The sequence below is a fragment of the Amblyomma americanum genome, chromosome 1, assembly GCF_052857255.1.
Source record: "Amblyomma americanum isolate KBUSLIRL-KWMA chromosome 1, ASM5285725v1, whole genome shotgun sequence".
NCBI lineage: Eukaryota > Metazoa > Arthropoda > Arachnida > Ixodida > Ixodidae > Amblyomma > Amblyomma americanum.
In genome coordinates, this window is record NC_135497.1 from 150657477 (window position 1) to 150887366 (window position 229890).

Sequence of the window (229890 nt, forward strand, 5' to 3'; positions counted from 1 at the left end):
TTGAGCTTGGCTTTAAAATGCTTGCACTATGTTGAGTACAAACCACCGAGCGTCCATGCCGCATACGAGACCCCAGAAGCGAGCGGGAAATTTCCAATACATTTTTAAAAATTCCCGCTTTCGCACCTCGCGGTGCCGGGCTTTCACACGAAAACCTGGCACACGACGTCACGTCTTGCAAATGACATCAGCAGCCGGGGGTTATCATTGGTTCACAGCGCCAAATTCTTTCAGACATCACGCGCTACCGCGGCCGCAGCCACTCCGCGCGCACCGCAGCCGGTGGAATCGGAAGGGGCTGAGTGAGTGGGGCCGGCGGAGGAGCACCGTTGTTTTAGCGTGCGAGAGGAGGGGGAAAGGCACGAAGACGCGGAAGTTCAAATTTTGTCTGCATATAACTCAGCTTCCACAAAACGCATTAAAATAATGCTTGTTGGGAGATAATTATGAACCGCCGTCTTATAACAACACAGACATATCGCACCTTTATTGAGACCCCCTTTCTGGATCCCTTTAACAAAGCTGAAAGGCTGCGTACTTAGCATTACAGTAAAACCTTTTTCATTCTGACATCAAGGAAATGGAAGAGACGTCTGAATTCTCCGAATGTCAAGTTACTGAATGGCCCTTAAGAAACTGCCACAAAACGTTCACATCACAGAACATTTACTTGGTGAAAACTGAGCAATGATCGTCTGCTTTTGAGATGTGAACTGCGTGGCAAAGACTGTCGTTAGCATTTCCGTCAGGTGTTTTATTGTGTGCACACTGTCAGGAGTGTTGAATCAGAACTGCTCCAAAGCGCATTCTTCACGGTGCAATGCAGTAGCTGCAGTGCCCCCTCCACATGCGGCGGCATCATACTTGAGGCAGCTTTACCACACAAGCAGCAAACACCACATGATGTGAGCACAGTTTCGGCTCCCTGGACAAATGGAAGCAAGGGAAATGTGTGCCAACTCTGGAACGGTGAGAAGAGAAGAAAGGACCTGTGAAGCACCAATCAGCGTCTGAAATAGTGTACAGCTGTGCTCAGCTAGATGGCTGACACACAGTGGATAGCTGCTGTTGCCACAAGCTGGCACAAAGCCTAGAAAAGCTAAATTGAAACTATGCTGCCAGCCTATTTTACTGTCAATTGACAGAACCCATCAGATCATCGCCGCACCTGCCACAAAGTGTACTTCAGAGAGGCATGGGCAACTGTGCACCATGAAAATCAAGTTTGAGGAGGGATATTTCAACGATAACTTGGCACGCTGGTCATAACTTCACACTTTCCCCCATTGGAAGCCCGTCCAAATTAATCGTGCACCCTCAGCAGTGTCCGAATTACCGAACGTCTGGCACCATAGACTTGCATGTGCTTTGGCAGGGACCAAACTAGCATTACAAATTATTCTGATTTCCGAATTAAATAGGGTCAGATTAAAGAGGGTTTACAGTAATCAATTTGGTGTGTGCACATTAAAACTTCATGTATAATTAAAATAAGCTTTGGTATACAAACAGCAAACTGCTAGGAGGTGGTACTATTAAGGCCTGTGGGATGTGTGCTACTAACCTGACAGGCATTTGACTTGCTCACCCCTTTTATGTCTTTGGCTGACACTGAAATTTAGTTGTGACAATCGATATGATTGTAGTAACTTGCTGCATGCACTGCATAATGAATGCACATTGTTGCTGAATTTATGTGCACGTGAAGCACACTGTCTGGCATTGTTTTGTAGGTCAAGTAATAATAGCAGTAGTGCAAAATGAAGACAAGGGCATAGATAAGACAGGACATGCACTAATCTTCTTTGCATCCCTTGCCTTTATCTGTGCTACCACTATCGTTTCTCGAATGGTGGGCCAACAAGCTCAGTGACGTACATTGCTCACGCTATAGTAGATTTCACAATAATTATGCCATGCTCATAATTAGTCCGTGTATTTTGCAAGGTGGAGTAGATTTCAATTAGGGAGTGATTACATGTTCCTGCTTTGAGTTGTTGATGAATTCAGCCTCACCCTGCCATCTGCTAGCTGTCCTGGTTAGCACAGTTGGTAGAGTGACTTCGCCTGACAGGCAGTGTTCCTGGGTTTGATCCCTGAATCAGGATGAATTTTTCTTCCAACTCCATAGCTCCTGAGAAGGCAGTCTAGCTTTCCTTTGTACCCATATGGCTGTACTCGGATGCTAATTATTACATACTCCTTAATGCTCATAATTAGCCTGAATAGCAGCCTATGAAATCGAATTTCTGAATGAGCAAGTTTCTGTTCTGGTCGTATAAAGGTGTGATTATATATTTTATATCTGTTGCTTGATGTCATTTTGGCGTCACTTGACTTTCTGACTGAAAGGTTCTTGTAGTAGCACTAATAAGTTGAACCCCTTTATAACAGACACATACCAGAAAGCAGTTTTTGTCTCACATTAGAAGACTCATATAAGCAAGGGTCCATGTTTTCATTATTTACAGATGTGCTCCTACTTTTACGTTACCATCCAGTAACAGAAAGAGAAGGCTATGTATGTTGCACTTATTAGCTGCATAATTTTGTCTTCTTGACACGTGGCATTCCTGAGAACAGTTCATGACTTGTACTGCACTGCAGCTACACATACGCTGCCAAGATTTCTTGTACCAATTTGCTGCAGAAAAGTAGTTGACATGTGGTAACTAGAAGTAGCAAAACCGAATAAATATTCTGAGAAATGGTGTTCCAAGATAAGCGAAGCACTGAAAATTGCAGTGTACTGACTGTGAATTGTCTTTTCTCTAGCATTATCTTGCAGAGCAGTTGTCGTTACACAAACCGAGTACTTAATTATTTGACAACGGGAACCTCGTGTAGTGATACATTATCTTGCAGAGCAGTTGTCGTTACACAAACTGAGTACTTAATTATTTGACAACGGGAACCTCGTGTAGTGATACGGCAGCACGTGAAACACAGCCAACGTCGAAGAGCACGCTTGCTTTAGGCCTGCGACCGCGTTAATATTGCCGTAAATTCACCAAGCTACTAAGCCAACAGCGGGGGCGCTGCGCATTGGCTATCAACGAGGCGCCAAAATCGTACGCTACAGCCACACGGCGGCCGAGCGCATTGCGGCACGTACTAGGTGACGCTTTGTCGTTTGCAGCAAAGCATGCAGGCTGCACGCAAACCTCTAGCTGACGGCCTTTTTTTCCCCAAGTTTCGAGCTTCTTGGTCGTAGGGGCGGTGCGAGCAGGAAAACACATTGCGCGCGGCGCAACATGTTAGCTACCTATGCCACGCGCTTCTGCCGTGCGCCCGTGCCATTCTCGGTGTGAACAAGCATCCGCACGCTTGCGCCTGTATCGCTGCCTGTATAGTTTGGAAGTCTTTTGCGCAACACTTGCATTTGAGAAGACATTTGCCGATGTTTTGCTGTTAACGCTATTTCACATGTGCTATTTCAGCTCAGAGAAAAGTCGCCATTGACCGCCTCCCCACAGTCCGACAACGTGATTTTGAAAGTAGCGCCTTTCTGTGAACTTTTCCGCCGCGCCGCCGACCCTCGCATACCCTCCTTGCCCGCCTCTCTACTCTGCTCTTTTTTGATTGATGATTGGCCCCTCCGGCAGTTACCTCTCAGGGATGGAGGTTTATCAAGAGGTGTATTCAGAAACGTTTTAAAAACTTCTCTAAATATACATTTTCCACGCAATGTTTTAAAAATTCTTCTGACGAGAAGTTTACTCGGGAGGGTTTTAGCGAGGTTTTTTAACAGCAGTTTGTTACGAACGTATCTTTGCATGTATGACCAAGTACTTGGCACAAACAGTCGGTAGATGCGAACTAACGCCGCAGTGAAGCTAAGTCCAATCATATGAATTTTTATGCATCTTTTATTTCGGTGATTAGTAACGACTGAGCTATTCATCATGACTCAGCGCCAATTAACATAGGATAATTGCACACAGCCGTTAGGGCAGCAGGAATGTCCATGCAATGACCGTTGCAAATAGCATCCGTCTTCGAAGTCAATATAAAATAAGAGCAATATAGAGTGCGTGTCAGACGTACCGTGCATAGTAGAGCACGAGACAATTTCTACAATTTCTACAACGTTTAGAGATGCCAAGGAGCACGTGGCGTCCTGCCAGACGCGCCAATACAGGAAGCCCAAGCCACCCATGCAGGTTTTCTCGCCACCGAGTCACCTTTCGAGCTGGTTGGACTCGACCATTTGGGCCCGTTTCCAAAGACGCGCGCCGGCAACTGGAATGTTCTGGTTGCGATCGACCGCTTCTCCATGTGGGTCGAAGCACTGCCCGTTTCTGGCACGTCGTCCGCTCATGCCGTCGTTTGTGGAACGGCATCTCGTTCTCCGGCACGGTGTACCCCGACGCCTCATCACGGACTAAGAGCTGCTTCATGTCACACGAATTTGAGCGAGCCCTCCGCTCTTTCGACATCGCGCATTCCACTACACTCGTCAATCAGCTGCAGTGCAATGGCCTCATGGAGCATGTCAACCGTACCCTGGCGGATATACTTGCGTCCTAAGTTGCTTCGTCCCACACAAACTGAGATCGTTTTGTGCCTGCTGCAGCTTTCACCGTCAACACTGCGGCGCAAGAAACAACACATGTGACTGTTCTGGGTCGTCTTTGGCAGAACACCCTCTATCACCCTCGACAAGCACTTGGACTTGCCCCACCCTACTGCGTCGCCACCAGACTCCGCCCAAAGGCTTCGTCGCGCCCACCTCGAAACCCAGCGCAACCTTCTCATGGCTCATGCGCGTGTGAAAGTGGCCAATCCGGCAGCTCCACCACTTCCCTCCTTTCGACCGGCGACTTGGTCCTCATTTGCCATGCCATCCGCACTACTGACCGTGCCACGCAGCTTTTGCCCCGATATCACGGCCCTTACCGTGTCGTTGCCCGGATCGGGCCTGTGACATACCGTCTCGAGGACCTGCCTGAGCGTTGCCCACGTGGTGTGCACCGCATTTTTCTAGAACATGTTTCGAACATGAAGCTATAAGTCTCCGGTGCCCGCAGTGATGCCGACTTAAGCCCCAACTCGATGGACACATCCTAGGTGTACAGACGGTGCGCCTACGGTGTACGCAGGGGCCGGTCTGCGCATGCGCAGGCAGGCTCGAGCAGGGCGCAGATATCTGCGCCGCTGTCACTCCGGGCGCCAGAGACATATTGCTTCATGTTCGAAACATGCTCTGGAAAAATGCGGTGCACACCGCGTGAGTGACGCTCGGGCAGGTCTTCAAGACGGTATGTCACGGGACCGAGTCCGGCTATGACACGGTAAGGGCCGCGGTATCGGGGCAAAAGCTTTGCGGCACAGCCAGCAGCGTGGATGGCACGGGGAACGAGGGAAGTGGTGGAGCTGCCGGATTGGCCGCTTGCACACGCGCTGTGGGGACCTGCCCTGCAGCCTCACCTCGAGGAGGAACGCATTCCTTTGTGAGTTACACTAACTGGCAAGGGAGGGCGCCAGCGTCGCTGTACGTGAGACTGCTGAAGCCCGCGCGCGGGAGGGGGCACGGGCTCTTCGGCTGGGATCGTCGGCGCGAGCGGACGCGTCGCTCGCGGCTCCGCTCTTCGCCGGCGGGGCAAGGAAGCGACGGGGAGACCCGCTCCCGTACTCGTCCCGTCCGGCCTCCGGAGTATCCCTTGCCCTAGCGTGGGCGAACATTCGCTCGGAACCTTGCTGGTGAGTCGGACGACCTCGATTCATTAGCGTACCTTGTTGCTAGCTGGCGTTATTGTTTCTGTAGCAATAAATGCCTGTTTGTGTCGGCCAATGTGTCGCTCCTTTGTTCCCTTAGAGCTAGGCCCGCCGTGGTTGGCGTGCGTTCGGTAGCGTACGCGATCACGGGGTGGCATCCGGGCGGCTTTTAACCGTGTCAGCCGCGATTGAGTGGGGAGAACGTATTTATATCTCCCCAATTCAACCCCAGATCAGGCGCCCAACGTGGGGCCCACTCTTGGAACGTTGGACGACTGCCGGTTCGGTTCGAGGAATGCTCTGTCCGGACTTGACAAGTGCTAGGCCTTGAGTGAATTTTGATCGCTAGGACCTGCAGCATGCTTTCTTGAGTGCGAGGTGTATTGCGCTGCAGCATGTTTGAACTTTTCGACATGCTCAGCACATTTTTAAATTTCCCTGGAGTTTCTTCATGAGGACCGCTTGGTCCGCATCGAGGGAGCGCGAGGCCTAGCGCCCGCGGAGTTGCCGAGCCCGAAGCGAGTCAGTACGGAAGCCGCGTGGGTGGTCCGAGTTTCTGTACATTTTTTCTACTGTCTCTTTTTCGACTCTGGGAGTCGCGGCTCCGGATGGCCTGGGGCCACGGGTGTCGCTACGAGCTCGCTGGCCATGGTATTGCAGCTCGGAACCGGGCGCTCCGATACGGTGAGCGCCGACTGCTCAGAAGCTGCTTTGTGCAGTGAGCGGGGTAGGACCACCCCACAAAGCTGATGTCTCCTCGTGGCTGCGCGCACGTAACCCGTTTCGGGTCTTTGTTGTGTTCACGGTCGTTGTCGGAGTGGTAGTTAGGCCTGAGGCTTTTCGGAGCTGCCTGCACCACGTCAGAAGGTACACGACCACCGGACCGTGGTGTTGAGAGGGGGCGCACTTTGCTGCCCGCCCGTTTTTTTTTTTTGTAACCTCGCACGAACTGAGAAGTCTCCAACTCAAGAAAGGGCTTTGTTCACTCGAACTTTGCGTTTGCACAGCCGCGGACACGTTTTGCTAGCGAGTTAGGCATTGTGCCACGAGGCCCTTGCGGATGCCGTTTCCCCTCCTGTGACCTACGTTAATGGCACGCCGAGAGCGTTTCGGCAATTTTGCAGATCCAGTGGAGCCACCCAGGCTTCCTGTTCGGAGCACATCGTCTCGCTGCCACCTGCTGCGACGGAGCGGCCTGTATCCTGTTCGCCGCATCCATCCGGGGCAGCTGTGGCGAGATCAGTCAGCGGTCAACTCCGGCTGCTGCTGCCCTGGCGACTACTGCAGAATCCTGGCCTGCAGTTTTCCCACCAGCCTTCTATTCGCGGGCCTGCGGACACGGTAGTCCGCGGGCCATGCGAGTCGTCCCAGCGGAGACCTTCACGCTGCCTTCGGAACACCGCGGAAGTCTGCGTGGACGCTGTCGGCGTGACCTCCGCTGCAAGGCGTGCCTCAAGGACATGAAGACAAGGAGACTCCTCCATAGCATGTACTTTCAGGCGCGTGGGTGTATTTAAGGTTGGGGGGATGTGGGGACCTGCCCTGCAGCCCCCTGTGTTTGCTTTCCCGCGAGGCACCGTGCAGCAGCAGCCTCACCTCTAGGAGAAACGCATTCCTTTGTGAGTTACACTAACTGGCAAGGGAGGGCGCCAGCGTCGCTGTACGTGAGACTGCTGAAGCCCGCGCGCGGGAGGGGGGCATGGGGCTCTTCGGCTGGGATCGTCGGCGCGAGCGGACATCTGGAAAAGCAGCGCTGAACAGACGAGGGGAATCACCGGCGAAGAAGGCATGTCGCACATTCACTGGCTGTAGCATCTCCACTGGCTCTACAGAAGGGGTCGTGATCCCTGGGTGACAGATGGCTCCTGAGCAGCAAGCACAGGACTCAAAGTAGCAGACCTGGGTCTGGATACGGGGATCCAGATGGTCCATACTTGCAGGCTGTCCTTGCTGCTATTTTGCACGGGAGCCTTTGGTCCCCATTCTGTTTGGAGCTCATGAGTCAGTTCACCCGACGCGTCCACAACATCCGACACATCCATAATATGTTCTGACACCACCTCATCCTCATGTGTCCAGTTACCCCGGCGTAACCTGTCAGCATAGCTAGCTCATGACACAGTTGTCTACTGTGTGCCGAAAGTATCTGCATTGGGTGCACCGAGGCGTACGACACTGACGCCGTACATGGCCCAGTCGGCTACAATGAAAACACAGCGGATGCCTACCTGGGATAACAACTAAAGCCAGTACTCCGAGAACATTGAGCGTGTGAGGAATTGTACTTGTTGACACTCAGTCCTTAAGCATGGGGGAAATTTCATGGTTCACTGTTTCCATGAGCTCCATACTGCCGGGGCACGACCACTTATCACGCTCGATAGTTTGTACAGTTCCAAAAGGCTCCAAAGTTTCCACAATGCTCCATATGGCGTGGAAGCCACAGTAGCTTAACCTTGACGTTTTTTGTGTTCAGGTCAAATACGATACACTTTAAACCTTTGACATGGAACTCTGCTTTGTTAATAAACTTCTGCTTTGAGTAACAGCTATTGCAGGTAACCATCCAAACGTGGCTCATTTGGCACTATAGCCAATACACAGAATCTCACTGCAGAAAGAAAACCAGCGCAAAAGACGGAGACACAGAACAGGAACACAGGACGACGCTGGACTATCGACTGCATTTATTTCAGAAACAATCACATTTATACCCATTCAGCAAACCACGCTTGCACACACGACAGATTTACAAGAAAAGGTAGATTGCAGCATCACTGACAAGCATCAGGACCGCAACCATATTACGACACGTACATTACGTTAAGGAGTTCAAAAATCTAGTTTCTTTATCCAATAGACTAACCGTCGTGTCACTTACACATCGATCTGCTTGTGTAACGATATGGTATGCCTCTATGGCATGCCTCTACGCCGATATGGTATGCAAGCAGATCGATGTGTAAGTGACACGACGGTTAGTCTATTAGATAAAGAAATTAGATTTTTGAACTCCTTAACGTAACGTGTCGTACAATCGTTGCGGTCCTGATGTTTGTCAGTGATGCTGCAATCTACCTTTTCTTGTAAATCTGCCATGTGTGCGCAAGCGTGGTTTGATACTGAATGGGTATAAATGTGATTGTTTCTGAAATAAATGCAGTCGATCGATAGTCCAGCGTCATCCTGTGTTCCTGTTCTGTGTCCCCGTCTTTTGCACTGGTTTTCTTTCTGCAATCATGTACCGACTCGCCCAGCTCACCACTCTGCAGAATCTCACGGAGGTCCAAAATCTGCGCGAGTGCCTCTAGGAAGTCAGGAGCACGGTATAGGCGACCCTTGAGGTCAGCATGCAGAAAGACAGTGTTGAGGAGAACATTACCAGTAGGAAGTTGAGGGAGGACAAGTTTGTACGAGCCCATGGTAACTCTAGGTGTCGGAAGACCTCGGCCAACTGCCGATGCGCTGTTTCCAGCTAGAAGCATTTCAAGACAGCCGTTCAGAACAGCTTCCTCTTCCCACGACGACTGCCCCACGATGATTCAATGTTTGCAGGTGAATGAAGGCGCATCTTGAATGCAGAGTTGTCTTAGAAGTTTACATGAGTAATTATGAGCATATAAATTACAGATGTCACAATTAACCGAGTAGAAAAGTACATTTCCGGTAAATTTACTTCTTCCTTAATGTGTCGTACCGCAATCAGGTGGAGCCCACTGAAAACCTCCATCGCAATGTACGACGCCGGCCCAGCAGATCGCGCCATAATGCAAGCACAAATGCTATCACTTTACTGCACGGAAGTTGTCTTAAGTGCCTCCTTGAATTTTTTTAGTTCCCCGCGGGATGGCATCATGGCACGTGTGCAGCTCAAGCAATAAACGTGCAACGATAAAAAGCGAAGCCAGCAGTGGGAGACAAATGGAGATAAAAGGCGAGTACTCCATGAAGGCGATAAAACTTGACGTTACAACTCTCCATTTCATTTTTAGTCAATAAGAAAGGAAACATCGAGGATATGAAAAATTACAGACCGATCAGCTTACTGTCTGTTTCCTACAAGGTATTTACTTAGGTAATTGCTAACAGAGTCGGGATAACCTTAGACTTCAATCAGCCAAATGATCAGACAGGCTTTCGTAAAGGATGCTTGACAGTAGACCATATTCACACTATATCAATCAGGTGATAGAGATATGCGCAGAATATAACCAGCCCCTACATGCAGCCTTCATTGATTACGAGAAAGCATTGGACTCGATGGAAACCTCAGCAGTCATGCAGGCATTGCGGAATCTGTGTAGAAGATTCTTATGTCAAAATACTGGAAGATATCTATAACGACTGAACATCTACTATAATGCTCCATAAAGTTGGCAATAAAATTCCAATAAAGAAGGGTGTCTGGCCGAGCGACACTATCTAGCCAATGCTATTCACCGCCTGCTTACAGGAGGTGTTCCGAGGCCTGGATTGGAAACAGTCGGGAATAAGAGCTAATGAAGAATAAGTAATCTGCGATTCCCTGATGACATTGTCTTGCTATGTCATTCAGGAGATGAACTGCAAAGCATGATCAATGAGTTAGACAGAGCAGAACGGTGGGTCTAAAATTAACACTCAGAAAACCAAAGTAATGTTCAACAGTTTCGCAAGAGGACAGCAGTCCACAATTGGTAGCAAGGTGCTGGAAGAGTTAAGGGAATGTCTAATTGGGGCAGGTAGTGACCGCTGATTCGGATCATGAGAGGGGAATAACTAGAATAATAAGGATGGGGTGGAGCGCATATGACAGGATCATGAATGGCAGTTTACCAATATCCCTCGAGAGAAAAGTATACAACAGCTGTATCTTACCGGTGTGCACCTATGGGGGCAGAAACGTGGAGGCTAACAAAAAGGGTTCAGCTTAAGGACAATGCAGCAAGCTATCTAAAGAAAAATTATATGTAACGTTAAGAGATCGGAAGCGGGCAGAATGGATGAGGGAACAAAAGCCGGTTAATGATATCTTAGTTGAAATTAAGAGGAAGAAATGGGCTTGGTCAGGGAATGTAATGCGAAGGCAAGGTAACTGCTGTTCCTTAAGTGTAACTGAGTGGATTCCAATTGAGAAAGCAAGTAGCAGGGGGCGGAAGATATTAAGAAGTTTGCGGGGATACGGTGGCTGCAGCTGGCTAAGTACAAATCGAGTTATTTGGAGAGACATATGGGAGAAGCCTTTGCCCTGCAGTGGGCGTAGTGAGCCTGTTGTAGACCCGGTGAACGGCCACGGTATGCGGGTTATCCTGGGGTCGGATTTGAAGAAAGCGTTCGATAACGTCCCGCACGAGGCGATGTTCTACAACCTCTCGGAACTAGACGTAGGGCGACACACCTATAAGTACACTGCAGGGACTTTCCCTCACGACTTCCCCTTTTGGTTATCTTTCCCGCGATGCACCTTGCAGCAACAGCATCGCCTCGATGCGGGGCGCGCCACGTGATTCCCTGGTTAACAAGAGCCACGGACGGCTTGCTGCGCGCGCGCGGAACAGAGCACGACCAGCACGACTCTTGGGCTGGGGAACGTCGTCGGGAGCGGACGTATCGCCCGCGGCGCTCCGCTTTCTGCTTAGAGTTTCTTACTGTTAACTAGAGGGAAAGCTGGCGCCCCGCCTATGGGAGTTTGCATGGAGTTTCCTCAAGACCACCTGTACCATCATGGGCGCTCTAATTGAATCATGGGGCGAAGAGCTACCGACAGCAGAACTACAACTTTTGGCCAAAAAATAATGAAAAAAACAATGTTAGATAATCAAGAATGTCCTATCATTCAATATGATGTCTATAAATGGCAACAAACGAGCAGAAAAGCATGTAAATGCAAAGTTTGCTCAAAATAAGCGATGGCTTGCTCTCCTATTGGCCAAGCATTGCAGACAACAAAAGCCAATATTTCGTGCTTAACAGGCGCACTTTTAAAAATAGATATGTTTTTGAAAAAAAATGTTGTAGCTTCAACATTTTAAGAGGTTTTTCACAGCATTTCGGAAAACAAAAACCTTTCATTAGCGTCGTGTGCTGTTGCGTTTTCGCTACTATGGCTTTTGTGCACTACTTTTGCGCCAAAGTCGTCTGCGCGCGAAGCGCGCCGTGGATACGGAATGGGACATCTCTGTAACGCAACTCTGTGTTCCTGAAAAAAACCTACTGTCCCGAACCAAGTAGCTCCCGCACCGTACTCCCGCATCTCGTCCCGTCTGGCCGCGGAGTATCCCGTGCCCTAGCGTAGGCGAACATTCGCTCGCAATCCTGCTGGCGAGTCGGACGGCCTCGATTAATTCCTTAGAGTGTTTTGTTGCTTCCTGGCATATTTGTTGTAGCAATAAGTGCCTGTTTGTATCAGCCAGTGTCGTTCCTTTGTTCCCTCAGACCTAGGCCCGCCGTGGTCGGCGTACGCTCGGTAGCGTACACGATCACGAGGTGGGGTCCGGGCGGTTTTGAACTGTGTCAGCCGCGGTTAAGCAGGAAGAAACTATTTATCTCCCCCATTACCCGACAACGTAAGGAATCTTTTGTCTGACAGGACTGCGGAGCTCACCAAGGGGGAACTCGAGTCGGAACACATCCCAGACAACACTAAACGTCCTGAAGACGTCCTCAAATGGTCAAAACGTCCATATCTTGAGCAGGACGTTCTGAGCACTTTCTGAGTGCATCACAGCCAAATGTACTGATGAGGATGTCCTCAGTTTGTACTTTTCTGGACGACTCGAGAATGAAAATTCCTCAAATGTCCTAGAAACGTCATATCGCAGGACAATATTATGGCATTTAAAACGAGCTCTATTTCTCGCACTCGGCCTTCATTACTTAAAAACTGCATGTTTATTGTAGCGAGAGCTACATAACTGTAGCCGCTTCGCCTCTTCAGCATGGTCGCACTTTCGCCATGGTTGCACCTCGGCCGTGGTCGCAGAAGCGTTTGAGAGCAGGTCCTACCTACCCGCAAACGCTTGTGTGGGCGCACATCTAGCATGACGTCACTCGATCCGCCGTTGCGCTCGTCGTGAAGCAGAAGCCCCTCGCCTCGCTAGTTGTGCACATGCGTAGTAGAGGAAGATGGGCTGTCTCAATGTGTATATACATACGGTTCGGCATAGCGGGAGGCGAGCCGCAGCGTTCGGCGTCGCATCAGCGTCTCGTCTACCGGCGTCATCGCTCGGAGCCCGCAGGAGAGGGCGACCAAACACATGAGGGCATACGAACTGGCGTCACCATACGGGGTTGGGGTGACATCGTGGGTAAAGCCCCTCAATTATCCCCTGTCCGTATAGCTAAGGGGCGCTGCTGCCTTCGCAGAAACGGGCCGCGGCTTTTGGCCCCACCAATCCCAACCGATGAGGTATTTCCGGCGCCGACGCGGAGATCTGGCCTCGCCAGATATCTGCGTCTCCCTGCGTCGCCTCGCTCCAAGCGCTGAATTTTCGACTCCGGCGAAGCCAGTAGCCCACTCGCTGACGCGATGCCGAAGAAACGCTGCCTTGTGCTTCGGCCGTTATGGAGAACGGCTGAAACGCTAGGCTAGGCTGAAAGAAGCCAGACTTCGGCGTCGCAACGAAACAAGGACGAGACAGCGTGCAAAAGAGACTGAAGAAAAGCGTGTCAAACGTCTCGATAAGCGTCGTAATGACGACGCGGCTAGACGAGCTCGCTTAGCCTCCGACAGTAAATCCGCGACGGTAGAAGACGACGTGCCGAGTTTGGCGTCTCTGAAGGAAGCCAGACTTCAGCGTTGGAACGAAACAAGCATAGATAGAGATTAGCCAAGTAAATCATCAGTAGCATTACATCGCTTAACCACAGCGAAGCCTAAGCGTGGCCATTGCCTGTAGCTCTCGCTACCTACCAGGTTTAACCATAGCTAAACCACAGCCAATTTTAAAAGATCTTGTACGTGTACAGTAGCGATGTAATGTAAGAAACAATTGACAAAAAAATTATGTGACTTGAGGAGATATATTGTAACTGTCAATTAGGAAAATTGTCAAATACTTGTCACAAAGTACGTGTCAATAAGACTCGCTCCTATTGGTCAGTCGTGGCCGGCGGCCATTTTGCTTTTTTGCGTCATGGGTGGCTGCAGATGACGTTGCACACCTAATTATGCTGCCGCTATTTGACAGTTTTTGTCACAGTTTTGAGGCCGTCAATTTGACTGTTGCCTTTGTGACAGAAAATGGCGGCGGTGTACGCGGCGATACGGCTGAGGCGGCTGCGCTGGCGCGAGAAACGGCGAAGGAAAGCGCACGAGGACGCGTTTAACTTGCCGGACGAGCTGTTTCGATGCCTTTTTCGACTAGAGAAGCAGACTGTGGAGCGGCTGTGTGACGAAGTCGCCGATGAACTGGGAGGTTTTAGTGCGAATGCGCTGTCGGTGCGGCGGCAGGTGCTATATGTGGACTGCGGTTCTTTGCCACGGGCGGCTTTCAGGCTGCCGTTGATAATGAGGCGTACGTCTGCATTGCACAACCGACGGTGAGCAAATGCGTACAGCGGGTGTTGGAGGCAATTTGTAAAGTTAGTGCGCAGAAGGGGTGGGTGCCGTCGTCACCTCTGTGACACACAGCTACATATAAATAAGGCACGCTTATGCTGGCAAAGCACTTTATTTTTCCCAGCAAATGGCACTTCGTGGTCTTCTGTTTCCCAAGGGGAAAGAAACAACCACTCGTCACATACTGCAACGCCTCACCTTTTGGCATTTTTGTCATCGATCGAAGGAGCCGAATAACAGAGACTTCATAATAATAATTGGTTTTGGGGGGAAAGGAAATGGCGCAGTATCTCTCATACATCGTTGGACACCTGAACCGCGCCGTAAGGGAAGGGATAAAGGAGGGAGTGAAAGAAGAAAGGAAGAACGAGGTGCCGTAGTGGAGGGCTCCGGAATAATTTCGACCACCTGGGGATCTTTAACGTGCACTGACATCGCACAGCACACGGGCGTCTTAGCGTTTTTCCTCCATAAAAACGCGGCCGCCGCGGTCGGGTTCGAACCCGGGAACTCCGGATCAGTAGTCGAGCGCCCTAACCACTGAGCTATCGCGGCGGGTCAACACATACTTCAACAAGTTGTCTTCGTCGATTTCGTACCAAGTGCTTCGGTAGTCACGTAGCCTTCACTGCATTCGTTGCAATTTTTTTCAGTAGCTCGATTCCAGACGCCCCGCAAAAAAAAAACAAACAATAACACGGCGTGAAACAGCTGCTTTCGTGCAAAGCGGCCTTTTTACTGCCGTCAGCACACCCTCGCGGCACCGAAAGTTACCCACCAGCCAATTTAATAGCACAATACTTCGAACGCTTTTTGTTTTGCTTAATATTTTCAAACTTTAAACACAATGTTCTGGCAAAATAAAATTTGTTATTTTCATCGTTGCTCAGTTCTTTACAAAAAATAAGCAGACGGTTTTTTTTTTATTCGAGAAGTGTGCCATGAGGCGTAAGTTGAAAAAGGAAAGGGGGAAGGAATGCACGGGATAGAAAGTTAAAAGGAGTGAAGAACCGTTGCTTCTTTTAACTTTCAATCCCGTGCATTCCTCGAATGCTCTCGGGGTGCCGCCCTGCTGTAATTGGCTGATTCCTCGTTGTGTCACGTGGTGACGTCTCATCGTGTCTTCATTTTGATGTCACTGTCAATAATTTGTGACAGAATTTGTCACAGTTGCGTAATCTGGCCCCTGAGCGGCTTTTACACTGAGGCGGCAGAATTCAACTCCTAGGAGTTATAGTTATCACTGTATGAAAAGATTGCTTGAAGAACAACCTCCATGGAAATGTGGTGAACGAACCGGTCAATTGTTGAGCATGGTGAAACTTTCGTAAAATTTGTTTCCTAGAAGCTGTTTCACAATCCCTCTGCACAATGTCTGCAATAACTAAGCAAATAGTGACCCACATTTCCTGGGCTTAATCGTCATCTGACGGCCTGAAAACAGACAGAGGAGGTCCTCCAGAGTAAATTTGAAGATGTCCTGAGGACATACCGAGGCCGGATAACAGCACTAAGTGAGGACTTGTTGAGGATCAATACAGGATTCCCCCAGGACAACACACTGTCCTCAAAAATTAATCTTCAGGACGCCCAGAGGATGTCCCAGGTGAAAATATCGCCGCCATTTGTGACAAAATGTCACAATGGAATGCAGAATAAAAAAGGCCGCAAGGAATCAAGCAGTGCCCCAGCTGCCAAGAGCACGCGCGTCTCACTTCTTCGTCCTCAAGACGCCGCCCGGGGACACCTGGCGGCAATATCAAGTGTTTTACAAGTGGTCCCACTTGCTTTCAAGTGGTGCCACTAGACTGCAAGTGGCCACAATTGGGCCACAATCCATATGAACATTTGCATATTTGGCAAACAATTAAGGGAAGACTAAAACGATTCTTAAAATAAGAACTATTAGCAGCTTAACCGACTCAATTGCATTCATCATTTGCCAAGTCACTGTGGTCGAAATTATATGAAATAACTGCGCTCAATGGGCAAGCGCCACTGGCCATAGTATGAGAGTGTTAGAAGTGGATTATATATATGGGAGCCGTAGTGCGTTCTGCGGATGTAAACATGAGCCAATTTTACTAATGTATATGTGTTTCTTGTGCATGATGTATACTTGTATGTGTGTGTGTGTTGATTTCCATGATGGCATGCGCAGTTCTCCTGTGACAACATGGTGAGCATTGCCCTGCAGTCCTCAAGTATCAGTTTCTCTTTTGCACCTTAAAATTCAAATGATTTGAAACCAATTTCAAAACCTAGTTGGAACGAACTGAAATATCCTGCTGGTTCTAATTGAAATTTCCAATTATTTTTTTTGACCTTGTAGCTCCAAATGGTCCCTTTGGTCAAGTGATGACACTTGCAAAAGTGGTCCCACTTGCTCAAGTGGTTCCACTTGCAAGTGGTACTTGTTCCATAAACCACTTTGAAGTGGACCCACTTTGAATTTTGACCTGGGGTAGTTGTGTTGTTTGGGGTGTGCCGCAGAGGGTCAGTTTTATCCCCCTTTTTATTCAACACTGCGCTGATCACGCTTCCTAGGAAGCTTGATGGCACAGAGGGTGTTAGACACACCCTATATATATGCTGATGTCATGATTTGGGCAAGCTACGGATTGGACAGCCAGATTGAGGCGGCGGACGTTGTACACCCACGCCCATCGCGCAGGACTGGGATGCTCCCCACAAAAGTCGACACTGCTGGTCATCATAACGGGAGGGCCTGCAAAACGAAGCCGAACAGGATACGATTGGAAATCCAGGGAAATGAAATCCCGGAGGTAGACACGATACGGGTGCTTGGGATGTTTACACAATCCAGATGCTAGACAGGTTGACGACCTCGGTCCAGAACAAAGTACGGCTCATTAACGTGGCGACTTCAAGAAGGCCAAGAGTGAAAAGCTGAATTGTCTGATAAGACAGGTGTTTGTACAAGGAGGCTCTCGGCCTCCCCAGAAACACTTGCACTGCGAGGCTTCTGTCTCTCGGGGTCCACAACACCCTAGAAGAGCTCATTGAGGCACAACTCACATTGCAAGAGCAGCGGCTCTGGCAGACTGAGCCGGGGCTCTGCATCCTGCTTAGGCACAGGGGTGAGTACCCTTCAGGCCAGATAATCTTACAGATAGGGATGCGCGAATACATTCGGGTAAAACCTCTCCCCGGAATGTGCAAGCAAATCATCACGAAGGCCAGGAAAGAGCCAGGGCGAAAACGTTAGGCAAAAAGTTCCAAAGGGACAATAGTGCCATGTATGCTGATGCGGCAGAATACAACCTTACAGGCAAAGACGCTTTCGCTGTGAGCACGCTGCACGGTCCAAGTGAAGAGGTCAAATAGCACTACGGAACGTTCAGAAAGGCACCAGCACCATTCTTAGCGATTCAAAAATGGCCCTTCGCAACTTCACGAAGAAACATAACTCTGCCACTGCATACAAAACGATGCCAAATGATAGAAAGGATCTGGTATGAGTCTCGGCCAATGCAGGCGTCCAGGGGAACGAGACCGCTTATCAATATGCTCGAGGTTTTGTCAGCTGAGCCAGTGAGCAGGTCTCGGACGCAGGGGCCCTGTGGAGAGTGCCAGGCTACAGGATCTTTCAGAAGCTGGCATAAACGTTGGCATTCAGTGGGTCCCATCCCACACTGGCAGTCTCGATCGCCAGTTCGGCCTATACTTAAAGGTTACAATTACACCATCTCTGACACCACCAAATGACCATAGACGCCACATAGCCCCTGCTTGCAACCATTTTGAATCTCTCTCTTCTGGCCTCTAAACAGAAAAGCTTCGTCTATATAGTCATGGGAAGATGGGTGGCTTAAAGACCTTCATGTGTTCCGCCTATGCACCGACAGCGCAGGCATGCCCGCCTGGCTACAAAGTAGGCCGCCTTCAGTCTCCAGTTTGCACTCTGTGCCAAGTTGAAGCAGAAGACGGAAGCATTTTGTGGCAATGCGACAAGCACAAGGCTGCACGAAATAAAATGAATGTACGTCTGCGTCGCCTAAGCCTGCCTTTAGATGCTCGGGAGATCCTTCTCCCTCGCGTAAATCGCAAAAAATGCAGAGCGGTACAGAGGATTTTTTTAGACTTACTGGGTTCAGCCAGCCTACTCGAGGTATTATCTGGTGTGACTGGACTTCTGTGAATGTAGATTCCGTAAAGTTTTTTTTTCAATTTTTTAAATTTTATATCAGGTGCTGGCTTTTTTTCCTTTCTTTCTTTTCCTCACCAAGCATGAGTGTTTTGGTGTGTTTTATTATACTTTTCAGAAACACCAAGGCTACTGACACATTGGTAAGTTAACTACATCTTTTTTTGTTTAACGAAATATAGAGTAGATGAACTTGCACTGGGTAAACCACCGAGGCTTTTTAGACATTAAATAAAGTTGCTGTCACTGTGTTTCACCTGCTCAGGCAGAATTCTGCTGAATATGTTTACCTTCAGAAATGCTTTCATGACGCATGCACGCATGTTTCCAGATTCAGCTAGCAGGGCACTTTGCTGTGCGTGGCACCAGTTGTGGTGGCCGGCATCATTTCTCTAGTCTCCTTACTTAGCTATTTCTTTCTTCCCCACCCACCAGCCCACCCCGTTTCTCCCCCTCCACCACAGGTTTTCAAAATAGGTATATGTGCCTCTGTATTGCTACTTTGTTTCCTCGGTTAAACAGCTATGCTAGCCAACCGGCCATCACGGGGTGCCATAAGTTGACTTTATTTCGGGAAGCCACCCTCCCATTCCTGAACCCCATTTTCAATTCATATGGTCGTCAAAAATGCTCGAAGCTCGAAAGGTTATGAATTTTTTCCAAAAACATACCCAATAGATGTGTATTGTTAGCTGGTTATGAATATACGCAACATCCTAATACTAATCCACTCTGAACTATAAAAACAAATATGAACTTTTAGCAATACTAGGAGTGCAGTGCAGATTACAAGTCACACATTTCCTGCTCTATTTCTACTACATGTAATAGGAATCAGTGGCCAAGAAAACTGCAAAAAACAATGTTAGTTCCATTTTGCGCACTGACAGTTAAACATCAGTAGAAAGGTGCAAACAACATGGTCAACAAAAAACTTTATTTAACCGTCTTGAAGTGTGCAGTGCAGTATTTTACTACACAGAAGTACATGGGTGTAGCCAGGTGAAAAATTTGTGATTACAAAGAACAAAATGAATAACCTTTTCCTTCAGCTCCACTGTTGCTCAGTGTGCTGATGTTGCAATATTAATAACACATGTGCAGGTCCTAGTTAATCAAAAATGTCAAAAAGCAACAAATAATTAACACAGCGAGAACGTGAGGCAGAACAAGGAATGCTCGCCTGCTATGTAAGATAAAAATGAAGTGATAATTATAATACACGTTTGCTTTGTCAATCAGTTAATTAATAATGCGCAACATAAACAGTAATTTGTGCTGTTAAGATTACAGGGTCATGAATACCTGTAATGTGCACGTAGCTATCACTTTAAAGGTGGCACTTCAAACAGGTTTTGGTGATTGCTCGCTTGAAATAGTGACTGACACTTGGGGCAGTTGTACTACTCTCGCAAGTACCAACAAAAGTGTGGAAAGTGGGTACTCATGTTAAATTGGATCCCGTGTTCATGCTAAGAACATGTTGACATGCTGCCCTCAATTCACATAACACGGTCAAGTTCACTTTTTGCTACTCCCACGGCGTTTCTTGCTTGACAAAGTTCCTTTCTTCGTGACAGATCGTGGCACAGTCTGCACAGCTGCTCTGACGGAGGAAGATGTTTGCCGCAAGCCTGAACATTTCCCAGAAGCTACCAGTGAGTTGGGCCTACTTATTGATTCACCACTAGCAATGCTTGTTGTGCATAAACTGCTTGGTACTTCATCATCAGACAACAGGAGCTCGTTAACAGCTTCAAATGATGAGTCCTCTTCAATGCCCAAGTCAAGCAGGCTCGGTGTGTACTGTACAACCTCATTACCTGCATTGAAAAGACAGGTGGGTCCGAAGGTGGAAGTGGCAATTTTTATCTTTGAAACACACATGGAAGCACAGCAAACAGGCGTTAGATATCTTATGCCTGTTCTAAATGTGAAAGCCAAGGAATGGTTTTTGGAAAGCATCTGCTGACAGATGAACAAATATCAGCCATTTGCTCAAGCTTGAATCAAAGAAGTAAAATCTAATTAAGTGCATCAATGAACTTATCGAATCATTTTCAAAAGAAATAAATATGGGAGTGTGCACGCTTTGCGGGCAGTAAAAAAGCTCACAAATTTTCCGATTAAAATTCAACTTATATTGAGTGAAAAGGTAAGGCAGCACATCAAATGACCATAGATGGGGAGGATGAATAGTCACAGGCAATGTGTGAGCAGTAGTGGTGATGGAAAGGACAAGCTGTGCCAGCCCTCTCTATTCCGGGGGGGGGGAGCAAGCATGTCGCAGGCACACCAAACCTCCTGAGGACGATGTCCCCAAATAGTACAAACATCCTCATGCCAAACAGGACGTTCTCAGGACCTTTCGCATGCATCATGGCAAAACATCCTCAAAAGGATGTCCCGAGTTCGTACGCTGCTGGACGACAAGATAAACATTTCTAAATGTCCTACAAACGCCCTCTCGCAGGACAATATTAAGGCATTGCACTAAATCAAGCCCGCTTTATCTCACACACATAAGGCTCTCATTACATAAAACTGCACATTTCATTAAATAAATCTGTGTGCAATAATGACATAAAGATGATGAATTTTTATGGCGCTAGGGCATCTGCGACCACAGCGGCATGGCACAAGGTTTTTTTTTTCTTATACTTGTGATGGGGTCAAAGACCTATTTCCTAAGCATTTCACCTTAAAGAAGCCAAGCACCAGGCAGGGGAAAGCTTGTACCCATTGTATCACCGGTGGGTACCCGGCAGCACTGGGGATTGAACCCCATGCCTACTGCATGTGAGGCGGATGCTCAAACGACTTGGCCACTGCTGCGGTCAATAATGACATAATGAACAGAATAATTCTGTCCCAGGAAATATGTCTTCAGGATATATCTTAAAATACATTTGATGTTTAACCAAGACCTATCCACTGCCTGTTTCTGCTGGGGTTGGACTTTTATTTTCGGCCCACAGTAGTTGTACTTGTCTCAGCAACTTTCCCACTGAGGTGGCAAAACTAAAATCCAGAGAGGGCTACAGCCGTCACTGCAAGAAAATACTGCACAAACAACAACCCATGACCACTGACAAAGGTAGTGATCAAACCAGCCAGTCTTGCTAAGCGTGGCCAAACTTTTGCGAAATAAGATTTTGTCAGAACCCAGCACAAAAGAAGGAAAAGAAAGCTTTTTCAAGATTCTTGTGAATGCATGCCCACAGTAAGCAAGCAAATGATAACATGAATTCTCTGTGCCAAATCATCATCTTATGCCCTCAAAACCGACCAAAAAGGTCCTCCATGGCAATTTTGGGGATTTTATGAGAATGTACTGAGGCTGGACAACAGGATCAGGCGAGGACTTGTTGAGGATCAGTAGAGGATGTCCTCAAGACAACACAACATCATAATAAATAAATTCTCAGGACGTCCTAAGGATGCAGTTGTCAGGCGAAGACTGTAAGCTTGAGTAACCAGCAACTTCCACAGTCTTTTCAAAATGCTTGTCGAAAGGGGAGGAAGTACAACAAAAATGCTGATGTACTGAGACATCGCTTGCTTGTTCAGTTGCTTACACAAGCATGCACATCCCACATAAACCAAACAATGCGGCACACAATATTCTGATCACAGCACTAGTTTGTTCCGACTGTCAATGCACGGTGGCGTAGGTGGAGCTCTTGAATTTTACTTTACCTCTACGTGACCTCACCATACCCTATGTCAGAGCACAGTGGAATGGCAGTGGCCCTACCATGTCACATTGTGGACCTTTGAACAAAGCTAGCAGTCTTAAGTGTACAAGTATAAGCAATATAAAAGGAAACACTTAGTTAGCACTTAAGACGCAAATTTAGTTTCCCTTCTGCACTGAACTTGAAAAAGTGTAAATGTGGAATAACTGCATAAAAGGCAAGGCAAATGGGAAAGAAAAAAAAATGCATTCTCCTCAGTTGCACACTAACAAGGCATTTCCTTTCATACAGCTTCTACCTGTCTTGTCTAGCTGTCAGTCAATTACCCCACACAGCAAGGGCTCACCAAGCAAAAGGGTTGCTGGCTAGGCCACTGACCCTCACACTTCTGGAACTTGGCAACATAGAGGCCACATATTTTTTCGGGTGCATGAAATGTATCAGAGAATAATAACTAGCAATAATAATAATAGAAATGTCATTTTGGTGGGCTTTAATATAGAAAAAGCTTGTTAATTCAGCCCCTATTAATTCAGAAATCCAGATAATTTGAACTGCCCGCTCGATCCTGGCCAACACCTGTGCGAGTCTAAGGCGTAGTATGCTCGTTAATTAGGACGCCATGGATCTCACCACAGGGTAATTCGAACGGGCTCACGAAGGGAGGCCGCATCCAGGTATGACCGTCACAGCAGATCGTCGAGCCCTACTCAAAACCTGAACTCAATGCTGCTTGCGCACCTCTGACACAGCGTGCAACAGCAGATGTGACGAACTGGCAGCTGCTCAGTCTGCAAGAACAGTCAACATCAGTCAGCCAACGGATGTTTCGGACGCCGACTAGCCCGTTGCTGGAATTCCCCCCACCTTTGTTTCTTTTCTTTTTGCTGCTTTGCTCAGTACTGCTAAGCGTTTCCTTCACTTCCATCCGCATGGTTCCATTCTTCTCAGCCGCCGCAACTGGGAGGCGGTGGTGGCGGTGGTGGTGTAAATGTACAAGCGAGATTAGCCTTACAGTGGCCTGTCGGCAATTGCACTGCCTGAGTCACTGATTTAAGTGATTGGGCTAAGTGTCACATTCACTACTGAAGTTTTTATAGGACACTGGCCACAAAAGGGCGCTCATCATGTGCCGTTCGCGGTTCATGCAATGAAGCCTTCTCACACGTGACTATAGTGAACTATAGTCAACTACATCCTTCTATAGTTCACTATAGTTTAGATCGACGTCATAGTGGCCACCATCCTTGGGTCCAGAAAGCACGGCAAAAGCCTGGCTGTTTTCCTAAACCGCTTATCGCCAACCTGTTACTTTTTATGGCAATACAGCAGAGGCTAGGCAGGGAAGAGGAGACAATCCTTCGTCCCCTGCTGTAGCAGCTGTGGGGAGTGGGTTGTTCGTTGTTCGGGCTAGGGGTGCGGAGGGGTGAATGGTATTTGGAGAAAGGGTGCGGAGTTACTAGTGCTAAGGAGTGACATTCCCCATGGCAAGGGACAAAGGACTGTTTCCTGCCTGGTTTCTGCTGCACCCAAAGAAGGTGCTGGTGATATCACATGAAAACTATCTGTAGCCGAATATCTCACTGCCCACCTCCATCACCCATACAACACCCGACAAGCGGAATCTGTCGGCGGCTTCAACACCAGTCAGCCCTCAACCAACCCAGGTGGTGACGCGGAGTGCTAATATTAAGTGACGACTGATTCTTGACCGAGCCTTGTTGCACATGGGGGCCTACACATCCAAGGGACTGGATGACATTCCTGCACTGGGGATAGTGAAGTGCTCTGGTGAAGGAACATGAGAGTGCCTAGGAGAGCTACTCACTGAAATTATAGAGGGGGACCTCACTTTTAATGAGTGGCTATGTGGGAGCATGAGCCCCATTCCCAAGCGAGAAGGCGACCACTCACACTTACGAGCGTACTCTACCGACTGTTCACATAGGTTGTGAAACAGCGGCTGTGTGCTTGGGCTTTCGAGAAGTTAGCAAGGAAAGCATCCTCTCCAGTGCACGTAACTCGTCGAAATAGCCAAAATTTGTTGGGCAACAGTGCCAAGGGTAACCGCATTTTCGAAATTCTAAAAACTGGTATGGATATTACTTACGGTAGGCTACACGCCTCTCAATAATTAACCAACCTAACAATAATAGTTTAAAAGTTAACTATTCAGTATTAGTTATCCAGCCTGATAGTTAGTACATCTCAGCTGTATTCTGACGTACTACACCGCTGGTAATGCTATGCCAAAAAAAAAGCGCTCTTCTAACTCAAGAAAGCCTATTTTTAAAAATTGTGTAAAGTCTTAGGTGAAAAACCCTATTGTGATATCACAGGTGGCCAGCAGGTGAAGAGCGATTAACCGCAATGGCATGACACATAATTGACACATACAAATGGCAGGAGGACCTCCTTTGAGAGGCATTTGCTGCTTCATTCTCAAGTTGTATCTGACTATAGTAGACGTGAACTTGTGAACTTTCTGGGCTCATTTTATTATGCACAATAACTGGCTTTGCAACGTGCCATGTTCTCATTTGGAAAAGATGAATTGAATTTATGCAACTGCAGCTTGCTTCAGTTTGCCCTCACATCAGCGAAAAGAGCATGTTTTCACTTTTCAGTGCAACTGAATTACCAAAATACACCACAACCACTTCTGCTTCAAATAATCTGTGCAGGCCATTGGGGTATCCTCACAGGGACTGAACTCCGAATATGAGTGCAGGCCTACAAATGCTTACATCACTTGCGCTTGTTTCCGATATGGAGAATAATACAATGGGTATGAAGACAGTAATATGTCAGTGCTACCAAAAATACAAGACTAGAACCATTTTACACCGGATGACAGTGGTTTATGGCATTAATGTTCTTCAACCAATGTGAATCCTAAAGACAATGCTTAGGGCAAGGAAGGAATAACCTTCCTGAGACTACAAATATGCAAGAAGTACTTTTTACCAAACTATAACTTTACATTCAAAGTTCATAAGCTAGTTTTCCTGTGATGCAACGTTATGCCTGGTTTTCAAGCCAATCTTACAAGCTGCACACTCAACAATATTCTTGAGCTCACTGGTGCAACAGCATGCAAACAGTTCACTTTACTATACACAAGTTATAGCGCCACAGCATGGGTGCTACCATATTTACAATATAAACTCATATTACAGCTGTTGCATGGGAAGCAGCTGGCAATGTTGCTAATTATATCTTGCTGCTGTTTCTTATCCTAGAACACTATGCTTACACAGAGTATGCAGTAGACAAAAAGAGAGGTTATGGCCACTTACCTATAGTGTCTGATGAAAATCTGCCCTCAGTATCCAAGTCCTGAAACAAAAAAACTCTTTATGCCTTTTGTACAGTTTCAAAATCTTACCCCCACTGAATTGCAAAAAACAATTCAAGTTACGAATAAAAATCATGTCTGCAGAACAATTTGCACATGCACATGTGCATGCATATGCAAAAATTCAAGAAAATTTTTAGGCTCTTGTCACTGAACCAAACTGTACTAAGGCTAAAATTAATGCCAGTGAACTGCCCAACTACAGCATGACAGCAGCATGGAGTATTAATAGCACGTAACCATAAAATGCTGCAAACAGCTCACTTCACTATAGTCGCCTTATAGCATGGCATCATGGGTGCCACCATATTTACTGCATAAACTAATGTAAGGGCCGCACTTTTTTTTTTTAACTAGGGTATAAATTCTGAAGGTGTGTTCATACACAAATTAAAAAACACGTATAAACGTATTTTTTTCTCAACTGTCTAGTCCAAAATGCAGTGCGGCCCATACACAGGTGCGGCCTTTGCACGAGATTATACGGTAGTCACATGACCTTTCCGCCATTGCCTTCTCATTTTGACAACTACGAGCACACTTGTGCCCTGCTACTAGGTGCTGTCTTGGCTCTTGCTATGGATAACAAGCTGGCGGACGGCACAAAAAGCTTGTGCGAATGTGCACAGTATGTTTTGGTGCTGAAAAATATTTGCAATAATAGGAGTAATTACTCATTAGAATCCACCCAAGTGCAGCCATGCCAAAAATATAAGACTATAAAGGAAAGCTATATAACTTTCATAGAAGCTTTGTAGATCAAGAAAAAAATCACCAGCAACTTAGCTTAGTTTGGCTAAAGTCGAATGAGATGTGCTAGCAATCCGTCGTTTGGCATTGGTAATGTCAGTTTGACATGATCTTCTAGTGCTAGTGCACTAAACTAAAAGGTAGTGGTGGGGGCGAGTTAGTACATAAGTTAGCCGCAGAGAAGCATAGCGATGAGGTAGGGACAAGTTCACATTCCCCCATCCAGTCCCTTCACAGCAGGAGCTTCTGACAGCTCCCTAAGGAGCCAGACTGAAACCATCTCGAGATAAACAGTTGATACCCACCCTCGTGCCCGCCTTATCCTTCTTCGGCACCCGCAACTTTTGGACCAGCAAAAAAATGCATTCTTGAGCAGTTTGGAGCAGTTATATTGTCTCGCCATACCCTCCTCTTTCCACAGTAACCATTCGCTGGCCGGGGATTCCTCCGCTTTCGCGATAACTTCCTCCTTCCACGATATACACCTTCTGGATGGTTTGTGTGGTAACCACCCTCCGATTCTGCCTTCCTACACTCTCGCCATATTTTCCTCCTTCTAGGGTAACTACCCTCTGGCTATTTCTCGTGGCAGCCACCCACCGGTTGCGACTTTATGCACTTGCCACACCCTCCTCCTTCCACTGCAAACATCCTCTGGTTGAGGATTCCTCTGCTCTAAGGATACCCTCCTCTTTCCACAGTAATCACCCTCCGGATGGTTCTGGTGGTAACCACCCATCAGTTACTCCGACGAACACTACGGCATACTGCTACTACTACAACGACGTGAAACACAGGAGTAGATTTTTAACAGGCTCTTAACAGTAGTTTCAAGCTCGTGTCTCCCTTACCGAAAAGGATGGGTTACCACTACTTTGAAGTTAATGGCGGTATAGCCTAGCCTCTGGGATCAGTGCTGAAAAACTGGTGTCGATGCACACATTTTACTTGCAAAATCGGCTCCCAATTGGAACACCCGTATTTAATTTTTTGTTATTTCTAGCTTCTAAAAGCTCCATTTTTGATGAGAGTGGTACCTTTGAGATCAGAATGTGGTACCCTATCTATAGAGGCCAACTTCAAGTGTCTTTTTAACCTAAAACAATGCTGGGTGAAAAGGAATGTGCTCATTATAGAATATAGTGAAATATTTTTTCTTCAGTTTCTGAAGTCTTGCAGATGAGAATAAAATATGGTTTACCGTGAGGTCATCTCCATAGGTTTCACACAAAGGTTTGCCTTGTTTCTAAAGTAAGAAATTGTGTGCAAGATGTGTGTGTCAAATGCGATGGAGGCATAAAATCACTTCCAAAAACGTTTTTGATGGCTACATGACTTCCACTGAGCTAAGCTGGGCTTTATGAGATCCAGTTTATTTGTCACCTCATTATTCCATACAGTCTGCCATTCATCCCTCAATCTACTGTGCACCCAATTCATTTATTAATTTTCTTTACTACATCGCTGCAACAGCGTGCAGTACATGTACCAGCTCTCTTATTACCATCCATGAGAAAGCTGGCAACATGGCTTGGGACCCAGCAGAACCTCATGGTATGTCAATAAGTAGTGACGTTTACTACTTTGTGTATGATATTTCGTATTAAATTCAAATTCCGGGGGCTTTTGAACAATTTCAGTTGATAATCACATCACATTCCTTAGAGTCCCCTCACTCCAGTACAAAAAATCGTTTTTCAAAATATGAAGCAGAAGTATTTAAAATTATCAAAAACCAGGAGACCGAAACCAGGTTTCGACCAAACAATGACGTCAAGAAAGACAATCTATGACGTCACGGATACTGTCACAAAACCTATCGTGTTCGCGTCCATTGGCTGAAATCACGGACAAGAGCTTGGGCCATTGTGTGTCTGAAATGACCAAAAGCCAGTTTGAAATTTTGTCCTTCAGCAAACACAGAGCTTGTAGCAACTGCCCTGCATCCAGTGGCGTCACACACGCAAGGTTGCCTGTAGAAATCTCCATGATTGAGACCATGAAATGAGAAATTTTAAAATTTTTGCTGCAACTAAACACTGCCACACTGCGAAACTTGGCACAAGCGACCAGAAAACTGTGCAGAATGTACTATGAAACTTTCAGTAAAATCAAGAGAAGGTAGAAAAAAACGCATTTCTGCAATATTGGCCCTTGAGCACGCTCATTGAATCAGAGTAGATAATGCTATTTTCAATGCTCTCATTTATTACTTTTCCTACTGGTACACAGATGGCATAACACTCAAAGTGATGCATACTGCGGAAATAATACCTTTTCCCATTTCTTTTGTACTACAGTCGAACACGACTATATTGAACTCAGTTAGATCGAATAATCCATTATATCAAATAATTTCTGAGCACCATAAAGCTACAATGTGAATGTGTAGGAAAATTTACGGCTATACCGTACAAAAATTAGCAGTCACATCTGATTGATCTAACTTCGGGCAACGCCGGGCGATTCTAGAAGCTGGCTTTCCCTCTACACATCTCAGGAGATTAGGTTTTCCGCATGGACCTGCAGGTGCTATTGGTGCTAAGGTGCTACGTAGTGCATGCAGACTGATGATGCCAAGAATTTTCCATGACATTGGTGGCGTGTGCATACCCAGCCAACCAGAATATGCGTTTTTAGGGAATTGCACCAGTTGTGCCCGCGTTGTCATGCAGTTCGCACATATTGTGCGTCATGCTGCCATCGGCAACTCCGCATAGTTTTCGTTGCCTCTGTGTGCCACGAAACAGCAGACCCTCCCGTTTTCAATGAAACTGGAAATTATCAAGCGAATTGAATGAAGTGAGAAGAAATATGAAATCGCCGCAGCGTACAAGATTCTAATAAGAACACTGAGCACCACTCTGAAGAACACTGAATAGGTTCGAGCTAAAGTGCAGAAGAGACCTGGCAGAAAAAGCAAGTCTCTGCGATGTTTACAGAAAACGCTTTTGGTTACAGTGACCTACAGATCCAATTGAAGAGAATGGACGACCCGCAAACTTTTTGCCAAGTGGCTGAAATCTTGGAACTACGACCTCTTGGGCCAAGATCACAATGTCTGCCTCATCATCACGGGCAATAGCTGTACCCACCGCTGCAGTACTAGCTTAACCAACATTGCACTTCACTTCCTGCCACCGAATGCTACGTCGGTGCTTCAGCTATTGGATCAGGGGATAATCCACACGGCGGAGGTTGGTCGAAGAAAATGTTAATTGAACAGCTCCTGCAGGACTCGAAGAATGGAAAAGACCTAAATATCGACCTCTTAGGCGCCCTGTTTATGCTGAGTGGGTCATGCAATCATGTCAATAACAAAACTATACAGAACTGCTTCCCACATTCTGGTCTCTGCTTTCCCAGAAAAGACGAAGGAACATTTCTCTGTCGAGTGAGCTCGACAAAGCCATCGCGGGTCTTGATGATGTATAGAATCAGTTGTCCGAATTTCCTGGTGCTATTTGAGATGGGGCAGCCATAAGCGACTCTGTCTCCACGAACGATGATGTTGAGACTGTGCGAGAGCTTGCAGGCAGAAACATTATTGTTGACGTCACGGATAACCAGGACTCGACTAATGCAAATTGTGAGGACTTCAGAAAACTTGTGCCCATATGCTTTGACATGCTCCGTGAGCTCATCATGATTTGTCGCTATTTTATGTCGATAGAGGGCTGCAGTTTTAGCCGTTCAGAGTCCATCGATAACACCGAAAAATGTTAGGCATGTGCGTGTAGTGTTTTTTTTTTTTGTTCGAAGCAAATTCAAAACAAATAGTAATTTCTTTGAATAATTTTGAAGCTAATATTTCAAATACTTCCGGCACACAATAAAGGTTGAATGGAATAATATGCATTTTCAGAATCGTGTTTTCAAACCCACAAGGCCATTACATGAAAAAAAGAGAGTGCACTGAAGTTCTGTCACACTCACTGAAGCTGTGTTGACTTTCCACAAAAATTGCAATCAGAAACTGGGGGAGCCTACCTACATGCAGTGCCGAAGTATCTGCTTGGTGTGAGACCTATATGTGGGACGCCCAACTGCTGCTCTTAATTGCGATTGCGTCGCCGCACAGCCGCTGCTTTTAAGCAGCGATTCCATGACACCTGCTAGACGTACGCACCGCACACCCAGAGCCATCCCACGTCAGGTGCAGGAAAGAACCACCCATCTCCATGTGTCTCATGCTAGCTACCCTTAATGCTCACGCTATCCTGCTCCTTATGTGAATTTTATGCGGAGAAGAGCGGCTGTTGCAGCTGCAGTCAGCTCAGAATCGTTCCGCGGAATTCGAGGCCGCGTATAGTCTGATAAGAAAGATTTAGCATAGCACAAGCAGCTTCCGTGGGGAGCCACTGCGCATGCGCAGGTTGCCCTGAGGACGCCACAAGGCGCTAGGTGCTGTCTGGCCCATCGGAACAAGCCAGTGCATGCACACTAGCAGCACGCAGAAGCAGATTGTGCCATGCTAAATCTCCCTCTTGATGCACGCCGCCGTGCCGGTTACAGTGCGTGCGTACCATGGGTAGCACAGTCGCAGACACCTAGAAGGTACAGATTTAGGCGCCATGCTTCCGCCTGCTCGCATCTGTTGCTGCAAGCATGCGCTTTAGCGCAGACTGGCTCCGGCATACACACGGGAGTGCAGGCACAAGGCACGGAGTCGGGGCTTTGGCTAAAAGTGCGCCGCATTGCCATCCCGGAGCAGGTATGCTGAACTGAAACCACACGCAGCAAGAGTTCCAGAAACGTAATTCATTCTAGACGAATACTGCGAGATTTCAAATACCAAAAATTCAGACTGAATCGAATATTGAATACAATACTATTCGATAGAATATTCAAAATTATTGAATAATCACACATGCCTAAAAAAACAATAAATTCACAACTATTTCACTTGGTAATCTGCATGCCAAGTGGCTATCACAGATACTTGTTTTTTTCCATCTCAATGAGTTTGTGTGTTGTTAAATTTATTGCTACTTTTATATCGAATTACACCCAATATTGAACTTGTAGGAGTTTTTTTGCGAGATCGATATACGCGGGTTCGAGTGTACAGCGCTTCTGACATGAATTTCTGTTTCTGAGCCTTCTGTAAAAATTGTGTATAGCTTGTACATATTTCTTTTAGTGTAATAACATGAGCTTGCTTTTTGTGAAAGTGTGCTAAGGTGAAGTCACATAAAATGAAAGCTCATTGATTTGAATTCCTGAATAATTCGAACCGTACAACTTGGCCCGTCCAAGCTCCATTGGAGTCCGTGTAAAACAGCCCGTTAATTCGAGCGTGAATGAGTTGTGCCACCAATAATTCGAACTACATGCTGCCGTGCCTAAGCGGCCTGGGCACGCGGTAAACCAAGAAACGCTCCTGTGAGGCTGCACAGCCTCTCTGGAGATGTAGAGAAGGCAAAATTGGCTTGCGAGGTGACCTGGTAAATGGAAGAGGGGGCTTTCTATCTCCAGCTTGTTTGTAGATGTTGGATCTCAAAGGCTTCAGTAACTTGCTGTGTTAGCTTTTAATGTTGAATGATGGATGGCATGACCAGAGACAAGATGCAAGACACATTGCAGCATCTCCAGTAGTGTGGATCAACGAAATCCCGATGTGTGCGGAACGAACCTTTTGCAGCTTTGGCTGACGTTTGCTCCGCATTTGTGTCTCGGTTTTCCAGTTCTCTTTGCACGCAATTGGTTGCAGCCGTAGCAGACAACCTATGCGGTTTGCCACGGACGACGGTGTAGCAACTTAGAAATGTCGTCCGTCTGCGGTAATTACCTTGCAAAATGCGTCAAGAGAAGATTGAAACCATGCGTGAAGTTGACGCCAGTGCGTTATCGGAACAGGATGTCGCCAAAAAGCACAGCATGCTCACTGGTTTCGCGGTTTGTAGCAAGTGCTGGGAAGGCTGGAAAACTGGGCAATGTAAGTACATGCGGCATTCCTGACGAATTTTGCTTTTTGACCTTAAAGGTCACTCAACCTCATGACTCGCCAGTGTAAATTTGCAAGGCACGAAGGTTGCACCATCATTTTGGTCGAAAAGCAGCTGCTGCAGGCCAGCTGCACGCCGCTCGATTTCCCAGCCTTGCGACCATGCTCAAAGCCAGTTGCACACCCTCCAGTGCGGTTCTCCGCTGTGCAAGTTCAGACATGCTGAAGTGTGCCTACCTCTTCGGTTTCAAAGGCGAAGAGGCCTTCCGATAATTTCGGGCTTTCGAACAGGTGTTGGCTGTTGCCTTCCAAGAAGAAAAGCTGAAGGTGATGGTGGAATACTTTAGAACAATAAGATAGGGTAATCTCACTACCAGACTGCTTCCCAAACGCAGTGCACCGTATGTTTGTTCACTTTCGTTACTTCAAACTTATGTTAATTCGAACTGCGCCAGCATCCCTGCAGAGTTCAAATTAACGAGGTTTAACTGTACAGTGAGAAGCCTGTACCATAGTGGCAGTGGATCGTGTCTTGAGTAGAGTAGAGCAGAAACATTTAGTAGTAAAATAAAGACGAAGTCATCTGCTGTGGTTGACGTCCTTAGTTAAGGACTCCAATGGCCACGGTTGTTTCTCTTGCCTGGGACACCAAGCTTGGGTTTAATGTAGAAGAAGGTTCTGGATGAACACTTTGTGACTACAGGGCACCAGAGATGTTTCAGTAGTGAACAGATATTTAGGACATAAGCATACACAAGTGCAGTTCTAATCTCCAGTGGAGTTTCACTTGCTTGCACATAAAGGCTGGCAACTGGGGACCTTCTGTATGCACCACATGACATGATGGAGCCATAGATTATGTACAGGGCCTAATCATTTTAAGTAGGAAGTTCTTGCTGAGCCATATATTATGCACTTGTAATCTAATGAAGAGCATACCAGAGAATGAGAGAAGTTTATGACATACCTCATCAGAGCCTCAACGTTTTTGGAGTACATTTAGAACACTGTAGGTTCAAGACGCTTTCTTCTGAAAGTCATTTTGTGAGGCAGAAATGTATCTTAACAAAAGTAATGCCTAAAAATTTGTGCCCTTGTTTTACTGGTAGTTCAGTTTCATTTATGTGCAGAGTGAGGTCAGTCTTTAACCCTCTTTTGAGTAAGAACAGAGGAGCCACTGTTTTTTCTGGGGAAAACTTAAATCCATTTCTGTCAGCCCAAGTAGCAAGTTTGTTTACTGTCATTTGTATTTGGCTCTCGCACCTTGATATACTGGAAGATGTGCATGCAATTTGGAGCTCATGTGCATATGCTTAAAGCCCTTCGTCTTGCCCAATTTTACCTGACTTTTGCACCCCGAACACATTTCTTAAACATTGGCTTATACCCGATTTCTCCCCGAGAATGCCCTTTCTAAGCAAGCACAAGGGAATGAGGGGCTTGTTCAGATAAACATGTGTGAAAGAGTATAGAGAACGTATGTTTTCCTGAACAAAACTGTGAAGACACCGCACGAAAATTAGTGGATAATCTGTGCATATTCCTGAGGACTGCTCATTAAATTCGTCATCTTAAACCTCTCCTATGCTTATTATTCATGAAGTCACTTAATTTGAGGATATGTTCAAAGGGTAACATTTAGAATCGAAACACAAAAACGAGGCATCTATTCGGCATCATGTATCAACCGCTATCTATGCTAATGTCCTGCTCCAGGGCTCCTGCTTGTTTAAAATAGCCTCTGTGGTGTTTAATGACTGCTTTCGTAGTGCATAAAGCAGACAGGTCTTGCATATGCGTGAAATTCTGCATAGGAGATCGACAGGTTATTCGATGAAATTATTACAATACGTGAGAAAAAATCTAATTGTGTGAACAGCGTTTTACTGCGTAACCTTTCACTTCTGTGTTGTTTGTGAAATACTAAGTAAAAAATCATTTTTGTTACCCGCATAAACGAACACTTATAGTAAACAGTGTTATGCTGCAAAAAAGGACCTTAAAAAACCCAAATTATGGAAACTTTTGCTTGTTTGTACACAAACTTGAATTTTAAAAATGTCTCTCGGTTTTTACCCACAGAATTCTGGAAAAAATAAAACCCAAAAACGAAGTGCCCCACATATACTAAATACATAATGACCTTCGGAATGATTTTTGCTACGGAATTCATTTTCACTATGAGTGCAGTGCTTAACGCATACCCTGGTGTACACTATTTTCTTGGAGAAAGTTCAGTGATAGGGTTACACCCAAGCACACGTGGAATGAATGGTGAGTCAGGAAGACATCCAAGCAGTTCAGCTGTCTAAAACTCTCTCTCCTAGGCAGAGTTGTACATAATGGGTTTCTTGGTTTTGTTGAAGAGCAGTTTACAACCACAGCTGTTGCAATGGTATGCCAAGGAACCATCGGATTTATTTTTCCCGTTCAAATTGTGTTCTTGGGCCCTATCTTTACAGCATCTTCCCGTTTGTCTATTGTGAACACTAATGCAGGTGAGGGGGATCTTATAGATACGTTTGCTCCTGCATTTTGTGCATTTGGTGACGTGCTTCTCAGAGCATGATTCGTGCTTTCGATCACCAAGCATTGCACAGACTTTGCCAAGCTTGTACAAGGCAGAAAAAACCACGTTGATGTGATACATATTTGCCAACTTCTTAATATTGTGCCAAGCCCGTGGAAACATGGAATAACCTGGCTATTCACTTTGTGCTTTGCTTTTCTGTCTCTGTTGTTTTGCAGAGCATGCTTTCACAAATGCTGGAAATAAATGCACCTGGAAAACCAGCACTTGGATGAAAAGTAAAGCAATAGTAATTGATTATTGTTCTCTAATTATTTAGTTACTTTCCTGGACAGTAACTGACCACTGTAATCAGTTACATTTCAAATGGAGTAATTGTAATTGTAGTCGGTTACTTATTTTCTCTAACGTGTACAAGACTACTCCTAGACCATACAGGATGCTGAACCTCAAAGTGGTGTCATGTGCCTTCTCAGGATCGCAGATGACTGAAAGACAGTGCTCTTTATGTATGAATGTCTCCTGGACGCTATTTTCAAGGCAGACTAGATTACGAGGTGTTAGAAAAGTAATGAGACTGATCTTTTTTCTAACCATGAATTTTATTCTTTTTACACATCAAAATTGTCCCTTTCAAAACAGTTCCCTTCTGCATTTACACCGCCACAGAGCTGTTTCCCGTCTTCATAGCAGTTATGGAATGTTTCAGCTCATCTGTTACACTCTTCTGGATATTATCCAGAGTACCGAAGTGATGCCCTTTCAAGTGGGTTTTGAAACGGGAGAATAAAAAGAAGTCGCAGGGACTAAGACCTGGCAAATAGGGGGGCTGAGGAACCACAGGAATGCTATCTCTTAACAAAAAATCATTGATGGATATTGCCATGCGACAAGGTGAATTGTCGTGGTGAAGCATCCATGTCCATTCAATGTCTGGTCACACAAGTGCCACCCGTTTCGTGAGTCTTTCAAGGACTTCACGATAAAAAGTTTGACTGAGAGTTTGTCCTGGAGGCACAATTTCCTTGTGGACGATCCCCCAACTGTCAAGAAAAAAAAATGAGCATTGATTTAATTTCCGATTTGCTCAATCTTGCTTTCTATGGACGGGGAGATTTTGTAGTATGGCACTCCCGACTTTGGCATTTGTCTGGTGATCAAAACTCAACAAAATTCACCATTCGTCACTTGTTATAACAAGACTAAAGAATTCTGGCTCCCTTTCAAGGCACTACAGAAGATCAAGACACACATCTTTTCTATTGTTCTTCTGCTCTGTCATGAGGGTCTTTGAAACCACCTTTGCAAATACTTTTCGCATATCCAAATCCTGTGTTAAGATTTGATAGACAGTAAAACGTTCAAATTCAACTCATGACTCATCATTCTCACCATCAGTAGACGATCTGTCCTTACAAGACACTTCACTCTTTTCACATTTGTCATCCATTCATGAGGTTGAAGGTCGTCCCGCACGAGCTTCGTCATCCACTTCTTCTCGGCCTGCTAAAAAGCACTTGTGCCATCTGAACACTTGTGCCCTGGAGAGGGAATGTTCTTCATAAGCCTTTTTCAACTCTTCACAGGTCACAGTAGCAGTTTCGCCAAGCTTCACACAAAACTTGATGGTACAGCATTGCGCATACTTGTGCCGGTTCTTATTCATAAAGCACTTGACAGACACGACTTCACTTCAGACACTCTCAATATTCATGTAGCAACTGCAGCAAGTTTAAACTGGTGCTGAGTCATGGGTACGATCCAGCCTAACTGCAGTGTGAAGGGGGTGACACCAGCGTTGTTGGTTCACATACAGTGTTGCCAGTCTCATTACTTTTCTAGCACACCTCGTATATCTATTGTCGAGCATGCTTTTTTGAGTACAGATTGGTGTATATTGAGGAGTTGACAGCAAATGTTAGTCCAAAATTTAACACTCTTAAATGAGTTTGCAAGGCAGGCTTGTACAGTTAAACCGGGATATGATGAAACTGAGAAAAGCCCGCAAGTTCTCTTACGTGCAGATTTTTGTTACCTGCAGTTTTCGCGTGAAGACCTGGAAGGACAATGTAGAATGGAAACAAAAGCAAATGCAAATGTAGGTGAAGAGTAGAATCCCGTTACTGAAATTCATAAACATAGAGAAACATTTCGCAATCACACTGATAATGTGACCGCATCTGGCACCATCTCCGTTGCGACTCCCACAACATCACTATGAGTGGGGTGAGGAGAGTGGGAAATACCTGCCTCTTCCAGCATGTCCCCCTTCTCAGTCAGCCTCACTGCCCTAGAAAGTAGACTCGCTTTCGCCTTGCAGAAACAGAGCTCTTCGCCATCCATGCTCCTGCCATGTGTACTGTGTCTGCGCCGGAAGCACACGAGCAACCGAGCGGCGACGATGGGCACACACTGCTCATACGAAGCCTTCTAGCTATGCCCTATTGTTTTGAGCTGCTTTTGAAGATCAACTGTTGTACTGCTATTTGGTGTAACATTACAAAAGCGAAAGCAGTGTAGACTGCTGCATTTGCCAAGGAGAGGCCCAATAGCGCTAGAGCATGGTGCATTGGGTCAATTGCGTTCGCTTGGCGCGGTGCCAGATAATTCCTCTCACGATGGTTAGTGTTTCATCGTCATAAAAGATTCGTGTGGCTCAGCCATCGAGTATCACAGCAGTAACTAATAGACAGTTGTTGCAGCATTTTCGTAACAAGATCAACCATTGTATCGCCTTTCATTACATGCAATTCACAAACACACATGCTTCAATGGGGCAGCATTGGAAATTGGGAAACTGTGAGAAATTTCCTGCATGGCAGTTCATTACATTTAGATTTAACTATATTGTGTACACCACGAACATGCAGGAACAAAATAAGTAGCACAAAAACTTACCCCCAAGCAAGATGTCAATGGATCTTCAGAGGAAAACAACTGAAAAATCAATAAAAAATAATAAAGCACCTCACATGATTATTAAAAGAATGAAATAATATACTTCCTGCAATACAAATAATAGCTTTAAGTACATGAAAGCATTCACAAATGTGCCACACTAAGGTAAAACAGGGTAGAAATTTGAAAGGTTTCTCTTTGAAGAAAAAAAGTACTGCACGAATGAGACACAATAGGAAAATGAGGAAGAAAAACAACAACACAGGCACAGACTTCCAACTGTTCATTCGAGACCTAAAGGCAAACGCTATATAAGGGATGAACCTGGGCGCATAACCATCACTGTCATTCACACAAGACCTGATTAAAAACTAGACCACATTGATGAAATTTTTACGCTTCAGATTCTGTACCACATGATGTCCTGTTTGACGCAATCCGCCAAAAAGTACAAGACAAGAAAGTGGGGAAATAGGCTTTAAGAATAAGGCAGGGGTCAGCACAGAGCATTTTCTTGAGTTGTTAAAATTTTACCTTAGCTCCACTGTCATTGAATTTAAAAGGCAAACATTTTCTGCAAAAAGCTGGAATTTGCATACGGTCATCTGTAGCCCCTGTCCTCTATGATATTTACCTGTCAGCGGTTGACCAGCGCATTCAAAAAAGATTGTCCAGTCACAAGGTTTTGCGTGTTTTCCGGTACGCTGATGGATACCTTGTTATACTTAACTTGTCCCCAGAAGATAATGTTGATGAGGTGGTGACTCATATTCTAGGGATATTTGACACCTCCTCCCAGAGCCTAATCTTCACCCATGAGTTAGCTAACGACAACAGACTGCAGTACCTTGATCTTGAACTCGAATTTGCCTCTTAGCACATCTGCTGGTCATACAGTCCGGGAACCAAAAAGAACCCATTGCCGTTTGAAAGCGCATGTTCTAAGCTCGTAAAATGTGCCAGCGTAATCTTAGCCTTCCAGTCTGCTCTAGAAAAATCATGCAACTACAAAATAGAAGAAAGCTTTAGCCAGCAAGTTCAACGTTTCCACGCAGCTGGTTTTCCGCCCCACCTCATCACCGTAGCGAGTGAAAGCCTAATACAGAAGCTTAAAGCCCATAAAAAGAATGAAAAGGACAAGGAAAAGCCACTGCAGGTGATGCCTTACATACACCGGGTATCCCACAACATCAAAAAAAGTGGAAAACCGATATGGTGTCAGGATGGTTTTTTTCGGCACCGATTAAGCTGAGCAGCGTCTGCCCTTTGATCTTGACAGAAAAGAGGATCAGGCCGCAATGCTATACCAATCACGAAAAGAAGTTCACAAAGTGCGATTCAGGCCTTGTCTACAAAATTCCCCTCACATGCGGTAGAGTTTTCATTGGGCAGACTAGTAGGTGTTTTAATGAACGGGCACGCGAACATAACTTGGCAGTGAAGAACAATATGGGAGGTCATCTGGCACATCATTGTAAGAACTGTAACGGGAAGGGTAAAGGCAAGAAAAAAGTGCCCTGCACCCCAGTTTTGCGCAACACTACCTTTTTGTTTAAATCAAGAGATAAGACGGAAAGGGAGGTGGTCGAAGCCTATCACATCGTAAAAAAGGGTGAAAAATGTGTCAGCACTCCGTCTATTTCGCTTTCACTGAGTGAAATCCCGTTTTTAGAAGGCCACCTATAATTTTATCATTTGTGTCCTAATTTTGTTCCTACGATGCACTTCAATGCTGGAAATATAGTTTCTGGTTTTATGCTCACCTTTACTCTTTGTTGTTTCCATGCTCTCATGCCAGTTTTTAAATAAGTCACACAATGATTTTACTGCGTTTCATAATTTTTTTTTCCTCTTGTTGTCTGTTGGGTCACGTGCATTGTCAGTTCGCGTATTTTTCACCTTCTTTGTTCAGGTTAATTGTTAGGTTCCTTACTTGTTTTTGGTCGTTTTCTTGACATGGAGTGTCTGGGGACATGCTGACTGAGTGCTCGGTGGTTTATCGGCCCTTCTGCAATGTGAAAATTTGATCACTGTGGTCTAGATTTTAATCAGGTCTTGTGTGAATGACAGTGATGGCTATGCACCTAGGTTCGTCCCTTATATAGCGTTTGCCTTTCGGTCTCGAATGAACAGCTGGAAATATGGGCCTGTGTTGTCGTTTTTATTCCTCGTTCTATTGTCGTCTCATTCGCGCAGTACTAATCTTTTTTCTGCAATGAACCAACTAGCCCGCAAGAACGTTCTACTTCTCTTTGAAGTATGCAGTGAAGGGAAAGTCATGAACATCCTGCTACAGATATTTCAGAAGGAAAAATACAATTTGGAACAACTATTTCGCATGATATCGTAAAATCCCATTGCCACAGCGTTTTGAAGCACATTTTGTAACGAAAAAAATTATTTTAAAAAATTTTAGTTTTGCAGCATGAGTTCGAGGCTCTAAAATAAACCAGCAATATGAACTTTTGCTCAACATAAATATGGCCCTCTTGACTGAAAGCAGAAAAACCTGAATGTACCTCACAGTATACAATACACACAACAAAAATGTAAAAGCTTACAAGCATAGGTAAACACTGCCAAGAAAATAAGAATGCAACAAAGAATTTTTCAACTGCAAGCATTAGTAACATAACTTTCCCTGCCTTTCTTCATACCTTTTTCTTTTATACTATCTCACAGATACTTGCAGCCATAGCCTCTCTCCAGCTTGAGTCTAAATTCCTTGGCCGCTTTTAAGTCAATGAGGTTTTTCAGCTTCACACTATGTATGGTGAGCCATTTACAAAGAAATCCAGGGCATGCATTCTGCCTCACCCCCTTCCTTCCATTGGTGATAGCCTTCACATATGCAACTGAACATCTGCACACGCAGTGTTTTTGATGGACATGCCTGAAAATTTTCACAGTAACCAACTAAGAAAACAAAAGAGAGAGAAGGAAAGTGCAGTGTCTACATCATGGACAGGCCTCAGCTACAGGAGGGTAAATGCTTTGCCCTAGATACAATAAAGAATTTACAGTGCTTTTAAAATGGTGCGAACTGGTAAAAATTCAGTCAAATTGCAACATTAAAACATAAAGAGAACATATAAGTCAGTTTAGAAAAAGTGCTGATTGAATAAAAACACACCTAAAAGATAATTCTGGAAGCACATCAAATGAAATGCCAAGGCTACTATATCCATTGCATCGATCATGGTCAGGAATGATTTTGTGCATGGAAATATTGGCAGAGTGGAGTGTTTTAATCAGCTCTTCAGCCTGGATTTTCTCCTGAGGTAGAAAGTGGTGACAGTGAAGGAAGAGATGATCACCGAGACATGGATGACATTGGAATATTAATATGCATGTCAGTGACTGAGGCCCTGATGGCTTAAACAGCTTCCACGAGTCTTGTGCCTGATCTCATGCACATATCTGAAAGACCTTTTGACAAGCTAAAGAGAGGAAATGACCTCAACAGAATACAAGGGTGTTTTTTGGAATTCCACCTCACCTGACAAACAGTACAGGCCCATGCTCATCTTTGTGATAACAGAGGTGCACCCGCATACTATTTATTGTGCACGCTATACAGGGTGTTTCGCGTAACATGAGCCAAGAATTAAAAAAAGCCGGAAAACCACAGCTGTATGAAACCAGCCACAAGCAACATATGATTTGCCATCATGTGGCACTCCTCAGAGTAATTTTTTATATTCCGTCTAACTAGTTAAGTAACTAAAAAAATTATGCAATACTTTCAATATTCACTTTAGAGCCAAGTGCACTTCGTTAGGTTGTAGATGGGGTCAGAAACAACAGATCCAGTTTTTATGGCAACGTATTTCCTGCGTGGCCCCTTTTTTTGCTGTGCTTTAAAGAAAGCCCAAGAAATATATTTTTTTTAATGCGTAACTGCGCTCATGAGCTACCATGTGCAGTGCTCCCAGCTGTGCTCTGAATGCAAAAAAATGTGCATCTTGACTGTGCCCAAGTGAGCGGCTGCAGCTCAGTTCCGACAGGCTGCACAATGATGCAAATAAAGAAAATGAAGGCTGCCTTGAACAATGCGACTTTCCCATCTTTTTCTGTATTGGGTGTTGGATATTGGGTGTCGCATGCCTGCCTATCACTTGTTACAGATCCCAGACTGCGCTTCCCATGTTGCAAAAAAAACGAGCTACACTTTCAAGACTATGGTGATAGCAGCATCGGCCGATTAGTTCTTGGCGGTGAGTGCACATGCTTCATTCGTTAAACATACTGCAGGCAGTACTACAATACGGTAGTGCAAGATTGCAAACCCATTTTTTTTTTCACATTTTGAGGGCTTCCTTAAAATGCTAGAAAAAAGACCACACAGGAGATATTGCTACAAAAAACTGGATCTGTTCTTTCTTGACCCCCTCTACAACTTAACAAAATGCACTTGACCCTAAAATGAATATTAAACATTTTGCACAAACAATCTTAGCTACTAACTAACGATTTAAGCGGAATTCAAAAAAACTCTGAGGAGTGCCGCACAACGGGAAATAATATGTTGTTGGTTTCACCCAGCTGCGGTGCACCACTGTTTTTTAATCCTTGGCTCAAGTTAGGTGAATCACCTTGTAAACATCGCCATATATAATGTACACTGCATACAGGCCACGTAGGTAGCAGAACAGGTTACCCCTTTTCCAGGTGAGCTTGGAAGAGATAACCTCAAAGAATACATGGGCCACTATGGGAATGCCAAAAAGAGAAGCACAACTACAGAAGTGAAAAAGCTGCAGTCTAGAGTGGTTTGAAGGTAACTGCGCAAGCATCAACCAAAAGCAGGAACAGCGTCATGGCACAGAAGTGGTGAGGGAGGTGTCAGGCCAGTTTCCCTCACCCTCTTTGCTGCTTTTTAAGCAGCGGTCACTTCCATCTGAGCAAGTCGCTCTTTTTTTTACCTTCAGCAAACAGACAGTGATGATATTGCGCGTGACGTATTCTTTGGTATTATCTGGGAGCAGAAGTTCCGAAGCAGCGTCATGCAGCAATCATCACTGCCGAGGCAGAGATGGATTGCATAAAACATTACTCGGAAGAACTTGGCAAATATCGCCGCGAACATGATGACAAGTGACTTCTAAAAGATTCGCAGTTACACCCCCGTTAAGCAGAGTTAAAGAATCAGCGACGAGAGGATGGTGATGTGTGAGCTATAGTTGTGCCGAGATGAGACAATGCCACCAAGATCAGGTTGTGATGTTAAATTTTTTTTACAGCTCAGCAGCTTTTTGAAAAGAAGCAGTGCTGAACACTGCCGTTACCAGGTCAGCATGTTTGGAATGAGCTGCAGCATCGTTCGTGAAGATAAGAGGCAACGAGGTCTACCAGAGGGTGATGAGTTTGTCGCCAGAATGATCGTTGTAGTACGGAACAGCCAACAAGGGAGAGAATTGACAATGTCGATTTTCACTGCTCCAAAATTGGCTGCTAAGTGCCTTGGAATGCAGCCCAGTCGACTGCTCACGTGATAACCTTCAAATCATGCTAGACTGTACCCTACTGCATTTCACGCAGTAGGGGCATAGCGTGAATTAGAGTGTGTTTTTCCATACTAGTTCCCATTCCGAGGCTGGCATCGAGAAGGAAAAACGCTGCCACCCCACCGCATATCAGACAACTGACCACACACTCAATGTGCAGCAGTTTTTGCATGAAAGAATTTATTTAGGCTGCCATTTTTTTTCCTTGACTGGAATGCTTTAATTTCTCATGTATTGTCCAATGACACAGCAGTTTCTGTATTAACCAAAACATCAAAACACATGATATTACAATTTTTAGTAGGCAGCTTACAAACTGTTTATGTTGAAATAAACATAAACCATGTGTTTGATCACAGGCGCCTGACTTCTATAATGCATGTACAACTGGTCGCTTTGCAATGCAGGCAGAAACGTAGTGGAAATCAACGCAGTAGAAACATGGTCGTGATGCCTTCTAAAAGGAAAAGTGGTCGCCGCACTGTGCCCAAGTTGGAACTAATGCAATCAACATTTTCCTGTAGATGGCCCCAGCGTGCTATATACTAGATCCGTCTAGTCTTGTAAAAAAATTTTTTCCTTGCCAGAATTCAGAACAGCAAACTATACACTGGGTGCAGACTGCAGTCCATAAATTATGGTAGTACACGTGGCTAATTACAGGTGCCTGGCTTTTATAATGCATGCACTGCCAGGAGTTTCACACCCCAGGCAGGAAGATGGAGCGTGCAGAGAAAACAGTATTTATTCCTCTGAAACGAAAATCGTTGCCTGTGCTGCACCCTTCTTATTACTAACACAATTCACATGTTCCTACACGTGGGACTTGTGGACTATGCACCAATGACGACAATATAAAATAATCATGCACATATTGATGCTGTTGGGGTTCCTTAAGGAGAGCCCATGGTCTAGAGAAATTCCCGACCGCCATATTTACCCAAATTTAACACGTTTCTTTTCCTCAAGATTTTTGTCTTTTAACATCTACCCTTGCATTATAATTGAATACCATGATTCAACTGCCCTAAAGCAGCACTACGGTGCAGCCATTTTGAAGCAATCACAGCTCAGTTTCGGTTTCTGGAGTTCTGCGATGTTATGCTGGTTACGCGAGTACCATAGAAGTCAAATCCCAATCCATCCAAAGTCAAAACGTCGTTCTTTGTGTTCGATGGGATCTCGTGCCTCTCACGTCATGCGTCGTGTTCTTTATGTGGCATCAGTCGCGGTGCTGTTGTTTCGACTGTTACTGCTCGCTGCAGTCCACACGGTGGCAACACGTGCTCAGTATGACGTTCGTTTCCTTCACCTTGCGTCAATCCTGGTGTTGGATTCGTTTTGTGGACATCTGACCCTTTAGGTGAAGAAACCAGAGGACACAAAAACCCATCTTGTGGTTATTCCTGCGCCTGTGATATCTGTTCTGCAGACTCTAGACATCTGCCTAAATAAATCGTTTAAGGACAGGGTGTGGAAACTGTACATCGATTGGATCCAGGAAGGATCAGGTCCCGATGCCCTTAAGAAAAATCAAGTAACCATGCGCATTGAAGATCGCCGAGTGGGTATCTGCCGCTTGGTACAGCGTGCCTCATGACATGGTCATGAGGTCATTCAAGAAATGATCCATATCGAATGACCTCGACGGCACCTAGGATGACATCATGTCGTCTAAGAGGTCGACAGTGAGAACATCTCAATTTTTAAGAACTTGGCCTCCGAAAATGAGAAACAGTGAATGTTTTAAAAAAAGCGCCTAGTGTTGGCCACGATGTCCACTGAAGGTAGATATTTTTTTGCATCTGTTGATCTTTCATTACATTAGTGGTTTCATTTTTTCCCACTGGGCAGCATGTTAAGTCATCCCTCGCATTTCATTTGTGTCACGTTACATTTGAGTAAATATGGCAGTGCTGAGAAATACTTCGAAATAATCTGGTGAACAAAGGAACCAATCTACCTTATGCACCTATGAACTAACTGTGCACTGAGTACGCAGCAAAGAACGTGATTTTTTTTTTACCTTCACAAACTTATTTTGAAAACTTTCAGTGCAGTTTGTTGAGCTGATTGTACAGCAAGGCAGACACTATGTGCCTCATATGGATCCATCATTAGACAATTAATTAAGTTAACTAATAAACTTTATTTTTGATTTCAGGCGGCAGTCAATATTAAAAAATTGATGGCCAATATTGAGGGCAAGCCCTGTTTCTAAATTTTCTTACTTGGAAATGTGGTTTGAGATATCAAACATTTTTAAAATAAGCACTTGAAAGCTTGTTGAGTTGGCTTTCCTGCATTGCATATTTATAAAATGGCGTCCTTCGCACTTCTTACGCATCAAATAAAGGCGTCGTTGGTATATTTGATGATGTAGAAGTTACCTTGCTTTCGGTGATGATATTGCGCACAGCGACGACATTTTATAATTAGGTAATGCAGAAAAGCCAACTCCACAAGCTTTCAAATGCGTATTTTTGACTTTTGATATTTCAAGCCGCATTGCCAATTAAGAAAATTTAAAAGCAGGGCTCTTTTTCGATGTTGAGGGCTATCAATTTTGCAATATAACCTTGCCCCTAAAATCCAAAATATAAAGCTTATCATTTATTTAAAGTTAATAGTCTTAATTATTGATCCTTATGAGGTACATGTTGCCTGCCTTCCTATACGAGCCAGCTCAGGAGACAGCGCTGTTGTCTCCCTCACAGTTTTTAAATAATTATCTGTAAAGGTTAAAAAGAAAAAAAAACGTATAGTGTCACCATGACTAAAGCAGTTTTCTCACACATCTACCTTTAAGGATCCTGAGAGAAGCCCTGACCAGTCAGGACATACCCCCATCAGAGTGGAAGTGTCCAAGTTGAGCGCTCCAGTCATCAGCTGGTCTTGAAGCCAATCCAAGTCATAATCAATTGAATCCAAGTGCTCTGCAAAAACCCTGCATTCATAATACACAGGTCAAGTCATGCTACACAAGAATGAGCTATCGTATTTACTTGCATAATTTGCGCACTTTATTCTTTAAATTAAAGCTTCAAAAAGGGGTGTGCAAATTAGGCAAAGATTTTGCAAACACACCCTAAAAAGCTCTCCAAAGGTCATAACACACACATACACGGTATACTGCCACCTATACATCAACCCCCCAACTAGCACCCCTTGCTGACCAAAAAAAAAAAAAGTTGACTTTAAATATAAGATGCATACGTATACCCTTCCTGACCCGCACATATTATGTAGTTCCCTGCGGAATGGCAAGACGGCTGATATGCAGCTTGGAGCAATAACCGCGCAACGATACAATTGCAAAGCTAGCAATCAGAGATCGGGCCCTCGCGTGTGGCCCGGCTGACCAGAAAACGGTGGGTACCTTCAGATTCCAGTGCGTGCCGGAAGTTACCGGAAGTCTGCTCTTGCACCATTCGTCCGGGAAAGCGACCACCAGCATGAGCGACTCAGGAAAATGGCATGCAACTCGTCCCCTCACCACTCACACCTTACACAGCCACATATGACGACACGACTGCACCGATGTTCCCAAGCCTGCTTTGCATGCACCCGCGTGTATGCTGGTGGTCTGGCGCAGCAGGGAGCATAAAATATGCGAGAAAAAGTTTGCTTTTTTTATAAACCCTGGTGATAAATTAGGGGTGCGCAAATTATGTGAGTAAATACGGTATATTCCTTTGCTTACGTTGTTCTGGTGTGTAATATATGCATTAATAAAAACAATGAAAATGAACACAATGAAGTGCAAGTAAGCTGAATTAAGGAAGTAAGAGTGCAGCCATTTCAGAACAGAAAATCCTGTGCGACAACAAAAAAAAATGCATAAGTGCCTCATGATACCTTGAACCAACTCCTTAAAGTCGTGAGTTAGAACATTGGCACTACCGTGGGCACAGAACGACCCAACACTCTGAACACGACAGCAATGCCCCTCCTTAAGCATCACCACTAGTGAGATGTTTCGCATGCAGGCAGGGCGAGACCTCAGTGACACGTCATCTCTTGTGAGACTGCCCAGGAGAGGAGAGTAGCCATCGACAGCACTGTCCAAATAGGATACCGACATATGAAGCCTGGATTCAGCCATGCGGGCAGCATAGGGAGACACTGTGCATGCTGTGGTGCTTCGTATGTGAGGCGGCCAAAGCAAGCCACTATTAATCCCCCAATCCTTCACTCGTAACCCTCTGCAGCCTGGAGCCCACGAAAAAGGTGACTGAATTGTTAACACATTCGGCAGGTAATGTATGCTGCTGTGAGCATCTCAGTCAACTTACAATGAAAGTTCCAGTACTGTATTGCATGTAACTTTTGATGGTTTAGGTTTGGTTTATGAGGGACCACCTGGGGTTCTTTAACGTGCACTGACATGTCACTTTTGAGGATTAAATTAAAATCAGTGTGTTTGGGCAAGCATGCTGGGCACAGTGCATAAAAAAAAGACTAAAAGGATATGTAAAAAATGAATGTGATGATGTAAGCAAACGCCACTTGCAGAAGGAAAGCCTAATGCCACATGATGCATCTTACAATGAGAAAGTACTAATGAAAACACAGTTAAAAATATAGCCCCAGGATTGCAGTGCCAGTGTGTGCAACAAAACAAAACATCTCAACTTAACAGCACACACTGTACAATACCACAAGAAACACCCGCAACAAAGAATAAGTTCTCGTTTGAATGCTAGTATTTTCCCATAAATGAGCAAAACATAAATCTGCACCAAGTACCTTGCACAGGGGTCAGCAACCGTCTTCTTAACCCCTTAGCAGAATTTGACGAGCCCAGCTCATCATAAGCAGACTGTCATTTCTGGCTCTAGACGAGTCCAGCATTCTAGAGCCTTATTATATCCGTAAGCTGTCCGAACGTTGTGTCAGTGACACGTCTGTGCACGTTTATTCCTCGGAATGTGCCTTTCTAGATTTTTTTTTTTATTAGCTTGTGCGCATCACTGATGTGCGGTTTTTGTGCCTTTTCCACGCGCATGCTCAACATTCTGTTCCTATATATCCCCTGTCCCACAGCATGAATAAACAGTTGGTAGTAGCGCTCGTGAACCTGTTTTTGTGTCCCTTACTCTGTCCCTACGTCCGGTATTTTCCGCTTCCTAGTTTACAACATGCATCACCAACTAGCCCGGCAGATTGCTCTCCTGAGTCCAGCTTGTCGTGTGTCTTCTGGCACTCTCGATTTACGGCAAGAAGAGCTTGTCCAAAGCACTCTTATGGTTTGCTGATAGATGACAGCACGGGAACTAAAATACCATTTTGGCACCATTTTTGAAAAAAAAATATGTCCATTAAGGAGTTAACATTATTTATGTGAAAGTCTGGATGAGATCCATGAACCTTATAATCAAGCTAACACAATATACACAAACATTTCACTTACTTGGTGTTCCCAAAAGCCTTGTCCTGCAATGCCACCTGCATATCTGGGCTAACTGATGCAGCTCCTGAGTCCTCCTTATGCTTTGGGCTCCCCTCTGAAGCATGGCTGGTCGCAGGTACAGTCAGGCCTAATGGAGAGGCAGGCTCTGATGCTGCAGAGTCGCCAACAAACATAGGAATGCCTTCTAGCATGACGCAGCTGCTCAGCAGGTCCGAGGTACCGTTGGCTGCATGCCTGTCACCAAGCAGTGTTGGCTCTTCATCACCAAACAAGTTGGATGAAGTAAAAGCCTATTAAGAGAAAAAGTACAAAAGCATGTTGGCCACCACACCCACAAGCACAAGCAAAAAATCCTGACACAGAAACATAATAACTGTCTGATGAATGATCAAAATTTCTGCAACAAAACACCTTCAGGATAGTATGAACATACTTAACCTGCTGTTGAGTAAAAGTTTCAGAGAACTCTCTTTGCACACTGAAGATTCAGTTGGACCAGACATGTTAAATATGAAATGAATTTGCTATGGACAGAAGAGTCCTGGTTATCACACAAAATGTCTGCAGTCCTTCCAAAATGCAGGCATGCATCTCCCTAAGTGCATGCCTCAGAACTAATGCTGTACATGAAGATGCACTTTCTGATGGAAGGTGCACGTTGGTGTTCAGCATAAGCCTTTGTAGTGCTAGTTGGAATGGTGACATACAGTGTGCCAGACCATAAGCACAGGCTGGAGTGTTTGCTGCGCATAGAGGCACGCCACACATAAAAAGTGCTACACAAAGCATTGTGACGCATGTAAATCTGCTGCCAAAAAGTACATTAAAGGGCACAGTGACTCCAATGAATGGTGCACAAAGCAACTCAATCACAACATATTGCTGCTAGCAGCCAGCACTGACTTCCTCTTTTTGCAACTGCAGCTCATTTCTGCTTGGCAACGGCAGGAAGGTTTGATCCTTTTATATCTATGTGGCTACTCATCGTACGCATGGTAATCACATGGTGCATGACCATGTCTAAGTAACTGGCTAGAAGAGAAGGCCTTGGCCTTCCTGCAGGTGGAGTGCAAGTAGAACCATCAAGATGGCTACATGGATTCCAATCAAGCTGATGAAATGGACTTCAGGTCCCGGGAAGTGCCACGAGCACAAGGGCCTGCTGCGTATTATCGCTGTTCCATGGACAGATGGCCACACAGCTCACTGGTCCCAAAATGCAGCTCAAGAAGGAATAGCTTGCCACACGCTCCTGCCACCTTCTGGTGGAGTTATGATGCCTAGAAGAGAGAGGTGGTTGCGCTAGCAGCACTGTGCAGCAAGCAATCATGAAAGTGGTGGTGGTAAAGCACTCAACACTTACACTGGTCTACTTGCTTGGTTATAACAGCTCTCTCCTATCCATTTCTGGTGTAACGGGTCTGTGCAGGAAATTCAGAGCATGTTGGCAGAACCAGTGCTCATTAAACATGCACAGCATTTTGCATTTTTTAAATTTTGTGGGTGACACAGCCGGTAACCTAACAAGCAATATGAGAACCACTTTGTGCCAACACAGAGGACATTTTATCAGGCAAGAAACTGTAGGACAAAAGGTCTAGGGCTTCAGTTTAGATACCTGTCTATAAGATAGTCAAGCTCCACACGAATGTCTCTTTTTTTTTATGCTGGTTCCATAGAGATGAAGTTCCATCAGCACAGGTTACACATTTCCATTAGATGGAGCCTTTGAAGTTTTCATCTTGAAGCAGCGCGAAACACAAGACAAGAGGAAGAAACATGAGACAACACGAGCGCTTTGTCGCTCGTGTCGTCTCGTGTTTCTTCCTCTTGTCTTGTGTTTCGCGCTGCTTCAAGATGAATACATTCCAACTCGCCCAGTTTTCTGTTCTCGTTAACCACATTTGAAGTTTGTCTGACGAGAGGCAGTTTACCAATAGCAAGAACTATAATGGCAAGGGTGGTCATTTCTCTAAGATGTTTGCCTTAATTTTCCAAATATACATACTTTCTAATGGATCTTGATAAAAGACATGAAGGGAAAAGATACTTGTAGTCTTCGCGTTACGACATTAAGATGCTTAGCTACTTTTGATCCCAATTTTTTTTTCAAATACATCATTACGCTACCAGTGATTATGAAATTTACAGACACCACAGTTTTCCATAGTAAACATAATGTCAACTACAGTGAACCCTCAAGCCAAATTTCCATGTCTTGAAATGTTGGTTAAGTCAAAAGTTTTTTATGTGGGAAAATAAACAATACAAAGTACTGATATGTGTTGAGTGCTGCTTATACTGACAGGTTTGCATGACGAAATTTGGATACCTTGAAATCTGGCTTGTGACTAAAAACAAAAAAAAAGGGCCACCAACTAGTAGTTCATGCAGCCTGCAGGGCAAGCCCATTAACCGTGCTGCAACATGTGCCCCTAGCTGTCATTCTGTACCACTCTTTACGTTGCGCCATTCTGGCTTTGGCTTTGTGTGATGTGAGGGCACAGTCCATTTCCCAGGGCAATGATGGTCGTGTAGACCATCAGAGGGGATGTGGGAAGAAGAGAGTGATCTTTTATTTTTTTTGCTTGTTTATTTCGTTAACACTGTTAGAGTTGAGAAATCTTTTTCAACTGCAGCGAGCCAACTCTGTTTAACCTCTTCAGGCACTGCGTCCACATATGTGGACACGATCTAAGCGTGCTCAAATTTTCATATACAAGGCGAATTTCCACCCTTGAATACCGCACTCTTATCACTTGGACCCTCCCTGTCAAGTCTGTGGCACCATCTCTTGCAGCTACAGCGAAATGTGTCCGTAAAGTATAACAAAGCATGGGCATCGCAACGTTTTTGGCAGGACGAGTAAATCGCTTATCTTTTCACATGGTCGTAAATGATGCACTTTACCATTCGGAATGTGTAATAGGTTAATGTAGAAACGGCACACCAATTTTCCTTGTCACAGACAAAAAAAGTGTTGCAGTGGATGTTCAGACTGGCGTGTCCACAAATGTGGACATGGCGCCTTAATGCAGAAACTATCAAAGTGGCGCTTTCTGCACACTGCACGCACTTTTTCTGGGCAAGTGTGGTACAAAACGGGTCTTATTGTTTACAGGTATTAAAAACCATGCTTTTACAGGGAGAACATTGGACGACTCCAGCGCTGAAGCGTTGTTCATGAAAATAGTCAATGGAGAAGCGCTTCCAAAGAAGCGTGGCCAACAGAGCAATGAAGACCCACAGATGGTTGCAAAGAACCGCTACTACGCTGAGCCACTGCTGACAAACAAAGCACACAATGACCAGTGCTTAAAGTCACGGGGGTCTTGGAGGGTCTCAGACACCCTACCAGTATTGAAAAGGGATCCAAGACCCCACATGATAGAATCTAGATTGCATGAATCCGAAGAAATAAACCGTTTTTATGCTTATTTTCTGTGATAGTCTGAGGAGGAGGAGGAAACAACTTTGTTAAGTCGCCTGCAGAACGACACCATGACTGAATGGCGCCGTGATGCGGGCCCTGACGCCTTCTCAGCGTGTGTGACTCCCGCGGTCGGTCGCCTTGAGGGGCAATGTTCCATCGGTTTTGCTTGGCCTTTGTCTTTCAAGAGCCGCCGAGACCTGCTGGACGGCCCAGGTTTGGATTTCGAGGTAAGAGCATTCCGCCGCAACTGCGAGTCGCAGCAAAATCGTTGTACTTGTCGAAGCTTTGTCGGAGAACTTGGTGCAATCCCATAGGATGTGCATCAGGGTGGCCCTCTCCCGCTTGCACACGCGGCACACATCACTCATGTATACCTTCGGGTACAGATGGTTCATTAACACTGGGGTGGGTAAAGAACCAGTTTGTAACTGTCTGAACAGCACCGCCTCCACTTGGCTCAGCCCCGGGTGCGGGGTGGGAAAGTCCTTCGAGCCAGGCAGTGAAACTGCGTAAGTTCGTTGAACGTCGTCATGCGGTCCTTGGCACTACACCACGTTGGACGGTCGGTTGCAGCGGCGCGGTTAGTTAGCCCTCGCGCCACTGCATGTGCCGTCTCGTTGTGGTTATCGTGCTTCTCCGACGCATCGTTGCCCGCATGCGCCGGGAACCACTTGATTTTAACACACCTATTCTCTCGTTGCAGAACACCCGAGCACAGAACGCGGACAGCCTCACCACACACTTTGCCCTTGGCATAATTCCGCACTGCACTTTGTGAATCACACAACACTGTTTGACACCCGGGGTCGCCAATGGCCAAGGTAATGGCCACCTCCTCCGCCTGACACACCTCTCGGACCCGTAAGCTCGCCGTTGCCCCCATGGCGCCTGACAACGCATCGATGATGGTAGTTACGAACGCCGCGCGGTCTCCCTGGTATTCTGTTGCATCCATGAACCTGGTGTGCTCGTCCCTGGCATGAAAGTCGATGAGGAACTTGGCCCTCGCAGCTCTTCTCTCCTTATCAAATTCCGGGTTCATGTTTCTCGGGATGGGGTCTACCCAAATCCGGCGCAGGGTGCCGTCCGGGACAGGAACGTCGCTACTCGCCTTTTTCGCCCTGGGCTTGAAGCCCAAGTATTGAAGTATGCGCCTGACGGGCTCAGTCATAGAGAGCCGCTCCAGCTGGGCGGTTTGTTTAGCTTCTGCAAGTTCCTCAATGGTATTGTGGACCCCCAGGCTCAGAAGCTCGTTGGTGTTCGTACACTCGAATAGTCCGAGCGCCGTCTTGTAAGCTCGGCATATCAGGGCGTTGATCTTATTCTTTTCACACTGTATCCAGTTGTGGAAGGCTGCAACATAGGTGACGTGGCTAAATACGAAGGAGTGCACAAGCCGAATCAAGCTTTACTCCTTCATCCCGGCCTTGCGGTTGGCGACCCGTCTGATGAGACATATTGCATTGGTAATCTTCGCTGTAAGGCGGGAGATGGTCTCGCCGTTGCCTGTCGCTTGTCGATAATCATGCCGAGCACCTGGATTTTGTCGACCTCCAGGATCACTTCGCCGTTCCTCGTCACGATCTTGATGGCCTCGTAGTCTCTCGGTTTGCTCTTGTTACGTCTGACTTGCCTGGTGAGCAGATCATACCAGATCCATTTAGGTGGTCTTCGGTGGCGTCGACGGCCTCTTGCAGCGTGTTCTCAATGTGACCATCGCTGCCTCCCGGACCTCGCAGCGTGATGTCGTCGGCGTAGATGGTGTGCCGTTGTTTTTGCGCCGGAGTGCCTCGTTGGCTTCCTTCAATGTCCTCATCGCCTCGTCTTCCCTCGTCTTGGTGTAGTTGTTGTCGCCGCCGTTCTTGGTGGTGCTAATGATCTTGGTGGTTGCGGTGGTATTGGAGGTGGTGGTGGTGGTACCCCCCTGTGCTTTCTTGGCATCGTGCCTTGCTACATCGGCCCAGCTCACGTGGTCACGTGACTGTGATCGCTTACGGCTAAGGCTCCGCTGTCTATTCTCGCTGGCTCTGCACTTCCGAGATGGACGCGCTGGGCTGGCAGGTGTTGCGGTTGTTGGCATCAGCGGTGGAAATTCCTCAGCTCTGAGAGATGCTCGTTGTTGCTGCTGCGCTTGTTGTTCGGCCATCTTGCACTCCCATTGCCTCTTTGTAACTACTTATGGCGTCTTGTACCTATTCTTACAAACCTTGTCACCGGTCAGATGTGGCCCTCCGCACAATTTGCAAGTGGGGGTGCATCTATGATCTTCCTTGGGGTCAACGGCCCCGCAAGCAAAGCAAGCCTTCACGTGAGGGTTTGGACAAACGTCGATGCGGTGGCCCACCTTTCCGCACTGCTTACATACATCGAATTGTTTTCGATATAGGCTGCACCTGGTGAGAACGGGACCATAGCACACGTAATTCGGGACCTTCAGGCCCTTGAAAGCCACTATGACTGTAGTCGAGAGACCAATCCTGTTCGCGTCAAATGCCAAGGGACTTCTCGAGTTAACAATATTTCGGTCGATTGCGGCCGGGGAATCCTCTATTGGGATACCTCTAATAACGCCTTTAACGGTGCCATATGGCACAGTTTGATATGCGCCAACCACATGTTCCTTGCCACCAATGCAGATCGATTTTATCTTAGCGTAACGTGAAGCATGTATATCATCGGGGGTACTCACTATCATAATGTTTTGTTGCAAGTTGGGGCAGAAAGTATCCGCTGCTTCTCCCTTGATACGTTCGCCGCCATCATTATGGCCGATGCCATGGTGGCGGCCTGAGTCCTCGCGATGTTAAGGCCTCCTCGAGGCCGCAATATCACCTTGGTCTCCTCTCTCGGTAGGGCGTCCGGCATCCTTGCTGCCCTCGTCACCGAACCTTTCACGTTCCTGGTGAACTTCTTCGTCGTAGGTCTTGATTGGTGAGCGGCAATCCCCTCGCCAGCCAAGGTATTTATACGCCGGCCTACGTGCGACCAGTCTGCACCGTTGTCGAATTCTTCCGAAGAAATTACTTCCCCTTGTACCTCAACACACATCTGGCTAACTCCGAAGTTCACCGGGTCCCGAACAATGGACGTCTCCATCTCGGTGGACATGTTTGTACAGCCGCCGCCTGAAGACGCCACCCTACCCTTGCCGAGGTTAGGCCTGGCTATGGGCAGTTCCAAGCTGGTCGATTAGGCCTAGCAGAACGGCGCCGACCTCCACAGAAAGTGGCGAAAAACCGTACCTTTTGGTAGCCACTGGTACCGGTTGATAACCCGCACCTTCACGGACACAGTTGTAACAGTTATACCATGGTAACAAATAATTAGCACTGCAAAATTGGTCATAAAAGCCGGAGCCGATGTCTCCGTTTCGCTGCCATTTCTTTTTCATCGTCTTCTGAAAAATTCTTCACTACTGTTTTTGAAACTTCCACTCTGGATTTTAGCAAAAATCATGAACATTTTGAATAAACCTGGAGACTGAGAAAAATACAAAGCGGCAGCACTACACAAGGGGTGATGAATAAGGGGAACCCGAACCATCGCACCAAGAGTCAGTTCGGAGCTGGCCACTAAGCTCCAAGGCTACAAAGCAACAATCAGCAGACTGGTAAAGCGTGGGGATAGTTTGCTCCTGGCCTCTGTCTTGAGTTGAGAAAACAACGGCCTTTAAAAATTTATCCTTTTTGCAAAAACCATGCGTAAAACAGGCCCCAATCTGCTTTCTCTCTCTCCCTCTTTAGCTGTGCTCTGATCACTCGAGACCCCTTCAATGGAGCCAGACTTTACGCACTACCCATGATGGAAGAAAAAACTGGCCCCAACTTCTTAACACGTTAATTGCACAACGGTGCCGACTTAAAGGCTACACACCTAAAAGCAATATTCAGTGCCGGAAATGCCGAATTTTCCTCGTTCTGTTTCACAGAACGACTGTTTTTACCTGTTTCATAAGTCATGAACTAAAGAATAATTCTTTGAAGTGTATATTGTCACAACTAAATATTTATTCATGTCTAACGATCAGTTAGAAAAGCAAGAAAATGTTGCAGCGTTTGCATTCATGCAGCAGCTTTGAGGCTGCTATGTCCACATATGTAGACACAAAGAAAATATAATCAAATATGAATATCTTCGCGAAATTTTTTTCATATCACCTCTGCATAATCTACTGATTGTGATTAAGGTAAAAAAGTATTTTTCCTTTCAGCAGATTTAACAGGCGCATGAAAGGGTTAATGCACCAAGAAATCTTGTGGAACCAAGTCAGTAATTAAGCTGAAGCAAACTAGGCATAGCTATGGAAAACGATGCGAGAATGAGTGTCCAACAGACGCACTGTCGTGTGTAACAGTCTCCACTGCTTTCAGTTTAATTTCACAAAGATCCCGGAAGTGATCTGCAGCTGCCTTGGTTTGCTATCGTCTACCTTCTTGCCCACTGGCCTGTGACCTTGAACCACAGGCTGCAGTCTTGTAACTGGTTGCACCTCACAGAAGACATGACAAGGAAGACCAACCTCAATATATGAAACACTGATATAACGAATTATTGACTACATACTATAGTAGTGTTGCAAAATATTTTTAAAAAGCACATGCAATTTTGGCTTCCTATACTGAATGTCACTGAACATAAAATGGGTATACAACTCTATAGGGCTAAGCTGTGCTCACACAATGGGCAGGTGGCAGGCTTCACTGCGTCACACAAGTGGCTGGTGGTGGTATCAACGAATACGTGTGTAACTATTGTACAGCCTTTGTCAAAAATATACAACCCAAGGGTTTTGCTTTTGAGCACTGCAGAGTGGCTCATTTTGTGTTCTCAGCAGCCCTGGTATCTTGAATTCGAGAGGAGCCGACTTCCTCAACCCTCCCAAGGTTAGGACTGCCAAATGTGCTCGAGAGGCCCGCTAGGGCTGTACATTTCTGACAAAAGCAATACAACAGACACACTTTCGTATGCTTCCTGCACTTATCCACTCACATCCATTTCCTGCCATGCTTCACTGCAAGGTAAGGCTGATGAAGGCTGAAATAATGCTAAAATTCAGATACCAACACCTACCATTCTGCTTAATTCCGAAAGATTTGCAGCCATAAACTACACAGTAAATATACGCAAGCGAGCATAAGTGTGCATAATTTTAAATTCAAAAGAAAAGGCATGCCTTTGTCAGCTGTAGCCTGTATCAGAGTTACTACAATAGAACCCCTCTATAGTAAAGTAGCTCCGACCAGCAAAATTCTTGACTATATCAGGGTATTTACTATATCATTTGCTGGTGATGGCATTGGCTATTCTCTTTGCCTGCTTACTAAGCACGAAGTGTTGGTTTATAAAAGAAGCACTCAGAAATACCTTACACCCTGCTTTATGTGATATTTACTTTCAGTTATCACACGTTATCTCGTTTCCGACTTCATGGCTACACGTGGCCACAAAAATAAAGCGAGCTTGATTCCATGTGAAAAACAAAGCTTTGCATGATCACGGCGTCGTCTTCTGTGGCCTCAGCGCCATTTAAGAGCCAGTAGTTAATAAATGCCCGCGACAGTAAGCGCGGCAAAACCGACTACGCAGTGGCGTTACACTTCTGCTTCTTGCCGCTTCTTTCCCGTGCTTCGCGCTGCCATGCTACGAACGCACACCCTTTTCTACTCCTCACTGCACTTTTACTGGTTTTCCTTTCTCAGCGACCCGCGCCGCCTTCTTTCTACGCTCATAGGCAGCTTCACTTTTTCCGTGTGCGCCACGCACTTTGCCTCACGACATCTAGGTGCTTTTGCAAAAAATTGGCTTCTCCTAGCGACTCTAGAGCTTGGTGGTGAAGCAATCTCAAAGAGCACCGTTTTATCGTATTCGTTATTTGCCTCGTGATCCTAGACTTCACGCGTGCCGCGATGTCGTCATTCCGTGAGAAGTACATCACCAAGGCCAGAAGTTCTTTACTATAGTCGTTTCTTCGAAAAAAAAAAAGTTTTACTACAACCGAAAATAATGGAAGGCGAAATAGACCGCTGCTTCTCTTTACAATATCAGTTTTTAGTATAACCGAGTTCACTATAGCGGGGTTCTACTGTATCAGGTCTAGCGGTGACATATTTTGTACAGTCAGCTATTTTGCTTCAAGCGCTACTGACTCATGTTTCTGCTCTACAGCATAATGTAAAAAAGCAAACTGGACGAAGACCTTCACCGATCTTCACGAGAAGAGAATGTAAACAGACTCTGATCACCAACTTTGTTGAGCCAGAGGTGGTATGCAGTGCAGTAGCGACGATGGTGTTATGATGCAAAGGCGCGACTGTGCATTTTGTGCAGTGGCTGTGCTCGGAATCTTGCAAATGACCCACAACTGGCCAACCTGACAACTGACCCAAAGCAAAGTATCTTCTTAGGCTTTATAAGATGTTTGACTCTTTGGTGTGTCAATTAGCTTTAATTATTTTATGGAGGATGCCCCATGCTCCTACTTACATCGTGCTCTAAAAAAAGGACGAGAACAAGGTGAAAAGCACTACCTCATAACTCACAGAATCTAAAGGGGTGGTCTGCTTGACAGCTGAAGTAGCAGGAGTTGCAACCTGCAGAGTTTTAACAGTTGGCACTACCAGGCTCTTAGACGAAGCTGTAGATGGTTCCTTTGGACTAGGCTCAGATGAATTCACGACGACTTCTTCAATGTCACATGGCGCCACATACGAGCTGCAACAAGCCAAAGGCATTTGGTTTTATTTTCTAACATGTACATATTCAAAAAAGCACCAGTTCATGAATAAATGCATCCATAACTTATGTTCTTATCGAACACAACAAGAAAAGAACATAAGTGCCGCATGTTGCCGGTAGAATCAATTTTAAAGCTATCTTTGTGTTTATGATCGGTCAAATAGAGTGAATTGTGGCAAAAGGGCCCTTGATAAATACTGCACACAGGAGCAGTGGGCAGTTGCAGGTGGTGTGAGAAGGGCTGAAGAAAGGTATAGTATGTGTACTGTAATGTCCAAAAGCTGCATGTGGGCTATGAGGAATACCCTGGTGAAGGGCTTCGGATTAAAGGTGCACTAAAGAGGATTCTGAGCTTGTCTTTTTACCGTGGGAACGCCTCTGAGCATTCCAAGAAACTTTGAATAATTGTCCTGTGCGGCCGATTTCCCTATCAAATCGAATTAAATGCCCCGGCTCCCGCCTTCTTTTTTTTTAACTAGCCTCCAAAAAGAGGAGGAGTCAGCCAATGCATGGAGTGCCTTTCAGCCAGCCACGTGGCGCCTTGCCACTCTGCCATCGGAGGAATGATACGTAGCAATCAGAGAAAACAAGGAGTGCATGCTTATTTTTATTTTTGTGGGCCTAATTTGCGACTATGTAACCTGCAAATGAAACTATTTATTCACGTAAACCTAAAAAACAAAATAAAAGTAAAAGTGAAGCCGCCACGCGACTGGCTGAAACAAACTCCACATGTTGGCTGACACCTCCTCTTTTCAGAGTTGAGTTAAAAAAAAGGCAGGAGCCGGGATGTTTAATTCAATTCAATAGGGAAATTGGCTGCACAGGACAATAATTCAAAAGTTTCTAAGAATGCTCGGAGAGAGTAGATTGAGTTCCCACGGTAAAAAGACGATTTCAGATTCCTCTTTAGTGCACCTTTAATTTAGGCCATCTGGTGTTCTTTAACATGCACCGACATCGCACAGCCCACAAGCGTTTTGTGAATTCTGCCTCCATCGAGATGTAGCCACCGCAGCCTGGATTCAATCCGGCATCCTCGGTCTCAGCGGCCAAACATCAGAGAAGGCAAGCTTTTTGAGGAGAAGGGCATATTGAGTCCCTAAATCTCACAGTTGCTGAACAAGGCACATAGAGGCAAGTATGAAGGCTGTAAGAGATATAAATTTGAAGCAAAAGGGATGTGCAGGCAGCTAAAGATGACGGCAATTAAATAAGATGTGATACACATGCACACAAGGTGCACACAAGCACTTACAAAACACACACCCACGCCCACTTAAAAGGATTCACAAAATGTTGACAGGGCCAGTCCTTTGGCATTCTGAAAATTGTATGTGTTTGTAACTGGGCACGTCATGTGAGTTGCTAACAAAATCTAACAAAAATACATTGGAAAAAGTGCCATACAGCAGGCTTCTAATTCAAGCAGCTGTGATAAAGCTGAAGTTACTCGATCATGATGTACTGCAAAGTTCAGTCTACATGCTTCTCATCCAGTTCCAAACAAATTCTTTTAGAAGTATGCTGTAGTAGAACGACCTTGCGGGCTATTCGGTTCATTTCAACAAAAAGTTAAGACTGCAAATAAGATAGGACAGAAGACACAGAAATGAAAATGACACCACTGGCACAGACTTCCAACTTTTTATTCACAAGTGAAAGCACATGCTATTTAAGCACTTAAGTATGTAAAAACAAGCATGACAGGATGAAAACAAAAAGGAACAAGTGTATAGGTGAACATTAAAACCAGATAAAAGAGTACATTTCCGGGCTGAAAAACAATTTACAGTCAAGCATAGGGCATGAAAGACATTAGATAATTATAAGTGGCCTTCAAAAAAAGCGAGTTCATTCAGTGAAAGTAAAATAGATGGAGTGCTGACACATTTTTCATCAGTTTTCATAATGTGAAAATATTTGACGACCTCCCTTTCTCTCGTATTTTGATCTGAATAATAAAGCTGTGTTACAAAAGAATGGAGTGCAAGGAATTTTTTTCTTACGCTTACCCTTGGCTTCACAATTTTTACAATGTAGTGCTAGGTGGCCTGCAGAGTTGTTCTTTATTGCCAAACTTTGTTCACGTGTCCGTTTATTAAAACGTCTATTGCTGTGCAACGTAACACCAGCTGCAGGTAAGGGGAATTTCGTACACAAGACCTGAATCGCACTTCGTAAGCTTTTTCTAGTGATTTGTGGTACACTGCAGCCTGCTTTTCTTTTCTCTGAGTACCAAAGGACACACGCTACTCAGTTTACACAGAGCTGAGAAAACCATCCTGACACCATATCAGTTTGCCACATTTTTAATGGTGTGCTACACAAAGTGTATGTATGGCATCACCTGCAGCGTTAAAGGACTCGTTCGCCAGAAAATCCGGCACCGATGTGCCAACGTTGGTGTGCCGGCGTAGGCGTTAGCAGGTGGTCCCCAGAGAGCCACCTAGGTCACGTGACCTTGCGGCGTCATCACAATCTGCCCACCCGATAGTGAGCAAACTGCCCACCGTGGCAGTTATGATCAGTCGCTCAGGAAAAACAACCTGGGTCTCACAAGGCCCCGCACTGGGAGCACTTGCCATTGTAGGGCAGTGGTGTATTGCTTAACTCCTGCATCACTACGCCAGGAGCGTATCAGGACTCCCAGGGATATATGAATAATTGCATCATTACGCTTAAGTGTCCCCTCCAATTTTTTTTTTATTAGCACTCTCACTCTCCTTTTTGCCGTCTTTCAGCATCTGTACTAAACTTTCACATGCTGTAGTGATCAGATGGGGAGGGTAACCAACGAAAAAAAAAGCGTTGAACATGTTGGAAGCTTGCCTTTTTGCATGATGGAGCTTGCTAGGAGCTTTGGCATGAAGCTCCTAGCAAATGCTGTCATTGCCCAGTTGTTTATTCTGGCCTCCCACAATGATGAGATTTTTTTTTCGTGTTTTCGTGCAAAAGTACTACTTCAAAAGCTCTAAATGGCTTGCTGAGCTTGTGTGAAGCTTGACCTTGACGGTGACCTTGGCCAAACCATAAATAAATTAATTAAATTATTATTGCGGCCACTGGCATTCGAACCCAAGGCGGCACGAACAGATCAGGTTCGCTGGTCACTGCACGAGAGCACTATGCTATCACCGCAGCTGATCATGCGTCATGTTAAACTGCAACACAGTGTGTTGCAGTTTGTGTTGCAACATTGTGTTGCACTGTGCATTGCACATTGTCGTCTTCTTCAACTAATACTACTATAGAACTAATATCATCGCCAGACGTGCCGACGACCCAGCAAAGAAAAACCATGAGCCAACCAGGCTAAACACATGCTTTCGCACGTCTACTCGGTTAAAGCACCCTACCACATTTTTTTTCATTTACCCACGATAATAAAAATATGATCACACTGTGTGCTATCTTTTATCAGTTCTCGTGCGAATGACAAAGGTGGTTGAGCGCTTCAGTTCTATGCTTGTGCAGCACGTGCTTTCACTCGTGAATAAACATCTGAAAGTCTAGGCACGTGGTGTCGTTTTTGTTTCTGTCTCCTGTCCTGTCTTATTCGCGCAGTCCTACCTTTTATTCTCCAAGAAAGAATGGTATCAATAATTACTGCCTGATAAACTACCTGACAAAAAACTTGGAAAAAAAACCTGGCAGAACCTCAGGCGAACTGCATGAATGTACAACATCAAAAGTTTAGACATATGCATGCATAGATTTCTTATAGTGGTTACTAACCGAAGTACATTACTGTTGTAGACAAAATTTTCCCCCTGCGATGGAATGAAAAAAATACTGCATCATAGTCGGTCTATGACTAGCATGCAGACACTAGTAGATGTTATGCTGCCACAGTTTTCCAGTAACTTGTACACTTCATTACCTAAACGTAAAAGCAAACATCTCTACTAAAAGTGCTTGATATGCTACTGCAGACTGCACAAGAAATAAGCTCCCACCTCTGGTCATCCGGAAGGGGGTCAAGCAGGACCAGAGGCTCTATCGCATCTGCTGCATTCAAGGAACTGGCCACTATGGGACCGGTATCCAGGTCCCTGGTGGCTGCTGGTGAAGCCAAGAGCTGTACTGGTGTCGCAGGCCTCGACACTTCAATTTCCCTAGGGGACTGACCAGCAGTCAATGGCTCACAGACAATAGAGCCACTTGTCTCTCCAAGGTCCTCCATTAGGTCAGTTACATCATGGATTACAGGGCCTTCTGACACCAAAGAGTCAGCAGGCTGCATGAGGAAACAAAGCCCCGGTTGTGAATGCCAATAGCCTGAAACTAGTCAAGAGAACCTCAAAGAATGCACCACAAACACGAGCAAAAACTTATTATCCGCCATAAGTGCATGGAATTATGAACCACAAGATAGACGGTGAAAGTTAGACACACACAAAATAAAAGACTGTTTGAAACAGGAACAAAACACATAAATTTGCTCTTGGAAAGGGTACCCAACTCTACCACAGCACTAAGCTCCAGTACTTACCGAATTCACTTGGTAGTTGGTAACAAAAGCAGCCTTAGTCAGACGAGGCATCTTAGGATTGGAGGTGTCATGCAGCATGAATGGCACCTTGCGCTTCACAGTTATGTTGCGGTTGGCTTGCACCATGGTCACGAGGAACTCAATAAGTTTTCCTATTATCTGCTGCTGCTTCATGTGTTTCTGACGCAGACGGGCGACTTCACGCCATAATGCTCCGTTTTCTCTCTTCATATCTGCAAGTGACTGGTCCATATGTTCTTGGCGGCCCTGTATACTGCCGACATCAGAAAGTAGTCCCTTGAAGGCCTCACTGTGATCCCGCCCATCGTCAGTAGCCGCACCTCCAGCCCGGCTGGTAGGCACCTGCAGACACAATTGCTAGCGCTCACTGCACTGTATAGCCAACACTGCACATGTGCAGGAACAGCGTGTTCAGCACATGCAGTAATAATAAGTGCACCTAAAAAGGGTTCTTATGCCTTCAAAATATTTAAAGCACCTTTGCTATCCTTTGCAAAAAAAGCAGATACAGAATTCTAAGTAAAGCACACACTGCAAATAATCTGGGAAATGCGATGTTGATTAAAATGTTAATCCAAAACAGTTTTGCTATCCTTTGCTCAGACAAATTCACGCACAATATGAAGATTATAAGCCATTCATGCATATTTAACACAATTACATCATTACCATGAATACACCTGACCATTTTGGTCTTGTACCAAATTCCAGTGCCAAATGTACAGAAACAAACAAGTGTTCCACAAACTCCAAGTATTGCAATTCTCAGGAAATTTGTACTTTTAAGGCTGAATCTAATTACTCTTTGAAACAGTCCTTTAAATTTAATCTGCTGCTTCGATATGATTTTACGCATGTAGGTGCAGTGGTGACCAAGTAACTGCGTCCCTGATTTGCAATACATTTATGCACAAAAGCTGGTGCTAAACATCTCTCTCAAACAAGAGGGGCCACTCAACTGCCACGTTTTTTTTTTTTCAAATGTCACATTTTCTAGGGATGCAAATAAGGTGGTGGTTAAGAGTTTCGAAACAAAAAAAAAGCAGCAGTGAACCTTTGAACAAAGCAATACTACTGCAGCAGTGAAGGAGACTAGCATCTTGGTATGATGACACCTTCTTCAATACAATTTTCTCTTTTTGTAAACGAGTAATCCACAAACCAGAGATTATCAAAAAGGGAAAGGAATGCTTGTCTATTATTTGGAAAAAAGTTTATGAACAACTGCAGCAATGAAAAATCAGCTTGTCCAATGCATTTAACAGAATTCACAAGATAAAACACATTTCAAATTGGGGGTAATTACTAGTATCCACCAGAGTGCAGCTATATGGCTACATAGGAAAGCTACACAGCAGCTTTCTCTCTGAAAGCCACCCTGGTTCGTGGCTACAAAGGAAAGTTGTGCAGCTTTCCTTGTAGCCATATGGCAGCACTCAGGTGGAATTGGCGAGTGATTAATGTCCTCGACAGATTTTTGAAAAATCAGCTTCTTTGCAGTTTGGGTATCCACATATGCATGCAAGGAACATGGATGTACCCCAGGCTCCAGGGAGTGTGTGCTGGCATGCAGGAAACATCAGCACCGTAATAAAATTTTCGCTTATGAACACTTCACCATGCTGGTGTCACAGGTGGAAGAAGTATCAAAGCTATGCACACACAATGTAAGTCATCAAGAGGGTTAGTTAATCATACCGTTTGAAAATCTCTGCAGTGAAATCTAACCAAATACAAAAAGGGGCCATTAGAATGATCATAGAGTGGTGGTGCTTACCATTCATTTGTGTGCAGACAAGTAAACTAAAGGGCCAAACGTTTGATTACAACACTGTGACAAAGTAGTGATAGCTGTTACATACTCCTCATCCATGCTTGTTCAAAAAGCTGCACACGTAGCAATCATTTAGACAGACGCCAACTTTTTCCTTGCGAACTGTCATAGCCTACTCACCTGATACACTAGTATCCTTTGCGGCCTTCAACTGCTACAACACATGGGCGACCACCAATCATACCCGGCTGTTGGGTTATATTCCCCTCCTCTTTTCTTCTTTCTCCTCCTCCCAGGAGTGTACTCCCATAGACCCAAGATCTTGCCCAGACAGCTAAACATGCTTTGCGCTTCCACACATAGCTATGTCCTCGGCCAGCCTTCCAACCTTAACCCACAAGCATGTCCTTCAGTTTTCTTCTATCCCTGTTGTCTGACTGTTATTTCATATGGCTTATCATACAACTACACACAGTGTCTTATGGTCAATGTCAACAATCCCCTAAATTGTGGAGACAAATTCATCATAGAGCGCTATCTGGTACTGAATTAGCAGACACATCCAATATTTTTCTTACAAATCTGACCACTCGTGCTCCAGCCCACATGGCTGTAAATAATTTAGCCGGTCACACGCTGGATGAGATCGTTTGTTAAAAAAGCCTTAACTCTTTCCGTACCAAACGCAACGACCAACGTAAGCCTGCCAACGGTGGATGCAAATGCCAATTGCGAAAGTTTCCGTGCCGTGCTTGAACATGTTGATCCATCTGCTTTGAAGCTAGAAAAACACTGTTTATTTTCTCTTTTTTTTTCCTCATAGCAGCAAATTTTGAGCCACTTGTGAAAACAGAAGAGTGCTGAAGCTGAAAATGACCACCTCCATCAGCATGGGACATGCCCTGAAAAGCGGAAAATCTCACGATTCAGCAGCAACCAGAGCTGATTTTGTCGAAGATCAAGGTAGCAGTGGCTCTGAAGGTGCTGCTTCATCATCTGACTTCAGTTCAGAGGGCAAAGACCCAAGGAACCAACTCAGAATATCAGCCTCGGTTAGTGATCACAGTGTCTATTTAGATCCTACCAATGAAAATGAAGTTTGCAGTATTTTTGCCTCCTTAAATAATAGCAGAGCTTGTGATATAGATAACATTCAAATTGCGCCAATAAAATACGTAATTGACTGCATAGCTTTTATTCTCACCCATATTTACAATCTCGCACTGTCTACTGGTTTATTCCCAAAGTTAATGCAATTATCAAAAGTTATCGTTGTCTACAAAAAGGGAGATAAAAGTGATATGTCTAATTATCGACCAATCCCAATATTACCGGCCTTTTCAAAAGGATTTGAGAGAGTAATCTACAAAAAAATAATTAATTTTTGCTTAAATTTCAATCTTTTTCCCCTTCCCAGCATGGCTTCATCTACGGGAAATCAACCGAAACGGTGTTATTAATGCAAAAAAAAATCATACTGGATGCAATTGAAAATCGAGAAATCTGTATCGGAATTTTTGTAAACTTTTCAAAGGCTTTCGACTGCCTCAGTCATGGTGTTTTACTGCAGAAACGAATTATACGGCATACGCAGAACGTCCCTAAACCTTATAAAGTCTTACCTTTAACATCGTTATCAGAAAGTCCAAATAGGGTCCCATCTGTCATCTCAAGCAGTTTGTACTGGTGTGCCGCAAGGCAGCATTTTAGGGCCTCTCCTGTTCATATTATATATAAATGATATAGTTACAATACATGATAAACCAAAATATGTTATTTACACAGATGATACGAGCTTATTTTTTCAAGGCCCCTCATTTCAGCTTCTTCTCCCAATTATAAATGACGCAATGAATCGATTAAAAACCTGGAGTGAAAATAATGTACTTTTAAATACTAAAGCCGTACTTTTTCATGCAAGGCAATCAGCAATTATTCAGAACTTCGACATAAAGCTTGGAAGCACCAACGTAGAATTCAAAGACATGATTAAAACACTAGGAATACTTTTTTAAATCACATGAACTGGAACGCCCAAGTTGATTCTGTCGTCGATCTGTCACGGTGTGTTGGTATTCTCACTAAATTCCGGTACTTCCTTCCTGTCTCAGTGAAGTTAAAGATATATAATGCCATTTTTTTGTCTTATTTAAACTACTGTTTTTTGGTGTGGGGCACTACAGCAGAAACAAATATGCATAAAATTTGCATGCTGCAAAAGAAAGTTGTCCATTACATTGCCAATGTTGATTACCACGCCCCTACCGATCACTTATTTTCACACTACTGGATTATACCAGTTCATAGCTTGTACCAATATCGCTTAGCAACCAGATACAAAAAATCTCTACAATATAATAATCGAGGGTTTCTAGACATGACTTGCCTCACTCAAACTGTACCGGCTTATACCCTGCGCAATACTCAAAAATGGTTTATTCCTTTTTGCCGCACCAACTATGGGAATCAAATGTTACGTTACAATATGCCACAATTATTAAACCAATTACAGTCGATGAATGTCGATATTTCAAAGAGCAGCTTGCACGAAATTAGAGCCACCTTTACATAAGCAATAAAATGCTATTTCAGTATATATATATTTTTTCATGTAAAAAATATTTTGTATGCATATCTGTATCTATGTAAAAAGTTTTGTCTATAGTGTTGGCTGATCTTCCGATGTTTGCAATCTTTTACATAGTACTCATATTTCCTGCTGTATGCCATGTAAAGGGGGGTCTGGGGGTCCCTCAAGTGACCTGCGATCACTTTTTACCCGGACCTACCCACATCTATGATGTAAATAAAATAAACTTGAAACTAGTTTCTTATTTGGGCCCATTTCCTTGACTCGGCAGCAGTTTTGAAAGGGGTACTGACGTTACTGATTTTATTTGTCTCACTTGTAGGCCTCCCATAGTAATCTGGCACGATTTGATGCCACGAGCGCTGTGAAGGGCTCCCTCAACTATTTCACCCAATGGCGTATGCAACTATAGGACCTTAAGTGATTTTCTAGCTGAAAAATTGTAAAAGCTAAAACTTCATTTTTTTTTTGGAGTATTTGCCATTGGACCAGCAGACATTTTCTATTTTCCAATGTTTCTTTAGGATTTTTTCTTTTTGAATATAAGGATATCTTTCAAAGTATTATGAGAATTTTCTCTAAAAATTTCAGGGTGGTTGCAGGAGAATTGATAGAAAAAAGACGAAGAAAGGAATGAACAGACAGATGTGGACGAAGCAGCTTCATTTACATCTGTTGTGTTTGTTCCTTCCTCTGTCCTCGTTCTACCAATTCTGCTGCAACCACCCTGAAGTATTAACCAACTATCTCAGTTAACCTCCCTTTCATCTAAAAAACTCGATTTCAGCAAACAAAATTTAATAATATGACAAACAACTTTAATGCAGCTCATAATATTAAGAAGTGTGTTAAATTGGCTTCATTTTTTAATATTGCATTAAATTTTAAACCTTTCAGTTGTGGGACCTGAGAAAATTTACCAAAAACCCATAAAATACGGCTACTTTTCATACAGTAGGTAAACAGTTAAACAGCAGCAGCTGCCGCAACGTTGCCAGTTTTCAGGAACTGCCAATTAGACATGCAGCTGCCTCTATACTTGGCCATATTTTTAACACATGCTTAGAATTGGCAATTTTTTTAGCAAGAATGCAGTCAGAAAAAACTGCCACTCTATAAAAAGGGAGACTGTGGTGATCTGGAGAATAGACAATGTCATATATCTTGCAAATCTTCTCAAAGGTCTCAAAGGGAGCAGAAAAGAGAGTTTGCTGCTCCTGAAGAAACTTGTAACGCTTGACACACAAGGATGTATACTACATGGCAGGCAACGCAGCCTAAGCTACCGTACCTGTTCGCGCAAGCTAAGTCCGCACCGGAAAAGTAGTTCGCCATGCAAGCAAAGTGAACACAGCCACATTTTGTTCCGACAGACATGTACAGACAAGTACATGTACAAGTACAAGACAAGTACAAGACAGACAAGTACTGCTACTGGCAAGCTCCTGCACTTCATTCACCTCTTGAAACATTTTCGACGTGCACCTCATCGAGACTTCGAAATGTAAGAAAGAAATGTGGCGATAGCATACGTGGCTAGTAGAGCGAATCGCACAGACTCCATCCGCGCCAAGAAAGTAAAGCACACTCAGAGAAGATTATGAACAGAGGGTCCGAACACTGAGCGCCTCAAAACTTCGATTGTGATTATTAATGCTAGCTCTTCATTTCATGCCACTCTTTGTTTTCGTCCAAACACTCACCAAGGCTTCTAGAGGAACAAGTGATGAGTGGCAGAGTAACATGTTTCAGTAGGCGCACTGCTTCTACAGCCTCAGCTGCATTGCCTGCTATGTATGAAATGGTCTATATTTCCACTTTGCTCTGTCCTTGTGTATCAAGTGCTACAAGTTTCTCATTTAAAAAATTTTGCATTTGGGGATGCCCGAGTTAATTAACATAACCTTAACAGCCCTACAAATTTGGCTTCCGCAAAAATCAAACAGCCAAGCTGGCGCTGCTAGAATAGGAATATAAATAAACATTGTCTTCTCAAAAACAAAAACAAAAAGCTAGTGCTGTCATTTTTTATTTTTCAAAGGCATTTGGTTTAATTGATGGCATTACATGAACAAGAACTGCGCAAAAAGGACGGTACATGAGAGAAGCACACAGTTCTTGTTCTTATAATGTCATACCAACTAGCTCCTCACCACACTCCTCTAGATTTAGGAACAGCCATCATCTTTTAAAATCATACTTGTCCAACAGGATACAAGTGGTGATAATCAACAGCACAACTTCTCAAGCTACAGCTGTGCACTGTGGCATACCTTGGGAAAGTATTCTGAGGCCTCTATATGTTTTAATATTTATGTAGTCAATATAGTCAATATAAACCCTGATGTAAACCTCATTACCTATGCAATAAAAACTGGTACTTTCTTCTCCAATATGACACTGATCACCTTACAGATCATTGCAATGCTGAAATATAAACCCAAGATAAATTAAACAAAACAAAAGCAGTTGTAGTCTGAAAAAAGAAAAGGTGTATATTGTAATAAAATCACAAAGTACTGAAATAGATCAGCATTTTGAATGAAACATATATGTACCTGGTGCAGAAATATACGTCATCGATATAAATATAATGCTTCCTATGCGACTCCAACCATACATATTTCTGGTGAGACTCCAGATAATAATCTCTACAAATATGGTCCGAGTCACATATATCAACCGTTAATCTAAGGATTTAAGCAGTCTGCCTAATCTAGCCCTATTTCAAGGGAAACTTCCAAGCGATCCTACAAGGCACACTGAGAACTGGTCAGTATCAACACCACTACAAAATTACCACTCTTAAATTACTACAACTTGGTCTACTTTGACTCGCTTTTCACTCTATGGTAAACCCCAACTTGTATATTGGGCTACAGTACAATGATCACAGCTGTGTACAGGTTTGAGGTGTATAGTTTTTCTTTATTGATGCTTTTAGGAATATCCGAAATGCAGGGTGGCCAATAAGAAAGTAGAAGTTGAATAATTCTAACAGTGTAGACATTAGCATGATATAGTTTACTCAGAAATGCACAGAACAAAAAAGTGGGAACTTTTTTAATACAATAATTTATTGCCAGAATATTTACATTTGACACCGACAGGTGGTGCTCCAGTTATGTCAGTAGAGAGACAGTGGTGGATAAAGAGTACAGAACTAACCAGGAAGTACGCAGGAAACCAAAATGGCAAATAAAGAGCTTTAGATGCTGGGTCAAAAAGGCAGAGGGTGAGAAGTGGGTTAATTCGATGAAAAAAAAGTAAGCAGACTCTGGACCTGTACAGAAAATGAAAAAGGCAAATCAGGAAGGAATCATTCTGTAGATTTCAACAATGAAACTTAAGGGGGCATAAAAAATTAGGCTTACGAGCAAAATTTTTTGGGGGCATTCCAGGCAATTTTAAGGCCGCGGCCCCGTTAAGATGAAAGATGTGACAAATGTGACAGTAAATAAGCTGTTTCTGTGCATTTCTGTGTAAACTGCATCACATTACTGTGTATACTTTTTGAATGACTAAATATTCACTTTTTCTGTGACTTTTGGACCACCTTGTATGTGTGCTGTATATATGATGCTGCCTCTCTGCCAAGACATGGGACTGTACACAGATAAAACTGGCCAAGAGCAGCATTTTTTTTCTAGTCCCTTCTTCTGTATTTTGACAAGGTGGCAAATTAACTAAATGGCTTGTAAATTTGATTTGAAATGGCAGAATGCCCTCCTCCGACATAGCCAAAATAGTTTTTCCTTCTCCTCAAGAATTCTGCCTCCCCCTTGCCCACTTTGTATCCTCCCGCATATCATGTTTAGAGTTCCTCAATACCACTATTCTGCGGTAACCATTACTATAAAACTTGGTTGTCCTGTCACCATATTTCAGGGTCTGCTTATGCTTTTGATGTTCTGTTCCCACTCTTTCGTTATGTCCCTAGCGCACTATTGAAAATATTGCTAGTGTCCAGCACGTTACGTGGCAGTGTAAGTTCCAAAACATCCTAACATTTCATTTGACCTTGTAACTGTTTGGCCAGCCACAGCTGTGCTCATGCACAACATAGCGCATTTTCAATGCACACTCTTGAATGATAGAGCACATGTGGATGTCATTTCTGTTGCATTCAATATGAAACAGGGTTCTTACTATCCTCACAATGTGTATTGCTCAGCTAATTTTGTGACTTCAAAGCATTCCTTCATTCAGATTTCAAAACAATCACGTCCTTTTAAGCCACAGTGCCACTGCCAATAAATTCCTCAAATATTTCTCATGATGGTAATTGGAATATCTTGCACAGTTCCTTACGAGCAGAGGGTGGGGTTAAAACATCACCACTATGCCACCATGTGCAGAGTTTCTGCTATGTGCACATACCAGGAAGCACACTTCCACACACCTCTCATATAACAATGGTTAACGTTAGGTTCTTGATGAATAATGAATATTCATGCGCCAGAATTGCACTGTGAGCTATGTGGCATGCTGCTATAGAAAGCTTCGAACGAATTTTGATCACACCACGTTCTTCAATGGCACCAAAATTTTAGAATACAAGTGTTTTTCCATTTGGTCTCCAGCACCATGTCAGGTGTTGTGAATGCAATTTCACTAATGGCATGACTGTCTGCCAACATTCACTGGTATTTCCATTGATAAGATATGTTACGAAAGCAGCCATGCAGATTAAGGAGGCAATAGCTGTATAGGGACAAGCAGCACATTTAATCCAATGCGCCACCAACAAAAGAAGGGAGCCCCAAGCAACAGCTAATCAAACATACTTACATACTCACTCCCAGAATAGCATATCTCACATAGCTACTAGTCCCAATACCGCAACAATGAACTGAAATAAGCAAACGAATGAATAGAGGCACCACAATAGACATCACAGGGCTTCCCAAAGCCATACAGATTGCCAATTTCAAATTACTTAAAATTCCAAATGCACGCCACTAAAGGGTCGGGTGATGCACAAGAGGCAGAGCAAGCAACATGTGCAAGAATCAGCAGAGTTTTGAGCACCATCAGTGCAGCAGTTACCTTAAAAATAAATTTTTCAGTTCTTCTGTAAGCAGCTTGCTGGTCAGGCAAATATTGTGATTGCTCACATCAAAACCAATTCCCCTGCACATCGCGTCGTCTGCTACATGTTTTGTGCAGTGTTCACCGGCTAGAACGCTGTGTACGGTGGGCATTTGTAAAGCTTCTTTGTTCAGTGAAGTAACAATTATTAATTTTTTTCATTCCAGTCACCTCCAGGGTAGTATGCGAGCTTATGTGACCATTAAGAGTGGGGTAATGTTTGTGCAGCTCATCTTGAGGTCATCAAAGGAGACTGAATCATTGGCCATATGTCATGCTATTCCTCAAATATTTATATTAACCAGGTGCTATGAGATCATTTGAGAGTCAAGTGATCAAGCACTCACGTGACGCAACCCGTCCCGTACCTGCTTGCATTAATGTGTGCCAAAAGAGATTGGTGAGGGGCAGCACTTTCGATTGCCAAGGGTCGCTAGAATGTGGACTCTGTGATTAAAAAGTGAGATTAACATCAAGCCAGCACTTGAGTCACTCTCACGGCATGAAAGAAGCAGCGAAGACTGCCGAGTGAGGCAGCCTTGTCACTATGCACATATGCTTCCACTGTGAGCTGTCAAACACTGAGACTGAAGAGCCAAACCAAGATAAGCACACCTCGACAAGTATTGTCCCAGCACTTTGAAGCATGGCGCATTGCCATCATGAAATAAAGCAGGTGCGGGAAACACAAGTAGGCCCTCAGCTCGCAGCAACTAGTCGTAAATCTAGTCAGTTAAGGAGAGATGCTAGTCTTAAAATGAAAATTTTTATTATCAGAGATATCTTCATAAAATTAGGTGCGCATATATAATTCTCCCTATTTTCAAAAATATAACTATTTCCAGTATATCTCAATTAGCTCCCATAGTATGAAAAAATAACTGAAGCATAATTGGGAAATTTCTTACAGGTCATTAAAATATTTCCCTCAATATTTATTGATTCCGATTGAAATGGCGCTCCAGGCAAAGCTATGCGGAGCTATGCAATTTACATTGCTATTGAGGTACATCATCATATAAAAATGTTCGATTGTGTCGAGGTGCCATAATTACGAAAAATAAAGAGGTGACAATTGACAGAATTTGATATGTTCAACTCGGCCATAAAAATCAGCATTGCTCCATAGATTAATTCTTTCTCAATTAAACGGTTTAAGATTAATTTAAATTGCACCATAAAAACATAACAAAAGCTTCCATAAGGCTAGTCATTTTGGCAAAAAACACGAAGTTGAGAAAATCACATTTGAAGGGCGCACGCCAGCGATTCAGAGGTTGTTGCAAGGGCCTCAGAAAATGGCGGAATGCGGAAGTTCCAAGAGGATTTCACAATAGTGAGTAACACCAAGATTTAGGGAACTGCACCAGCTTTCGAACAAGACCAAGATGGCAGCCATCGGGGACGTGGTTGCGTGAAGCGACAGGCACGAAGTTCTGCTGCATTTTTGCTAAAAATATATCATTTTTGTCAAATATATTGGTTTTTTAGTATTTGGAGTTGCAGTGTTCACGGATGTCAGTTGTTCGTTTAGCGATAATGGGTTAATGTCTGTATTGGTCATTCTCTCCTTCACATTCATAGATCCCTGGTACTCCTCATACCCCTCCTGGCGCAATGGTGCAGCGGTCAGGCAATGCGCAACTGACCTTTTATGGTAGGTGCTACCTGGTTTGGGCTGCGACCCAGGTTGCTCTTCCCGAGCAGCCTCTCGCAGTTAACTGAGCTGCCACCTGACCCAAGCAGCCTCTCGCAATTAATTGAGCTGCAACCTGACACAGTGGGCAGGTTGCTAGAATATACCAGGTGTCCCAGCTAAATGTAACCAAGCTTTTAAAAAAGATGAAGTGTCCTAGCCCAGTGAAACCAACTGAGGATTGTTCAGAGCTGCGTGGCCTATCTGTAGTATTTTTGTCTTTCTTTAAAGTTAATTTCTTGTCTAATTAGTTAACTTTTTAATTATTGATTTGATCAACAAAGCATCAATGTAAAAGTTGTAGATCGTCTCAAAAAACCACTAGCAGCGCTGTTTCCATCAACATACAATTTCCGTAGCTTTATTTATTGGCCTTAAAAGAAAACTACCACAAGGCCAGCTGCTGGGTCACATCTCTGCCCCAATGTGCATTCAAAGACTCATCGGAAAGAGGACTTCAGTAAAAATAAATTTTGTTCTCTAAGACGAGTCTTGGGACACTTAAATGGCACCACTGTCATATGGATGCTTTTTTTTATTGTGCGAGCCAAGGTTTCAGGCCAGAAAGAAACTACTTTACGTTAACGGCATCTTGGTGCAAACTTTGCAGTCAAATGTTTTTCAAAGTGATCTACAATTTTTATATTGACACTTTGTTCCCCAGGGTAACAATTAAAAAGCTAGATAATTGGGATTAACTAATTAGTTAACTTTGAAGAACAAAAAATACTGCAGACTACGTCACGCGACTCTAAAACAACCCTCAGTTGATCTCACGTGGCTAGGACATTCCATGTTTTTTAAAAGCTTGGTTACAGTTAGCTGGGAATGCGGCTGGGCAGCCTGCCATAAAGCAGGTTTCACACAAACAGACCGACAGACCAATAAACACAAAATGGCTAAATGCGGGGAATGCAGACCATAAGTGCTAGCGCACTAAAACACTGCAAAAATAACGATAGAGTTGTTGCTTCATTGTTTTAATTTGCACAATGCTAAAACCAGCCTGCCTCAAGAGCCCAAATCACGAGCGAAGCAGCAGCAATTATATTGCAGTTTTTCATGCCTCACATGGCCTATACTAACCTTTGACATCATAGCCATCGCTAGGCTGTTGAAACCAAAAACAAAACAGATGAGCGAAAAATTCAATTATTAATTATTTAGTGGTCGTAGTCGAATGCCACATGGTGATCCATGCATCACTACAAAAAAGAAAACATGCAACCGAAATATGGTGTCTACACTACTTTAAAAAATGTATGACGCTTGTACTAGTAAGCTTACAGGTACAAGAAATATGAAAGAACAAAATTCATGTATACTTCTACATCAAGCATGCAATAAACTTAAGGTATCACACATGTACTGAAAAACCCTATAGAAAAACGCAACATGTATGAATGCTAATTCTCACTTGTGTGTGCCTATACAAATTTGGTAAGAGGCATATGCACAAAGTTTCGAAACTTCAGCATCACCATCAGCCTAACTACGGCCTCTGGAGGACAAAGCCCTCTCCGGTATCTCTCCAATTAACCCTGTTCTGAAAAACTTTTCTTTTCGAAACTTGCTCACACATAAAAATGAACATGGTGAGGTTCGTCAAAAACATAAGCTTTCGCAAAGACATGCTTTTGCATTGGCTTAGCAGAGTTTCACTACAGCACTGCACACAGCAGCAAATTGAGCTGTGCAGTACAGCAGACTTCGCAGTGCGCTTAAAGCCAGCAGTGTTTATTAACCCTATAAGGTCCCTCGTTGGGCCCCTCCCACCAACGCAACAAGGCCATTCCCGGTCTGCTGTCCGGAACCACCCAAGAAGCTTTTCCAAGGTTCAATTTCATGCGTGTTTGAAGCGGGAGCTACATTGGGCTACCATTCGAGCATTTCACGGTACATGGGAGAGACCAATTATGCACATGCGCCGTTACCATGGCAACTGAAGAGGAGCAAAGTGCAGCGTGTGCTTCGCCGTCGCCGTGGCAGCGCACCCGCTCCACCGTTAAAGCCGATCGTGACGTCACATGGATGAGCAGTTGTGCGCATGCGCCAATACCATGGTAACCAGAGAGACCCCACAGCTGGGCCATGTTCTTCGTCACCGCCTCGCCGCACGCCGCACTATCATCCGAACCCCGCGTCGCATGCGCAGGATTGCGTATAAAAGGCGGAGACTAGTGGGCGTCTGTATCACAATGTTTGACATGCATGCAGAGAAGGAGCGTCCAGCCGCTGCTAAACGGCGGTATAGACAAGAGAAGATTAACTCTTCCGATCCTGAGGTTGTCGCCTGGCAGTTGGCTTGAACTGAACTGCTTGAACACGTCATAGCCAACTTCATCAGAGATTTTCTGGAGGATAACAATATACTTTCACCTGCGCAGCATGGTTTTCGTAAAGGATTTTCTACGGTGACACAATTAACAACGGTAATCCATTCCCTTGCTAGAATTTTAGACAAATCCGGCCAGGTGGACGTTATTTTTTTAGACTTCAGGAAAGCCTTTGACCTTGTTTCACACTCTAAGCTTATTGAAAAACTTAAAATGATTAACCTTCCTCCTTTCATTATTAACTGGGTTGCTGCGTATGTCACTGATCGTAGACAGTTTGTTAATATTGATACTTACTACTCCCATGAACTTCCAGTTACTTCCGGCATCCCTCAGGGCAGCGTGCTAGGACCATTGTTGTTTTTAATATATATTAATGACATTGTGAGCGTTATTACTGAACCCGTCCAAATACGATTGTTTGCAGACGACTGCGTGCTGTTCAGGGAAGTGTCAAGCGAGGATGACCAGATAACTCTTAACAATAATCTACAAAATATTCTTTCCTGGTGTCATTGTTGGGATATGCAATTGAACGCTGACAAAACAGTGTATATGAAAATAACCAAGAAACTTAATAACCTTTCTTTTCCCTATGCCCTCGGGACAGAACCACTAACCGAAGTCAGCGAGTATAAATATCTTGGCGTCACACTAACAAACAGCCTAAACTGGAACACTCACATAACTAACGTATGTGACACAGCTTTTCGGAAACTTTGCCTTCTCCGTCATAAATTGAAGCATGTCCCCGCCGAAACTAAACTTTTAGCTTATACATCATTAATAAGACCAAAACTTGAATATGCATGCGTAGTGTGGGACCCTTATACCAAAACTAACATTGACGCTCTCGAAAGAATACAGCGTAAGGCAGTCAGGTTTATTTTTTCGAAGTACCGTACAACTGATTCCCCGACAGCACTAATGAAACAACATGGAATACCGACACTGGAACTGAGAAGAAAAACTCAGCGCTTAAAATTTATGTTCCTTCTTAAAAATAACCTTCTTGCTCTGACTCCTGATCCGTACATAACACTACTTACGGCACGCCGAACACGACATCGACACGATGACTCTCTAACGCCATACAGCACCAGAACTAATGTTTTTAAATATTCTTTTTTTCCTCGCACAATAACAGATTGGAACAACTTACCTCTGCCTCTTCTAACCAGCGTTGATTCAATTGAAACCTTGAATTGCTCTTGAATATTTTTCTTGTCTGCTTTTTGGTTGCCCAAACTGATCGTGTTTTTGCCTTGCTGCAAGTTTGACATTTCATGTTTGCATATTTCATTCATTGGCTTACTTCTGTTTGTTTCTGTTTGACTTTCCCAAATGAAGAGCTCGGTTTGCATTTCGTTTAGTCCTTGTTTTGCTCATGTCCTATTGCCCATAGAACAAGTGTTTTGAAATTATTATTTGCTATCTTCGTTCTATACGCTGATGCCAAGTGTATGCCCCTCCTGCTTGGGCCGTAAAGGCCTGCAGTATTGAATAAATAAATAAATAAATAAATAAAATAAGAATGCTGGAGTCTGTGTGTACGTGAAACAAGGTATCACCACTGTCAGACATCTCCCTTCGATCGTGGTGAATAATGGTGAAGCCTGCTGTGTTCAGGTTCTGGAAAGCAGCATTATCATCCAAGAAGTCTACGTGGCACCGGGAACATCTGTCAAGCAGACGATTGATGTGGTTGCCACGTGTATACCAGCCTACGGCATGGTTTCACACATGTGTGTGACTTTGGGTGATTTCAGCAGGAAACAGGACTCTCTTAGTGTATGAAAGAAAAGTCTGACTTTAAATTAGCTTTGGACCCTCACGTCCAGACTACACAATGGGGAACTACAATAAAGCTTGTATGTTAATGAGGCTCTACCAAATCGAAATACTGTATCGACAAAATTGAGACCGCTGCATGCTACTTCACAGATCATCGGGCAGTCTTCATCTCTGTCAAGCAAAATGAATAAAAGTTGTGTATACCCAATGTCTCTCATTTCTAAATATACAGCGACCACAACAAGCTCAGCCAGGGAAACGTACCTCTCGCTACGTATATCCTGGCATAGCCGAGCTAAGCCACTGCCAATTTTTTTTCACTACGCCAGATGAACCATCTTCAAAAGAGTACACAAAACCTTGTTTTTTTCTCGATGCCAGCTTTTTTTACACTAGAGGGCAGCGCTTGAGTGCTTTGGATAGTCAGAGCCTTGGCATATCTAAGTGCTCTGTGGCTCTGAATCTGCGTAGCTGGCAGCAAACCACAGCAGCATTTTCACTGACTACGTTCTAAAGAAAAAATTCCCAAGCTTTAAGCGAAAGCAAAGACAATTTAGCGAGTGCCTCCATGAGATGACGGAGGTAATGATGCTATTGAATCAAGTGGCGACAGTGTCAAAGAAGACGGCAGCAAAGGAAACGGGGCTGGAAGAAACAATGCTCTTCTGCAAACTTGTAGTCATAGTCCAAGACTGTACCCAGGAAAATGCTTTGAGTTGTACCATGCTGCCCAAATATTGCTGAAAGGCTAAGGCACATCTAGAAATATCAGAAATAAACATTCCATGAGCTGCTCATCCAGCATTGTTTACTTTCGCGGAGCTTAAAAGTGGCAATAGTTTCGGACTGGAATGGCTGTCAAAATGGGTAACAGTTTTGAACTGTAAAGGGCAAATGTTAAAAGCGTCTCTTAAGATATGTCACATACAAAATATTTCCAATGTTTCACCTTTGATGTGGCCTTCGCCGTGTTTTTCCCGTGCTGCTGTGACGGACATTGTGGGTCCTAGCAGTCATACCGAAGGTGATACAGAGAGAACGAGACCTTTGCTGCATGACAATCTGAGAGCTGTTTTGAGGAACCTGCCGAGTAGTCAATAGGAGTCGTGATGGCCTGTATGCAAGACCGCATTTTCAGTTCTAAAAGTGAGCACTGTTCATGCAATGTGTCCGCAGCTAACCAAAGCCAGCACTGCAGATGACGGGGCAGCAGGTATCGTTTCACGCCATCACAATAAGCATTTCAACATATCAGTAGCTGCTACTGGAAGAAGCTTCACAGTCTCAATTTCAGTTGGTTATTTTGGAATAAAGAGTGAGTCTAGGGGCTTCAAACTTCAGAAATAAAATAATAGGTTCCGGTACAATTTACTGGAATAGAAAACTAAAATGAAGCCACCACGATGTCTCAGTGGTTATGGCGCTCGGCTGCTGACCCGAAAGAAGCGGGTTCGATCCCGGTCGCAGCGGTCGAATTTCGATGGAGACAAAATTCTAGAGGCCACTGAGCTGTGCGATGTCTGTGCACGTTAAAGAACCCCAGGTGGTCGAAATTTCTGGAGCCCTTCACTACGGTGTCTCTCATAGCCTGAGTTTCTTTGGGACAATAAACCCCGATAAATTATAAACCAGAAAACTACAATGTGCCACAGGACCATATCATGGTCCCTTTAAAACTTATCTGCTTAATGTATACCGGGTGTTTTTTTCAAGTGTTTAAAGATCGTTGTTTGAAACCCTGCGAAGCTGCTATTTCTAAGTCAAGCTCTAAGCAAGCATGACTGTCCCCTGGCCTGCAGAAGACAACCACTATTGCACCATTTCAGTGCTCTGCCAAGAAGGAAGCTGTCTGCAGATTTTGGCACCAAGTGCCTAACACTGATGGTTTGTTAATGTTTTCCATGCATTGTTAAGCCTCTGATACAGCTGACAAAGATAGGTGTCCTGTTCAGACGAGAAACATGGCAAGTCAAAACCTTCAGATACCTTCAACATAGCCTACAATCACCTCCAGTTCTTGGGCAGTTCGATAACATTGAAACCAAGGTCCACATCAATGCAAGAAGCACAAGCCCTAGCTCCACACAGAATCATAAGTAAAAGCCTAGTGAAAGTCATCACTTAGAATAGCCATTGTTTTCCAAAGGTGGAGGGTGACTATTTCACAACAGAGAAAGAATGTCTAGCAATCACATGGGTTACATCAGAACATCACTCTTCCCTCTAAAGCAGGGCATTTAAGGTAATCAGTGACCATCACACTTTGCGCTGGTCTGAAAACTGAGGCCGTGACATATGGATGCTCAATACAGTATATCGCAGTTTTGTATTGCAGTAAATAGCACAGGAGCTTGTTATTCTATTTCCAAAATCTGAGTGCACTAGATGCGCTGCATATTCCAAAAATATATATATATATAAATTGAAATTCGAACCATGAAATTTCACCCACCAACAGTGACCACCATACTGAAATGCTCATGACATCACAGAGGCATACACGGCGGTGTGTCATCAGCTATGAGGGCTAGGAGGCCAGCGGACATGTCTCCCGTCCTCTCTCGGCACGCCTGAAGTAGTGGTTGTCCCTTACTGAGTCTTACGTCGCTCAGAGAAAACCGAAGACAAATTCTCTTGGCTAAATTATTGACTTGTTCACACTCAAATTTTGCACAGAGGTGGCATTTAGCGGCAATTTTTGCTTTATAATACATCTGGGTCGGGTACATCTGAACCAGTGAGAATTAGCCGAAAGCTGCCGAACAAAAAAAAATCTTTTTCACAACAGCTGTGCTGGCAGCACCAGCTATTTTCGGTTGCTGAATGACAAAAGCAGATGAACATGAGACGCAAAACAAAAAGTGCTCCTGAACGTTTCGGGAGTAAGAGATAGCGCGGCCGGCACAAATGTTGTGAAACCATCTTTTTCAGTCCGGCATTGCAGTATAAGATATGGCTTTTTGATTAATTCTCACTGCTTCAGGCAAGTACACAACCCAAATGTAGCAGAAAAGAAAAATTGCTACTAAATGCCACCTTCGTGCGAAATTCGTGTATAAATAAGCCAACGGTTAATCAAGAAGAATTTTCTACTATTTTCTCTGAATAATGCAACAGTCAGTATGAGTGACCGATAACAAACAAGGTACTGCACAAAAGTGCAAACAACCATGTACGTTTTGTCAGTGAAGGTAAAAATATGCTTGAAGATATCCAGACACTGCTATGAACAGCACAATACGCATGGCTTGGTTCCTCGCACACTACAAATTGAACAAAGCAGCAGGCGTAAGCATGCAATCTTTGCAAACAGCAGCCCAATAGGACTTAAAACACTGAAAATGATGTTACCAACAAGCAATAACCAGTATGCGAGAAAAATAAAAAGAAAGGAGTGCCTATCTCACACTATTAGTTTCATGCTATTTTTCACATTTCACACTATTTGTAGAGCACTCAGCTGGGGCTGCACAAGTCGCGCGTTAAAATCCAGATGGTGCTCTTATTTTTCCAAAAATATTTTTAACATTTTTATTTCCTGAAAGGAAACATTTGCCTGTTACTTCCTAGTACTGAATCCTGCCCCCCTCATCATGCTTTTCCTTCCAGCAACCAGTACCCAGTGTTCCAGTGTGGCATATCCTTATCCAGTGCGACACTTGGCCCGTAATCATACAAGACACTGGCTCCCAGTGGCAATGGGATGGCTTTTGCAATAGCGTTCTACCAGCCAAAAACAATGTTTGGCTAACACACAGCTTTTCAGATATGCTTCCACCAACAAGCCGTTGCATTCAAGTCTTCTCTGCGTTGTTCGTGCTGCAAGAGCGATAATAGTGCCAGTTTGTGCTAATTTTAGGTTATAATTATCCAGTCAATGGAAAGTAGGCAACAAATTGTAGTCCGCGACGCAACACCCCAGTCACGTTCTTCCGATATATATCGGATACAGGATGCACCACATTACATATGTGGAATAACTGGCAACTAAAAAACAACCACTCTCATATCACTCTCACTCTTTCACTCTCTCTCTCTCTCACACACAAAACAAAAAAAAGAGAAAACATTTCCCTATGCTTTCCTTGGTTTCAATGATAGTTCGCTTCCTTAATGCACATGAACAATGCACTTCTGCATGCACTTGAGAATTTCTGCCTCTCCGAAGATCTCAAGGTGGGTGCCGCAAACGTGCCCAGTTTTTCTAGGATAACTAAGCAAGCACACTACATTGAAGACGTCCGGAAGTAAAAAAGAGAGAGAAGTAGTAAAGAATATTAATTTCTATCTTGCTGAACTAAAGAAACTTCATGAGCAGCCACCATCCACAACACAACAGCATTTCAACACAGCAAGCAGCATGCAGTAGACGATATAGGGAAGGTATGCCTTTCTGCAAGTTTTTTGCAAAGGAACAAAAAAAAAGAAAAAAAAAAGATTACGCTCAAAAATTTTGTGTCACAGTCCCTTTAAAAAAGGCTCAATGGGCTGCCTTGAGCATTAGGGCCTATGACCATAAAAGTTCATCACTATGGTTTGCACTTTGTTGCACAAGTGCTGCAATGCGACCGAGACGGTGATCATTTTCTGAGACCTATCACCACTGCCAGAAACACTTACGCTCGAAAGCAGCGCACAGAGTTCCAAAGATTCAGCAAATACTAAAGTACTTGGAAGGCTAGACTTCCCAACTGCCATCAGCATCCAGGCGAGAATTACCATCATTCGGAATGTGGAACAACACCCTCACAAAGAACTTTGCAAATGACACACCCACTTACCTTTTCGTCATCCCTACAAACCTACAGATTTCTCCAGACCAACCAAATGCAGGCCCTCTGAGCATGCATGCATATTTCAGAGAACTGAGGTTAAATACTACTGCCATAGTCTGCCTTCCAACGTCACACACTATGCTTATCACACAGAGACTTTCAAACTAAGCATCGCTATCAGGTCTTATGAGGGCAATTACATTGCTGGCTCAACATTTTCAAAAAATCAGGGTGGACACAGATCACCTTTGCAACATAAGTACCTGGTAATAAAATGACCATTGCAGCCATGAGCTACCTGACACACAATAGGAAAGCCAAAGCTATGCTGGGCAGGAGTGCAGCTGTAGTAGCAAGTTCTTTCGAGAACTTACCACTGCAGCATGGTGCCTTAGGAGTCCTCATCACAGATGGAGAATCAGCATTTACACCCAAGCTCATGTAAGCAATTCCATGGCAGAACCACAGAAGCAACTCTCTACCATCTGCAGACCTTTGATGACAAGCTTGAACACATGACATGGGATTCATTGTTTTCCACCCACACCAGCTCCACAGGCTGACAAAATAAATGTTTATCCTCCTCCTCCCACGTAGCCTTCAGATACAACAACAGCGCAGAACACAGCACTGCTGATGGCACTTAAGACCATCCGCCACAGCTCTTGATGCTAGGCTGCAGAACATCAACAACAAAGTGAATGAATGTCGCTGCCTACTTACACGGATGACAAGTGATAATGACAACTAGCAGGCAGGCAGAAGCAGTTTTCAAAGCTAAATAGTTTATTGCGCAAACTTTTGCCCTTAGAAGGAACATAGTGGCAAGGATAATGATCCTCGCCCTTGACTGGTGTCAAAATGAGAATGACTATGGCTCTTGGACATGCTCTAATCAAACACAACAAAGAAATTTAAAGCATACATCTTCAGGAAGAGTCTTGAAGAACATAAAAATACCTGCACATATAGGCTTGTGAACATATGTAGCTACTCGCCCCAGAAAACAGAGTTGAAAATGATAACGCCGAGCACCTATGCTAACGAGGAACAAAAGGCTGAAAATCAGACATAATAAAATATATGATGCACTGTGGCCACAGCCAGACAGTAATGCACATGATATTCAGATCAAGTGCTCATAACACAGTTCCTGAATCTAACAAGGTTTCCGTTAGAACTCAGAAAAGCTTTCTTGACAATTTAATGACCGAATAAGAGAACCCCTGAAGGAACTGCCTGATGCAATTTACAATCTTCTGAAAAAGATATATTTACCCACTACTACAAAAAGTAAACTACATAAAACTAGCCAAATCCACATTTAGTTGGATAAAGTATTTGCCGAAACTGTTAATTCCATGCTTTTAAATATGCCAGCTTTTTTTTCATCTTTGCACCTTTTCACGCAGAACTATCAACATGCATACAAAAATAGTCTCTCCATAAAACTTCTGCAAAGTTCTCTACAACCTACAACTTCAGCATTTTTGTAATTTGAATCAGAAGTAGTCTTGCAGTGTTACAGGAGACAAATTTACCTTTCGCTTGATGAATTCAAGTAGACATTCTTGCCCACGGATGAAGAAGCTGTGAAAAAACTCTATTTCCTCTCGGTCCGACCTTAGGCCTTGGTCAGTGTTGGTCACTTTGCGAAAGCCATCTGCAAAAAGAATAACAGAAAAAGTTAATTCTTCAAATCATGCAGTAGCCCACTTCCCTGTGCAGACCATGCCTGTGCTAAGACACTTTCCATTACGATGAATTTTTAATGTGAAAGCATTATATGGCTCATCGGCAATGAAACCTAGCGTCAGCTTTGACAAGCAGCAGCGGTCCCAAAAATCCCAGGTGACGTCACCATGGTATCATAGAAAAATAAAATTTCTTCCAAAGGTGCGAGGAATTGAACCCAGGACCTTTAAACAGCACTGCGACCCCCGCAACCCATAGGCCATAAGACCACGTTGCTTCTTTACGAACAAAGGTGAACCAGTATATGTTTTGCCTTGTGGCTGTATGCAAATGAGTAGGTGTGTCATTAGAAAGGATGAGAAAAAATTTAAAAAAAAGAAAAGAAGACAAACATGATGCTTCGGCATTCAAAGCACGTAAGTAGTCTTAAGTGCCCTCCGTAATTTTATGGCACAAGGGCAGCTTTGGCGAAAGAGTGCCATGGCGCAATGCGCTTTTCATCTACTCAAGGTTGGGTCTAAGATCCATATTCCAGGCATTAAATCTCACATAAGCCGAGCACCAGGCCAGGGGAAAGCGTGTACTCATCGTATCCTCAGTGGGTACCCGGCAGGACTTGGCAAGTCACATTATAAATGCAGACTTACAACAGCATTGACCAACTGGCTCAGGTCGATAGTGAAACAGGCAGCATACAATTTCTTCCAGCAACCAAGATTAATGGGGTCCTAAAACTGTCATACTGAGTGCCTGTCTTTTCTTTTAATTGTAGGGCAAGGTTTTCCGAGTGACCGGTAGTCATGACACTGAATATGAAGTGCAAAAACATCCTAAATAACTAACTCTGCCAAATGATCAACTTTATTTTCAAATAAAAGGAAGTACCAAATAATAGGAGAATGGAGACCAAGGTGCAATAGGAGAATGGAGACCAAAGTGGCATCACATGCAGGGCTTGAACCGTTAACACCCCAAAGGCTTCTTAAAGGGTCTCTGAAATGGGCGTTTGAGGTTGGCTATAAAATGCCTGCATTATGTAAAGCACAGGCCATTAAGCATTCATGCCCTGTACAAGAGCTCAAAAGCGAGCCAATAACTTTCAACACATTTTAAAAAATTCCCACTTCTGCACCTCACGGTAACCAGCAGTGCCAGGCTTTTGCCCGAATCCGCACACGCAGTGCACCATGTAGCACTCGTTATGTCAGCAGCGGAGGGCCATCATTGGTTCGCCATGCCAACTCTTTCAGACATCCCGTAGCTACTATGGCCACTCCGGCAGGTCAGGAAGCTCTGCCCCCCAGGGAATTCCCACGCACGCCAGCAGCTGGCGGAGGAGTGCCGACACTTCAGCGTGCGAAAAGTGACAAGAGGAGAGGAAAAGGCAAGAAGATGTGGAGATTCAAATTTTGATTACGATAACACAGCTTCCACAAGATGCATTAAAAAAATTCTTGCTGGAGAATATTTGTGAATCGGCGTTCTTTAACATCCCAGGCATGCTGCAACTTTATTAACAGCCCCTTTCAGAGCCCGTTTCAAGGGACACTGAGGACAGATTGAAGTTACTTGTATCAATAGGTCACTGCATCCCAATAACAAAGACGCTATTTTCACTGAAAACTTAACTTTTGTATGCTAGAAAACAACAAAAAATGAAACACGGGCGTCACCAATGATTTTTTGGTACAGATCCCACAGGCTAGGCTACACCACTGTTCACTTCAAAACAGTGATCACAGAGTCGTTTTCAGTGTGGATAGACATCACGAGTTTGAATCGAGTGGTGAACAAATTTTGAACAAAATTTTCTCAGCAATAAGTGCATCTTCGCTGGCACAGAAATCAACATAGCCAGCAAGAGCTATACAACAGATTTTTACTGTCAACAAAAATTAGATGAAGTCGTCCTCGGTGTACGTTTAGGTCAAATGGTCTGCACACAATATGTGCATGGCGTTTGACCTGCTGCTCCATCATTCTTTCAATAAATAACGTCTTTTACTGAAGACCAGTGTAAGCATGTCTAGAGAGAAACTGCACCAAGCTACTGTGGTGCAGGCATCACAAATGAGGTTTGCACCTGTTTGTGAGTGAGCCCAAAATAAAATGATTAAGTGATAGTAAGAGTGATGTTGCTCTTGCCCTGAGTGCTACAAGTAGAAATGCCACTGCAGCCATTTTTGTGAACACTTCTTCACCAGTTCTCAAAGTGCAAGAGCTAATTTACATATGTCATTGCAGAAATAGCTACATTCACTGGTGCGATTCTCGAATGTAAAGGTTACAGGCTGACAAGGATATGCGTTATTTGAAGAGCAAGTACAATATATTTATGATAATACAAGGCTTGCTATGAATGAGAGTCGTCAAATGAATGTGGAGGTAAGGCTCGATTACAAAGTGCAATGAATTGTGTTAAACCATAGCTAATGCACTTCCCATGCACCTGCATTGCTCCCAGGTTAAGAATGGTTTATCATTTATGGGGTTTAAGGTCCCAAAGCAACTCAGGCTATAAAGGTGGCCATAGTGAAAGGCTCTGGATAATTTCAACAATCTGGGGTGTTTCACTGGTATCCCTATAAAACTACACCTGAGTGACCGCCTTCCAACCTTTATAATTCTTTAATGTGCGTTGACATCGCACGGTAAATAGGCCTCTAGCATTTCATTTACACCACGATGCAACAGCCAGAGTCAAGATCGAACCAGCGTCTTTCGGGTCAGCAGCCGAACGCCATAACTACTAAGCCACTGCGGTGGCTTGCCAGGCTAAGAATGTACAGGACACTGATCAAATGTTGTCTGAAGTTTAGGAACAGCTTTTGATTTCACTACGAAAAGAGGACGCCACATGAAAGGACTGGGATTAAGTCCAAAAAACACTGGCATTTTCTTCCTTTTATCAGCCTCTTTTCCTTTTCAACTAAATCTCCTAACTTGACAATTTTTTCCAACCACTGTCTTAACACTTACCAAATTATGAAATTTTCCATTTGTTTAGTGATGTTTTCCGATGTTTATTTTTTAAAATATGACTTATTATTTCATTAGATAGTAAGTATATGTCATTCATGACAGGACTGCAGAACTTTGCAGGAGCTGCGAAAAAAAAATGTACAAACTTCAAATTTCCCATAACGTTAAGAGCATAAAAGCCATTTCCGATATTTACACACACATAATATACCCCATCCCAAGTCCTAGCTCCTGCTTGCTTGCTTCAACACAATGAGCAATGCGTACCAGAAAGTTGGCATTGAATTTTTTTTTCGTGTGCTCTTTTCAGAATCCATATTTTAACCTAAAAATGTCTAGTGTCCGGACACCACTACTTTGCGCATTAACCCTTCAAATTTATTTTAAAAAACCTTTCGCTTAGAAGTGTAGGTTCAAGAGGCTCAAAACTTTGCCTCGGTAAGCAATGCACTGTGCGAGTTCCGAAACAGCCGCCAGTCTTCTCTGGAAGCAGTGAGCGGATCTGAGTGCATCAACCGCAAGAAAAGCAAACAAGATTTTTGTGGATTGTCATGAGAAAACCACCACATGTGGTGAGAAATGTGACAGTAGAGTTGATGTCAAATGTTCGAACTTTTACCGGCCATTTGCCTAGTGTCTTATATGTAGGACGGCTGAAAAATCAAGTGTTGAGAAAAATATTTCGATCAATAAAAGGACAATTCAGAATTCTGAAGTGAAGTAAACATTTTATACAAAAATATTCTTATTATTTCATTTTCACTCCAGAGCTGAGAATATCTTAGCAATCCTATCCAACTAACACAAACTTTGTACACTACGAACATGGAATCTAAGTTGACTATTTTTGTATGATTGCTCACCTACGCTATTCCTGCACAGAAATGAAATCACATCCTTGTGGCTGAAAGAGCACTTATCTTGTAAAATAAATTGTCAGTTTTCAAAGTAGTTTGGAGATGCTGTATGATAAGGTGGAATAACAGCAATCACATAAAACTGCCTTGCTCTTAAAGCCCAAACAATAAACAGTTCTGAAATGCAGATTAGCACTTCAATACCCAGCTGCTGATGGATTTTTTGAGGAAAAAACCTCTCCAAAGCATATACAGCAGCGTTTACATGAACACGACAGAAGTAGACTCCAGTCCACTTTTTGAGGGAAAATGCAAAAATGTCAAGGAAGAGAGCAGAGGACGAGTCGCACTTTTCCTTCTCAAAACCTGCTCTTTCTCTCAAAAAGTTGACTGGAGTCGACTTCTGTCGCGTTCATGTAACCGAGGCTTATGAAAACATTACATCTATGATCTGCTGCTGTTTTACAGTACAAGACGCAAACAATGATGCAGCTAGAAGAAAATTCTGCACTAGCACAAGAGAGGGGACACATCTCAACTGGGGCATTCACACAAATACGAAGATCAAGCATATTGGCAAGAACACTTGGCAAAGATGATATATCGCACTTGAGCTAGATGTGCCTTTTATTCATCACTGCTCCTTTCTGTGCTGCTTGAACAACAACTTGCATTTTTTTTTTCCATACTTACATATATTAAGCTGCCTGATCAAGCTAGCCATGTTATTGTGCTTGAAATACAGGGGCAGAAGTTCCTTGGCAAACTGTGTCTGGTTGTGTATGATGAAGCTCTGGCCATTCTACAACAAAAACAAATGGACAAAATCCATGTTCAGTACAACATCAGTGCACTACACAGCGGTCCATAGTTAGAAAGTTCGCACACCAACAGAAATGCTGAATTCAAATACATTTCAGAACATTCCTGCCTAATATACTGCATACTCCCACATTTTCTAAGATCTAAGATTAAAACTTAAATTTGATTACCACATTGTGAATACTGACAACTGTAAATATCAGCCAACTTTGACTCCTGCTCTTACAACCAACTTACGACCAATGCCTCAGTAGTAGTCATAGTAGTAGAAACACAATGTACCAATCACTACATGAATTGTGCCTCTTAAACCAAGGTTCAGTGTTAAACAAGAAATGCACGAGTGTCTTTTAGGAACATCAAAGTGCGATAGGTTTCTGTAGCAACATTATGTCAACTATTCTCAAAAAATACCGAAGATCAGAATTGAGACAATCGTTTAAAACCTCGTCAAAATATAGCTATTTCCTTGGCAATCAAAGTGGCCTGCGGATTCCTTTGAAAGCTACCAACAACTGGCATTATATAAGCTGGTTGCGCACGAAAAAACAAGGAATGCGCTGAAACAAATCTTGTACACACACAGTAGGAGCAATAGACATTAGGAGTAAAATATGGCTATTCCGATAACGCAAAGTACAACACCAACCGGTCCAATGGGCTATTTTTCTTCATAAACCAGGTATGTGAAAAAAACCACCAGGAGGAAAGGGGCTTCCGTAAAACTGAATTTCAGAATCAAATCGACACATAGAGATGAGCACGCTTGTCTAGAGCGCTCAAGCGACGTGCTGTGGAGCAAGTCAAATTAAACTTTACGCAGCTGCTTGTGCCTGCGCGGTTTGCATTCTATCTGGCTGCACAAGTAGAGCAAGTATTGCCCCTAGAACTCCAGTACCTGCTCCAGCTTTGCTTCCTTTCCTCTGCAGAGCCCGACTCAAGCACTCTCAGCAAGTTTGCTCACTCTGTACTGCAGTAAAATTTAAGGCTGACAAAATAGTAAAAATTTACAAAAAAATGACACCAAAATAACGGCACACATTCTAGCAAACTACAAAATATGAAATCAAATGACTGCCAAAACGGCTGGAGGTGCTTGCGGCGCTACAGATCGCTACAGCTCGTAGAGGCAAGCTATTACGTTACTGTGTGAATAAACAAACCCTATCACGGCGCAATATAGCGAGAAGACAAACGGAATGTAGAACAAAAGCTTGCGAGAGGTCCTGGAAAGCCGGAGCTGTTAGTTTATTCAGCTGTCAAAAGAATGCATCGCTTATTGCCGCCGGATGCGCGATCCGTACAATGCAAGTGGCTGCAAAACTTGCATGAGCAGACAGTTCGAGCGCTATTTACGTTCGACAAGTGGGCGGCACTGGAATACCCCTTCATGTTATAATGCGGTTTAACGCGGTGGCAAACACATGGTAGCATACAGAAGATGGACAAACGTGGTTAAAAACAGAAACAGACACAATCTTCGCCCCAACTCATCAAGAGCAATGAGCGCGACGTACCGAGTTCCAGCTGATCAAGTCGTTGCATTCCTCGTCTTCGACAAGCTTCCAGAGTTTAACTAAAAATGCAGGGACGCTGCTGCCGCCAAATTCTGTAGTATGCATCGCAAGCACGTTATGAACTTTGGAAGAATTTTAATGCATCACCGGCACAGACTTCGAGGGAAGACGAAAAAAAAAAATGTCACACAGTTGCCCGCCAACCTGGATACTGCGGCTATTGTGCCTAGAAAATAATTGCTAGTGTGTCGAGGGCGCGAGCTCGCGTGGCCGCTGCGGTGATGCCTTCCTGATGCCATCGTGTGGTGGCGCTGCCAGTCGCTAAGGTGCCACCACGCCCCGTTCGCTGCCGAGGCAGCGTAGGTGCGGCAAGTGTGACATTGGTGCGCTGTGCTTTTCACTACGAAAGCCTGTCTCTGAACGCTTTGAGAGCACTTTTTGCATAAAAACACTACTGGCTGCAGACAATCTTACCGGCTTGTCATTACCAGGAGAAAATCCTGGACTGAAACAGCGCTCGCCCAGGCGTTTGACACGTACCACCAGGTCCAGTTTGCTAAATTTTTATTCGTTTATTCTTTGTGGTGAACCGCAGAAGGACTTATAAGCAGAAGTCATATTGACTGTCTAATGTTCAGCGAGGTACCCGACTTGAAATAAGCAACGAAAGGTGATGCGTTGGCCGCATTACGTTGTTGTGAAATTGAACGATCGAGTATGGTCCGGACTCGTTGTTGCTACATGGAAACTTACGATCGAGATCTTATTCGACTAAGGGCCAGTCGATTGCGATCCACGCATCGCGATCGCGGGTGAAGGATATCGTATACACCTTCATGCTGAGTGAGCGCTCGGCTAGCTCTGTCAAGGTGGAAAGACCGAGTCGCGGCCCCCATTCTCAATGGCGAGCAGAACATATAACCCGGAATGGCGTCGCATATAGGTAAAAGAAAAGCAGGGCACTCTGGCTCTTTCCCACCACGGGTTCCGTCTTCAAAGGTCGCATGCGACGATCAACACAAACAGTACGTTGGAATAGGTCTCACTATATTGATGTGTTTTATTTGCAAATCACACCTTGCTTCACACAACTTGTGCAGGTGTGTATGAGCTTTCGATTCCCTTTGTAACGGAACAAAAGAAAATGGTGATTGCTACCATTGATTCTTATTTATAAATCTGGAATACAGCAAGAACAGATCAAAAACAGAGCTTGCTGTAAGCACGTGCTTGCTTTGTTCTTTTCCGAGAAAATACACTGTAGCGACCACAAGGCTGCGTTCTGGCATCAAGCTTCCAAATGCTACCATTCTTTCTATATACAAAGTGGCAGTTGTTTTTCTCCGCTCCATAACGTGCGTAGGCTACAGAGCCAGCAGGTGCTTCAGATATTTTGGTCCAGGTTGCAGGGATACAAACTGAATTCAACGGATGCTGATCTTCAGTAGCAATACGTCAACCCATCTGCTGCTGCGGGCATCACTCGGCTGCTCTGTTGTTTTCGGCTCGTCGGAAACATCGTCGAGCGTGCTTGACGGTCCATGGCTGACGACTGCACCGGCACCGCGCGTTTGCCCTTTAGCGGCAGGTTGGTCACACATGTTCCTCAATTTTATTTTCGATGTCTTCTTAGGCAGAAGGTATTTCGGATAGTTGTCGAATACTGCTGGCATGACATCGGGCATGAGATGTGGTCTATCTCTGGCGAGCTCGTTGACGGCACCGTTCACCGTCTCGCGATGTGGCACTCTTCAAGAGGTTTCTCGCAGACAACAGACGCTGGAGTCAACTTGCGGTGCTGTATTTTGATCAGCCGCTCCCACTCCGCAAGCCGTGTTGGGTCCGAGGACACACGGAACATGGAAGCCTTGCCCGGATTCGACCGGTAGCCACTCCGACAGAGCGGCACGAAACATGTTTTTTCCCGGCCTTGATGCTTCGACTTTACCAAAATATTAGTCGCTGTGGTTTTCCCTCACATGGAACAGCACGGACAAAACAACAGAAAAAGCGTAGATGCGACCAAAATGCTATATTCAACACCGCGCACCACCAGTGCAACTGCAGCGACTGCGGCATGTCCGGCAGCGACGGCACCTTTACGACGAGCAGCGCCCCTCGCGGCCAAAGTTGGAAGGCATCGCGCGCGCTGCCACCTTCTCCCATTAGGAGAGCGCTCCGCTCGACACACTAGTAGGATATTCTAAGCACTATACTGCGGCATCATCAGTTGCGTACCACCATAGTTACGTAATTTGAGTGTGCCTCGTCATCAGTATTGTACACGTTACAGAAAATAAGTAACCGATTTACTATTACAATCGCGCCATCTTAAAATGTAACTCATTACAGCGGTCACTTGCAGCCCACAAAGTGTAACAACATTTGCAGAAAAGTAAACAATTACTACTGCGTTACTTTCCTTCCATCTTTATTGTCCTCCCCAACCCCGCGATATATGCCCGCATATTCCCTGCAGTCTATTGCAGAAAAGTAATCAATTACTACTGCGTTACTTTCCTTCCATCTTTATTGTCCTCCCCAACCCCGCGATATATGCCCGCATATACCTTGGAGTCTATTTCAGAAAAGTAATCAATTACTACTGCGTTTCCTTCCATCTTTACTGTCCTCCCCAACCCCGCGATATATGCCTGCATACACCCTGGAGTCTACTCCCCTTCCTGTAAACTACGTGGCCAACATGCCACTCCATCCCACACTACTGTGGGCTTGCCCTCGGGGCTCCCCTCCTCGATGTTTGCAGCTCTCGAATAGACCAGTGGGAGGCCGCATTGCTCAGTTCCGACTAGGACACACAGTGACAAGAGCCCTAGAAGTCAACTTAACAACTGCTAATAAAAGTAGCAGTCTGTAACCATCTGCTACTTTTGTCGACGAAAATAAAGTTTACCCTCCTCCTGTCCTAACACAACTTTATTGAGACTACAATGAACTACTGCTGCTTGCAGTATATTTTGCTGCATGTCGAGAGCTGTTTTTCGAAGCTGTCGTCGCTAATTTTCCCACATTTCCTCATGATGAGGTCAACAGACACTGAAGAGCGGTATTATAGCATATGAACATTTGCGCGCCACTTGCAAGTCCTCTAAGCGCCGCGGATCGTTGTTACGCGCATGTGGTGCGGAGCCATCTCACAGGACGGGGGCGACGGGGGGCTCGCGACGAGAACCACGAGAACAGCCGCTTAAGGCAGCGGTGACCCGGTTGTGGTCCGGACATGACCGCGCGCGAAGCTTAATTCTCCGCATCAGTAGGAGGTCCGTTCTCGCTGTCATGACGGGCGAGACAAATCCCCACTAATTAACACCAGTGCCCGCCGTGATGTTGATTTTTAAGCTGTACCGGTTGCTTACAACTTGCTTTGGGAAAAGTAATGATTACCAGTAATCGATTACAGAAAAAATAATTACATGGGTACGTAACCGTTTGAAAAAAATGATCGATTAATTACAAATTTACAAGAAAATGTAATTGATTAAAGAAAAGTTGGAGATAGAATAAGGACAGGAGGAAGTCTGGAATTACCTGAGCTCTCAAATGTAGTGGTGACCAGTCCATGGGAAAGGAGGACTGCATGGCGCTCAATGGATGGAAGCCGGAAACGTCGCGGTGACCTGTCTGGGGAGTCGTTGGCCCGCGAGGGCACATCCCTCATATCTAATGTTCTTAGAACTTTGCGAAGGGCGCGTCTGTTACAATCTTGCTGCGGAGCATTGCGAGATATATGTTTCGATCGGGTGAAGCAGATCTTGGAAGGCCCAGCCTGCGCTGTTTCTGGTCATTTTTCCGACGAGCTTTCGCTGAACGGTACCTCCCTGAATAACGTTGACAAATTTCAAACAAACCCATTCCCCTCTTCTCTATTATTTCCGCAAGAAACACAGCTCACTATAGGTTCCTGTGTGATTCACGTGCATCACACAGGAAAGTCACTGCAGTGCGCGTGTACACGCGCACTGCAGTGACTTTCGGAGTAACAAAGCCCCTAGGCCTGACTTACCGGATTTCTTCAAATGACAAGCACGTGCGTTGATGAAATGGCAACTGGAACAAGGGGGAGAGGTTTCTTGCTGTACATCTTCGCAACTGCGTTATTGTCTGTTATGTCAAGTGCATGGTTTGTTAGCAACAGTTTGATAAACTTCTTGCATGCAATATGCAGCAGTGCTTCCCTAGCTGTGGCCGCTATCCTTGTTCTCAGGTCAGGAACAGGCAAACCCGCGATTTTATTCACATTAGTTGTAGAGCATGCATGTGTCCAGTGGCCTTTGAAGATCGTTCGGTCTTTGAGCACGATATTGACGAACTTCTTGAGGACATGTAACACTCTTCGGAGCGCTGACGCCGGGTAAAAGAGTCCACCCCTGTCTTGGTGGGCAGTCAAACTGTCTACAGTAGCATTTCCTTGGCTGGAAATGCAAGCTACAAACTGCAGAATAATTTGATGTTGTGCTTTGCTGCCAGCCTTTTCCTCTAATTACCTTGAGCCGTCTTTCTCGGAGTTCTAGCTCGGCAGGAATTTCATGGAACGAAACGCCGGGCTTCTTGTTTCGCTGACTGGACATGCAAAACGGAACGCAACAGCAACACATTTTCGCTCGCTTCTCCCTCCAGCAACTGCAGTCATCGACGCGTTACTTATCAAACGGTAACACTGAACACACCAGACTAATAATATAAAAAACAACGCACCAGAAGACATACTTTTTGCTGCAACGGCAGTCACAAGAAAATTCTGTGCTGCCTGCGTGTCGTCTGCTAGAGGGTCATCTGACAGCGCCTCCATACGGCGGACGCGCGCTCTACGGCGGGCAGAGAGAGAAACTTTATTTGGGTGCTTTCAAGGGCTTGGCGTCTCGAGGCCTCCGTCACGTGTTCACTGCGCTGGCGACTTGAGGCCTCTTCTTAAGCAAGGTTGGGCCCCTGTTCCAGGGCTCCACTGAGCCTAGCTACCTCACTTGCGTGCTGCACTAAAGCCCTTTGGGCCTTGAGCTCGCAGCTGGTGAGCAGTACAGAGATACCTGCCCCTGGTGCGGGGCCACACCCACACTCTACCACATCACATGGGAATGTAAACGCAACCAAACATTCCACCAACACAATAACCCGACTGCAGAGCAATGGGAGAGTCGGCGGGCAGAAAAACCTCTGACGCTTCAGGCATGTTCTTCAGGATGCATTGGGTGGAGTCTCTGGCCGTGTCATCAAAACCATCCGTGGATGACAAAAACCGGAAATTGGTTTTTTTAGGAAAAGATATAGCGCAATATTTGTGTCAGATCTCGGCTGGCACCTGAACCGCGCCGTAAGGGAAGGGATAAAGGAGGGACTGAGAGAGGAAGGAAGAGGTGCAGTAGTGGAGGGCTCCGGAATAATTTCGACCCCCTGGGGACCATGGATAAGGCCTCGCCGCGGTGGCTCAGTGGTTAGGGCGCTCGACTACTGACCCGGAGTCCCCGGGTTCGAACTGAACCGCGGCGGCTGCGTTCGATGGCGGCGAAACGCTAAAGCGCCCGTGTGCTGTGCGATGTCAGTGCACGTTAAAGATCCCCAGGTGGTCGAAATTATTCCGGAGTCCTCCACTACAACACCCCTTTCACTCCCTCCTTTATCCCTTCCCTTACGGCGCGGTTCAAGTGTCCAACGATATATGAGACAGATACTGCGCCATTTCCTTTCCCCCAAAACCAATTGTTGGTATTACTCTCGTTCGAGCGCAGTGGGGCCGTGCGGGCACGCAGGAATCACGCGGTGAGCGGCAAACAACGCAGCCCACATCCAAAGCGCGTTCACCACGAAGCTAGCGGCTGGCTGCCCGCTCGTTCGGAGCGGAAGCTATGCTGGCGTTCGTGGCATCGGGTATGTCAAGAACGATGTGCCGACGAACTACGACTGCAACTTCAGACCCGCGCGTTTCGGCAAGGCGCCTGGCAGCGCTTCTACGTGGTTTGCCGCTCCGCGCGTCCGTTCCACCGTACGTAGCAGAACGATTTGTCTGGCGGGCAAGGCGTCGCGCCGAACGGGCGATGGTTGGATTGATGGAAGGTAGGAGCGTCCGCTTTGAAACGGGGTGATGGCAGTTGCCATCATGATCAACTTTTTTATTTTTGTTTAACTATGTTGTAAGTTATTAAAATTCACCATTTTCTTTAAATACGTCTTCTTACACTTCTAACCTTATGTCGCCTCTCTACTTTTGAGCGACCAATCTTCTAATCGCTTTATGCCACCGCAGACTTATTTACATGTCATCTCTAAAATCCTAGGGCCTCAACAGGAAGAGTGTCGACTGTGCCTGCATCGACATCGGGATGGATACCATCACATTTAAGTATGCGGTGTTCTATTGTTTCTACGGATTTACCACACACAGCACATGTGTCATCTTCTTCGTTAAATTTCTTTTTGTAGCTGCCCGTTCAAAGACATCCTAACCTAGCTTCAAAGAGTAGGGCACTGCCTCCTGAGTTATCATAAAACGCTTCCTTCCTGATCTGCCCTCTCCAGCTAGTGTAGCTCTATGTCTAGTGTAGCTCTATGTCTCCAGCCACTGCCAGCCGGACTGCCCTCTGTCGGTCGTCCAGAGTCCAGAGTCAAAACCCAAAGTCCTTTCCGTCCTTTCACAGTCATCATCATCATCGTCACTGGCGGCGGCGGTGGGTGCAGTGGGCGGTTGATGTAGAACAGTGGTTGAGTGGTTTCGATTGATTCCGAGATTCGAGATCGGGTCTGACTTGCACGGCCTCATATCTTTGCCTCGTTTTACTATACACCCCCGCTTAGGCCATTAGTGTTTGCTCCGTGTGTACTGGAACGATGTCCGTGTGACAAAAACCTGGGAGGCGTCACCGATGGGTCCGGCTGCACGCCGTTGCAATGCCAGGCAAAATTCGCGTTCTGTGGAGTGAACTGCTACAACGTTTGATTCTTTCGGCTGTGGTGGAGCACCTTTCGTGGCACACTTAGTGTCACGTCACGTCAGACATACCACATCATGGCTTCGGAGCGATGGGACAAGGATATCGACGAGGGAGTTGTTCGAATTGTCGGGCAGCTTCAACTTCGCAAGTACGGGAAGTTTATGGAAGACTTGACTACCGAATTTAAGAATATCGAACAGTCTTTGGACGATGGCATCACAGAAGCATGGGATGTGGACTCCGACTTGATTGCACTGCACTGGGTTCCGTACGAGAACACTACCCTCCTCGAGCTTATTTCTACTGACAACAAGGTACTCAACAAAGTAATGACTGTCCTGGCGGCATTGTGTGCCGAGATGAAGCAGCTTTGTCACGAAGCGAAGTCCAAGTTTCACGAGGCAATCCTTTTCTATGGAGAAGGTAGCCTGTCCAGTAACACTGTACCTGACGGCGAGTCGCAGGTCGCTGTTGGCAGGATGATCGGCATCATGCAAGACCTGTCCTGCCACGTGAGCCGTTGCTACCTCGTTGCAAAAAATGTTATTCAACAAATGTCCGCACTGTATGACAGGAACAAGGCAGCCTGCGTTATTGACGTGACGGATGTACACTTCCAAACGGTCTTTGAACACTTGGGCGAAATGCTGGCCTCACTCGTCACCCTGGACGAAATTGTGCAGGCTCAAGGGGGCCTACGTGAGCATTGGACGCTTTACAGAAGGATGCTCAAGTCTGTCCACAACAACTGTGCCAAATTCAACGTTGTCCCAGAGGACATGAAAGCACTGGACAAATTGATGGGCGAATTGGAGTACAAGCTGTTGCAAGGTCGCATCTTCATGGGTTGTGTAGAACAAGGCTTTGACGACAACACACTTTTCGTGGCTAAAAATGCTGCCTTTGCCGAGGAGTTCGCTCACAACATACGCAGTTGGTTTGCACAAGTCGATGCCAAACTTGGCGAGACTAACGAGTTGGATAAACGCAAGCAGCTCATTGGAATCTATGCACTTTATGTACTCTACTACTACATCTACAGAAATGTGGACAAGAAATTTTTCAAGACTCTGTGGGATGTGTACAAGAAGGTGCCAGCAGTGCATGTTTTAGGCAATATTCTGTGGTTTCCAGACCAGTTCTTGTTGCTTCAGATGCCTCAGGTAATGCGCTCTTTGGACAAAAAAGCACAAGATGCCGTAAAAGCTCAGCGCCTCAGCTATCTTCAGCAGAAGTCTGCTGTGTTATCAAGGGATGTGCAGGCACTTCATGTCCAGGTGTCTTCTTGGCTTGTGCGTATGGAGTCTGTTTTCCAGAAGGACACAGACAAGCTACTAGAAGACTTGAATCGCCGTAGCTCTCTCCTTCTTCAGGGAATTTATCTGACTTGGTACATCTCTCATCAGGTAAAAACCCTAATGAATTTGCATGTGGCATTGAATAAGCCAATGACAAAGTCATCTGTTTTGCAACTTTGTAAGATGATTGAGATGATGAAGGCTATAGAAGGCATGTTCCATCAGCAAACATTGAAAATTTGCGACTCTGTTACCCACATAGTGCAGCATTTGTCTTATGTGGCACTCTTTGCTGTTAGCAATGCCAAAAAGCGGCTCGTCTCTGACAAAAAGTACAGTGAACGCAGGCTGGATGTTTTGTCGGCACTTGTGCTGGTGGAAAAGTGTTTGAGTGGCCCTGCTACAAAAGAGAGGCGCTTGATCATTCACTTGGCAATAGCCGTTGGAGTGCAAATGAAGTGTTTCAAGGATGAAGAAATTGCTTCCTTTTATTCTGTGATGCGGAAGCTTGACATGATTGGCGAATTACATGAGAAACTACAAGAAGGGTCTGATGGAAGCTTCTTGTACTGGCACAGGGTAGTGTTTCCAATTTTCTTGGATGATGTGTATGAGAGTGCTGTGGATGGCCATCGGATTCACTACCTTGTTGCTGCACTTAAGGATAGTGCTAGACCAATCAAGACAACTAAGCACGACTCTGACCCCCAGGCCATCCTTGACATTTTCAGGGAAGAAATATATGGGCAGTTCAAAGAACACATTCTGGACAAACTCTGCAAGGATGTAGAGACAGACTTGCGCCTTCAGACCCACTGCCATCTTCAACTTGATGATCGAAACCCATTCCGTGTGGGCCTGAAGGACTATGCTCAGATCCTGCACATTAGACCTATAAGGCTCCTTGGCCAGGTCATCAATGTCAGGGCATATGTGGAGCACTACCTTGACAAAACCTTTTATAACCTTACAACAGTGGCACTGCATGACTGGAAGACTTATGGTGAAATGCGCAGCATGGCAAGGCAAAAATATGGATTGTCTACAGTTGAAGACCACCTTCCCAGTCAAACTTTAGAGCAGGGTCTGGATGTCCTTGAGATCATGCGTAACATCCACATTTTTGTATCCCGCTACTACTACAACCTCAACAACCAGATCTTTGTTGAACGCACCAGCAACAACAAACATCTGAACACAATCAACATACGGCACATTGCCAATTCCATTCGTACACACGGCATTGGCATCATGAACACAACTGTCAACTTTACTTACCAGTTTCTGCGGAAGAAATTCTACATTTTTTCTCAGTTTTTATATGATGAGCACATCAAGTCTCGACTGATCAAGGATCTCAGGCACTTCCGTGAGCTCCGAAGCCAAAGTGACCCAAAATATCCATTTGAGAGGGCAGAAAAGTTCAATCGTGGCATCCGAAAACTGGGTCTGACACCTGATGGTGAAAGCTTCCTGGACCAGTTTCGGACTCTGGTGAGCCAAGTGGGCAATGCAATGGGATATGTGCGCATGATTCGCTCAGGCGGGCTGCACTGCTGCAGTAACGCCATTCAGTTCGTGCCCGACTTGGAGTATGTGGCCAATTTTGAAGGGCTGTCTCGGGAAGCGCTTCTGGGGGATGCTTGCACAGAAGCAGCACATAGACTAGATGCTGTAGTCACAAGTCTGGCCAAGAATTTCTCGGAGGGCAGCGAGTACTTCCGCCTGCTGGTTGATGTCTTCTCGCCCACATTCCGGGATCCCAGTAACATGCATCTGAGGAACTTCTTTGTAATCCTCCCGCCATTGACCCTCAACTATGTTGAACATGCAGTGTCCTGCAAGGAGCGAATGAGCCGCAAGAACAAGGTTGGTGCTGCATTCACAGATGATGGCTTTGCCATGGGTGTGGCGTACATACTCAAGCTCTTGGATCAATACCAGGACTTTGACTCACTGCACTGGTTTCAGTCAGTGTCTGAAAAGTTCCAGAAAGACACTGCTCAGGTCAGGGAGCAGAAGAAAGAGGCAGCTGGCAAAGAGGATGAAAAGCTGCAGCAAGCAATGTCACTGACAGGAAAACGCCTGGACACTTACCGGCATGAATTCGACCTCCTGAACTACTCCCTAAGCAGTGCACGCATTTTCTTTCGTGCAGACCTGACCGCAGAAGAGGAAAAACAAGAAAAGGCTGATGACATCACAAAGACTCCTCATTAGCCAAGCCTGGGAAAGACAATGCCTTGACTGTTGCTTGAGAATACCTACTTCTTGATTAACTGAAGTGAACTGGTTTCCCTTAATTTAGTAATCTAGTCTTGATCTTTTTTTGGAAGCACAGTAATATTAGTAGTGTAAATACACTGCAAGAGCCTGTCAAAATGTTCTCATTGCATGCTTATGAAATGCAGTGTTATACAGCTTTGGGAAATTAAAAGGTGAATTTTGGATATTTTTAGTCCCTTGCATGTGTCTGTTGCATTTTCATGACGCACATTTACAAGCCATGCTAGGTCTTTGACTGCAACAGTGTCTAGGTGGCTGTGAATGGTTATGGTGGGTATTTGTACGGCTTAACCCAGTGAACTCTTAGAAGTCGCAAGTTAGCGACATATTGATTGTGCATCGTGTACTTGTTCTGCGTGGAGCTTGGTTACAAATTTTATCAATAGGTTCCCAGTAGCCAGCACTTTATATTGGAAATATATTTGTTGCCTTTGTGAGGAAGGGGACCGCGAAATAGTTAGGCGCATAAAACATGGCATATAGGTAAGCGTATCTGTAACCTACAAGTAAGGATGGTGCACACACGCTATCGACGCTCTTGCAGCGACTTGCTGCCCGCCGGCGTACTGGCCGCGCTCTGCTCACTGGTTGGCCAGTTGGCCGTGGTCCGCTTTGCAGAGAAGCCACAGCAGACGGTGCTTTGAAACTAGCTACCGCTTATTATAAGAGTCCTAATCCAGCTACCAGTACGCAATGAATAGAATATTAAGATTGAGGTACGTTTGGTTTCCGGAATGTCCGAGGCAGAAAAGCGAGAGGAGCGTATTCGAGGCGAAGCCATAGCCAAGCTGGCAAGGCTTCGCTCAGCTTGGCTTCACTGCATGATAAGCGGTGTCTCGTGGAAAATAAGTGCGAGACCGAAAGCACGTTCATCTCATTGTGCAGTGTTACAGCGCTAGCGCTGCCAGCAGGTGTCCAAGGCTGCACAGCAATGAGTCTCCACGCGCGGCGATTGCCAGAGCGCTGTTCAGAGAATCTCCACTTTAGGGCGCCAAATGCTCCCTTAAAGGATTTCGACAGACATGAACAGTAGTACAAAATTTTGGAAGAGGTTTCAAGGGCATATCCTGACTGTTCGATGTAAACAATATTTTTATATATCCAGGATCGACAGCATCTGGTTTTTCGTATATTTGCAACACCGTGCGGTTGTATGACCACTTTATTCTGTTCATTCTTCTAGACAATTGCTGCGTTTTTGTTAAACGAGCTTTGTTTAATTTCATGAGGCGCAACAAGGTGATTCCACCGGCTGCCAACATTGAATCCCTCGTTCAGTCCCCTGCTGACATCTCAAAGGCCTTAGAGGATATTGTGTGTGGCTTAGAGCTTCGCTTTACATCTGCTCTACCTTCTCCTGCTATATTCACATGCACCTCAACTGATTTCACTTAGGTCTCTATGCCTGAGCTGTCGCAAATTGTTCTGCGCTTATCCCCAGCGGCTCCTGGCCCCAATAAGGTCACTTCATCTATGATCAAAATTTTGTTCAATGAATCTCCTGAAGACCTATTGGCTGTAGTTAACCATTCCATTCAATGTCCTTGGATTCCTCATGAGTGGCGTCTTGCTGAATTAGTTCCATTGCTTAAAAAGCAAGGGGAGGGATTAACTTTAGACAACATACGCCCTATTTCATTAACATCGAACCTAGTGCAATTGGTGGAAAGGGTCCTTCTCAGCCGTGTCATGTCATTCATCTCAAAAATGCTCTCTTGAATCCATGTCAAATTGGTTTCAGGCCGGGTTTTTCAATTTGGTGCGCTCATACTGACCTAGAGAGTCATATTAAATTAGCTCTCAATAGAAAACAGTTTGCTGTGCTTGTCACCTTGGATGTCAGTAAAGCATACGACAGCGTTGAGCACTCGACTCTGTTACTCAGATTACAGGAACTGAACTTCCCAAGCTATTTTGTAGCCTGGATTTGTTTTTTTGGAAAATATAGAATTTTATTCCTGCCAAAATGGTGTTTCCTCAAGGAGATTTCAACAGACGAGGTGTACCGCAAGGATCAGTTCTCTCAGCTCTTCTTTCTAACATTCTTCTAAGCTCAATTCCATGCATTCAAAATGTGAAAACTTATGTGTATGCCGACGATATTGCATTTTTTGCATCAGCAGATGCAACCCTGCAAAATTACCTCAATATTCTTGACAACTGGTTAGGAAGAATTCATCTGTCCCTCAATGTGAAGAAATGCGCATTGTTAGTATTTCCGGTTTCTGTTCCTGTAAATATCTGCTTGGTCTATAGAAATAACAATTCCTCAAGTTCAGACGGTGAAGTATCTCGGAGTAATATACGACTCTACTCTATCCTGGCGGCCACACGTTGAGCAAGTTTCTGCAAAAGGAGTTCGGGCCATTGGCATCCTGCGCAGGCTTTGTAGTGCTAGGTCAGGCATGAGAAGGCATACACTTCTGATGATTTATAAAATGTACGTCCGCCCAATTTTGGAGTTCAGGTGTGTTTTATTCTCAGGAGCTCCTGTCTATAAACTTCGCCCTCTTGTGCTCTTGGAGCGTGAGGCGTTGCGCCTTTGTCTTGGGCTTCCAAAATATGTCGCCATTGCTGTTCTGCACCTTGAGGCGCGAATCCCATCGTCATCAGCTAGGTTTCGCCTTTTAACAGTTCAAACATTTTAAAAATTGTGTCACTCACCTCTTCACGCCTCCAGTATAATATTTCTTAATCAACCTTCCGCCTTTTTTTAGTGCCGCCTGGTCTCATTTTCATTCTCCGCAGATATGTTACGTGCAGTTCCTCCTTGATCATATAAACATTCGTTTCACAGATGCCCGCCAAATGTATAACAACTCATCTTCTGTCCAGATTGAATTCGATGACATTTTCCCATCGAATGCAAAGCTGCAGCCCTTCCCGCTTCTTCAGAGTCTGTTGCAGGACCACCTAAGGTCCTTTCCTTCTCATGTTCTTATTGCTACCGATGCCTCGCAGGATCGCGAAAAGGCAGGTGTGGGAATTTTTTCGCCTTCACTGGGTTGGTCTTTTTCTCTCCGTCTTCCTGACTTCACTCCAATTTATCTGGCTGAATTATTAGCAGTAATCTTAGCCTTACGAAAATTAGAAACTACCGTTTCCCAGGTCGTGGTTATGACGGACTCTCTGTCCATTTGCTCTTCCTTATCCTCACCAGCTGAGTCTCGGGCATTACGCCTCTTTAAGTTCCTGATTCCGCTCCATTTAAATTCGGTAAGGTTGCTTTGGGTACCAGGTCACATGGGCTTTCATTTAAATGAGGTTGCAGATTCCTTAGCAAGAACCTCTCTCTGTGGTCCAATTGTTGCTATCCTGCCAACCTGTGCATATACAGCTGCGGTGAGGTTTCGTAGCTACACAATATTTCAGGAATTTGCTGCTTCGGCTCTTACATCATCTCCCGAATATCAGCATCTTCTGCATCCTTGGAGTAGCAAAGATTGGCACTTGCGTCGACTAGAGGTCTCTTTCACGCGTTTGTGTTGCCGGGTTCCCCTTCTAAATTTCTACCTTCACAGATCTGGCCTGGCGGCTTCCCCATTGTGCCCTTTTGTGCCGAACCTGAGACAATAGATCACTTCCTGCTGTTCTGCCGCCGCTTCTCTCATTTGAGGAAGCGTCTTTTGCAAATTCCATTTCATCAACTGGGTTTGCCTGTGTCCTCCGTGGTTGTTCTTTCCATTGGCGCTTCTTTGTTTGGACGAAGCGACAGGAGTGTGCGCTCTGCTGTGCAAAAATTCCTTCAAGAAACACAGCGACTCTCATTCTAATTTCTTTTTCCCACTCTCAGTCAGTACGACATTGAAACATTACAGGCATTGCATACTGTTATGCACATTAAGCCATTGTCCCGTCTTCGATCCCCAATTTAACAGGACCCCTGACCTTGTGTCTTCCAATTTATCAGCCCACATACTATTACCGCTCCTTTTCCAGTCAAAACTTTCCCATCTCCAGCAATTAACCGCCTGTGTCTTGGCCACTCCCCCGCAGTGGGTATGTGCCAGCAACGTCTGAGGACTAACTAACTTACTGCTGCATAACAGATCACGACAATGATGATCTAGACAGCATGCACACCTTAGAAAGGGGTCATATGCCCCATACGGGCAGCAGCAGTGACAACAGGAATGACACACTATATATAAGCTTGTTCTTTGTTATAGTGGAAAAGAACGTGAAATGGAGTCCTGAAAATATTGCACTGCACGACAGGGAGAAAACGTCTGTACTACAGTGGTCAGATAATTTCTGCTGCTGAAAATGCGCTTGGCCCCTCTAAGAAAAATGGTTTGTAGAACACATTACAGACATGGGCACTTAAGTTGGCCTTGGACACTATTCAGACTGCTCACGGAAAATGGACCAAATGACCACTGTTGCGAATTCGCAGCATAAAGATTTCTCGAATTCTAGCACAGGCAACAAATTGGTGAACTGTTTTCCTTTATGAGAATGTAAGCTTGCATAATTTAGCAATTTTTTTATTCCATAATTTGGTTGGTTGTACTAAAACAAAGTTGAGTCATGAATTTGACATTTAACACCTAGCTTTGTACTGCGTAAGTGCACTTTTTAACAGACGTTAAGCTTCTTTTTTTTTTAAACCTAGCGATACACAATGTGCGGTAAAAGCCTAAGCAGCTGCAGCATGTGATGAATTTTTACTTGCACACACAAAAAAGGAAAAGAAATAATTCACAAGACTAGTTCGATTTCCCAATCAGCAATGGAAACCCTTCACAGTCCAAGTAATATAAGCAGCCGTAGGTTTGGGCAAGTTGGTGCGACATGCAGGCACCCTGCATCTTGAGCCCCACACCACATCGGTAAAGGGCAAGGGCATTGTTAGGATGGCGCAGCAAAGCTCGCTTCGCGTATGCAACAGCCACATCAGCCCTGCCGGCCTTAATGTGGCACAGTGCAGCATTGTTATACAATCCAAGCAGCATTTCACAACGCTCCTTGTCCTCAGCCTCGTCACTTGTCTGAGCCTTCTCCAAGGCTCTAGTGGTTTGGTTTGGTTTATATGAGTTTAACGTCCCAAAGCGATTCAGGCTATGAGAGACGCCGTAGTGAAGGGCTCCGGAAATTTCGACCACCTGGGGTTCTTTAACGTGCACTAACATCGCACAGTACACGGGCCTCTAGAATTTCGCCTCCATCGAAATTCCACCGCCGCGGCCGGGATCGAACCCGCGTTTCCAGCAGCCGAGCGCCATAACCACTCATTCACTGCGGCGGCTCCAAGGCTCTAACGGCTGGATGAATAGTGGATAAATAGCATTTGATTGCATGTCTTAGTTCACATTGATGATAAAAGGTGTTGCCATTCTGCCGCTTGACACGGCACCTCTGAAAGAAAAAAATAGTAAATGGTAAATTATGGGGTTTAACATCCCAAAGCAACACATCGGATTATGGGTCTCGAAGGAAGCCGCAGTGGAGGGCTCCTGATTAATTTAGACTACCTGGGGTTCTTTAACGTGTGCTGGCATTGCATAGCACACAGGCACCTTTTGCATTTTGCCTCCATCAAAACATGACTGTCGCAGTCGGGATTGAACCCAGGGAAAAAAAAAAAAAGTTGACATGTTTTGTGGGTGTCGGAATAAAACATGTGTCAACTGTTGTCTCTACAGATTATCAACAAAAGCCCCTAGTCAGCTGTGTTTGTGTCACCAGTGTTCAGCATTGTTCGTTTAAAATATGATTGCTGTTATCACGATGTGATCTATTTTGTGATAGTCGATGGAGCAGGCCAATCATAGCGAGATAAAGTGAACATCCTGAACGCTCGCCCTGAAGGCCAGATGTTCATTTTTTACGAGAGGTCAAAAAAATTCGTAAGACGGTTACGAATGCGCAATGCGAATGTTTAAGCGTTAGCTGTGGTGTGAGGGGCTACGCATTCTGCTCCTGATCTCGAGCTCGCCAAATCACTTGGAGGTTTGAAGTATAGACGGTGTTTTATAGTGTTCTGGTTCAAAACTGCTACGCTCCTCTCCGATGTTCCAGTGCTCACCGACTTTCTAAGCATGTGGTGCAGCCAGGCGCAGCAGCACGCCGAGTAAGACCCTGCACCAGCGCTCCTGTCAAGGGCGCACAGCGTCTTGGCACTCTGCCAAGTTCGCATAGGGTGCCAACCCCGCATGAACTTTTTGACAAAAGATAAAAGCACATCGTGATGTTATCAACCTGCAGAATCTTGGCGTGCTGCCAAGGTCTGTGCTGCGGATAGAGCAAAAGTGAGGAATGCGCTAAGAAAATCGACGCTCAAAACAAAAAGTGAATTCCCAACAACAAAACAGAAGGGCGAGTTCATTATATGAGTGGATTCATTACGCGAGCAAATGTAGGTCCGCTTTCTTTGCTCTATTGCCCCAGCTAGCAAAGGGGATGGGGTTAAGAATCTAGTATGATGGTGGTAATATCAGCTGACAGGCAAATTTTGAATAACATTTGGTCATGTTGCTTGTGCCTAGAAACAAGCAACACAAGATAGAAGAAAAAGAACGAACACCGAAAACTATCATCCATAACAGAACTAAATATTGCGCACAAGAGCCAAAATAAATAATACGTCACAACCCAAGGGGTGAAACGAGCTCGTCGGGATGTCGGCCTTACATAGGCAAGCCGATCAGAACTGCATAGGCCGACCTTGCTGCAATACCCTGGGCTGAGGTTGGGGATTGACATCGGCCTCCCAGAGGCTGACTTCGTCGGCCGACGCATTTTGCAGACTTCCCGACATAGGGCCGAGCAAGAGCCTGTACACAACCGAGACTGAATTTTAACTGTTTGCTAAGTGGCCCAATATCATGTGCCAGTGCTGGCCCAATTAAGAACCACTCACTTTGAGACCTCTGTCCAACCATCCACCGACCTTGCCTCGGTAACCGAAAAGCTGTATTAATGCAGCTTTGTCTTGGATCCCTCTCTTTTTTACTCTTGTAAACTCGAGAGCTTCGCGGGGAATATTAAGCAATCGCTACAAACCCGTGTCCAATGGCCTGCAGCTGGCTCATGGTTTGCTCGATATTGAATGCCAATCAATATTGAGCAAGCCCTGAGCCAGCTGGAGGCGGATATGTAGCAACTGCTTAATATTCACCGCAAATCTTTGCCACTTGGTTCAGTGCATAAGAGCTGCAAAAAAAAAAAAAAAACATGCAGGGCGAATGTTTACGTAACCATAAAATGTTTTATTGCATGAAGAGTACATCACTGTTGTGCACTGTTTTGATTTATATAGGTAATGAACTCGTAATGGTAATAATCTTTCACTCCATCACTTCGTTTACACAAGTTTCAAGTGCGACTGTTCACACCGCACAGCAAGAATTCGACTTTCTTTGCACATAAGCATTGAAAGTCAGACAACAAGGTGAAGGAGCAGGCACATGCAAACACGCCATCCTAGTTAATATGTTGTCTGCAGAAGAATAGTGGGAGCAATTATGTTATGTATACAGAGAAACCCAGTAAAACCACCAAAAGGCCGCTGCAGAGATGCTTCACACATTGCACGCTGTTATAGCAAGGTGGGAATGCTCTTCAGCCAATCGAAAACAGCGGGAAAGCTGGCACAGGAGTGCCCACATTTTCAGTCTCCAACACTTCTGAAAACTTTCGAGTCAACAGCTCTGTGCAGCTTCTAAGTGCAGGCCAAAGTGACCATTAATCCTTTTGTTTTGCTGTATCACTGATGTTTCAATCTAGTTTTAATGCCTGCCCTTTTCCCAACACCTGCCACGCCACAGGATAATGAAACGGCATAGATCGTAACAAATTTTAAAAACCTGTAATGGTGCTGCTTGCCGACAGATTGCGTGACGGTAACCCTCACTAGTCTACACAATCTTTGGCAAGCCCTTGTGGAACGTAAAAGTGTGATCTAACTATGGCTCATTAGCCCCCTTTCTTTTTCAAAAACAGCGAAGTGGCGCCAACATACGGAATTACTCCCTTGTTTCCTTCATGTGTTTGTTCCTGAAGGTGCACCCTTGTTGGTTCACTGAGCTTCTTGAGCACCTTTTCCGCTGTGAAAGAAAAGTAGCAGTACGGACATACTCAGCCTCTGGAGGAAGCTGGCCATTGGAGTCGCCTCCTGTGAGTTAACCATCAAAAGTAAGATGAATGGCAAATGGAGTTTAATGCCCCAAAGCTGCATGAGGGCTTTGTGTCATGGTACAGTGCAGGGCTTCGGATTAGTTTGGACAAACTGTGGTTCTGCATGTCGGCTGCATGCGATGCAGCAGTGGACGGCTCCAGGTTCGCTTAGACTACCTGTGGTTGTTTAACATGCAAAATGGCTTGCACCGTACATGAGTGCTTTTGTATTTCACCGTCATAAAAATGGGGCTGTGCTAGCCAGGATTTGATCTCGCGGCCTTGGGTTCGGTGGCCAGAGGCATCGAGCTGCAGCAGCAGGTAAATGGGGAAACGTGCAAGAGGCAAACGGGGAAAACAGCATTTTTCTCCCAAAAATGGCTTGCTAGCATACGCAGGGTATAGACTTCTGGTAAGCAACAGCACCTTTGATTTGTTAGATATCCTGAAAGAGCTCTCTTGTAGTTCCTTTTATCTGTGGCATGGGGCATTTGGGCAAACTAGCAGGTGTTTATCACAGACTAAAAAGAGCACTTGTGCCACATTCTTCACATGCAGGCCTCCACTTTAGGAACTCCAGTTTTAACACCAGTTCTAAAAAAAAAAGCATTTTGTGCAGAGGTGGGCAACAAGCCTTACAAATTTTTAGGAATTCAAGAAAAAAAAAAGGGATATACTCATATTGGAGAATTTCCGTCACTTCTCTTTTGACAAAGGAATTGTCGCACCTAGTCAAAACAATATTAAATATGTGAACGTACAAGATCATTTCGCTTTTCATGATAGCAGTGGTTTTCTTTCTGCATACTTGGTTAGCAATCACCTATTCCTTGCAGGAAAAAGATGAACATTGAGTTAACAGTGCACCAGAAAGGCTGTCTGCTCTTTCACTTTATTTTGGCCCTAGTGATGATTGTGCTGAAATATCAAGCGCACCAATAAAACACTGCACTGACAAAAAATAAACCGCCATTTCATGCTCAAAATGCTCATTGTCACAGCGAAATAGTGGTTATGGCGCTCGGCCGCTAACCTGAAAGAAGCGGGTTCTGTACCGGCCGCGGCAGCGGTCGAATTTCGATGGAGGCGAAATTCTAGACGGCTGAGTACTGTGCGATGTCAGTGCATGTTAAAGAACCTCAGGTGGTCTAAATTTCCGGAGCCCTTCACTATGGCGTCCCTCACAGCCTGAGTCGCTTTGGGACGTTAAACCCCTATAAACCATAAACCAAAAAGGGATAATAGTACAAAGAAGATATCAATTCTCATATTTTCAAGTAATTCTGAAACTCTACACATACAACGCAGGTTATTCCCAAGAAATGTTCCTTTTTCTGTTAGAAACAAAAGAAATTTCTAATCACACTTAGCATAACTCTGTCATAATATAACTCCCCCCCCCCCTCCCCCCAACTTTTCTGAATACCCAAGTAGCCTGTCTACCAAAGATATTTACTTAACATTAATTAAATAAATAGGCTTGTAGAAATTATGCTCAGGTGACTTATTGTCTGGCAAAAACAGCAATCGTAGCAGTACACATATTAAAAAATGTATTCTTAAGAAAATACGAGAAAAAATGATACATTTAGAAGAAGACCTTCAGGGGGGGAAATATCATGCAGAGAGGATGCTCCCGCAACACAGGAAGATTAATTGTTAAACAGCGCAGGAGGACGGGACATGCGAAAGAAAGACGCACAACACAGGCACTGACTCGCAACTGATTTTTATTCAGAGAAACTGTCCTTATAACTTTCCTTTTTCTGAAAAAAACAACAACAAACAAACGTAAAAGCAAAAAAAAACAAACACTACTACTCATCATACAAGCCAGGGAAAAAACACATCGCTGTGGTGCAGCCACACATGAAGTTAGTCAGAATGTTAGATGACGGTAGTTAGAAAGAAAGATGATTGATAGAAAGTTAGATGAAAGTTAAATTTCACATGCAGTTGCACCACGGCAATGTAGTGTGTTTTTGACCATTGTGTATGATGAGTAGTATCACTTTTCCTTGCTTTTTTTTTCTTTTTACATTTGATGTTTGCTGCGCTTTTTCTGGAAAGGAAACTTTATAAGGACAGTTGCTCCAAACAAAAATCAGAGGCGCGGCAGCGCCTGTGTTACGTGTCTTTCTTTCATGTGTTCTATCTTTCCGCATTCTTCAACAATGAATCATTACGAACTTGCCCAAATCGCAGCTTTAAGTATCATGGAAAGATTGCCCAAATCAAAATATCACAACTAAAGCCAACCAAAATACAAAATAATGTTACTTTCTTCTATGAACATGGCCTAATGAGAAAATTATTATCTTAGCTCAATAGAATAACTACAAAGATCGCTTATATATATCTGCAAATAGTATGAATATTGTGTCAAACACTAGCTTGTTGAGCAACGCCAGACTAAGCAGTCAGGATAGCCATGGTAAAATATGACAAGGCTAAAGCTCCTCTAACAAAGTTTTGCCTCACAGGAGCTACTAAAGTGGACTAAATTTACTTGAAGGCATCACTCTCTCAGCCCAGAGAAGAAGTGCATTTAAGTTGTCAATCATGAAGCACACTAGTGAGGATCACTACCAATGGAAACTTAACAGATGCAGTATTGAGAGGCAGAGTAGCGTAAAGGTACGTGTTTAATGTCCAACTCGAAATCTGATAACCTGCTGCCACTCAGCAGAAGGACCAGTCTCATCATGTGAACACTGCTTCAGAGCGCACATTTTAAGTCACGTCTAACTTCTTTGCCAATCCCAAGTGCTAGGTGCAGGGTGTGCAACCTTTTGGGTTGAAAAAAGTCTTGAGGCCGTTGAGCATACAGATTTCCCTTGTGTGGCAGCATACCTGAAGGTCACTGCCAAGTGTTTTATAAGGTCATCTTACTCACAGGGTCAAAGAGAATTAAGTGATGTCTGTAGTAAAGCAGCAGCACAGAAAAACAGCCCCAAAAACTAGCTACCATCAAATTTATCCACCTGAGCGACAGCAACATGTACAATCTGCTTCACCCTGGTGTACAACATTCAAGCAGCACATTGCCCTGCAAACAAAGGTAACCCTCAGTCCAGCTGCTAGATTCTAGAGGAAATGATTGCACAGAACTAAACCAGTATATACGAAGAAAGCAAGTCGTAATGATCCCTTAACTAGAAGGCTACTGTCTAATTTCAGTTTTTAGTAATTGGTGTGCAGTGCTTGACAGCTCTATACACAAAGGGTGCCGCAGACTGTACAGTGTGCTGGTGAAGAAGCTTAACAGACTTGCAGGAACATTGACACCTTCTAATGTGCATTCTTACAGAAATGGAAGGCCATGATAATAACAGTGTTTTTTCCATATTTTTCCTGGCACAATTCGTAAAGACGCTGCTTGAGTACATATTGATACAGCTAACTTACAAGGTCTGTAGACACCAAAATTTTGCTTGTGTGTTTCCTTCTTTGAAATGATGCGTTAGACATCAGTATGCAGGGACCACTCTCTGGTATTCCTGTGTTACCGCTAAATTATTTATAATTGAATTTCTTCTTGACGCTGTTTCAGTTTCAACAACTGAGCAAGAGCTGTGACATGAAAGGTTGGTATAGGTCACCTGACGCATAAAAAAACTGCAATGCAATCACTACAATCCAATCCAACACAATAAAATCACTGCAATACGGCCTTGAGGCAGGAATTTACCTCCTAATGTGATCCCCTTTTCTCTGCTCCCATGCTCCTGTGAAATTTATAAAGATTACTCAACAATCTGTTGTAAAGTTTTAATTCGCTACAATGCTTTAGCCAGCTCGCTTCAAGAGCCGAAATGATAACAAACTAACCAGTAATTTATATTGAATATTGCAGTTTTTTTTATGCCTCATGTGACCTAAAGTCGCCTTTGCCCTCACAGCCATCGTTGCATTGATGAAAGCAAAACAGTATGAGAGAAAGACATTTTTAGTTACTAATTATTTGGTGGCCATAGGCAAAAAAGCACCGTGGTGACCCATGTATTCTAATATTTAGAGCATAATTATAGAGAAGGAAACATGCAACTAAAGTTAGGTGTCTGTACTCCTTTAAACTCAGTCAATGTATGATATTAGTCCATTTGGATTGATATTAGTCCATTTGGATTCCTGAAAACAAATATGTGCTCTCTAGATATCCGCTCATGAAAAAAAGGCTCCGGTTCTGGAGATTTATGGACACTGAGGTATGACGCAGGCTGCACGGCCTAGCCTTTCATTGACCTAGATAGGCAACATGCAAATGACTACACTTTTGTTGCGATTAATGCACTAATGAGTCGAGTACCTTGGTCATTACTGAAAACAGAATCACAGGTTTTAGTGGCAGCCATTATCACAGCTCTAAAGTTGAATGGCTTTCGGACTAGGGTAAAAAAAACACCAAAACAAGCTACTTTAACCCTTTGTGGGACAACATATATGTTTTGCAAGAATTATAAAAAAATTTTTATTACACTTGAAAATGAGGCGTACAGAAATGATTCTGAACAAATTTCACAATTTTATTAGGTATAGTTAAAGAAAAAAATGTGGGACGCATTTGTCCCATTGACACTAAATGGGAAAATGAAATGTGGGACGTATTTATCCCATTGACCTACACGGGTGCCACACTAGGTTAGTGTTGACTAACCACTTCATGGAATGGTCCAAAACAGGTCACACAAAGCGGGACTGAGCATGCCTTGCACAAGAAACTTGTTCGCACTTCTTTCCCCCTCGTGGAACACCAACGGCATCTGCGCCTATTTTCCACTTTCACAGGGTTGTGCTCTCTTCCCATGAACCGAACTTCATCCGATCGTTTTCCATTTTCGCCGGTTTTTCTGTTCTGCAAAGCGGTTTGTTTCCTCTACAAGGAGCTGCATTACTTCGTCGTCGAAGTAGAGTGAAAAAGCTTCAATCGGTTTGGATGGCAACTTTTGTGACATCTCAGGATCCCATGTTTTTGGGATTTGCAGAACATGGTCTGGCTCGTCACAACCCCATGTGCCCGGCGTTTCTTCCTCATTTTCCACGATGTTGTCGCACAGGTCTAGCGATCTTTTCTGCCTCTTTGTTTTCTTTTTTGTATAGGTTGCCTTGCGTTTTGCCTGTCTGCTCGTTGACGCAGCCATTTCATCTGCACTGGCATCCTCATCTGTACTTGGAGGCGCAAGCTCGGGAATGACATTCTCGTCTGTGCTTTCACCATCCGAATCATTGGAGTCCGGATCGTCCGGTATGCTAAAATAGAGCTCTAGAGCTTCTTCTTGTGATAGAAATCGCTTCCCTGCATTAGAAAGCAACGACAAGTTCTAGATCAAATAATTCGAAAATTACCGCTCAAAATTCTGCCATTAGGCTTAGCAAAATGTGCAACTTTTTTCAGCATGGTATTGAAAATTTGCATTTATCTCATTATATGTCAGCTCAAATCTCAGAAACAAGAGCTGATTTTAATCCAGGGTTGTTTCTCTGAATGCAGAAAAAAGGAATTACTTACCAGGCATGTTGATTTTCTTTTCTGCCAGATCGCATATAGTCGAAAACTTCCAATGCATCAGAAAAAAAGAACGAAGTTTCAAGTTCTGGACTCACTGCCTCATCTAGTGGAGGCTGCTGAAACTATATTTAAAAGAAGTACTGAAACCTCTCAATAGGTGGCAGCACATCACAAGAATGATTCCGGTTTCCTTCTGCTTCGTACGAGCCCTTTAGAGTCGAGCACTATGTGGGACGTATGTGTCCCACTGTCCCACAAAGGGTTAAGGCGATGAAGAATCTCAACACTTCAGTTCTACGTCAAAGCTTCATTTCCATATTGCATGAGCCTTGTCCCGTGTGCTCAGCTGCTACTTGATAAAGTTAAATAATTTTTTGTTTAAGAGAACGAGGCCACGAACACTTTGTTGCGGCCACAGATGCTCACCAGAGTAATTAAAAATACTTGTGTGAGACAGCACTACATTGCTGCTTACACGACGGTAATCCTGTGCAAGCAGCACACTCGAAGTCACATTAACACTGGTTGCACTGCAAGCACCAGGAATAAGCAAGCTCACTTACTGTGAAGATAACCATTAGACTAGACACCCTACCAAAGAATAATTCATAAACAATGTAAATGCAAGTGCAGGGTGAATAGGCCCATAGGCCCTCTAAATTCAAATACAAGGTTTTAGATTGCTTTTATTTTATTTTACTCAAGGCTATACTATGGCATGACAGAAGATGGCTACGCTGTTCTAACCTGACCTTAGAAAGTGATGACACAGGCTGCTGTTGAGAAGCTTCGGATGCGGCTGGTAGGCGTGCTTTGTGCACTGTAGGATAACATTATAACGCTGAATACGCTACCATTGGATGGTATGCTCTAGTCACTGCCCTTAGTTAAATGCAATGGGAATAAATAATAAGCAATTTTCTATTTGCAATACCAAAACGTCTAGTAAAAAAAAAATTCTTTTTTAACTACCGTCCATTCATACAACCAATTCAAAATGGCGTTATAGGCAGTACTTGCATAGGTGTAAGTTTTTTTTTTTTAAATACATCTGCTGAGCTCATGCAAAAACGAGAATTGCGCTACTTTCGCCCACATGTTTTTGGCACACCATATGGCATACAGTGGAAGAGACAGTGCGGCTAAGAATCACAGCACGTGGGCATTCATATTTGTGACGAACGATGGACAAATTATTTTGATGACTACACTTTGATCTTAGCCAAAAGGCCGAGAAGCGATAACTGCCTAGGTAAGAAAACAATGATATGTAAGTTGTAAACTCAAGCAGTCGAGACATACCTAGCGGAGCCACAATAATGCATGTCTGAAGCATCTAAGGGAATTTTTCCTTCTAAGTCCATGCAGTGTGGTGGTAAGTAAAAAAATGTAGCAGCTGACAAAGTACTCAAATGTGCAACAGTGCACAGAGCAGTAACGAATAGCCGGCGACCGTGAGCTGGCAGCCAACCTAATGTTTACCGGAACGCATCGGACGGTGTTCCCCATAGTTCACACGCGCCTTATCCATTATGTGGTTTTGATGCTTGTTTTGTAGTTTTTCTTTAGCTTGGCGTTTTTTTGCAGACGACGACGGCACGAAAATTTCCTTGGATGGTAGAGGTATACAGCTTCGCTGTAAAATCGGAGCGGCATGCGAGTAGTACACCACGTTCGAATGCAGATTTTACGTAACACCGAACGTGAAGCGAAACGCACCAAACGCAAGCAAAAACGCATAAAAAAGCGTACATGAATTCTTGAAACAACCACTACGACAGTCACATCGCCGACTCGCATTCAGTTACGAAATTAATGGTTTAAAGTAGAAAGTGAAATTGGTGAACTGCCATTCACTTGCAGCTCCAACCTAGTAAGCGCGCTTTGCCGTTGTCAAACGAGAAGGGGACTTGGCACCCGAAAGTGCCTCGCCCCAGGGTCACACATAACCCATCAACTCATCATTTCGATGTCGTCCGCACCACGCAGTGCAACAAACAACAACTACGGTACAAAGAACTAGAACTAGTTCGCTGTAACTGCAGCGGAGATATTTGGCAACAAAAGCGAACAATACAAAAAGGCAAGCCCCAAGGACGTAGTTGCGTATCAGCCAGCTGTAACGGCTGCAATTCCAACCGAGAACTATTTATAGATTTTGTTAGCATTTGAAAAGTTAAAACAAGCGAATTGTGTTATTTAAACAAAAATCTTGAAGTTGATTGAAGGTCTCACTTGTGAGTCGTGTGGCTTGTGTCCCCTCTAGCACCTGCCGTGGCCAAGACATCTACCTTGCCGTGGCCTGCAATTTTCTAGCGACGTTTCGTTATCGCCACTTCGAGGCAGAAAAAGCCGAAGCCGAATCCCGCAGCGTTGTAGTTTCTGCAAGGCGGATTTGTTTCTGTACGGCGAACTTCTTTCTGTCGGGACCTGCACTTCGACATTACAGCGCCCTGTACCGACTTTGTTTGCGATCTCGGTGGGAGTGGCAGTAAGAGCTTACGGAATGGTCCTAGGAGGTCCCAGTGCTACCGTTTGAAAGTGCTTCCTCTGAGCCTGTATGGTAGGACAGTCGTTTTAGCGCCTACGTGTGTCTGACTGTGCGCTAGAGGTTAATACAGTATTTGCGGACTGCTGTTTCGGATGACGTTTGAGTTATATTGAAAATTATAGTTTTTGTAGCGTGAATGATCGTTAAGTGCTGTGCACTTGAACTACGTCCTTGGTGTTAGTGAGTGCTGTTCACCAGCGCTCAATAAATTGTCACGTTGGGAAAGAGGACTGTGCTTCGAGTTATTGATACCCAGTCTTAGGGGTGCTCTACTTCAGGGTGATTACTGTAGGGAAGCTGCTGGACGAGGTTGTTGAGTTGTTGGGGTCTGTCTCTGCTCTTAAGGTTCACCAGGAAAGAGGAGAAAACGGCATTCAGAAAATATAATCATGGTAAGTAAAGCTATTGGTTGCACTGGTCTGGTGGCCGTGGGATCTTTTTAGAGAAATGTTAGAATTTTTTTTTCTCACTTCCTTTTGCAAACAGCGCCATTAGTAGTTCAGCGAGCACTGGGCATTAGTTAACGATTTGCGGAACTCGCTAACTGGCAAAAGGCAAGTACTGGTTGGTGACAGCTTTCCATCGGGATTGTAATGCTGTGACATCACAGCCGGGCACTAATATGTTGTTCGCTATGAAAGCGGAATATGCTGCTGCAGCACGAGGGACTAGGCGCAGCAGAAGCACATTGTAACATAAAGGTGCACCTTTTGGACAATGTTAAGGCATTTTGCGGTGTGAATGGGACTTGCAAGCCCGGCTCACTGCCAGCGATAAATTGCTAGCCTGTGAAAAATGTCATTTGCCTTTTTACAAGCTGCAGTTCGTGCTAATGAAAGTTCATGACTATTCAGTAACCTGCAATGTCTTTTTCTCACAAGCACGGACGGGTAAAGGTAAAGACAACTGCAGAAAAGGAGGAGGAGAAGAGAAAAGAAAGGGAGAAAAAGCTGGAAATTTATAAGGCTTTAACACAGCAAGTGATCGAAAAGGTAAGCACACTAGCATGTTCTTGTTGGCTAGTTAATGTCAGTTGCTTTCTGCCTGACCAGCGACAGAAGGGAGAATTTGATGATGAACTGCTGCGTGTCACCGGTCAGATCCTTCAAAGCAACCCAGACTACACAACCATGTGGAACATCCGCAGAGAGGTGTTCATGGTGCACTTCGAAAAAAGGCAAGTGCTAGGTGTAGCACACTCTCTGTGCTTTTGTTTTGGTGCATGCCACTTATTTAATATGCCAACTACAAAAAGTATCGTGCCGGGCTATCAATATTTAATGTCTCAGTTTAAAGACTTTCCACCTGTTGTAAGTTTTCAGATTGCATCTTTGTGGTGTCTCTGGCCTAGAATCAAGGTAATGCTCTGCATCTTTTTTGTGCTTGTGCACTCTAATGTGAAAAGGGCCATGAGTGGGCCTGGTTATTTTAATATGGTGTAGAAATTTATAATTCTTCTAATGCACCATTCAGGTAACAGGACTCAAAACTCGCAGTTCGTTTGGTATTGCAGTTGCAAGAAAACAGCTGAAGATGGTGCAGGAGAACTGCTTCTTACTGAAGCAGCCTTGCAGAAAAACCCCAAGTCATATGGAGCTTGGAGTCACCGTGCCTGGGCCATGGAAGCCTTTCCAGGCATGGATTGGGACAAGGAGCTACGCTTATGCAACCTTTTTCTTGACCAGGATGAGCGAAACTGTAAGTTGAAAGACTTCATGAACAGCGCAGGTTGATTGCAAATCTGCTTTTGCCTTCAGGTGCAGTGTCTGTGGAGACTTTGCTCGTATCCTGCTTAGCAGATGATGTCTTCCGCCTTCACTTATTTGTCTCACGGTTACGAATTTGCACAATGCTACTGCTAGCTTGACGTTTGTAGATTTGGTGCAGGGGAGACTGCTTCACAGTACATAGCTGCACATCAGACAGGAGCTTTAGGAGCAACTGGAATAAAATGACAACACTGATAGGCAATTCATAATTGTGGTATTTTATGCATCCGACTTGCTGGCCTCTGCTGTGCCTTGTTCTTCTAAACAGAATTCCTGTCGAGCATATTTACAATAAATTCTAGGCAACTAAATGTATCTTGAGCACATTACATGAGAAAGTTTGCATTGAGCTTGAGTGCTCGGGTAGTCTTAGTATTTTCCTTTTTGTACAGTTGATGGAGTTGCAAATGAAACTAAAGAGTTATTTCTGCATCTAAAACAAGGGTAAAATATAGTGTTTAGTTTGGCATTTCAAGCCAGACTTTTGTTGAGCACTGTTGTGCAGTAATGTCCAAAGAGGATTTTGAGCCCATTCACCCTCCATGGTTTCTATGATGCAAGAATTCCGCAGGCTCGATCCTGGCTGCGGCGGTCAAATTCCGATGAAGGTGAAATTTTAGAGGCTCGTGTACTGTGCGATGCCAGTGCACGGTAAAGAACCCCAGGTGGTCGAAATTTCCGGAGCCCTTCACTATGGCGTCTCTCATAGTGTGGGTCGCATTGAGGTCCTTCAATGTGTTGACTGGGATATCCTTTTGATAACATAGCTGTGGAGTCACTCAAGTCAGTGATAAAAGTAAAAAATAATCAGTACAGAATAGAATGGGAATAGAACCGTTTCGTTATCCCCACCGAAAATTTATGCTATGACTAATTTCTTGCAGAGTTATTTTGTAGCTTGACCCTTCAGGCTGCTCTTGGCAAGGCAACAAGCTATTCTGGCATCACACTCTGTCAAGGCGTGTCTGCTGAGCTCAATGCTAACGATGCAGAAGTGAAATGCTCAAGTTTCTTCAGGGGCAGTTTATTTTTGATCAGCTTACTAATAATAATATAAACTCTTAGGCAGTGCTCAGCTGATCATTTCAATGCATTATCATTTTCTGTTGCTGCTGATTCTGTTGTAGCTCCACCTTAAGGGTATAGCATGATAGCGTTAATGGGTTCGTGCCCATTATATGTGGAATTGGTCAATCTCTACTTTTTATTCATAGATCGCTGGGAGTCCTCATACCACTCCTGGCACAGTGATGCAGCAGTTAAGCAATGCACCACTGCCCCGGCTGGTGGCTGTTTCAAACACAACCACCAGCGGGACTTGTGAGATTCAGGTTGCTCTTCCCGAGCAACCTCTCGCAACCAATCATTAATTTAACTGCCACTTGCCATGGTGGGAAAGTTGTGAGGATGTCACAGGGTACTCATTACGTCATGCGTGACTGCCCACCATGTAGGTGGCAGTTAAATTAATGATTGGACCAATGAGGTTGCTCGGGAAGAGTAACTTGGTTCTAAAGTTTGTTATATCTTAGTTGGCCACGTGTGATGACGTGGCCACGCATACCGGCAGTTGCCATTTCCGCTTGCACGGACCCTTCCAATGCTAACGCATAGAATAAATGAGGGTCTCAGGGTCACATAAAGAAGGGACTGTGATAATGCAGCCTCTGCAAAAAGCGGTTATTTTTATTTAAGCAATACAAGCAAGTCCTCATACTACTCCTGGCACAGTGGTACAATGGTTGAGTGATGTGCCACTGCCCCGGCAGGTGGCTGTTTCAAACTCAGCCACTGGAGTGTCTTTTGAGGGCCAGGTTTCTCTTCCTGAGCAACCTTTCGTGACCAATCAATAATTTGATGAAGATGATGAATTTTTATGGCACAAGGGCATCTGTGGCCAAAGAGCGCCATGGCGCAAGGTTTTTTCTTCTACTCAAGGTGGGGTCAAAGATCCATTTCCCAAGCATTTCACCCTAAAGAAGTCGAGCACCAGGCAGGGGAAGGCTTGTACCAGTTGTATCACCGGTGGGTACCCGGCAGCACTGGGGATTGAAGCCCCACATCTCCCACATCTGAGGCAGATGCTGAAACAACCAGGCCACCACTGCGGTCTACCAATCAATAATTTAACTGCCACGTGCTGTGGTGGGCAGTTCACAATCTGGTGGGCAGGTTGTGATGGCGTCACAAGGTCACATCACCTAGGTGGCAGGTGTGCCACCTGCTTTTCTGCTCACAACACTGCCGCCGCCGGATTCTCTTTAGAACGGGAGCCTCAACACTATCGCATGAAAACGGGCACAGGTGCTCAGTGAGTGTGAGGAAGGGAATTGAAATAAAGGAATACTAAGAAAATGCGAGTGACAAACTGTTAAAACACAGAAGGAAGAAAGGCTCTTGTCAGGCATTGTACCCTTTGTCCTCCTGGAGTGTGTATACTACTGGGGACAGAAGCCTCGAGGGCATGCAAATGGTGATATGGGCATATTGCAGTGATGTTTGCCAATGATAGCCTTATTTCACTAGCAAATATTAGAGAAGCCAAGTCCAACTGTCAGCTCAACATGTGTGGTTTTGTACCACCGGCCGACAACAGAGCTATGAGCTTTGATTGATGCTCACGCATCGTGTAGATTTGTCCGTGATGGCACATGAAATAAAATTCTGTTCTATAAAAGCATTTACATATGTGAAGGAGGAAAGGTGTCATAATTTATCTCGTACCTTACGTAATCCGCAGCAATTTTCAAAATGGGCAATAGCTGGCAAAGCACAAAGGTTGAATAAATAAATGATGTGAGAAAACTAATAATATTCAACATTAGCTTGGCAGGCCTATCAAATTGTCAGGCTCTCAACATCTAAGCCTGGCAGGAAAATATTACAGAAGCTGAGAATCAGTCCACCCCGGGAAGTCGCTGACAAGATCGACATGCCCATGCAGATGAGATCACACATTACGACTCACCCCATACCAAAACGCATAGATGAGGAATATAACAGAGGACGGAGACTAGCCAGAGCTAGACACCTCTCTAAGCGCTGGGATGGAAACAAGGACACGATCTACGTCAATGCGGCTGGACCCGTTAACGGAGTCGCGGCAATTGCAGCAGTTTCACCCCGGGGGGATATCATTGCAAGCAGCCTTATCCAAGCAGTGGATATCACATGGGCTGAAGAAGCAGCTATCGCACTAGCGATATCAAAGAACAGCGAGGCAACGGTTATGTCCGACTCACAAGCAGCGGTACGCAATTACCTCAGAGGCCGCGTTGGCGCTCCGTGTTGGGAAATTTTGGAAAGGCCTAATCCTTCCAACATCCAGATCTTCTGGACGCCAGGGCACCTCTCAACGACTGGCAATGAGGCGGCCAACACAGCTGCTCGAGCTCTCCTCCTCCGAGCATCTGGCACGCAGCCTCTCTCTGACATAGTTGACAACCCTTCTCCATTACTAAGCTACGCAGAAATTACGGAGTACTATAAGATCACAAGAAGGAAATATCCTCTTCCTCACAAAACCCTAAGTAAATATGAAGAGCACATAATCAGGCGACTACAAACTAATACTCTGTCCAATCCTTACCTAATGAGTAAATGGTACCCAGAAACATACCATTCGTCCTGCCCCTTCTGTGGAGCAGTTGGCACACTCTTTCACGCGGTTTGGGAATGTCAAGAAAACCCAGACTTGGACAGCAATCCCGATCCTACTCATGAGCGCTGGGAGGCAACCCTTCATAGCCACAGCCCACTCGACCAGAAATTGCTGGTTGAGAGGGGCCGGATTATGATGACGACCAATGGGTTCTCGTACTGAACCCACCCAGTTTTTGTGCTCTGTATAAATGTTTTTCCTCCTCCTCCTCCTCCTTGGCAGGCCTGCCAATACTCCCAGGATGTCAGAGTTCTCTCATAGCAGCGACACTATGGTCGTGTTCACAGTGAATTCTGTGGCATGGATGATGCTAGATGTTTTTTGCAGACGTTAGTCTTGCCATAGTTTCATTTCTCGTACTATTCTGAATAAGTGGAGGAACGAGTGCGAGACCTTCTTGGTCGTGCGTGTGTGGCAGGAATGGCATCTTGGTGTGCATTAAACGTTCAGCACTGGATTGTCTCTCACGAGTAAGGGTCCAGTTACATCGCACTACAGATTATCTAAGTGTACAAAACAATGGAAGAAGTAGAATGGCGCGCCAAGATTCGCAATGGGTGGCGCTTCAACAGCCATGACATCACTGTGCTCCTCGGCTGATGCTCTTTACCTAACAGTGGGGCCACTGCATGGCAGCCTTGAGCAGCGACTGGAACTCTTCCTTAGTGTTATGGAAGAGTTTTTGACCAGAAAAAGCATTAAGAGAACTTGTTGGGTTAGTTGGTGATTGATCATTGTAATTTGAAGGCGCCCAAAACCACACACACATGAGAGAAGAGAACGGAACAGAGAACGCACACGTACACGCGCACACACACACACACACACACACACACACACACACACACACACACACACACACACACACACACACACACACACGCACGCACGCACACACGCACACTGATTGAAGCAGTCTATATCAGCAAGAAAGACAGTTTGTGCATAAGTGAAACATCTATATCTGTGTATAAGGCAGAAAAAAAGTTTTTTGAGCAATGCTTATGGTGTAAGACAATGTGTGAATATGTTCCTTGCGCAGGCACTGGCTGACTGTGTGTGTGTATGTGCGTGCGTGCGTGCATGCACACACACACACACACACGCGCGTGTGTGTGTGTGCAGGCACTGGCTGACTGTGTGTGTGTATGTGCGTGCGTGCGTGCGTGCATGCACACACACACACGCGTGCGTGCGTGCGTGCGTGCGTGTGTGTGTGTGCGTGTGTGCGTGTGCGTGCGTGTGTGTGTGTGTGTGGGGGGGGGGGTTTGCAAATTAAACCAGTTGTGAGTGGCAACTCTGTCCCGTTCTCTTCTCTTGTGTGTGTGTGGTTTTGGCACCTCTAAGTTACTATGAAGAAAAAGCATTAAACAAATTTGCCTGTACCTTGCCCTGGCATAGCATGTAGTGTGCTATGAAGCGTGAATACGCAGAACTTATGAAAGCTGACTGAAGTAATGGGATATTTTTATTTGGTCATTGAAGCATACAGAACTTGCAAATGTTTGTTCACTTTAAAGTGGCCCTGAAACACCCCTTGAGCATTATATATAAACTCGCTCAATCAGTAGATTGTGTTGCCATGGGAATTTGAGCCAAATAATACACTTCTACATGCAGCAGAGAACCCACAATCCCGCTCGAAAGTTGGAAAGCTCTTTTCGGTGACTTTTCAAACTTGTGCCTTCCTCCATGCCATGCATGTACGTTTCTAGGTTTAGTAATTGCTATTGGCCAGATTCTTCCAGATGTCACACAGCTGCTGTGGCTGTGGCCAGTCAGCCACATTGCCGGTGCATCAGGAACCTCCGCTCTGTCTCCTGGGGAATTCCCACATGTGTCAGCAGCCTGGCGGTGGGGCAAGATGGGTGAGGTCAGCAGAGGACCGCTGACCTTTGAGAGTGCAAAAAGTGACGAGATGGGAGATTTAAAAAGTGTGGTGATGCTGAAAGTCAAATTTGGACTGCAGATAACTTTGCTTCTACCAAATGCATTAAAAAAAATTCTTGCTTGAGGATATCCGTGGAGCAGTGTCGTTTAATATCTCAGGCGTACTGTGACTTTATTGAATAGTGTTGCAGTGCCTCTTTAATCACGATTTTAACGGAGGGGGTGCGGTGTGGTTTTGCCTAAAATCGGGGGCTCAATACATGTGAAGTTGCCTCCTTCTTTGTAAGCTTGCTGTGCCTGCAACACCAATGTGACAAGTTTTTTTTGTTATGTCTATTTTTTGACTGCCATTAGCAACCTTTGTTGCTGTTATAGCAGTGCATAATTAAACAGTCTCCATGTAGAATTTGTTCATGTTTTATTCATTTGATATATTATGCTTGCTGTCAATGTGTCCAAAGATGTGCTGTTCTCTCACTTTTCATTCACTACATGCTGCCCAACAGAGTGCATGGTCCTTTTCTTTCAGCTACATGCTTTGAAAGGTGTATATCATGCTTGTTTACATTTTTGTCCCTTCTGTCATTTGTTGTTCAATATAGAAACCAGAAAATATTTCATATCTGATTGATTATTCAAAGCCAGGTTTTTTTCTGAGGGTCGTTATTTGATTCAATTAGGAATTTTCACTTTTCACTCATTTCTGTTGATTTATAAACAACAAATACATTTTGAGAAAAACTGCATTTATAGGTGCACTGATTCAGTAAAAATTTTCCTAGCTATTGAGCGTTTTGCTGGCACCATTTAGCCGTTTTATATCCTGCACCTTGTTTCATGTTTGATTGAGGTGTTCTTATACCTAATGGCCACAAATTTTGCATCAGCTGTTCATACCAATTTATTGTTTATATGCCGATGTATTGTTTAATTTTCTCTCTTCTAAAGAAACCTCTTGACAATGGTACATTCATAGTGGTAACAATATTTTTGTATGTTCTGCTTATGTGCAGTTCACTGCTGGGACTATCGGCGATTTGTGTGTGGTCATACTGAAGTGACTGGAGAAATGGAGCTTGCTTTCACCATGGACCGAATTGCTGCCAATTTTTCTAATTACTCTGCCTGGCACTATAGGAGTTCATTGCTGCCAAATATTTACCCTGGCCCTAGGCAAGGGACAGTCCAGGAAGATGTTTTGCTTGAAGGTAACATGAAAACTTCCTCAGCTCATAGCTTGACACCAGAAGAAGCATGTGCACTAGTCAGGAGCCAAAAACTAATATGTTGTTCTTCACTTAGAGGAACTAATGAATGACTGTAAATAGCCGCTTATTGGTTTATATTTTAAAGCTGGCTTCTGTAAAAATGCGTGGCGTGCAGGCCATAAATGTAGGAGGCTGTTTGGCATCAAACCTTTTGAAGATTTGCTGTAGTCATTTATGACCACCTTGTGAAGTTTTACTTGAATTGTTTGTTTCTTGCCTAATTGCAGCATTCATTTCTTTCATTTGTGTTACCTGCTGGATTGTTTAAATTGCTGCACTGAGCATCTATCCATCCATCATACCGTCAATATCTGTAATCAGTCTCTCGAAATTTCTGAATGGAGCGGATAAATTTTTTTTATTTACTCGTGGCTTGTATACTGTGAGTTTGCTAAACTGCTGTGCATAACACGTTCTTTTTCATTTTATTGCATTAAATGAACAAGAGTACAGCTTGGTCCAAAATGCAACATTCACGGATCCAGGAGATCAGAGTGCCTGGTTTTACCACAGGTGGTTGACAGGAAGAGGTAATGTCTTATTTATTTTTAATAAGGATGTATGGCATATGATTAGTCTTCATAGGACATGGAGTTAGGACTTTGTTAATAGTAGTAGTCTGCTAAACAAAAGACTGTGTTGTGTACATTTTATTTTGTTCGGCTCCTTTTCTAGATTTGACATCGTTTAAAATTAACCCGAGGCAGATGCCGCGGTGGCTCAGGGGTTATGGTGCTCGGCTGCTGACCCGAATGACGCGGGTTCGATCCCGGCCGTGGCGGTCGAATTTCGATGGAGGCGAAATTCTAGAGGCCCGTGTACTGTGCGATGTCAGTGCACGTTAAAGAACCCTAGGTGGTCGAAATTTCCGGAGCCCTTCACTACGGCATCCCTCATAGCCTGAGTTGCTTTGGGACGTTAAACCCCCTAAAAACCAAACCGAAATTAACCCGAGGCAATGAGCATTACATGTGTCACCTGTACTAACCGTTGATGAGTAGTGCTCATGAATGCAGTTTGCACTAATTATAGCCGTGGATGAGCACCACTTGCCACAGATCTAAATAAGCATCATAGCATTAAAGGAATATTAAAAGCATTTCTAATATATGCTGAAACAGCATTGCAAAGTACTGCTTATACAGTGAGACCTCGTTAACTCGGACTTAAGGGACTAAAAAAAAACTTCCAAATTATCCGCATTGTCCAAATTATCCAAATGTCGAATTCTCAAATGGCTTCCCAAAGCTGCCAAAAGCTTTGACGTGAAAGAAAAATTTATTTGGCAAAAACCCAGGCAATGATCATCTCCTTTTAAGATGAAAACTGTGCGATGATTTTTCACAGTTCTGTCAAATGCTTTAATTCACGCTCACTATCAACTGTCAGAAGCAGGGCTGCTCCTGTTGAGCTTCTTCACATGTGTCACTCATGATGAGCCTTATTGCACAAATAGCGAACAGCATGTGATGAGCACGTAGTTTTGGTGCACTTGAAGATTGAAAATACCACGCCGACGGAATCAAGGGAAGTGTACTGTCAATGGAACGGAAGGACATCTTCAAGAAATAAAAGCAAAAAACCGATCAGTGACAGGGAAGTCATTGTTCTAATTGGTGTGCAGCTATAGGCTTGGCTGGTTGACTGAAAGGCATGGCTGCTATGCACAGCTGATAGCCATAGTCTCCATGGGCTGGCGGTGAAGCTCTTAAAGGTGCACTAAAGAGGATCCTGAGCCCGTCTTTTTACCACAGGAACTAGACCTGCACGCTCCGAGCATTTTTAGGAACTTCGAATTATTGACCTGTGCGGCTGATTTTCCTATTAAATCGAATCCACGGCTCCCTCCTTTTTTTTTTTGAACTCTCCTCCGAAAGTAGGAGGAGTAAACAAGCGCATGATGTGCCTTTCAGCCAGTTGCGTGGCGGCTTTGCTTTCGTTTTTATTTTGTTTTTTAGGTTTCTGTGAATGAATAGTTTCAGTCGCAGACAACATAGCCGCAAATTATGTCCATGGAAATAAAAATACGCGTGGACTCTTTGATTTACGTATCACTTCGCCGATGGCAGAGCGGCAAGCCGCCAAACGACTGGCTGAAAGGCACTCCACATGCTGGTTGACTCCTCCTACTTTTGGAGATGAGCTCAAAAAAAAAAAAAGGCGGGAGCCGGGACGTTTAATTCGATTTAATAGGGAAATCGGCTATACAGGACAATAATTCAAAGTTTCTAAGAATGCTTGCAGCGTGTAGATAAAGTTCCTGTGGTAAAAAGACGAGCTCAGAATCCTCTTTAGTGCACCTTTAAAACAAAACTATGAGCTTGCTGATTGCTAACGTGCCTGAATTTCGCGCACGTGAGGGGGACACAGGAAACAACGCAGTTCAAGTCTGAGGAGGATTATTTGGATGATCTCTTGTCGAGCAGGTCGTACCTCGACACGGCACCACTTAGGAAGCCTATCCGAATCAACTGAAGCCAGCTCTAGGGTTTCTGAATAAATGAGCCTCCAACGCCACAGACTTACATGGGCATTCGGCAGAACTACGGTCCGAATTATCTGAATTAACAGGGGTGGAATTAGTGAGGTTTTACTGTAGTGGTTATTTTCAATTCTTGCCTGTGTGCAACTGTAGCAGCAAAGCAGGCATTGTGTGTAGCTGACACAAACAGATATACTACATTGGAATGGTGTAGTGGGCAACAGCAATATTCATAGCATAAACCAGAGCACAACAGAATAGTAATGACTGGAAGATCATGCTTCACTCCTTTTTATCGAGCGTGTTATCTGTCTATGCTTTTATGTTCAGTTTTCAACTGCAGAACGTGTAGCGTCCCAACAGAAGGATTCTACTGCAATTTGTGCACCATGCAATGTTCTCTTTCTTTGTATAGAATCTGCATAAAACAAGAGCAGAATGGAGCTTATAAAAACTCTTCTTGAATATATTTTTTTCATGTCTTTTGTGTGAATGATATGGGTTCACTTCAAAAAGTTTTCATATTAAATCTCCATGTTTTCTTAATGTTGCTGTGTTAACGGAAACTAATTTAACAGTGAAGACGCTTTTACCTATAACGCCTCATTCAGTGCTAAAAATGAGTAACTTTTTTGTCTTTTGTATTGCAGAAAAGCCTGCTCTGGATTTCCTGTTATTCTATGTTTCCAGGGAGACTTGTCAGGTCATTGTTCACTTTACCCGACAGATCTCAGTGAGTATGCTGCAGTACATTGCAGTTGGTATTGGCCAGCTAGTCTTTATACCAAGTGTCCCAGCTAACTTCACTGAAGGGTTAAAAAATTAAATATTAGAGACAGGTGAGTTAAACCGGTTGCATATTGGTGGCAGCCATTTTGTGCACCACAGGCATTCTTTTGTTGGGCAATAATTAACAGATTAATTAAGTTTAATGATCTGAAATAATAAATATTAATTTTAGGCAACAAATTGGATTTGTAAAGTTGTAGAGCACCTTCAGCAACCCCCATTTCATCATTTACGATAAGGAAACCCTCACGTGTGTCTTTTTTACCAGCTGCAAAGAAAGCCCGTGAACAGAAAAAAAAAAAAACAGGCGACAAAAGCATTCACACGCCATGAACATGCTGCTCTCAAGCGTGGTTTGAGCAAACGAAATCAGCTGCAGCCTTGTCTTGATGGCCCCGTAGCAGTGGCAGGCCAATATGTTGGCGATGTTTTCTCGCCTACACAGAATTTCAGCCTCGCAGTTTAAGAGGCTCCCTTTAAGCTTGAATTTCGTTTTGTTTGATAAGGTTTTGATCTCTCCTGCAGTTAGAATTAATGAAGTCCCACTGTATACATTATATGGTGGTTTGGGTATTGGCGGCGACTGCGCTCTTATACATTGGCTCTACGTGGGATGTTGCAGTGCTGCGAAAAAGTCCGAATAATCAAGCATGTCCGAAAAATCAGGTGTCCGAATTTTCAGTCGTCGACTGTATATGCTTAGTGACCAACTGCACCTGTGCAAACGTACAAGTGGGCAGCCTGGGGACACATGACATTGAAGAGCTAAAATGTAGCGGCAGCCACCTGCCGTGGTGGCTTCTGTGCAATACCGTGGAATACCATGGTGCAAAGGGGCAAAGCATAAAAAGAAGGTATGTCTACATATAAGTGGGCCGTTCCCATGAGGGCGCGACAGGAACAGAAATGCTGCAGCTTCTTCGGAGTGCCTTAGGGCAACAGGGCAAAGTATATGAGAACTACACGGATGCTCTTACATACGAGTTGGAAAGGCAGAGGAAAAGCACTGCTATAGTCTGCTGCGCAGTGGCATCTCAGCAGTGCATTCGTTCAAAGGGCTGAAGCACTTGTAAACGAGGAAGCGACCACTAATTTTGCCGTTGCCATAAATGGACCGGGTGTCTTGCGAAGTTTCTTCTCCGACAAGAACAACACAAATGTGGACTGAATTCTGTGAGCACTAGAAAAGGAGCTGCTCAGACCTTGTGCCTAGGAATACAATTTGATATTTTTATGAAGAGAAAAATATCAATAAATGCCTTTCTACCTCGTTCAACAGTAACATTTTTTAAAAATGGGCTGTTTGGATTGTACGTTTTCCCAGATAAAACTTTTTTTCCCATATTTCTTAAAAGCATATCAGTGAGGTTTTACTGTACTATCAGTATACACTGATTAGCCTTTTTGGCTGATGGAAACATTACAAATTATTGGGGGAAATATGCTTTATATTGCTGCATATAGGTCGACCTCTTTTTACTAAAATGACCGTCAAAAATTGGGGTGGACCTATACGTGGAGCCGACTTATTTGTGGAATTGACTTTTGTCTGAGCCATGGAGAGTATGTACAGTCTCATGTGATTCGAAGGTGATCACTGCAGGCCTAAACTGCTCTAACACAGTTTATTTTCACAAGAACAGCGCAACTAATACAGGAGCTTAGCTAGATGGAGGATTCCTCTATCTGCACAGTAGTGTTTGTTACAGACTAAGTGACCGTCATGCCAGGAAAAATTTCTTGATCTGTTTTAGCCGGAACGAATGCGATAACTTTCAAATCGCACTAGACTGTACCCAGTACCGGTTCCTCTTCCATTCAGGATGCATGCAGCTTTGTGTAAAAAAAAAAAGAATGTTAATTCGCATGCAAATCACTTCTGCTAACTAAAATTCTAATTGCACACTGACAGCCACGGTGGCTCAGTGGTTATGGCGCTCGGCTACTGACCCGAAAGATGCGGGTTCGATCTCGGCCGCAGCGGTCGAATTTCGGTGGGGGCGAAACTCTAGAGGTCTGTGTGCTGCGCGATGTCATTGCACGTTAAAGAACCCCAGGTGGTCAAAATTTCCGGAGCCCTTCACTCTGGCGTCCCTCATACCGTGAGTCGCTTTGGGACGTTAAACCCCCATAAACCAAAAACCATAATTGCTTGCTGTTTACCCGGCTCATTTGTGGTGGCGATTGCTTTCCGGGGCAAGCAGTGGACAGTTTCCGATAACTTCCGGAGTATGGTGGAAGCTCCGGAGCATGCACTGTTGGTACTGTTGACAATTTGGTTTGCCGTCAGTCAGCCGGGCTGCATGAGAGTATCAGAAAACAAAATGCAGCGCCATTTTATCACAATTGATCGCCACTTGCCTCTGACACCGCTGGCCTTGTGACTGCATCATTGTATGTTTATTACTTAGCATTTCACTCACCCCACGATGCCATCCCTCTAGGAACTATGTTCAGAGTGCAGTGGTGGGGGTGTGGGTAGTTTTATGTGTTAGCCTATATTTGGAACCGTTTTTTTGGCATGAGTTTATTAGGTTGGGGGTCAACTTAAATTAGTAGACCAATGGAGACCCCCTTTTAATTACATTTTATTCTTAACACATTGTGTCAGAATATACACACAGGTCTAGGAAGCTCTCTTGCTCTGAACCTTATTTATTCGATCGTTCCATTTCTAACCTTCGCATTTTCTTCTTTGCTTTTGCTCGTTGTGTTTCTTCTCCTTCCTGTCATTATTATTCTCACCTACATGATTACTGGATCGTTATAAAAGCAATGCAAACATCCGTATGGCAAGCCCTTGTATTGAAAGCAGACAATGCAACTGTTGGCAAAATTTGTAGCTACAGAAATGCGAAAATGATATTCTTTTGAAGACCCCAAGACATGTACACATGTGCGCACCCTTTGCAGCTTATCATGTCAGCCTTTTTGACAAACAACTGCTATTTTGTTATTGGCATGTTTGTATTCTTTTTACCCTTTATACACACTGAAGAAGTTCTTTCTTTGGTGCCTTTTGTTTAACTCTTGAAGATTTGTGCCTGCATTATGTGAATTACCTTTTTAAAACTTATTTAATTTTCCTTTACAGCTATCAGATACAGAGATCACCGTGACCATGAATGGGTCATTGCTTCCACTCTCATGGAAAGCACCATGCCAGTCTCTGTGCTCGTCACTCTGGGTAAGCACTGTACTATCTTTGATCTTTGTTTGGGAGACCTAGTCTTCTTTGGTATAGGTACATGTGTAATTAATCATGCGAATGCTAGAATGAAAATTGATTTAAATATATGTCTTACGTCAGTTTTTTCCTGTCTATTTGAAATGTTTTGATCTACCTGCCATGGTCTAGCGGCTATTGCTCGTCTGCAGAGTCGAAGGTCGGGATCGAATCCTGACTGTAATGTCTACATTTGGATGGAGTCAGAGTGCAAAAATATCTGTGTGCTGTGCGATGTTAGTGCATACTGTACTGCACCGTACCATACCAGTGCTTTTATCTATACAGACAGGCTGTTTGATTTTACTATGATAGCTGTATTAGTTGCTTCTGGCAGGTAAATGGCATTGCTGGCATAGTTGAACACTACACATATTGTTCTGCTGGTCAGAGGCAGTGTTGCCTCGTTGGGCCTAAGCCAAAAAGAAGATGTGTGCTACCTGGACTGTGCTACCTGTGGTCATGTGGTCGTGGTAGTCCTGGCAGTAGGTGCACTCTTGGGGGACAAGGTGCAGCATGTGGTACTGTTCTTGCTGTCACTTCTTTGCCACGGTGAAAAGTTTGTGAGGTTATTTTTGTCCTCACTAGCTGTATACAAAAAAAACAAACAAAAAAACAAAGCTTTACTCCACATGTCTATGTGCTATCCATTTCTGCGGAACAGTAAGGTGCAGAGGTATGTATTAAAGCAAGACAGACAAAAATGAGCTTTATTGCACTCCCAAATGTTTCAACACCAATTTATAAGGAACAGGAACAGTTTTAAAATAATTTCTTCAACAGGGAAGGGTTGAATGAAACTAATTGCTTCAACAAGAGTAATGTTGAATTTTTTACAGTCGTGAATTGTTGCATTCAGTGTGTGCTTATTTGAGTACAGTAAAAGCTCGTTAATTCAAATTCCACGGGGCCGCCAGGCCAGTTCGAATTAACCAAAATTCGAACTAATGAAAGCGAGCAAAAAACTGTCATGTCGCTATTATTCTTCATCATAATCATCATCATATTATTATTATCATTCACCCGTTTTTGCTTTCAGTATGCCAGCCTTTCAGAAGGATCATTGCCTGGTGATTGTACATTGACGGCCATGGTGAAAACTATGAATAATGAATGTGCATCTGCTGATCTTTCTCTAACAAGAGCACAGCAGGAGTCAAAGGCTTCTGGAAATATTCCGCGAAATCATTTGTTCAGGTATGATCCTCCCTACTCACGTTGGCAGTGAAAAAAAAAAAAGTTTCTTGTGAAGTTGATGATTAATTTAGGGCTTATTTTCTCACAGTGCTTTTGAGAGGGATGCTAGTGTGTTCATATGATTTGTCTTTTACATGAAATAGGCCTGTCCCTCTTGTAAACAATGTGACATCAAAGGGGCATGGTCCGATGGGCAAAATCACCTGCTTTTGCGTCTATACTGGTTTTGCATGTGTTGAGCGCTCCACCACTCCTGATTAGAGATGCCTTGGTATACGTTGCACCTGCAGCACTAGGCCGTTAATGTAGGCCTGGAGAGGTCTATTGCACTTGGACAAATTATTTTGAACGAGCCAGTGAATTCAGTGAATCGTAAACTCTTTGGATGGAGGGATTGTTATTATAATATTTGTGGCTGAAAACTGTATCTTTCATGGGAGGCATCTCTAATGCTATTGCATTGTACTCTTAAGGGTAGGTTAAGCATCGCCCAAGTTTTTATGCTTTGCATGTGTGACCTGTAGCTAAGTTTAGCAAAAGATTTTTAGATCTCATATGCAGATCCCATATCAAGGAAATCATTGGCTTTCAATTGGAGTTTCCAATTGGAAAGATATGATTGGAACCTAACGTTTTTGTTCAGTTTTTTTTACTAGGAAGCCAACTGTAGCTAGCCCAGTCAAAAAATATATTGGGAATTTTAACTGGAAGCAAACTGAATTGGTTTCAATTGGTTTTTCCAATTGTTTCCAGTTGTGTCTTTAGCCACCCAACCAATTAGACACATTAGGCATATATTGCATCCAGCGAGTATTCAGATATGTATCACAATTAAATTGCACAAAATACACTACGAGAGAAATATTTCTACAGCCGAACTTACAATCGGTAAGACCATTTGGGCTCACCAGTTGGAAACTCAAATGGCCCGATTCGGAGTCTGTTAGGACTATCTGATTGGAACACCATTCCAAATGGAACCAGTTGGAAACTCAAATTGGTTCTATTGGGACCAGTTGGAAACCCTATAGGTTCCAGTTGTTTTTTTTACTGGGTCCTCCCATAATCACACCATGTGTGCTGCGCGCGCGCATGCGCGAACTAGCGCGACAGACTCACTAGACCAAACTCCTTGCTGTAGACGCCCATGCCGTGGGCCACACAGACGCGTGCAAGACATACCAATACCAAAACATTAGGGACTGATTCAGAAAGTGAAAAATTGGGGACGGAGTGGATTGATGAGCACTTGGCTTGCTCCTCACTTTTTCTTACCTCCTTGGCTTTGCCCACCATGCGACCACGAAGACGAAGACTCTACTCTGGTGGCAGTGCAGCACGTAGCATCAAGCGGGCTGAAAGCTTCGCCAAAGTTCATTTAGGTTCACCTCCATGTTCTCCTCCGTTCTGGCGCAAAGGTCACCCCTGCTGTGCCGACAACAGGAGCTGAAAGCATATCATGCTTAAAAAAAAAAAAAGCAAACTTTCAAGCGATCGTCATCCAAGGCGTTCATGCAAGCACCTCAACGCAGCAAACAGCGCGCAGCTGAAGACGTGGGGCGGGTATGCTCTTATGACGTCATCGATCAGAGATTGCCAGACCAGCAAGCTGTTCGCAAAAGAGATGAAAAAAATTCGTTGTAAAAATATCAACACCACCGAATCAACTGAAACTTTGGGGAATTGTAAGTTGATGTGTTGGAATAAGCAATAAGCAGTGTGTTCACGAAAATGAGCTGTCATGGCCCCTTTAAGGGGGTATGGTAGGGTAAACCCACCAAAAAAGTGAATTTGTAATTCTGACACAGAAAAATCGACTGCAATATGAGGAACAAACCTGCGGAAGCACGGCCTCGAGCGCCCGCTCAAAGCGGTTTAAATGTCGCGCGGAAGTGTGCCACGAGACCTGGCGTTTAAAAAGGGTGGGTCGATTTCGGAGGCCGGTTTATCATTGTCTTTCGCTGTTTTCTTCATTAGGGCGCAGTTCATTTTTATTGCTTGTGTGTGTGTGTGTGTGTGTGTGTGTGTGTGCGCGCGTGTGCGTGCGCGTGCGCGCGCGCGTGCGTGCGTGCGTGGAAAGTAAATGATGTGTATTAAAAGATAATATATTGTTACAAATGTTTACTCTTACAGCAGATGTGCCGCTAGTGGTGCTCTTGTAGCGTGTTTCTTCTTTGTTATTGTTTCCAACATTGCAGTCGTGGTCGCTTGTGTTTCGAGTTTCAAACGTATTACTTGCCCAGAAGATGACACGATCATGCAGCAAATGGAGCATAAAGAGAACATTCAAAGGTAATCGGTTCTCTAGCAAGAAGGGCAGTGAGAAACCGACACAACGAAGCGTAAACCTCACAAAACTTGGGGAGAGGATCATTCGTGAATCCTTCAATGTAGGCGGCTCAAGTACGACTGGTTACCGTGTAATCAACTTCGCTATTCTCCGCAGCTTCTTTCAAGATGTTACTGTGAGTAAATAGTGCAACAAGGGAGAAATAATTTTGGAAGAAGCTGTTGACAGGCGAGACGGTTTCGCATCCTCCGTAAATGTCACCTGCAGCGAGAGCGGTGCTGTAAATGCGCTCGAGACATCCAGGTGTATTGCTGGCAACGTCTTTGAAGTAAATCAAAGGTTCGTTTATGCACTTCGGACCTGCGGAAACGGAGTGGCATCAGGTCACATCATATGTGCATTATGTGTATCTTGTAATATTGCCCTCGACAGAATGGACAAAGAGCGTATTGACAGGACAGAATTCTGACTCTGCCGAGAGCAAGGAAGACGATGGATAAAAAGGAACACTAAGAAGGGTTTTAGAGACACCTGCAAGAAAGTCAGCAGTATGCAAACATACTTCATTTTTCTCAAATTGCATTTTTTATGAATTTCTCAAATTCAATGTACCTTTTCTCAGAACGTATTCATCCTGTTCCAGTGAAACTTTGCACACATGTGCTACAATCAGTCGTAAATATTCTGAAATAAAAAAAAATCACTGATGATTTAAACCATAACACTGGCAAGAAGTTGCAGTGAAAGACACCAGCCCTGTGGCTCTGTGCATGCAGAGATATTTTTTTGGACACAAACTTCAAAGAGAATATAATATCTCTTTAGTTCAGATGTAACTTGTGGGTATTTAGAATAACACTGCCTTATATCATCACATTCCTCTCTGTGGTTGCAGACAAAAAGGTACATTGAATAATTAAACACACCTGAAATTTTGGGAGTCGGCCACTGGAAAGGTAAACCATCTAGACATAAACAAAGTGTCTCATGTGATACCCAAGGGCATCTTTTGTGAGCACATGAAATTTGATGCGAATATCTGTGCTCGTTTCTAAAATATTATGTTAAAACTAATATGTGCCATTTACCCTACCATACCTCCTTAGGGCTTAAATATCCCCTCCAGTTTTTTCTTCTACTTTCTAATCAGTTATCTTTCAAACGTAAAATATTTACACTATTAATTTTGCATTGATTAACTCCAGAAATTAAAAAAAAGAGGGATTATTTAGCGTGGTTAGGCCAAATGCAAATTAGGTGCAGCAGTACTTCGGTTTTCACTTCTGTTTCAGTTCGAGGCTCTGTTTTCATGAAGTACCTAGGTCAGCTTTGCTAGGCCAAGCAGGCTCCAGACAAAGATTGGCGAAATTTTTAAGTGAGAGTCTTAGCACTAGTGCACTAAAAAAAAAAAAAAGATAGAAACATTCCTCTACGCTTTTTTCGGTTTCGGTGACTGCTGGCTTCCTTCATACGTATGTCATAATGACCCCCCTCATTTCCCTATCCTTGCCTGCTCATTAGCTGTAGAATGAAGTACACAGATATTTATTGACATTTTCACTTCATTAACATCTCGATTAGCATCCCTTGGCTCAAGATATGAACAGCTCCATTTCTAGTGCTTGCAGAATTCAGTCCACATCTGCATTGTCTTTGGCATGGAAGAGAATTCTCAACACATCCGGTTCATCAATGGCATTGGCAGAGTTAGCAAGGTCTCTTCGTTTGCGGTTGCTTCGCCTGCGTGCACCATTGAATTGTGGAGAAGCCCCCGTGGCGGTGGATTGTTGTAATTTTCTTGCACTGCGTTCCCCAGACCCGGCCTGCTCATATGTAAGCGCATCATGTAGTTCTCAGATACTTTGTCCCATTTCCCTAAGGCACTCTGAAGATGCTGATGCACTTCTCCTCTTCACGTCGCATCATCAAGGGAATGGCCTGCTCTAAGAGCACTGGATAGTGCGCTAGCACTTATAGTGGCCATTCCTTGCATTTAGCCGTTGTGTGTTTGTTTGTCTGAAGCTTGCTTTGTGGCAGGCAGACATGCCCACAGTATGTGTGTGTGTGTGTGCGTGCGCACACATGCACACACACACACACACAAACACCTGGCATGTTGCCCACTTGCCACTGCCCACCGTGGCAGGTGGCAGTTCAGTTAATGATTCGTCGCGGGAGGTGAAATTGCTTGGGAAGTGCAGCCTAGGTCTCATAAGCCTCACCAGTGGCAGCACCTGCCATCCCAGTGGCTTATAGCTTAACCGCTGCACCATTGTGCCAGGAGTGGTATGAAGATCCCAGGGATCTATGAGTGTAGAGAATGATTAATTTCGCATATATAGGCATTAACCCATTATCGCTATCCAAACAACTTCCATCCATGAACAGTGGATCTGAACACCAGAACCGAAGTGAGAACTGAAGTGCTAATACACCTAATTAGCATTTGGCCTAACTAAGCAAGTGTTTTTTTTTTATGTCTCGTTTCTTTGCACCGAGGCACTGCAGAAAAGCCATCATTGGCGGCAGCAGGTGACTACCGTTTATTCTAGCTCGTGCGTGCCCCCAGTATTGGCCCAATCATATGTTTGCACATGTGCAGTTGGTTGCTAAATGCACTATGCACTATACGACTAGAGTATGTCATAATTTTGAATGCAGTAGCCACTAAATCCTATTATCTGGGAAAGTATTAACTGGAAGAAAAATAGTGTTAATATGGCATTTTTATTACCTGTGATTTTGAACTTATTAACCGGGAAATTGTATGAACCGGGAGAAAATCAATGAGGTTCTACTGTACTCATCTGTTTATGGTTCTGATGCTTCTCAAGTGTTCAACCTGCATTTCACAAAGTATTGCGCTATGATCACTTATTCCAGGCAGGACCCTAGTGGAGCGTACACTCCCAGGTTGATTTGTGAAAAGCAAGTCTAAAATATGATTTTCACATGTTGGTTCCCAAAGAGTTTGATTTAATGCAAACAGTAAGGATTAATGTCGTTGAGGTATGACATCAATGGTGCTGTGGATGCTGAAGGTGTCCGCCAAACATTACTGAAACAAAATGAAGGCTTTTACTCTTGCGTGTTCTACTGCACATTTCTTGGGACAAAGTGTCAAATTTGTACTAGGTCCCAAAGTGTACTGTTCCAGGCGTCGAGTTTCTCTCAGAAGTGCCGCAGCTGCAATGTGCTGCGCTGGTCTCCTTTACTGAATGCCAACAGCTGAGAGGTTCTGTTGGTTGACCAGTACAATATGCCAACCTTTCTTTTCTTTCTTTCTTCTCTTTCCTTAAGTTGGGGGGTTAACCCAAACGGCGTATGAACCAATATGTGAGTGAATACAATGTATCCTGTTTGCCATTCAGAGGTCATTGCCACGGATCACACTTTCATGCAGCTGTTTGGCAGGAGCTTTTCTTTTTTTGTGGGCAATATATACATAATGCGGTGGCATAAAACTGAGGTGTACGAATAACAAGATAAAATGCGTGATGTCATCGACTAATGAGTTGGAGATTTTAGTTTTCAGATAATACAAGATGCTCTTCCCACTAAAGCCATAATTTAGTGTGTATGAACACACATTCCAGATACATACTCGAACATTTTTCTCGGTACAGCCATGGTTTTCATTTGCATACACATTTAATGTGCTACACACTTTTATTCTTTGACTTAGTTATTATTATTATTTATTTATTATTTATTTAGGAATACTGTCAACCCTCAGTTGAGGGTCATTACAGGGAGGGATGTTACACATTAACACGTTCATACAAGAATAAAGAGCCAGATACAAAAAGAAATATGCACATGCAATACAGTGGCCCACAGATACAACACAGCATAGGATATACAGACTATAAGACACGTATTCAAATGTTCAGCCATCTGCCGCACGCACACACACAAAATAAGCTATGCAATTCCATATAGTACAGATTTTAGTAAAAGTCCTTGATTGCACCTGAAAACAATGCGGCATCAGAACTGCAAACAATTTCTGCAGGCAGCTTGTTCTACAGCTCTATTGCCTCTGGGAAGAACGAACAACGAAAGGCATTGGTTCGGGACAAGTACGGTCGAATCGCTTCACTATGATTTAATCGGGAGCTCAGTCTGCCTGGAGGTTTTAAGTACAAATCTTTATTAATTTTTAGTTCGCTGTGAATTATTTGAAATAACGTTTTTAGTCTCTGCTTCTTGCACCGATCTTCCAATAATTCAAGACTGCAAGACTTTAACATCGCCGAAACTGAGTCTGTCCTTCTATATTTCGAACAAATAAAGCGCGCCGCCCGGCGTTGCACCTTCTCTATTTTGGCCCACATTACCTTTTGATGGGGCGCCCATGCTACTAACGCATATTCTAGGCATGGTCGGATAAGAGATCTGTATGCCAGCAGTTTAACATCTTGTGTCGCCCTCCCCAGTTTTGCTCTTAAAAAACCCAGTATGATATTTCAGTAGAACTTGTTGTGTTCCTCTGGTCAACAACTATATTGGGGACCTTCTTTTACATGTAAAAGAAGAATGAGTGAATGCAGACAAATGTACAAGAGTAGTGTTCATATTTTTGAATTTTTGTGCATGGATTTTGTACAAAAAACTAAATTGTCTAACCTGTAAGCTCCCATAGCATATTGCTATATGTTGCTATGCAGATTTTTTTCTGATTGATGTCATTATTTTTTGTGAGGAATTTTCCAACAAGTCTGCATGTTGCAATGTCAAAGAGTGCTTTCTATAATTTTATGTAATGCCTGTTTTCCAAAGTGTAAGAGCCATCTGCATTGCTTCTGTCAAACTGCTCAGCTGAAAAAGAGAGAGAAAACTTTATTGCGACACAGCATTAAGTGTCGAGGATATCCTGCACCAGCGTCACCTAAGCCAACGGTTCCGTAAGCTGGGCTGAGGCTAGCAGGCCGCACCACATTGGGGGAGAGAGGTATGAATAATGGGGAGCTGAAATATTAAGCGAGGTGGGAGCTCAGTCAAAAAGCAATAGTGGCTTTTCTTCTTTTTCCTCAGCCATGTACAGACATAGGACATAAGCTTGCGGGATGTGGGTTGGAAAAAAACTTGTTACTATGCAGTCAGTCAAAGGAGGTCGGGGAAAACCATACACGCATGAAGGAACATGCGAAAGGATGCAGGAATAAATTTTTTCTCCGAATCTACATCCTGTAAACAACATGTATTTGACGGAAAGGAATAAATGCAATATAGTACATTTGTTAGATTTATATATGTTTGGCTGCTAATTCCTTTTTTCTTTTTTTTCTTTTTTTCTCCCTTAGCTGTGAGCTCAGTGCTGCCCGCACCTGTGTTTTAGAGAATGAGCTGAAGACATGCAGGGAATTGCATGACTTGGAGCCGCACAATAAGTGTAAGTAATTGAGAAGCTGTTCCTCCCAGAGCTTGTAAGCCAGAATAGTTGCAGCCCAGCATGGTTTGCATTCTTTTTGTCTTAAAAAAATTATCCAAATTTTTTTACTGAACCCATTGATAATAAAGTAAGTCATTTTTCTGCTTGCTTTGTACATGGGTGTTGTAAGAACGGTAAGCGGTTAATCAAAAGAAATTTTATTGCAAGGAAACTACCGAACACATACTGTATTTATTCGCGTAATTTGTGCCCTCGCATAATTTGCGCACCCCTACTTTATTACCCAGGTTTATAAAAAAAAAAAAACCTTTACTTGCATATTTTACGCTCCTTGCTGCGCTAGACCGCCAGCATGCACACGAGTGCGCACAAAGCCGGCTTGGTAAGATCAGCGCGGCTGCGTTGCGGTGTGCAGGTGCGAAAGGTGAGAGCAGAGAGGGGATGGATTGTGCGCGTTTACCCGGCTCGTTCGCGCTAGTTTATTTTATATAGCACGCAGGCGAGATATAGCTTCAAGTGCAGATTATGAATAACTGAGTTGCTGGCAAGAACCTTACCTCTTGGTAATCTCTATTTTTATGCATATCATGAGGGTTGGACTGACATACAGAATAAGATATATTTTTAATTTTTTTTTCACATAAATTCAAAAGTATATCATGGATATCGAAGACCTATTTGCTATTTTTTAATATATTAAGACGCAATAATGCCCTCTTCGTCCATTTGGAGTTGTTTGGTGCGTAACTGTCTGCCTTTAGTTCATTTTTCATTTTTGTCCTTTAATGGGCACTTCTCACTGGGTTCATTTTTCATCTGTTATAAATTATTAACTTGCTGTCACTTTGAGGTGACATATTATCTGCAGCAGCAACTATCTATGTGATGAAACACCAACAGATTTCACTGGATTTAAGAGTAGTGCAGTCCATGCGCTCACAAGTTTCGAACCGATACAGGCTCAGAGGAGGTTAGGCTTTTCGATCTTCACAGTAGACATGCCAGAACGACCAATGAAGTTGTTGAGAAAGACATTGTTTGTGCGAGCCTAAAAAACTCTGGTCTGGCTGTTACAGACATTTCAGAAGGCCTGACCATTATTTGGCTCTACAGTAAGTTAATGGACTGTGAGATGTCATGCGCAATGTGCTGAACCAAACGACAGGAGCCCAGCTTAAACCCCGCAGATTTGTGAAAAGAATTGGGTATCCAGGATGAAGTAGGTAAAGGAACACCCGGTGTGGATAGGTCACAAATGGAAAAGAGTGATTTAATTAGATGAATCGAACTTCTTGTCGTGCGGGAAAGATGGGATTCTGTTGTATACATTGCCCAAAATGCAGTGTATATGGACTTCGTTGTCAGCTTACCACGTTAAACCACAGTGGTGCGAACGCAATGGCACAGGGCTGACTCTTCGCTCATGGAGTTTGTCTCCTTGAGTGTATTCAAGCTACCATGGGTGAAGAGGTTGATCAGGGCATTCTTGAAAAGGTTATGCTTCCATAGGCATGCAAGAATCTGGTATTTCTTATGTGCTTCAAAAGAATTGCGACCTGAAGCACTTTTCTACGGTTGTGAAATATTGGATGAAGACGAAGACGGTGGACCTTACGGAGTGGTCAAGCCATTCTACCGAGATTACTTCAGTTGAATATATTTGGATATGGATAAGCGTCGTGCATGTCTGAGCCACTAAAAAGCCAGCAGCGCCTAGCATAAAGTCGAGAAGCTGCTGCAAGAGTGGGGACCCTGGGCTAGACATTCACTGACCGCTTCCTGGACTCTATACTTCGACGGGATTAAGCAGTGATCGCCGGAAAAGGCTTGCGTGTGAAGTATTGATGCATTAGGTTATTGTGAAAAGTCATTCTTTGAATTGTTGCCTCATTTTGTAATAAAAAACTTATAACCGCCGATACCTTCACGCAGCACAGAAAGCAGTTGTGCAATAATTTGCTGTGGGAGCAAATTGTCACTCCCATATGGTGATAAAGATTGGTTGCTATTGTGTAAAAAGTCTGATATTGCTATCCCACCAACCTCGTGCACAAATTTTAATGCGATAAAAAAAATTAAATTCAAAGAACTGAAATATCTTATTTGGTTCATTACTATGCATGGTCCCTTTTGTCTCAACCTCATCAATCACATGCCTTCCGATTAGCCTAACTCTATGAGCATGGGTCAGTGTACTACCTTCTAACATACACCTGTTCTCATGCATATGGTAGTTAACTGACCTCTGTTGTTGTATAAAGTTTGTAGGTCATGGCTCGACAGTTATCTCATGAGATGCATTATGTGTTTGAGCACCAGCTTCCCATCCTTCTGGTGTGTTGCTAATGGCTCTTGATTCTGAAATTTGTGCTGAGTGCTGGGCACCTGTTCCCAGCAATGATCATATCTTTATCCCTGATCTTTATCCCAGCAACTCAACTTTTGTGAGTTGGCAAACTGAGTGAAGAACTGCTGTGATGACTGACTTATCATTAAAAACAGCTTGTCCAATATTAGAGTTCACTATTTTTGCAGTGCCTGGCTTGAGCTGCCATTTTTGAGGCATGGCAGTTTGTAAGGAATCCTTTCCACCTGCACATTTGATTTTGAAATTGAGTATATTATTAAAGCATTCAGGGGTTGAAAGAAACACATTATCAGGGCAAAATGCTAAACATTGTTCACTGTACCTGCTCCTAGCACTGGGGTGTGCTTGGAGATGCCATTCCTATTAATGCGAAAGCATTTCTTACCTCAAGAGTGGCGTGGACAGGAAGTGTGGACAGGGCGTGCCCTCATGAACTGTCGATCATCCAGTAAGAGTGTAGTTACGATTTGCAGTAATTAATAATGGCTGAATGGAAAGTTTAAATTAATTAATTGGTAATAAATCTATTGATAACTAGGCTGATTAATGAACAGATAAAACAATCACCATCAATGGTTAATTACATTACTAATTAACAGGGGAAGCAACGAAACTCGAAATTCTTTTGCATTTCCACACGTAAGGAGACTTAAATGCACCTTTAATTTCTTATTGGATATGCAATGTGGACACCTGCCGGTTTGCCATCTTCATGCATGCTTTCGATGTTGTTCTCATGCAGTTTCTGCATCTTGTTTCTGTAGCTGTAATAAAAGCTTCCTGTTACACATGCCTGTCTGGCATAATGTGTGCATAGAAACTGTGCATGAATGTTGCATAATGCCAAGCTTGCGGCACAGGCTGACTGTTAACACTTACTGGCGGGTTACTGACTTACGCTTACTGACGGCTTACTGACTTGCACTTACTGACGGCTGACTGTTAACGGCTACTGTTAACGATCTTGTTGTCATGCCAACAACGCCTTTTACCCCACCCCCTTTTCTTTTTCCATGGGCAAATGGTGTCACAAATTAGTGGCTAAAGTGAGCTTTGGCTTTTCAAAGCATTACCTCGGATGCGTTCATCTTTTGTGCTGGCATTTACATATTCATTTTGCCTATCTTGTAGTGTACAGTGTGAACTCTAAGAATACAGAAAAAACATACATAAGTTGAATGACTGCATTCGTAATTGCACTGCAGCGGCTGTGTGTGTTATTTACAGGCAGAATTATTTTAGTGTAATGCATTTGGCTGCTGTGATGTTTGTTTGTTATTCTACAAAATCAGACAAATCAATCATTACTAATGTTAGTTGCGGGCAGATGAATTCGCACAGTTAGCTGGGTGCTACTTATGGCACAGGTGTTGTTCAGAATTTCAAACAAGGAGAAGGGGCATCTGTCACCTTCCATGTTGCACAGTATGATAACAGATGATTTTTTGAGGGCCAGGCATGTCGCAACATCAAGCAAGACATACTTAATAGATCATGGGATACAGTCTGAGTAAGTTACCTGTCCAAAATGGTCAGTGCTTCAAATACTTTACTGTAATCAGTTCATTTGCTCAACTTATCAAGTGTTATTGCAGCTAGGTTTTCATGGTGCAAAACAGAGGCACTGTTAGGAAATTGAATAAACCAGTTACCAGATGGAATCAGTTGTATTCCATAGTCTGGTCTTGTGTGGTGTGAAAGTTGTCTGAGCAACACTCATTGTTTATATGGTTTCGAGAGTGGTCACAGGAGGGCTCACAATGGTATTTATTTATTTATTGATTTCAAAATACTGCAGGCCAATATATTGGCCCTTGCAGGAGGGGCTATACAAGGCAATTAACGTGACAAATATCAAAGGGATACATGTAACATGCAGTTACAATCAAAAGAAAAAAAAAAATACAGCACTCATTCACCCAAGAAAATGCTTCTCGAGAGCTTTACTGAAATTGGAGGACTGGAAATATTTATTTCAACAGGGGATGCACCTGGTGCATATTCGTAACCAGTTTCTGTGAAGTAGCACTGGTTTTAAACAAGGTTCCAATTTTGCTACGAAAGAGTCAACAGTTCAACTAAAGTAGTTTAGAATGTAATGCAGGATTCCAGACGTTTTTTTTATTAAGGGATCAACATGCTACATGTTCCTGGCAGGTACTGGGAAAGCTTTTGTAAAATTTTTTTCATTATTTGTTATTCTAGGGCCCCTTCTCACTTGTGTGCTGCTAATGAGAGCACTGGACGGGTCTAGGTTTAGGATGGATATTAAAAGGTTCCTGGCGGAACTGACAGCTGTCGACCCAATGAGACGGAACTATTACAACGACCTTGGTAAGTTCTTTCACTGACTAAGTGTTGTAATAGTGTTGCAACTAGTAGAAAGAATAAAATGAACACCTGAGGAAACCTTGGCTGTTGTGGCTGTAAGCCAGTTGCATAATGAAGAGGGGGGTCTCTGGCCAGCATTTCTTTTCTTTGAAGTCTACTTACCTTCCAGAAATTCAGCTTTTAAAGGCACACTAAAGGGGAATAGCAAGTCAGGCTAGGGTAGGGTCACCTGACAGTAAACATGTCGTGTTACTGAAAACGTTTTCATAAGCCAGAAAATTGTGTAAAAGTGGGGTACATATGGCGTCACCACTTGAAAATTCGTGCAGTGGCAGTGAGTGGTGCATTAATGAACGAACGCTATTTCGCCGTCTTGATGGTCAGTTGATCAAAATACGTCGCAGGCTGCACAGCGAGCATAGCCAACAGTGTGAAAGGTGTCTTAATTAAAACAGAGCAAAAAGGAGAACGGAGAGACAGGTTTGTCACAAACACGAGTGCTGTAGCCCTCGCCTTGCATTCTGTGCACTCGGGCTGTGTGTAGCTGTAGTACGCTGCAAGTTCAGAACTGCAAGCTCTCAACAGCTTTCACGCTTTGTATGCTTGCTACACGGCCGGTAAAGTGGTTTTGTTCTCATTTCAGTCATCGAGCTGGCCACTTTTTGCAGGCTGTGGGCATTACAAAATTACGAAGTGTTTGTTTCTTTATTTTTATTACGTGCTCAGGCAGACACACGTATACATGTATATGCACGTTATCAACGTGCAAAGCGCTATGCGAACGCATGGTCTTCCATGTTTTCTGCTCGATGGAAAGGCGGATATGCTTTTAGATGTGCTGAAAAATGTCTGAGAATTACATGCATGCACCATCACCTCTCATTTGTCTCATAAAAAAAAAAAAATTCTCAGTGAGGGTCATCATGCACGCAGTACGTGAGGCACCGGCACACAAGGCAGGGTTTTCTGAGAGAGAAACCTTCAACCAGCTGATGCGTATTTGTCAAGATTATGGTGCATTGCCTGCCAACAGCTATAGCCAGCAGGCGGCAGACTACAGACAGGCCCGAAAGACGCGGGTTCGATCCCGGCCGTGGCTGTTGAATTTCGATGGAGGCGAAATTCTAGAGGCCCGTGTAGTGTGCGATGTCAGTGCACGTTAAAGAACCCCAGGTGGTCGAAATTTCCGGAGCCCGTCACTACGGCATTTCTCATAGGCTGAGTTGCTTTGGGACATTAAACCCCCATAAACCAACCAAACCAAACACACGATAAATGACAGCACAGTGCGCCGTTTGATGGGAAATACGCGTCCAGTTTTTCATTCAGATGTGGTTTTGAATGAATATGCATGCACGACAGCTGCTCACAACTTTACGACAGCACACAACACACTAAAGGCCATGTACTCATGTTGTCGTCGCTGATATATACACGCGTGAGTGCAATCAGCAGTTTGTTCTGCTGGCCTCGATAACTTCACTTAGTTTCTTTCGCACCCACGGGACCTGCAATGAGACACAGATGCACGCGATGCAGCAGAGAGCCTCCATCAAAATAGTGGAGGGCAGAGGTGGCCTGCAATTTCAGCTTGCCGCTGTGACCACTGATCTATTGACTTTCGGTTTTCAGTTTTTTGCTGCGTTTCCGGTTTTTGGAAGTGGCACCTCTGATGGGTCGGATTGCAAAGACATCATTGATATGACATCATAGCAGTTCATTTTTGCGGGCGCTTTGAATGGGAGAGTTTCGAGACTTCTGTTTTTAGTTTTCTCAGCAACGCAGCCGCCTTTCTGCATAGAAAAAATGTCAGTAGTGTTCTCAAGGAATAATCTGTCCATCTTGCCTAGTTTATTTTCCTTTAATATCTCTCTAATCATAAGCTTTGCGGTTATAATTTGTAGTAACTTGAATTTACAGTGTCAAGTGTTGCCTCATTCATGCTCTTCAGCAACGAATCTTCTGTTGCTGAAGAGCATGAATAAAACAACAATAAAATACTTGGCTCCTTACTCATGAAGCCAATAATGGCTGAAATTCCTTCTCAATTAATGCTGCCACTGCACGAACAAAACTGTATAATAGACTCTTAGTTTACTCTTATACTCTTGCTTTTTTTTCATTTCATGCATAGTATAAAAAGAATAAGTATCATGTAACTAAAGGTAGTGTTGCAGATTAATGAAGCTGTATGTACTAATTGGCCATGTCAGTTTACTAATATATAGATATACAAAATTCTGTTTTCTGTTTTTGAGCATCTTCTAGCTGCCATATCCGAGTACTTGAGCACCCAAAGGCTGCAGAATAAGCTGAATAAACAGGGACATACTGTTGATAAGTTTACAGTGAATTTTATGCTTAGCTTAATGTCACTGGCACCATTCTTTATATTCTTGAAAGACTGAGTGAGCACTTGAGAAGCAATGAAACAAATACCTAAAGCATATAGCCATACAATTATTAGTCATGGAATGTGTTTGGCTCTCATTCTCACTAAATTAAGGAAAACATTATCTGGAAACTGGTGAACCTGAGGTCGAACCCAAGGGGAATATGAAGACGAACTGGCATCCAGTAGAAAAAAACAAGCCCTGAGCAGGATTTGAACTACTGCCAACGCAAACTGAGTTGCTTCGTAGCCAAAGGCCTTAGACCACTCGGCCATTGCCACAGGCTCACATGCTGTGAATTCAAACTGATTATCTCTCTTGCTACTGCTTTGACAGTGACTTGAAAAGTGTTTCATTCATTTAGGAAGTCAAGCTCAGTTAAATGAAGTGCACAATATGCAGGGTGATTTTTTTTTTTAACATTTACAGAGTTGTATTTGAGAGATACGTCTGTGCGGTCTGTGCCGGTGGGTTGTTCAGCAAGGCGGACATCATGTATGAGCTAGAGCTTAATGATTAGATGATTAATTACCAAGAATTAACTGATCAACATTTAAAAATTACTTTAAGGGGCAATGTCATATTGCAAAATTGAAGGCTGTCAGCATCAAAGTGGCGCCCCCTTTTTAAATTTTCTTAATCGGCAGTGTGGTTCGAAACAGCTAACATGAAAATTATTTGAAAGCACGTTTGGTTGATTTTACCACATTGCATATTTGTAAAATGGTGTTGCTTGCATTTTCTTATTCATCAAATACAGACGCCATTTGTGCATTAGGTAATATAGGAAATGTTCCCATGATTTTGGCGACAATCCCATGCGCAGCTACGCCATTTTTAGAAATATACCATGCAGGAAAGCCCACTCAACGAGCTTTTCAAATGCATATTTTTGGTGTTCAATATTTTAGACCATCTTGCCAATTAAGAAAATTTAAGAACTAGGCTCAAATTTGATATTGACAGCCTTCAATATCGTAATTTAATATTGCCGCGTAAAGAAAAATATAAAAGTTGATTAGCTAATTTGAGTTACATAATCGTCTAACTCTATAATCATTATGCTCTGTCACGGACAGAATGTCCGCCTTGCTGTGCAATCGCTTGCACATATCACCCTGACCTATCTCTTGCAGGTTTTAAAATAAAATCTGCAAATACAAAAAAAATTGCCCGGTATAGTAAAAGAAAAGCTGTTCACATATCAAGCAAGAAGTTATCTTAAAGGTACATTAAAAAGGAATCCTGTGTAGCTGAATTGAGAGGCTAATGTTCCATGATTGCAAATATACGTCATTTTTTCCCCAGCAACAACACTTGGGCGGGCCATAGTTTTCTATAAAACTCAGAGACACATGTGTAATGCCTCTTGCAGATTTCATCAACTACACTGTGTGGAGTGATTTCTTTACTGGTCATGCTTGGTTCACCACTTTCATGGCTGGCAGGAAAGCAGTGTAACGAGCGCAGCAAAGCATCGCTTGTTTCATATTCCACCCTGTTAACTTGCATGTAGCTGTGATGCACAGTGATACTATAAACGTGAAGCCAAAGTTTATTCGTGCTCTTTTGAAGTGATGAGGCTACCACGTCTTGAAAGAACGACCGGAGAAGGAGTGGTGACGGTTGCAATAGTGCCGTCAGTCATTCTCTCTTATTCGCTGAGAGCTTGGTAGAATGTGCTTCATAAAAATGACGTAACACTATTTTATCAATTTGTAAATGGGGAAGAAAGTACTGCAGTTTTTTCAGCAGTACAGTCACTTCTTTGTACAAAAGTAACACTAGTAGTGTTCCCGGAGGGTAATTTATCACCCTAGCATAGTGTATTGTTTCTGTTAATATTTGTGTACTGTTTTTTTAAATTTCTTTAAAACATTGCTTAGTTCAGTTTGTAATGAACTTTGGTATGATGTGAATGGAGTAAACTGGAAGAGTTGAAAATGGCTCTTTTGTCTGCAGAACAGTGCATGCTCTGTGCAAAGGTATTCGGATGATCCTTAGGTACTTTTCTGCCAGTCATGATACTTCAGCATAACCCTATGGGAAAGCTTTGTTCATCACTTGGAATGACTGTGTCGGGGTGCCATGTTGTTTGGACAACAAAGCATTTTATATGGGGAGAGTTAAGACTGTGCGAGCTAGATAAGTACAAGAGCAAAGAAACGAATATGACACCACGGGTGCCGATGGTGTATTCGTTTCTTTGCCGCTTGTCCTCATCCTGTTCGTGCAGTCTTAACTTTACTTGAAATGAAGAAACTAGGCCTCAGGAAAGTTGTACTTGAGCATTTTATATGGGAAGAGTGCCAACACCATTGCGGTGAGCTTAAACCACATGACATTTGGCCTGGCCAGAGAGTGTAAGCATGGCTCTTGTGACCATCCAGGTGATCGACAGTTTGCTGTTTCAGCTTTGAATGAATGCAGAAAGCATTTGTTTAAATACTGGTGGAAGTAATGAAACATACCGCAAGTACAAGGGGAGTGCAGTGTGCTTTGTATCCCTCAATGTATTCGTTTTTATTATTGACTTTTGTTCCTTTGGAGACTGTGGCTCAGTTCTGGTCACATAGGTACTAATTCTGCTGGGGAGAGGGGCTGCTGGCTGGATTATGGGAACAGAACTGCCATTGCTAACATGTGCACACTGCCAGCCAAATAAGCCTCTCTTTGTTTTGCTTTTACTGACTGAGAGTGACGCCATTGCGCGCCATCCCAAGCAGCAAAAACATTCAAGGAAGTGTGAAAGCACTGCAAGTGTAGGCAAGAAACAGCCGCAAACACATGTGAGGGCTGTAGCTCGCTGCTGTCCTGTTGGTAGTAGCAGCCTTCATAGTAGTAGGCTTTGTCTTCAAATGAAACTGGGACGGAAGTTTCATGACTATTGGAAAGTTATCAAAGGACCCTGGTATTTGCAACACTGTAAACCAAACAAGATTGGCCAGTTCTTGCTTTCAATGAGTGTAGATCTAAAGCATGAAACACTTTCTCATTGGAGCATGCTTGGGTGTGTCATATGATCAAAGCCATGTGATGCTCACATTTGTACATGTGTGCTACAGGTTCTTAAAGGGCCCCAGAAAGGGGCTGTCAATAAAGTTGCGATATGTCTGGGATGTTAAAGGATGCCGCCTCATAATTCTTCTCCAGCAAGAATTTTTTAATTCGTTTTGAGGAAGCTGAGTTATATGCAGACAAATTTTGAACTTCCGCGTCTTCATGCCTTTCCCTCTCCTCTCGCATGCCAAAACGGCGGCGCTCCTCCGTTGGCTCACCTACTCGGCCCCTCCCGTACCTCTGCGGCGTGCGCGGAGTGGCCACGGCCATGGTAGTGCGAGACGTCTGAAAGAATTAAGCGCTGTGAACCAATGATAACCCCCGGCTGCTGACGTCACTTGCACAACGTGACGTTGTATTCCAGGTTTTGTGCGGAAGCCTGCCACTGTGCGTCACTGTGAGGTGCGAAAGCGGGAATTTTTAAAAATGTGTTGTAAATTTCCTGCTCGCTTTTGAGGTATCTTATGCGGCATGGACGTTCGGTAGCCTGTACTCTATATAGTGCAGCCATTTTAAAGCAAAGCTCAAACACCCCTTTCTGTGGCCCTTTAACTAGTCACTGTCTTTTTCTGCTTCGAAGCGTTTACCTTTACTCTTGTCATCCAAAATGCATGAGTAAATGCATCCTGAATGATGTCAAATGTTGTGTACGCTTTTTTCTGTAGATTCTAAGTTTGCTGCTGAAAGCGTAATTGAACAGCTGAATGAAAATGACATGGCTGCAGACTTTTCTGGTTTGGGTCTCACCAGCATATGCCACACAAATCACCTGGCCCTTTTGCGTGAAGTAGACATAAGCAAAAATCAGATCAAGTCACTGTTGCCATTGGGGTGCCTTCTGAGCATTCGCAAGATTACACTGGATGATAACTGTGTGGAAACATGTGACGGCCTTGGATCACTACTCAAACTCGCCACCCTCTCTCTTCGAAACAACAGTATCCTTTTGTGTTTGTAGTTATACTGCTGGATGTGTGAGCATACTTATACTCATTTTTCTCATGGAACACGTTGGAGCAAAAAAGGCCTAGTGTTTTGTTGAAAAATGTTGTATTTGTTGTTGGGTTCTAACTAAATTTATTTTCAGTATCACTCTTGTATACCAGACTACTAGCTTTCTTGTAGCTGCATGTGGTACGGTACAGCCATGAAGGTTTCAAAAGAAACAGCCCTAAAGGACATAGGACAAATGCTCATCCTGTACCTTCTTCATTTGTCCCATGTCTTCTAGCACTGTTCCTTTCTAGAATGAAGTGTAACCAGCTCACCCTTTCATGGCCTGCGTAGTGCCTAGAAAAATGTTATTGAATAATAATCTCATAGAGGTTGGGAACAGACCTATTCCAAGTTTTGAGCCCCATTTCCTTGGCGCTGATGCCGATACGGGCCGCGGTAAAAATGGGTGCATGGCAGCAATTTTGTCACCAGTACGCAGTTTGGTTCGCTTCCTCGCATGAGCTCGCTGGCTGCAACAGTGCCACTACACAGCTTCACTGCATGACAGTGGTGTCTTGTGAAGAATCGGTATGCCAGATCAAAGGCTATCAGTGCTTCGATCATAGCTGCTTTTTCATGAACGGATTTCGTCTTGTGCTTTTGTTTTACACCACTATCTCTCACCTTGGCCATGTGAAACCAGCAGGAGGTCAGTACAATCAAGCACACCTAACACACATGGCAGCTGAGAAGTATAGCGTGCCTTGTGCAGCAAGGAGGATGGAGAACAGGGGAACTCCAATGGAACTCCAACGCTCTGCGCTTTGTACAAAGCGGGCCACATACTCTGTATTTCGGCAGTGATGGGTGGCAACATCAAAATTTTGTTTTGCCAAATTGACGAATCGTCCGGAGAAATGCTCCAAGTGTATCTCACTTGAGATGGAAAAAGTTTTGCATATGTTTTGTGGAGTAAACTCATTCTGCCGCTTTGAATGGCCATGGAAATTTTGCACACTGTTACAAACCGATGTACTTGGCATGAAAAGGTCATGGAAGTTTACTTGGGGCACATTAGATCCCTTCGTTGGAAAAATTTACTTTGTAAAATGAGATATCAGATATGTGGTCTTCTATGGGAGCTTCCTAGGAGAATAGCCATTCCTTTGTTATATCCATTATTTCATTATAAGCCGCTTTGGTTTTGCAAGGTTTCACTGCAGTATTACGTTTGAAAATAGCCTTAAACTCGGGAGTGGAATGGGGAGGCTCTTTTACCAAAAAGGAACATGTAAAGCAGCCAATGCATGCTCAGCCGGAGCAGCAGAAGACAGAGGCCATGACCTTTTCCATAGGTTTCCAGCTGTTGGAGCTTTTGTGAAAGTGGAGGGCTGGAATCTTTTCATTGTTTTGACCTTTGCTCCATTTCTGAGTCTAAATGGTGCACTCAGTATTCACCTTCACCGACAAAACGACCCAGGAATCCCTCCTAGTTGATGTGGACACACTTGAAGTGAGCAGAAGCAGTCACCAACTTTTGTTGCTTTTGTTCTGCTGCAGGATTTTGCAGCACCCATCTTGTAGAAACCTTCCTCGTGTAGAACTTGGAGTGCATAGCATCATGCTCTTTGCACTCTTCCACTTGTTTTGCTATCTATTAAAAAGCCACTCCACGATCTTGCATGATGGACAACCATAAAGGTGCTTGTTTCTGATGGACTACCGTCCTCTTTGCAATGGAGCTACCCGTGGCGTCACTATTATCACTAGCACAGTCTTATAATGTTTCTTTGTGTCTGCCTGAATCTCACTGAGCACACTGTTTAAAAAGAGATATCTAATCACGGTGCAACTCGTGATATAGTATTCACTGCTAGAACTTACCACTTTGATTAAAATTCACAGCTGCTAACAAAGGGCAGCACGTCATTTCGGATGAATCTCAGTTTCGAGTATGAAAAAGTGTTGCTCCTGTGTGCAAAATAGTTTTGCCATTCTTCTGTGGCTCGTTCACATTTAGGCACAAAACTTCATTTCCCCCTTATATGTTTACTGTTATATTATTGTACTAATGTCACACCTCAGATGGAAATGAATAGTACTAACTATGTTGTTGTGTTCTGATAGCTGCATGAGCAGTGCGGATGCTCTTATGCTTTATTATTGACTTAGCTGTGCTGTTTTAAATGACGTTCCTTGACAAGAACCCCAGAAATTGAAGACAAAGACTGCCTGTTTGTTTTGAAGACATGCCCATCACTAACTGAGCTGAACCTGGAAGGAAACCCAGTTTCAGAATCCAAGGATTATGTTCATAGTTTGTTGCCTCAAGTTAAACTTCTAGATGGGTCACGTCTGTGAAGCTGGCAGTGGTTCAGCAGAATGCACTGAAAGGAAATGACTCATGTTAACAAAGTTTATGGAGCCTAGCTTATTATGGTGCACTTTTTGTTTATAGTATGTCCAACTGAGGTTATTGCTTTGATTTGGGACTGCCTTGGCAAGGAGTGTTCGGTACAGGCAACTTTGACTTTTGCTGTAATTGTAGGAGGGTGCTACAGGTTTACAGGTATATTACAGGCATAGATTGTCTATTTTCTGCTGATATATTAAAGAGTGGTGCGTGTTTTACGTGCATGTTGTATAAGCTACATAAAACTGACTTCGTCCAGTGCTGGAATTTCAGCTTGAATGTGGTGAGCAACTGAGCAATGCCAGACTCTTAAATTCTCTGCAGCGAAAATTAATGCGCGAGTTCTGTTATGCACATTTGCATGTATAAGGATTGCAGTTGCTTTTTTTTTATTGCACACATTTATGGGACATGTTTTTTCCAATAGTTACATGATGGTGCTGTGCACCATATTTTTGTGCATGCTGCAGGCTGCACGGCACAAAACATGGCACCTGCCAACTGTTAAAGCTAGATTTGCAAAACATTTTTTGGCTTCCCCATATGACTGACCCATTTTGGGAAAAGACTAAGGAAATACATTCCAAAATATTTTAATGCCTGTCAACAACACATTCTGTTCCAGTTTATATACACTGGAAGGTCATTGCTGTGAAGGAGCTACAATAAATTAATACTTCTTGGCCAGTGACTCTCTGTCGATGAGTATACAGTGGTTCAGTACCACATTTGAAATTTTCAGTGTAAAAGTGGTAAGCTTTTTATCTGTGGTCCTATGCCCATTTCTTGCTTTCGGCAAAACTTGTGTGCCTTATAGAAGAAGATTCACTGGACGTTTACCCTTGTGGTGATGCAAATTTCAGTTACGGCTGGGGTGCTGCAAAACGCTGGTGCCATTCGGAGTGTTCAGTTACTTTAGGTAGGGGTGTGGGATGTCTGTGTTTCGTTACACTCACATCAATGCCACAGGTAAGCTCTATACTCCATCTCAACAATTTCTTGCAGCAGTATGGAAGCTACAGGCTTCCTCAACCAATTAGAAGAGTGCACTGGTCTTAAACATGTGCGTGCATGCCTGGACATGTGATCATGTTGCCCTGTCTAGATTTTTAAGTTGTAAGCTACACATACTACTCAAGCCGTTGCCGACGTCTCTGCCACGTGTAATAGGCGACAGCAGATGCCATTTTTGCCAAAGCTGGAGCACTACCTTCTCACAGTCGTCCGCACTACTCCGGGATTTTTTGGTCCTTTTAATTATGAGAGAAATTTTGTTCTGATATGTATAGCGCTTTTTTTTGACATAGCATTATCAGCGGTGTAATGCATGAGAATACAGTTAAGACTTGCTGCACTGAATATATATTAAATGACAATTTTTACATTGTTACTGGGATGTGTGGAAGGAAGTAGAGAGCTATTTTTTAAGGTTACTGCTTTTATACAGAATATTTGAAAAATTTGTCATATTGAAAATGTCCTTTGCAAACATAGATGCATACCAACACCCCGTAAGTACCATTTGTACATATCGTGATTTTGCAATTAAGGAGGCGACCTTTATATTGGCACTATATTCTGCAGCACAAGAACGTCGCCTCTTCAGAGTTCATAGCTTTGACAGCTCTCCAAGGGACTACTGAGATAGCGATGGTACCGACTGTGTTGCAGCAGCCGAGTGTGGTAACCAGTCATGGGGTGTAGAGGTCAATATGGCACTACCAATATGTACGCTTCAGTTCTGAACGATTCGGCGCCAGCCAGTCCTATATCATTTTGCCTCAGAATCTGTGGCACATGCATTAGGGCCTTGGGATCTAAGGAATCTTTTCGCACAGCGCATTTGAGGCTGGCGTTGCGAGTGCGTTCGAGTGCGGCGCCGCACGTTTGCGGCCTCTCGCTTACATGCAGTGCCACCGAACACGACGCACCCTCTTCCCACCCGTTTCTCTCGCAGCGCTCGTCACGCACGTTTGGATTTTGGGATCTACACGATCTTGCCACACAGCGTGTTTGCTACCAGCATTCAGAGTGCGTCTGACCTCTTTTCCATCCGTCGCATGTTTGCGGGCTCTGGCTTTCCGCTTACATGCAGCGTCAAGAGAAAAGCAGTCTACTGCGTGTTGCGTCGCTGAGATAAATTCGAAGAAAAAATTGGCTGAGGTTCAACCTGGCTGAACCTAGTAGACGAGCGAAAGCAAAGCTGGAGGTATTTATAGCGAGGAATGGTGAGACGTTATTGCTACGTCATTGCATGACGTCACATCAGGCGATGCAAATCTCGGCTCTAAAGGTCTTGATCAAACGTCAAGTGACCACTGGTCATCGGTCACGTGGTTGCTGGTCATTAGCTATGACTATACCATACACGCATATCATGGCAATGCACATCAAGACACAGTCATACATCGTTAGTCTTGGGGGTGTGCGCTTGGTTTGACCTTGGTCGGGCTTCAAGGTCAAACGCGTAAAGCCAGGCGAAACTCTTGGTTGTACCTTGAGTAGTAGAGCTTTCGCTCTATAATTCTCGCGGCCAAACCGCTCGCTGTTTAGCGCTCAAATTTCGTGCAGAGGTGGAATTTCGGTGGCAAGTTTTGTTGTATACGACATTTAGATCGGGTACTACTTGCCTGAATGGGTGTGAATTATTCGTAGGTCCTTAAGGGTAAGAAAGGGGTGATCCGACGGCAACGCGAGGCGCAGTGACTTTTACTCATGGCATGGCCGCAAGGGGCAGCACCAGTACTGGGTGCCTTCTTTGTCGCTCGTTTTGCTGGCGCTTCTGTGGGCGCGCCTTGCGCGAACGCTTGATTTCGATGCCTGCATGGTGTTCGCCTGCTTGGAACAGCTCTTGTTGGTTGGAGCGACATACTTTTATATTTCTGCCCATATTCAGGGCTATAGTTCGACTCGAGGCCGCGTAATTAACAGCTTAATAGATGGTGCAAACAGCTGCCTTCTCGGCACATATTTGCATTCGACCGTAACTTTGAGGTTTAGGAAAAACACGGTTGATATAATAATGAAAGCAGTCAAGTGAGCACTGTGTCACATATATTGAGAGAGGTAAAAGACCACCAAATAAAAGCCTACGCAATTGCCACCATGTTCAAACTGCATTTCACTCCAGCTATCACATGTCTTGCGTTACGGCACAAAATGTAGGGTGTATTAATATGACGTAATGATTGCATGTACACAGGTGGCATCATCCCTTCCTTCCGGTCCATGGTATCAGGCGTTATTTGAATGATTGACGACTTGATAGCAAAAGGCATGTCGTCAAGTTCCGCTCTTTGGATATGATTGCAGCATTGTCCCAGTCGATAGCATGTGTTTTTTCGTGCACGTGCTAGGCAGTCGCACTGCAAGCCACTTTGTGGTTTTAGGCATTGCGCTAGTGCTCTTATCTTCTGGGGAATTTTCCTTACCTCAAGCACCCAGCCCTCGCCTCAAAAATTAAACCACTACCTTTGGAACGGTCAAAAAAGTTTCCCTTCTAGTCTTAGATTTAGTCATCCTATAGAGCTCCAACGTTGGCTTATCCCGCATTTTCTTTTGCCAAGTGAGTATTTTCTGAGGTTCCTAATTTTTGTTCCAAGGTTGTCTTACTATCGGTTTCTTCCCTTTGATATTTTTATATATTAGCAAGCCATCTAGTTTTTTGTCTACATGTAGTAATTCGATACTGCATTGTTATAAGTACCTGCGAATTTTTGCCACCCATCATTTCTCATTCATATGCCTCAACAATTCTTCATGCTGCACCTTACTTTTTGCCTCGTACGTGCGCTTCGAATGTTGACCTGCCCATGCCATCTTGAACTGTTTCATTATGTTTCCATGTGCCCCTAAGGCAAGCGTATGTCCTCTGCTTTATTTCAAGTGCCAAATTTGTGGCAGCTAGATACCAAACACACCACAGCATTTGTCAAGCCCGGTACCATAATGCACCTTTCCACATTCCCCGAATAACTTCATAATGGGTTAATTATGCCCCCAGAGCGCGAGATTCTTCATGGCAGCTGCGTTTCTTGTTGCTTTTTGTCTCTGCCATCATTTATCCATATACCAAGATACTTGTACACATGATCGTAGCAAGCTCCTAATTATATAAACCATATGGCTGCTGATTTTTCAGCGCTAAATCTCGGTCCTTGACCCTCCGGATCTTTTCTGCAAATGCCTGCCAAGTATGAAGGCCTCTCGATACTATACTGTCGCACCTTCTGCTAGATGAACAATGTCATCGGCATATATCAGTCCTGGTATACGACATCTTCAGTTGGCCCCTTCGCCGCCACTACCCAGTAAACACTAATCCACTTGTTTCTAAAAAGTGCGAGCTAAAAACACCAAAGGAGCACCCATGTTTTGTGCAAAAGCTACAGAAAACAATAAATCTTTCTTTTAGTGTATGAACACTTCATGGAATAAAAACTTTATTGAAGCACACATTTCACTGAACTTGCATTCTTAGCAACATGCAGAGAAACAAAAGCACATATATACTGTAGGTTGCCGGAAGCATACAATGCTACCTTGAAACCTTGGTTGCTACACCATGGCAACATAACCTTGATTGTGATTAAACTTCTGTAAAAGAAGTTTGGACAAGCATAACCACGTAGTCAACACATCATCAGACTAACTACATCCACTGCAGCACAAGGCTGGATTTTTCCCACTGACGTCAATTTAACCTTTAGCAGGAGGAGCGGAAAGTGGGTAAGGGAACAAATGTAAGTTACTGATACCCTAGCTGAAATCAAGGAGAGGAAGCGGGCAGGGCTCGTAATTAAAAGGAAACATATCTGATGGTCCCTTTAGGTAACTGAGTGGATGCCTAAGGGAAACAAAAAAGGCAGGAGGCACCGGGAAGGTGGATGAGATTAGGAAGGTTGCGAGGACAAAGTGGCTGCAACTCAATTAAGGTGCCTTGAATATCCACCACCCTAAAAAAGTGACCCAGGGATTGACAAAAACAGAAACCCACCATGGTGGCTCAGTGGCTATGGCCTTCGGCTAATGATCCCAAGGTCCCTGTTTTTCGCATTTTGATTGAGGCGAAATACAAAAGCACCCCCGTGCTGTGCAATGTCTGCATACTGTACCCCAGGTAGTCTGCAACCCTCCACTACAGCATCCCGCAATACCCCGTGTGTTGGTTTGGGGCGTTAAGCCCCACAATTTACAATTTTTATGATTGACAAAAAAAGTGGCTGAACGTGGCTTGTAAAAACGTGACCAACAAAACCAGTGTGTATCTCTCGTAGCCTGAGTAGTTTTGGGACGTTAAACACCACAAAATCAATCAAAGCAGGGTGTCATTAAACAAAAAAAAATCATTGGGAGGAAAAAAGATACACTATTTACATTTAATAAGTGGAGGCTGCAGACTTGCTACTACACAACACATGTGAAACACATCTGTCATTAGCAGAATTAGTTCAACTGGCATCCTGTTGTTTAAAATGTTATGCATTTTAATCTTTTGGATCATTCGCTCGGCATGAATCCTCACTTGTGCCACATTATACGTGTCCCTGACCTCTTGTGCCGTGAGCTGAGGGGCCTTGTAAAAATGCAGGCATCACAAGCACAGCATTCCATGTTCCCAAAACTGTGTGGATTCCAGGGAATCCTTTGTCTCCTAAAATTGAATCGCCAGCCCCAACCAAGTCAAGAAAGCCGGAATCAACAGTTATGTGGGTGTCGGACATCCTGCCTCCATAAGCATTTGAATGAAAACAAATTGCTCCAGATGGCAATATGCCAACCAGAAATTTCAGTGTGTATCCACCTTTGTACATGGAATACAGAGTTCTCTGTTGCTGAATTATTGGTGGCTGCTCAGTGCAAACTGTGCAGTCAATAATCACAGTGCAGCCAGGATAGTATGCTTTGAAGCAAGATGGCATTATAGCTTGAATAACTCTAGTTGGTGGACGGAAAAACCATTGTTTTGTAGCAAATGCAAGAGTTTTTAAAACACTTTTGAATTACTGTGAGGCTGAGGTTTCATTTATGTTAAATAAGCTGGCCAATGACAAATAGCTAATACTGAGATTGAGCTTCATTAAGAAAATGAGAAGCCTATTTTCTTTCGAAACATCACACTTCCGCTCACGAGATATGGGAAGCATGCTTGGCTATAGTGCAAAAACCACACAGTTCACACTGCACAAATCTTCAAGAGCACCTGAAGGCTTTTCAATGCTGTCATAACCAGCAAAGTAGCTTGTCCGGTGGTCTGGTCCGCTGACGGTGCTGGTAACAGCTGGCTTATGCTGCACTCCACAGTCACGGGTCTCGCGATGTGTGATCTGGGTCGACACGTCACACCCTTGGGAACAGCAAATGAACACAGAAAAGCTGCCACTGCCAGCACTTTCGTGGTCTGTTTGAGTTTCCTGGAACAAATTTCAAAGTGAATAAGAGTTTACAATGCCACTACAATGGCCATACTAAAAAACAATTGTAACAAGTGTTATTCTTTGTAGCTTATGTTGTAAATGTCCTTGCTGGCCCACAAAGATAAAAAAAAATTGCCTGTTGCATTCTGCGTCACATTACGTGGAGGAAGACGATGTGTCGCAGTTGGCAGAACTTTACGCCAGTGCTCTGGAAAGATGGCCTTTCCTGGCCCGTCGAGCACAGAGATAGAAAGCATGATGCAGAATATTAAAGCACAGCTGAGTCAAGGGAGAAAGCTACATATGACTAAGTTTCATAATTCAGAAATATTTTTTTACTTGAGCACAGCAACTTTACAGCCCTCATGCATATGTTCTTAATTTCCCAGAAAATTACTGATCTTCACCTCCCCCAGTTAGCTCATATTTCAAAACATTTGGTCATTTAGTGTACTGCTCCTGACCTGGTAATAAACAAAACCAGAAACATGTGGTCTTCAAGAGCTAAAAAACAAATCTGCACTGTGGCGTCACATTTCTGAGCCCTAGCATAAAGTACTGCAGGAAAAAGAGGAAGTTGCACTTAATGTGATGCTGGAAATGTTCTCTTGGTGCTTAGAGCATATACATCGCTGCAAACACAGCGCTTGTGCTGCCAAACTGCAGTGCAACGTTCCTGACAGGACATCGAAGCTCACCACAGAAGCAACTGCTGAATGGATTTCAGCTGCAGCACAGAGGAAGTCTAGGCCATTCCAAGGTTCTCCACCGGATGTGTCCTGCTCTGCTGGGCCAAATGTAGGGGAATGGCCATCGTCAGTGGCACATGCTACGGCTTCTCGTTCTTGTGGACATGCGGTAGCTCGCACTGCAGATCTTTGCATCCACCTGCAAAACCATTGGAAATCCAGATATGAGGGGTCTTTTCTATTCAACATGCATGAATACATTTAGCTCTAATGCAAAGAAAAACATGAGTCACAGTCTCGTATGAAGTAAATAAATATAAACAAGCTACCTGTTAAATCTTGACAACTGGCCAGCAGAATCCCTCGACCGTTTCCTGTGCACAGATGGGAAGATAGTCGGGAGATAACCGGGATGCGTTTCTATGGTACTCTTTTCACCATTTACAAAGTGCTTCGAACATATTCTTGTGTTGTCATTCGGGCTCCAGTTGGAGAAGTCTTCACCACTGAAATATAATGCAACCAAATTTGACACAGAACACTGCAAAAGCAATTCACCCCCTTAGACAAAGCATGCAAGTCTGCGCGAGACGCGCAGACGCATAAGGGAACGACAAATGGGAGGTGGGACCTGAATTAATAATTTGCGATTTGCCTCGCGAGGCGTGCTGCTAAGTTAATTCAAGGTACCTCGACACGCTAACGTTGTGCGTACGTACTTGAGTACCGGCATAGGACAAAACCGCGATTCTGCCAGAACTAGAAAAACGGCTCCTTAGCGCGGGAGCGCGACCGCAATTCGACGATACCAAGCGAGAAAACTGCTAGCGGCGAATTTAATAAATGCTCAACATTATACCTTCATCTCAGGCATAGTAGCAGCGCAAAAAACACACACAAGAGAAGAATAGACACCGAGAGACACGCACAGACGCTGCGTCTGTGTCAACAGATGCTGCGTCTGTGTCAGCAGCGTCTGTAACCAACCGGCCTAAGACAAGTAACCAACTCGCCCAAGAGCTCGTTTTACTGAATTATAGCTTCATTCAGCTGCTCTGCATTTATGCTTTTTTTTTTCCTTAGTCTCACACGAATTATAACACCAGCGCAACTTACTTGACAAGACGCACTGCGACGATCCACTTCAGTCGCCGAGTTGACTCGTACGGCCTTGCAGGAAAGCGAAAAAGCTTCACGTCTCCGTTCCCTTCTCGGCTATGGCAGTCCTTCACGCAACAGTATCTCCGGTTAGTTGCTTTCCGAGCACGACCGACATCCATGGTGTAGGATGGCCGAGATAAAGCTTTCAGAAAGTCCGCAAAGCTGCACAACCTCGCTGTATGCGCGTTTCTCGGGAAGCGGAACCGGCCAGGCCGCGCCGGGCTGCCTACTCAGTGCTGTCCCTTTCGACCACGAGACGGCGCCACATGTACCGGTAAAGCTACTATCGTTCAATCTCCCCGATGTAGAGCATAAATAGGAGTGGAAGGACATCATTGCCTATCTCCATTTTTAACCCAAACTCTTTCTGCATCTTCCATTTCCTGACAGTTCACATATACAGGGACTTCCGTTTTTATGCGCCGGATTAAAAAAAATTCCTCTGTGCAAAATACTCGTCTAATTGAGAGCAAACAGCGCTCACAAGGTAGAATATTATTGCCTAAGTTGTTTGAGATCTAAATGAACATCGGTACTTGCCTGTATTTGGTGGAAGTGGCGAGAAACTGCTTTCGGCTACGAGTACAGTATTGTGCGTTTTTATCGCTGACACATTCAAAAATTTCCTCGCCTCAACCGCTGGCTCGTTTGCGGTGAAACTGCACACAGAGCTTGCGTATTATGGTAACTTTTGTATCGTAGCAAGTTTGACAACGATACTTACTTAGTTCAGGCGCACATGATGCGAAAACGCAAGCGTCTACGAGAGATCGACGAGCCAAAACCCGCAAACGACGCTTTTTCGCTGAAAACCGGCAGTAGCGCCATCTGTTTTCGGCAGCGGAAAGCGTCACGACTAGGCCGCCGAGGCGAGCGTTGCAAGGAGCGCGGGCTCGCCTCTAAATCAGTTGTTTTGATATTTTTCCGCTTAGTTAGCCGAAAATGTTGTAAGAGCTTCAGCTGAAGCAGACGCAAATGCTGAACGACATATTCAAAGGGCCCGCGCTCCTTGCAACGCTCGCCTCGGCGGCCTAGTGGTGACGCTTTCCGCTGCCGAAAACAGATGGCGCTACTGCCGGTTCTCAGCGAAAAAGCGTCGTCTGCGGGTTTTGGCTCGCCGATCTCTTGTAGACGCTTACGTTTTCGCATCATGTACGCCTGAACTAAATAAGTACCATTGTGAAACTTGCTACGATACAAAAGTTACCATAATACACAAGCTCTGTGTGCAGTTTCACCGCAAACGAGCCAGCGGTTGAGGCGGGGAAATTTTTGAAAGTGTCAGCGATAAAAACGCACAATACTGTACAGTTTTTCCAGACGCGAGCCAAACCAATCTAGTAACGTTGAGCCAAGCAGCCGGTCTCACAGGCTGCGCCATCTGCCAGACGAACATGCAACTCACAAGCGACGACTTATCAGTTATTAGTGTGTGCTGTTGGTATCACATTTTCACTGCGGTATTTAGTAGCAGAAGCAGTGATGTTCTTTGTGATCTTAATTACAGCCGACAGACGAACCCCATCTACGAAAAGAGCTCGCTTCTCGCATCCACCGAGAAGAGACATTGTTTGCCTCGCCGCCCGGCAGATGGCGCAGCCTGTAAGATCGGCTGCTTGACTCGAGTCTGCAAGAACTGAACTCGCAGCCGAAAGCAGTTTCTCGCCACTTCCACCAAATACAGGCAAGTACCGATGTTTATTTAGATATCAAACAACTTAGCAATGATATTTTACCTTGTGAACGTTGTTTGCTCCTTTTTAAGCCAGAATTTTGCGCACAGGATTTTTTTAAAAATTCCGGCACATAAAAATGGAAGACCCAGTACACTGACCTCCTTGTAAACTTGTTTCACACCCCACACTCTCTTTTTCTCAAATTTTCCATAACATTGCGTGGGTTACATCATCTTAAGCCCCCTTTGATGTCTAAAAACGTCATCCACAGTGGTTGCAGCAATTTCGATGCATTGAGTGACAGCGAACAAGTTGTCGTCTTATCTACGTCCTTGTCTGAATCCATTCTGCAGTTCTCCCTTAAACCTCTGCTCCAGTCCATCCTTTTAGCCATCGCTGTGTGGCAATGACACCGTTTGCAATGAAAGCCTAAGGTCCCTAGATCTAGGGGCTTTATGAAAGCCCATCGATGGAGGCACAGGGCGCTGCTTGTTGGGATGGTGCTGCCGCAGCATACGACGTGGTTTTCTTGCTTCCGAAGGCAGCAACCTGGTCTTGCGCGTGCGTTATTAACCTGCTTGTGCATGTATTTTTTGTTGACTGAAATGCAGCGTTTGTTGTCCTGTGTGGCTGCTTGCACATGCAAGTCATCGCATCCGGTCCTCACTGTGGTGATTGTGTCGGTTTTGTGTGCGCGTTCCGTGTGTGCGTGTATCCGTGCTGCGTATTTTCACCATGTAGTCAAATCATGGACTGAGCTCCCGACTGTGCTTTTCCCGTGCCCACGGTGCAAGACTATATAGGAGGTGAAACTCCCGTCAGCGCGAGCGAGCGCGGTCACAACTGTATGCACCGACGGGGCCGTATGCAGTGGCGGCGCCATGCGGCGCCTCGTAGAAGCCGCAGCACAAAAAAAAATAAAAAAAATGCAGCACTCGGGCAGGCGGCTCAAAGCAGACGACACGGGTGTTCGCTTCAGCGGGCACGCCGTGACAGGTCTTATCGGTGTCTGTTCGGGGGCCGTAATACTAACTGCGCTGCTACGCGCAGTGCGGCCTTCTTCGGAATTTGCTAGACTAAGGTGGGACGCAGGTGTTTTGCTCTAAATTGTAAAAGCGGTTACAATTGTTGCAGGGACAAGGTGAGCAAGGTGAGAAGTTGTAGCCGCTTGTTGCCTTCTCGGCTGACGTGTAGTCATAAACGCTGCGCCGTACGCCGCCCGCGTTCTCCTCCAGCAGATGAAACTCAGCGTGGTCACATACTCGACGAACGTGAAGGCATGTTTGCTTTCGACAAATGCCAGCAGCGCTTATACTTATCCAATCAAAGTCATCGCGCGGGTGTCAAACAAAAGCCCTGCGTACAACCAGAAGCTACAGATCATCTTATAGCGGTCATGGAAAAGAACCCGTTTTATTTTTTACTGTGCTCAAATGGTTGAAGTGTAGCACCAGTTGCTCTTCGGGCTACAAGCGCTAAAAAAAGCGCGCGAGAGTATCCTCAATAGAAGTCAGGCGCGCGCGGCCGAACGGGAGCAACACGCTCGACCGGTTGCGTTGCCTTAGCAACCAAAACGGCGGTAGTTTCTTTCCAGGCCGCCAGGCGCCGCCAGCATGATAGTGGCTCCGCGGGCTTGTGACATTTTCTGGTTGCCGCAGACAGCGGAGTTTCCACTCCTAAATAGTCTTCCTCCGTGCACGTGCCCGTCACTAAACGAGCTACATATGTGACTGCTCAAAAAGATGACAAAGCCAAAGCGACCGTGCAAAGAGACTGGTTTTGTGCCGCTGTGAAAAAAGCGGTATACAGCTCGAACAAGGAGCGTGTTGTTTACTGCACCACCTGATGCTATGTGGTTTGCAGAATGGGAACGAAACATCAAAAGAGAAGACAGAAGGCTGACACCAGCTGCTGTGGTTTGGGAGAAACATTTTGACAGCAGACTTGTATCGAGCGCATGCTCAGACTATCACCGTAAATTGCGTAACCAGCCAGCTTCCCCGCGATAAACCGCGTCTGAAACCCAACACCATGCCTACGTACGATATTCACGCATTATCTCGTACATTAAGCGAAGAGGAAAACAAAAAAAATATGTGCGAGCAAGAGCCTCCAGCAAAGCGTCACGGGCGTGCTGTGTCGGAAGCCTCCGAGTTGTGTTCAGCCATAGAGTGCCAAATTGGTGAGCCTGTAAGGATCTGGTGCCAATAATGGAGCTATAGTAATTGAAAAGTGCACCACACGCTGTGGTTCTAACGAAGCAAGCGCCGGTGAATTGGTGAAGTGCAAAATGATTGTGAACATCTGACAACCACCAGTGTGCACCCATGCTCCAACGTCTCTACTCCAGTGACATGGATGGAAGTGCCATCTGTGCCAGCCGATTAATTAACTTATGCCTATTGTGAAGCTGAAGAAAATAACTTTACTAACCCCAAAAGATGGTAGCGTTTGGAAATCCTTTACTTGGTGGACAATCAGCGGTAGCCGTGGTGTACCTGAGGGGAAGAGGGACATTTTCTCGAACAAAGCAGGTGAAACGCGTCAGTTAATTTTATTGGCTTTTATTTGTTTTGCGTGCTTGGGTTTGAGCCAGAATTCTTTGGTAGTTACAAAAAGCACAGGACTCTCCATCGGACCTCGTAGATAATAAACACTTCTCAGCAAAAAACACTCCTTTGTTGAAAGTTTTATTTCCTGATGCCGGCTTTATGCCGCATCCACCACGAAGATTTGTAAAGTTAGTTGTGACGATACGTTTTGACTTGTGTATTTGCGTACCAACGTATCAGCGGAAAAGCAGCACCTTGCAATCAGCTGCTTGAGCTTGTTTGCGCTTCACCTCTCTTCAGTTTTTTTTTTTTTCACGTAGGATGTGCATGCGTTTTGAACAACTGCTGACACAAATTAAGTGGCAACATTTTGTGCACTTCTTGTCAATGCAACGTCAGCATAATGTCATATCAGTGTTACCCTGATGTACTAATGTTTGTAATGTTACCTCGTGATCGAAAATAGTGAAATTTGTGACCATTCAGATAACGTTTCAGCAACATTTTGGGTTACCTGGGGAGAGTCGCACCTGTCAGCGCTTTACTCGCGCATTGTTAAAATGTTTGCCAGATCCGAACTAGAGAAAGACCCCGAAGAAAGCTTCGAAGGTTTGCTCTGTGCGTGTCGGCCAAATATTTGGAATATGTTGGTAAAGGTCGGTCCTATAAAGGACCAGAGTCCCCACTATGTTCCCAGTGTAGGCAATGCCAAATTTCTCAGAGCTCCTATGATGGCCCTACCTGTCCTATATGTGTCCCCAATAAAGGCAGGACCGCTGACAGTTCGAATAATGGCCCGGCCTTACTTGACCTCTGTTCTCCCTATACTGGCAGCGCCGCTTTGTAACACTCCCAGTAAACCAGTGTACATTCATTGGATGTCTGAAGTACAGGGACCCCGGAACGGGTGGCAAGGGGGCGGTCGCCCCCCCCCCCCCCCCCCCTCCTGTCTCCAAGTGCTTGCATTTGGATCAAATTTCTGACAATGAAACATTTCAGTTCTAGGACTTTTAATGCAAATCACAGTGGGGATGAGCTGCTTCGTAGCCAGATGTAAAGCATTTCGTATATTAGTAACCTAAGCCAGTCATGTCCCAACTCGACTGTCTGACCCGTGTACATGATCATGATTAGCAGAATTTAAAAAAAAAAAACTGTGCACAAACTTTTTTGTGCAATTGATCACTCCTCGTGCATAAAGCTCCCCATTTCATTCGTTTGTTCGTTCGCACTGAAAACCGCCGGCACGCGGCTTTGTCATTTTGTTTTGTAATGCGAGATGCGACCAGACTTACCTCCATTGATCGCGGCCACGTGCAAATGCTTCCACATTTTTACAGATTGTTGTAGTTGCTTTTGGTTCTTTACCTAGAAGGTTCCCTGTTAGCTTTAAATTTAGCGCGGCCAAGAACTGCAGGCGTTCATTTCGATGACCGCCGCTGCCTAGTCATTGAGTTATTAGTGGGCGCGAGTCAGCCCCGTACACAATTTGGAAGCTTTTGGAAGCCCTTTCGTTGTCTTCTTGACTGCTGGAGTGCCGTCACCACAACGTGACAGTTTGCATCAACCTTTGAACATTTAAAAATAATAAAATATAAAATTTATTATGTAAATGATCATTAAATAAATGAATCACAAAATAAGCTCGAAGCCTTGCCCCTCCCCCCACTCAAAAAAAAGTTCCGGAGTCCCTGCCGAAGTATGTCCTTCATTGGAGATACGGATATCCGTGGGAGATCCGCCGATGTCCAACGGCTCTCGCATGGACCTCCGACGGAGGTACAAATCTAACCATAGTAGACCGCCGACAGATATTCACCAGCAGATCTTTTGAGGATATTCGCAGGTAATGCGTTCTGCACCATGAAGTAAGCCGGAGCTACAACCGCCGAGTGCATCTCCCAGGGCCCATGCATGGGCCCTGTGAGATGTACTAAAGCCCACAGAATGTCAGAAATCGGACATACACCTTGCCGCATGTCATATGCATGAACCTGTAAAGCAATCAATAACCAAAGTGGCAAAGCGTATCAAATTCGGGATGATTTTATTAATGACATAAATGCCGTTTTCAGTCTTCACAAGAAATTCTTCAAGCTGGCCATAGAGATAGTTTACACAGCAGGAAGGGTACTGTACAGATCATGGATAAATTGTAGCCAAACTGGGGATATTTTCTGCAGAAAACAGTGCACTTAGTAAGTTCAGAAGATGTCATTAAAGCAAGCGAATTTGACAGACCACATTCACTTCTATACAATAACTCCACAGTGCCCAGCAAGCTAGTCATCTGAAGCTGCGAGAGCAAGTTTACATCTTGGACAACTCGTAAGTCATGAGCAACTAGTGTTTAGGAAGCTACACTTTGCGGCACATATGCCTGGCAAGCCCTTTTACCGTTCTTGAGGATGGAGTCACTAGGCCTTAGACTTAAGAAATAAGCCCTGCATCTTAAATGGTGCAGTGAAAGTGCCATTATTCGCGAATGTCGGCCACGAGTGCGACATCTCAATAAGTAGGCCTAACAGAAACACTGGCTGCCTCGCAGCACATTCTCCTTTCGCATGCTCCTTAAGAACACCGTGCGTAGATATGCAAAACTGTGCGAGTGCGTCCTTCAGACATCTGCACCCATTCTCGCACTAGTTGAAACGACTGTGAGCCACTTGCTCGCTCGTCCTTTGTTTCTACAGAAATGGAAGGCGTCCTAAAGAAGAACGGGGTAACGCACATTGCAAATGCGCCCTATCATCCGGCCACTAATGGGCAAGCAAAAAGAATGGTCTTTGATACAAAGCAAGCATTGCCCAAGGATCGGCGTGGAACATTCGCGTGCAGACTGGCTCGATATCTGCTCAAGCAGCACACAACCGCTTCAGCAACGACGGGCAGAACGCCAGCCGCACTCATGTTCGGTCGCGAGCTCTCAACAGCAGTCGCACGCATTCAGCCACGACAGGCGGCTGAAAAAGCGACCTCTGATCTCAGCGCGACTGATTCGGCGAGAGGGGTGCATGTAGGACAATATGTCTTTTCCCGCAACTTCACAGGAAGCCCTGTTTGGTTTGAAAGAACCGTATTGAACAGGCTCGGACATCGATCTTGGCCAGGGCCGGATTAAGAAAAATGGGGCCCTGGGCTAATGCGCATGCAGGTCCCCTTTCCCTATACTGACCCCCCTCCCCCATGTCGCCTGCTACGCTACTGGAAATATGCCATATGCCACCAAAATAAAAACAACGAAGTGCAATCAACAGGATTATTATTATTGTTATTATTATAAGGAAATCAACAACACTTGCTTGAAACGCGTGCTGTTGTAAACACCAACACATATGTACACTGTGTGATTAATCTGCATTCTGTTTTCATTAAAAGCTAGGCTTTAAGGAAAAGTTTAGTGCACTCAAGACGAACAAGAACGTAGACAAGACAACACAGCTCAGATGTCGATCCCTCTGAAGCTAGGCTTTGTTTGCATCACTAAGTTTAATCCCGTGAGGAGACGCATGGTTGTATCCAAAACATTCTTTATTAAAATTCAAGCATCAGACTGCAGTAATCGTTATACACGTTACTCTATAAATATGTAATAGATATATACAATACTTAAGGCAATACAAATACCATAGAATGCACTAGAATACAGGTGAAAATTACCAACTGTAATTACAAAACATTATTTGAAAATATTTTCGTTAAAGGTAACACAAGCAAGGACGACACCAAATAGACGTGGCACTATAAAAAACAACAAAAATCAACAACAACAAAGCCAAACTAACTGGAAACAAGGGAGTCGGTTCTTGGAGTGTTGTTCCCTGGCACTCGTCAGTAGGAGGGTCATCGGGGAGGTTTGGCACCTGTTGATCAGCAGTATTAGAAATCGGGCCTGGCCGACCGGACACCTGGAGCTCTGTGGCAGTGGCTCGGCCGAGTAGCATAGACGTTGATGACTCAGGAACAGGACAGGGCTCGGTTAGCGTCGGTTGCTCAGAAATATGGACGACCGAGGTTGGCACCGTTTTCACAGGATCCAGACAACCAAGATGAGTCAAACCTTGCTTCTTGTTAAGAAACCGTGGTGATGGAGTTGGCAAGTCCTCCACAGAAGCACAGTCGGTACTATTGGGAGTTTGACACGGACTCTGGGTTGAGCGATCATACTGCTCCGCGGAAGCTGCATTCAGTAGGTACTTTGACATCTTTGGTAGCTTCTTTTCACGCTCTTCTCTTTCTAACTTCGTCTTTCGTTTAGATGCACCACTTTGATGCTTCCGACCGAGCATTTCCGCATGAATGGATGCTAATTGTTCACCGCACCAGGCACTTCGTCAGTCCGACGCGCCCGAAGGTGTCCAACGGTGGCCGTCCCGATGACTGGCGCATGCTGCCTGGATGGTCCGTGGCTGGCCGAGAGTGGTGCGTCCCCTGGGAGCTCCTCAGCGGGCGGGCTTTTGCAAGCTTAACCGGCGGCTCGGGGCTGAATCGCAGTCCGCGATCAACTTCCTTTCATATACGCGCGCCGCGTCTGTTACTAGCGCCAAAGCAGGCGTTCACATACGCCTAGAGTTCATTGTACGAATTCACTCGTTCTCCATACACACTGACTCCTTCTCCCGTTCCGGTCTCGTCTCCCTATTGGCTATGAGCAATCGTCTGTTCTGGGAGGTCCTCGATTTTTCTTTGGCCCCATCGACGCCGAGCGCGAGAACGAAGGGGAGAGGGCGACTCCTAGCGCGGGCGAAGTTACGCGCCCTCCGTCGCCTCTGAGTCATCCTTTTCTACTTCTTTCTGGAAAGTTCGGCGGCCAGTCTGACCTGCTTTTTCCGTCGAGCGCGCGCGAGGGTGCGCAGCCGCTAGGCAGGAATGGGCCCTGGAGACAGGCCTTTGTGTCCAGCTCTCCAACTTCCCCTTCACTCTTTCACAACCCTAGCCCGAACAGTGAACATTGCATGCCCCACGGTACGCGGACAAGAGTGCGTGTGACGTCTTTCCTTTCCTGCCTAGACACTTCCATCAAACTCATCATCTGCTATGAGACTCATTCTCCCCCGCCCAAATTACCATCACGGTAAAGAAAAGTCGAAAGGGAGGCACTGTTGGGTACTGCAGCACATCCTTTCTATGAGAAGGACAGCGGCGGAAGTATTTGAGAGGTGGAGGGTGGCGTGGTGGTGACGAGGGGCAAGGGAGATTGAGGTCCTCGTCCCACATTACATGTTTTAGGTGTTTCCCCCTTGCCCCTCCTCTCCAGACAGCACCGTACAGACGGACTGACAGGAAACCACGAAAACTTTTCCAAGCAAACGCACCTCGCTTCGTAAGAAAAAAGGCCCCGCCGGGGTTGCGGAGGATTCCTGTTCTTGCAGCTCGACAAGCTCTCCCCAAATGATCAGGCTAAACGCATGCTGTTACATTAGGCAGGAAGCCCCGTCTGCTCGTTCTGGTTTTCTCACTTCATAATGTCGCTCAAAGTCCCGTTGCCCATGGTTCCATATACTAAGCAGGTTAGAGTAAATGGGTCCCTTTCTCCTACTGTCCGAGGTGAGGCCCTGGGCTGCAGCCCCCTTAGCCCCCCCCCCCCCCTCCTTAATCCAGCGCTGATCTTGGCTAACCAAGTCTAAAAGCGGATTGGTTCGTCGGTACCTTGATCACATAAAGCCAGGTGCAGAAGCCTACCCGACGGAAAATCCACCACCGGACGATCGGACGAACGGACAAGCAGCAAGTGAACAATACACTGTGCCGGCTCCGTACTTGATCACGCAGCCAGCGGAAACTTCACCTGCGCACGATGATGCCTACGGCGCCCCATTACGAACATGGAGCACCTGCAGCCTGTCTAGACGACCGTGCGACGCAGCCTTGCGGTGACCAACCCAACGGGTCCACGCAACAGCAAGCAACAGCACTAAGACCCCAGCGTGAACGGCGTCCACCCGACCGATACGGTGACCAGATCTAAGAAGGAAGGGATGTCGTGTTCGCTGGACAAGTGACGCAGGGTCGCTCCAGCAGCCCTTGCCTCCTTCGCGCATACAAGGCGGCCACTTATAAGAAAACGAGCCCGGCGTATTCCCTAACGACATCCGACCCCTACGCCCCTCGAATGACGCATTCTCCATTCCCTCTGACCGCATGCACTCGCACTTCCGGAAGTGCTTTCTTCTACACACTAGATCTCTCTCTCCCTTCCCCTACTGCAATAAACGCTCTAGTCTCCACCCAGCAATCGTGTTGAGAGGTTCCACGCTCACAGGGCTCCCACGCCCCGAACTAACACTGACCTTAAACCTCAACGAGAGCACATCCCTCTCTTGCACTAAAGGCTTTATATATTTCATTACATAGGAACGCAGCCGCTGCGGCCGTGAATTAAACCTGCGAAATCGCGCTCATTGAAAAAAATAAATCTATTTGCTGTCGCTTCGAAGACGTTTTTAGATATAGAAATAGCGGCCTTAAAAATGGCTGATTAAAAATCCACAGGTGATACAGAGTTTATTGCGCGTGTATGTCGCTGTCGGAACTTCGGCGCTATTCAAAGTCACGATCACTGTTCAAAAAGCCCGGCGCACCATCCTCCTCGTTTCCTTTTGTGTTTACCAAAACAATTTTTTCAAAGATTTCTGCGATATGAGCGCCTTTGTTGGCCACTTCTTGTGTTGGAGAGAGAATACTGCTTCCATACAGCAATCCTATTGAGCTGTAGCGGAAATGGGCCCTGGCGCGGGCCACACATCGGGTATGGCAGGCCGGGCTTGGGCTCAGTAGAGTGATAATGCAGCGGGCCCGGGCCGGTTCAGGGCTACAAGCCGCGGGCCTGGGCTGGGCTCAGAGTTTCGGACCTGGGCCGAACTCGGGCCTTAGAATGCGGCCCGTGCAGTGAGCTTATACCATATGGTCGGCGGCAGTACTCGTGACTTAGCAATACTGTGAACAAACATCTGGAAGTGCAGAACTAACGGACGACAGACGACGATTTAGGCTCTGTCAAATTCCTGGTGCTATTGCCGCCGAACATCCGGAAGCGCAGAACTAACGGGCGACACACGACGACGATTTCGGCTGTGGCAAATTCCTCGCACTATTGCCGCCGAAAATCCGGAAGCGCAGAACTAGCGGACGACACACGACGATTTAGGCGCTCGCAAATTCCTGGCGCTATTGCCGCCGAACATCCGGAAGCGCAGAACTAACGGACGACACACGACGACGATTTAGGCTCTCGCAAATTCCTGGCGCTACTGCCGCCAAACATCCGGAAGCGCAGAACTAACGGACGACACACGACGACGATTTAGGCTCTCGCAAATTCCTGGCGCTACTGCCGCCAAACATCCGGAAGCGCAGAATGGACGACACACGACGACGATTTAGGCGCTCGCAAATTCCTGGCGCTACTGCCGCCAAACATCCGGAAGCGCAGAACGGACGACACACGACGACGATTTAGGCGCTCGCAAATTCCTGGCGCTACTGCCGCCAAACATCCGGAAGCGCAGAACTAACGGACGACGATTTAGGCTCTCGCAAATTCCTGGCGCTACTGCCGCCAAACATCCGGAAGTGCAGAACTAACGGACGACACACGACGACGATTTAGGCTCTCGCAAATTCCTGGCGCTACTGCCGCCAAACATCCGGAAGCGCAGAACTAACGGACGACACACGACGACGATTTAGGCTCTCGCAAATTCCTGGCGCTACTGCCGCCAAACATCCGGAAGCGCAGAACTAACGGACGACACACGACGACGATTTAGGCTCTCGCAAATTCCTGGCGCTACTGCCGCCAACCATCCGGAAGCGCAGAACTAACGGACGACACACGACGACGATTTAGGCTCTCGCAAATTCCTGGCGCTACTGCCACCAAACATCCGGAAGCGCAGAACTAACGGACGACACACGACGACGAATTAGGCTCTCGCAAATTCCTGGCGCTACTGCCGCCAAACATCCGGAAGCGCAGAACTAACGGACGACACACGACGACGATTTAGGCTGTCGCAAATTCCTGGCGCTACTGCCGCCAAACATCCGGAAGCGCAGAACTAACGGACGACCAACGACGACGATTTAGGCTCCCGCAAATTCCTGGCGCTACTGCCGCCAAACATTCGGAAGCGCAGAACTAACGGACGACAGACACGCGACGACGATTTAGGCTCTCGCAAATTCCTGCGCTACTGCCGCCAAACATCCGGAAGCGCAGAACTAACGGACGACCAAGGACGACGATTTAGGCTCTCGCAAATTCCTGGCGCTACTGCCGCCAAACATCCGGAAGCGCAGAACTAACGGACGACACACGACGACGATTTAGGCTCTCGCAAATTCCTGGCGCTACTGCCGCCAAACATCCGGAAGCGCAGAACTAACGGACGACGCACGACGACGATTTATGCTCTCGCAAATTCCTGGCGCTACTGCCGCCAAACATTCGGAAGCGCAGAACTAACGGACGACAGACACGCGACGACGATTTAGGCTCTCGCAAATTCCTGGCGCTACTGCCGCCAAACATCCGGAAGCGCAGAACTAACGGACGACCAACGACGACGATTTAGGCTCCCGCAAATTCCTGGCGCTACTGCCGCCAAACATTCGGAAGCGCAGAACTAACGGACGACAGACACGCGACGACGATTTAGGCTCTCGCAAATTCCTGGCGCTACTGCCGCCAAACATCCGGAAGCGCAGAACTAACGGACGACACACGACGACGATTTAGGCTCTCGCAAATTCCTGGCGCTACTGCCGCCAAACATCCGGAAGCGCAGAACTAACGGACGACACACGACGACGATTTATGCTCTCGCAAATTCCTGGCGCTACTGCCACCAAACATCCGGAAGCGCAGAACTAACGGACGACACACGACGACGATTTAGGCTCTCGCAAATTCCTGGCGCCACTGCCGCCAAACATCCGGAAGCGCAGAACTAACGGACGACACACGACGACGATTTAGGCTCTCGCAAATTCCTGGCGCTACTGCCGCCAAACATCCGGAAGCGCAGAACTAACGGACGACACACGACGACGATTTAGGCTCTCGCAAATTCCTGGCGCTACTGCCGCCAAACATCCGGAAGCGCAGAACTAACGGACGACACACGACGACGATTTAGGCTCTCGCAAATTCCTGGCGCTACTGCCGCCAAACATCCGGAAGCGCAGAACTAACGGACGACACACGACGACGATTTAGGCTCTCGCAAATTCCTGGCGCTACTGCCGCCAAACATCCGGAAGCGCAGAACTAACGGACGACACACGACGACGATTTAGGCTCTCGCAAATTCCTGGCTATCACAGACTTTAACAAACACTGCTCGGAAGAAAAATTTCCGGGGTAATGAAAGACAGCAGTTCTGTTTATTCCAAAACCTTGTAAAGAGATTAGTATCGAGAATCTGAGGCCAATAGCGCTGACGTCGTTTACCGGCAATTTGATGGAAAAAGTAATCTATTAAAGAATTTACAGGCCTTCATATAAGGGTGGCCTCTTCTCAAACGCAATGTTCGGGTTCAGACCGAACCTTCTGACTGAAGACGTACTTTTGCAGCTAAAAGAAAAAAAAATCATCGACAAACCTAGAGGCTATCAGACAAGGGGAATTCTAGCATTAGACCTGAAATGTGCCTCTGACAATGTCAAACATATCACACTAAAAAATTTGCAGCAATGCGACTGTGGTGTAAGGGCATATAATTATATAAGAGAGTTTCTCTCGAACCGAAGAGGTTATGCTCAGTGCCAGAGAAGTCAAGAATACATGAGACTGGGAAGCAGGGACACACCGCAGGAGGCAGTGCTGTCCCCTTTGCTCTTCGACATTGCCGTAATAGGACTACCGAATAGACTGGACGGCATACAGGGTGTCAAGCACGCACTGTATGCGCTGACGACATTGCGATTTGGATATCTGGAAAGTTAAATGGGAGCATGCAGGACAGACTACAATGCGCGGCAGATACCGCGCAAGAATACGCTAATAGTTGCGGACTCCAATGTTCAGCCAACAAATCGGAATTACGAACATTTAAGAAGAAAGAAGACTCTGACCCCGTCATAGTATTTGTGGAGGAATCGCAAATTCAAGAGGTGCTACCTGCGAAAATCTTTAGTCTGGCAATATACAGCAAGGGCAACGGAGAAGTGATTAGGAGATTGCAAGCAACAATTGAGCAAGTGGCGAGAATGATTAGCAGGGTATCAAGCCACAAGCATGGATTTAGAAAAAAAGACACCATCAAGTTAATACAGGTTTTTATTCTGAGCAGGATCGCTCACACATCACTGTATCTGAAATGCAAGAAAATGAGAACAAGTTGGGCATTCTATACACAAATGATATAAAAGAGCACTTGGTATCCCGGTCAACGCGAGAACAGAAAGACTACTTACTAAACATGGGCGCTCACAACACTTCACGTAAACGAAATCGTTGAATACCATTCGATTCCACACCAGGATACGGCTATCAGGAAGCAGGACGAGAACGGACGCACTGGAGACTTGGGCTCCTGCATTTGATCCACGGAGGACAGAGAGAACTGGAAGAACAGCATAGAATCAAGATCGGGCTGTGGCCCATTCCTATAAATATAAGCTCGGAATTTCATAAGGAAAGAAGAGAGGCTAGGGCGAAGACCGTCAGGAGAGCATAGGGCGGGATGGAAGAGGCAAGTTACGTGGATGCGGCGGGACCGGTCAACGGGATAGCAACCATAGCATGCACGGATGCGGAAAGGAAATTAGTTAATGGGGAATCAATTCGATGCCAGGAAATCGCTCAGGCGAAGGAAGCTGCGATTGCTTTGGCGATGCTTTCCCGGAAGCTCTTATATGTAATTACGGACTCCCAGACTGCACGTCGGAGCTATATTAGACGAAGGATTGGTGAACACGCAACAAGGATACTCCAAAGTAGAGAAGACAAAGACTTCGAGTCCATAGCGATATCGACAACAGGACACTGCGGACGTTAGAAACGAAGGCACTCATGCCGCTGTCCGCTTTGGCGTCGCTGTCCGCTTTGGTTGCTTTGGCGATATTTTCCCGGAAGCTCTTATATGTAATTACGGACTCCCAGACTGCACGTCGGAGCTATATCAGACGAAGGATTGGTGAACACGCAAGAAGGATACTCCAAAGTAGAGAAGACAAAGACTTCGAGTCCATAGTGATATCGACAACAGGACACTGCGGACGTTGGAAACGAAGGCACTCACGCCGCTGTCCGCTTTGGCGTCGCTGTCCGCTTTGGTTGCTTTGGCGATATTTTCCCGGAAGCTCTTTTATGTAATTACGGACTCCCAGACTGCACGTCGGAGCTGTATCAGACGAAGAATTGGTGAACACGCAAGGATACTCCAAAGTAGAGAAGACAAAGACTTCGAGTCCATAGTGATATCGACAACAGGACACTGCGGACGTTGGAAACGAAGGCACTCACGCCGCTGTCCGCTTTGGCGTCGCTGTCCGCTTTGGTTGCTTTGGCGATATTTTCCCGGAAGCTCTTTTATGTAATTACGGACTCCCAGACTGCACGTCGGAGCTGTATCAGACGAAGAATTGGTGAACACGCAAGGATACTCCAAAGTAGAGAAGACAAAGACTTCGAGTCCATAGTGATATCGACAACAGGACACTGCGGACGTTGGAAACGAAGGCACTCACGCCGCTGTCCGCTTTGGCGTCGCTGTCCGCTTTGGTTGCTTTGGCGATATTTTCCCGGAAGCTCTTTTATGTAATTACGGACTCCCAGACTGCACGTCGGAGCTGTATCAGACGAAGAATTGGTGAACACGCAAGGATACTCCAAAGTAGAGAAGACAAAGACTTCGAGTCCATAGTGATATCGACAACAGGACACTGCGGACGTTGGAAACGAAGGCACTCACGTCGCTGTCCGCTTTGGCGTCGCTGTCCGCTTTGGTTGCTTTGGCGATATTTTCCCGGAAGCTCTTATATGTAATTACGGACTCCCAGACTGCACGTCGGAGCTATATCAGACGAAGGATTGGTGAACACGCAACAAGGATACTCCAAAGTAAAGAAGACAAAGACTTCGAGTCAATAGTGATATCGACAACAGGACACTGCGGACGTTGGAAACGAAGGCACTCACGCCGCTGTCCGCGCGCATACCCGGGTCTCCCAAAATTCACAGGAACATTATTCAGAGCCGTTATTAAGCTATAGGGAATTATTACTTCCACGTTTGAGATTAACAAGCAAAGCATACGCCGAACCGGACAAAATTTTAAACATGGAGCAAGGTGTCAACCAGAGGAAATTGCAATCAAATACTGATATCATCCCATTCAAATTAAGCAGAACGGTCTAAAAATTAACATGTGGACAGCCAAAGTAATGCTCAACAGTCTCGTAAGGGAACAGCAGTTTACAATTGGTAGCGACGTGCTGGAAGTGGCAAGGGAATACGCCTACTTAGGGCAGGTATATTGACCGCTGATCCGGACCATGAGAGGGTAATAACAAGAATAATAAGAATGGTGTGTAGCGCATCTGGCAGGTTCTCCAAGATCATTAATGGCAGCTTACCAGTATCCCTAAATAGAAAAGTATACAAAAGCTGCATCTTACCGATACTCACGTATGGGGCAGAAACGTGGATGCTAACGGAAAGGGTTGTGGAAATATCGAGGGGCAGCCTTCCGCCCCGTGTACTCCAACTGCGCGGATGCAGCGTTTCCGCTCGCTAACCGCGGATGGGGTTCGGGCTCGAGGGAACAAAGGGAGGGACGACAAAGAGTGAACACTCATATGCTATTTATTACACTTGCAATTAATACACAGAGCGGGCCAGCTAGCTACAAAACATCAACGAGGCATACCTCGGAGGTAGGAGGCTACGTAAGAAGGGCTTCTGACTTACCAGCTGGGGCACGGGCGCGACTTTCGGAGGTATCGGCGGTGAACGTGTGCGCTGACAATGGCGGCCGGGTTTTCCCGTGCGCGCCGCGTCCTTGGGGCAAAGTCATCCCGGAGCATTTGCTGGGGGAGGATGTCGAGAGCGTGTGTTTGCAGCGCTCACTTCGTTGCATGGAACCAGAAGTCCAGCTGCAAGCGCCGAAGGGTCTCCGTGCGCCTTCCGCGGAAGTTGACGGGAGCGTGCGTTTGCTGCGCTCACTTCGCTGCCTGGAACCAGAAGTCCAGCGGCAAGGCACGACGGATCTCCGTGCGCCTTCCGCGGAAGTTGACGAGAGCGTGCGTTTGCTGCGCTCACTTCGCTGCCTGGAACCAGAAGTCCAGCGGCAAGGCACGACGGATCTCCGTGCGCCTTCCGCGGAAGGTGACGAGAGCGTGCGTTTGCTGCGCTCAATTCGCTGCCTGGAACCAGAAGTCCAGCGGCAAGGCACGACGGATCTCCGTGCGCCTTCAGCGGAAGGTGACGAGAGCGTGCGTTTGCTGCGCTCACTTCGCTGCCTGGATCCAGAAGTCCAGCGGCAAGGCACGACGGATCTCCGTGCGCCTTCCGCGGAAGGTGACGAGAGCGTGTGTTTGCTGCGCTCACTTCGCTGCCTGGAACCAGAAGTCCAGCGGCAAGGCACGAAGGGTCTCCGTGCGCCTTCCGCGGAAGTTGACGAGAGCGTGCGTTTGCTGCGCTCACTTCGTTGCCTGGAACCAGAAGTCCAGCGGCTAGGCACGACGGATCTCCGTGCGCCTTCCGCGGAAGTTGACGAGAGCGTGCGTTTGCTGCGCTCACTTCGCTGCCTGGAACCAGAAGTCCAGCGGCAAGGCACGACGGATCTCCGTGCGCCTTCCGCGGAAGGTGACGAGAGCGTGCGTTTGCAGCACTCACTTCGCTGCCTGGAACCAGAAGTCCAGCGGCAAGGCACGACGGATCTCCGTGCGCCTTCCGCGGAAGGTGACGAGAGCGTGCGTTTGCTGCGCTCACTTCGCTGCCTGGAACCAGAAGTCCAGCGGCAAGGCACGAAGGGTCTCCGTGCGCCTTCCGCGGACGGTGACGAGAGCGTGTGTTTGCTGCGCTCACTTCGCTGCCTGGAACTAGAAGTCCAGCTGCAAGGCACGAAGGGTCTCCGTGCGCCTTCCGCGGAAGATGACGAGAGCGTGCATTTGCTGCGCTCACTTCGCTGCCTGGAACCAGAAGTCCAGCGGCAAGGCACGACGGATCTCCGTGCGCCTTCCGCGGAAGATGACGAGAGCGTGCGTTTGCTGCGTTCACTTCTCTGCCTGGAACCAGAAGTCCAGCTGCAAGGCACGAAGGGTCTCCGTGCGCCTTCCGCGGAAGGTGACGAGAGCGTGCGTTTGCTGCGCTCACTTCGCTGCCTGGAACCAGAAGTCCAGCTGCAAGGCACGGAGGGTCTCCGTGCGCCTTCCGCGGAAGTTGACGAGAGCGTGCGTTTGCTGCGCCCACATCGCTGCCTGGAACCAGAAGTCCAGCGGCAAGGCACGAAAGGTCTCCGTGCGCCTTCCGCGGAAGGTGACGAGAGCGTGCGTTTGCTGCGCTCACTTCGCTGCCTGGAACCAGAAGTCCAGCGGCAAGGCACGAAGGGTCTCCGTGCGCCTTCCGCGGAAAGGGACGAGAGCGTGCGTTTGCTGCGCTCACTTCGCTGCCTGGAACCAGAAGTCCAGCTGCAAGGCACGAAGGGTCTGCGTGTGCCTTCCGCGGAAGGTGACGAGAGCGTGTGTTTGCTGCGCTCACTTCGCTGCCTGGAACCAGAAGTCCAGCTGCAAGGCACGAAGGGTCTCCGTGCGCCTTCCGCGGAAGGTGACGAGAGCGTGTGTTTGCTGCGCTCACTTCTCTGCCTGGAACCAGAAGTCCAGCTGCAAGGCACGAAGGGTCTCCGTGTGCCTTCCGCGGAAGGTGACGAGAGCGTGCGTTTGCTGCGCTCACTTCTCTGCCTGGAACCAGAAGTCCAGCGGCAAGGCACGAAGGGTCTCCGTGCGCCTTCCGCGGAAGGTGACGAGAGCGTGGGTTTGCTGCGCACACTTCGCTGCCTGGAACCAGAAGTCCAGCGGCAAGGCACGAAGGGTCTCCGTGCGCCTTCCGCGGAAGGTGACGAGAGCATGCGTTTGCTGCGCTCACTTCGCTGCCTGGAACCAGAAGTCCAGCGGCAAGGCACGAAGGGTCTCCGTGCGCCTTCCGCGGAAGGTGACGAGAGCGTGCGTTTGCTGCGCTCACTTCGCTGCCTGGAACCAGAAGTCCAGCGGCAACGCACGAAAGGTCTCCGTGCGCCTTCCGCGGAAGGTGACGAGAGCGTGCGTTTGCTGCGCTCACTCCGCTGCCTGGAACCAGAAGTCCAGCGGCAAGGCACGAGGGGTCTCCGTGCGCCTTCCGCGGAAGGTGACGAGAGCGTGCGTTTGCTGCGCTCACTTCGCTGCCTGGAACCAGAAGTCCAGCGGCAAGGCACGAAAGGTCTCCGTGCGCCTTCCGCGGAAGGTGACGAGAGCGTGCGTTTGCTGCGCTCACTCCGCTGCCTGGAACCAGAAGTCCAGCGGCAAGGCACGAGGGGTCTCCGTGCGCCTTCCGCGGAAGGTGACGAGAGCGTGGGTTTGCTGCGCTCACTTCGCTGCCTGGAACCAGAAGTCCAGCGGCAAGGCACGAAGGGTCTCCGTGCGCCTTCCGCGGAAGGTGACTAGAGCGTGCGTTTGCTGCGCTCAATTCGCTGCCTGGAACCAGAAGTCCAGCGGCAAGGCACGACGGATCTCCGTGCGCCTTCAGCGGAAGGTGACGAGAGCGTGCGTTTGCTGCGCTCACTTCGCTGCCTGGATCCAGAAGTCCAGCGGCAAGGCACGACGGATCTCCGTGCGCCTTCCGCGGAAGGTGACGAGAGCGTGTGTTTGCTGCGCTCACTTCGCTGCCTGGAACCAGAAGTCCAGCGGCAAGGCACGAAGGGTCTCCGTGCGCCTTCCGCGGAAGTTGACGAGAGCGTGCGTTTGCTGCGCTCACTTCGTTGCCTGGAACCAGAAGTCCAGCGGCTAGGCACGACGGATCTCCGTGCGCCTTCCGCGGAAGTTGACGAGAGCGTGCGTTTGCTGCGCTCACTTCGCTGCCTGGAACCAGAAGTCCAGCGGCAAGGCACGACGGATCTCCGTGCGCCTTCCGCGGAAGGTGACGAGAGCGTGCGTTTGCAGCACTCACTTCGCTGCCTGGAACCAGAAGTCCAGCGGCAAGGCACGACGGATCTCCGTGCGCCTTCCGCGGAAGGTGACGAGAGCGTGCGTTTGCTGCGCTCACTTCGCTGCCTGGAACCAGAAGTCCAGCGGCAAGGCACGAAGGGTCTCCGTGCGCCTTCCGCGGACGGTGACGAGAGCGTGTGTTTGCTGCGCTCACTTCGCTGCCTGGAACTAGAAGTCCAGCTGCAAGGCACGAAGGGTCTCCGTGCGCCTTCCGCGGAAGATGACGAGAGCGTGCATTTGCTGCGCTCACTTCGCTGCCTGGAACCAGAAGTCCAGCGGCAAGGCACGACGGATCTCCGTGCGCCTTCCGCGGAAGATGACGAGAGCGTGCGTTTGCTGCGTTCACTTCTCTGCCTGGAACCAGAAGTCCAGCTGCAAGGCACGAAGGGTCTCCGTGCGCCTTCCGCGGAAGGTGACGAGAGCGTGCGTTTGCTGCGCTCACTTCGCTGCCTGGAACCAGAAGTCCAGCTGCAAGGCACGGAGGGTCTCCGTGCGCCTTCCGCGGAAGTTGACGAGAGCGTGCGTTTGCTGCGCCCACATCGCTGCCTGGAACCAGAAGTCCAGCGGCAAGGCACGAAAGGTCTCCGTGCGCCTTCCGCGGAAGGTGACGAGAGCGTGCGTTTGCTGCGCTCACTTCGCTGCCTGGAACCAGAAGTCCAGCGGCAAGGCACGAAGGGTCTCCGTGCGCCTTCCGCGGAAAGGGACGAGAGCGTGCGTTTGCTGCGCTCACTTCGCTGCCTGGAACCAGAAGTCCAGCTGCAAGGCACGAAGGGTCTGCGTGTGCCTTCCGCGGAAGGTGACGAGAGCGTGTGTTTGCTGCGCTCACTTCGCTGCCTGGAACCAGAAGTCCAGCTGCAAGGCACGAAGGGTCTCCGTGCGCCTTCCGCGGAAGGTGACGAGAGCGTGTGTTTGCTGCGCTCACTTCTCTGCCTGGAACCAGAAGTCCAGCTGCAAGGCACGAAGGGTCTCCGTGTGCCTTCCGCGGAAGGTGACGAGAGCGTGCGTTTGCTGCGCTCACTTCTCTGCCTGGAACCAGAAGTCCAGCGGCAAGGCACGAAGGGTCTCCGTGCGCCTTCCGCGGAAGGTGACGAGAGCGTGGGTTTGCTGCGCACACTTCGCTGCCTGGAACCAGAAGTCCAGCGGCAAGGCACGAAGGGTCTCCGTGCGCCTTCCGCGGAAGGTGACGAGAGCATGCGTTTGCTGCGCTCACTTCGCTGCCTGGAACCAGAAGTCCAGCGGCAAGGCACGAAGGGTCTCCGTGCGCCTTCCGCGGAAGGTGACGAGAGCGTGCGTTTGCTGCGCTCACTTCGCTGCCTGGAACCAGAAGTCCAGCGGCAACGCACGAAAGGTCTCCGTGCGCCTTCCGCGGAAGGTGACGAGAGCGTGCGTTTGCTGCGCTCACTCCGCTGCCTGGAACCAGAAGTCCAGCGGCAAGGCACGAGGGGTCTCCGTGCGCCTTCCGCGGAAGGTGACGAGAGCGTGCGTTTGCTGCGCTCACTTCGCTGCCTGGAACCAGAAGTCCAGCGGCAAGGCACGAAAGGTCTCCGTGCGCCTTCCGCGGAAGGTGACGAGAGCGTGCGTTTGCTGCGCTCACTCCGCTGCCTGGAACCAGAAGTCCAGCGGCAAGGCACGAGGGGTCTCCGTGCGCCTTCCGCGGAAGGTGACGAGAGCGTGGGTTTGCTGCGCTCACTTCGCTGCCTGGAACCAGAAGTCCAGCGGCAAGGCACGAAGGGTCTCCGTGCGCCTTCCGCGGAAGGTGACTAGAGCGTGCGTTTGCTGCGCTCACTTCGCTGCCTGGAACCAGAAGTCCAGCGGCAAGGCACGAAAGGTCTCCGTGCGGCTTCCGCGGAAGATGACGAGAGCGTGCGTTTGCTGCGATCACTTCGCTGCCTGGAACCGGAAGTCCAGCGGCAAGGCACGAAGGGTCTCCGTGCGCCTTCAGCGGAAGGTGACGAGAGCGTGTGTTTGCTGCGCTCACTTCGCTGCCTGGAACCAGAAGTCCAGCGGTAAGGCACGAAAGGTCTCCGTGCGGCTTCCGCGGAAGGTGACGAGAGCGTGGGTTTGCTGCGCTCACTTCGCTGCCTGGAACCAGAAGTCCAGCGGTAAGGCACGAAAGGTCTCCGTGCGGCTTCCGCGGAAGGTGACGAGAGCGTGGGTTTGCTGCGATCACTTCGCTGCCTGGAACCAGAAGTCCAGCGGCAAGGCACGAAAGGTCTCCGTGCGGCTTCCGCGGAAGATGACGAGAGCGTGCGTTTGCTGCGCTCACTTCGCTGCCTGGAACCAGAAGTCCAGCGGCAAGGCACGAAGGGTCTCCGTGCGCCTTCAGCGGAAGGTGACGAGAGCGTGTGTTTGCTGCGCTCACTTCGCTGCCTGGAACCAGAAGTCCAGCGGTAAGGCACGAAGGGTCTCCGTGTGCCTTCCGCGGAAGGTGACGAGAGCGTGCGTTTGCTGCGCTCACTTCTCTGCCTGGAACCAGAAGTCCAGCTGCAAGGCACGAAGGGTCTCCGTGTGCCTTCCGCGGAAGGTGACGAGAGCGTGCGTTTGCTGCGCTCACTTCTCTGCCTGGAACCAGAAGTCCAGCTGCAAGGCACGAAGGGTCTCCGTGTGCCTTCCACGGAAGGTGACGAGAGCGTGCGTTTGCTGCGCCCACTTCTCTGCCTGGAACCAGAAGTCCAGCTGCAAGGCACGAAGAGTCTCCGTGTGCCTTCCGGGGAAGGTGACGAGAGCGTGCGTTTGCTGCGCTCACTTCTCTGCCTGGAACCAGAAGTCCAGCTGCAAGGCACGAATGGTCTCCGTGTGCCTTCCGCGGAAGGTGACGAGAGCGTGCGTTTGCTGCGCTCACTTCTCTGCCTGGAACCAGAAGTCCAGCTGCAAGGCACGAAGGGTCTCCGTGTGCCTTCCGCGGAAGGTGACGAGAGCGTGCGTTTGCTGCGCTCACTTCTCTGCCTGGAACCAGAAGTCCAGCGGCAAGGCACGAAGGGTCTTCGTGCGCCTTCCGCGGAAGGTGACGAGAGCGTGCGTTTGCTGCGCTCACTTCGCTGCCTGGAATCAGAAGTCCAGCGGCAAGGCACGAAGGGTCTCCGTGCGCCTTCCGCGGAAGGTGACGAGAGCGTGCGTTTGCTGCGCTCACTTCGCTGCCTGGAACCAGAAGTCCAGCTGCAATGCACGAAAGGTCTCCGTGCGCCTTCCGCGGAAGGTGACGAGAGCGTGCGTTTGCTGGGCTCACTTCGCTGCCTGGAACCATAATTCCAGCGGCAAGGCACGAAGGGTCTCCGTGCGCCTTCCGCGGAAGGTGACGAGAGCGTGGGTTTGCTGCGCTCACTTCGCTGCCTGGAACCAGAAGTCCAGCGGCAAGGCACGAAGGGTCTCCGTGCGCCTTCCGCGGAAGGTGACGAGAGCGTGCGTTTGCTGCGCTCACTTCGCTGCCTGGAACCAGAAGTCCAGCTGCAAGGCACGAAGGGTCTCCGCGCGCCTTCCGCGGAAGGTGACGAGAGCGTGTGTTTGCTGCGCTCACTTCGCTGCCTGGAACCAGAAGTCCAGCGGTAATGCACGAAGGGTCTCCGTGCGCCTTCCGCGGAAGGTGACGAGAGCGTGTGTTTGCTGCACTCACTTCGCTGCCTGGAACCAGAAGTCCAGCTGCAAGGCACGAAGGGTCTCCGTGCGCCTTCCGCGGAAGATGACGAGAGCGTGCGTTTGCTGCGCTCACTTCTCTGCCTGGAACCAGAAGTCCAGCTGCAAGGCACGAAGGGTCTCCGTGTGCCTTCCGCGGAAGGTGACGAGAGCGGGCGTTTGCTGCGCTCACTTCTCTGTCTGCAACCAGAAGTCCAGCTGCAAGGCACGAAGGGTCTCCGTGTGCCTTCCGCGGAAACTGACGAGAGCGTGCGTTTGCTGCGCTCACTTCTCTGCCTGGAACTAGAAGTCCAGCTGCAAGGCACGAAGGGTCTCCGTGTGCCTTCCGCGGAAGGTGACGAGAGCGTGCGTTTGCTGCGCTCACTTCTCTGCCTGGAACCAGAAGTCCAGCTGCAAGGCACGAAGGGTCTCCGTGTGCCTTCCGCGGAAGGTGACGAGAGCGTGCGTTTGCTGCGCTCACTTTTCTGCCTGGAACCGGAAGTCCAGCTGCAAGGCACGAAGGGTCTCCGTGTACCTTCTGCGGAAGGTGACGAGAGCGTGCGTTTGCTGCGCTCACTTCTCTGCCTGGAACCAGAAGTCCAGCTGCAAGGCACGAAGGGTCTCCGTGTGCCTTCCGCGGAAGGTGACGAGAGCGTGCATTTGCTGCGCTAACTTCTCTGACTGGAACCAGAAGTCCAGCTGGAAGCCACGAAGGGTCTCCGTGCGCCTTCCGCGGAAGGTGACGAGAGCGTGCGTTTGCTGCACTCACTTCGCTGCCTGGAGCCAGAAGTCCAGCGGCAAGACACGACGGATCTCCGTGCGCCTTCCGCGGAAGGTGACGAGAGCGTGCGTTTGCTGCGCTCACTTCTCTGCCTGGAACCAGAAGTCCAGCTGCAAGGCACGAAGGGTCTCCGTGTGCCTTCCGCGGAAGGTGACGAGAGCGTGCGTTTGCTGCGCTCACTTCTCTGCCTGGAACCGGAAGTCCAGCTGCAAGGCACGAAGGGTCTCCGTGTGCCTTCCGCGGAAGGTGACGAGAGCGTGCGTTTGCTGCTCTCACTTCTCTGCCTGGAACCAGAAGTCCAGCTGCAAGGCACGAAGGGTCTCCGTGTGCCTTCCGCGGAAGGTGATGAGAGCGTGCGTTTGCTGCGCTCACTTCTCTGCCTGGAACCAGAAGTCCAGCTGCAAGGCACGAAGGGTCTCCGTGTGCCTTCCGCGGAAGGTGACGAGAGCGTGCGTTTGCTGCGCTAATTTCTCTGACTGGAACCAGAAGTCCAGCTGGAAGCCACGAAGGGTCTCCGTGCGCCTTCCGCGGAAGGTGACGAGAGCGTGCGTTTGCTGCACTCACTTCGCTGCCTGGAACCAGAAGTCCAGCGGCAAGACACGACGGATCTCCGTGCGCCTTCCGCGGAAGGAGACGAGAGCGTGCGTTTGCTGCGCTCACTTCTCTGCCTGGAACCAGAAGTCCAGCGGCAAGGCACGAAGGGTCTCCGTGCGCCTTCCGCGGAAGGTGACGAGAGCATGGGTTTGCTGCGCTCACTTCGCTGCCTGGAACCAGAAGTCCAGCGGCAAGGCACGAAGGGTCTCCGTGCGCCTTCCGCGGAAGGTGACGAGAGCATGCGTTTGCTGCGCTCACTTCGCTGCCTGGAACCAGAAGTCCAGCGGCAAGGCACGAAGGGTCTCCGTGCGCCTTCCGCGGAAGGTGACGAGAGCGTGCGTTTGCTGCGCTCACTTCGCTGCCTGGAACCAGAAGTCCAGCGGCAAGGCACGAAAGGTCTCCGTGCGCCTTCCGCGGAAGGTGACGAGAGCGTGCGTTTGCTGCGCTCACTCCGCTGCCTGGAACCAGAAGTCCAGCGGCAAGGCACGAGGGGTCTCCGTGCGCCTTCCGCGGAAGGTGACGAGAGCGTGGGTTTGCTGCGCTCACTTCGCTGCCTGGAACCAGAAGTCCAGCGGCAAGGCACGAAGGGTCTCCGTGCGCCTTCCGCGGAAGGTGACTAGAGCGTGCGTTTGCTGCGCTCACTTCGCTGCCTGGAACCAGAAGTCCAGCGGCAAGGCACGAAAGGTCTCCGTGCGACTTCCGCGGAAGATGACGAGAGCGTGCGTTTGCTGAGCTCACTTCGCTGCCTGGAACCGGAAGTCCAGCTGCAAGGCACGAAGGGTCTCCGTGCGCCTTCCGCGGAAGGTGACGAGAGCGTGTGTTTGCTGCGCTCACTTCGCTGCCTGGAACCAGAAGTCCAGCGGTAAGGCACGAAGGGTCTCCGTGCGCCTTCCGCGGAAGGTGAGGAGAGCGTGTGTTTGCTGCGCTCACTTCGCTGCCTGGAACCAGAAGTCCAGCTGCAAGGCACGAAGGGTCTCCGTGCGCCTTCCGCGGAAGGTGACGAGAGCGTGCGTTTGCTGCGCTCACTTCGCTGCCTGGAACCAGAAGTCCAGCGGCAAGGCACGAGGGATCTCCGTGCGCCTTCCGCGGAAGGTGACGAGCGCGTGCGTGTCTGCGCTCACTTCGCTGCCTAGAACCAGAAGTCCAGCTGCAAGGCACGAAGGTGTCCGTGTGCCTTCCGCGGAAGGTGACAAGAACGTGTGTTTGCTGGGCTCACTTCGCTGCCTGGAACCAGAAGTCCAGCGGCAAGGCACGAAGGGTCTCCGTGCGCCTTCCGCGGAAGGTGACGAGAGCGTGGGTTTGCTGCGCTCACTTCGCTGCCTGGAACCAGAAGTCCAGCGGCAAGGCGCGAAGGGTCTCCGTGCGCCTTCCGCGGAAGGTGACGAGAGCGTGCGTTTCTGCGCTCACTTCGCTGCCTGGAACCAGAAGTCCAGCGGCAAGACACGAAGGGTCTCCGTGCGCCTTCCGCGGAAGGTGACGAGAGCGTGCGTTTGCTGCGCTCACTTCGCTGCCTGGAACCAGAAGTCCAGCGGCAAGGCACGAAGGGTCTCCGTGCGCCTTCCACGGAAGGTGACGAGAGCGTGCGTTTGCTGCGCTCACTTCGCTGCCTGGAACCAGAAGTCCAGCGGCAAGACACGAAGGGTCTCCGTGCGCCTTCCGCGGAAGGTGACGAGAGCGTGCGTTTGCTGCGCTCACCTCGGTGCCTGGAACCAGAAGTCCAGCGGAAAGGCACGAAGGGTCTCCGTGCGCCTTCCGCGGAAGGTGACGAGAGCGTGGGTTTGCTGCGCTCACTTCGCTGCCTGGAACCAGAAGTCCAGCGGCAAGGCACGAAGGGTCTCCGTGCGCCTTCCACGGAAGGTGACGAGAGCGTGCGTTTGCTGCGCTCACTTCGCTGCCTGGAACCAGAAGTCCAGCGGAAAGGCACGAAAGGTCTCCGTGCGCCCTCCGCGGAAGGTGACGAGAGCGTGCGTTTGCTGCGCTCACTTCGCTGCCTGGAACCAGAAGTCCAGCTGCAAACCACGAAGGGTCTTCGTGTGCCTTCCGCGGAAGGTGACGAGAGCGTGCGTTTGCTGCGCTCACTTCTCTGCCTGGAACCAGAAGTCCAGCTGCAAGGCACGAAGGGTCTCCGTGTGCCTTCCGCGGAAGGTGACGAGAGCGTGCGTTTGCTGCGCTCACTTCTCTGCCTGGAACCAGAAGTCCAGCTGCAAGGCACGAAGGGTCTCCGTGTGCCTTCCGCGGAAGGTGACGAGAGCGTGCGTTTGCTGCGCTCACTTCTCTGCCTGGAACCAGAAGTCCAGCTACAAGGCACGAAGGGTCTCCGTGTGCCTTCCGCGGAAGGTGACGAAAGCGTGCGTTTGCTGCGCGCACTTCTCTGCCTGGAACCAGAAGTCCAGATGCAAGGCACGAAGGGTCTCCGTGTGCCTTCCGCGGAAGGTGACGAGAGCGTGCGTTTGGTGCGCTCACTTCTCTGCCTGGAACCAGAAGTCCAGCTGCAAGGCACGAAGGGTCTCCGTGTGCCTTCCGCGGAAGGTGACGAGAGCGTGCGTTTGCTGCGCTCACTTCTCTGCCTGGAACCAGAAGTCCAGCTGCAAGGCACGAATGGTCTCCGTGCGCCTTGCGCGGAAGGTGACGAGAGCGTGCGTTTGCTGCACTCAATTCGCTGCCTGGAACCAGCAGTCCAGCGGCAAGACACGACGGATCTCCGTGCGCTTTCCGCGGAAGGTGACGAGAGCGTGCGTTTGCTGCGCTCACTTCTCTGCCTGGAACCAGAAGTCCAGCGGCAAGGCACGAAGGGTCTCCGTGCGCCTTCCGCGGAAGGTGACGAGAGCGTAGGATTGCTGCGCTCACTTCGCTGCCTGGAACCAGAAGTCCAGCGGCAAGGCACGAAGGGTCTCCGTGCGCCTTCCGCGGAAGGTGACGAGAGCGTGCGTTTGCTGCGCTCACTTCGCTGCCTGGAATCAGAAGTCCAGCGGAAAGGCACGAAGGGTCTCCGTGCGCCTTCCGCGGAAGGTGACGAGAGCGTGCGTTTGCTGCTCTCACTTCGCTGCCTGGAACCAGAAGTCCAGCGGCAAGGCACGAAAGGTCTCCGTGCGCCTTCCGCGGAAGGTGACGAGAGCGTGGGTTTGCTGCGCTCACTTCGCTGCCTGGAACCAGAAGTCCAGCGGCAAGGCACGAAGGGTCTCCGTGCGCCTTCCGCGGAAGGTGACGAGAGCGTGCGTTTGCTGCGCTCACTTCGCTGCCTGGGACCAGAAGTCCAGCGGCAAGGCACGAAAGGTCTCCGTGCGCCTTCCGCGGAAGGTGACGAGAGCGTGCGTTCGCTGCGCTCACTTCGCTGCCTGGAACCAGAAGTCCAGCTGCAAGGCATGAAGGGTCTCCGTGCGCCTTCCGCGGAAGGTGACGAGAGCGTGTGTTTGCTGCGCTCACTTCGCTGCCTGGAACCAGAAGTCCAGCGGTAAGGCACGAAGGGTCTCCGTGTGCCTTCCGCGGAAGGTGACGAGAGCGTGCGTTTGCTGCTCTCACTTCTCTGCCTGGAACCAGAAGTCCAGCTGCAAGGCACGAAGGGTCTCCGTGTGCCTTCCGCGGAAGGTGACGAGAGCGTGCGTTTGCTGCGCTCACTTCTCTGCCTGGAACCAGAAGTCCAGCTGCAAGGCACGAAGGGTCTCCGTGTGCCTTCCGCGGAAGGTGACGAGAGCGTGCGTTTGCTGCGCTAACTTCTCTGCCTGGAACCAGAAGTCCAGCTGGAAGCCACGAAGGGTCTCCGTGCGCCTTCCGCGGAAGGTGACGAGAGCGTGCGTTTGCTGCACTCACTTCGCTGCCTGGAACCAGAAGTCCAGCGGCAAGACACGACGGATCTCCGTGCGCCTTCCGCGGAAGGTGACGAGAGCGTGCGTTTGCTGCGCTCACTTCTCTGCCTGGAACCAGAAGTCCAGCGGCAAGGCACGAAGGGTCTCCGTGCGCCTTCCGCGGAAGGTGACGAGAGCGTGGGTTTGCTGCGCTCACTTCGCTGCCTGGAACCAGAAGTCCAGCGGCAAGGCACGAAGGGTCTCCGTGCGCCTTCCGCGGAAGGTGACGAGAGCATGCGTTTGCTGCGCTCACTTCGCTGCCTGGAACCAGAAGTCCAGCGGCAAGGCACGAAGGGTCTCCGTGCGCCTTCCGCGGAAGGTGACGAGAGCGTGCGTTTGCTGCGCTCACCTCGCTGCCTGGAACCAGAAGTCCAGCGGCAAGGCACGAAAGGTCTCCGTGCGCCTTCCGCGGAAGGTGACGAGAGCGTGCGTTTGCTGCGCTCACTCCGCTGCCTGGAACCAGAAGTCCAGCGGCAAGGCACGAGGGGTCTCCGTGCGTCTTCCGCGGAAGGTGACGAGAGCGTGCGTTTGCTGCGCTCACTCCGCTGCCTGGAACCAGAAGTCCAGCTGCAAGGCACGAAGGGTCTCCGTGCGCCTTCCGCGGAAGGTGACGAGAGAGTGCGTTTGCTGCGCTCACTTCGCTGCCTGGAACCAGAAGTCCAGCGGCAAGGCACGAGGGATCTCCGTGCGCCTTCCGCGGAAGGTGACGAGCGCGTGCGTTTGCTGCGCTCACTTCGCTGCCTAGAACCAGAAGTCCAGCTGCAAGGCACGAAGGTGTCCGTGTGCCTTTCGCGGAAGGTGACGAGAACGTGTGTTTGCTGGGCTCACTTCGCTGCCTGGAACCAGAAGTCCAGCGGCAAGGCTCGAAGGGTCTCCGTGCGCCTTCCGCGGAAGGTGACGAGAGCGTGCGTTTCTGCGCTCACTTCGCTGCCTGGAACCAGAAGTCCAGCGGCAAGACACGAAGGGTCTCCGTGCGCCTTCCGCGGAAGGTGACGAGAGCGTGCGTTTGCTGCGCTCACCTCGCTGCCTGGAACCAGAAGTCCAGCGGAAAGGCACGAAGGGTCTCCGTGCGCCTTCCGCGGAAGGTGACGAGAGCGTGGGTTTGCTGCGCTCACTTCGCTGCCTGGAACCAGAAGTCCAGCGGCAAGGCACGAAGGGTCTCCGTGCGCCTTCCACGGAAGGTGACGAGAGCGTGCGTTTGCTGCGCTCACTTCGCTGCCTGGAACCAGAAGTCCAGCGGAAAGGCACGAAAGGTCTCCGTGCGCCTTCCACGGAAGGTGACGAGAGCGTGTGTTTGCTGCGCTCACTTCGCTGCCTGGAACCAGAAGTCCAGCTGCAAGGCACGAAGGGTCTCCGTGTGCCTTCCGCGGAAGGTGACTAGAGCGTGCGTTTGCTGCGCTCACTTCGCTGCCTGGAACCAGAAGCCCAGCGGTAAGGCACGAAGGGTCTCCGTGCGCCTTCCACGGAAGGTGACGAGAGCGTGCGTTTGCTGCGCTCAATTCGCTGCCTGGAACCAGAAGTCCAGCGGAAAGGCACGAAAGGTCTCCGTACGCCTTCCGCGGTAGGTGACGAGAGCGTGCGTTTGCTGCGCTCACTTCGCTGCCTGGAACCAGAAGTCCAGCTGCAAGGCACGAAGGGTCTCCGTGCGCCTTCCACGGAAGGTGACGAGAGCGTGTGTTTGCTGCGCTCACTTCGCTGCCTGGAACCAGAAGTCCAGCTGCAAGGCACGAAGGGTCTCCGTGTGCCTTCCGCGGAAGGTGACGAGAGCGTGCGTTTGCTGCGCTCACTTCGCTGCCTGGAACCAGAAGCCCAGCGGTAAGGCACGAAGGGTCTCCGTGCGCCTTCCGCGGAAGGTGACGAGAGCGTGTGTTTGCTGCGCTCACTTCGCTGCCTGGAACCAGAAGTCCAGCTGCAAGGCACGAAGGGTCTCCGTGTGCCTTCCGCGGAAGGTGACGAGAGCGTGCGTTTGCTGCGCTCACTTCTCTGCCTGGAACCAGAAGTCCAGCTGCAAGGCACGAAGGGTCTCCGTGTGCCTTCCGCGGAAGGTGACGAGAGCGTGCGTTTGCTGCGCTCACTTCTCTGCCTGGAACCAGAAGTCCAGCTGCAAGGCACGAAGGGTCTCCGTGTGCCTTCCGCGGAAGGTGACGAGAGCTTGCGTTTGCTGCGCCCACTTCTCTGCCTGGAACCAGAAGTCCAGCTGCAAGGCACGAAGGGTCTCCGTGTGCCTTCCGGGGAAGGTGACGAGAGCGTGCGTTTGCTGCGCTCACTTCTCTGCCTGCAACCAGAAGTCCAGCTGCAAGGCACGAAGGGTCTCCGTGTGCCTTCCGCGGAAGGTGACGAGAGCGTGCGTTTGCTGCGCTCACTTCGCTGCCTGGAATCAGAAGTCCAGCGGAAAGGCACGAAGGGTCTCCGTGTGCCTTCCGCGGAAGGTGACGAGAGCGTGCGTTTGCTGCGCTCACTTCTCTGCCTGGAACCAGAAGTCCAGCTGCAAGGCACGAAGGGTCTCCGTGTGCCTTCCGCGGAAGGTGACGAGAGCGTGCGTTTGCTGCGCTCACTTCTCTGCCTGGAACCAGAAGTCCAGCTGCAAGGCACGAAGGGTCTCCGTGTGCCTTCCGCGGAAGGTGACGAGAGCGTGCGTTTGCTGCGCTCACTTCTCTGCCTGGAACCAGAAGTCCAGCTGCAAGGCACGAATGGTCTTCGTGTGCCTTCCGCGGAAGGTGACGAGAGCGTGCGTTTGCTGCGCTCACTTCTCTGCCTGGAACCAGAAGTCCAGCTACAAGGCACGAAGGGTCTCCGTGTGCCTTCCGCGGAAGTTGACGAGAGCGTGCGTTTTCTGCGCGCACTTCTCTGCCTGGAACCAGAAGTCCAGATGCAAGGCACGAAGGGTCTCCGTGTGCCTTCCGCGGAAGGTGACGAGAGCGTGCGTTTGCTGCGCTCACTCCGCTGCCTGGAACCAGAAGTCCAGCGGCAAGGTACGAGGGGTCTCCGTGCGTCTTCCGCGGAAGGTGACGAGAGCGTGCGTTTGCTGCGCTCACTCCGCTGCCTGGAACCAGAAGTCCAGCTGCAAGGCACGAAGGGTCTCCGTGCGCCTTCCGCGGAAGGTGACGAGAGCGTGCGTTTGCTGCGCTCACTTCGGTGCCTGGAATCAGAAGTCCAGCGGAAAGGCACGAAGGGTCTCCGTGCGCCTTCCGCGGAAGGTGACGAGAGCGTGCGTTTGCTGCTCTCACTTCGCTGCCTGGAACCAGAAGTCCAGCTGCAAGGCACGAGGGGTCTCCGTGCGTCTTCCGTGGAAGGTGACGAGAGCGTGCGTTTGCTGCGCTCACTCCGCTGCCTGGAACCAGAAGTCCAGCTGCAAGGCACGAAGGGTCTCCGTGCGCCTTCCGCGGAAGGTGACGAGAGTGTGCGTTTGCTGGGCTCATTTCGCTGCCTGGAACCAGAAGTCCAGCGGCAAGGCACGAAAGGTCTCCGTGCGCCTTCCGCGGAAGGTGACGAGAGCGTGGGTTTGCTGCGCTCACTTCGCTGCCTGGAACCAGAAGTCCAGCGGCAAGGCACGAAGGGTCTCCGTGCGCCTTCCGCGGAAGGTGACGAGAGCGTGCGTTTGCTGCGCTCACTTCGCTGCCTGGGACCAGAAGTCCAGCGGCAAGGCACGAAAGGTCTCCGTGCGCCTTCCGCGGAAGGTGACGAGAGCGTGCGTTCGCTGCGCTCACTTCGCTGCCTGGAACCAGAAGTCCAGCTGCAAGGCATGGTCTCCGTGCGCCTTCCGCGGAAGGTGACGAGAGCGTGTGTTTGCTGCGCTCACTTCGCTGCCTGGAACCAGAAGTCCAGCGGTAAGGCACGAAGGGTCTCCGTGTGCCTTCCGCGGAAGGTGACGAGAGCGTGCGTTTGCTGCTCTCACTTCTCTGCCTGGAACCAGAAGTCCAGCTGCAAGGCACGAAGGGTCTCCGTGTGCCTTCCGCGGAAGGTGACGAGAGCGTGCGTTTGCTGCGCTCACTTCTCTGCCTGGAACCAGAAGTCCAGCTGCAAGGCACGAAGGGTCTCCGTGTGCCTTCCGCGGAAGGTGACGAGAGCGTGCGTTTGCTGCGCTAACTTCTCTGCCTGGAACCAGAAGTCCAGCTGGAAGCCACGAAGGGTCTCCGTGCGCCTTCCGCGGAAGGTGACGAGAGCGTGCGTTTGCTGCACTCACTTCGCTGCCTGGAACCAGAAGTCCAGCGGCAAGACACGACGGATCTCCGTGCGCCTTCCGCGGAAGGTGACGAGAGCGTGCGTTTGCTGCGCTCACTTCTCTGCCTGGAACCAGAAGTCCAGCGGCAAGGCACGAAGGGTCTCCGTGCGCCTTCCGCGGAAGGTGACGAGAGCGTGGGTTTGCTGCGCTCACTTCGCTGCCTGGAACCAGAAGTCCAGCGGCAAGGCACGAAGGGTCTCCGTGCGCCTTCCGCGGAAGGTGACGAGAGCATGCGTTTGCTGCGCTCACTTCGCTGCCTGGAACCAGAAGTCCAGCGGCAAGGCACGAAGGGTCTCCGTGCGCCTTCCGCGGAAGGTGACGAGAGCGTGCGTTTGCTGCGCTCACCTCGCTGCCTGGAACCAGAAGTCCAGCGGCAAGGCACGAAAGGTCTCCGTGCGCCTTCCGCGGAAGGTGACGAGAGCGTGCGTTTGCTGCGCTCACTCCGCTGCCTGGAACCAGAAGTCCAGCGGCAAGGCACGAGGGGTCTCCGTGCGTCTTCCGCGGAAGGTGACGAGAGCGTGCGTTTGCTGCGCTCACTCCGCTGCCTGGAACCAGAAGTCCAGCTGCAAGGCACGAAGGGTCTCCGTGCGCCTTCCGCGGAAGGTGACGAGAGAGTGCGTTTGCTGCGCTCACTTCGCTGCCTGGAACCAGAAGTCCAGCGGCAAGGCACGAGGGATCTCCGTGCGCCTTCCGCGGAAGGTGACGAGCGCGTGCGTTTGCTGCGCTCACTTCGCTGCCTAGAACCAGAAGTCCAGCTGCAAGGCACGAAGGTGTCCGTGTGCCTTTCGCGGAAGGTGACGAGAACGTGTGTTTGCTGGGCTCACTTCGCTGCCTGGAACCAGAAGTCCAGCGGCAAGGCTCGAAGGGTCTCCGTGCGCATTCCGCGGAAGGTGACGAGAGCGTGCGTTTCTGCGCTCACTTCGCTGCCTGGAACCAGAAGTCCAGCGGCAAGACACGAAGGGTCTCCGTGCGCCTTCCGCGGAAGGTGACGAGAGCGTGCGTTTGCTGCGCTCACCTCGCTGCCTGGAACCAGAAGTCCAGCGGAAAGGCACGAAGGGTCTCCGTGCGCCTTCCGCGGAAGGTGACGAGAGCGTGGGTTTGCTGCGCTCACTTCGCTGCCTGGAACCAGAAGTCCAGCGGCAAGGCACGAAGGGTCTCCGTGCGCCTTCCACGGAAGGTGACGAGAGCGTGCGTTTGCTGCGCTCACTTCGCTGCCTGGAACCAGAAGTCCAGCGGAAAGGCACGAAAGGTCTCCGTGCGCCTTCCACGGAAGGTGACGAGAGCGTGTGTTTGCTGCGCTCACTTCGCTGCCTGGAACCAGAAGTCCAGCTGCAAGGCACGAAGGGTCTCCGTGTGCCTTCCGCGGAAGGTGACTAGAGCGTGCGTTTGCTGCGCTCACTTCGCTGCCTGGAACCAGAAGCCCAGCGGTAAGGCACGAAGGGTCTCCGTGCGCCTTCCACGGAAGGTGACGAGAGCGTGCGTTTGCTGCGCTCAATTCGCTGCCTGGAACCAGAAGTCCAGCGGAAAGGCACGAAAGGTCTCCGTACGCCTTCCGCGGTAGGTGACGAGAGCGTGCGTTTGCTGCGCTCACTTCGCTGCCTGGAACCAGAAGTCCAGCTGCAAGGCACGAAGGGTCTCCGTGCGCCTTCCACGGAAGGTGACGAGAGCGTGTGTTTGCTGCGCTCACTTCCCTGCCTGGAACCAGAAGTCCAGCTGCAAGGCACGAAGGGTCTCCGTGTGCCTTCCGCGGAAGGTGACGAGAGCGTGCGTTTGCTGCGCTCACTTCGCTGCCTGGAACCAGAAGCCCAGCGGTAAGGCACGAAGGGTCTCCGTGCGCCTTCCGCGGAAGGTGACGAGAGCGTGTGTTTGCTGCGCTCACTTCGCTGCCTGGAACCAGAAGTCCAGCTGCAAGGCACGAAGGGTCTCCGTGTGCCTTCCGCGGAAGGTGACGAGAGCGTGCGTTTGCTGCGCTCACTTCTCTGCCTGGAACCAGAAGTCCAGCTGCAAGGCACGAAGGGTCTCCGTGTGCCTTCCGCGGAAGGTGACGAGAGCGTGCGTTTGCTGCGCTCACTTCTCTGCCTGGAACCAGAAGTCCAGCTGCAAGGCACGAAGGGTCTCCGTGTGCCTTCCGCGGAAGGTGACGAGAGCTTGCGTTTGCTGCGCCCACTTCTCTGCCTGGAACCAGAAGTCCAGCTGCAAGGCACGAAGGGTCTCCGTGTGCCTTCCGGGGAAGGTGACGAGAGCGTGCGTTTGCTGCGCTCACTTCTCTGCCTGGAACCAGAAGTCCAGCTGCAAGGCACGAAGGGTCTCCGTGCGCCTTCCGCGGAAGGTGACGAGAGCGTGCGTTTGCTGCTCTCACTTCGCTGCCTGGAACCAGAAGTCCAGCTGCAAGGCACGAGGGGTCTCCGTGCGTCTTCCGTGGAAGGTGAAGAGAGCGTGCGTTTGCTGCGCTCACTCCGCTGCCTGGAACCAGAAGTCCAGCTGCAAGGCACGAAGGGTCTCCGTGCGCCTTCCGCGGAAGGTGACGAGAGTGTGCGTTTGCTGCGCTCACTTCGCTGCCTGGAACCAGAAGTCCAGCGGCAAGGCACGAGGGATCTCCGTGCGCCTTCCGCGGAAGGTGACGAGCGCGTGCGTTTGCTGCGCTCACTTCGCTGCCTAGAACCAGAAGTCCAGCTGCAAGGCACGAAGGTGTCCGTGTGCCTTTCGCGGAAGGTGACGAGAACGTGTGTTTGCTGGGCTCACTTCGCTGCCTGGAACCAGAAGTCCAGCGGCAAGGCACGAAGGGTCTCCGTGCGTCTTCCGCGGAAGGTGACGAGAGCGTGCGTTTGCTGCGCTCACTCCGCTGCCTGGAACCAGAAGTCCAGCTGCAAGGCACGAAGGGTCTCCGTGCGCCTTCCGCGGAAGGTGACGAGAGCGTGCGTTTGCTGCGCTCACTTCGCTGCCTGGAACCAGAAGTCCAGCGGCAAGGCACGAGGGATCTCCGTGCGCCTTCCGCGGAAGGTGACGAGCGCGTGCGTTTGCTGCGCTCACTTCTCTGCCTAGAACCAGAAGTCCAGCTGCAAGGCACGAAGGTGTCCGTGTGCCTTTCGCGGAAGGTGACGAGAACGTGTGTTTGCTGGGCTCACTTCGCTGCCTGGAACCAGAAGTCCAGCGGCAAGGCACGAAGGGTCTCCGTGCGCCTTCCGCGGAAGGTGACGAGAGCGTGCGTTTCTGCGCTCACTTCGCTGCCTGGAACCAGAAGTCCAGCGGCAAGACACGAAGGGTCTCCGTGCGCCTTCCGCGGAAGGTGACGAGAGCGTGCGTTTGCTGCGCTCACCTCGCTGCCTGGAACCAGAAGTCCAGCGGAAAGGCACGAAGGGTCTCCGTGCGCCTTCCGCGGAAGGTGACGAGAGCGTGGGTTTGCTGCGCTCACTTCGCTGCCTGGAACCAGAAGTCCAGCGGCAAGGCACGAAGGGTCTCCGTACGCCTTCCGCGGTAGGTGACGAGAGCGTGCGTTTGCTGCGCTCACTTCGCTGCCTGGAACCAGAAGTCCAGCTGCAAGGCACGAAGGGTCTCCGTGCGCCTTCCGCGGAAGGTGACGAGAGCGTGCGTTTGCTGCGCTCACTTCGCTGCCTGGAACCAGAAGTCCAGCGGAAAGGCACGAAGGGTCTCCGTGCGCCTTCCGCGGTAGGTGACGAGAGCGTGCGTTTGCTGCGCTCACCTCGCTGCCTGGAACCAGAAGTCCAGCGGCAAGACACGAAGGGTCTCCGTGCGCCTTCCGCGGAAGGTGACGAGAGCGTGGGTTTGCTGCGCTCACTTCGCTGCCTGGAACCAGAAGTCCAGCGGAAAGGCACGAAGGGTCTCCGTGCGCCTTCCGCGGTAGGTGACGAGAGCGTGCGTTTGCTGCGCTCACCTCGCTGCCTGGAACCAGAAGTCCAGCGGCAAGACACGAAGGGTCTCCGTGCGCCTTCCGCGGAAGGTGACGAGAGCGTGCGTTTGCTGCGCTCACTTCGCTGCCTGGAACCAGAAGTCCAGCTGCAAGGCACGAAGGGTCTCCGTGCGCCTTCCGCGGAAGGTGACGAGAGCGTGCGTTTGCTGCGCTCACTTCGCTGCCTGGAACCAGAAGTCCAGCGGCAAGACACGAAGGGTCTCCGTGCGCCTTCCGCGGTAGGTGACGAGAGCGTGCGTTTGCTGCGCTCACCTCGCTGCCTGGAACCAGAAGTCCAGCGGAAAGGCACGAAGGGTCTCCGTGCGCCTTCCGCGGAAGGTGACGAGAGCGTGGGTTTGCTGCGCTCACTTCGCTGCCTGGAACCAGAAGTCCAGCGGCAAGGCACGAAGGGTCTCCGTACGCCTTCCGCGGTAGGTGACGAGAGCGTGCGTTTGCTGCGCTCACTTCGCTGCCTGGAACCAGAAGTCCAGCTGCAAGGCACGAAGGGTCTCCGTGCGCCTTCCACGGAAGGTGACGAGAGCGTGCGTTTGCTGCGCTCACTTCGCTGCCTGGAACCAGAAGTCCAGCGGAAAGGCACGAAAGGTCTCCGTACGCCTTCCGTGGTAGGTGACGAGAGCGTGCGTTTGCTGCGCTCACTTCGCTGCCTGGAACCAGAAGTCCAGCTGCAAGGCACGAAGGGTCTCCGTGCGCCTTCCACGGAAGGTGACGAGAGCGTGTGTTTGCTGCGCTCACTTCGCTGCCTGGAACCAGAAGCCCAGCGGTAAGGCACGAAGGGTCTCCGTGCGCCTTCCGCGGAAGGTGACGAGAGCGTGTGTTTGCTGCGCTCACTTCGCTGCCTGGAACCAGAAGTCCAGCTGCAAGGCACGAAGGGTCTCCGTGTGCCTTCCGCGGAAGGTGACGAGAGCGTGCGTTTCCTGCGCTCACTTCTCTGCCTGGAACCAGAAGTCCAGCTGCAAGGCACGAAGGGTCTCCGTGTGCCTTCCGCGGAAGGTGACGAGAGCGTGCGTTTGCTGCGCTCACTTCTCTGCCTGGAACCAGAAGTCCAGCTGCAAGGCACGAAGGGTCTCCGTGTGCCTTCCGCGGAAGGTGACGAGAGCTTGCGTTTGCTGCGCCCACTTCTCTGCCTGGAATCAGAAGTCCAGCGGAAAGGCACGAAGGGTCTCCGTGCGCCTTCCGCGGAAGGTGACGAGAGCGTGCGTTTGCTGCTCTCACTTCGCTGCCTGGAACCAGAAGTCCAGCGGCAAGGCACGAAAGGTCTCCGTGCGCCTTCCGCGGAAGGTGACGAGAGCGTGGGTTTGCTGCGCTCACTTCGCTGCCTAGAACCAGAAGTCCAGCGGCAAGGCACGAAGGGTCTCCGTGCGCCTTCCGCGGAAGGTGACGAGAGCGTGCGTTTGCTGCGCTCACTTCGCTGCCTGGGACCAGAAGTCCAGCGGCAAGGCACGAAAGGTCTCCGTGCGCCTTCCGCGGAAGGTGACGAGAGCGTGCGTTTGCTGCGCTCACTTCGCTGGCTGGAACCAGAAGTCCAGCTGCAAGGCACGAAGGGTCTCCCTGCGCCTTCCGCGGAAGGTGACGAGAGCGTGTGTTTGCTGCGCTCACTTCGCTGCCTGGAACCAGAAGTCCAGCGGTAAGGCACGAAGGGTCTCCGTGTGCCTTCCGCGGAAGGTGACGAGAGCGTGCGTTTGCTGCTCTCACTTCTCTGCCTGGAACCAGAAGTCCAGCTGCAAGGCACGAAGGGTCTCCGTGTGCCTTCCGCGGAAGGTGACGAGAGCGTGCGTTTGCTGCGCTCACTTCTCTGCCTGGAACCAGAAGTCCAGCTGCAAGGCACGAAGGGTCTCCGTGTGCCTTCCGCGGAAGGTGACGAGAGCGTGCGTTTGCTGCGCTAACTTCTCTGCCTGGAACCAGAAGTCCAGCTGGAAGCCACGAAGGGTCTCCGTGCGCCTTCCGCGGAAGGTGACGAGAGCGTGCGTTTGCTGCACTCACTTCGCTGCCTGGAACCAGAAGTCCAGCGGCAAGACACGACGGATCTCCGTGCGCCTTCCGCGGAAGGTGACGAGAGCGTGCGTTTGCTGCGCTCACTTCTCTGCCTGGAACCAGAAGTCCAGCGGCAAGGCACGAAGGGTCTCCGTGCGCCTTCCGCGGAAGGTGACGAGAGCGTGGGTTTGCTGCGCTCACTTCGCTGCCTGGAACCAGAAGTCCAGCGGCAAGGCACGAAGGGTCTCCGTGCGCCTTCCGCGGAAGGTGACGAGAGCATGCGTTTGCTGCGCTCACTTCGCTGCCTGGAACCAGAAGTCCAGCGGCAAGGCACGAAGGGTCTCCGTGCGCCTTCCGCGGAAGGTGACGAGAGCGTGCGTTTGCTGCGCTCACTTCGCTGCCTGGAACCAGAAGTCCAGCGGCAAGGCACGAAGGGTCTCCGTGCCCCTTTTCCGGAAGGTGACGAGGGTGTGGGTTTGCTGCGCTCACTTCGCTGCCTGGAACCAGAAGTCCAGCGGCAAGGCACGAAGGGTCTCCGTGCGCCTTCCGCGGAAGGTGACGAGAGCGTGGGTTTGCTGCGCTCACTTCGCTGCCTGGAACCAGAAGTCCAGCGGCAAGGCACGAAGGGTCTCCGTGCGCCTTCCACGGAAGGTGACGAGAGCGTGCGTTTGCTGCGCTCACTTCGCTGCCTAGAACCAGAAGTCCAGCTGCAAGGCACGAAGGTGTCCGTGTGCCTTTCGCGGAAGGTGACGAGAACGTGTGTTTGCTGGGCTCACTTCGCTGCCTGGAACCAGAAGTCCAGCGGAAAGGCACGAAGGGTCTCCGTGCGCCTTCCGCGGAAGGTGACGAGAGCGTGCGTTTGCTGCGCTCACTTCGCTGCCTGGGACCAGAAGTCCAGCGGCAAGGCACGAAAGGTCTCCGTGCGCCTTCCGCGGAAGGTGACGAGAGCGTGCGTTTGCTGCGCTCACTTCGCTGGCTGGAACCAGAAGTCCAGCTGCAAGGCACGAAGGGTCTCCCTGCGCCTTCCGCGGAAGGTGACGAGAGCGTGTGTTTGCTGCGCTCACTTCGCTGCCTGGAACCAGAAGTCCAGCGGTAAGGCACGAAGGGTCTCCGTGTGCCTTCCGCGGAAGGTGACGAGAGCGTGCGTTTGCTGCTCTCACTTCTCTGCCTGGAACCAGAAGTCCAGCTGCAAGGCACGAAGGGTCTCCGTGTGCCTTCCGCGGAAGGTGACGAGAGCGTGCGTTTGCTGCGCTCACTTCTCTGCCTGGAACCAGAAGTCCAGCTGCAAGGCACGAAGGGTCTCCGTGTGCCTTCCGCGGAAGGTGACGAGAGCGTGCGTTTGCTGCGCTAACTTCTCTGCCTGGAACCAGAAGTCCAGCTGGAAGCCACGAAGGGTCTCCGTGCGCCTTCCGCGGAAGGTGACGAGAGCGTGCGTTTGCTGCACTCACTTCGCTGCCTGGAACCAGAAGTCCAGCGGCAAGACACGACGGATCTCCGTGCGCCTTCCGCGGAAGGTGACGAGAGCGTGCGTTTGCTGCGCTCACTTCTCTGCCTGGAACCAGAAGTCCAGCGGCAAGGCACGAAGGGTCTCCGTGCGCCTTCCGCGGAAGGTGACGAGAGCGTGGGTTTGCTGCGCTCACTTCGCTGCCTGGAACCAGAAGTCCAGCGGCAAGGCACGAAGGGTCTCCGTGCGCCTTCCGCGGAAGGTGACGAGAGCATGCGTTTGCTGCGCTCACTTCGCTGCCTGGAACCAGAAGTCCAGCGGCAAGGCACGAAGGGTCTCCGTGCGCCTTCCGCGGAAGGTGACGAGAGCGTGCGTTTGCTGCGCTCACTTCGCTGCCTGGAACCAGAAGTCCAGCGGCAAGGCACGAAGGGTCTCCGTGCCCCTTTTCCGGAAGGTGACGAGGGTGTGGGTTTGCTGCGCTCACTTCGCTGCCTGGAACCAGAAGTCCAGCGGCAAGGCACGAAGGGTCTCCGTGCGCCTTCCGCGGAAGGTGACGAGAGCGTGGGTTTGCTGCGCTCACTTCGCTGCCTGGAACCAGAAGTCCAGCGGCAAGGCACGAAGGGTCTCCGTGCGCCTTCCACGGAAGGTGACGAGAGCGTGCGTTTGCTGCGCTCACTTCGCTGCCTAGAACCAGAAGTCCAGCTGCAAGGCACGAAGGTGTCCGTGTGCCTTTCGCGGAAGGTGACGAGAACGTGTGTTTGCTGGGCTCACTTCGCTGCCTGGAACCAGAAGTCCAGCGGAAAGGCACGAAAGGTCTCCGTACGCCTTCCGCGGTAGGTGACGAGAGCGTGCGTTTGCTGCGCTCACTCCGCTGCCTGGAACCAGAAGTCCAGCGGAAAGGCACGAAGGGTCTCCGTGCGCCTTCCGCGGAAGGTGACGAGAGCGTGGGTTTGCTGCGCTCACTTCGCTGCCTGGAACCAGAAGTCCAGCGGCAAGGCACGAAGGGTCTCCGTGCGCCTTCCACGGAAGGTGACGAGAGCGTGCGTTTGCTGCGCTCACTTCGCTGCCTGGAACCAGAAGTCCAGCGGCAAGGCACGAAGGGTCTCCGTGCGCCTTCCGCGGAAGGTGACGAGAGCGTGCGGCTGCAACCGCTCGTGACGCTGGCCGGATCCCAAAGAGACTCTCTCCGGCTCCGCGGAGTTCCGCGTAACCTTCGAGGTATTGCCAGTGGTATTTTCTAGTCAGTGAGCAAGTTAAGAAATTTTTAGAAGTTATTAGTCAATTTTTTCCTAGTTATTAGTGTTGGATTTTCTAGTCAATGCACATACAACGTAAGAATACTTGTTCTATATGAACCATAAAAAACTTATCTTTGAATGAGAATATTTATACGTGCCACTGTAGAAGTAGAAGCGCCTGCATTTGTAGGGAAAGAAGATGGTTCTCTCTCCGCGAATTTTTGAAGCCCCAACGCAGCAATTTCATCGGGGCACCCAAATTTTGGGAGGAATTGTAAGCACCAGGCGTCAAGACCACGAGGACACCGATTTCATCCCGGTAGGCCTGTTTTTAGACTTTTATCGGGATCCGAAGTCAAGACCCCGTGGCCGGGAGCTAGGCCTAACGGTTAGGCCTAACTACTCCTGCACCCGAGCGGGCGCTCCACCGGACCGAAGGCCCTCGGAACGGAGGAAATGGTGACTCGGGCACCCGACAACCCTTCGGCAAGCAACGCAGTGCCTGGTCCGGCCCAGGATCAGGAAAATCTATAAGAAATGGAGGCCGCACCGACGACCACGTGCTCCGGCACGCAGGCGGATAACGGCCCCATGGGAGCGAACGAAGAAGAGGTCATGCAACTGGACGCCGGGGACGGCGAAAGCAGCCTGACGCAGGACGAAGAACTAAATTGGGAAGTTTTCCATTCCAAACGAAGCAAGAAAGGAAAAAGGCGCGCCGGCAAGAACAGCGCTGTATCAAAGCCAGGAGACCCCGTTTCCGGAACGAACAAAGGCACGATGGCGCCGAGCAATAGGAGCGCAGGCGGCGATAAAAAGAGCGTACAAAAGGGAGAGACGAGGAGACAGCCAAGGCAAATGCTGCCCCTGCTCCCCAAGGACGACGCGATCATCATTAGGCCACGTGGCGGCCTGAATGTGCAAGATTCAGATTCAGATTCAGATTCAGATTTATTTCAACAACACTTGGTTGCCGAGGAGGCGAACAAAAAGGCAATCAAAAGTTGCCTGACGAAGCGTCCGCCCCCTTTACACTCTACAACTGAGCAGTGGGCAGGTTTAACCAAAGAAAAACAGATCATAACACCAAAGAGACATTGCATATAATATTATACACGAAGACATAAAAAACAGCACATATTCATTTAAGGTACACAATTATGAAATGCTGTAAAAAGTATATTCGCGAGTCAACATTGTTACACAAAATTGCACATAAAATACAAATATCGGTGTGACTGAATATAACAAAAGGAAAGAAGAGCTTAACTATGCTGGCCAAAGTAAGGTTTTCTTTTCTAATAAAAACATGGATTTTTCTTTTTTTTTAATATAGGGCAGATATGTGCAGAAAAAGTAAGCCATTGCTATGTCACAAAAAGAAATGGGTTAACTTTTTGCTAAATGCTTTCGTGGAAAGACTGTTGTGAATGGTTTCTATAATACCCGGGTACTTATTTAGAAGATCAGCGATTCGATATTTTAGCGTTTGTGTACCGTAGTTCGTACGCACTAGTTCTTTTCTACAGGTCATATGCCGAAGGTTATGGTCGTGGTATCTAAAGAAGAAAGTTTGCGAGAACCCAGCCGGGTCCATTTTTATTTGATCATATATTTTCAAAGCTACTCTTTTGTTCATGATATTCGTGATAGTTAATATCTGATGTTTTTCGAAAAGTGGGGCTGAGGGGGCTCTATATGGAGAGTTTTCTATTAATCGTATGACTCGTTTTTGTAGTATAAGCAGGTTTTCCATGTTTGCTTTTGTCGTAGTTCCCCATACAAGAATACAATATTGCAAACGAGAAAAAACTAGACTATAATACAACTGCTTTTTTAACCACATTGGTAGTAAGTTCTTTACTTTGAAGATAATTCCAATTGATCTGGAAATAACTGTTCGTATTTTTTCTATGTGCAGAGACCAGCTCAAATTTTCTTGAAAAATAACCCCCCGAAATTTGTGAGAGTTTACTCGTTCTAGGTGTTCCCCACGAAATTGTATAATAGGTTCTCTATTGATGGCTTTATTTCTGGGACGGAAAATAATGTACTTTGTTTTATTAGTGTTCAAGGATAATTGATTAATGTTAAGCCATTGTGATAGGTTGTTTAGCCAGCTGTTTGTTTGCCTTTCAAGCATTTCTAAGTCTGTTCCAGAAAAAAATACATTAGTATCGTCTGCATACAGGATTATATCTGGCGTGAGTGGAATATCGATAATGTCATTAATATAAAACAAAAACAGTAAGGGCCCTAAGATGGAGCCTTGTGGGACCCCGTATTTTATTGTTCCTAGACTTCATTTTGCCTGGTTTATCTGCACGTATTGTTGTCGACTATCTAAGTAGCTTTTTATTAAGTCAAATGCAATTCCTCTGGTTCCATAGTTGTATAACTTTTGCAACAATATATTGTGTTTGATGGAATCAAACGCTTTCTTGAAGTCAAGGAAAAGTCCTTTTGTATGATATTTTTGCTCAAAGTTTCTTATTATTTTATCTTTAGTATTAAGTAACGCTTTTTCAGTGGACTTGTCTTTCTGAAAGCATTATTGTTGTTCTACAATTATACCTTCTTGTTTACAAAAATTTAATAAGCGAATGTAAATAATCTGCTCCATAATTTTTGAAAAGACTGGCAAAACCGATATTGGTCGGTAATTATGTAAGTCGTTTTCGTTTCCCCCTTTAAAAATTACTGACACTTTCGCAATCTTTAGCTCATGAGGGAACACCCCAGTAGAAAGGATTAAATTACATATGTGAGAAAGCGGACTGCTGATATGCTGTGCTACTGATTTTATGGGTTGGACCCTGAGATCATCTATTCCAGAAGATTTATTATTACTTAGCTGTCGTATAATGGCACAAATTTCTTCTGAAGTAGTAGGAACCAGGAAAATCGAGTCCCTGAATATTGATTTCATGTATGTTTTATGCTGATTATTGTTGTCTATGTTGGGATTGGGAGCCCCAGCAGCTAAAAAGTGATCATTAAGTTTGTTTGCCAGCGGGGTCCCTGTGTAGGACACACCTTCAATTGTCAATTCGGTAAGGTCCCTTCTCTCACCCTTAGACATCAAATTATTTACGGTGGTCCAAACTTTTTTGGGATTGTTATAAATCTCAGTGAATTTGTTTTCGTAATACATGGCTCGCGAACGTTTGATATCAGAATTAAGTTTATTTCTGAATTTTTTGAACTGAGTAAGAGTGTTTGGATCCCTGGTTTTGATGAATAGTGCGAACATCTTGTCACGTTTCTTTATTCTTCTAACAAGGGCAGCGTTTATCCAGGGTTTCCTTGCCTTTTTTATTTTTCGAAATTCATCGACAGGAAATGCAAGTTCGTATTGCTTTTTAACTTCGCTGACAAAGATATCATACGCTAGAACAGGATCGGCTGAAGAATATACTTGTTCCCAGCTTGTTTCTGCTAGTAAGTTCTGAAAAAGTGTTACCTTTTCTGCACAAAAATTCCTATATTTTATGGTTTTAGAGGTGGTATTTTGAGGTTCCCTAGTTTTAATGTGGTTCAGAAATAAAAATATTGGTAGGTGATCACTTATTTCATATGATAATACTCCAGCTTCTAGGTCATTCATATCATAATTTGTAAAACACAGGTCCAGTGAGGACGCAGATATTTCTGTTACTCTAGTCGGTACATGAATCAGGTTTTCACATCCGAAGCAAAGGAGGATATCCTCAAGCTTTTGTTTGTTAGGCTGAGGAGAGGCAAAATCAATATTTAAGTCTCCACATAAAACAACATGCTTGCCAATGTCTGCACAGTATTCTAGCACATTTTCAAGAAAATCCAAAAACACATCTACGGTTCCATTAGGAGGCCGGTACATGATAACAAAAATTGTGTTGACACATCCTATCACGATCGTTTCATAACTAGAATTTATAGCAGTATATTCTGTGATAACATTAAAGTTAAGATTGTTTTTTATGTATATCGTAACGCCTCCGCCACGTTTCTTTGTTCGAAATACTGATGTAGATTTGTAACCTTCAAAATTAATGACGTCCTGTTCATTTGAGAACCAGGTTTCGGTAAATGCCAAGATATCAAATTCATGACGCAAAGTTTCTAAAAGTAAATCAACAGGTTCTTTCTTATTTCTTAGACTTCGAGCGTTTAAATGAAACAAGGAAAAACTAGAGCTATTCTGAGCTTTGCCACGCCTGAAAGAATCTATGCTGTGATAGCCTAAAGTTGGAGGATGATCCAGATCTGAAAAGCAAGCCATCATTTCTAAATGGCCATCTGTTAGAGTGCATTTTGGTCATGGGTTATCGTATCAGTTCCATGTCTTCAATGGTTGTAATGTTGATAATCTTATCGCGCGCGTTGCGCCGCACGAACAGTTTTCCATTTTTCACCCAGGCAAACTTGTATTCCTTTTCGGTAGCTTTAGTTTTCATGAGCCACAGTAGCTTTTTGTTATGGGTTGTCAGGTTTTCATTCAAAAAGATTTTCGAATCTGCATCCCTTAGTTTTCTTTTTTGCAAGCCATTTGTCCCTGACAACGCGTGAAGCAAAACGTACAAGCACTGGAGCTACCTTGTCAACATTATTTTCATCCTTTCTTGTAGGGAGGCGGTGTATTGCTTCTACATCGGACTCGGAAAGCGGCGGAAGGTCGAGATCATTAGCCAAAAGGTTCAGTTTTTCTAGAAGGTTTTCACTGTTATGCTTCTGTAAACCGTGGATTTCAAGGTTTTGTCGCCTTGAATATTGTTCAAGGTTGTTGACTTCCCTTTTTAGCTGTTTGATTTCTCCTTCTTTTAGCTTTGTCTCGAGCTTTTCCACACGCTTTCCAAGATCGGATATGTCTGCACTTTGTTTTTCCATACGTGCTATGACTTCATCATATTTTGTTGACATCAATTCTACGGATTTCTCAATGTCATCCACAGTTATTTTTATAGTCTCGAGCGTTTCTAGTTTCTCTTTGATTGTGAGAACTTCTGCAAGCATGCGGCGAATCTCTGCAATTTCTTGAGCAAGGTCTACTGTTGCCTCAGTGTTATCTGATGTTAAGCTGCTGCAACGAGCTTTTGTCGCTTTACAGGTTGGACATTTCCAAGCTTTCTTCGTGGCCTGCGACATTTTCTTGTAGGCATTTTCGGCAACACCAGAGCAGGTGCCAATGTGGTAACAAGATTTACATTCAGCACATGTTAGGAAAACCTTGTCATCAGTCAGTGAAACTTTACATGAGAAACAAGTATCCATCGTGCAAAACAAAACAAAAACACCCTTCACTCAGCAGCAGTGGCAGCCATTTAAAAAAAACTGAATGAAAAATGAAAACTAACCTGTAACAATTTTTGGAATCAGCAGGCGATACGATTTCTATGCTGCCACCGCTGCAGAGTGAATGCGGTAGTCGACGCTGGTGGGTCCCTTTTGTAGCTGCCTTTCGGTGACGTAACGACCCGAGGTTTCCGGGAGCCAGTCAGTGGGCGTAGCAGACCGGCATACTGCGGTGACGGGGCAGTGGTCCTGTAACAATTTCTGGAATCAGCAGGCGATACGATTTCTATGCTGCCACCGCTGCAGAGTGAATGCGGTAGTCGACGCTGGTGGGTCCCTTTTGTAGCTGCCTTTCGGTGACGTAACGACCCGAGGTTTCCGGGAGCCAGTCAGTGGGCGTAGCAGACCGGCATACTGCGGTGACGGGGCAGTGGTCCTGTAACAATTTCTGGAATCAGCAGGCGATACGATTTCTATGCTGCCACCGCTGTAGAGTGAAGCCTTACCAAGCCACGCGTGCAATCGTGGAAGCATGCGGTGGGAAGATGAAGGAAGAGGACTTTCTGGTCAGGCTCTGACCAAGCTCGAACATAATAATCGCGAGCACCTCCATCATCGAAACAGCGGACGTGATACGGAAGATCAGAAGCTTCCCGTACGAAGGCACAACCTACCACGTACAGGCCTACGTGGCCATGCCCAGCGACGTCACGCGGGCGGTCATCCACGGCTTACCGCCGGGCCTAACGGTAAATGAACTGGAGTCCAAGCTGAGGCTGAGAACGTAGGACAACGAGATCCAGGCAGCGAGAACGCTGGGGAAATCCGCGACTGCCCTTCTCACCTTCGACGGGCCCAACATTCCCAAGTGGGTCATATTCAGCGCCGGTGAATACAAGACATACCCCTACAGACCAACGAGACAGTGCTGCTTCGTGTGCGGCATGCAGGGACATCGCTCGGACGTATGCCCAACGCCAAACGCGAGAACCTGCAGACTCTACGGAGCAGGAAACCCAGAAGAAGGGCACCAATGCCAGCCCAAATTCATGGTGTGCGGCGGGGAACATCTGACCGGAACCAGGGACTGCAAGCAGCGACTCAAGAGTGCTGCGGAGCTGAGGGGGCGCCAACCATATGGCGCACCAGAGCAGCAACAGCAGCAGAGGAAGAGCCGCAGTCGCAGCCGAAGACGCCGGCCAAGATGGTTCAGTTCGGAGGGCAACGGGAGCGACAGCCAGTCCCGCAGCCGGGGCAACAGCCAGGCCGGGGAAGGGGTCCGCTCATGGAGCCAGAGCCGGGGCCGGAACCGCAGCCACAGCCTGAGCGGACCCAGGGACGAGTCTTTCCCACCCCTGGGAGGGCAAAACAACAAGCAAGGGCCGCCAAAACAACAGCAGCAGCAGCAAAGCAAGGACGGAGTCAAGGTGCGCTGGAGAGCGGGCCCTCCCAAATCACTTTTCCCGCAATCTGGGCAAACTAGCAACGAAAACAAAAAAGATGAGAAAATCAAAAAGCCCAGGAAAGAATTAGAACTCAGCAGAGAGGAAAATAGACAACTGAAGGAAAAGATAAGGGAGCTCATTAGTGAGCTAGAGGCTCTTAGGGCAGCCAGTCCCCCGCGGGCACCACCACCACCACGGAGCCCAATACCCCCACCACCAATAGTAGGCAATAGCTTCGAAGAACAGATGAAAAGTTTTATGGAGAGCATGCAGACACAAATGCAAGCCATGCAGACGCAAATGCAAGGCGTGCAGAGTATACAGGCACAGCAACAAGAAAATCAATACTTCCGCAGCTTTATCAAAAGCCAAAACACGCAAAAAATCACCAACGAAGCCAGGGACAGGCTTTTTAATGAAATAAGATTCGGAACCGAAAACCAAAGTAACAACAACAACAGCACATCAGCATGGCAGGACACAACACATTAAGCATCTGTCAGTGGAATTGCAGGGGCTACCGGCGTAAGCAGGGACTCCTGCAACAGTTTATCTACACACAGGGAACACCACCAGATATAATAATGTTACAGGAAACCAACACAATACCAACACTAAAAGGATATCAATGTCAGGAAAGCAGACGCACAGCGACCCTAATTAACAAAAACCCAGTTACCATTGCACATGATAAAATTGCAGACACGGGAATTGAGCACGTAATTACAGAAATCATACCCAAAAGGAAACACAAAGCGAAAAGCACCTTCATAGTAAACATATATAGTCCACCCAAGCAGAATAGTGGCAATTTTAGCAAACTTTTCGCTGAAGCGGGCAACCTAGCAAAGTCAAACACACTCCTCATAGCCGGGGACTTCAATGCGAGGGACCCTAGCTGGGGCTACCAGAAATGCGAGAAAAAGGGGCAACTAATATGCGTTGCAGCAGAAAATACAAACTGCACCCTGCTAACGGACGAAAATAAGCCAACGCGACTAGGCAACAGCGTTAGCCCCGACACCTGTACAGACCTAACCTTTGTTAGGGGAGCGCGGCAGGCCGAGTGGGAGAACCTGCTGGAAAACCTAGGAAGCGACCACTACGTGCTAAAAGTAACGCTGGAGGCAGAAAACATAAAAAGGAAGATAGGAACAGCCTACATCACGGACTGGGAAGCCTTCCGAAGCAATAGCAGACAGCTACAGGGCGAAATTACCTCAGTAGAGGAGTGGAGCACGCAACTCAAATACAGGAGCAACATACGCAGGAAACTGACAGAACAGAAGCTACACCGGAAGTGGACCCACGGCTACTCAGGCTATGGGAGGCAAGACGCGGACTCACGAAAAGGTGGAAGCGGCAGAAACTAAACAGGAAGCTGCAAAAGAAGATCGCGGAGAGAACACAAAACGCGGAGGAGTACGCGACACAGCTGGCCAGGCAAGGGTGGGAGCAATTCAGCAGCTCGGTGAACGGCCCGCTCAGCACTGCCAAAACATGGCGCATACTCAAGGCCCTCATGGACCCAACCAAGACAAAAGCAGAAAGCGGCAAAGCCATACAAAGATTAATTCACCAATTCGATGGAACGGACGAAGAGATCTTCGCGGCGGTCAAAAAGAAGTGCTACGGCACTGACAAGCCACAGGGATATAAAGAAGAGTATACAGGGAAGAAAAACCCGCACCTCGACAGACCAATAACGAAGGAAGAGGTATACGCAGCGATCAGGGCTGTGACTAAAAACACGGCAGCCGGAGCAGACAAGACTAAAAACTCCCTAATTCGCAACCTCAGCGACGAAGGGGTAGTCCAACTCACGGACTACTTCAACGCGCAGTGGTTAGCGGGAACGGTTCCCAAAGCATGGAAACACGCGGAGGTGGTAATGATACCCAAACCCGGCAAGAAGCTACAAATAGGGAACCTGCGGCCCATCTCACTAACGCCGTGCCTGGGCAAGCTCTACGAAAGGGTAATCACGAGTAGAATACAACAGTACTTCGAAGACGAAGATCTGTACCCGCACAGCATGTTCGGCTTCAGAACTAGCCTGTCTACTCAGGATATCCTCCTGCAAATCAAGGAGGAGGTAATCGACACCATCCCCAAGACAGGAGAGAACATCATAATGGCGCTAGACATCAACGGCGCGTTCGATAACGTCAGCCACAGCGCCATCATGAAGGGACTAACCATCACCCACTGCGGCAAAATAGTACACAACTACGTGAGGGCATTCCTGTCGAACCGCACGGCAACGGTGGGACTGGGAGACCTGCGGAGCGATGTCTTTGAAACGCCAAACAAAGGCACCCCGCAGGGATCCGTAATCTCACCGGTCCTCTTCAACATAGCCATGATCGGACTAGCCCGCGAGCTGAGCCGAATCGAGGGAATCCAGCATGCTATGTATGCGGATGATATCACGATTTGGATCAACCCCGGATCGCTAGGCCAGAAAGAAGAACTAATCCAGCAAGCGGCGACATGCGTCGAACGATATGTCAGAGAGAGAGAGAGGACTCGCATGCTCAACCGAGAAATCGGAGGTCCTGCACGTCGGCAAAAAGCCATCCAAGGAGAAGATCGAAATACGGCTAGAAGGGCAAGTTCTCCCAGAACGCAGCATGATAAGGGTCCTAGGAATGTGGATCCAATGCGGCAGAAGGTGCAGTCACACCCTAAGCCTCCTCCAACAATCAACGCAGCAAGTCAGCAGAATGATTACCAGGGTATCGCAGAGAAGGCACGGCATGAAGGAAAGCGACACAATCAAACTGGTCAAGAGCCTAGTGGTCAGCCGCATCACATACTCGCTTCCCTACCACAACATGACACAACATGAAAAAGAACAAGCAGACACACTCATCAGAAAGGCATTCAAGACGGCGCTGAACCCGCCAAAGAATATGTCGAACGAAAAACTGCTAAAGCTGGGAATCCACAACACCTTCGAAGAACTGAAAGAAGCGCAACTCGGTGCACAGCTGTATAGGCTCCAGCAGTCGACCACCGGCCGAGCGCTCCTCCTAAGGTTGGGATACATCAGTAACGAAACAGAGGATAGGGAAGCGAGCATCCCCGATTACATTCGCCAAACCATCAGGGTGTGCCCCCTACCCAGGAACATGGACCCAAACTTGCACGCGGCAAGGCGAGCCGCAAGGGCGGAATATGTAGAAAAGCACCTCGCGAATGACAAAAACGTAGTATATACGGATGCGGCCCTACATCCGTGGAACAGAAACTAAAGAACACAGAGTTTCGTCAGTGGTGGTGAGCCACAAAGGTGACATGATCACCTGCGCAACACTGAGAGGCTGTAGGGTATCCGAGGGGGAAGAAGCCGCCGTAGCTCTAGCGGTAGCGGAAGGGTACCGTAGAAACGAGTCGCTCACAATTCTAACGGACTCAAAAACGGCACGCAGACACTACACCGCAGGTAGGGTCAGCAAAGGGGCGCTGCGCATAATCCTCCAAGCAGGGCCCCCGAGCACACAAATACAACATAAGATTTTCTGGGTACCGGGACACGCCGGAGTGAAGGGGAACCAGAGGGCCGATGATCTAGCTCGCGAGCTTACTAACCGAGCGGACACATCAACGGACTCGGAACTCACCACGCCGGTGGAGCCAACGTTCGCGGAGATACTAAATTATCACAGATGCAGGAGAATAACGTATCCCCCGCTACACCCACTCTTAACACAACACGAAGCAGTCGGCTGGTGACGACTGCAGACAGGAACCTTCCACAACTTACACACACTCCACAAAATTTATCCGAACCAATTAATACGCGGACACATGCACGTGGTGCGGGGGAACCCCCACGTTATACCACATCACATGGGAATGCAAGAACAACTCCTTCCATAAGTTAAAAGAGCCCAATGCGGAACAGCGGGAAAGCCTGCTCACCAGCAGCGAGCTGTCGGCCCAAAGAGGACTAGTGCAGCACGCATGCGAGGTGGCACGGCTCAGTGGGGCCCTGGAACAAGGGAATCAACCACCGGATCAACCGGGACTTCAGCCCAAGGGATGAAGACATCCGGAAGCCGCTAACACCTCTGCTTAATAGAGCAATAAAAGTTTTTTCCTCCTCCTCCTCCTCTCTCTCGCTCGCACTCTCGGACCTCTTAGGAACAGCCTCAGTTTTACATGTCTTCTCCGGAGGTTCTCCTGCGAATTGCTCGTAACAATATGATAGCACTGAACTACTCGCAATGTGAATTAAAAACAACTCCACTCGGTCAACGTATCCAACAGACTGCTCCTCACTTTGATTTGACAGTCGACTTTCGTGGAAACGTTTTGTGCATTGCAGACAGTTATAGCTTCAAACCTCAACAGGTTGGTTACTGACCATGTCAAGGTTACAATTGTTACAAGGTTCCAACTGTTAAAAATGTCGCAAGGTTACAACCCGGACGCTGAAGTACACTGAGGTGGCCAAGATTCGGTCGTCCTTTAAGTATGGCCTTGGCCACCTCAGTGAACAAGGAAGCCGTACGGGTTCCGAAACTTCGATTTGTAACCTTGACATGGTCAGCGAACTTTTTCAGTATCATGCCTGCCCAGACGAACTTTCGTCGAACCTGGACTATGCTATATTTCAAACCTCATTAAGCTGAAATCGGACTTCTTTCCTGGAACACTGCTGGCAAGAAGACGGGAAATCAGCAACGTGCGTTTCCGTAGTAAACAGCCATCACAACATAGTTACAGTGGCCGGCAAAATAGCCCCCAAGCCTTCATTGTCGGGCTTCTCATACAGCTCCCCCTCCAGGAGGAATGATGGGATAGATACGCGGGGCGCGGTATACTATATAGCGCCACTTATCCCCCTTCTCGAAGGAACCACTTCACAAGTCCAGTCACCTAGGGGGAACTATTCTACGCCCGTACCGCGGGCGTGGAGAATCAGGACAGCATTGCCCACGAAACGCAAGAAAGGCTACGAAACGTGTAACAAACGTCTACAAAAGTATACGGTAATGTCTAGAAGAAACCTAATTTCAGATGTTCTGCAGAAAATGAGACAAAAAAAGGTTTTATATGCCTGCTAATGCTCCGCCAAAAAAGGTCTACAAAACTTCGCAAGAACTCGTTAAGAACATATTTAGACATTTTTATAGATTCAAGATGCGTATGCTATCCTCTAAAAACAACCAGTGCGATCTCATTACGTTTAGTGCTGATGCTTTTAAGAGCGTTAACTCTTACTCATCACGTTTCGAGATTTCGTACGTGGGGTCTGCTACCACCCTGAGATCACACCGCCATCTGTGGCAGCAACTACTCATCGCGTAAAGCAATTTCGTGGGTCCGCTAACACCCTAAGATCACAGCGCCATCTTGCATTGAGACTTCCAGCGCCATCAATAATGTATACTTTCGTTCCGCTATGCATACTCCGACAGGGGGAACCCATCCGGGGACAGTTGCGTACCTAATATGGTAGGCAAATAAAACCCTATGGGTATTGGTATAGAAATAAAATCACAACTAAATAGGTAAACATTGTATACATGCAATTACTAATTGAAGCGTTACCATATCGAACCGCAAGCCAAATTCTAGGCCCACCTTGACCCCCCAAACGAAGCAAATTCCGTTCGAGACGTGTCCTGAGGGGGTGTAACTCGACAATGGGTAGACGTGCATCGTAATTTCTCTGATAGATGGCGCTAGGCGTCGATCGCTCCGCTAACTGGAAAAGTTATGTTACTTTTCCGATTGCTGTTAAAAAACTTCGTTGAAACGTTCCCGAGTAAACTTCTCGTCAGAAAAATTTGTAAAACGTTGCGTGGAAAACACATATTTAGAGAAGTTTTTAAAACGTTTGTGAATAAACCTATTTTGTCAGTATGTTTTTTAAAACGTTTGTGAATAAACCTCTTTTGTCAGTAGGTTTTAAAAAGGTTTGTGTATAAACCTCCATTGCTGAGATGTTTTTTAAACGTTTCATTCTAGAGTTAGAGGTTGCTAGATGTTTGGAGTTGTTTGAAGACGTTTTCTACAAATTATGTGTTTCGGGTGGGGGGGGAGGGGGGAGGGGGGGGGGGTTCTGACAGTCGTGCAGGGCGATGGTGCTTCAGGTGCATCTTGATTGTGCTTGGGTGTTTCCTGCTTCGGAAACACCGCACTTCTCTCCGTGGGTTAATGACGCAGACGATCCGTATAGGGCACCAGATGCCTGTTTCGGACCAAGATTCGTGCTCGTCTCCCTAACATAGGTTCGATGCCGTTGACCAGGACTCAGCACCTTCGCAGCACATTGCGTCTGTCACCCATACGTCCTGACCCGGTCGCAGATCCGAAACGATTCTAACTCCGTGATGGCGATTATAGTCTGCTGTATGTCTGCCGTGCGGCTGTGTCACGTTCAATGACAACAGAAACGTAAGCTTCTCCGCTTCTGACACCATTCAGTAAACAACCGTTACAATTAACATAGTTACAGTGGCGGCCAAAAGAGCCCCCTCCAGTAGGAATGATGGGACAGACACGTGGAGCGCGGTATGTTTATAGTGCCTCTATCCTACAGTTACCATGGGAGTACAGTTTATACATGTTTTACACAACACTATTAGTGCCCCGGGGCTGATAATGAGAATGATGACCGTCGTGCTATGGTCGCCGTTGACTGGGCCTGGATTGACGGCCCACTTGGTCCGGCGGTGCACGTGATGTCGCCATGCCGCGGCTTTCCTTATTTACAACAGTGGGGCTTCTTCCTTTATCACTATTTCGTACCGCAATAAAAATCCATACCATAAAGAGAAAACACGTTTCAATAAGTGACCCTAACGTACATGAAAATCTAAGGATTTCAGCTGATTTTTGTGCTAAAATCTAGTACTTCCTTTTTTTTGACCGCTGTGGCAACACTGGTTGCGAGTCAGTTACACAACCGCTACGTCACGCAGGCACGTTCGAGCATGGCTTGGTTAAAGCGGGGCTGTATATGTGTCCTGTGCTCATTCAAGTTGCGATTGTGAAAGAGGAAACAGTGTCAGCATGGGCGAGAGGAACCGCTGTCGCATCATACTCTGAAAGGCGGAGCTTAATCATTTTTTCTGCTGACCCATCGCGGTAGCTTAGTGGCTATGGAGTTCAGCTGCTGAGTCCCAGGATTCGGCCTCCAATCCCGGCCGCGGCAGCCACATTTGAATGGAAGCGAAACGCAGAAATGCCCGTGTGCTGTGCGGTCGAAATGACCTTACTGCATGTAACTCGAGTTTGTTTCCTCAGAATGTTTGTCTCAGAAATCGCCTTACGTTATATTCGGATCCAATATGCGACGATTATAACGCGAATAATCTTCTGCTGCTCTTCAAGATAGCTCAAGCAGCCTTCACCGCAAGACTCACGATCTCCTAGGAGAACCCACCTTTTCGATAACCTTGTGCCATGTGGCGTTTACGGCCAAAGGAGAGTGGCTGCGAACGGGAAAAGAAGGCGCGGGCCCGCCGCTGAGGAGAAGAAAGCACTGAAAAAGTTGAGTGGAGTAGGGGAGGGACAGAAAGGGCGAATTGGCGCAGGATAGGCAATACTAAACGAAACATCAAGCAGTGGTGGTGACGGCGGCCGCGCTCCATGCCGCGTAGGAGGCTTCGCGTGCTAACGCGTCGGAGGCTTTGCTGTGTTCGACAATCGGTAGTTTTATAACAGAGGGACACTATCGATTAAGGCGATAGGGGAATAGGGCTCCGCCAGTGCGCATGCCCAGAACAGTTACCCGAAAGGCATTATTGCTCTGCGTGTGCGCACTGTTCCCTTAACCGATAGGGTCCCCCTAGTCTAGTACCACCTAACCACCTAATGCCGCACGCATTTCTGAAGTATTGCCTTTCTGTAAAATCGGCGTATTTCTGTATTCCGTATTTTTGCATGCCGCCTCCGTTTTATTTTTTTCTTTCTGATCACTCGGCTGTAGTTGGCTTGGGCAGGTGCAGATCGCGTTACAATCGTGATATTATTTTTTTCGTGAGGTCTGTAGGGTTGGCTTGGGGGAAAACGGGCGGGCAGCAAAGTGCGCCCCCTCTCAACAACACGGTCCGGTGGTCGTGTCTCTTCTGACGTGGTGCAGGCAGCTCCGAAAAGCCTCAGGCCTAACTACCACTCCGACAACGACCGTGAACACAAAGACCCGAAACGGGTTACGTGCGCGCAGCCACGAGGAGACATCAGCTTTGTGGGGTGGTCCGACCCCGCTCACTGCACAAAGCAGCTTCTGAGCAGTCGGCGCCCACCGTATCGGACGGTGTCGGAGCGCCCGGTGCCGAGCTGCAATACCAGCGAGCTCGTAGCGGCACCCGTGGCCCCAGGCCACCCGGCTCCTGGAGCCGCGACTCCCAGAGTCGAAAAAGAGACAGTAGAGAAAATATATACAGAAACTCGGACCACCCACGCGGCTGCTGTACTCACCCGCTTCGGGCTCGGCAACTCCGCGGGCGCTAGGCCTCGCGCTCCCTCGATGCGGACCAAGTGATTCTCGCGAAGAAACTGCAGGGGAAAATGTGCTGAGCTTGTCGAAAAGTTCAAACATGCTGCAGTGCAATACACCTCGCACACAAGAAAGCATGCCGCCGGTCCTAGCGATCAAAATTCACTCTAGGCCTAGCACTTGTCAAGTCCGGACAAAGAGCGTTCCTCGATCCGAACAGACAGTCGTCCAATGTTCCAAGAGCGGGTCCCACGTTGGGCGCCAGATGTGGAGTTGGCTTAGGGGAGATAAGTACGTTCTCCCCACTCAATCACGGCTGACACGGTTCAAAGCCGCCCGGACCCCACCCCGTGATCGCGTACGCTACCGAGCGCACGCCAACCACGGCGGGCCTTGCTCTGAGGGAACAAAGGAACGACACATTGGTTGACACAAACGGGCATATATTGCTACAGCAACAATAACGCCAGCTAGCAACAAGGTACGCTAATGAATCAAGGTCGTCCGGCTCGCCAGCAAGGTTGCGAGCGAATGTTCGCCCACGCTATGGCAAGGGATACTCCGCAGGCCGGACGGGACGAGTACTGGAGCGGGTCTCCCCGTCGCTTCCTTGCCCCGCCGGCGAAGAGCGGAGCCGCGAGAGACGCGTCCGTTAGCGCCGACGATCCCAGCCGAAGGGCCTCATGCCCCTCTCCCTCGCGCGGGCTTTAAGCAGTCTCACGTGCAGAGACGCTGGCGCCCTCCCCTGCCAGTTAATGTATCTGACAAGAGAATACGTTCCTCCTCGAGGTCAGGCTGCGGCTGCACGGTGCCTCGCGGGAAAGCAAACACAGGGGGCTGCAGGGCAGGTCCCCACAGGTCTCAAACTTCCCCGTCGTGTTACATCCGATCTGGAGCCTTCCACTACGGCGCCTCTGATAGTCATTTGCAGTTCCTGGATGTTAAACCTCACAAACTAACCGTTCTTTTTCTGCGGGATTCGGACGGAAAATGCTAGAATGTTTCAGAAAAGTCCCCCTTCATGTTCGGCCTCGGGTTCGCCCCGGTTTGGAGACGATGTTCGCCTTTTTCCCCCGAAAACGGGGGTTAAAAGATATGGTGCTTAAAATCGCTCTCAAGCGCTGGAGCCGATTCGAGTGTAAAAACTTTTTTTTTATCGGAGGGGTGAGTTTTGATGCAGCCCGACATGCATAAGTTAATATGCGGCTTTCATCGCAGCAGTGCTCCAATAATCGAAAATCAGCATAGGTAACGAGCTAAGCTCGCCTCCATGGGGTTGTGTTCGCGAGGGACGAATTTATATGCAACTCTGATGGAACGGAGGACGGGTAGAATGCAATTTGTGAGCGTTAATCCTAAGCGAAAAAAATTTGGGCTACAGTCGGATACAACCTAAGCCTGCAGTTAAACTCCGCCCACGTTCATGCACCACCACACACTGTTCCGCCGTGACAGAGAAACAATCAGCGGTTAAAACTTTTGTTGTTGTTATTGCCTGAACAAAAAGCTAATCACAAAAGAAAATTCTCTAAGGGCAAGAATTTTGATACCTTTGACATGTTTAATAGATTTAAGCATTTAAATTTTGGTTTCGGTTGCTTCTGAGATGTGTCAGCGGAGTAATACAGCACCCTGTGGGCTATGTGGATGCACAATCCATTTTTTTTTCAAGGCCCTATGGGTAAAAATGCACGTGTTCCGGCTCAATAGACATGTTTGTTAGGAATAGGAAGGCAACCTGTCTAGCTAGCTCACGCAAAAGCCCAGGAAAGGATCCCTCATTGCTTCACTAAAAGGGTGCAGACATTAAAACGGATGCCGTACAAGGACCCCTGCGCGCTGCGAGAACTGTGGCGTATCAACGTCTTTGACCTTTTAAAGCAAACTGCTTTACATTTGCTCATACCAAGGCCAAAGATTCCTTTAGATTGATGTAATATCGTGAGTCTCTGCGAGGATAACAGTTTAGTCACTAAAAGCCCAGCCCACGCATACATGTGGGTTTGTGACTCCCAATTACGAATTTAATTTTGTGATGATTTTTATACTAGACGTAATTAATATCAGACGACCTGTAGCAGCTATAATTCCACAAAGAAATAAAAGCTGCTTGGTGAATTTCTTTATGGGCAGGAGTGGAGTAATGCGGTTTTGCCGTAGGAAATTCCTCACTTGGGGTGGATGTAGGGCGACCCTCCATAAATCCGCCTCAGGCCTTTGTTGTGAGCAGTGATCAGCTGTGGCATATGAAAAAAAAGAAAGCTTGCACAGAAATGAAAATTCAGTATAATTATACACCTAATTATACACTAAACGAGAGATCTGGCAGTAGTACAAAAATTAAGAGTCAGTGGTGATCTACTGATGGTCAGGGCAATGCAGCTATGCATATAGCTGGCGTGCAGCCAACGGTTTTTAACCAATGTAGCAACCAAAGGCAGCCAACGTTTGATGGCCGCCTTACTCCGGCTTGTCGGGCTCTCCGCGATGCTTTCTGCCGGCTCCTTCCTTTGCGTTTCTTTTCCACGAATGCCCCCCACCCACTTAGCTTCTTTCCTAATTGTACGCGCCATCAGTCAATCTCCTTGCTTGACTGCGGAAACAATCTTGCCCCTGTTCACGCGCCGACTGCTCTGTCCTTGCTCGCTCTCGTTTGGCGTCAGATTCTCCCACCGCAGCAGCGGTAGGCCCACAGGACGCATACCTTTCAAAAGGTCTCACTAAGTACTTTCGTGTCATCGTCAGCCTGGCTACGCCCACTGCAGGACAGAGGCCTCTCCCACATCTCTCCATTTAACCCTGACCATTGCCAGCCGCCGCCACCGTATCACCGCAAACTTCTTAATCTCATCCGCCCACCTAACTTCCTGCCGCCCCCTGCTATTTTTACCTTCTCTTGGAATCCACTCCGTTACTCCTAAGGACCATCGGTTACCTTGCCTTCACATTACATGCCCTGCCCAAGCCCATTTCTTCCTCTTGATTTCGACTGGGATGTCATTAAACCGCGTTTGTTCCCTCACCCACTCTGCCCGCTTCCGGTCTCTTAACGTTGTTACGCCTATCATTTTTCTTTCCATGGCTCGCTGCGTTGCCCTTAACTTAAGCTGAACCCTTTTCATTAGCCTCCACGTTTCTGCTCCATAGGTGGGTTCGGTAAGATACAGCTGTTATATACTTTTCCCTTGGCGTTATGACGTTTCTTATGATGTTTCTAGTTTATGTATATTTTAGGGAGACAAGATTTTGCTAATGACCTTCGGGTGATCTTCAGCAAAGGGGGGGGGAGGGACTTGCTAAAATGCCTGCCTGCGTTGAAATACAAGCCTGTTTCCAATGATGTACCGCTCGCAACGTGATCAAGAGCAGAGGCACACAAGAAGTGCGCCGCCGCGTGGTGTGCAGTCGTTGGTGCGGCTGCGTACGGTCCGCGGCCGTCAGATTTCGGCTGGACGCTGCGGGACAGCCAGAATTCATTGTGTCACAGTGCCGGACACAATCACGTCACCCAAGTTCTAAAAACTAATATGGCTATCACTAACGGCCAATAGCAAGTGCCTAATTAAACCATCGGTTACCTTGCCTTCAAATTACATGCTCTGCCCACGCCCATTTCTTCCTCTTGATTTCGAGTAGGATGTCTTTAACCCGCGTTTATTCCCTGATCCACCCTGCTGTCTTCCTGTCTTTTAATGTTACAGCTATCATTAAACATAAACTTTGATACAATGTTTGCATAATATCAAAGTGAGCATTTATATAAGAATAAAATAAAATGACAATAACATTTTTGAGGACGTCAAACCCTGTAGTTGTGAGGTTATGAGCATGCGCACTAGCAGTTTTGATCAGCTCTAATAGACGATAATAGAGCAATACAACACATCATAACTATTCATCATCATTCAACACATCATAACACTTCAGCGCTCACCTGATTCGTACTGTTATACCGTGGCCTCAAGCTGGTACACTATCGTGTACAGTGCCCCAAAAGTAAATTGTGCGGTTTAATACATGTCCCGACGCGACACATAGGCTATCAGAGATGCTGTATAGTGAAGGGCTCCGGATTAATTTTGGGGCGTTTTTGTATTTCACCTCCATCGAATTACGTCTGCTGCTGCTGGGATCGAACTCGCGAGCGTGGCATCAGCAGCCGATCGGCAAAGCCATTGAGCTACCGCGACAGGTAGTGGCCCCAAAAGTGTTAGCGATGAATTGTTAATAAGCAAAGTTTTATGAAAAAATTTCGGCACTAGGTATATAATCCATGGCTGGCCCAAGCCAATAAGTTTAGTTCCAAAGTTCTGTTGAAGTTTGTCATTGCTGCCCGAAATGTGTAAAAAAAGCCCTGAAACAGTGCCTAATGTACACGCTTAATTAAGCTAGCGTTGGTGTGGAACGTTTTTAACAGTAGCGTTTTCTTGATGTAGGTATTTTTTCGTAAACGTTACTGAAACGTGCTTGTAAATTTAATTAGGAATTCCGGCTTTACTTCCATTATAGCTGGTAACTGTTTTACTGTCAGCCTGAACTGTTAATTGTACAACAAACTTAATGTGATAGTTGCACGTTACAGCTGAGCTAGTTTTTAATGTTCATTTTAATGTTCATGAATACGATATGCAAAGTTATATCATATACTGACGTTCCTATTAATTAGCTTTCTCGCATGTTATATAAACATTTTAAACACAACTAAAAACGTTGTTATATTTTAACGTTACACTAACATTATCCGTTAACGCCATGGTTTCAACATTCTTAAGAAATAAATAAGGTTGTTTTAGTTTCGTGCTACCGCGAGTGTTATAATCCGACAGTTACTTCATCACATAGAGATTGTGTTGCTGGCTATATCGCAATTGAATGTCGACCCCACAGCGTACGCAGAATGTGACAGGAGCTTGAGTTCCGGGACCGAAGATCTGCACAGGACGGCCCACGGCTGGGTAAACGGTCGCATTTCTTACGTTTCATCTTATAAGCAGTTTAATCGAGATGCTCGCGAGTCGGAATCAACGCCCTAACTTTCCTGTCGGTTGCAATGAAAGCCGCCAAATAGCGTCTGTCACGAGCTGTTTCAGGTACACTAGGCACTAAACGATCAGCGCCAGGGACCCCCACCGTCAGTTATTCGAGGCTTACACCAATTGCGGATTTTTTTCTTTTTTCGCGCATAGTATATCGTTCAAGGAGCCAATTTGAGAAAGGCACCCGCTTCGACGTAGGCGGTTCAGTGCGCGGCACGTAGGTTGGCTGGCGGGGCAGAGATGGCGCCACGGAGGAGCGGCGGCGCGACGCCGGGAGAGTCGTCTGCTCCCGCGTGCAGCGGCGGCAAAGCGGGGCCAACCGGCACAGCAGGCGCACGCAGCACTCCCGACCGCCGCCTGGGACTTGAGGACGCGGCCGACGACCGGCTTCTGCTGCTACTGCTCCTGCTCGCCGGATAACGCTGGATATGTCCGCCGGATACGACTATGCGCCAGGTGAGTGGCCACGTGGGCCCCGCTCTCACGCGGCATAACGGGATGCGCCAACCACGCGGTCTTCCGTTTCCAGCCGCTACACACCGTAGCGTCGTCGCGAAACTCGCGTTTTTTTCTTTTTGTGCATATATGTCGAGTTGGTTCTACATATTGCAAATCGGTTTCTTGTTGGTTTGATGCCAGGGCGACCTGGTTGCAAAATGAAACGACCCTGCGTCTGCCTTATTTTGCACGCCGCGCCGAAAAGCGCGCTTAAAATTAATCTCCATGCAAGGCTTCTCCGCATCAGTGGCAACGGTCGTGCGCAGTTCGTTGCTTCGAAACGCTCACGACCTACGCCGAAGTGCGCTTTCCAGTTTTTCAAACTCACTAGTCCGTTCGTCTGTCGTGGGTAATGTGGCCGGCCAATCTCACTGTTGTGCTATACCAAGGACGCGGAAAAAGAGAGAGAGAGACAGCGAAGCAGATGACTCAAGCGACTAAGGCCCGAGCCGCGGCTTAAGATATGGAGATGTTTAAGGATGCGAACTCGAGCGTCGCCAGTGATGCAGTGGTTTCTTTGCGAAACGTTCGCAGTCTGTTCTCGTCCTGGAGCAGTGTTTCAAGTCGGCCGAAAATGCATGCAGCGGCAGCAAATCGAAATATAAGCTTCCCTTAAAATTCAACTTGTCCAAGTTTCCTGGAACAGTCGACTGTTGAGTGATGGCGCAAGTTATTAAACAATGCTGGTGCACTGAACTCGCCCCTGCGCTTTAGAAAACTTGGACAGGTGGATTGCATCAGAGCGCGTACCGCCGCGCTGCTTTACATAAAGGTTCCAGCTGTTTCGAAATCTCTCGTCGGCATCAAGCTCATTAAAATCGGTGTGCGTACACAAATGACTCTTGGAATGTCCGCCAACTTGCTCGCCGCATAATCTTAGCAGCCCTTCGTGTGTGCCGCCTAACGATGAAGCGAGCAGATCCACTTTTTCCGCCGAGGCTCGCACTACGTCTGACGCGCGCAGCACTTTTTTTTTTCCTCGGCGCTTGTTTTTATGGGGCCCCTGTTGAATGCTCATCGCGCCGCTCACCGCTGGCACGTTGGCAGCGGAGGGGACGAAAAAACCAAGAGCGCTGCAGCAGAGTCGGTTCATGAGCCGCCTGGTCGTCTCGCGCCCGAATATATGCAGTGTACGTCATGGACGCAAATCCGCGGAGTGCGGATTTGCGGGGAGAAAAAAAAATAATTTCTGCCTTCCCTCGCTAGTCAGTCAGCTGGTATTCTTCCAGAGAATGCAGCAAGCATGCGCCCTCGAGCTTCGATGCTTTTCATTGAACTGCTTTACCGTTCAGAAATAATTTAAATTTCCGCGAACCTGCATCCCGCGAACTTCAGTCCACGACTGTACGGCGTGCGCAGGGGAACCACGCCTAAGTCTTCAAGCGTTTAGGGAGAAATAGATCGATAAGTGTATAATGACAGCAAACGAAAAGGTCAACATCGACTACACGAAAGTCTGAGTAATATGTGTCTAGGAAAGTATGCGTACTTTTCAACCGTTTAGAATGCATATATTTCTTGTGGTTGTTTTGTGAAAGGGCGAAATGCGCATCGCCGACCAGGTTTAGGTTATTTTTCGCTCGTTGATGAAACAGTGTCATCAGCTCTTCCAGCATTCTAGTTTTATTATAATTCCTGTGAGGTTCGGCATGAATTTTTAAATAACGACTGCTTGAGCAAGCACTTCTAAAAATTGATAAAAGTAGGTCGGCTGAAAAAGAAAGCATGTCTTTCCAGGAACAAACTTCCAGCCATGGCGAACGGCAATAATTTTAAATACAATAATTAGCTAGCGAATTAACTAAAATTTACGAAGTAACTTTTTTATTCGGGCACTCTCGTGGTTATCAAATGACGAGTACGCAGTCACCAACACGACGATGCCGTATCAAGTTTTAAAACGAACGATTTGCGCCGCTCTCAGCTTGTTGCTTGTTTTCGCACAAAACCGAAACAGCGCATGATGTGCGTAGGAAGTTTAGTACAAAACGCATCGTCAATGCTGTACCCATTTTTCATGTGCAGTCGTTTAGTAACGCGACAGCATTTAAGTTGTCGTCTTGCAAAATCCACCGGGTTTCTCCGTAACGAAATTTCCTAATTGGTCGAAAAGGTGATGACGTCATCAGCACCGGCAAATTTGAAAATATGAGGACTAGAATGTTCGAGTGCATTCTCCCAGTCTTCCACCTTAATCGACACCCCTAATTCACCTTGATACATTTCCTGGGGTGAGTCTACTTTAAAATTTGGGGGGTCCATTGGAATATTGGGAGGTGGGCCAACTTACAAATGCTATCGCATTTTCTTCTTTAAGAGTGTGATTAAGAAGTCCCCAAGCTTTTTCGAAAAACAAACCACTTTTTTTTTGTTTTCTTGCCGTCCCCTTGAGGTTGAACCGGCAGCTTGCATCAGCACAAAGTACCACCGCACCCAGCGACTCTTCTGTGCATCGCAGAAAGAGTCTGTGTGTGTGCCGCAGAGTTTCGACGACCCGAGTCTTGTCACAGTACTCGAAACAACTGTTGAGCAAGAAGCGCGGTAGGGCAGCGCATGTATGTAGGGACGGACAAGGGCACACAGCGCTGCGTGGTACTCCTTGCAGCAGTCTGAGTCGGTGCCGCAGTGACTCGCAAATTTACGCGGATGCTGGGGCTGCGCCGACTCCAACTTAGCCTCCCACAAAATAATAAATGATTGTTTTTTTTGGGGGGGGGGGAGGAAATGGCGCAGTATCTGTCTCATATATCGTTGGACACCTGAACCGCGCAGTAAGGGAAGGGATAAAGGAGGGAGTGAAAGAAGAAAGGAAGAGAGAGGTGCCGTAGTGGAGGGCTCCGGAATAATTTCGACCACCTGGGGATCTTTAACGTGCACTGACATCGCACAGCACACGAGCGCCTTAGCGTTTTGCCTCCATAAAAACGCAGCCGCCGCGGTCGGGTTCGAACCCGGGAACTCCGGATCAGTAGTCGAGCGCAAAATACTACACCAGTTTCAGCGCACGCGAAAAACCGTGGTGCGTCCGCTACTCCACGCTGATCGACAAGCCAAGCCAAAGCGCCGTCTACTTTTCCGTTGGGTAGGGGTAGGTAGATTAACCGAGTGAACTTTTCATGCCGCCGAGATTTCAGGGACTGTCGTCTGCGACGCGAACCCACAGTGGCGCTGTTAGGCCGTGCCCCTTTCTTGCGTCGCTGAGGGTCAGTGGAAGACAAAAAGCGAGCATGCCGCATGATCCGTGCGCTCTGCTGTCGAAAGCTCGACGCCGCATGATACCGGTGCGTCTGTCGGCCTTCTTGGCGAGTGGGGGCCGCTCTTTTCCGCGCGTCTCTCGTTTATTCCGCTGCCGTGCGATCTGCCCTTGAGGCCGCTCGACGCGTGGACAGGACGCGGTAAGCCGGTCGTCGCATCCTGCCGCCGAGCGCACGTTCTACGCAGTCCTCTTCTTGTAGGGCCGCGATCAAGCCCCCAGGAACGACGACGTACGAGCACGAATTTTGCTCGTGTGCGAATGAATTGCTTGACGCTGCTCAGACACCGGGCTGGTTGGCGCT

At 47.0% G+C, this 229890-nt stretch overlaps 5 protein-coding genes and 1 pseudogene across 20 annotated transcripts in view; 3 read left to right on the forward strand and 3 right to left on the reverse strand.

The window, feature by feature from the left end:
• Positions 1–19343: 19343 nt before the first annotated feature.
• LOC144113933 (heat shock factor protein-like) lies at positions 19344–91396 on the reverse strand. 12 transcript variants are annotated; one of them, XM_077647336.1, is made up of 11 exons: positions 91140–91396; positions 89494–89602; positions 84808–84929; positions 63190–63552; positions 62654–62934; positions 58487–58670; positions 48527–48816; positions 45958–46060; positions 37607–37645; positions 25423–25462; positions 19344–20248 (listed from the first exon to the last, which is right to left on the reverse strand). In XM_077647336.1, exons 1-11 carry the CDS (start codon positions 91242–91244, stop codon positions 19947–19949), a joined length of 1938 nt encoding a protein of 645 aa, XP_077503462.1. In that variant the 5' UTR covers positions 91245–91396; the 3' UTR covers positions 19344–19946. The 12 variants fall into 12 exon arrangements, 6 of the variants coding, with proteins under 6 accessions (XP_077503462.1, XP_077503460.1, XP_077503461.1 ...); XM_077647334.1 differs by having other exon boundaries at positions 45916–46060; positions 91140–91395; XM_077647335.1 differs by having other exon boundaries at positions 45916–46060; positions 58499–58670; positions 91140–91392.
• On the reverse strand, positions 53620–55067 carry LOC144113934 (uncharacterized; annotated as a pseudogene).
• Positions 91397–92496: 1100 nt separating the features above from the next.
• Positions 92497–156004, forward strand: RabGGTa (Rab geranylgeranyltransferase subunit alpha). 5 transcript variants are annotated; one of them, XM_077647343.1, is made up of 14 exons: positions 92497–92727; positions 118191–118237; positions 118727–118837; positions 118904–119022; positions 119359–119543; positions 126179–126373; positions 126880–126963; positions 129566–129648; positions 132799–132891; positions 133970–134127; positions 141724–141812; positions 146386–146514; positions 152630–152902; positions 155113–156004. In XM_077647343.1, the coding sequence occupies exons 1-14, from the start codon at positions 92571–92573 to the stop codon at positions 155259–155261; spliced, it is 1872 nt and encodes a 623-aa protein (XP_077503469.1). In that variant the 5' UTR covers positions 92497–92570; the 3' UTR covers positions 155262–156004. The 5 variants fall into 5 exon arrangements, with proteins under 5 accessions (XP_077503469.1, XP_077503468.1, XP_077503471.1 ...); XM_077647342.1 differs by having other exon boundaries at positions 92499–92727; positions 118898–119022; XM_077647345.1 differs by lacking the exon at positions 92497–92727 and adding an exon at positions 116444–116546 and having other exon boundaries at positions 118898–119022.
• SWIP (strumpellin and WASH-interacting protein) lies at positions 97781–101839 on the forward strand. The gene has a single exon (XM_077647341.1). It carries the CDS (start codon positions 98158–98160, stop codon positions 101599–101601), a length of 3444 nt encoding a protein of 1147 aa, XP_077503467.1. The 5' UTR covers positions 97781–98157; the 3' UTR covers positions 101602–101839.
• Positions 156005–159734: 3730 nt separating the features above from the next.
• Positions 159735–163790, reverse strand: LOC144113938 (THAP domain-containing protein 11-like). The gene is made up of 4 exons (XM_077647347.1): positions 163535–163790; positions 162748–162924; positions 162428–162617; positions 159735–161726 (listed from the first exon to the last, which is right to left on the reverse strand). The coding sequence occupies exons 1-4, from the start codon at positions 163696–163698 to the stop codon at positions 161466–161468; spliced, it is 792 nt and encodes a 263-aa protein (XP_077503473.1). The 5' UTR covers positions 163699–163790; the 3' UTR covers positions 159735–161465.
• Positions 163791–226132: 62342 nt separating this feature from the next.
• The window catches only part of sbm (L-type amino acid transporter sobremesa), a 73648-nt gene continuing 69890 nt past the window's right edge, over positions 226133–229890 (forward strand). The window contains exon 1 of the mRNA XM_077647348.1: positions 226133–226291. Coding sequence (XP_077503474.1) covers positions 226264–226291 — 28 coding nt within the window. The 5' untranslated portion in view covers positions 226133–226263. The remainder of the gene's footprint in view (positions 226292–229890) is intronic.

Coding starts and splice junctions, on each gene's coding strand:
- LOC144113933 (XM_077647334.1), bottom strand. CDS start 91,244: ATGCATACTACAGAATTTGGCGGCAGCAGCGTCCCTGCATTTTTAGTT. Junction 84,930..89,493: donor GATCAGGCAGCTTAATATAT/GTAAGTATGGAA, acceptor TTCTTTTTGCAG/ATGGCTTTCGCAAAGTGACC. Junction 48,817..58,486: donor TAGATTCTGTGAGTTATGAG/GTAGTGCTTTTC, acceptor TTCTCTTAATAG/GCTTTTACTTCATCCAACTT.
- LOC144113938 (XM_077647347.1), bottom strand. CDS start 163,698: ATGGATGTCGGTCGTGCTCGGAAAGCAACTAACCGGAGATACTGTTGC. Junction 162,618..162,747: donor CAGTTGTCAAGATTTAACAG/GTAGCTTGTTTA, acceptor ATGGTTTTGCAG/GTGGATGCAAAGATCTGCAG. Junction 161,727..162,427: donor ATTCAGCAGTTGCTTCTGTG/GTGAGCTTCGAT, acceptor AATTTGTTCCAG/GAAACTCAAACAGACCACGA.
- SWIP (XM_077647341.1), top strand. CDS start 98,158: ATGGCTTCGGAGCGATGGGACAAGGATATCGACGAGGGAGTTGTTCGA.
- RabGGTa (XM_077647342.1), top strand. CDS start 92,571: ATGCTGATCTTCAGTAGCAATACGTCAACCCATCTGCTGCTGCGGGCA. Junction 92,728..118,190: donor CGTTTGCCCTTTAGCGGCAG/GTTGGTCACACA, acceptor TCTGCTCTTAAG/GTTCACCAGGAAAGAGGAGA. Junction 134,128..141,723: donor CCGCGAAATCATTTGTTCAG/GTATGATCCTCC, acceptor TTTCTCCCTTAG/CTGTGAGCTCAGTGCTGCCC.